Genomic DNA, 288,358 nt, shown 5'->3' with positions numbered 1-288,358 from the left:
TTTATTATCCATTTTATTTATTTATTTATTTTTTTAACATTTATTTATTTTTGAGACAGAGAGAGACAGAGCATGAACGGGGGAGGGCCAGAGAGAGAGGGAGACACAGAATCTGAAACAGGCTCCAGGCTCCGAGCTGTCAGCACAGAGCCCGATGCGGGGCTCGAACTCACGGACCGCGAGATCATGACCTGAGCCGAAGTCGGACGCTCAACCGACTGAGCCACCCAGGCGCCCCTATCCATTTTATTTCAGTTTAGCAATGCGTTCATTGAATTCCTTGGTCCTTTCCTGACTTCTCTTAGATGTGGGTCTGGGATTATACATTCCTCCTCCTTACCCTTTCTTTATCTTGGCATTTCTCAGACTACCATTTCCTAGCTGTGTATCTGGGAAAGACACTGCAATCTGTATAGCTTCATCAGTAGAATGAGGACAGTGATACCATTTATCCCATAGAGTTGTTTTGAGGATTAAATGAGTTAATATATGTAAAAATTGTAGGGGGTTGCTTGTTATAGAGTGATATATAAATATTAACTATACGAAAAAAGTATTTAAAACTTAAAAAATAACATATGCATATGTATACTATATATACTAATACATACATACATACATGTGTGTGTGTGTGTGTGTGTGTGTGTGTGTGTGTGTATCTCTTACTTAGCCCCCTCCCTTGAATATGCTATTTTCTCCCCCATTCTTTTTCCTCTTTGCATGTTAGTTTGGGAAGTTTCTCCTAACATATCTTCACGCTTACTGATTCTTTTCTTAGGCATATATAGTTTACAGGTAAGCCCATGAAAGGCATTTTCATTTTAATTGCAGTATTTTCAATTTCCAGCATTTCCTTTTGATTCTTGTTTTAGAATTTACATCTTTCTACTTACATTACCCATCTGGTCTTGCATGTTGTCTACTTTTTCCATGAAATGAAAGCCTTTGACATATTAATTATAGTTATCTTAAATTCCCTCCCTGTCTGATAACTCCCCAATTTTTGTCCTATTGGAGTCTGGATCTGATGCTTCCTTTGTTTCTTCAAACTGTTTTTATTTGCCTTTTAGCATATTTTGCATTTTTTTTTTTTTTTTTTTTTTACTAAAAGTGGGACATGATTTATCAAACAATAGAAACTGAGGTAAACAGTTCTGTAATGTGAGCTTTTATGTTAATCTAGCCAGGAGTTGGGCTGTTTAATTTAGGTGTCTGAGACTTCAGATCACTCTGGTGTCCTGGGTTTTTATTTCTCCTGTTGTCTTTGGGCTTCTCTAATAACTCCTCTTTAAAAGGAGGTGATAATCTTGCTGCTATTTTTAAAAAAAGTTTTTTAATGTTTATTTTTATTTTTGAGAGAGAGAGAGAGTGCAAGGAGGGGAGGAGAAGAGAGAGAGGGAGACACAGAATCTGAAGCAGGTTCCAAGCTCTGAGCTGTCAGCACGGAGCCTGATGTGGGGCTCAAACCCATGATCTATGAGATCATGACCTGAGCTGAAGTCGGACGCTCAACCGACTGACTGAGCCACCCGGGCGCCCCTCTCTTGCTGCTATTTTAGCCATAATCCATTGTTATCACACTGGAGCCCCATTGATGGGGTGTAAAATATGGAGAAGGGGGAAGTATTCTGGTTTTTACTCTTGTGATTTAATCTTAGTCTTTCAGTGGGCCTGTCTTCCTGTGACCTTGGAGAAGATTTTCTTGGCCTCTCCCTCTACCTGAGTGGAGTCTGTATGTGAGTAATTGCATTTCCCTCAGGTGGGATAAGGCTCTGGTAATAGTCTTTTCCCCTGCATAGTAGGTCTTTGTTATGGAGAATGCTGTGGGGCTATTTCAAATATGGGGTTACTTACCCCCTCCCCCTGTCAGAAACACAGGGAATTTTCCTTGTCTCTTCACTCTGAGACCCTGGTGGGATTCTTGGATATAATGCCCGTGAAAATGTGGGGGCCCTATAAGACTGTGGCCCCCAGGAGTTCCTCCTTCTCACACTAGCTTCTCACTCTCAGCCTCTAATAATTTGGCAAATTTACCACTACAGGCGTTTCTTACAGTGTATGGCTCCCATAGATTTCTGTGATGATGCTGTGTATCCTCTTGTCTCCAGATTTCAGGGTGGCAATTTGCCCTGTTGACCTCCGTTCTCTGAGGGGTCCATTGATTTTCAGTTCGTTAACTTTTTTTCTAATTGTAAGGACAGGGGTGACAATTTCCTAGATCTTCATGTGTCAGACCTGGAAAAATGAGCATGCCATGTCAGCAGAGCTTTGAAGACTCCCTCCCTCCCCTTGACCTCAGTTTTGTGTTTCAGTGGTGCACGATCCCTCTTTCACGGTAATGTCATTGTCAGTTCGACACAGGTTTGCTTGTGCTTTTTCACAGTAAATGTTGACTGAATGTCTACTGCATGTCAGACACTGTGCTAGGTTATGGAGGCAGTGTGGACAAACAGGTGAGATCATCTATTTTTCTCTGTGGCCAGAATTAATTCCTACATAGTTCTGTTCTTACTGGCTACTTTGGGTTAAGATCATGCCACACCGTCTCTTGTGTCTACCATCTATCACTTGTGCCTAGCACAAGTGGCTCAATTCAAAACCTACATTCTCCAAAGAGACATAACTTTTCTGTTTATAGTGGCCTATTCCTCCATTGATTCATACCGATTTTGGTTTATTTACACCATGTCAGTGAAGGTAGGAAAGAGGGATGTCTGTTGAGGGCTTAATAATATAAAACTTTGTATTGTATTGGGAGTTGCCTTTTTAAAATATTATTATATTTTAGTTTTCACATATAATTTTTAAACAATTAGGATGCAAGAACCTGGTTGTCTTATTCTTACTCACGTATCATTTGAGATCTTTCATTAGCGGGGAGGAGACAGTGGGGTGCCACTGAAGAATTCAGTCACATCCATTACTACAATCTGTAAAGACCAAAGACAAGAGCAGAGACTTGGTCTAGTAGGTTCTATACTGCATGCTGATGGCCATAAAATGGGTATGGTCAATTTCTCAGGCACACTTGATTTCTCCACAAGCATGAGCCTTTCATTTTTCTTTGAGAGCATGTTCCTTATCAGAGATTGAGATCCATACTTATTAAATCTTGTCATACACTTCCCAGTCCCTCGCCATATATAATAAGCACTTGATGGTGAAGCTATCAGATGATATCCGAAAGTGTGGATTGTGTTACAATCAATCATTTCATTTGTGAGACAATTTATGCATCTGCACCAAACAACTCTTTCTTGTTAAAAATAACTGCATGTTTCACAGGCATTTCTATAAATACATCCGATTTTATAATGCTTCTTGTAAATAACCAATGTGGTTTCTGCACTATCGACCATGGAGACACATATGTGTCCTGTACCATTGGCTTGGATTTGCCAAGAAATGTTCTTGATGAATGTGTGGAATGCCCTTTTTCCAGAGTCAAACATCTGGTTTTGGCACCCGTTTTTAGGCCAGCCTCATGCTCAGCACAAAAATGGAATGTACTGGATTTGCTTGGGTAGAAGCTGCTCACGCAATCCATATTTCCGAATGCCAAGGCCATCACAAAACTCATTTAAGTTGATTTTAGGTGGGACCTAGAATGAAGAACAGTACTTCTTGCTTGCCCTAGGGGTTTGCTAGCTAGTGCTACTATTCCCTGGTCATTGTATGACAAGTTTCTGTGTTACAAGGGAAGACCTAATTTACCAGCCGTATCAAATAGGGGCTCACCAGCAATTTCCATATCAACAATCAGGAGAACACCTGCAGCTTTTTAAAAATTGCAGCAGCAGTAAAGTTTTTATTATTAACCTGTGTTCAGATATGAAAATGGAAAGGGTAACAATTTGGGGGTTAGGCTTAACTGTACTATATAATAGACAACTGTTCAGTTAAATCGTAACATTATAAACCCTTTGGCTTATTCGGTATTGTAGTGCTGAACTGTGATTCTCTGGAGGAGACGCCAATGTTTCTTAAAGCTCCTCTCATATCCATTAGTGTCACCTTCTCTTTTTTTCAACAAATATTTATCGAGAACTATGCGTCAGTCACTATGGTAAATGCTCAGGGTAGAGCCATGAACAGAATAAAGCCCTACAAAAATCCAGCAGGAGCAGGGAGAGACAATAAAAAATAAATGAACAGACAAATACGTCCTAAATAAGTAATGTGAAATGAGATAGAGTGAGAGGGCAGTGACAGATGGAGTGACATCTGAGCACACACCTGAATCAAGTGAGGGATGAGCCGGTTGTGTAAATGATCTGGGAGATGTGTCGTCTGGTTGGAGAAAGGGAGGGAGAGAGGAGCAAATGCTTTGAGGCAGAAGCTTGTCCAGCCTGGTTCGGCCAGAACAGCCCTGTAACGCCAGAGCAGTGTGGCCGCAGCATGGTGAGCACGGGCAAAGGTGGCTGTAAGTGAGACAGCAGTGGGGAGATCCTTGTAGATCAAAGTAAGGACTTGGATGATTCCTAAGTGTGATGGGAAGATACAGGGGGCCACATCCCTAGAGCCCAGCACGGCCTAGAAGCATCAGCCTCATGGTAAATATTTGTTGAATGATAATAATCAGAAAAAGATGAAAATTCAATTACATATTATATTCAATTTAGCAATCAATAAAGACTTTAGAAGGACCAAGTGAATAGGATTGTAATATCGCATCTTTGCCCTATATCCTCTGCATCCATTTTTGAATATGTTTTTGGTCTTGCCCTACGTCCAGTAATTTTCACTGGCTGGATAGTCACATTAGATTCTTTCATCATCTACACTGTGGAACAAGATTTCATCTGCATCGCTCTGGCCGACTTGCTACGGAAGGCCCTGGACTGTGTTTCCATGTGTGCCTTGACGCTGGCTTGTTGTTCAAGCTCATTATTCCTTGTCATTCTCTAAGATGCAGCAGGAGCTCTCTGGAGTCAAAGAGGGAGCAAGCTGTCTGGTTTCCCCTTGCCCAGACCAGAGCGTTTGCTGGTTTCATTCATGTGATAAACATTGTTTTTCAAGTTTTAGTTCCATTCTGGGTCTCTAACACAGAGGAGAGCAGGCAGCCAAAATATATTCTGACCTTCCTACCCAACCTGGAGGGAAAAACATCGGCTTAGAGTTTAGGCGGACATAGGCTGTAATTCTGAATCTTGGCTCTAGTGTGTGGGGAGGCAGGAAGTGCGCGGCTCTGTGGCTACATACTGACTGCTACTTACTACTTCTGTGATTTGGGGAAACGTGCTTGCGCTTTCTGTGCTTCAGCTTCCCCACTGGCAAAACACGGAAGATAAAAGCATTATCTTTTTAAGAGATTTTTTTAATGTTTATTTATTTTTGAGAGAGAGACAGAGACAGAGTGTGAGTGGGGGAGGGGCAGAGAGAGAGAGAGAGAGAGAGAGAGAGAGAAGAGAGAAAGAGAGAGAGAGAGAGAGAAACTGAAGCAGGCTCCAGGCTCTGAGCTGTCAGCACAGACCCTGACATGGGGCTCGAACTCATGTACTGCGAGATCATAGCCTGAGCCAAAATTGGTCGCTTAACCAGCTGAGCCACCCAGGAGCCCCAAAAGCATTTTCTTTTTAAATTAAAAAAAAATGTTTATTTACTTTTGAGAGAGAGAAAGACACCGAGAGATAGAGAGAGAGAGAGAGACAGAGAGAGACAGAGAGCGAGTGGGGGAGGGGCAGAGAGAGAGGGAGACACAGAATGCGAAGCAGGCTCCAGACTCTGAGCTGTCAGCACAGAGTCTGACAGGGGACTTGAACCCACCAACCGTGAGATCATGACCTGAGCCGAAATCAGATGCTTAATCAACTGAGCCACCCAGGTGCCTCCAAAGCATTTTCTTTATAGAGTCGATGTAACGATTAATGCTGTATACATAAAATGCCTATAGTAAGCACAAAATAATTACTAGTTATTACTGTAATTCACTGTGTGCCTATAGAAATTGCTTAATGTCTGTGGCCCTCATCTGAAAATTAGTGATTATTGATACCTGCCTTACAATATTAATAAGAGAAACGAATGAAATAAGGTACATAAACCACCTAGCATAGTACCTGACACATAATGGTAATAGTAATACTGAAATTGTTATTGTTTGATGTGATTTTTAAGAGACTGATATTCAGGACAAGGTTCTTGTGGCTCCTTCATATACAACAGTAAAGCCTTTCTGATTTCTGATTCATGCTTTTTTTTTAAAAATTTAAAAAAAAATTTTTTTTTTTAACGTTTTATTTATTTTTGAGACAGAGAGAGACAGAGCATGAATGGGGGAGGGGCAGAGAGAGAGGGAGACACAGAATCGGAAGCAGGCTCCAGGCTCTGAGCCGTCAGCCCAGAGCCCGACGCGGGGCTCGAACTCACGGACCGCGAGATCGTGACCTGAGCTGAAGTCGGACGCTTAACCGACTGAGCCACCCAGGCGCCCCTTAAAAATTTTTTTTAATGTTTATTTATTTTTGGGACAGAGAGAGACAGAGCATGAACGAGGGAGGGTCAGAGAGAGGGAGACACAGAATCTGAAACAGGCTCCAGGCTCTGAGCTGTCAGCACAGAGCCCAATGCGGGGCTCGAACTCACGGACCGTGAGATCATGACCTGAGGTGAAGTCGGCCGCTCAACCGACTGAGCCACCCAGGCGCCCCCTGATTCATGCTTTTGAATATGATTAAATACTAAATTCTGCAACCCACACCAGAGTCAATTGTCCCCCTTCAATAACATATTGAAATGGCGGACCCCAATAGCTAAAAATGTTTGTTTGCAATTTAAAGATATCTGATTCAATAAATAAGGACAAAAGGTGTTACCTCCCAGAGTTGGTCATCCATAGGGATGGTGAGGGTCAGCATTATTGGATTCTCCAGCTCAAGGAAGTTGTCAGGGATGCAGGGTCCTTCTACCCCTCATTTGGGTATTTGCTAGATTTGCCCTCAGATCGGCTATCCCATGGTTGGAAGAGATGACATGGTGCTGTACTGTCCAGAGGCAAAAAGGGAGCTAGGAATACATCTCAGAAGTCTCCACAGACTTCCGTTTGTGAAAGCTTCCAGCTTCATTAGCTGGAGCTGGGTTATATGACCTCTTATAAACTCAACACCAGCAAGAAGAAAGGTCTCATCTTGACTAAACTATACCAACCAGGATTTACCTCTGGAGTTGGGATAGGGTCATTTTTCACTGAGTCCTAGAGGGAGGTGGTAGACCCGAGAACAAAATCAGGGCTCTTCCCTCAAGGAAGAAAGGAGACTAGGATGCAGGGTTAACATAGTCGTCTGCTATAAATAACCAACAAACCTTGCAAAACTACTTGTACTGTTCTCTAAAATGAATTCATGATAAGATCCTCTATTTTTATGAGTTTGAAACACTGCTGGACTGCTTGGACAGTAGCTCTACTCCTGTTTCTCACCCCATACTATTACACAAGAGATAGTTTCAAAGCCTTGAATGGTTTCAAAGCCTTGAAAATTTTCAAAGCAACCTTGTCTTATTACATACCCAAAGACAACCAGAAGTTGCAGAGAATCTCCCATGAACATTGCAGGAGTTCAGGATCAGAGACTTTCTTACTGTCAGTTGAGTTGGATTTTGCCCCCAAACCAAGTTTCTACATTCTAGGATGCCAGTGGAATGTGTGATGGCCAATGTGGAAGGGAGAATTTGTTCACAAGCCTGTCCTTTTTGCATTTGTAGTAATATTGTTAGTACTTGAAGAGGACAGGAAAATGTTAGCTTTGCTCCTTGTCTATTGAATACAGCTTGCCATAAACTCATTTTATTTTCCTCATAGCTGTATTGGATTTTCATCCCTGTGCCTCAAATACATGTCTGGTAGGACTTGCTGGAGAGGATTTGATATCAACATGATTCACTTTCTAAACAAGTAGTTGAATGTAAGGAGCAATGAAAAAAGTTAAAAAACTAAATAGCAGGGAATTCTCTTTTGCTGAGTATGAGTTGTACTATCGGCACTGATCATGCACTGGTTACAAGAACATATTTATCAAGGAAGTGAGAGGGAAAAAGAGCCAAGCAAGCAAGAGAGAACACCTCTAGTTGAAATTTACATTATAGAATCTTTTGCAAAAGTTGTTAAGTGGGTTTTAATACTCAAATAGAGGTTATTAACACCTAATACTTCCCTCCATGGACTTAGGTTCTGTAAATGGAGAAACTCATTTTTTGTTATCTAATATAGTATTTCTTATGCTATCAACATTTTAGTGTCTTTAAATATCCATTATTCATTAACAGATGCAATTATCCTTTCTCCATTATCCCTCTCAACCTTTCTACAGTATGTGATTTACTCATTTTCCTTCTTGAACTTTTCTCCCCTCCTTGGGATCTGTACTAAGTATCTCCAAACTAAAAAATGTCAATTTTGCATTCTAAATGGAGTGATGGAACGAGTGGCCATTGAAAGTCAGTAGAGGGGCAGAAATAATGGGTAATTTCTGATTTACATATGTGCATAAGTAATGTGAGTCTACCATTATTGTGTCCATGGTCCTAAGAGACAGACTGTCTTAACTCAGAGACCTAGGCAGCCAAACTGGAGTTTATTGGGCTCCATTCAGAGAGAAACAACTAGAATAATGATGGACCAAGCCACCAGGGTGAAGACAGGAAGGATGAAGAAAGTAGATGAACCAGAGGAATTAGAAGGTAATTGGTACAGTAGAGAACTCTCCCCATGCAACACAAATCACAATTAGAAAAATAGATGGGAGAACTATGGTCATAGTCCAGTTGTCAAAAATAATTACTTTTAAGAGCCAAAGCCAGTCTGGTGTTTGGGAGGCAGAAATTATTTCATCATAGTCCAAGAGTGTTCTTTGTCTTTACAAAACTGCCAGGAAAGTTCTGAAGGAAATTCCTGTGCTTGGGAAGCATAAATGGTAGAGGGAACCAGGCACAGTGTTTGTGCCACATGGCTCATGTGATACTGGCCTCTCTTACTTTACTCTTACTACCTTTCTTGAGGATTATTCTTTTTCTATCCCCTGATTTGTCTCATCTTCCCTCTTTTATGATGTAATAGCCGGTTTTCCACTGTCTTCTGTCTTCGGTAATTTCATTCACTTTTCTGATTTCAAATCTATATGTCTGGTCCCAACCACACCCCTGAGCTCCAGTTCCACGTTATAAAACCACTAGTCAAATATCTTCACCGAGCTGTACCTAGATGTCACCAATATCTCATGGTGAACTCTCCTATTTTGTCAAAGCCAAACTTTCTGATTCCGTGTTGTTGTTGTTGTCGGTATCGTCTTCTTGGTCACTATATCTTGAAACCTCACTAGTCTTGGAATATACCTTTAACCTTACTCTTCATGCAAGATTCTGCTGAATCCTAGACATTCTAACTTGTATACCTCTCTCCTAACCATTTCCTCCTCCATTCCTAAAGCCATTACCTTTGTTCAGACCCTTATTTCTCACATAGTCTATCATTCCAGCTTCTAACTGCTTTCCTTTCTGCTTGGTCCTATATAGCACTGTCATATTAAATTTCCTAAAGTATATTTGTGATCCTTTCCATTACTACTCAGAAATCTTCACTGTTTGTAACTACTGTCAATATTCTAGTCCAGGCCATCATCAGTTCCTCACCTAGATTACTGCCATAGACTTTTTATAGATTATTTATCATCTCCAGTTACTCAGACTCTGGTCAAGTTGGTAACCTGTGACCAGAGTGATTGTTTCTAGAATCAAATGTGAACTCATTATTCACTGCTTATGGTTCTCTATTTCCTTAACATAGTTTTAAAAGCCTTTCAAGATTTAGCCCCTATTTTTATCTCTGATCTCACCTCTTGCTATCGGTTGCCAACCCCTCCACTCCTCCAACCCTCTTAGGTTACAGAACAAAGAAGTAACTAATAGCAGATGTTTCCTCTTATCAGACAGGGCAGCTCATGTGGGTAGGCACCAGTTTACTCTTTAGCCATTGGCTTGAAGCCACTGTGTAAACAAAGCCTAATGCTTTGTTTCCATGATGCCAGAAACCATGTTGGTTGAAAATGAAAAATTCAGTCAATCATCTGGAGGTATCCCAAATATCCAGATGTTTGGCATCATGTAGACAAAAGAGCCAGATGATTTGAAAAGAAATTTTCACTTTTCCAGTTAGAATATATTTTGGTCTCTAGTAGTTATCTAAGGGGAAAACATGCCCAAGTGGCTTTCTTGAGAAAATGGGTTCCAGGTGGAACTCAAAACACCAGAGGCTAAGGAGGAGTGAGGACTGGGTTATTGCACTTGTAAGACTCTAAGAACAATAAAATCATCTGAATTGTTATAAATTGTTGTTAACAGTAATCTGCCTTGTTATTGGTTGATGCTCCCAGCTTTAACTCTGGTGATGGCTTCCATATCAAGAGCGTCCACGGATACCCTGGCATGCATTAGGCACGAGTCCGCACATACTGCTCTAAAATGACCTGAGTGTCTTTTGTGTACAAATGAATTTAGTTACCCGTAAGGATTAGCATTACATTAAGGGTTAATGTGGATGAAGTGAACATTTCTGGATCTGTCCCTCTTAGGCAAGACAACCTGAAGAGTTGAAGGTAGACTGATTCAATGGCAAAATTCATGATACTGGTTTTGAGTCACCTGAAGAGGAAAAATAAACAATGATTTAGTTTACCTATCAAATTAATAGAAAAGCAGGAAGATGTGCTTCAACTACCCTGAGTGCTGTAGGGAAGAGGCTTAAGAATTGTAGCAAGACCATTTATCTAGCACAAGAAATACCAAGAAGTTAAATGTGAACAACCCCAAGGCAAACCAATGAAAACAGTTAGGAATATGTGTCTGAATCTATTAAAAATGAAGTGTATTTAACATTTAAGTGTTCAGTCTATCACTGAAGCCTTTCCACACACTAAAGATATTTGTTAATGATTTAATATTATCTAGGCAAGTATGCACTGTTAAGAGAGTTCATTGTAACCATTTGTGGCTTGGAGAACCCTAGGTTAAAAAATGGCTACTGTCTTCGCTCCCTGCTCTCCAGGCAAAGTGTGTGCGATTCCTCAATGTTTAACTATGAAAAAGTTTCCATTGAAAAATTTATTACCAGTGGGTCGAAGTTCATGGAGAGAATATTTTCATCAAGCAGCAGATTGGTGAGAAAATGTTTGAGGAAGGAGACTGATGAACCACAGAATGTAAAATATCAGCAAACAAACAGAGGAACCTATATTATGGCTGGGCAGCAATGATAACAGCAACAACAGTGACAAAAACTTATTGCAAAGTGGAATCTAAGCAGAAAAGTGGCAACTCATTACATTTTTTTCCTACTGTATAAATGCTTTATCCTGTTAGGTTGTGTAGGAAGTCACATCATTGTGTTTAAATGAATGTAATGTTTATTTCCATCACAGTAAAATTAGTTGAGTGAAGATATCTTAAAAAATTTTTTTTAAATGTTTATTTATTTTTGAGAGAGAGAGAGAGAGAGACAGACAGACAGACAGACAGAGTGAGAGTGGGAGAGGGGCAGAGAGAGAGGGAGACAGAATCTGAAGCCGACTCCAGGCTCTGAGCTGTCAGCACAGAACCTGATGCGGGGCTTGAACTCATGAGCCACAAGATCATGACCTGAGCCGAAGTTGGATGCTTAACCGACTGAGCCACCCAGGCACCCCAAGCAAAAAGATCTTATGTGTTCCTTGTATTAATTGCATTTGCAGTAAATGCAGAAAAAGTAGGCTTGTTTTTTAGTCATAGATATTTTGGCATTTGCCTGGCTAGTAACAGGGCCTGAATCAAAGGACCTTCTAATGCTCCTTCATCCCTGCAATGCCTGATTATGGTAGAGAACAGGCAGGTCTGTTGGATCTATGTATAGGAAAGAGTTAGGCCTCATGGAAACAGAACCCTTGTTTTTTAAATCATGACAGCCCTAGGTCTTGAAGAATTTTATAAATTTTAAGAAACAGTATGTGGCTCTGCTTCTATGAGACAGATGAGGGTATTTTTATTATTTTAGGGGGAAGGCAAAAGTTGATGGCTTCCTGTGGGTATAAGTTATCCTTGGGAATCAGGATGTAACTCAGAGCCCCATTAACTTCCATAGATATATATATCCTGTCCACTCATGCACATGCATAGGAGTAATTAAAGTTTTGAGTGGAAAACTCTTTACCACATGGGATGCAAATATGTTGAGACCAACTATATGGAATACACACTCCCAACATTTGGTTGTGATTAGCCCCAACTAGTATACAATAAAAATATATTCAAACGAACTAGGGCGCGTGCTGAGCAGAAGTCTGATAGTTCTTTAAAGTTCTGTTCTATTATTAAATTTCTTCTGCTTTCATATTAAACTTCAATTAAATAGTCTCATTGGTTCATTGGAGTAGGTTTCCATTCAAAATCAACATTTGTCAACAGATGCATTTATAAACAGCTGTGGTTTTCTTTGGGTATATCCAGTGTCATTATCCAGACCATCTGGCCATTCTCCTGATGGTGTTTCTTATTTGAGCTTTCTCTCTGACATAATAATGTCTTAGCTTTAATCTGCTTGATTTATTTAGAGAGAACTTTTCCTTCTCTCACACCTCAAATGGAACAACAACAAAAAAGTAAACTGACAAATTAAAAAGATTACAGGAGGTGAATAGACCTTTTTAAAGGTCTCTGCATGGCCTAGTTCTTCTTTTCTTCTCTTTTTGCTATAAAGCAGCCTGATTAGAGAGAAAGGTCAATTTAAAAACAGCAATGCTACATTAATATTTTTAAAAGAAATTGTTTGCAAATATAAATATATTCTGAGATTTATTTGCTTGATTTATTTTTTCTTTAATTTTAGAAACTTTGGCACTTCTCGAATGATTAAGAAACAACAGCTTTATTTTTTCCAGGGCTTATCAGGCTAGCCTTTGCTTTTCTTTCCTCCCTTTCTCCCTTCCTTTTTCCTTCCTTCTTCCTTCCTTCCTCCCATCCTTCCTCCCTCTCTTCCTCCCTCCCTCCCTCCCTCCTTCCTTCCTTCCTTCCTTCCTTCCTTCCTTCCTTCCCTCCTTCTTCCTCCTTCCCTTCCTCTTCCTCCTCCTCAACCATCACCACCTCACCTTCTCCTCCTCCTCCTCCCCCCTCCCACTCCTCCAATTGTTAAATTTAAGTACAATTAAAATACAATGTTACATTAGTTTCAGGTGTACAAAGCAGTGATTGGACAAGTTTATATATTATGGTATGCTCACCACAAATGTAGGTGCCATCTGTCAACATACAAAACTATTACCATATCATTGACTATTATGCTGTGTCTTTTATTCTTATGACTTATTCATTCCATTACTGGAAGCCTGTATCTCCCTCTCCCCTTCACCCGTTTTGCCCATTCCCCCACCCGCTTCCACTCCAGCAACCATCAGTTTGCTCTCTGTATTTATAGGTCTGATTCGGCATTTTGTTTTCCTTACCAACATGTTTCGTCAGACTTGTATAATGATGGAAAAAAGGAGGATAAATGTGTTTGCTTTAAAAGCTCCATCAATGAACAAACAACATAGAAACCTAAAAGTATGTACTTTTTTCTTATTAAAATATAAAAAGTGAAATTTTAAAATATAGGAAGGTATAAGGAAGAGGTATTTTACATTAATGTGAGCCAAATATATAACAAGCATATTTGTAGCCAATGAAAAATGTAGAAAAATTGTAACTCATATCCTTAGTAATTCTCTTATTATGAATATATGTTATCAAATTTTGATATTAAGGTCATATATAGGGTTTTAAGCAAACCTTAGTAATTCTCTTATTATGAATATGTTATCAAATTTTGATATTAAGGTCATATATAGAGTTTTAAGCAAAGTTATATTGGAAAACAAAATGTTGAATAGGAAATAAAAGCTTGTTATTTCCAAGATGAGGACTGTGTCTATCAATGACCTAGGAAACACAGCAAAATGGCTTAACTATTGTAGAAAAAATGCAAATGAGAACATTTACCATCCGTAATGTCAGTGAAAAGGGTTTTTGAATTAGAAAAAAATGGCAAAAGTTTATTTAAAAGGATAAGTTATTTTAAAAATTGATGATATGGAAGAGATAGAGAAAACAACATGTTTAATGATAAACAGCATATCATTGTGTTTATGATATATACATTCAAATAACCAAATGCTTTTTTGTTACTCCTAGATTAGTTAAATATATGTATTCTTAAATTACTTGTTAAGTAAATATTTTAGGAGGCAAAGATAATGTCATAAGAAATAAATATGGGAGTGTTGAACTTACTGGTATCTCTTTCAGAGCTACCGTAATTTAAATGCTGGAAAATTTGTGCACTTTCTTGTGAATGATATGTTGTATAAGACTTATGACAATCACCAATGGCTGCTAAAATCACAAAAGAGAGACAACCAGACATTATGTATGTCATAATGGAGCACAACACCACCTGTGAAGTAGTAGAAGAAAATCACACCTGACACTGATTAAACCACTCCAGGTACTTAACATTTTATAGGATACATAGAGGAAAGAGACACATGTAAAATGACACCCATGAGGATGCAATCAGCAAAGCCTAGATAATGGGAAACCATAGGGCAAAATACACTCTTCAACAAAAAGCTGAAAGGAAAAAAAAATAGAGATTGAAGGAGTTTCTGTAGATTAAAAGTAATTTAGGAAATATCTCAATAAATTGTGATGTATGGGCCATATTTGGATTTAGAAACCAAAAAGAAACTAATAAAATGATAAAGTAATATGGGTATATGAGACTGTTAGGGACTTTTAATTTTATTAAATGCAATAATGGCATTGTGATTATATTTTTTAAAAAGAGTCCATATCTTTTAGAGATGTGTACTGAACTATTTAGAGATAAAATAATACGGTGTCCAGAATATTCTTGAAAATATTTTGAGGTGGGGGCTAAGTGAGTGGGGAAGAGATAAAACAAGATTGGTCAGAAGCTGATTATTGTTAAAGGTAGAAAATGGGTTCAGTATATACGATTCTCTCTGCTTTTACCTATGGAAGACATTCTTCTTCATAATAAAATACTGAATACAAAAGAACAGCTTGTCATTTAAGTGAAATACTGTTACATGCTTTTCCAAAGAGTATTAATTTAAAAATGTTATATTATTATCCAAAGAATATTACGCTGTAATTTTAAACACCTTATAGAGACAGAATTTTCTCCTTTCCTTAGAAAATCAGTGCATGGCTTGCTGGAATCTAACTACTTTGAAATAATGACAAATTCTAAAAATGTAAAAAATGGATTTGTTTTGTTGTTATTGATGGAAAAGAATCAAGAGAAAGTTAACAAAAGATAAAAGTGATATGGATCCAGTGGTAATTTAATTATCTTCTATTCAGAAAATAGATGTTAAATGGGAGAAAAACTTTTCACACACTAGGGATATAACTCCATATATCACAGAATTATTCTCTTCAGGTAAGGCTTTGTCTTGATACAAAAAGAAGTCATGAACTAAAGAAATGACCTGCAATCTTTTCATGCCACCAGAATGTTTCCATCTAGACTGTGATATTATGATTTATAATAAATATATATGTGGTCTTGCCCCCATTTCTGTCATAGGAGCTCCAAAAACCCTTGACATTTCCTAAGTGAAGAGAGAAATCGGGGTGTCTTTGATATGTTAATAAGGTAACTTTTGGGAAGCACCTCAGGATGGGGGCTTCTTGACAGGAGAAACAACCAAATGATTATTAGACTTGGAACTTTCAGTCCCACCCCAGCCTCCCTCAGGGGAAGGGAGGGAGGCTGGAGGTTGAGTTCAGTCACCAAAGGCAGGTGATTGAATCAGGCATACCTATGTAATGATGCCTCCAACAAAACCTAAAAGGACGAGATTCAGAGAGCTGCTGGGTTGGTGAACCTGTAGAGATTTGGGACGAGTTTGGACCTGGAAAGGACATGGAAGTTCCTCACCCTTTTCCCATACCTTGCCCTATGCGTCTCTTTCATCTCCTGAGTCACAGCCTTTTATAATCAACCAGTAATCTGAGTTCTGTAAGCCCCTCTAGCAAATTTAGTAAGCCCAAAGAGGAACCTCTGACCTCGAGTCAGTCAGTCGGAAGCACAAGTAAGAACGTGAGCTTGCAATTGGCATTTGAAGTGGAGAGCAGTCTCATGGGACTGTCTCTAGGCAGATGGTATCAGAATTGAATTGAATAGTAGGACACCCAGCTGGCATTGGAGAATTTCTGGGTGGTATGGGAAACTTCTCCCCTCCTTGGAGGTGGCGTCCAAATCATTACCCCTTAAAATCTTTTCTAACTCCTCTTCCATTCTATTCCATGGCACCACAATTCTCTCAGTACCTCAGCCTTGAAAGGGTGCTGTAATTTTGGATCCTTTCTTTCCTTCCATTGCAATCCGGTAATAAGTCCTGATGAATCAGTCTTGTGTGTCAGTGCATCACTTCTTGCCCTCTCCCAACCTTACTTTCCAAACCTCACCCAAGTCCTGCTTTAATAGCTAAATCTTCACACTGTTGACAGCACAGTCTTCCTAAAATGCTAATTTTAACACATCGTCCTATACTCCAGAACCTCCAACGGTCTGCTATTGTTTGAGGCCAAGTTTTATTTTTTTGTCTGGCCGTCCATATTCTCCTAAATTTGTGCCCAAATAATCCATAGATATTGCTGCTTTCACCCTACAGTGAAGTTTTGCTCTGCACTCCAGGTCTACTGTTCTGCCATCTTCACTCTGTTCTTGAAGTCTGTCTTATATAATCACTTGTCTTCTAACTGTTGGCTTTGGCCACTAGGCAGCACTGCCAAGGGATTTATGGGTTAAATAAAACCTTAGGAAGTTTAAAAGAAATTTGCCTTTAAGATAAAGTGGAAAAGGGGCACTGGGGTGGCTTAGTCAGTTAAGTGTCCAACTTTGGTTCAGGTCATGATCTCACGGTTTGTGAGTTCGAGCCCTGCGTCGGGCTCTGTGCTGACAGCTCAGAGCCTAGAACGTGCTTCAGATTCTGTGTCTCCCTCTCTCTCTGCCCCTCCCCTGCCTGCACTCTGTCTCTCTCTCAAAAATAAGTAAAAACATTTTAAAAAAAGATAGAGTGGACACAATTCCTAGCCAGAATCTCAGTAAATTATATTGAGTCTCAGAGTCAAAAAGGAGCATAAATTAGTGTACCCCAACCCCTTTCCAAAGCCCAAGTGTTCTTTAGAAGAATCTCTAGCTTATGTTTTTTGTTTTGCAAAAAGTTCTTTCCAGCCTTTAGCAGCTTTCACTTTTAGAAAATTCTTTCTTCTATCAAACTTTCTATCTCCTCAGAGTTACATCCATTGATTCTGGTTTACGGCTCTGGACCTTTAAAGATAAAAACCGAATCTCCTTCCTTATGATAGCATTTCAAATATTTTATGATAGTATTACTCTGTCTACTCTTTCCTAAGCTGGAAATTTCCAATGTGAAAAACTGTGTCTGAAAGAACATGTTTTTAAGACCCACAGACACTACTGATTAAGTCTTCTGTTGCTCACTACTGATGAGAACTCTTTTGACAGGTGCCTGTGCTACTGTTAGATGCCTACCTCTTCTGTTATGTGTGAACTCCTTAGAATCATCAGCTCTGTCATATACATCCTTTGTATATGCAAAGAATTGCAGTGCCATTCTCTAGTAATTAGGATGGTTATTTATTTATTTATTTATTTATTTATTTATTTATTTATTTATTATTTTTACAGAGAGAGAGTGTGTGCAAGCAGGGGAGAGGGGCAGAGAGAGAGAGAGAGACAGAATCTCAAGCAGGCTCCACGCTCAGCATGGAGCCCAATGTGGGGCTCGATCCCATGACCCTGGGATCACGACATGACCAGAAATCAAGAGTTGGAGGCTCAACTGACTGAGTCACCCAGATGTCCTTTATTTTTAAACAAATAAACATGTTAATGAGTTCCTAAGGGCAGAGCCCTTATGATGAGATTAGTCCCCTTATAAGAAGGACACCAGAGAACTTGCTCTCTCTCTCTCCCCAGGATGTGAGGACTCAGCAAGAAGGTGGCTTCTACAAGCCAGGAAGAGCACTCTCACTAGAAATCAACTATGCTGGCACCTTGACCTTGGGCTTCTAGGTTAGAACTGTGAGGAAATAAATTTGTGTTGTTTAAGCCACCAAAAGTCTGTATTTTTTTATGGCAGCCTGAGATGACCAAGAAAGATACAAAGTTGTTTTAAGTGACGTTTTTCAGTGACTTAAACCATTTGTACTAATAAGACTCTGAGGATTTTTCTGCAAACAAAACAGACTCAGTTTGACTTTTTAAAGATTAATTGTCCTGGAACTTTGGACATTATGAAGTCATAACCTGATTGTCAGGTTTTATTGTATATCATTGCAGATATAGCCTGTAAGAACATAACAAGGTGACTCTAAATGACTCTTGATGCCCTGTACAAACTCATGAGCAGAGAGAAATAGTGGAAAAACACACATTCCTTCTCCTTTACTCCGTAAGAAAATCATTGACATTCAGAGCAGTGCTCGGAATCATAACTAATTAACTTGGACACGCCATTCTTGGAGTATATAATTTGAAATGCCACATATGTTCCCCTGAACTATGGCTGTATCTTAATAGGACATGATAGGAAGCTAAGTTGTGTAAAAGATTCTGAGGGCTTAGTAGGATACTGATTGGCAGAGAACCAAACAAAGCCATCCCCCGAGTCCATCAGATGTTCAGATTTCCAGTAAAGGTCCCACAAACAACTAACTCAAGTGCATTGACAGTCAATTGCCAAAACAACAGCTTCTCTGTTTTCCAAAGCAGTACTGTGTACACTCTATAAACAAACTGTCAAAGACTTTGTACATCTGGATGACACAGTTGCAAAGTTAATTTTTGCCAGAGAAAACTACACCCCTGGTTTTAATTTGGGTGGAATTTTGATCAGAGAAAGAATCCTATTGTGGGCATTTCTAATGTTTCTATGGAGATGTGCAACAATACCGTGAGCTGCCAAGCATAGACGATTTTGATAGATTAAAATGAACAATTCGAGTGAAGTCTAGGAGAGTGTGAAGGCTTTATCTCATGGGATGTTTAGCTCTGTGGACCAGCAGCTTGGGACATTTCCCACCACATCATAGGTGTGGGATTTCAAGATTCATGTTATAGAAATAACTGTCTTCTTGTTATGTGTCTTCCTAAAATTTAGGTAGTTAGTACCAGGTGGATGGATGCTTGAATCCATGAAAACCACGGAGCAGTTTCTCTTGCCTTATGGGACCATGCTGTTTCTCACTCTTTGAAAAGAGCAACCACCATTACTTACCACAGTAGTTAAGGGCCTCTAGCACCTTCACTTAGGGTATTTATGAGCATTAAACCTGTCTACTTAATCCTTCTCTTATTTCTGGTATTATTGAGGTCCAGTTAAACCCAATGTCTCCAGGTGGTGATATCAGAGAACCAAACATCTCTTCCCATCCTAGTCCCTTTTTAAGAGAAAAATACACATATTCTAATGACAGGACTCCTTGGAGAATATTTGTAAGTGTGGAGAAAGAAGACATAGCTTTCATGATGTTGCGTAAGTGAACCCGTACAAAAGTCAGATTCTTTCTGTCATGCTCTTAATCTTTCCTACTTTTCCCCTGAGTAGCCTATGAGCAACTGCATAATACAGCTGCCTTCTGTTTTGTTGTTACAATGGGCCCTTGACAATTTCCATCTGCAGTTAGGACCACCTCTGAAGCCTGTTCAGTTCAGACTACCACCGGAGGAAGAGTGTGAGGAGCCTTCGACACTCAAGTGTCAGAGGTCATCGTGAACACCTATCTTAGCAGCTTTCTTCACTCTTCTGGCAGCGGTGGCCTTGCACTTACATGTGAATAGGCTGAAATGTTTTTATAACTTGGGGTCAAGATGTTGGCTTTTTAAATTTGAGTCAAGCCAATATAGGAAATTCAAAGTTCTAAATAGATGGATTTAAGAAACCATTCATTTTTACAAGAGTTGAAAATTTGGCCAGAGAATTATCACAATTGCCACAAGTAATGAGAGATCCCAGCATTAAATGTACTGATACATAGAACTGGTTCAATAACATTTTACCTGCAACTGTAGGGGAACACAAAAATCACCGCTTATGTCAATATTTCATAGTCTTCAAGTGTATTCATATTATCCTAATAACAATTTTACTTCAACACTATAATAACAACGAACACCATAGGACGAAAATGGTGCCAAATTTGTAGTTATAGACTCTGAAAGAAGTTAAATGACTAGTATGAGCTCTCACTGCTTGGGAATTAAAATTCAAACTCAGATTTCAGTTTCAAGACCCATGTTCCTTCTTCTATACAGTGTCTACTTCTGGACCTTGGCACCTAATGAAAACATTCAGATGGGTTAACACATGGTATCCATTGCTATCTAAAGATTAAGGATCAGGAATCCTAAGTATTAAGGATTATGAATATTAACTCATAATCAGTAATGACACATTATTATTAATGACACATGAATATTAACACACGATCAATAGTGGCACATCTATGACACACATAGTTTTTCAATGTCATCATAACTGTTTTTTGACTTCTGGGTGTCTTAACTCTACTGTAAGCAGCAGGCCGGGCTCCATCCCATTGGGAATATGGACGCCTCTAGATTTTACAGAGTCAGAAGGCAAAATCTGGTGTTAAACTCATATCAACCTGTGACTCTTTTCTAATCACTGGGTTTCCGAATAAGCTACAGTCCTAAACTCATGTTCTGAATCTCTTTGCTCTTGCCCCAGTTTCTGCTCTACTTCAGGGTCAGGCACTTTTAGTTCCTTCTGTTTGTGGGACTTTTCTTGTCCTGATAGGCCCCGTGTCTTAAAGCCGCACTCATCACCCATGTCCAGGCACTTCTGGTCTTGAGGCAAGACTTCCTTGATGCCTATGTTAGTCTGCCTGCTGGGATCAGGAGGGCTGGCTTGGTGGAGATCTCATGGACTTTGGAGTTTGATCATGATGGGTTTGAATCACTTTATACTTTTAACCATTAGTTTTAATCACTACAACTCCATAAGGTATGTATTCAATTCCCATTTTATAAATTATAAAACCAAGGCAGGTCACTTCACCTCAGTCTCATAGTTTATAAAATATGACTATTACTGTTAATACTTAACCCCTTTAATGTTGACCAGAGATTGAACTTCCCTCCATCATTGCTTTTCAGGGTTGGTGGATTCTCTACAGATTCTGAAGAATGTGTCAAGACTCCAGGCCCCTTTCTTCACAGTCAGCTCTATGTTAGGACAATCTTGGCTTCCAAATATCCCACAGAGAAATACAAAGTGACAGGGCAAAGTACATATAGCAGTTTAGGTGAGCACTTTCTTGGCCTAAGGCTAACACAGTAAGCACATGTTATATGCTGTGAAATCTAAAACAATTATCTACCATAGTTCAAATTTCCATATTTTATTGTTCCTCTTTGCACCTTCTACAGTCACAGTTTTGCTTTACCTTACCTTTTTTTCCTTCATCGTACTTCTCAGTCATTGCTTCCTGATATTATGGTGTAGACCTATTTGTTTATTGTCAGGCTACCCCCTCATGAACAAAGGCTTCCCCTCACGAAGCAGGTTACCTCCTTTTCCTTGGCACATAGATGAGTGCTTGGCACACAATAGTCCCTCAATAATATTTGTTAATAAAGAAGGAAGGAAGGAAAGAAAGAAGAAGCATGCTTGGGGTAAGGTTAGAAAGATAAGAATTCAAACAATTTTAATTTAATGTTCTTGATCTTGATGTATTGCCTCTTTTTAGTCGTATATAATTGATTCATGGAATAAAAAATAAGTCTGAACATTTATTGCTGTTAAGGCAGTGACTTAAAGAAAAGACTTGAAGAAGGCTCTCAGTATTTGTTATTGAATTCTATAAACCCAAAAAATACTTCTAATTTAGACAAATTACAGTGAACACTTAAGATAAGAGGTCTTGGGAAGAGAGAAGGACCAGGCTGGATCACACATTTCTTGTTCTGACCCACTATAAATTAATACATTGCAAACAATTCAGAGGACATCCTTATGCAACTCTGAGGGTATTTCAAGGAACCTTCCCATCTGGAATCTGTGCTGATTCTTTTCATATTGTGTTTCCCTAAGGATGACTCACAGGAAATTGAGGTTTTGGAAATATGTTGTGTTGTGTTTTTTTAATGGCATTTCTCTACCTTTGTTGCAGACATTTTAAAGATAAGTGATTTTGAGGTTGTGCTTTTCCCCATTAAGTTGAAAGTAAGACACTCACTTTTTGGATTATTTTCTACAGTCTCTAATCCTAATAATATTTATGCTTATGTCATGATAATGATGGTGATGATGGTCCTGTTGACTGTGGTACAAACATTCCAGTAAATGAGGTTATAAAGAGGGTGGAAAAAAACCCTGGATAATGGATAAAATTGCAGTAAAAAAACAGTTGTTGGATAACCATTTTGTGTATTGAGCTATGCTACATTTTGTGAGGGGCATGAAGACATTTGCCAGCCCCCTGGCCTCAAAGAGTACATAGTCTAGTTGGAAGAGTCAGAGGTAGACCAGATGTCTCCAGCAGGGTTTGGGGTGGGGGTGAGGTGGAGTTGTAGGTGTGAAACAGACACAAAGTACAGTGTTCACACATCTCCTGGGAAATGATTAATTCTGACTGGAGGATCCTGAGTGCCTTATGGAAAGATGGTATTTGAAACTGGTCTTGAAAGACTGCATAGACTTTCTTTAAAAACACTGTGAAGAGTAAAGAAGAAATTTGTAAAGGTGGAGATGTGGGGGGGGGGGTGGTGTCAGGTGCAGCCATCCCAGGGATCTTTTCTTTCTTTTCTCTATCTCACTGCATTTCTCTCCCTCTGTTCCTTCTCTTCCTTTTGAAAAGAGCGACCACTATTATGAAAGTTCCTTCCTTCCTTCCTTCCTTCCTTCCTTCCTTCCTTCCTTCCTACACCTTGCATACTACTAAAAGTGTAATGGGCCAGATTTGAAATTCACAAATCTCTTCCTAGTACCTAGGGCAATGCCTGATGAATATAATTCTCAATAAATGTTACTGAAAAAAATGGGTATATTGTGTACAAATGGGGGCTCAGATAGGTGAACAATTCTCATTTGCAGATGAAGGAAAAACTTTTGTGCTGTATCACCTCACAGAAGTCAATTAAAAAAATTATGAGTATCTACATTAGTCACCCATTGTGTAACTGCAAGAGAGATACAAGAGTGAAGGAAAATTCACAGAGTAAGGTTTTCTGACTGTCTTTCCTAATAGACTCTGAGAAGTCTAGAACAGGAGCCATATCTTTATCATTCAGTAGGCATTTTATTTAGTACCTATGGTGTGTCAACTGCTGTGTTAAGTACTGTGGTAGAAAAATGAAAGACGGTTCTTGCCAATGCTGTGCTTGTAAATGATGGAGAAGAAAGGTAGATAATATAATTGTATGCTGCTGCTGATTATTAGAGAATATCTGCTGTCAGACACTCTACTAGGCAGTACAAATACATTATTTCTTTGGTATTATCCCTATTTTAGAGATGAGGATTCAAAGCATAGATAGACTAAGCAACTTGCCCAAGCCCACATAGCTGTATTGAGTGGTAGAGTTGAGATTAAAACTTCCAGACTCCAAAACTCGTACTCTTAGGTGTTCATTATATAACTTTAATAGTTGCGAATAGTCACTTCCTGTGTTGAGTCTTAACGGATTAGGAATTTATAAGGAAGAGAAGGAATAGAGAGGGCATTTGAGGCAACAGAGCAAGAGGTTCATTAAGACTAGCTGTATTGAGACACAGGGATTGAAGATGTGGTTAGTGAAATAGAAATGCACTTACAAGAAGCACTGCATACTTAGGCTGCAGTAGTGAGCCATCCTGGCTGACCATTAGAATCAACTGGGAAGTGTTCGAAAAATATAAAAGACGGGACACCTGTCCAGACTAGTTCAAATGAAGTCTCTCATGGTAGGGGTCGGGCATCTGTTGTTGTTGTTGTTGTTGTTGTTGTTAAATCACTGTGGTGATTCTAGCACAGTGCTGGGAGCAAACCACTGGGCTGAAGTGATAGGAAGCACCGAGGGAGTTTAAGCAGGGCCTAGAGGATTAGAGGATTAGAGGCCTAGAGTAGAGGCAGGAAAATCAGGTAGAAGAGGGCTAATGAGTAATGGTGAAGGCCTAAATAAAATTAAGGGCAAAATGGAAGGAAGTGAGGAAAGATATGTGAGAGGTGATCAGGGAGCAAGTAGAATATGCTGCTTTTGGTATCCACCTGGGGGATTGGTTAAGAGTGGGGAGCGACTCTTCAATATCTACCTTGGGTGACTTTGTGAAAGTTAATGCCACTTATTGAAAGGGCAGGTTTGGGGGAAAGATGATGCGGCCCAAAGCTTGCGAATGAGACTGAGATGGAACAGTTAGAGAAGTTGTAGAAAAGCCAGGGGAAGAAGAGCAAGTCGCCGGGAGTGCCAAATGTCCCTGGAATAAGGAACAACATGATTTTATGGAATTCGTTGAAAACAGAATGTGAGATGGATCTAGGTTTTTCTCCTTTTGCCTACCTTCTAAACAGATTCCTGCCTTGGATTTAGAAAGCGAATGGGGATAAGAGCAGAGCTAGAAGAAGCCTCTCTGCCCGTTAGAAGTCACTGTCCTTGGCTCCCCACGCCTCCCTCTGTACTCTTGCTTTGTGATTCAGGGTTGCCAGTTGCTCCCTATGAGGCTCTACCAATAGGGGGCGCTAGAGGGAGCCAGCAAGGCTGCCGGAGGAGCAAGCAGCACTCTCTTTACTGTATTCTTCCCCAGGGCAGTAACTGTGAATGTCACTTCAGAATTGTTGCCTCACTCTGCGGGAACAGGGTCTTCGTTTCCCATAGCAGCAGCTGAAACCAGTTTGTCTTTTCCCTACACTTGCAGAACCAGCTTCCTCATGGCTCCCAGAGACGCCAGCAAGAACCGCCTGGTGTCCTCCCTCCAGAGACCTGGGTCCCAAGCCCACAGGGCCCTTTCTCTGAGCTTAGATACGCCAGCACTAACTGAGCAGGATCTCTTCCTCAAATGTCTGCGTCTCAGCTCCACAGAGCCCATATCTAAGTTCTATTTTAATAATTCTAACCTCTTCCCCTTTGTTACCTCAACCCTAGGGGCGGTAGTTATCTTCTGCAATTGATATCTTTGATACATTTCAGGTTCTTTTGTTAGGCTTTCCGTTATGCATTTAAGAGCCTTATAACTAGTTAACAGTTTTTTGTATTAAATTTTCATGGTTCAAATAGGTACTATTGTGTCTGTCTCCTGAATGAATGCTTACTGACAGAGAAATTGGTACCAGGGGTCATTTTGGGAAACAGATCCTCAAAATTATTTGGGGATTAGTTTAGTCATGTTCTTGAGCTTAAATGCATTATTGATCTCCGTTCCAACAGGAATTGGGATTCTAAAACCCATGGCATGTAACCTCATTACAACCAATCAAGTTACTGCCAGTGATTGATTTTGATGAAGTATTTACTGAAGTGAGTGCCTTGGGGACTCAAGTGGCTACCGCATTTGACAATTGCAAGAATAAAGATGCCTATGAAGACTGTGGTATGGCATGGATTTTCATAAGTGTACTGGAGTGCTTACAAAACAGAAGTGATGAGCAAGTCTGTATAATTTTCGTTCAAGTCATGGTCAGAGAACCACAAAGCTTCTATGGTAACCTTCAATGAGTCTTTTTTTTTTTTTTTTTTTGTAGCCACAGGACCAGTATTTCAAAAAAATAAACTCAGAATATTAAGCATGCAGAATTACAGTATGTGTTGAATCCACAGCCTCACCAAGTCTCTCACAAGAAAGTTGGGGCCTTGATTAGGAAAAGAGTAAGGACTCCAACTTGATATGGACACATCAAGTTGCAATCCGGTGAAACTAAGAATCTCAGATCCAAGTCACTCTGAGCTTCCCTTGTCAGTAGAAGCTGATTGCCTCTGTGTGTCTCAAAGACAAGCCTTCCCTTGTTTGAAAACCTTGCGAACATTCACTAGGGGCTGTTGCCTTCAAGTGGAGCTCGTTTTTACTCAAGATTACCGCCCGCCATTTCTTGTTGCCACTAGACTTTGCCAGTAGAGGGCGCCAGAGGTAGATTATATGATCGGATAAAGAAGTGGGAGAGACTTGGTCTTTCCTGTTTTCCCTGTGGGCTGACGGCTTGTCATCCCTGTGAGAGTCACCCCAGCAAGATTGCATCCCAGAGTGGGAGCTCCTTCCCAGAGCAGTAGCTGACCTCAGTTTGCCGTTTTTTTCAAAACTGCAGAATGGGGTTAATTGATCATACTTTCCCTCAGAAACCCCAGCACCTCCTTCTTAGAGGCTTAGGGTTTCAGCTACACAGGCTCCTTCTTTAAGTCTCTAAATTGTAATAATCCCACCATCATCCCTTTTCTGTGTCAGTGCTGGGAGTAGTAGTGACTTCTTGTGGTTGCTGTCTCTATCGTATTGTAAAACTCTCTTTTTACCTTTTCATGTTCTTAGTTATCAACTTTATTCTTAGTTAAAAATTTATGTTATATTCTCTTTGTTCTTGTTTTTCTGTCTTGACTGGACCTCTACTAATATAAAACCCTAGGAAGTCTACATTGAATTTTATTAGGAAGGGCAAGGAACTATTGAAAGGGAAAGAAAGAAAAATAATAATATGAGAAGCAGAGAAAGGGAAAGAACCGTATTGGGAGAAATTGGGAGAATTGGAAAAGAGAAAGAATTGAGGGAGGGGGTGGGGTGAATGTCCTACTGTGAAAAAAGGTGTTTGAGGAAGAAGGTGGATGTATATCTTTGCTGCATGGTGTGACACAAAATCCCTCCCTTTGTCTGTTCACACAAGGCTGCAGTCAAGGTTTAAACTGGTTTAAAATTTATTTTGGATGTTTAGATACGTACTTCTGAATACAACAGTTGGCTGAGACTGAACACAGGTAACACAATTTTATAATGAATGGTTACATTTGGAGCTGCCGTGTGGCTGTTGGACCCCAAGTGTAGACTCTAGAGCATCCCAGACACAATAATGATCCCAGAACTGAGCCAAGAGGGAACTTTCACTTTCACTGTTACTCTTTGGCTCCTGGACTTGGTGGTGCAAGGGAATAAGAATTGACTCAACATGAAAGGGGATGGTCCCCTGAATGCTAGTGGCACATTGCAAAGGCTGAATAATTGCAAGTCAGGGGTTCCATGACCCGGTAATGGTGAACAGAGAATTCAACTTGTCTAGTGTGCGTTCAGTAAATTAAGCATATCTTGAAAGTCTTATGTAAATCTTCTGATTAGTTTTTCACCCAGGTTTCACAGATTTACCAGTTTCTTGAGAAATTAATCCTCTCTAGAGGGGAAGAAAAGATTTGTGGCAAACATGTTGCAATTAGGTGCTGTCAAGATTTTTCCCTGTTCTGCCACCTGAAAACAGATCTCCTTGATCTGTACAGGTAGCCTACACCTGTACAGCCTGGAACGTGCTATGGATCAAACTTTGCATTCACTGGTAGAGGAGGCTTGTTAGTAAAATCTGACAAATGTGGGAGAAATACAATACAAGATGTAAATAAAAGATCAACAAGTTACAATGGTCATAACACGAGGTTAGAAAAATACCAGAGCTTGAGTAGAGTGTTTTGGTGTCCAGCATTTGGAATTATTTGTGTCTTCAAAGCCATAAAAAATCTCTATTTCAGTGGTGGCTGGCCTGACCATCTTTGAAAGAGCCTATGACTGACTGGAGAGTCCATAATTACAAGTCAAATAAGACAGAAATGGTCTACAAGTTTCTTTTTTTGCTGGCATAAAGGAATTTGGGAGAGAGATCTGTAACAGGAAGCTGGTTACTGCGGCTAGCAATGTGTAACATGCCACATCTATACCCGGCAAGATGAGAGATATTCTCATTGGAGGCACCGACAGAATTGCCATGGAATGAAGGAGGAGTATTTCTCCAGTGAAAGTTGGGATGCTGACATTGGAGAAAGGGTGGAAAATGTTCAGGACAGAGAAAAGTAATGGGTAGCTACTGCAAAATGGCATTAAAATAATTATGGAAGGCTCCCTGTCGTCTTGCAGCTGACTTTTTCACACAGGCAACAAAGATAAGTCTTATAAGGTTCATAAACTTTTTAAATTTATTTATTAATTATATTAAAGAAGGGTAATTTCCAGAATATTTCTTAATTCAGCTAGTACTATTTATTAAGAAAATACACTTATTGGGGGCGCCTGGGCGGCTCGGTCGGTTAAGCATCTGACTTCGGCTCGGGTCATGGCCTCTCGATTTGTGAGTTCGAGCCCCTTGTCAGGCTCTGTGTTGACAGCTCGGAGCCTGGAGCCTGCTTTGGATTCTGTGCCTCCTTCTCTTCTCTGCCCCTCCCCTGCTTATACTCTATCTCTTTCTCTCTCTCAAAAATAAATAAACATTAAAAAAAATTAAAAAAAAAGAAAATACACTCGTTGTACTGTATTCTCAGTTGTTCTGACATTTTCTGAATAAATAGTATATTCCTGAAGTAACTTTAGATGAAACAGAATCTAGCCTATAGTTAACTGTAAATAATTATTTAGAGTTTCAAGTGTTACCCCTGGAATAAACTAGAAGGAATATAATTATTAGGATTTTATTTATACTTTGAATTAAAGTAATACTCTCAATGCAATCCCTATCAAAATACCAACAGCATTTTTCACAGAAAAAGAACAGATAATACTAAAATTTGTATGAGACCACAAAAGAACCCAAGTAGCCCAAGCAATCTTGAGAAAGAAGAATAAAGCTGGAGATATCAGTTTCAGGGTTCAAGATATGCTACAAAGCTGTAGTAATCAAAACAGTATGTCACTGGCACAAAAACAGAAACATAGATCAATGGAGCAGAATGGAGAGATCAGAAATAAACCCACGCTATATGGCAAGTCGATGACAGAGGAGGCACAAATACACAATGGAAGAAAAGAGAGCTTCTTCAATAAGTGGTGCTGGGAAAACTGGACAACTACATGCAAAATAACGAAACGAGACTAGTTTCTTACACCATGCACAAAAGTAAACTCAAAACGGATCAAAGATCTAAATGTGAGACCTGAAACCATAAAAATCCTAGAAGCGAGTACAGGCAGTAATTTCTTCGAAATTGGCCATAATGACATCTTTCTAGGTATGTCTCCTAAGGCAAGGGAAACAAAAGCAAAAGTGACCTATTGAGACTATATCAAAATGAAAAGCTTTTGCACAACAAAGGAAACCATCAACTAAACAAGGCAGCCTACTGAATGAGAGAAGACACTTGCAAATGATATATCCAATATGGGGTTAATATCCAAAATAATATAAAGAACTTCCACAGCTTCAACATCAAAAAGCCCAAACAATCCAATTTAAAGATGGACAGCGGACCTAAATAGACATATTTCCAAAGAAGACATACTGATTGCCAACAGACACATGAAAACATGGTTAGTGTCACTCATCATCAGGGAAATGCAAATCAAAACCACAATAAGATTATCTCCTCACACTTGTCTGAATGGCTAAAATAAAAAAGACAAGACATAGTAAACATTGGCGAGGATGTGGAGTAAAAGGAACCCTCACGCACTGTTGGCAGGAATGTAAACTGGTACAGCCACTGTGGAACACAGTATGGAGTTTCTTCAAAAAATTAAAAACAAAAATACCATATGAGTCAATAATTCCACTACTGAGTATTTACCCAAAGAAAATGCAAACACTAATTCGGAAAGATATACGCACTCCTATGTTTATTGCAGGGTTATTTACAATAGCCAAGATATGGAAGCAGCCTAAGTATCCATTGATAGACAAATTGATGAGGAAGATTGTGTGTGTGTGCACGTGTGTGTGTGTGTGTGTGTGTGTGTGTGCGTGTGTATGAATATTATACAGCCATAAAAAAGGATGAAACCTTGCCATTTCAGACAATGTGGGTGGACCCAGAGGTTATTATGCTAAGTGAAATAAGTCAGACAAAGACAGATATTATATGATTTCACTCATGTGGAATCTAAAAGACAAATAAATGAACAAAAAGCAGAATCAGACCTATAAATACAGAGAAAACTATGATTGTTGCCAGAGAGGAGGGGGCTTGGGGGATAGGGTAAAATGGATGAAGGGGAGTGGGAGATACAGGCTTCCAGTTATGGAATGAGTAAGTCATGGGAATAAAGGGCACGGTCTAGGGAATATAGTCAATGGTATTGTAATAGCATTGTATGGTGACAAGTGGTAGCTATGCTTGTGGTGAGCACAGCATAATGTGTACAGAAGTTGAATCACTATATCATACACCTGAAACTAACGTAGCGATGTATGTCAACTGTACTAAAATTAAAAAAAAATAAGTAGGAAAAAGTACTATTTAAGAAAATTTACACGGCGGGGTGCCTGGGTGGGCCAGTCAAGCATCTGACTCTTGATTTCGGCTTGGGTCATGATCTCACGATTTGTGAGTTCAAGCTCCATGTCAGGCTATGTGCTGACAGTGCAGAGCTTGTTTGGAATTCTGTCTTTCCCTGTCTCTCTTCCCCTCTCCTGATCATGCTCACTCCATCTCTCAAAAAAAATAAAAAAATAAAAGATAAAAAAATTCACACGCCTCCGGACCTTACAAGAAAAACTCCTAAACAGAGTTGTTCAAAATCCCTTAAAACCAAGCGATTTCTGTGATGAGGCACTCCAACCAGATTGCATGACACCTAGCAAGGCAGAAAATACCCGGTAGCTAGTGCAAATCCTTAAGGATCTGGACACCTTTGGAAAGAGTAAATGTGAAACAAATTAGAGAGGAAACCAAGGGGACAGTAGCTCACTCACTTTCCAAACCTCAAGCTAAACATAATTTGGAAAAGAGAGTTTGTCTGGAAATCTGGGCTGTGAACATGCTAACCAAAGCCTGCTGAAAAATGCTGAAAATGAGTGGTTATTTATAAATACAGTAAACTGACAGAAGGATGCAATGTTAATATCAGAGTTTAATAGTTCACTTTTGAGTCTCTTTTGAGTGTAACTTGGAATCATCTTAGATTAAGTTACAATCATACATTCAAACAGTTGATGCATATATAATCAATTTACTATCTCTTTGAAGTGATATATTATGAAAACAACGGCCAAAATAACACTGAATTTCTTACATTGTCTACTGAGCCGAAACTTGGGTCTGCACACCATGAGGAGATCCTCTTCTGGTTCCTCAGAAACTACTTCTCTATGAAGGGTTTCCAGGATGATTGCCATTTATTCTTCATTCTGCTCTCTAATAAAGAGTTCGCAGTATATTCTTTCTGAACTGAAAGGCTTACGTGTAATGTGCCGAAACAATGATGAGAACTGGAACTCCTGTCTTCTGCATGCATTCCTGTATCCCAAACACACTGCCTATAAATTTTCTTAAAACTAGCACTGCCCTGCCGCCAACAGTGGTCACTAAGTACATTTGCAGAGAACAAAATGATGGTGACCTCCCATTATCCTCATAGAAGTTGACATACGTTCCCGCAAGGAATCCCATGCAGTTGCCAATCCCCAGCAACGCCAGCACGGAGCACTTGGGAGTGTCTCCAGCTCTGTCTCCCGAAGAGTCCTCACTTAGGTTGGTTCACGGAATGTGCTCCGCCTCTGGGTTAGTCAGAGTGTTTGGTTATGCAGAAATAGACTGGCTCCAGGGTGATCAGAAGGGTGGGTTTGAAGTCACACATATCAGTGTAATAGGAGAAACTGAGGACTACTTATGGCGGGATCAATTACAGAAAACTGGAAATCTTGGCATCTTCACAGAACCCAGGAAGGACCAGGGTTAAAAAACCCATCTCAATGAATGCTTCCTCTTCCAACTCTTCTTCCAGATCATAATACTTAAAAAGTCTAAATTTTAGATAAATCTATAAAATATATATACACAATGAGCACTAAAAACTGAGAAATGCAGTTCTTATTAGCCTAGAGTAGTTAGTTTGTATAAAGTTTATTCTTATCTCATCCCATGCTGGAACTCTGTATTTTGTTTGGAAAGCAGGCAGTAGGGAAAGGAACACACATTTTATAGTTCCAGGACCCTTGGGATAGAATGTCAGTTTTGTCACTTATTATGTGTATTTTCTTAACTAAATTATTTGGTATAACTAAGAGACAGTTTCCTTACAAGTGAAAAGGAGAATAATAAAATCCACTTTCTTGGATTCTTGGGATGATTAATGCCAATATTTATAAAGCCCCTGATGATTTTTTTAAGACTTCATTTTTAAGTAATCTCTACACCCAGCATGAGGCTTGCTCACAGCCCTGACATCAAGAGTCCACCAACTGAGCCAGCCGGGCATCCCCACTGAGGACGTCTTATACATAATAAGGGCCCAGTGAAACTTACTGCCTTTCTCTGGGTACAACAGGAAACAAACATAGCCCAGTGCCCCTAGGCAGCTGATTTACAAAGTTTCACAACTGGTCACAGGGATAAGATTTTACATGTCTGCAATTTAGTGTGAAAACTCTTTTTGTGTGAATTTGAGTCTTGGTTATAATCTTTTTTTTTTTTTAATTTATTTATTTTGAGAGAGAGAGAGAGAACATGAGCAGAGGAGGACCAGAGAGAGAGAGAATCCCAAGCAGGCTCCACGCTGTCTGCATGGAGCCCAACGTGGAGCTCAAACTCATGAACCATGAGATTGTGAGCTGAGCCGAAATCAAGAGTCAGACCCTTAACCGACTGAGCTGCCCGGGTGCCCTTATAATCTTATTTTTTAATTTTATGTATATTTTACTGTGAGCTTTCTCAATATTTTCGGAATGTAACTTAAATTTGAAATATAAGACACAAAGAAAATGGCAAAATACATTTTCTACAAAGTTGTGAACCCACCTCAGTATGATTGCGGACACTGGGCTCTGCTGAAAGTGCAAGGTTTCAAAATTTAAGCAACTTTCACATAATAATTGCTGTAAGTAAAGCAAACACCTCGCTGTAGAGATTAAATAACATGAAGCTGTACTATGTATACTGTGGAAAAAAATTACATTTTAATAATAAGAGTTAACTAGCCATTGCATCTTCATTCAGTAGTTGCTAAAATCTCTCCTCTGTTTTGTTCCTGCTCGTATTTATGCTCTGACAGCCAGTTGATTACTTGGGTCTGGGAGGGGCAGTAGCCTTTCTTGACTCTAAATTTTCAGTCTGCTTCTGAGATGTTGCATTTTGAATTGCCTTGGAGACAGATAAATAACTACTGTATGGGAAATTAGAGGAACAAATATTCCACTCGGCAGCGTGCCAACATGCTTTCTAAGATCTTCTGTCAGAGAGTGACAACTAAGACGTCCCAAACACGTTTACAGTCTCCACTGAACGAAATGCCACTTAAAATAAAACAAATGTCATGACACATTTTGTCCCAGATATTAATGACCAGAGTGGCCTCGATTTTTCTCTCAAAGCCTTGTATAGAAAGATCTTGCTGGCCTAACATGAGGTTGAAAATGAAAATAATTGAGTTCTTCTCTTTTGACTCTCATTCCTTCCCTGCTGCTGTTCATCTCTGGATGGCTGAATTGGGCTGCCCTTGGTCCTTTTACATTTCCATTGCTACTTCTTGTCAGGATAGATAGATTTTAATGACTCCGGAGTTTACAAAAGAAGGCACAGCAGTATCAGAATTGTTTTCTTACAGGGATTATTCAGATGCAGCCCTGTATTTTCAAGATAAGAAAAGTGAGGTTCATCTGGCTTGTCCTCACACAGCAGGATTAGGGCTAGATCCCAGTCTAGAACACCATTTCCATTCCACCACGAATAATTCTTAAATTCAATCTAAGTGCCCGTGTTTTGATGCCAATATTCAGTGGAAAAATGTTCAGCCAAGATTATCATTAGACAGATTTCCTAGATTAAAGAAATAGTAATTTCCCAAAGGGCACCTAATTTAATGCAATTTCATGAACACGTGTAAAGACCAGTATTTCAGTCCTAACATATATATCCTGATTCAGGAAATGATTACCTTGATTACCTTTACACTAGATCCATGTAACAGATTATCTTTAGCCAATTAAAAGATCTGGGGGTTGGTTTATTGTGTGCAAAGAGCCCAAACATGGTATCACTTCCACTCTGTGTCCTGAAATTGTGATGATGTGCTATTACATTTGAATCCCTCAAGCGGTCAAAATACTTTCTAGGTAAGAAGTCTTTTCCATCCCTTTGGTGTTCAGAAATAACTTATCAATTAAGAGCTGAGTAAGGTGTTAGCTTGCTGAGCCACTTAAGAACATGCCTTTATTTGCATGAAGTAAAGAGTTTGGGTCTCACTGTAGCAAAGAAAAAACTGCTTATAATTTAGATGTTACTTCAGTAGCCTTTTAATTTGAGGAAAGAGCTCAGTCATATTTTTTCAGGAATTCAAGGATCTACCTATTCTGGCCTCTAATATATTTGGAGTCTAGAAGACAATTCTGTCTCTTCCCCATGGACCATTGCCAGAGTGTTCTATTGGGGGAGGTTGGGTTGAAGATGGCAGTGAATTTGTAGGAGGGGGGAGATCACACTTAGCTGCTCCCCAAACACACATCCTACACCTACTACTATGTATGGCTGCTCTGATAGCACCCATACTGATGAAAGGTGATGAGACAGATGGGAAAAAAGGAAAGGATGGTCTTCTAGTTAAAGGCTGAGGTTGAAAATTGGGCTCCTTCTTGACCTAGGGCAGGATGAAGGAAGTGGCAGTCAAGCTTCACTATGGTCTGTATTGAGTGGTCCTTGTATGTCTAGAAGAGCTATTCCTCCAACATCAATGTCTACAGTCGGCTAAAAGAATAGGAATCCTGGCTTAGGAAGGAGCTGATATTTCCCCATGGATGGTTCTCCTAAGACATTTTTGTAGAAAAAGAATTGCTGGCACCCACTGAGACTGTAACTTACTATGGGAGCCCTGTGACTCTAGGCAGTAGGACTTTCTGGGAGTCAGCTTAGCATAGTGGGGAAAATATCTGCTGTGGGATTTGATGGATTAACTTTGGTATGTGGTTCTCCTAGTGCATTTGGGGCCTTAAAGAGTCATTACTATCATAATAGGACCCATTAGAATTATCAGAACATAATCCTGGGTGAGGAGGGACAAGACTCCTGAGATACTCAGGCTATGGCTTACCAAGGAACCTGAGCTGTGGAATCTGATGTTCGTTTGTGAGCTGGACTGTTTGAGAAGATAATCAACCCAACAGACATTTGAGGACAACCTGCCTTAGTGCAGACCCCTTCCAAAGCCTCTCAAGTATAACAAAAATTAGAAACTTGTGTCACAACCTTCCCCTCCACATCATTTTTAGAGTTTGCTAGATCAGCTTCTCCCTTCCTCTACTTCCCTCACCTGCCTGCCTCACTTTCCACTCACCCTGCCCCAAATACCCTCCATATTAAAAAAGCTTAAGCCATTGTGCATTATAAAGTAAAACAAAAACAAAATACCTGTCTTCAGAGAACTATGATTCAACACCCTAAGAAAAATTATATAAGAGTTCCCAAGTAGAGAAAAATACGTTCTCTGTGAGAAGATTAGCAAATTTTCCTATCTCAGGCCATCGCAGGACATATCAAAATGTCATCAGTAGAGCAATATTGTCTAAGGTCTTTTTTCTTTCATCTTTGTACACCTCAGATATAAACATCTCTTCCCAGTGATCAATGGCTGACACATAGAAACCCCAATCAATCTTGACTCTGTTCTTTAGACAAGGTTTGAAGGGCATGAGTAAGTATACTCAGCTCCTAAGGGGATTCCAGAGAAGACTGATAAGGCACATCTCATTTCACTTTAAGATGGAGTCACTAATAACATTTAGTGATTGTGTTTGTTTTTAGCTTGCCAACTTCTCAGTTCAACAGCCTCAGATCAGCCTTAGGTTTCTCCCTAAAATTTCAGAAAGCTTTAGAACTCTAGAACTCAATGAGCAAAGGTGAGTGTTGTTCCAGTTAATCAGATGTGCTGTTAGAGATTTACCTCTAACTCTTATCTCAACATTTATTAGAGAGTGTGACCTAGGCCAGACTTTTATAGTTGCTCTAATGTCATTTATTAAATGTAATCACATAATTGCAGTATGCTGTACATCCCTAATGAACATACAGATTTTGAAAAGGAGAAGAGTTAAAGCACTGAGAAGCTCTGAGAGGTTAAATGAGTTCAGGGCAAAGACAAAAACCAATACAATTTAAAAATGTGTTTTAGCTTCTGAATAAGGCCCCTGGCCATTTTATTATGACACTCTAGGAGGAAACAAATATTGAAGTCTGGGTTAGCCCAAAGCAAAATCCAAAAGGGACTAAGGAACCCTCAACATTCTCCTTCCATGATCAAATCATCTCCCTTGTTGTTTTCCTCCATAAGACAAGATTCCTGCTGCCCTAGGGCCATCCCCCAGTGTGGTCTCCCACCTTGGCCAGCCCCCATTCTCAGGACCTGAATTACTTTCCAGGCTTTGACAGAATTTCCACCGGCTCTCCCTTTCCCTGGGGATCTTACTGGACTCTTTAATGAACTTAAAAAAAAATTTTTTTTTAATGTTTATTTTTGAGAGAGAGAGAGACACACAGAGTATGAGTGGGGGAGGGGCAGAGAGAGAGAGGGAGACACAGAGTCTGAAGTAGGCTTCAGACTCTGAGCTGTCAGCACAGAGCCCGACATGGGGCTCAAACCCATGAATTGAACCACGAGATCATGACCTGAGCCAAAGTTGGATGCTTAAACTACTGAGCCACCCCAGCACCCCATGGACTGTTGAATGAACTTTTAAAATGTCAGTGGGTTACTATATACATTTCTTTCTGCTCCATCCAAAAATTTTTACGAAGTGTGTAATTTTTCTTATGTATGTATATATATAAATGTATATATCTATATGTATATTAGAAGTACAATATATGTTCTTACATGGCTTGTTTTTTCACATATGCTCATTACTATAATCTCTGGGTATATGAAATATGATTGCTAAATAATGATTTTTTATATGTGACATTAGAGTCTATACACTTCTATGCATTTCCTCTATATTGGCAATGTTTTAACATTTAATATAATGTTCACATCATATTGGACTGACGTTTTCTGCTCTAATCTCTTGAGAAGTCACTGTGTTTCTAGTTTTTTGAAAATAGAAATGTAGCAAAGATGCAATTTTAAGCCTCACCTGAAATTTAGATAGATCTAGGTAGACAGATCTAGTCCAGGATGGGGGCCTAGAAGGAAGGGTCAGTATGATAATTTTAGCAGAGCAATAGAATGTCAGGATCCAAAAGGAATATTGCTTTTCAGATCAGCATGGTGGCTGCTACTCACAATCCATACACAGACCAACCATGGATTCATTTCTATGTGTAGGAAGCAAAGGGCTTGTAAGTAAAACCTAACATCTAACATCATTTTTTTTAAAAATTCAATTTCTCAGTTATCGAGATCATGAAGCAAAATTGCTTTGGATATATTCCTTTTTGCCACCAGTAACGTCACGGCTTAAGCAATGGAAGAATCACAGATATGGCAGATGGAGTATTTCATAAGAGCAGTAGTGGTAACACCAAAGAGAGAGACGCTCCCTGGTGAGAAGCGCAAAACAAGAGTGATGCCCACTGGGAGACTGGCTTGTGGGTGCATGGAGAGACCTCTGGGATTCCTGGAAAGACCTGGGGAAAGAGCATTTGTCAGAAGGTAAGAAAAAGATGCCCCAAGAATTTTAAGTTCTTAATAATGATTTGACGCCAGTAGTTCCTGTGATCTAATGATGATGGGGGGATCTGGTTACATAACCAGTACTTCTAAAACATCTTTGTATTTACCTCCTCGCACCTGAGTGGCTCAATGAGTTGAACATCCAACTTTGGATCAGGTCATGATCTCACGGTTCATGAGTTCAAGCCTTGTGTTGGGCTTTCTGCTATCAGTACAGAGCTTGCTTCAGATCCTCTTCCTCTCTCTCTGCCCCTTCCCCACTGGTTCTCTCTCTCTCTCTCTCTCAAAAATAAGTAAATAAATAAACTTAAAAACTTATTTCCTTGGGGGATGTCCACTCTCACCACTGTTATTCAACATAGTATTGGAAGTCTTAGCCTCTGCAATCAGACAACACAAAGGAATAAAAGGCATCCAAATCTGCCAGGAGGAGGTCAAACTTTCACTCTTCACAGATGACATGATACTCTATATGGAAAACCTAAAAGATTTACCAAAAAACTGCTAGAACTGATTCATGAATTCAGCAAAGTTGCAGGATATAAAATCAATGCACAGAAATCAGTTGTATTCCTATACACCAACAATGAAGCGACAGAAAGAAATCAAGGAATCGATCCCATTTACAGTTGAACCAAAACCCACAAAATACCTAGGAATAAATCTAACCAAAGAGGTGGAAAATCTATACGCTGAAAACTATAGAAAGCTTATCAAAGAAATTGAAGAAGACACAAAGAAATGGAAAAAGATTCCATGCTCCTGGATAGGAAGAACAAATACTGTTAAAATGTCATACTACCCAAAGCAATCTGAATATTCAATGCGATCCATATCAAAGTAACACTAGCATTCTTCACAGAGCTAGAACAAATAATTCTAAAATTTGTATGGAACCAGAAAAGACCCCGAATAGCCAAAGCAATCTTGAAAAAGAAAACCAAAGCAGGAGGCATCACAATCCCAGACTTCAAGCTATACTACAAAGCTGTAATCATCAAGACAGTATGGTACTGGCACAAGAACAGACAGATCAATGGAATAGCATAGAGAACCCAGAAATGGACCCACAAATGTATGGGCAACTAATCTTTGACAAAGCAGGAAAGAATATCCAACGGATTCAAGATAGTCTCTTTAGCAAGTCGTGCTGGGAAAACTGGACAGCAACATGCAGAAGAATGAGCCTGGACAACTTTCTTACACCATACACAAAAATAAACTCAAAGTGGATGAAAGGCTTCAATGTAAGACAGGAAGCCATCAAAATCCTCGAGGAGAAAGCAGACAAAAACCTCTTTGATCTTGCCTGCAGCAATTTCTTACTCAACACATCTCTGGAGGCAAGGGAAACAAAAGCAAGAATGAACTACTGGGACCTCATCAAAATAAAAACTTTCTGCACAGTGAAGGAAACAATCAGCAAGACTAAAAGGCAACTGATGGAATGGGAGAAGATATTTGCAAGTGACACACCAGATAAAGGGTTAGTATCCAAAATCTACAAAGAACTTATCAAACTCAGCACCCAAAAAACAAATAATCCAGTGAAGAAATGGGCAAAAGACATGAACAGACACTTCTCCAAAGAAGACATCCATATGGCCAACTGACACATGAAAAAATGCTCCACATCACTCATCATCAGGGAAATACAAATCAAAACCACAATGAGATACCAGCTTACACCTGTCAGAATGGCTAATATTAACAACTCAGGCAACAACAGATGTTGGCAAGGATGTGGAGAAAGAGGATCTCTTTTGCATTGTTGGTGGGAATGCAAGCTGGTGCAGCCACTCTGGAAAACAGTATGGAGGTTCCTCAAAAAACTAAAAATAGAACTACCCTACGACCCAGCAATTGCACTACTAGGCATTTATCCAAGGGATACAGGTGTGCTGTTTCGAAGGGACACATGCACCCCCATGTTTATAGCAGTACTATCGACAATAGCCAAAGTATGGAAAGAGCCCAAATGTCCATCGATGGATGAATGGATAAAGAAAATATGGTATATATATACAATGGAGTATTACTCGGCAACCAAAAAGAATGAAATCTTGCCATTTGCAACTACGTGGATGGAACTGGAAGGTATTATGCTAAGTGGTTAGTCAGAGAAAGACAAAAATCATATGACTTCACTCATATGAGGACTTTAAGAGACAAAACAGATGAACATAAGGGAAGGGAAACAAAAATAACATAAAAACAGGGAGGGGGATAAAACATAAGAGACTCATAAAAATGGAGAACAAACTGAGGGTTGCTGGAGGGGTTGTGGGAGGGTAGATGGGCTGAATGGGTAAGGGGCATTAAGGAATCTACTGAAATCATTGCTTCACTATATGCTAACTAATTTGGATGTAAATTTTAAAAAATAAAAAATAAAGTTAAAAAAAACCTTATTTCTTTGGGATAATATCCCAGAAGTTAGAAGAATTTAAAAACACTGGGGTAATATTTATGTTTCTTTTGAAAATATATTCTATTTCTAATTGGGTTTCAAGAGACAGTTCCTTTAGGTCTGAGACCAGTGGGAAGTATATTTGGAGGCAAATGAGACTCCTGAAACCACTAATATTCCAGGCTGTATCAGTCTTCATATTCTGCATTCTCAGAGGGCTGGCACTAATTAAAGTCTCCTCTATTAATTTTAATTGATGAAAGAAAGAAATATGGCTTCTGAATAGATGTAATTGGATATGCTGTGGTTACCAACTTTTTTGAGATGATTACATCTAATCTAATTTCAGAGTCAGACATATATATAGATTTGTTTAAAAGGTAAAGGATGATTCCTGGGTATATTTCATTTATGGTCAGCAACAGTGCCAGGGCTGTTCCAGAATCTTCCCTGCCTCTGGGTCAGTCCTGTCATGTTCAGTTTTTTTCTTATCTAATAATCCAGTCCCTTGGGGTCTGAATGCTAAACAATTCTTTTTTGCAACTGGGGAACAAGACTGAGTAGAATATGCTTGCCTACTGAAATGGTTCTTGGTAGCAGAAGCAAACCTAAAAAAGAGTCACACAGAGATTTTCACCCAGATGTCCTTTAAAAAGTAAGAACAAGATAAAAAGTAGTGAAAAGATGCATATTTTCTTTTATACTTAATATTCTTTAAAAATAGGACATTTTTGCTTTTATTTCTACAGTGAGGTGCAGGTATGATTTCCTGCCTTTGCTACAGTGATTGTTTCACTGGAAGTGTAGTTACTATTCCATGAAAATTTGTAAGTAGGATGAAAGTCACTTGTGAAGAGCCAGTGTAACATATACTTCTAATAATGAGTTTTCCGGGGCACCTGGGTGGCTCAGTCGGTTAAGCGGCCGACTTCGGCTCAGGTCACGATCTCGCGGTCCGTGAGTTCGAGCCCCGTGTTGGGCTCTGTGCTGACAGCTCAGAGCCTGGAGCCTGTTTCAGATTCTGTGTCTCCCTCTCTCTGACCCTCCTCTGTTCATGCTCTGTCTCTCCCTGTCTCAAAAATAAATAAAACGTTAAAAAAAATAATAATGAGTTTTCCTTTTCTTTTTCGAGATGTACATTTTTAAAGAATGCAGAATGGGTTATGTATGATCTGTCCCTAAATTACTTCATTAGCTCACATCATCAAAAAGCTTAAACTTCTCTTGGAAACCCAAAATGATTTTCTTAAATATGCAGTCAAGTTCGGTTGGTTTAATTGACAGTATCAGTGTCTAACAGGTCTGTGCATAAATGTACCTTTGACTTCTGTCTGGAAGGTTCCTATACTTATAAATTCTCAATGGCTGTCCAAGGGAATGCTCCCAGAGGCCATAATCATCCATTACTTTATCCTTCCTGCAGTTGTTACCATTTTATATTGAAGTTAGGGAAATCCTTTTGTCTAGAATAAAAGTGCCTCCAACCACAACAGACTGTACATAGAATCTACGTGTTATGTGAGCAATGAGTGGCATTTTCTTTGTGTAACTTTTTTCAGGAATATTAGTTAACTGACTTACCTCTAAAAATGTGAAAGATATATTTGCAAACTTAGAAGAGAAGAAAACAGGGACACCTGGGTGGCTCAGTCAGTTAAGCTTCTGACTCTTGGTTTCGGCTCAGGTCATGATCTCATGATTTCATGGGTTCGAGCCCCACACTGGTCTCAGTGCTGACAGGGCAGAGCCTGCTTGGGATTCTCTGTCTCCCTCTCTCTCTGCCCCTCCCCCACTTGCACCATGTCTGTCTGTGTCTCAAAGATAAATAAACTTAAAAGAAGAAACCAAAGATGAGCTTTGTGGAATTACACATTTATATACACATAATCTATGTGTAATTTTTTCCTTGTCCTCATTTCCTTGAGTGAAAACCAAGAGTGTAACCCAGTATTTCCCTAATTATCTTCCATTCTTCAGGATTATTAGCCATAGTAATAAGTATTACGGTAAGAGAAACTAATGTGGTTAAAAAAAAGAAAATGATGGGTTAAACCATATGTGGTGGCTCAAAGTACAGTATGTCCACACATTGTTTGATGCTCACTTCAAAGTGCTGAGCCTAGTTCCCCTCCCTTTGTTAGCTTGGCTTAGTGATTCACGTCCAGCAAATAGAATAAAAGCGAAGTGACTGTGTGTGACTTCACAAGATAGATTATCAGAAGCACTGTGGCTTCCTGCTTGCTTTCTCTTTCTCGGATCACTCATTCTGCGGGAAGCCAGCTGCCATGTCATGGGGACATTCAGAAGTGCTGTGAAGAGATGTATGTGGTAAGAAACCGAGGCCTCCTGCCAGCAGCCATTTGAGTGAGCCGTCTTTGAGATTCATCTCCTTGCCCCAGTCAAGCCTGCATATGATTGCAGCTCTAGCCAACAGCTTGACTATAGCCTCATGAAAGACCCTGAGCCAGACCACCCAGCTAATCATTCCCAGATTCCTGATCTTTAGAAACTCTGCGAGATAACAAATGTCTGTTTTAAGTTGCCAAATTTGGGCGTGATTGATTAATGGAGACTCTTCTTTTTTACGTTTATTTAGTTATTTTGAGTGTGTGCGAATGCAAGAGGGTGCATGCACACGCAGATGCCTGCATGGAGGAGGGGCAGAGACAGAGGGGGAGCGAGAGAATCCTAAGCGGGCTTTGTGCTGTCAGTGCAGAGCCTGTTGTGGGTCTTGATCTTATGAACCATGAGATCATGACCTGAGCTGAAATCAACAGTCAGACGCTTAACCAACGAAGCCACCCAGGTGCCCCTAATGAATACAGGTTCTTTACTGTAAGACTTCTGAAAGCTTTTAGCTTGGTGGTGTTAGTTGTGGACCTTCAAATTTTTCCACCACCGAACATTCTTTTGTCCCAAAGAAAACTAATGGATAGTGCTTAACTAAATATTTTTGAGAAAGGCTGACATAGAGCTTTGATTCTTCACAGCCACATTAACAAGAGATCAGATCCACCTAGTTGAGTTACAATTTCAGAGCAATCAATTTAAAGAAATTTGAAAAAGCCCTGATACACTTGGTTAAGTAGGGTGCAGAAGTCAAAATCATCCCGTCTTTGAACTGTGGTGCATTTCCTACAGTGTGCAGATGGCATTGCTATACTTACGTGGCAGAAAATGATCAAGTTCTGATTAAGTATTTTTCTGCTGAGAGCCATTGCCAAAATAATTCGTGAAAATTGGAATACCTCATTGTAATGTTGGTCATGTTCCATGGCTGATTGCGAGAAATTATCAAATTGCAAATGTTAAGCCTTTAAAATTCAGCCTTGCCATGAGGACAGCATTCACAAATTAATAGGAAATGTATTTTTTAATTCCTACCCTGAGACACCAAGAGTGCTGTTTTGCTGAGGGAGATTTCTACTTGGATTCAGATGAGACTAGACCTTTCCAAAGTAGAATATACCATTGCAGCAGGCTTCCTCAGAGAACACACGGGGAAAAGAGGATTTACGTGACTCTCGGGGTAAAAGAGAAAGTCTTATTCCTAGGCCACTAGCTTCCAAAATGTGGACCTAACTAATGCAGGCTTGCGGCAAGCATAGCAGACGGAACTGCTTACTATCAGACCTTGGTTAAAATGGCTGCCCATAGATGAACAATGTAAGAATATTAGACCACAATGTCAAAAAAGACTTTAATTCCACTTAATCTAAACCTAATCATGAAAAGTCTCTGTTTAGCACTGAATCCTGCAGGTCAAGTTAACTCAGGAGAAATTTTCAGGCAATTTAGGTGTTCTAATTCATTGGTTTCATTCCGTTGGTTTGAACAAAATTTCCACTGGTACCAAATCTCTAACAGCATTCCATAGTTTGTGAGAATTTCTCAACTTCCTATATTTCGTCAGGTGTTTGTATGTGATTTCCCTTTGGTTGACATTACTTAACTCCTTACTACATCAAATACAATGGTTTGGCTCAGTGGTTTTCAACTAGGGGCAGTTGATCTTGAGGGGACCTATGACACCCTCCGGAGACATTTTTAGTACTCACAGTTTAGGGGATACTGCTGGCTTCTTGTGGGTAGAGGTTACTACGGCTGTCAAACATCCCACAATGTACAGAGCTCAGCCCACAGCAAAGAATCATCCAGTCCAAAATATCAATAGAACAAAGGTCAAGAAACTGATCTACTTGGAAGCCATGTTGTTAAATTTTCCCAAGTTGTGTGTTGTATTTTGTTGTTAACCATTCTTCCTTAATCACAGTTAATGTGTGTTTGAACTTCTATAATTTAGCTATTTTGTGACTGGTTTACCCAGCATGTTTCACTTTGTAACGTTGAAGCCAAGGAAAAAATCTTTAGATTTCTCTAGCCTTTGCCACGACGATATCATTTCAATGCATTCAGTATTTTTGTGTCTTATGTTGCCATTTCAAATCTTACCCTTTTCAGAATTATACCTGAAAAAAAAAATGTCCCAAATGGAATGCAGAATAGTGATCAAACGTGAGGGTGGAACTGTCTCTAGGGAAAAGTTTGTTTTTTAAACTTTTTTTTTTTTTAACATTTATCCATTTTTGATAGAGACAGAGCAAAAGTCGGGGAGGGTCAGAGAGAGAGGGAGACCCAGAATCCGAAGCAGGCTCCAGGCGCCAGGCTCTGAGCTGTCAGCACAGACCCCGATGTGGGGCTTGAACCTACAAACCACGAGATCATGACCCGAGCCGAAGTCAGATGCTCAACCGACTGAGCCACGCAGGTGCCCCGGTTTTTAATTATAAACAATAAGGAAGGTTCTATAAATTCCCAAATGAATTGTGAATAGACTCATTTCTTGTTCTTAACCAATCTCAACAGAGGACCATCTCATGGCCAACCTCCTTGTGAGCCATGTCAAACTTGGCTGACCTCCACGTTCACCAAAAAATTTCATACCTATCACTTGCATATTCAATCTATAAAGTTTACCGATCCAAACTCAATTTACAATACACATGCCAGGAATTCAGTCAACTATCAGAGAATGACGCCTCAAAATTTCTGCTCTCCAATTCTTATTGAAAACTGTGTTCATATAAATGAAAATTTGAGAAACTGTTTCTACCTAGTGTTCTATATTTGTTTCTCAAAATGTAAATCTTGACAAACTGGCAGATGGGGTATGCATGAAAGTGCAGTTTTCTGGGCTTTACTCTATACCCACTTTAAAAGCTTTTTCAGTGATAGGACTCAGAAATTTTCCTTTTAAAATCCAATTTTCTGGTTATTCTTAGAGACACTGAAGTTTGTAAAATATTGCTGCTATGGGAATTTAAAACATTACCAAGGCACATACCCAAAAGATGTGCACTTGAATCATATTATTTTGACCGTGCAGAAGAAATGCTTTCACTAAACTAAAATTGATGCCATTGTCTTATATCTAGAACTAACATAAAGAACAATCATGGAATCCACGATAACATTTTTGTAGGGATATTGTGTTCTGTTTCTCCTACATCTCTCTCTGTTACTTATATGAAGCCCCATGTAAAACTTTTATTTTTAGAACTCAGTCCTAGAATGGCTTTGTGTTCATGAGACACGGATATACTGTCTCATCATAGACAATGAGAATCAAATTACTAATAAGTGTTTTACTTTTCACTTTGGCCGCTTAGACACTGGGAGCTGTATTAAGTGGCTAGGAGTCATCACCTCTGTATTGAAATGTCTGTGTTTTATTTCTCTTTACCCTGGACTTGACTTTCTATTCCAGTAGGTAACTTCTAAAGTTGTCTTCAAAATGGAGTCTGAGATAGGGATTCAGATGCGTGTGATATTTGGGGGTGCATGCTCAGGAGAAAGGGAGTGAGGGAAGTAGGAGAGGGAGGGGAAGGTGATAAGCAAGAATGTGGTCTCAGCTGGAGACTAGCCTCAACTTGGTCCCACAGAGAGCTCTGGTTTCAGCACAGACTTAGTACTACCTTAAGGAAGTATATCTGCCTTTTGTTATCCTCATGTCAATTATTGGCTGTGCCTCGCCCACAGTATGGTGCTGGGGCTGGGTAACCTCCCAGTGGTGGCTTCTGATCTGCAGAAGGTTGCTCTCCAGAAAAGGGGGCAGCTGTGAATGGGTAGGATCTAACACTGAGCACATCAGGACATGGGACCAGCAGCCCAGCAAACTGGGGATCTAGCTCCAGCACCAACATTGGCCACCAAAGTTGTCATGTCCATTTTCATGTGTATTTTTCTACTTTAATGCATGAGTTAGTTTTATTTTTTATATTTTTATTATTTTTTAATTTTTTATTTATTATTTGTTATTATTTATTATTTATTTAGTATTTATTATTATATATTTATTATTTATTATTATTTTATTCTTATTTTATTATTTATTTTTATTTTTATTTTTTTAATTTTTTAATTATTTTTATTTTTTTATTTTTCCTTTTCAAGAAAAGAGGATATCCTAGGAACATGTTAAGATTAGCAGAACCAAATGAAGTCATGTAAGCATGGCAAAATGAAGGACAAACATACATATATAAACATTTATATATATATATATATATATATATATATATAAACGTTTTTACCAGCAAAACATTTATATATATATAAACATTTTTATACATTATATATATATATATATATATATATAAATGTTTTGCTGGTAAAAACTGTTTACTATAAAGAAAATGTAGACTTTGATTAATGTTTAGGTTGAAAATGCTATAAGACCTTTTTATTTAATTCACATGAGAGGGTTTTCTGACTTACAATGAAATACTTGAAATGAAATACAATGAAATACAACTGACATATATCATTCAAAACCGGATTGACATTTAGAAGGGGCCTTTTACTTAACAATATGGACTATGGTGACTTCAGCTTCTCACCGTTAACGTGAAATGCTTCTAACATCAGTGATTCCCACATTCATTTCTCTAGCTGGGATGCCTGACCTGAGAGCATTTGAGTATTCTAACTGCCCAGTGAGGGTTTTCACTTTGGTTGACCCTGCAGTCACTTTAAATTCAAAGTATCAGTCTCCCCTTTGAATCTTCTCCCGCTTTCCCCTAGCCCCATGTTCCTAATCCTAGATAAAAATGGTGGATGCACTGGTGTCTCCCAGTGCACCTCATATGGTTTAGACCCGAATCCCTTCCTCAGGGACTGCTGCAGATTCCTCTGACTTCCTCCCAGCTCTTTCTGCTTAGCATCTACCCCATACCATTGCCAGAGCGATCATTCTGAAAGTGCAGATTGATTCATATCACTCCCCATTTTAATGTTTGAAATGTCTTTTCCAGTGTAAAATCCAAAGTTCTCAGACAGGCATCATATTTCCTTCGGTGGAGTCTGGCTCCAGACTAAAATCCTAGTGTGATCTTTCAGGCTCAGCCACGGGCACTTAGATTCAAGGCTTCGCCTGGCGGGCATCATGGGGGAAGCCATTCTTCCCACAGCCAGCCCACTGGGATTTTCCAGAGGGAGTAGCAGTCAAGGACTCAGATACAGGGACCTCCTTACTGGGGCCTCAGCTGAGGCACTTTTTTCCACCCTGACTCAGTAACTTCCCACTGTTAGCCCTTCCCCCTTCCCTTGTGCCTTAACCTTCCAAGTCAATAAAAAGGCAAGAATCTTTCATTCAGGGCTCCTCAGCACTGAGAAGATTCTGTGTATCTGTGCTGCATGTCAGTCTCTTACCCATGGGACTGCTATCTCCCAGAGAGCAGACATTTATTTGTCTTGGTATTTCCAGTAATTGGTGTAATAAAGGCTCTTGAAACATGTTGACCTGGTAAGCCATGAGCAGGGTAATATTTTGTTTGTACATACAACATAATCATTGAAAAGAGTCATACACTTGGCCAGTCTACTTGGCTATATCTAGACCGGCAATCTTAAGTTTCCTCAATGCATATGTAAACTCTGAATTTTTGCGCCTAAGAAACAAGAGGAGTTAATTAGATGTATTGACAGTATCTTGATACTTTAGCTTTTCAACTCTGAAACACATGGGCAATGATAAGATTTGAATCTGGACCAGACATTGCCACTGATGCTCATTTAAAATTTTTTAATAAAAATAAATAAACATACAGTCTAATGTCAATAATATTTAAAATATTTTAGATAAAGTAGACAGTATAATAAAAATCATGTACATACTACTCCCTATTAATTGTATAGTATATAAAAAGAAATACCATCTGCAAAATCCAGGCATGCACTACATGAACACCAATGTTTATCCTGTGAGTTAATTTCAAAATTATACCATGTAAGTGACTAATATTCTCTATTGGATACAGTTCAAAATGTGCCCAATAATGGATTTCTTCCCAGACCGATTATAAATTTAAGCATGAAAAAGCTGAATTTCATTTGGCAAGGAGAAAGAAATGTGTATTTAGTTTTCTACTAATAAGAGGCATCCATTTACTAGTATTAGCAAACATATTTTTATGATTAATTTCTAAACAAATTTTCAAGATTAAATTATAATTGAAAAATTTCAGTGGTATCTATTGTAAGCCAAATTTGGGGAATGGAAATAACGAAACCTTTGCTTACAAGGAGTAAACGTATGACCAACTGAAAAGTCTCTCTGGTTGAACAATTGGCTTGGATCTTTTTCTACACAATGAGTCAGCTTGTAAGTTAATAGGAGAAGTAACTTGCTATCTGTATCCCATTTATTACTAACCCAGTAGAAGAGAACAAATATCTGTGGATCTTGAAAACCTGGGATACTTACACACAAGTATACCTCAGACTGTTAGAACAATTAAACCTCTGTTTTATATTATTTGTTCACCATATATTTTTGGAAACCTGCTATATGTACTTGGCTAGGATCTGGAAATAAAAGTAATAATTTTAGTAAGCTAAAACAAATGAGTTCTAGTGGGGGATACAGATAATCAAATAAGAATAGTGATGAATATCTAATCATAAGTTGAGGGAAAGGAATAAGATTTATATATAGTATATTGTAAAGGTACCTGTATTGGTGTCAGGGAAGGCTTATCAAAGGAAGTGATACTGGGTTCTGAAGGATGAGTAAAAGTTTGTTGGGTGAAAAAGGTTGAGGTGTAAAAGGAGAGCAACCATTCCAAGCAAGGGGACAGCATCAGCATAATGTAAAAGAAATCCAGCGGGGCTGGGATACAGAAGCTTAGGGAGTGATACAAGATGAATCTGAAGATGATGGCATAAAGCAGACCAGAAGGCCTTGGGCCATGTGAAGGATTCTGGTCTTCTATAAAATTGAAAGACAGTGGACTTAAATTGGAGAGTAGCGCACTTAAATTGAAATTTGCACTCCACCATCAATGACAGGAGCAGAGAATGATGCAAAAGCAGTTAGTACAAGGGGAGATCTATGGTGGTAACTTGGATAAACATAGTGGCTGTGTACAAATTCAAGACATTTTCAGGATGCAAGACAGTAGGGCTTTGGTGAAAGGTGGTTATGGAGTTGAGGGGGAGAAGACATCAAGGAGAATGCCCAACCAAATGGATGGCAGTGCCATTTGTTGAAATAGGTGACACCAAGAGGGTCAGGTCTGGGGAACAATTAGGAGAGTCTTGGATGTGTTGAAATGCCTTTGAGAAGTAGAGATCTCCAATGGAAATTGGATACATGGGTGTTGGGGTCAGAGACAAATCCAAGTCTGAGTTCAAAAGAGAAAGAATAAAGACAAGGCAGTGAGAAATACTTTGGACAGGAATGACAGATGAAAAGAAAAAAATAGTTGTATATTGAGACAAGCATAACACGGTGAAAATATTTTCTAATGCTAATACTAGGAAAATAACAAATGGTTTCATGAATATTAAAAATAGTAACAGCTAGGGTTTAGTGAACAAATAGTGTTGAGTCAAATAAAAGAGCAGAGCCGAAACTCCTGGTCCTTGGAACTAATCCCTGCCTTATGGGAAGCCGTAGTTGAGATCTGGGTGGGGAAGGGTCAAGTGTGAAACAAAAGCTGGATAAACCTGGAGTGCCTGGGTGGCTTGGTAGGTTAAGCATCCAAATTCAGCTCAGGTTATGATCTTGCAGTTCATGAGTTCGAGCCCCGTGTCGGGCTCTGTGCTGACCTCTCAGAGCCTGGAGCCTGCTTCAGATTCTGTGTCTCCCGCTCTCTCTGCCCCTTCCCGTGCTCTGTCTCTGTCTCTCAAGAATAAATAAAAATGTGAAAAAAAAAATAGCTGGATAAACCTTTATGGTAGGGTGGGAGGAAGGAAGGAAGCACGTGGGGCTTATGAAAATTTCCCCTTAAAACCACAATGAAAACCACCTATTAAAAGTAACCAGGTTCCCTCTTGGAACTGACACAAGAGTATGTGCAAGGCCAGTACGTTTCACTATGAAAGTTTTACACATTTAAGTAAACTCATGCTGGAGCAAAATCATATATTAATTTTAATGAAATTATGAGTATTCAAATAGAGACATCTTTTACTTTATACAAACGCAAATTTGTACTCACATTTTAATAAAGAATGCAAACCACAAATAAGTTATTTTACTTAGAACAGCAAAAATTTTTTTAAAAAAAAAAGAAAACAAAAATAGAAGTTGATCTAGGTGTCCAGTTCCTAGGCGTAAATAGCTATATCAAATCTTTAGAATGGCTAAATTTGTTTGTTTGTTTTGGTATTCCATCTGAAATTTCACTTAGTCTGCTTGAACGTCTAGCCTTAAGAATCAAAGAATTCTACACATTTTTTACACAAAGGAGGGATTTAGTCTTCTTGTGTATCACATGCTCCTTAGAATTTGAGAAAGAAAGAAAGCCCTACAAACACACTGCTCCCACCTTTTTGATGGCTAAGACACAAATTATTCAGTTCCCTCCTGGCTTTAGAAGTTTCACTATTTCCTGTATTACAAGAGTGAAGTGTTATTGAAAAAAGGGTGTGTGACATAGATTTGTATGAGAAATTGAAAGAACTCCAAAATAATCACTTTTACATTTAATAGCTATAAGGTAGAGGATTCTTGTCTAGAATCCATGTCTAAGATTTCATATCAAAGAGTTCCTGATCCTTGCTGATTCTAGTACTTAATTTTTTCCTCCGATATTCTTCAGGGCAAAACTCACTCAAACTGGTCTATTGGAAAAAAAAAAATTCACTAGAAGATTCTAGACTATGTTAAAACCTTTATCAATGTTCTTTCCACAGTAAACAAAGTAATTTTAAATTTACAAATTAAGTAAACAAAGCTTGAGGAAATAAAATTGATAAAATACACACTTTTTCTTAGATTTTCCCCAATTTTGAGGATAATCTTGGGAACGAGTTTTAAGCTATTTACTGAGCATCAAGGTGCATGGGGATGAATAAATAATATATTTATGTAAGACACTGATAAGGTATGTTCAAATATTTGGGGCATGAGGTTTAGAAATTTAGTTGGCAACTGCTTTCTTTAGGCTTCAACACTGCCAGGATTTTTTATTGTTTTGTTTTGTTTTGTTTTGTTTTTTCCTTAGAAAAAAATATTCAGGTGCCTGTTTCTGGCATTCAGATTAACTCAGTGTCAAGACAGGGTCTAACAGTGATAAAATAAGCTATTGATATGTCATGATTTAACAGAAACAATCTTGAATTTATATGCAATTTAAAATACCCTATTTCAAAAGTGCAATTTCAGGATGTTTACTTTCGATTAACAGTCACCAAGAAGAACATTCTGTATTTGCCAAGGGTAGTAATACTGCATCAGAAATATTTCTTGAATATTATGAATGAAGGAGCCACAGAAAACTCAGCATGAAAAGTGACGTCCTGGAGTTCTACTCAGCTAGGATCCCTTCTGCATTCTCAGCAGCAAGCAGGACACTCAGAAAATGCTGACTTTAATTACAAACTTTATTTGTCAATACAATTCACAGTTTATACATGGTGCATTCCACCATATGAACTTTCAGAACAGTTATTGAGGAGATGAGTGTAGCTTTCTTTCTAAAAGAGCCTGACTGTCTAAAATTTTGGTTAGAATTTTTTAAGTTTATAAAAGTACCTTCAACAAGTTTACATAATATTTACATGTCTAGCTTAAATTTAAATTTTGGAAAATAAGCATCTATTTAGATGTTTTTTTTTTAAAGATCCTGTTTATTTTTTAAGACCCTAATCTGAATGCTACTTATTCAGATATTTCCACCACTGTCACTCCCCAGAATAAAAGAAATGTTTTGTAATTGTATTTGGGGAAATCATCTTTCTGCATTTTAAAAATTATATATACAATGTACAGCAGATCTAAGTATGAAAATAAACGAGAGTAGCAATCTACTAGGTGCCTGTAATGAGTTTTTTCTGAATCTTGGAAACATCCAAAGAGTTACAGGATATAAAATTCAACTAAAAAGGGTTATCAGCATTTTCTATCTAAAAAAAAAAAAAAGCTCCCAAGATTTAAATTGTGCTATAACAGCTTTTCTCTAATGTCAAAGATGAATTATGCCTGCAATCTGCATTTTTTTCCATGTGCAATATATCACAGTGATCCCAGTTTCCACTTCTCTCAAACTCAGTCGCAGCTCCAGAGGGACACCCACACAAGGCTAGGCTGTGCCCAACTCCAGCTACAGCGTCACCTCCCCTGTCTGGCGAAAGTCACCCAGGGAAAGAAAATCGTGTAAGCCTTCCACGTCAAAAAGCAAATAGGTGCTGGCAGTATAATGTTTATTAGCAAATGCCTCGTAACACATTATCGTGCTATCTTCTTTCACACCAATTGTCTTAAATCACCTCCAATACTATCCATGTCTGACAGCTTTCTCCTATCAGATCATATATATATATTTTTTTTCTTCCACCTTTAAAAAATGTAGTTATTAAATGATAAATTCCAAATACTGCCAGGAAAAAAGGGACTGTTTTGGAGCCGCCAATTTTACCGGCCTGGAAATAATTACACTGTGTGTATGTACCACTGGTACCTGAGTCAAATAAATACTCAGAGGGACCATCTGTGCACCTCATTTCTTTGCAGTGCCTTTAACGCTAGAATTTCTGAGTGTTGCTTCAATGTCCATCTAATGTGGCATCTATTCCTTCTTCGGGCATCATCACTTCATTTTAGACACTGTTTCCAGCAAGGTATGGTATTCAAACGGGAGTTGTGGGATAAAGGGCTGCAGAGGTGAGCCTAGGGGTAGGGTGGGGAAGGAGAAACCATACATTAGCTAGAGGGGTTCTGTTTCTTCGTAAGATAAGGCACTGACAGAAAATTTCTTAGGTAAAAGGCTGCATAAGAATCTCTTGCCATTTACAAAAAGAAATGTTGTCATCCATAAATGGTCCATATCTAGGCTCAGTTAGGTAGACCCTGAAAAGTTAAGGACTGATCCCTCAAAGCTACATTATTACCAGAAACAATTATAATTCATTCTGAGGCCTTATGGCACATTAGGAAAAGAGGGAGGAAAACAGTCTGGGCACAGAAAGGCATCAGACATTGCTTGTTTTATTCCACTTGTCTAAGAACGTGGACCGTTCAACAAGCGTCATCAAAAAGATAGTGCTGGCTCAGGATTCCAAATTCTCTTGATGGTTGATGACCATGATGGGTGTTATCTATTTTGTTTCCCCCTTTGGAGCTCATGCACAATTTAAAAAATGCTACCAGCAACAGTCATTAAAGAGCATACAGAAGTCCTCACCTATGGCTACGCCTAAGGCTCTTCAAAGAGAGGGCTATTTAATGTTCTCGATCACCGCAATCTCCTCGCCTGCACAGTGGGGCGTCAATCCGTTCAAATAGATACTCTCAGTTTTCAGTAAGGGAGGCAGGACGTCCCTCTCGCTGGCCAGGTGATTCACGGACAGGGTCCTCCTGCACGGGGTCAGCTCTTGGTTGTGGTTCCCGGCGAGTTCCGCCGACAGCTTCCGCTTAATGGAGGTGGCGCGCTGGAACTTGTCGTAGATCTCCACGCTCAGGCGCCTCCTGGTCTCCTTGAACTCGGCGGTGACGTTTGCCGTCCACTCAGCGGCGTGGGCTCGGAACTCTCCCACCTGGAGCACGCACGCGGAGAAAACACAGAGAGACACCAACACGACAGTCAGCATTTTGTGTGCCTTCTCTCTCGAGCGTTTTATTGTGTTTTAAAAAGGAGATCGGAGCCTTTCGAAATACCGGAGGTCTGAGGATTGGTGTAATTACGCACGCGGTGCAGCGTGAGGCTCCTTTTGACATAGATACGGCCCTACAAATTAATCCGTGAACTTAAACCCTCCAAACCGAATTGTATTAGAGGTGCTAGATGTGCCTCTGTCACTGAAGCTTCTGCAGCTGTAAAAAGGCAGTCTCTAACTTTTTGAGACGCTGTGGGTTATTTTTTCATCTGTAATTTCCAGAAGTATTTGAACGTAGAAAAGGCATTCAGACACCGGTAGGAGCAGCAAGACCGAGTAAAAGCCCAGAATGTGAACCCCGGTGACCTGGTTGGTGCCGGCAGCGATGCTGTGTTTGCTCGGGATGCAAACACAGGTTTGAGAGGGCGGAAGTGGTGTGTGCAAGAACTTTGTGTCCAACCCCACACTGGCGTCATCTGGGAATTCTCTGTTTACTAAATGAGCAGTAAAATATTTTGTTTCTGCTTTCAGGGAAAGCAAAGGAAGGAGAGCCGGCAGGCCCACTTTGAGGCCCATTTGGAGACTAAGTCCAAGGCCTAGTTTCTGAATGAACGTTTGCGGAATTGGGGAAGTTACTCAACCCATCCCAGCCACCGCTTACTCGGGGGTAGGACAGGCATCTTCAGGGCACAACCGTCTTCTCTGTATACTGACTGTACTTCCTCCCCCATTCTGATTGTCATTAATGTTTTTACAGAAATGGTCTTACATGAAACACATTGTTTTGCAAATGGCTTTTTTCCCCCACTTAACCAATTTTAGTCATTTGGTCCTAATAGTATCCATTAGTGCTGCCTCACAGTTTGTATCAGCTGATAAAAACAGAGGGGGAGGGGGATGACCACCTCCAGGTCCTGTTCTGTCGCTCACATTCTGTGTGTCCACAGGCAAGCGATTTTTACCTTTTTTGAACTTTAGGTTCCTTATCTATAAAATAAGGGTAATAATGGTTTCATAGGAGAGAGAAGTGATGTGCGTGTGTCTCCTTAAAATATAAAGCACTACAAAATTACTAACTATGGCAGTGAGGCTGGTGATGATATGGCTTGCCAGGGGTACTTTGAGAGCTTAAAGCAGAATACCAGAAACAGACTAAGTGATGCAGAATTGAAAAAATGGGACATTTCTCCCTGGAATGTAATTCACAGTTTCTAAGCATCTGGTGGAGACGTGGTCTGAGGTCTCTTGGGAGGTCTCCCCAGAAATGCAACGGATTACCTAACCCTGGGTTACGTGGAACTTTAAGCCATGAGGCGCTTTGGACATGTTGAAGACATATGTAAACGATACTGCTGAACCGTCGTCCTGGTCAGATGCACTGGGTGATGTATTTCATTAGTCAAAGGAAGGCTAAGGCAAGAGAGTGATTATGTTTATGTTCTGCTCATTTTTACAACTGGGATGATATTTTAAAAACTAATGGTGAATTCAGTATAGAACTCAATAAACATTTACTCATAATAAAAAGGACTGTCCCTATTAACGCGGGTCTATGTCATGGGATTGTGTAAAATTCTGTATATATGTATAGTGCCTACTATGTGCTGGATGGTGCTCTTTCAAAAGTGTTAACTTACTTAATCACCTTGAGGATGGTTCTTTCCCCCATTTGACAGAAGAAACTGAGGCTAGAGAGGTTAAAACACTTAAGACACACAGTAAATATGTGCTGAAGCCAGAATTCAAACTTGGAGGCCTAGCTCCACCATATTATTCTGCCTTGCCAGTAAAATATATATATTTTTTAATTTTTGTAATGTTTATTTATTTTTGAGAGACAGAGTGTGAGTGGGGGAGGGGCAGAGAGAGAAGGAGACACAGAATCCGAAGCAGGCTCCAGGCTCTGAGCTGTCAGCACAGAGCCCGAGGCGGGGCTTGAACTCCTGAACTACTAGATCGTGACCTGAGCTGAAGTTGGACACTTAACTGACTGAGCCACCCAGGTGCCCTGCCAGTAAAATCTTATTAATTCTAAGGACTAAACGTCTTTTGGAGGAGCATAAGGCAAATTCACATCGTATGGAAATCTATTCCATTGGCAGTTTATATATTAGGGTGAGGATAGTCTGTCACGGTTTCCTAAAGATACTGGGAGAATAAAAGTTTTTCCAGTTCCCGCTCTAGGGCTACTTATGTAAACCAACAGTGGTATCTGTTTCCTCTCTACTGTGCCCTGATTTTTCTATTATTCTTCACGATACTGGACTTGAGGAATGTAGCCACTCAAACTCAAAACTTGAAAGTAAGGAGGAAGAAAAAGAGAAAAATAAAAGAGAGTCCCTCAAAAACCAAACCAAGGTCATCAAAATAATTAGTTATTCCTGTTTCTTAAAAAAATATCCTGAACTTACAGAATTGTCTATAGCAATATAGTCATTATTGATCAAATAACAGTATCCTATAGTCCCGTTTCTGTTAATAAGGATGAAACTGTATATTGAAACTCTAAAGGTGCTCTTTTGTTTCCAAAGAAATTAGAATGTCACATTTATATAAGTAAAATTTTTCTTGATTGAAATGTTAATGCTTGTGGTGTTCTGGAGAATTACAATGAATCCTTATGCACTAAAACATTTTTTGTCTCATTGGATTTTTATAAAAATCTTTCAATCACTTAATCAAATAGGATCTCATCTGCCTAAAACTAAGCAGTCTACACTACTTAGTAACGAAGCAGAGGACCCAAAACGAGCAAAAATAGCTCCTAAAGGATCACAGTGAATGTTCCTGCAGCTTAGGCACTTGACTCAGAGAAGAGGTCTCCCCCCAGATTCCATGTGTCCCGGATTTGTACACGGGATTTGTACACGGGAATGGCAGACCAGTCATGTTTTGGAAACCAAGCTCCAATAAGAAGAGTGTGCCTCCTGGTTGACTCTGATGGGATAATCCTGTTCCTTTCAGGAGAAAGATACAGCCAGGTCTATTCATAGTAAACATTCAAAGTATGTGTCCTCAAACTTTTTAGACTTTGTAGAGTCTCCTCACCATTCTAAGAATGGTTCTCAAAGTGAAGAACATCATTTAAATAAAATCCCCTTTAAATCTAAGTAAAAATCAAAATTCACCATTTTGTGTGACAATACCTGACTAGGCTATCCCAGAGCCTGGCTGCAACATCATTATGTATATAACATTTAAGGTTAAAGAAGGGTTAGTGCTTTTATTTTAGAAGAATCACCAATATCTTTGTCTGCCACTATGAACACTTGCTAAGCATCTAATAGCTTTTCAGGGTAGCAAAATCTCATGATTACAGAGGTCCAGTATTTGCCTCTTCAGTAGTGGTTCCAAGCCCTAGAATCTTCAGGTTCTCTAAAGTATCTGAAATAATACCAAGGAGGCCCTTGATATGGTAGCAACATAATTTAAAACCAAGCACTTGCCATATTTCAACTTCTTTCAGGGCAATTTACCTAAATCACATAAGATTGACAGGATGGCCTAAGAAAGATGAAAGTTCACTACTTTAGAAACTTGCAATTTATGAAGTTCTCAGGAAGCTCATTTGTAATCATAAGGAGTATTTATCACTCCATTGACTCTAAATCAACCAACGACATGGCAGATTCTTTGAGGGTAAAGATCACTGGCCAATTTCTTACCAAGCTCACCCTTTCTTCCCCCTTCACATTGCAGCTTCTGGGGCAATGCTTCGAATAGAGTAATTTAAAGTTTAGTTTTCTCAATCTAGATGGTAAGCTTAATGACAGAAACTATGCATCCTATTTATTTCTTCTTCTCATAAAAGTGCCCAACATGGTAATTTGAACAAACTAGACTCCTGGATGCTTTCTGACCGACTAGTGAGAAATCTGTGGCTGCTGACTGACACAGCCCTCTTCCTGAATACAGACACTCTCAGGGACTCGCCTATGAAGCTGCTATTTGCATAAGTTCTAGATCAGTGTGTGTTGGTACAGCCTGAAGAGAAAGCAATTTATAAATCAATTTTACTAATCACTAAAATGTTCATATCCTTTGATGAAAGTCAATTCATAGAAATTTATCCTGGACAAGAATTTTTGCCAAAGGGAAAAAATACGTATGGAGATATTCTCTGAACTATACTTTGAATTGCACAATAATATTGAGATTAGTAAAGGTCATTTAAGAAGCCAGTGTTCATGAGAAGTCCTCAGCTTGAGAAACTATTTTCTCTTATTATCTTGTGTTGAGTAAAGTGATGAAGAAAGTAAAATTATGTCTCTATTTTGATTACAACTATGTAGAATAATGAATGTATATAGGCAAGGGTAGTAGAAACAACAGTATGTAAAAATGGCAACTGTAGATTTCAACAGTCCCATATTGAATGCTTATTATGAAACAGATCCTGGGCTTACTGCTGACTTTCTTGAGTTGCAGAAATTTTTGAGTAGTTTTTTTTTTTCCTTTTAAATCTCCCCTTACTGATGTTATAGTGCTACCTGTGTAGATTCAGTGTCTAGCATACCCAGCCCTGAAAAAAGCTTGTGAGGGCAGAGTTCTCTATGGAATGCTTTTTATTTGCTCAACACATGTACCAGAATTGGATTGCAGTTGCCACTGGGAGTTTTTCTCAGCCAGACATCAAAGAAAAAAATATACCTTGCAGGAATCTTTAAAGTTACAAAGAAAAAAATGCCTGAGAATCAGTAAGATGTAAAGGCAGCCTCCAGAAGGGGAGAAAATATTTGCCAATCCTATTATCTGATAAGAGGTTGATATCCAAACTATATAAAGAACTCCTACAACTCAATAGCAAAAAAACAAGCAATCTGATGAAAATAATAGGCAGGGGATCTGAATAGACATTTTTCCAAAGAAGATACACAGAGCCCCAGCACGTACATGAGGTGTTCAACATCACCCATCATCAGGGAAATGCAATTCAAAACCACCGTGAGATATCTGCTCACACCTGTTAGAACAGCGAGTATAAAAAAGATAAGAAGTAACAAGCTTTGGCCAGGATGTGGAGAAAAGGCAACCCTTGTGCACTGTTGGTGGGACTGCAAATTGCTGCAGCCACTCTGAAAAATAGCATGTGGGTTCCTCAAAAAATTAAAAATAGAACTAGCATATGATACAGCAATTCCACTTCTCAGCATTTATCCAAAGAAAACGAAACCACTTGCTCAAAAAGATATACGCACCCTCATGTTCACTGCAGTATTATTTGCAAGAGCCAAGACATGGAAACAACCTAAGTGTCCATCGATGGATGAATGGATAAAGAAACTGTGGTGTATATATAAATATATTCAGTCATAAAAAATGAGATCTTGCCATTTGCAACAGCATAGATGGAACTTGAAGGCATTATGCTAAGTGAAATAAGTCAGAGGAAGACAAATATCATATAATCATATGATCTCATTCACATGTGGAATCTTACACACACACACACACACACACACACACACACACACCAAGCTCACAGATAACAGAAGAGACTGGTGGTTGCCATAGGCAGGAATAGCAGGGTGGGCAAAATGGGTGCAAGGAGTTAAAATGTACAAACTTCCAGTTATAAATAAGTCATGGGGATATAATGTACAGCATGGCAACTATAATTAATAACACCATACTGCATATTTGAAAGTTGCTAAGAGAGTAGATCTTAAGAATTCTCACCAATAAGATTAAAAAATTCTGTAACTATGTATGGTGATGGACTGGTGGTGATCATTTTGCAATATATACAAATACTGAATCGTTATTTAGTATACATGAAAGTAATGTCATGTTGTATGTCAATTATACCTCAAATAAAGAAATTAAAAAATAAAATATTCTTAAAAAGACGGAGAATGTTTGAATCACTACTTCTGAATCTTTACCTTGTTTACTAAAGTATAATCCATTACACTTTACATCTAGGTGTGATGACTTTCATATTTATTAGTGATTTCACTTCTGAAAGTTTCCTTGTCTCTACCCCAGGTCAGTCTTCACCAGAATAGTCTTTCCTGGTAACAGAAAGTGTAATGACCTAAAGAGAATGGTCAGTGTTCTAAGTTTGAAAATTTTTTTTTTTTTAATTTCAGGTCTTTTAAATGTTTGGTCTTTATCAACTGCATTTCTAAGGTTATTTTCCTTCAAGCAACTCTGCAAAATACAAGCTACATGTTTTTTTTTATTTTATTTTTTTTTATTTTTCCAAGAGAGTAAAGCTGATTCGCGAGGACCAGTAATGCCTCATACTTTCTTTTCCCTTCTGCTCTGTGTCTGAGCCATGCTTCTGTGACAGGAAGACACAATCCTAGCCTGACTTTTGATAAGAGAATAGATTTCAGGGTGCAGGTGTCCTCTCAACAAGGCAAAAGTCACTGTCTCTTCATCGGCTGGGGTTCCCTGAAAAATTGCTGTTGAATATTAACTAATATGCAAGGGGTTCTACAATTTTATTTTTTAAAAATGTTTATTTATTTTGAGAAGGGGGGAGGGGCAGAGAGAGGAAGAGAGAGAAACCCATGCAGGCTCTGTGCTGTCAGCACAGGGGGCTCTATAATTTTAAACCATGTTGTTCATGAGTCCTGTGTTGTTGTTTTTTTTTTTAAAAAATTCAACAATCACCATGGGGTTAAATCTTATTTCATTTTAATCTGCTGCTTAATTTATCAAATGAACTTGTGAAATCCCTCCAATTTAGAATGGTTAGAATAATTCTAACCTGAATTATTTATTTACCTTAACTCTCTATTTCACTTTGACCGAACGAGTCTTTAGCCCTTCCATACATTTCCATTAAGCTGGAAAACCTAGCGTTCTCTGCTTTAGCTTTTCACCTAGAATCATAACTATCCTACTTTCCCACCGACCCATTAGCTTTGAAATTCTACAGCATTCTTTATAGAGTTTTTGGTTTTCAGATCATTAATAGTAATAAAAAGTTGCTCAGGTTCTAAATTGTCCATTTCCAAAGATTGAATATCTCAGCGACATTTTTTCCCCAATTACTTGCAGGCAGCTGCTCTAGAGTGGAGATCTGTGGTACAATTTGGAAAGTCGGCAACAGTGGCTCCACTAGTCCTCTGTGTTAAGGTAGCAATTCTAATTTCCTTTCCTTCACATCGCTTTCCACCAGTCATTTCCCTCAAATGACTCCCTTCCATTCTCAGTGCATGAACAAGGCCAATTTTTGCAGTTCTACAATCTTTGCTAGTCAGTTTCTCCCTACAGACCTTACCCTACCTTATCTCTATTTTCTATTCTAATTGGTTTTTTCTTTCCATGTGTGCTCAATTAACTATGAATAATAATCACTCATTATAGGTAAGCCAGTCCCTTTTGTAGAGTCATAACTAGATGAGGAATTTCTTTTTTTTTTTTTTTTTTTTTTTAATGTTTATTTATTTTTGAGACAGAGAGAGAGCATGAACAGGGGAGGGGCAGAGAGAGAGGGAGACACAGAATCTGAAGCAGGCTCCAGGCTCCGAGCTGTCAGCACAGAGCCCGACGCGGGGCTCGAACTCACGGACTGTGAGATCATGACCTGAGCCGAAGTCAGACGCTCAACCGACTGAGCCACCCAGGCGCCCCTAGATGAGGAATTTCTATCTGAAACTCTGTAAGGTTTTTGTAAGTTTTTTTTCCAATTAACAAAAGCCAACTCAACTACTGGATAATACTTGGAAGAACTTCAACTTTTCTTAAAAAAAAACATTTTTTAGGGGCGCCTGGGTGGCTCCGTCAGTGAAGCGTCCCAGTCTTGGTTTCAGCTCAGGCCATGATCTCATAGTTTGTAAGACTGAGTCTCATATCAGGCTCTGAAGGTGCGGAGGCTGCTTGGGATTTTCTCTTTCTCCCTGTGTCTCTGTCCCTCCTGCTCTCACACTCTCTCAAAATAAACTAAAAACCCCCAACATTTTTTAATGTGCAGATCTAACCATTGATTTTTTAAAAGTTTTTGCTTAAGTTTCAGTTAATCCACATAGAGTGTAGTGTTCGTTTAGGTGTACAATATAGTGATTCTACACCTCCAAACAACACCCAGTGCTCATCACAAGTGCCCTCCTTCATCCCCATCACCTATTTCACACACCCCCCCCCCCTCCGGGAACCATCAGTTTGTTCTCTATAGTTAAGTCTGTTTCCTGGTTTGTCTCTCCCTGTCTCTTTTCTTTTTCCCTTGTTCATTGGTTTTGTTCCTTAAATTCCACATGAGTGAAATCATATGGTATTTCTCTTTCTCTGACTGACTTATTTCACTTAGCGTAATACTCTCGCTCCATCACGTTGTTGCAAGTGGCAAGATTTCATTCTTTTTAATGGCTAATATTCAGTTGTACTGCTTTGACATGGTAGGGTAACATGGCCAGGGACCTTTCTCCCTGAAGGATGGCTTCCAAAGAATCTAAAGCCAAGTTGAGCATTTAGGATTTAATGGCCATTTTGTCGTCTTCACCAGGAATAAGACTAAAGAGGTTTTTCTTGTCTTTCTCCAATGCATTTTCCTGCTCTTTGACAGTGGGATGTTAATTTCTTTTTCTCAGTGTTCAAACAATATATCTTAAAGACATGAGGAAAATTAAAAACTAAAAGCAAGTAGCTGAGTTGAAAACTTTCTTCTGGTTAAATTTGTGAAAAAAATTTAAAGACTACTTTGCATTCCAATTTCAGAGGTTGCCTAGCCTGTAATTCTTGACAATTATTATTAATTCATTTTCTGGAGTATTGACATTTCATCGTATTGTTGAACTGCACTGTTAAAAAGACCAAAGTAGTCTCTTTACCAACCAGGGTAAAACAAACAAACACAACTGAAAGGATTACTAAGTGTCACGTTATCTTCACGGAATGGCACATGATGTTTTTCTCTGGTTTTCAGTAAAGTATATGTAATATTCATAATGCCTCTTTAATATAAACTGCTTTTTTTAGTTAGCAATTTCACCAGTTCTTTTTTTTTAAAAAATTTAATGTTTATTTTTGAGAGAGAGAGAAAGGGAGAGAGAGAGAAAGAATGAGTGGCAGAAGGGCAGAGAGAGAGAGGGAGACACAGAATCCGAGGCAGGCTCCAGGCTCTGAGCTGTCAGCACAGAGCCCGACGCGGGGCTTGAACCCACGAACCGTGAGATCATGACCTGAGCCTAAGTTGGATGCTTAACCGACTGAGCCACCCAGGTGCCCTTCTCCAATTCTTAATACCACACAGATTAACATAATTGTGTAAGGATTAAGTACAATAGTTTTAATAAAACAATGTCAAGAAAAATAATAACACTAATATTAATATTATGATTTTAAATATCTTTCTTATAAAATATTTGCAAGTATTAAATATAATGTTAACTGTTTTAATAAGGTGGGGCTGCAAAATCTACAAAGTCACTTGTAGACTAGACTCAACTTCTTAATTGTTGTGACATACTGGCAGTGTATCACTGAATATTCTTAAAATTCTCCCCTCTTGTCTGGTACTGGAGTTAACTTTTTTTTTTTAAGTTTATTTATTTTTGGAGAGTCAGAACGCGAGGGGGTGAGGAGCAGAGAGAGAGAGGGAAGATCTCAAGCAGGCTCCATGCCAGCCATCAGCGCAGAGCCCATGCGGGGCTCAAACTTTTGAAACTGTGAGATCATGACCTGAGTGGAAATCAAGAGTGAGGCTTAACAAACTGAGCCACCCATGAGCCCCTGCTACTGTAGTTACTTTAACAGTCTGTATTATGGAGCTCATCCAACCTACAGAACGTTTTATTATACTGTAAAGATAGGGATATTAACGTTTATTTATTTTTGAGACAGAGACAGAGCATGAATGGGGGAGGGTCAGAGAGAGAGAGGGAGACACAGAATCTGAAACAGGCTCCAGGCTCTGAGCGGTCAGCACAGAGCCCGACGCGGGGCTCGAACTCACGGACCGCGAGATCGTGACCTGAGCCGAAGTCGGCTGCTTAACCGACTGAGCCACCCAGGTGCCCCAAGATATGGATATTAAAATTCATGAAACAATATAAAATAATTTATGTACTTTTTTCCAAAATATCACATACGACTCAATTAGCTAGATATTTGTCTGTCACTACAATGTAGAAACTCTGTGATAGGGTGGGGGTGATGGTGGGGAATCCTGTATTTGTTGTTTTCTTAAAGGTATCTCGCTGTGTGAAAAATAACCAGTCAAAAGTGAAAACTGAATGAAAGGGTGATGAAACTTTATAAGCATTCACCACAAAATCAACTCATTACATACTTAATAAAATAAAAGCATTGACTGAGGTTTTCAAAACTCTTTCAAGAAACCTGGATTTGAGAGTAGCTTCCTTATAACAAAAGGGCATTTTATGTTCATATAGAAATACAAGACCTGTCCACTAAAAAAATGCTTTTGCTTCCTTTCATCTTTTGTTTTCCTGATTATTATTTTTAAAAAATTTAATGTTTATTTATCTTTGAGAGAGAGACAGAGAGAGTGGGAGAGGGGCAGAGAGAGAAGACACAGAATCCAATACAGGCTCCAGGCTCTGAGCTGTCAGCATGGGGCTTGAACTCCCAAACCACGAGATCATGACCTGAGCCAAGGTCAGACGCTTAACCCACTGAGCCACCCTGGTGGCTTCCCTTCTTAAGCAGCTCAGCCCTACAGGAATTAGGGGAAGCAGACTAGGGAGTCGGCAGGGTGGTGGCGTTGGGGAAGGGAGCCACAGCGCCTGAGTAGCATGTCAGAGTTAGATCGGCATGAAGGGAGCACCTGCACAAGGGTGGCAGCCAGATATGGGGTGTCAGAGCCAAAGAGGGATGGAGGGCACAACCCACACAAGGGAGGCCCAGAACATAGTGCTGGAGACCAAGCAGGGTGGGGAGGGCACTCCTGAAGGGTTGGGGGTGGGACAGCAGACAGAATAATGAAGAGGTGAGGATTTCACTGTAGAGAAAGGAATTACAAATATAACAAAGCAGAAAATTAGAACGACCTCTTATGTCAGATTGGAACTGGGGGTGTCATTTTTTTCTGCAATTATTTTTAATTTAGGTATAACTGACATATGGTTATATTAATTTCGGGTGTACAATGTAATGATTCGATATTTGTATATATTGCAAAATGATCACCATAGTCCAATTAACATCCTCATGGTTTTCAAGATGCACAGATAGATATAGAATAGATAGAGGGGCACCTTGGTGGCTCAGTCAGTTAAGCGTCCGACTTCGGCTCAGGTCACGATCTCACAGTTTGTGAGTTCAAGCCTCGCATCAGGCTCTGTGCTGACAGCTTGGAGACTGGAGCCTGCTTCAGATTCTGTGTCTCCCTCTCTCTCTGCCCCTCCCCCACTCATGCTCTGTCTCTGTCTCTCTCTCAAAAATAAACATTAAAAAATTAAAAAAAGCTAAAATATGTGTATGCATGAATATATAATGTCTTCTTTAGCTCTGTCTATTCAGAGTGCCTGGAAACAGTAACAACGCCATTAAAAGCATCCAAATCTCTATTTCTAAATGTCATTACCCACTAAAAGAAACCATGGTTCCTTGGAGAAATGAATGATTCTGAGGCCATGGCAGAGAAATTTTTTTTTTTTTATTTAAAAAAATTTTTTTTTTTTTAACGTTTATTTATTTTTGAGACAGAGAGAGACAGAGCATGAACAGGGGAGGGGCAGAGAGAGGGAGACACAGAATCTGAAACAGGCTCCAGGCTCTGAGCTGTCAGCACAGAGCCTGACACGGGGCTCGAACTCACGGACCGCGAGATCATGACTTGGGCCGAAGTCGGCCGCTTTAACCGACTGAGCCACCCAGGCGCCCCCATGGCAGAGAAATTTTAAGCTGACTCTAGGACGTATTATTGTGCCAGAAAGTAAAGAATTACTCAAAGGATAACGGGGATTCACCCAAAGACACAGAAGACAGCTTGCAGGGGCTACTGCTGGCCAAGTCTGGGACTACTTGGGGGTCAAAATCCATGATGTTTGTAACAGGTGATAGCTCATGGATTACAGCAGCTTCACATTAAACACATAGAAACATAGATACATACATAAAGAAGAGTTTGAGGATGAAAGGGACAACCATAAAATCTCAAAGTACTTCCCCATATGTATTAATTACACAGGGAAAGGAATAAATTATATAGTGGAGAAGCATGGCAGACACTGCTTTCTGTGATCTCGGTTAACGTCCGAAAAACGGGACGATCAAAATTGTGTGGAGTGAGGGTGGAGTGAGAAGAGCTTGTTCATGTGCGATTTAGATTTATACTGGGTATCAATTACTGTGATATTTATATTTCACTGGTGTACTTTAAAAAATATATCATAGTTGTAGTTGAAAGTCAGTGTTTAAGTTCACTGACAATTATATCCTTTAAAATTATTCAACGCAAAATGAAGAATTTTAGATTTTAATGTAAAAATATGCACGGACAGACCTCACTTTTCAAAATCCTCTCAGGGAGTTCACACACACAAAGTGTGAGGACTACTGCTCTGAACCAATGCTTTGCAACCATGGTGTTGGCCAGCAATGGGCAAAGGTTTTCTCCTCCCACCCACACCCTTCTCCTCCTCCAAAGACACAAGTTGTGGCTCACTTATTTATTCTCCACATCACCTTTCCCTATTCCTCTATCCCAGAGTTTTATGAAAAGAATGTAAATATTTTGGTACTTTTAACATGATTGATTTAGGACGTGTTACCCAACCATGAGCTTCGGGGACTGCATGGAACTCTTGCAACTATACATACACTATGAGGATTTGTGCATTAAAAAAAACACAAGTTTATATTTGAGAGAGAGAGCACAAGCAGGGGAGAGGCAGAGAGAGAAACACACACAGAACCTGAAGCAGGCTCCAGGCTCTGAGCTGTCAGCACAGAGCCTGACACGGGGCTCGAACTCACAAACTGAGAGACTATGACCTAAGCCCAAGTTGGACGCTTAACCAACTGAGTAACCCAGGCACCTCGATTTATGCATTTTTTACTGGGGAAGGGAATCAGAGCTCTTTGCAAACTCTCAAAGAGTATGTGACCCAGAAAAGGTTATGAACCCCTGCTATTTGAAGCAAATTCAACATTGATGTTTATAAAAGTGGAAGAACACTCCTATGTTTCGTAGGTTTCATTTTGTGTACTGTTTTATCTCAACTGCTTAGCCCAGTATAGGCACATTGTAGACACTTAATAAATCTTTGTCAAATAAATATCGCAGGAGCCAAAGGAATTTAGGGATGTCACAAGGAGGTTGGCAGATAACAGAGAAAAGGATGGTGAAGAGTATTATGGGAGAATGCCGTAAATTTCAAACATGGAGCGTCATGATGCAAAGGCCCATTGGACTGTGTTGGGAGAAAAGCTACTGCCCTCATAGTGCTTACTGGGTGAGAGAGACAATAATTTCACAAATAAATACATAATTACAAATCACTATCAAGTGCAGTTAGGCCAAAGTAAGGAATATGATGAAAGCATATAAGGAGAAGGAATAATTAGACTGGATGGGTTGAATGGATGTCTAGAGAGATACGATATTTGATCTGAAATCAGAATGATCCCTGTAGTTAGCAAGGTGATGAGTGTGGAGAAGAGCGGTCAATGCCAGGGCAGAGCATGTGGGAAGGGAAGGGAGTGGAAGGGAAGGGAAGAAAGGGGCACATGTGGAAAAGAGGACACGTGTGAAAAAGAGCTTGGTGCAGTCAGAGAACTGAAAGAAGGCCCATGTGGCTCAATTCTAACAAATCTACAAGATGAGGCTTTGAGAGGTGGGCGGGGCCCAAATTATGCATGATGACAGAAGTCATGTTAATTCAAAGATGTTGAACTTATTCTCAGAGCAAAGCGGGACAATCGAAGAATTTGAAGCAGAGAATAACAATGTCAAGTTTGGGTTTTGGTTTCTATGTATACACCACATGTGTTGACAAAAAAGTCCTGGGAACGCAGACAAAATAAGATTTTGACTTTTATTTATTTTTCTTAGGCTGCTACTAATATTTAATATTTTGAATGCCACAAGTGCTCTCTCTTGGTCCCTGTGGGCCATGGAGGAATGATGAGGAAAGAGCAGGATTTCGATGATGGGCAGGTTGGCAGGGGCCCCCTCACTTCATTGTTGTCAGTGTATTCTGGTGTATTGGAATTTACAGGCTATGGGCTATCGGCAATGGGGTTATAAAATCAAAATCTTTACATTGTAGGATTTCTGTAATGCTAAGTAATAAGATGGGATGTAGCCATGAAAATCTTAGGCACTAACACACTGTTACCTCGCGGCATAACACTTAAAGATCACTTATGCATTTTTTTCTTAAAGTTTGATGAGCCACTCTGCGATGACAAATGTTTTCTGTAGTGAACTTAACTTTTTGTTAGTGAACTTTTTGTCAGTGAACTTAACTATATGGTAGTTAGTTTGAAACAAAAAACTCATCTACTCTGACCCTTTAGGGGATACTAGGATATATATAAAATATAAAAAAATATAAATTAAAAAAATTTTTTTTAAATGTTTATCCATCTTTGAGAGTGAGAGAGACAGAGAATGAGTGGGGGAGGGACAGAGAGAGAGAGAGAGGGAGGGAGACGCTGAATTCAAAGCAGACTCCAGGCTCTGAGCTGTCAGCACAGAGCCCAACGTGGGGCTCTAACTCACGAACTGTGAGATGGTGGCCTGAGACGAAGTCAGATGCTCAACCGACCGAGCCACCCAGGTGCCCTAAAAATATAAAAAAAATTTTTAAATGTGTACAATGGAAGAAGAATTTTTTTTTAGTAGGTGTTTGGAAATGTTATTGTTATATGTGTCCCCCCAAATAGGGTGCTAATTGTCACATGTCTTAAAATTCTAGTAAGCTTGGAAGAAGGGTTTTTCAAACTGTTGAAGTCTCCCAAAGGGTTTCAGCGGATATTCAACACAGACTGACCTTAAAAATAACCATTTGACATCAGTACCGATGGCCATTTCCTAGCTCAAGAAAGCCATTTGCACAGTTTGTGAAATGATACTGAAAAATGAGTCTAGTGTTCCACAGGCAAAATAAAAAATGTACTTCTTTCATTTAGATCTATGTGAATTACCTTTTTCAGGCATGACCACCATTAAATCAAGAATCAAAATAAACTGCACTATGCAGTAGAATTAGGAATTACCCTGATGTGGAGTGTTAAATCCAGATCTGAGAAAGCATGGGAACATACAAATCGTACTGTTCTCATTATTAATAATTTTGAGTGAAAGCAAAAAGGTTTTTGTGTTATCAGTAAACACAATGAAAATATCTTAAGGTGACTTCCTTTTCATCTTCTAACATTCCTACCTTTGCATGTGTTTTATGTTTTAATTAAAAAATTTTTTTAATTTATTCATTTGTTTTGAGAGAGAGAGAGAGAGCTGGGAGGGACAGAGAGAGAGAGAGAGAGAGAGAGAGGGAGAGAGAGAATCCCAAGCAGGTTCTGTACTGTTAGCACAGAGCCTGACATGGGGCCTGAACTCACGAATCTACGAGATCATGACCCGAGCTGAAATCAAGAGTTGGATGCTTAACTGACTGAGCCACCCAGGCGCCCCAACATTTCTACCTTTGCATGTGTTTTAAATATATGTGTAATATATTGGTACAGGAACACAGGAGTACACATATGTAACTTATAAGTAAATGTGCACATGCTCAATGTCTTTTGCAAATAATGACTCACGGTAAACCTTTTGGAGACCACTGGAGAAAGGAAATGTATCACTGGGAGATGGAGAGGGAAGCCAGACACCTAGGTAGGGTGCTGCAGTTGAGGGGCATCAGGCAGGCTAATATGGTGGCTTTGGAGCTAGAGAGACAGCAGAGAAAAGCACTGATGTGTTTTGATGATACTATCCCTAGAACTTGTGATGTATGAACCGCGGGGGTGAGGAGGAATAAAGTATCCAGGGGGATGAAACAGACTTTGGCATGAGCAAAAGAACAGGTTTTAAGTGAGATTTACGGAGAACTGAAACATGAGAGAAGAAGGATATTTGGGGGAAGGGCATATCACAATCCCACGTGGGTCATGTGGAATTTGAGATGGTAAGTACGTAGTGAATGATAAAGTATCCCTTGGGCTGCAGCTCTTTCCACCATACTGGGGGGATTCCAGTCTGCATGTGAATGACTCACTGAGCACAACAGTCTCACTAAACTCTGCCTCTACTATTCCCAGATCTATAACCTTTGCTGTAGGTCAGCGCCCATTCAAATATCCCTATCCTGGACCTAACCTTTGCCCCAACTCCAATCTCTCTTGCTCTTTACTCTCTGACCACCATTATTCTAAACTGTGATTCCTCTTTTTCCTGTTGTAGCTATTCCCCATCAAGCATCACTTCTATCCTCTCCCAGCACCTCAAAATCCCCTCAACACTATTCGTTACATACTTTGATAGCCATGCATTCTACCGTGGCTACTGTTTTTAATCTATCACGTTTCCTATTAGACGGTGGTCACTGAAGCCTGAGACTGTGACTAACTGTCATCTTTCTCTCTCCAGACCCGATCTGTACCAGAAACATAGGGGCCTCCCCACAGAGCTTTAAAACACTAAACTGTGCAGAGAATATTAACTACTTTTTCTTTAAGCTGTTTAACCTAAATCTATCAAACTATGTAAATCACACATATCAATGCCCAAAACTCGGGGTCAGTTGGTAAACTAAAGGTGATTGTTTTAAAATGTAAAGCTATTAAATTAATTTCAAAGTCATGAAATGTAACAATATTGGCAATTTTATTCTAAGCAGTGCCAGATAGGTATTTTTTTCCTTCGGTGGTCAAAGGAAAAAGTTACTTACGCTTCTGGGGCCAAACCAGTCTCTGATCAGGCACATTAGGGGAATCACTGTCAGTGCCAGTTACTGCTTTGCTGCTGGAGACTGGTACAGCATGAAAAAGATGACGAAAAGTTGAGTAATAAAGAAATGAGAAGAGAACAAGTCTTCATTTTGTTGTTCTTTTTTGGTGTTATTTTCAGAGGTTAATGCATTTATCTCTGAGTGTCTTCTCTATCAGTTTTAAAACATCTTCCTCATATTTAAACAATGCAAAATGGAACGTGAGAGAAAAAGTGTAGTATGGTCTAAGCAGAACCAAGATAGTTATGTTTCTAACTTCTTTTTCAAAAGGGAAATTTCTCTCATAGAGTAAACTCTCCTACGTACAGTTGCATGGGTGTGGACGGTGGACATTTATGGACGTCTTCAGAAATAACTGATGCTCCATGTACAGATGTTCACGTCGACACATCAGACAAAAGGCAGAGGTAGCAACAGAAATATAAAACTCAAAGATATTCTCCAAAAATGGCTTCAGATAAGGGAAAGAGTAATTTACACATTTGTGTATTATGTAATACACACTGTGAATTTACACATTTATTTCCAGACTTTGCGGTTTGCCTTTTACTCTTCACTGTTCTAACTCCTTGAAATGATACCGATTAAGGACACTAAATTTTTAGAAGGAAAAACCCAATCGATATCATTAGCGCAGAAGCAGCTTTGTTTGAAAACAGGTTACTGCCAGAGATTCTTAGTCTATATTCTGTAATTAGTCTATAATCCAAACTCTGATCTTAGTCTATACACTTCAGATGCAGCCAGTGTGATCTGAGATGTGTTGTCAGTGTTAAACACAGAACCAGATACTGAAATTTTATCACAAAAAATGTAAAATATCTCATTCAGAAGTTTTACATTATTCCACATTCACATATCAAAGTGATACCAGTTTGAATACATTGGGTCAAATAAAATATACTACAAAAAATAATTTCGGGGAGCCTAGGTGGCTCAGTCGCTTAGACGTCTGACTTGGTTTCAGCTCAGGTCATGATCTCATGATGCTTGAGTTTGAGCCTCACATCTGTCAGCGCAGAGCCTGCTTGGGATTCTCCCTCTCCCTCTCTCTCTACCTCTCCCCTGTGCTCTCTCTCAAAATAAATAAACATGAAAAAAAATTAAGAAAAAAATTTCATCTTAAAAAATTTTTTTTTAGGGGCGCCTGGGTGGCGCAGTCGGTTAAGCGTCCGACTTCAGCCAGGTCACGATCTCGCGGTCTGTGAGTTCAAGCCCCGCGTCAGGCTCTGGGCTGATGGCTCGGAGCCTGGAGCCTGTTTCCGATTCTGTGTCTCCCTCTCTCTGCCCCTCCCCCGTTCATGCTCTGTCTCTCTCTGTCCCAAAAATAAATAAAAAACGTTGAAAAAAAAAATTAAAAAAAAAAAATTTTTTTTTAGTGAGCTTGTTAGAAAATTTCAAGTTACATATGTGGCTTGCATTTGTGCTTTGCACACATTTCTATCGTATAGTCTGGTCCATAGAATTTCCTTTCATTGCCATCTTTAAACTGGATTACAAAGAATCATGCTTTTATTCTTTTTTAAAAAATTTTAGACACCGAGAGAGAGAGAGAGAAAGAGAGAGCGCGCATGAGTCGGGAGGGGGCAGAGGGCGAAAGATAGAATCTCAAGCAGTCTCGATGCTCACCTCGGAGCCTGGCATATGGGGCTCGATCCCACAACCCGGGGATCCTGACCTGAGTCAAAATCAAGAGTCAGACGCTCAACTGACTGAGCCACCAGATGCCCCAAGAATCATGCTTTTATTCTTAAATGAATGTGTAAAACAAACATTTAGGATAAAAAAATAAAGGTGGTCATGTAGTTTTGGAAAACTGTGCAAAACTAGAATTCTTCCTTCATTCTCTAACAAGTAAAGGAGGAGAGAGGGTCTAATAATGCAGCGTTCTCTGCACACGAAGCAAGTGTTCACAGCTGCCTTTCCCAAACCCGATCTAGCATTGCCAAATCAGCTCTACAGAAATGTGTTTGCTGTGCAGGACATGCTGTCTTAAAAGTATGACACTGTGTTTCAGTTAATGTGGCCAAACTGTAAAGCTGTTACTTAAGAAACAGGAGGAAAAATGGGGCGCCTGGGTGGCTCAGTTGGTTGAGCGTCCAACTTCGGCTCAGATCATGATCTCGCAGCTCATGAGTTCGAGCTCCGCGTCAGGCTCTGTGCTGACGGTTCAGAGCCTGGAGCCTGCTTTGGATTCTGTGTCTCCCTCTCTCTCTGCCCTCCCTGACTCACTCTCTCTCTCTTGCTCTCTGTCTCAAAAATAAACATTAAAAAAATTTAAAAAACATATACAAAAAAGAAGCAGGAGGAAAAGACAGAAAATAAAAGGAGTGATGGAAATATTGTGACAGGCACAGCTCGTCTCTCACCCCAGAAGGTGCAGGGGCTTACCCGGAGTACTGTGCATACAGATCAGTAGTGCTGCACACTTGTCTCCCTGGGTGTACCCACTGATGGCTTATGGATTTAGAATTTAGGGAAAAACAACACCACTGAACGCAAGAATAAAACATAGGAAGGATCCAGTGTGAAAGGAAAGTCACAAAGCTGTCATTTAATATCCCTTAAATGAACGTTCTAAAGAGTCTGTGGTCACCAGCATGATTGCTGGTGGCAGTCGGGGCCTTCCAAAGCGTCTACTCAGACTCCACAAAAAGTTAAGGAACTCTACCAAGAACCTGTTCTTTTCCACTGCTAATCTTGGGCAGGCTGACTTTCATCTACAACGTTTAGGATATCACCTTATGCTTTAGAGAACACGATTTGACCCACTGTATCCATTTAATAGAGAGTTGTGTTATAATGTGTCTCTCTTATACCTTGGTCTGGTTATTTTATGAAGCCTGTATTACATCAAGCACTAAAAAGGCAAGGAATATTCAAGAAGGTGAGAAAAGGAAGGGGAAAAGCAATGACAAACCCAAATGCCTCTCCAGGCACCTTGCCAGCATTAGAGTTGATATTGACTAAGGAAACCTTGCTTCATTCCCACTCACATTAAATACTCAGGGAAGGTAGGGGTGGTTGGAGGGGTGGAGAGGTGGGGGTGGAGGGGGAGGTGGGGTTGGTGGTGGTGGAACTTTTTGCCTGGGTCTGATTTTAATGTCTTGCGGGATCATAACAAAGCTGTTGAAGGTTTAAACTACTCCCAAGTCCCCCTCTCACTAGCTTCTTTATCTTCCTTTCCTTCAGATGTAAAGTTGGTTGCCTGTGCATTTTAAATAATGGAGGATGGGAACTTCCAGGAAAAGAGAAGAGGGAAGTAACCAATTCATTTTCCTTTAGTTTAAAAAAATCTCTTCGGGGCGTCTGGGTGGCTCAGTCGGTGGGCGACCGACTTCAGCTCAGGTCGTGATCTCGCGATTTGTGGGTTCGAGCCCCACGTTGGGCTCTATGCTGACAGCTCAGAGCCTGGAGCCTGCTTCAGATTCTGTGTCTCCCTCTCCTCCTTGTGCTCTGTCTCTCTCTCTCAAATAAATAAACATCTTAAAATTAAAAAAAAATCTCTTCAAATTGTCATATTGTCCACCAGGGGACAAGCCATACATATGGCTGCGTTGTGAGACAAAATGCCCACTACTTGAGAGCTTGAGTAAATGCAAGAATATCATGCCACCCATGGATGTCAAAAGTGGGCAAATGCGAAGTATCTGTAAGAGTAAGCAGGGTCAAAGAAGTGATGACATAGACATACACACCTAAGGTTGTTTCTGGCTCAGTTGGCAGTGAAATTAAGACTCATGCAAAGACCCACAAATCAACAACAGGAGAAATAGGTCAAACACAGAATATTCGTCAATATTAAATTCCAGAACTTTGACATTTCCCCAGAAGTTTTGAAACACTTTTGAGTCATGTGCTTTCAACTTACAGAGCCTACACTTTGGTTCATAAGAAGCAAGGATTTATTTGGCAAGCTAGGGGTTCCAGAGGCCGCTTCAAATTTATATTTCTACACTTCCTCTATTTTAAGGAGGTATTTCATAAGATGCAGCTTTGCCATGTGACTATTGAATAATAACCATCATTTATAATAATTCTGTAGCTTCCAACATTTGTAAAATTGGAGGGACTATTTTTAAGATGGAATCTGCCTATTTATATAAGAATCCTCTACCTTGCCCCTTTTCATTGAGCCTCCTACAAAAAACCCGTTAATGATGGCATCACTCGCGCTGCAACGAAAAGACTGCACGAAGCACATGAGCTTCCCAGTGGTCAAATGCAGGATAACACAACCTTTTCTATCTTGGATATAAAAGTGCGTAAAGCATTTTTGAAGCCAGCATCCATCTCGTCACTTCAGAAGAAAGAATGACCTCTAGAGGTCATATCACTCCAGGCATGGCTGCATTGGCCAAGGAACAAGGCAGAATGAACTAGCTTATAAGTAGTTAATTAGCACTACCATTAACATATAGTCACCAAATGCACCTGACGAAATCTCTAACATAAAGAATACACTTTTTGGTTCCAAGTCTCTTGGGAAGGACCTCCGGGGGACCAGGCATAGTGACACCAGAACACCTGTGAGCATGACCTCCTGGGCCTCCAATTGATGGCATCCATCTTCTCAGAAGACCCCTGCCCCAAGTTTTGCCCTTAAAAATCCTCACATGCAAGCCATCAGGGAGTTTAGGACTTTTGAGCATTAGCTCCCTGTCTCCTGGGTTGTGCGACACCAATGAAAAGTTTATCTTTCTTCACTGCAAACGCTCGGTGCCAGTCTTTATGGCGTGCTGCACATTAGGTGGACAAACTTATTTAGTCTGGTTAGACTTTCGTATTTAGATAGGCTTTAAACTACATGACACCGTGGGGCGCCTGGGGGGCTCAGTTGGTTAAGCATCCGACTTCGGCTCAGGTCATGATCTCGTGGTTCATGAGTTCGAGCCCTGCAGTCAGGCTCTGTGCTGACAACTCAGAGGCTGGAGCCTGCTTCGGATTCTGTGTCTCCCTCTCTCTCTCTGCTCCTCCCCCACTCACACTCTGTCTCTCTCTCTCAATAAATAAACATTAAAAAAAGTTTTTTTTTTTTTAAAAGCTATATGTCATCTCAAAGCCAGGAATACTTTTCCTCCAGTCAAGCAGGCATTTCCAAATGTTTCTCTCTCAAATTATAAAAACTATAAATATTTTATTTTCCATGTAGTCATTCATGAGGCACAAATATAAAATATATAATTTAGCATGTCAGTGCCAGAAATGGTATCAGGGTTCTGAGGATCTTTTAGTGTGCAATTTTTTTTCTTTTTTTCTTCCTTTCTACTTTTTTAAAAGTAGGATCCATGCCCAGCATGGAGCCCATTGTGGGGTTTGAACTCATGACTCTGAGATCAAGACCTGATCTGAGATGAAGAGTTGGATGCTTGACTGACTGAGCTACCCAGGCGCCCCCTAGTGTGTAAAATTATTGAGGGGAGAGGAAGTGGTACTACTTCTTTCCCCAAGCTGCTCGCTCATCCAGAATTCCCAAGCAGATGAAATAGAATCTCAGACACACCATTTCCAATCAAGAATATTCCTGTTAGTTCCAATGTGAGAAGAAAACCTGTGCTATTTGAAATTAACAACTATTTTGAAGCCAGGATTTTCAGAAGTTTTCTAATTAAAAAAAAAAACAGACAGTAGATTATTTCGCATGATGCATTAGAGGTAACTATATTTTCCACTTGGAGATCTTGGAAAACACAGAGATTCGTCTTTTAGAACTCCATATTAAATTACTTTCATGTTAAGAAAACAATTTCTCTAAGTACCCTCTTCACTTTATCCAGTACTCTTATTATGTGTATTGTCCTCTAGGTCCGTTGGGCACAAATCCCCTTTCCTGCCTGCATTTTTCTTCACTTATGCATGTATTTCACTTTTCAAATAAAATAAATGACCTTCAAATCGGCAAGTTTGCAATTTTACATGGCATAGAAAAGATAAAAATATTCAAGTCTTCTGGAAAAATTCCTGGTGCTTAAAATAAAATCAACTGCCTGTAAGCAATATTTCATATGGGGTGGGGATGGGAGTGGAAGGTACTCTTTAAGAGAGCAGCAGAAAATAATAAGGATCAATTATTTTCGAATAAAACAAAACAGGGGCACCTGGGTGGCTCAGCTGGTTAAGCGGCCAACTCTTGGTTTTGGCTCAGGTCACGATCTCACGGTTTTGTGAGTGAGAGCCCTGCATCAGGCTCTGCGCTCGCAACGTGGCACCTGCTTGGGATTCTCTCTCCCCCTCTCTCTGTGCCTTCCCCGCTCATGCTGTCTCTGTCTCTCTCAAATAAACAAACTTAAAACAACATTAAAAAAATAAAACAAAACAAACAACCATAAAGGTATTAAAATTGCCAAGAAGCTTCCTGTCATAAAACCATCACATCAGGAATAAAAATGAAATTTTCCTGACATTTGTTGGCAGAGACTAACTTTTGAACTAGCTTCTAGCTTGATAGTATCAAACTTCATACTGCATCTTACAGTAATTGTTCAAGTTTTTTTTTACTGAAATATGAATAGTTTTAGCCCATTGAAACTTCTAAGTAGCTTATATGTCAAGCTATTTAATTATGAAATTAACCACCCCTTAAGTATTAATTATATCTTATTTGTATCTACAAGCAATGATAAAATGAACAAGAACCACCAAAGTAAGAATACCTTGGTTCTACCGAAAATTTAAGAAATGAACTAAATTAAAATATGATTTGACAGAGTGAAATAACTGAGGAAGTACAAGATATGCTCATGCTGAAAGTAAGCATGAAAAAGAAACTCGAGTTATTTTAGATTTCTCCATATTTTTCTGGATTTTGAATTCTACCCCTTCCTCTAGAATCTGAACCCTTGATTTATCTCTATAATTTTCATTCATTGAACTCAGCAAGCATTTATTGAGTGTCTACTATATGCCAAGGACTGTTTTACCTGATTCTGATGAAGTAAAGTAACACAAGTTCCTTCTCTTAAGAACAAAACCTTCTAGGATAAGAATCAGGAAATAAACAATGAAATCTAATAAATGAGTACATCACATAGAATGCTAGATGTTGGTAATTATAATGAAAAAATAGAGTGGGGTAAGGAGAATCAAGAGTGCTAGGGGTAGAGGAATTTCAGCTTTCACTAGGATGGTCAAGGCATAGGCCTCCTTGACAAAATGGTATGTGATAAAAAAATGAATGTTCTCTCCCAAACACAGATTACTGCAGTAGCACTTTTGATGTCTAAAAGCAGAAAGACTACTAAAGCCAAAGATTAAAAAAAGTCATTGAACAAATTCTTAGTTAAATTAAACTATCAAGCATTCCTGTAATACTGTTTTCTCTTTAATACGTGATAGTACAGGAAAGATGCTGAATGGAGGGGTAGTATTGCAGGGGAGTGTTTTAAAGAAGTAAAAAGTTATTAACATTTGCAATTTTGATTTTTTATTTTATTTAAATTTATTTATTTATTTTGAGAGTGGGGGTGAGGGGTAGAGAGAGAAGGAGAGTCAGAATCCCAAGCAGGCTCTGTGCTGTCAGTGTAGAGGCCAACGGGGGGATAGATCCCACAAATCGTGAGATCATGATCTGAGCCGGCATTAAGAGTCAGACGCTTAACCAGTTGAGCCACCTGGGTGCCCCAGGTTAGGTTATTTTAATAAGGAAGATTTTTCTCCCCTAAAGTTGTTTTAGGAATGGAAAATTGTTTTCATGATTAAGCCCTGAAGTTGTTTTCTTTTTTTTAAAGACTTGAAAATATTAGTAAGTGAGCCTGATAATTCTGGAAAAAAGTGAAGAGTGTTCCTGATGAAGGGATTGGTAAGGTGCAAAGACTTTTATTTGTATATGGCATCAGACAGCATAAAAATACCCTCACTAAAATAAATACCGTAGCTTCTCACAAATAGGCACCAAGAAACTGAAGGGACCACTGACACATTACAAGCCTTGGCATTTGTGACAAATTCCATGAAGAATATCACCATATTTATATACATAGCTTTTAGTTTTGAAAATAAATTCCTTTGTATAAGATTTTCCTCAAAAGATAACTAAATGCTTATTGGCATAAGAAATTATGAAACCAGTAAAACCAGAGCAGTTATGAATAACTATGTGTAGCAGGAATAAACAGCTACAAGATGTAAGAAGCTTTTGTTTCCTCCCTCCTTTCTTTCTTTCTTTCTTTCTTCTTTCTTTCTTTCTTTTGATGAAAACACAGACATTTCAGGGATCATAAGCAGCCTGATATTCTGGAGCTGGAATTTACCCTTGCAGTTGGATCCACCACATTATGAAAGTAACTACTTTGGTGAGCATGTTTGTTTGGGTGTTTTGTTTGTTTTATCACAGACACATGTAATCAAATACCTATCCCCAGTTCTTAGAACAACCTCACCTGAAGAAGCAATCCAAATGGAGTTTCTTTCTTTCTTTCTTTTTCTTTCTTTCTTTCTTTCTTTCTGGGGAGGGGGGAGGGGCTCGAGCACAAGTCGGGGAGGAGGAAAGTGAGAGGGAGAGAATGAATCTTAAACAGGCTCCATGTCCAGTGACAAGCCTGACCTCACAACCATGAGATCGTGACCTGAGCCAAAATGAGGAGTCAGATGCTGACCTGACTGAGCCACCCAGGCGCCCCAAATGGAGATGCTTTGGACCAATCCAATGTCATGTTGAATAATTTAAATGGATATCTCCTCTTGGAGCAAGGCATATTTGCATATATTGTGCATTTTTATATATTGAATATATTATATTACTATCATATCAATTGGTTTTGTGCTTGTTTGGTTCCTGCACTCAGGAGAGGGAATATCCAACAGAATAAACTCATCTAGAGTGATAAGCAGACCACTACAATATGCCACGAAGCCAGAGGTTGAGGAGTGAAATGGCCGAGGTGGGACATTTGAAGATGACGACCAGTGGTCTCTAGGAGCAATATGCTTTGATTACCTAGCACCGAGTTTTCCGCTTCTGGTCTATAATTCCCTTAGGCGATCTCCAAACCTCCCGCAAAGTTATAGATTTTCTCAGCCTCATATTAGCTGTATTAAGAGGAATAAAGTGAGGATCTATATCCATGATTGGAGTGAAGTGGCCTCAGAGAGAGCTTCAGCAGTTATGACGTGGCCAGGTGAGAAAAGAAAAGGGAAACCCAGAACTATAGGCTAGAGTGACAATTGACAAGTGTAACAAGGGTAGACGTGTAGAACATTCAAGTATAACCAATGGGTCTTCTTCAAGTTGAGATAATCAGTCTACAGTTTGTGTATAATCCAATGGATTTTTGAAAGGTTTAGCCAAGTACTGAATAAAGATATGTCCAGCCAAGTATGATTTTGCTAAGAGTGTAGGTCACAAGCCAATGTATAGCTTATAATATGAAAACTATAATATTTGTAGAGATTGCTTTGTAACGTTTATTTATTTTTGAGAGAGAGACAGAGCATGAGTGGGACAGGGGCAGGGAGAGAGAGGGAGACACAGAACTGGAAGCAGGCTCCAGGCTCTGAGCTTTCAGCACAGAGCCCAATGTGGGGCTTGAGCTCACGAGCGGCAAGATCATGACCTGAGCCGAAGTCAGGTGCTTAAGTGACTGAGCCACCCAGGTACACCAAGAGATTGCTTTGTAAATACGGGTCTTTAGAACATTAGGCTGAACCATATGGAACTGTGATTCTTAAGTTCAAAAGTAATTGAATGTCAACAATTTTATACAGTTCAACCTAATAAATTTCAAAAATAATGTAAGGATATTTGCTCTTTTATATCTGTGATCACTTTGGTGTTAGGCATTGGTTTTATGAAACTCAACATCAGTTTCATAAAAAAGATTCTTTCTTCTGGGAAGTTTACGTATAGAATAGATTCAATATTATTGGACCTGATCTTGAATGAATATATAATCCTGAATGAAAGCAGTGACTGCTTTTTTACAGAAATAGGAGTATCTGGTCTCCATCAATTTGAAGTCCATCTAAAGTTTCCTTAAAGAGTAGGTTGCTTCAACTCTTACCTTGATGCTTCTGTTTTAATAAAACTATTAGTGAATCTTAAATAGTACAAAAACAGGTAACATAATATCTTAAATATTATCAATTCAGAGAATATATGTAAGCCCATCAGAGATTTGGAAGCTAATATAAAATTCCCCAAATATGTGCATGGGACATAAAATTTTAATCCCCTCAATTACTATTATTATTATTCTCACTCTTCCCTTGAATGAGAGCAATGTTTATGATTTTACCAGATTAGTCAAAATAGAGGAGGTTATAATCTCTAACAAACAATCCCTTAAATTTAGCAGCCTAAAGCAACCAAATTTAATCTCTCACTCACGCTAATCACTCACAACATGTCAGCAGCGGGCTCTGTTCACTGTGGTTACTCAGGGACCCAGGCTGACACCTGCACCATGATCTCCTATAGTCATTGTGCCAGAGGCAAGTAAGCTTTTGAAGGGCTCACGGGTGCAATGAAATCTTCCTGTTCTGCTCATATCAGTTCTTTAAAAAATTTTTTTTAATGTTTATTCTTTTTTTTTTTGAGAGACAGAGAACAAGCGAGCGGGGGAGGTACACACACACACACACACACACACACACACCATGATTAATTGGAAGCCATTCTTTTGGTTCCTATCAAGTTTAGGCAGGAAGAACTAAATTCCTTTTCTACAATGAGGGTGTCATCCACTGAATGCGAAACAAATCACCATACTTTGTTGCAAAAGATGATCAAATAATCCCTGATTAAACTTCAAAGTGGGCCCCCTACTCAGCTCCAACCAACTACAAACAAATATTCTTTTAGGAAGAGCCATCTATGAAAAGGAACTAAAAACAAATTTATTTTGTTGATCCATCTTTGAAAACACACTTACTTGTGTTCTTAGCAAACACAAGTTTGATGTTTTGCAGGATTTGATTGATTTTAGCTCTGAATACAGGCAAGCACAATGCTTTGGTTTGATGAAGAAAGTCCAAAAAAAATTTTGAAAGCAAAGTTCATGGTGACCACTTTTCCTAACACAAATTCTCAGAACAGGTGGCAGAATCAAAACAGTCAAAAGAGACAGATAACATTATATCCTGATGCATTAAATCCCCATAATATGCTCTCTAGCTAAAGAAAATAAAATTACCTATAAAGTGCTTTGAGGCAAAAACTATTAACTTAAGTTATTTTCCTATTATGTACAAATGAATAGAAAAAATTACTCTGAATTTCCATTACTGGGTGACATTCTGTGAAATACCTGAAGCAAAAAGAAGTTGCAATTTATAAATAGTAAAGGTTCAATCTAAAGGAGGAAAAAAAAAGAAAGGAATATTCCTGCATGTTTTTTTTTAAGTAACAATTGAACTACTCTTTCTCCGTTTAATAAAAGGAAGACTACAAATGGATTCTTCCTCAGACCACACGTCAGAACACCAGAAAATCTACAGCTTTAATTCAAGAAAAGAATTAAGATAATAGTAATGTGGGTAGATTTAAGGAACACTTAGTGCAGAACCTAGTTTTCAAGTCTGGAGAACACCCAACATACTTGAAATTCTTGCACCTACTTTTTCCTAGACTTTTCAAATGGACTCAGGGTTTGTGTTTAAATTCTAGCAATATGTATACCCATAATGGTTTCTTGTTTACCTCTTCTTTTATGTTTACTTTTTATTTCAACCAGATGAGAGACACTTAGACATATAAGCACTCACAGCATTTTAGAATAATACATAATGATATATATTAAAAAAAAAATTTTTTTTTTTAATGTTTATTTATTTTTGAGACAGAGAGAGACAGAGCATGAACGGGGGAGGGGCAGAGAGAGAGGAAGACACAGAATCAGAAGCAGGCTCCAGGCTCTGAGCCATCAGCCCAGAGCCCGACGCGGGGCTCGAACTCACGGACCGCGAGATCATGACCTGAGCTGAAGTCAGATGCCCAACCGACTGAGCCACCCAGGCGCCCCTATAATGATATATATTGAACTGATGGTTAGTATTGATAGTATTAGAACTTTATACAATTATTTGATTTGTGAAAATAATTTGATGCTAATTTCTTCACAAACCCATGAGGAAAAGAACAAGGATCTAGTAAGCATCTAGTAATGCTTAATCTAGTAAGCATTTAGCCACACCCCCCACTCTACCCACTGAGTCTTTATAAAGCAGCCTCACAAAGGAGGTTAAATCTTACTTTATAAGAAAACGGAGACTCAGAGAGCTTAGGTATTTTGGTGGGGTTTGCAAAGCTAGCAAATAGGTAAGATATATTAAATCTCTTCTAAGGGCTTCAGAGCCCATGCATTTTTCAGAAATCATACAAATCATTTCCATTCATTTAAAAAAATGTTAAAACTTTAGTTAAAACTTTAGTTTTCAAGAGATCACTGACCTGACCCATAACACAACCAGTGACCAAACTAAATTCACAAAGCCCTTCTCTGTAGATACACAGTAGAAGATGGGTCAGATTTGGGTACTTATTTGTAATGTGTTGATATCACCTACATATCACATGAGAAGAAGAGAAAAAGAACGATAACGGTAACACACAACTAACTTTTTTTGGCCCTCGGGAGGCAGCGAGGCAGAAAGGTTGGGCCACGGAGTTACACCATCTGGGTTGATTACTTATTCTACCACTGACTACTTTATAACCTTAAGCAAGTAATCTTACCGCCTGTGCTTCAGTTTCCTTCATAGTAATTATTAGACAGCTGAGCACTTTGCATCATTATCTCATTTAATATTGAAAAAGGAAATAAAGTATATTGTAGAAGAAAAGTATTTCCATTTTTACTACTCTCAAATCTTATTTTGTTTTCAGCATATGATTTGACTGGTAAGGACTTCCTAAATTTGTACCCACTAAGGTTCATGGTATGCAGTATAATCCTGAGATGATACAGAGACATAACTTGGGGTCTTGGTTCTACAGAAATGGCTGTCCATAAAATTCATTTAGAAATTAGAGATGTACTGGTATACAAAAGTTACTGTTACCTCAAAACATAATTTAAGTTTTACATTGTTATTTGTTCTTTTATTTATTTTTATTCTACTTTCCAAATTCCTATTTACTAAGTAGGTAGCTGGACCTGGAATGAGAAGGACCCGTCTCCTTAGCACAACCAGGCAGAGTTCACCACGTGACCTCAAAGTCTGATTGTTCTTTTTTTTTTTTTATTTTTTTTAACGTTTATTTACTTTTGAGACAGAGAGAGACAGAGCATGAACGGGGGAGGGGCAGAGAGAGAGGGAGACACAGAGTCGGAAGCAGGCTCCAAGCTCTGAGCCATCAGCCCAGAGCCCGACGCGGGGCTCGAACTCACAGACCGCGAGATCGTGACCTGAGCTGAAGTCGGACGCTTAACTGACTGAGCCACCCAGGCGCCCCAAAGTCTGATTGTTCTGAGCTCTTCCCCATAGTACAGTGAGCGGCGCCTCCCTCCCCATGGGATAGAAAAGTAGGGCCCTTATATCTGCCTTATTTTATTTTATTTTATTTTATTTTATTTTATTTACTTTTTTATTTTAGAGAGAGAGAGAGCACAAGCAGGTGAGATGGGCATAGGGAAGGAGGGAAGGGGGGAGAGAGAGAGATGAGTGAGGGAGAATATTAAGCAGACTCCACCATCAGCATGGAGCCTGACGTGGGACTTGATCCCACAACCTGGGATCAAGAGTTGGATGTTCAACTGACTGAGCCACCCAGGTGCCCCATCTGCGTATCTTAAATAACACTTTGTGGTACTGCCTGCCTCTGTTTTATTTTATTCTTCTCCTTTAACCAAAGTTATATGCATTGAAATCTAAACCTGCGATGCCTATGATTACTGTATATTGTATCCATAGTCCAGCTTCATTTATGATTATTTTAGTATCTCAACAGAGAACAAATAAAATAGAATAAAAATAGACCAGAAAAAATGCCCCTCTCCCCAATGTTGGAAATCAAAGCAACAACTACAAAGTCTGATATGTTGTGTGAAGGTTAAAGAAAGGAAGGTTGGAAAGGTGGGATGGGGAAGAGAAAGGAAAAAAAAGTAAAGGCAGACTCTTTTAGAAACTAATCAGAGACTAAGTACCTTCTTAGTCAAAACTCCTTTCTCCACCTCTAGAACAAAAGTAAAAGCAAAATTATAAATATCAACTAGGAAATACACCACCTATGGAATCTTCCCAATAAGGATACCAGCCTCAAACTAACACCGATGAAGAATTACTCCCAGAACCTAATGCAGCACACATCATATAGTACTTAGTAAGTCTTTCTTATTTTATCTTGTTTTTACATAGGTTTCATGCCCAGCACAGAGCCTTGAGATCATGAATGCTTTAGGAATGAATGCTTTAGGAATGAATCAGATGTTAAATAATCTCCTAACTGGTCTCCACGCCTCCAGTATCTTCACTGTCACAGCTCACCTCCCACCCCATCACGGTCCATACTTACCACATGTGCATGCCCAGCAGTACCCTAGATCAGGGCTGCTAACACTGCTCAACCCAGGTAGCAGTGGAGACACACAATCTTCTTTTATTTGTGCTCCGAGGACTCCTATCTCCATAAGAAAACACTGAATGTGGCTCTTGGGAATTGTGCTTGATGTGCCCAAAGATCTATCTTAGAGTATGCCCAGTGCATGGCACCATTCCAAGACAATATTTACATTTTTTTTCTTTACAGGAGTGGTGCCCCTGGAGCACAACCTCATAGGGAATTCTAGTTACTTTACTTACCTATTTTATGTTATTGCATTAGGCTTTCCTTAGATTCCTTTTCTTCCCCCATTGTCTGTAGCCAATCTTATCCATCACTTCAATTATCCTCTCTTCAAAACCTCAACTCTTTTGTCCTTCCAACAGATCCTATCGTGAATCAATGTATTTGACTATATTATTTGCTAAACAGTCCTTTACAGTGTCTGTATTCCACCCCCCTCCCCCACCTTAAATCAAGGTATCACTCCAGGTTCCATTTTTAGCTCTCTTGTTGGCTTACTTTACAAATCTCTATTAGGTGAATTTATCCTACTCCCAACTTACATTGTCATTTATGTAGTGATGACCCCCCAAACTATCTCTCCAGCTTCCATCCTTCTACCACTGTTCACACTTGAATTAGCCACCTGACATCCAACACATCCTTCAAAGACAGCGTGTCCAAATCATCTTCATTCTGCCTCCAGAATGTCTCCTTTTCCTGTGTTCCATAATTCCATCGGAAGCCAGAAACATGTCATCCTCTTTTTCTCTTTACTGCCCAAAGCTAATGGGTTACCACATTCTATTCCTTCTATCCCCCAAATAGTTTTGAAGCCCATGCTTTCATCCCCATCCTGCTGGCACTGTAGAGTCTTCATTCTACAGAACCTGGATTCTCGCAATCAATCATTGTTACTGAATGATTGTCTGCATCCAGCTTCATTTCTGATCCATCTTCCTCACTGTTGACAAGATCATTCATTCCACGTACTTAAAATCCTCCAGTGGCTCTCCAAGGTTTTCAGAATAAAGCCTAACCTATTTCAAATGGCATATAAAGCCTTTCGTATTCAAAGCACTTCTCCCAAACAAAATAATAAGAAAGTGGTCGGCTGCTACTCTTCCAGGACTCAGGCCACAAATACTCTTTAATTGCTCATCCAGGACAAGAAATCCTGCTGCCGAGTCCCAGCTGTTTCACAGAAGGGAGGCATCGCCATCCCGAGTGAGATTAGGGCAAGACCAAATGCTGCCACAAGCTAGGCACAAGAAGAAAACCATCTTCCTCCATATTCTCAGGTCCCTGGGGCAAAAGAAGTTCCGGGCACAGCCTTTAAAGGCTTCTGGAACTACAGTTCCCCACCAAAGGCAGTTTTCTTACAATGATGTAAGGCCAACCTACTAAGGTGAGCGTCCCCATTTGCATGAACACCTCCAGAGAGTCAACAACAGGATATTGGTCAGGGCACCTGGGTGGCTCAGTCGGTTAAGTGACTGTTGGTTTCGACTCAGGTCATGATCTCACAGTTTTATGGCTTCGAGCCCTGCATAGGGCTCCGCGCTGACAGTGCGGAGCCTGCTGGGGATTCTGTGCCTCCCTTTCTCTCTGTCCCTCCCACACTCTCTCTCTCAAAATAAATTAAAAAAAAAACCCACATGATATTGGTAAAGAAGTGACGCTCGGCTGTCCACTCACTGTAGCCAGCTGTGGTGCCACATGGTCTGACAACACTGGCGTTCTGTGGTGGGGGCTGTGGTGGCGTTCATCTCACCTATGGACAGGAACACTCCAGATACGGGAATATATACATCAATACAAGAACTCTACAGAAATCACAGGAGTGTCAAACTCAAGGAAGGTGAACAGTAGCAAACTATGTATAATAAGGATGTGCTATTCTGTGCTTGCTTAAAATTTCCCTTGTGACTTTTGTTGTCACATCTTACTTTTATTACACCTGTCTCAGATAGCGGTATTACTGTATTATCCAGAATACCTAAATAATCTTTATTTTCTAAGTGGAAACATCATTTCTTTAGAAGGGGGTACACAGCTTCACAGGAAAAGATCATTGGTCATACCAATTCTTAGCGTTGAACATATGCCTACTCTCCATTAAACTTTTAAAGATAATGAAACAAGTAAACACTTTTGTAGAGGTCATTATTATTATCCTTGAGGAATGCACATCAACTGTAATTATATATGACATTTTGAAATAATGCAGTGTTGCCTCAACTAATTTCTTCTGCAAATATTTCAGGTGGATCAGCTATACTAACATATTTCATTTCAGCATTTTCATCAAAACCCGTTTTTTCTAATTCCTGACCATAATATTTTCATTAAAATTAGTCATCATTGGAAACAATATGCTTTAGCATTAAAAAAAAAACCATAAATAAGGCCACATACGAGTAGAGGTCTATAATTATACTCAACTGATACTCATGGTATGGTTTAAGAATACAAAAAACAGTGGTGTCTGGGTGGATCAGCTGGTTGAGCATCCGACTCCTGGTTTTGGTTCAGGTCATGATCTCATAGTTTGTGAGTTCGAGCCCTGCATTGGGCTCTGTGCTGACAGTGTGGAGCCTGCTTGAGATTCTGTCTCCCTCTCTCTCTGCCTCTCCCCTGCTCTCTCTCTGTCTCTCAAAAATAAACATTAAAAAAGTTTTTTTAAAAGAATACAGAAAACAAAAACAAAACAAAACAAAAAATAATATGTAATGGAGACATTGGTAGGCAAAATATTTTCATTCAGGGAAAGAATGTTTTTAATATTATCACTTGGAAATTTAATACTATGTATTATTTTGTATATTCTATATTAGTTAACATTTTTTAATAGGGAAAATTTCAAGTTATCAAAAATAAAGATTTGCATTTTTATTCATCAAAACTGAAAGCCAGACATAACCTTGTTGCTTCTAGGAATGTAGGAAGTTTGTAGAAGTTACAGCATCTGGAATGGTTTAGGTACAGAAGGTAAGGAATCCAGAGTGAACAGTCACCCAGCACACACGTTTCATCTATGTTAAGATGACTAGATTGTATTTAGTTGTGTTTTATTCCATTATGCCGTCTAGTGAGTTATTTCAAAACTAAAATGATCTAATAATCCTTCTTCCATTGCTGTAGAAATGTTTGTAGTATTTTCGTTTATAAAAACTTTGGCTCTGATAATCTGTAGGTAAATTATAAATCATCTGTCCCATTCCCCTGTTGAATTTGTAACCCAATTTTGTCATTTCTCTACATTGCATTTAATTTATTTTTTTCTTTTCTTTCTTTCTTTTTTTTTCTAGAGCAATTTATTTTATTTTTTTTTCAATATGTGAAGTTTATTGTCAAATTGGTTTCCATACAACACCCAGTGCTCATCCCAAAAGGTGCCCTCCTCAATACCCATCAACCACCCTCCCCTCCCTCCCACCCTCTACATTGCATTTTAAATAAATTAGAAAACACACATCTGCTCAAACCGATGGCTCCATTTTAATTGGCGCCACTGTCCAGAGCAGCTGTGGCTGCAGCTCCAGGAGGGTTCAAGTTAACTTTCGCTCATGGCCTTGACTCACATGAGCTTTCTGCAGATGCAGTCACCGGAAACCACAAGTTACTCAAAAGGTTAAGTGAAAGCTAAGAGACTTGTGGTAAGAAAAAAGCAATGTTTACTATGTTTCAGTGTTTAATAGCACGAAAACACGGTGACGCATCTCATACTTCTGTTTGAGAATCACGAAGATCACTCATAAGAAGGCACATGAACTTGTTTTTCACGTTACACAAGCCAGTTCATGTAGAAATTCAAATTTATTTCAAAAGATGGTGTGATGGCCCAAACTGTGTCTTCTAAAGACATGTTGAAGCCCTAACTCTCCATGTGACTGTATTTGGAGATGCGGCCTTTAAGGAGGTCATTGAGGTTAAATGAGGTCGTAAGTGTGCATCGCTGATTTGATAGGACATATGTCCTTACAAAGAAGAGGAAAAGCCACCAGAGCTTTCTCTCCATGCACGTGCACAGAGAAAAGGCCATGTAAAGACACAGGGAGAAGGCAGCATCTGTAGGCTGAAGAGAGAGTTCTGACCACAAACCAAGCCTGCTGGCACGTTGACTATGAACTTCCAGCCTCCAGGACCGTGAGAAAATAAATGTCTGTTGTTTCAGCCCCTCATCATTCATTTGTGTGATGGCAGGACTCCTGCAGATCGTTATCTCATTACTCTGGAAAAGGATATTCATGCTTTGTACCAGCTAGTCCTATCACACAAAGCCCTGGTTTTTAATAATACAGGTTTTAAACTCTGATCAAATAGTCTATGCTATAAAATAAAAATAAAATTTCCCTCTGTTCTATATGCGCCTTAGTGGCTTTTACACTTTTTGACTGTGATCCATAATAATCTTAGTATGTGTATATGCATGTGTGTATATAATATATAGTGTTTTTATAATATGTGTGTATGTGTCTTTCACAAAACGTCTCCTATCTGAAGAAGATATGTTCAGTTCAATTCTATTTTATTTACAAAATAAATGTTTGTCAGAATCAGACCAACACATACAAAGAAAAAAACCTGGTGGTTGCCAGAGGGAAGGGGGGTGGGTGGGATGGGCAAAATGGGTGAAGGCGACTGGGAGGTACAGGCTTCCAGTTGTGGAATGAGTAAGTCATGGGGATGGAAAGTACCACACGGGGAACATAGTCAGTGATCTCGTAACAGCGTTGTATGGTGGCAGACGGTAGCTATGCTTGTGTAGAGATGTTGAATCTCTACGTTGTACACCTGAAACGAACACAACATTGTGTGCCAACTATACGCAAATTTTAAAAATTAATTAATTAAAAAATAAATACTTGTGTGTGTTTTAAAAATCCATTTAAAATCTTGTTTATGGCTAGAGGTTTGAGAAATTTTCTTTTTAGCTATGTTATCCAAAACATTTCTTAGCTTCAATTTCCTTTTTTCCTGTAGCATCTCAAGATCCTTAAAAGTACACCAAAGTTAAAACAATTACAATATTCTCTCCCTCACGTTCTTTCTCTCTCTGTCTTGTGCGCGTGCGTGCGCACACACACACACACACACACACACACACAGTCTAAGATGGAGGTGAATCAATTGGGGTCCTGTTCTAATGATTTCACATGATTTAAATCAGAATGTCAAGCAAATTATCTTCATGATTTGTTTATAATAAAATATTTGGTTTTATGGTGCAGCTAAGATATAAATTAATGCATACAGACTATGTGAGTTTTTAATTGAGAAATATGGTACCCATGAAGGGAGTGCTGAATCACTTACAGTCTTTCTAATTACTATAGACACCTAGGGTACTGGTAACAAATTATATGACTTGATGAGTTTCAAGAAAGTATTTGTAGAGAGAAATGAATATTATCATTTCCTAGCATAGTCTATTTCTCTTGGGTTTATGTTTAAAGAATCACCTTTGCTGTATTAAAGATTTTGACACCAGGTGTCTCCTAGCATATGAACACCAGATAATGAAATGGAGGGGTAATTAAAGGAAGATAATGGATATAATAACTGAAGGTTTTACAGATTTGTTTTTCTCAAAAAAGTGGTAGAGTTGGCTAAAATCTACAAACTAAAAACACAGAAATCATAATAAAACACTACTGTGTCCCTCAAACTGATAATACTCCTGGGTCTATAAACATGAAATCAAAATGTAATTTCCAAAGTATAAAATTTCAAGATCAAGATTTAAACTTTAAACTTTCCAAAATTTCATGAGTCAAGATTCTAATGTTCATTTCTGTATGTATAGTTGTACAAAATAGGTAAAAGGGTATCTTTTGAACACCTGAAATCTGTACGCAAGGAAACTGGCCTTAAGGCATACAGCTTTGGGTACATATGTGTGCATACATGTGTGCATTTGCAGACATTTATAGCAACATAAGAAAGGAGGAAAAATTTAATATAGTTAAAAAATTCAATATTACATGACACATTCACTTTTTCATGCTATTGACATCTTGGCATAAACATTTTCTTGTTAAAAAATGTTTAAATGTTTATTTTACTTTTGAGAGAGAGACAGAGTGTGAATAGGGGAGGGGCAGAGAGAGAGAGAGAGAGAGAGGGAGACAGAGAATCAAAGCAGGATCCAGGCTCTGAGCTGTCAGCACAGAGCCTGATGTGGGGCTCAAACCCACGAACTGCGAGATCATGACCTGAGCCGAAGTCTCAGATGCTTAACCAACTGAGCCATCCAGGCGCCCCTTGACATAAACATTTTCTATTGTATTTCTCTTTATGGAATAACATTTACTTTGTGACCTTAAGAAAAAAAAGAAATAAAACAAAAGAAAAAGGAAAAAAAATGGTGAAGAAAATATTTTAAATTACATCTTTTTTTCATTATAAATTAGCCTCAGCACCTTGATAGCATCTAGTACACAGAGGTGTTAAGCAAATATTTGTTAACTGAATTATACTTTAACATACAGCAAATATACACCAAACATAAATGTTAAACATTTTAAGTAACATTTATTGTAAACAATTATGTCAAACATAATTGTAACATTATTGTAAACAATAAATGTCAAAAAAGATGAAAATAATTTGTACTGAATTAGCTAAATAGGAGTGTTTTTGCACACTTCTTAATTCTTACCTCTTCCTTTGTCTTTTTTGATATCACTCGGAGCCAGTCCCCAATCATGCTCAGGACAGCAGCAAAGTAAGCGAGCCCTACAAGGATCCAAAACCACACGACAGGCTTGTAGAAGTCTAGATATTCGATATCCGATCCACCTGGGTGAGAAAAATAAAGCAGGACAAAATAACTTTGTATTCATGAAGGTAATTAATATGGATATTTGCTAAAAGTACCAACTGAATTTTGGCTTGCAAAACAGAAATCTTGTCAATTGATCCATGCTACTGTCTTCATATGGAATTCTTTCCTCTCCTTTTCTATTTTTCAAGAATGAGTCACAAGTTTTGTTTTTTTTTTAAGTTTTTATTTTAATTCCAGTAAGTTAACATCCAGCATCCAGTGTTATATTTCAGTCACTACGTTCTTCTTAATGAGACTGTTCATTACATCTCTAGGTCATAGTGATTTTTCTTTGTTCTAGATTTCTTTTTTTGTTTAGCTAGTCTAGGGGTTCATTATTCCATGTGTACTGGTTTCTCTTTCCACATCTACTGAACATGTAGAAGACAGAAATGACACCTTTTGGGGTATGCATTTGCCTTAGCGTATTTACATTACTGCCAATCAATACATGGTTACCAATCAATACAAAGTCAACCTGGTCAGAAAGTGGCTCTTATTCTAAAATCACCAATACAATGGATTGATAACAAATGCCTGAGACAATGCCTCAGTGGGTCTATATGGAACACATAGTAATTTGTAGATGATATTGCCGTTCGTTATTTTCTGACTTTTTAGAGGAATTCCCATGCAGGTCACAAATTTAAATCCTTAGCTGTCAAGACAAAATTAGCAAAGGACCTCTTCTGCTTTACTCTAATCTTTGTTGCTTCTCCATCTGTTTGGTACAAAAGCTGCACCTATGAGAATCTGAATACATTTCAACACATCCCTACCTCAGCACATATTAATGGGGCACTTATTAATTCCCCAACACTGAAAACAGTTACTTCTCTTCACAAGAGAGAAGAACAGGTCTCTCTCTGCAGAAATTCATAATTTACTCTGAGAAAGCCTCACATAGACAATTTCCCATAATGGGGTAGATCAAGGGATAGCAAATAAGAATAAAAAAGTGTTGTGAGAGGACATGGAAGAAATGATTTTTACTTCTGGAAGGGGAAAGGCAAGAAGAGAAAAGGGGGTCTTCAGTAATGAAGATCAAAACAGAGAAAAGTTCAGTGTATAAGTACACGGCATATTCAAAGGACTTTTAGTAGCTAACTCTCCATATGGATGGGGGCCGGGGAGTAGATGGGTAGAAGAGAGGAATGTAGAAAAAGCGAATTGTGTCAGATTGCAAAAACTTGTTCCTAACACGATGGGGTGGAGGTAAAGTTTACAGGTGATAAGTCTTATATTCATGTTTGACCCTATGCTCAGAAAGAACCAGCAGCAGAGAAGGCAGGTTCACAAGGAAAGTCTCATGAAAAACTTTTGTTCTGAACTACCCAAGAGGTTATTGTGCTTGACTTAGGGCTGGAATGGAAAGAAAGGGTATTAGAGGCAGCATCATCAAGGAAGGGCTCTAGGATGACCAGAGCTCCTCTTTTGGGAGATGATGACAGTAACTGAACGGGAAACACAGGGGAAGGAATAGTGACTAAAAAAAAAAAAAAGTAATTCAAATTGGTACATGATAGGTTTGAAGTGCTTGCGGTACCAACAGGTGAAGGATGGATCCTTACATAGAGATCTAACGTTCAACAGGGCAGAGCAAGAGATCAGGATTGTGGTATCAACAGCACGGAGATTAGACGCTTAGAGGGGTCACAGATGTACTCCATTCACAAAGGTTCAATCCGTCCATTCGGAAGAACAGCTGATAAATAGCAAGTATGCATGAAAGTCAAATACAAAGTTGAAAATAAGCATTACTACATATATATTAGACTATGAGTTGCCCACAATGACATTGTCAAATATCAAAGGGTCAGAGTAAAAAGAACATTTTTCTCTTGGGCAAGTAACAGACACAAGTTCAGCTTTCTTTGGGGACAAAGAGTAATCTGAAAAGCACAGTTTCCAAAGTAAATAATATCACCTTCAAAATATGGTAAAAATTTTATCTTGTGTAAAATTTTCAAAAATACCATTTCTGGGAAGGATTGTGGAGGCCAAATGCATCTCATGATGGTTAAGAGTTGGCCCACGGGGAATGCAGTTCTACAAATTCACAGAAGTGACTTAAGAAGTTGTGTGTGGAAACTTGTTATACGATAGGCTCTCTAGCGAATTCCATTTTTCAAATGTTTCCATTTCAAAGAAACCAAAATGACATTTTTTTCCGAGTACTTTCTCTTTCAAAACCAGAAAGTCTTCATCCAAATAGCTGTGACTCACTTAACACATAAGTTCACCAAGATGTTGATTTTAAAAGTTAGTTCATACTCAAGATGACTTTTTATAAGTCTTCTTTCTTATAAACAGGATGTCACAGTTTGAAAAGAGTAAATTAGCTTAATCACTGAAAGGTCTATATTTGGGTAAAATGTTCATCCCACAAGTTTTGGTGGATTCTAAGCCTGGGGGTGGGGGTGGGGAATGCTTCCCATTCTCAACTGCTGCTCTTAGGAATGAAATACCGGCAGGCAAATGATCTAAGGAAAAATGATGTATACAGGAGTGTTGTCAAACAACTCATAAGTCCTCTCTAAGATTTATGAATTAATTTCCACACTACCCCATCCGCTTGATCCAAGAATCCAGATTAAAATATCAGTAATGTCAAGATAACTTGCTTAAAAGGGGCTGTTGGTCTTATTTTTAAATTAGGAAACATCAACAAAAAAATTTTTTTTTTGGCTGTTGGAAGCATTAATTTTAGTCTAGCTACATTCAGGAAACCTGTACGTGGGTCTTTTGCTTATTCAGAACCTCGGGTAATGTCTCTGTCCTGGATTTGCTGCCTGTGCCCCCCACCCCCATCTCTACTCTGCCACCCTTATCATTTTTTCCCCTCTTTCCACAGACTCCTGAGCTGCAGCCTGCAGTCTGCTACAACCCGCCCTCCCCTCCTGGGTTCCTCACCCACTTGGCAGGAACAGTCACCTCACTGCTGTTTTCTTTGTTGCCACTGAAAATACGTGCACAAGTCCTTTCCATTTTCAGACCTTCCTGGCTAATCATTATAGGAGAATAGACAGATGGTAATAAAAATAAGTAAAGAGGGGTGGAGGTACAAAGGTTTCAAGAATCTTATGAACTATTCCAAGTAGTTAAAATAAGTCTCTTCCTGACTCCCATGGGCGCCATTTTTCTCTGGCTTTCTCCTTAGTGCTTAAGTAAGGAGATCAGCCAAAATCTATCTAGCAGATTAAACTACTAAAAATATAGGTCAGGAAAACTTTATTATTATTATTATTGTTATTTATGGCATTATTGCTAGGAACCCATTTTAGCAATAGTGAATTTGCTTGGAACAATCTCTCCATCCCGCATTAAAAAAAAGCCATCTCCTACCTGGCCCCAAAGAATTACTGGTTAGGGGGCAGAACAGCCCATGAGGCTATAGCAGGCACATACAGGTTTTTTGTTTTTTTTCTAAATAAAGGCCCTGGTAGTTCTATACAGCCAAGTCTATGCTCATTTCAGCTGATTTCCAAAATATTCACAATCTGATTGAGAGAAGACTGAAAAGTAAGACTTCCTGATTGCCCATCTAAATGAAATCATTCCATCCTAACGCCCTGGGTGGGGGGCAGGTATTGAGGGAGTTGTGTTCGCATTCCTCATGTGTCCATTGATTTAGGACAGGGCTTTAGTAAGACCATTCGCCATAGATTTAAGCCACATCTCCAGCTGCCCCTATCAGTAATTAAGCTAATAATTCAATTGCCATTTCATAGTCTGTTCAGAACTCAGGAGTAAAAGCCGGTTTTTGTACTGGCTCCTAGAAATCCCAACAGTAAGTGTCCCACTTACAATAGAGAAGTTGTAGTCTTAGCAGGTAAAATCACATGTGTCAGGGCACACAGGAAAGGAGGTAGGAGAGCTAGAATTCAACACCAGGGCTTCCTCGCTCCAAAAGACAGGCTTTTTCCCACTCACCAGGTTGTGTATGTCACCTATGGTCTCAGCTCCGGTCCTTGCTATCATTTATCCACCAGCCTTTTGTGTCCAAACTGCATGGTGGAGACTTAGCTAGGGCTAGAGACACTAAGTCAAACAAGGTATGCCTCTTCCCAGCCTTCCCCTCAATGGTCTTACCTAGAAAAATCAGGGGTCTGAAGATAAGCACGATTTTTTCAGAAGCCTCCTTACCATGCTTCTGTCCTCATTCCAACAGTTTCTAGTAATTGGCCCTATTGTGCTCTAAAGAACTTGAGTATGCGATGCCCTCTCTGAGATACTTATATTTGATTTTCTTTCTCTGAGATGCTCCTGAATCACAGAATATTTATAAAGAAGAAAGCAGAAGGAGGAGGATGGAGAGGAAGAGGAGAAGGAAGAGGAGGAGGAGAATCCTGGATTTAAAGAATCATCTAGCCATTCTGAACTAAAGTCATCAACTCCATGCCCCCCTCCTCTGGTTTAAAATTATATTTGTATTACAGAATATAGATATGGACATAGAACCTTGTTCTAAAGAAAATGGGCATCATTTCTTTACCTGGTCTTTAAGCATTTTAGTTTAGATATGAAATATTGATTTTAATTTTTGTTCGTTTAGCTTTACTTTTATTAATAAAACTAGCCTGCCTTAATATAAAAGGGGGAATTTATTTTCTGCTTTAGTATATACATTTTTTATAGTAAAGCAATTTAACTGAATGAAGACTCTCCTTAGGGTTTTAAGAACTAAGAGGCTCTTTCAATAACGTTGCAAACTCTGCTTTCTTTTTTTACAAATGGAAGTATGACTTCAGTACTAAACCACAGCTCACCTACTAAGCCGAACTTCTCATATGCTATTAAGTCAGAAAAACAAAAGGCAAAACAAGTTAACTAAGTCTCTCTAACATTTGAACCTATATTTTGGGATTTGCCATGTCAGCATTCAAGATGTTGTCCATTTCCTACTAGGTACTTGATCTAAAATTAGGAAAATAGCCATGAGAAGAGCAGTAGTTTTATGATCAGAAAGAAAGATCAATACACTGGCATTCACTCTTCCTTCACATGGACGGAAACCTAGAGTATGTAAGACGTACAAAATTGTTACTCCTGGAAGCTACCTTTAAGTCTCATGATAGAGCAATCTGGAGCCTTTTTCATTATATTTAGTACAATTTACTGCCTATCTCACTAAGCCACAACTATCAATCACTGAATATTTTCCTTCTCATTTTTATCCTGCACACGTTTCCACCATGTTTCTATATAGATCCATTCTGGATCTGAAAAGTTAAATAACTTATTGGTTTGTCCCCAGGTCCTAGGACTTCTGGCCCATTTGAGTCAAATCCTATTTAATTCATCATGCAGACAACCATCCATTCTCTTGTGAGTTCTCAGAGAGTTACTGGCTGAATCTGGGGGTGAGCAGACTCTTTGCAGTATTTTCCTATATTATGAAACAGAATGACTACCAGGAAGACAAGAAAGTTCCCTATTTAATTTTTGCCCCCAATTTTCAAACATTCTGTCCCAAAGGAAAAGGAATTAGAACAATTATTATCACTATCACAATATAAACACAGGGTCTAATACCCGGTATGTGCTCACTAAACACGAATAAATAAATGAATGATGAATATAATACATCTCCCCTAGCAGTCACATACACCCTCCCTTTCTGATAAAAGTGATTTTTCTGAGACATTGTTGTGGTGGGAGTGGTGACTGTTATTCATTCAGTAGACTTCATTCCTCATCAGCTACTTTCCTTCTTACCCACTGAAGTCCTGGAAAATTTTTACTGTTATTGATCAGTTCAACAGCTGGCCACTGACATAGTTGCAAAACATTAGGCAACATCAGGACTGTTCTCTAAAGGGTCTCTGTTAGCACTGTTTTGAACCAAAAAACCTGCTATGATTTCTCAACAGAGATTTGTATGTTCTCATGATAAATTGCCTTTCCATTCAGCAAGCTCTGAGCACTCCACCAAATGACTCATGTTTTCAGTTATAAGGGAAATCAATAGTTTGGTTACGAAAAACTTCATTTCTGATAATGACTTTGAAAACATAATTCCAAGAAAGCTTAATTCTTTTTTTTTTAAGTTTATTTATTTATTTTGAGAGACAGCAAGAGAGCATATGGGAGGGGCAGAGAAAGAGGGAGAGATATTCCCAAGCGGGCTCCATGATGTCAGCAGGGAGGCTGACACAGGGCCAGAACCTATGAACCGGGAGAGCATAACCTGAACTGAAATCAAGAGTCAGACGCTTAACCGACTGAGCCACCCATGTGCCCCAAGAAAACTTAATTCTTAAGACGAGATATGCAAATATGTTCTTTCTAAGAAAAAAAAAATGAAGACAAATGATTATACAACTGGGAAAATTTATAAAAATTTAGTAAAGGTAAAAGTATCAGAAGAATTTTACCTTGGAAAGTCCGAAATTATATATATATGTTTTTTAATTTTTTTTTTGATGTTTATTTACTTTTGAGACAGAGAGAGACACAGCATGAATGGGGGAGGGGCAGAGAGAGGAGACACAGAATCGGAAGCAGGCTCCAGAGACTGACGCGGGGCTCGAACTCACGGACCGCGAGATCGTGACCTGAGCTGAAGTCGGACGCTTAACGGACTGAGCCACCCAGGCGCCCCTGAAATTATATTTTAGAGGAGCATATCGTCACTAAGCCTAAAGCCTGATTAACTCAGTAAGCTTTGTTGAGGAGGAGGCCCTTCCTCTGCCCTATGGTCCTTCTAGCTCGACTTAGAATCAAACTGACATGAGACAGATTGAACAGGGGAAATTTAATAGGTGTATGGGCAGGGAATCCACATAGACGTGAAATTTCAAAGACAGTGAAGCAACATGAAGATTATATGACCTAAGAAGAGGGGTAGGGGTCTAAGGACACAAAGGGGAGGAAGACCATTACCAGGAAGATGAGAAGAGATGTTTGGAAAAACAAAGGTTGTCCTATTATGCAGGTAAGTTTCTTAGGTAAAGGGGAGTCTTTGTTAATAGCTCTCTTCCTGGGACAGACTCTCTTTTCCAATATATTTAGGCAGTTGAGGGGGAGGCAGAGAGCTTTTCCTGCATCGGTGGGTTTTGGTTACTTTTAACTCAAAATAATCTTTATGGCATAGTGGCCCATCTTGGGAGAACCAGTCCTTAGCCCCTACACTTTCAATAGCCACCTGTGAGATATGGAAAATTTCATTATTCAACTAAAGATTGATCCAAATTCCAAGGAGACATATCTGGATGGCTAAATTAATTTATGCTCTGATGGAAAATGTGTTTTCCTAAGATCAGCCATGAGGATTTCTTAGAACATCTATATTTTTGGCTAAAATTTTTATTTTTTATTAGAAGAGCAGGTAATGTGAGGACACTGATTTGTGAAACTGTAATTTTTCATCTGGCTTTCACTCATTCGAATTATATCTTATGAACAAACCTAGTTTGTGAAAAAGGGTGTGTTTTGAGAACTTCTTCAGGCAGCTTCTAAACAAGATGTGGAAATGTGCTTCTTGACTTGCTTGACCCACTCTTACCCTAATAGTATATATAAACGAGATAGTAGCTTTGGATAAGAATTTTATTTTGGGTGGTGGGGGGGAGAATTTTAAATTGTGTCTAATTTGGTAATTATATGACTTCTCTTCAAATTTGAAGAAGCACCATTTTTAAAAAAAAATCATAGACCTGAAAGACCAGTCACAGAGGCAAGCCTGAATGAATAGATTTCAGTCTGTCACACATTTCCAGGTAATTAATATTACTGCTTAGTTTTGTTTTATTTTATTTTTTAGGGAGAGAGAGCATGCAAGTTGGGGAAAGGGGCACAGGGAGAGAGAGAGAACCTTAAGCAGCCTCCAAGCTCAGCACAGAGCCTGACACAGGGCTTGATCCCATGACCCTGGGATTATGACCTGAGCTGGAATCGAGAATCAGATGCTCAACAGACTGAGCCACCCAGGTGCCCCTACTGCTTAGGTTTTAGTGAAGGGATGATTTAGGTCTCAGTCTACAAGGTAAGCATGATTTAACAACTTGTCACCCCAGACTTTTCATCAAATGGAAAATAAGATGGCAAAAGTTAAGAAACAGAATGCAGGAAATTAACAGTAAATTCTCAAACATAATTTTTGCCATTAATTTTAACTTACCTCTATAATTTGATTATAAATTATAGGCACTGCTAAAACAACACTTTGCTAAATAACTGACATTGTTTCTTCTTGCCTTTTAGGAAGGGTTAGTCTGGAAGCACTGGTCTTAGTAATGGGGGTCTGTTTATTCATGTGTCAAATAAGTGTGGGAGTGACCCTGTGGCCTCGTGGGTCCATTTTAGTTCTAGAACACTGAAAGCTAGTGAAAGAACAAAAAAGGCCATCAGGAGGGAGCACACACCAGTTACTAAGGTAACCAGCCAGCCACTAAAACACCTCCCTTGCATAAATACAAATATAAAATTAAAATTTTCCAGGTCTTGGGGCGCCTGGGTAGCTCAGTCGGTTAAGCGTCTGACTTTGGCTCAGGTCATGATCTCACGGTTTGTGGGTTCGGGTCTTGCGTGGGGCTCTATGCTGACAGTTCAGAGCCTGGAGCCTGCTTGAGATACTGTGTCTGCCTTAGTCTCTGCCCCTCCCCTGCTCACACTCTGTCTCTCTGTGTCTCTCAAAAATGAATAAACATTAATTTTTTTTTTTAATTTTCCAGGTCTCTTCTTGCAGAAAAATTACTAAATGCTGAATTTCTCTGTTCAGTCACATACACAATGAGACCTAAACACTGTGTTGATTTGTCTTTACCAGTGATCTGTAAATACTTTTGATTCTATATCCCCGACAGTGGAAAGGTTTTGCACATGCAAATTTAAATGCATGTTTATTTATGAATTAGAAATCTATTATGTTCTTACAAATTACATCATGGACACTACGACATATAACAAGTAAAAAGTAAGGAATGAGGCTTACAAATACATCAAAACAGGAGTTGTTCTGTCTGCTTCCCATGGCAGAAATTACACCTGGCATGGACTTTCTTGCTCATACCCTGGAGATGAGCACTGTGCTCCAGAGTTCTGGCTCAGAACATCACATCTTTACTTGTTGCTCTCAAGATGCTTCTAATATTTACACCAAGATTACAACTTGTATCCTAAACAATTTATATATTGCTCTCCAAAATTTCTTATTTTCCTTTAATAATATCAGTTTGAAGAGTATGTTCTTTAATTGGTCTTCAAAGGGGTTCAACACAAGAACATGATTAAACCTTAATCCTATTCCGAGCAGGGTTTGCAGGTTTGAGAAGGGCATCAGATGGGGAGTGTGCATTGCAGGAGGTATATCCTTGCGTTCTTTTGAGATTTATAGTCCAATAGAAAGATGAGGAGGTTTAAGTTGGAGCAGTGCCTCCTACTTTTCCTTGGCAAAAACACCAACTTTAAGCGAGATTACTATCTGTAGTGACATCTCACTTCAAAAGGGAAGGTTCTAGAAAGTAAGCAACCGATACTTCCCGGAAGGGGTACTTGACTTTGCTCAATAGCTAACTTTTACTCCACAGCCACAAGGTACCCAGAAGCAAAACCTATTTGTGTGTACTCTATTGAATTAAGTGAGGCAATTCTTTTCCCAGACCTTTAAAAAAAGAACTCGAGGTTTTTGTTTTTCCAAAGAATCTTGCAAAGAGTACACATTTCCTACCCAGCCTTGGCCACATCTGCCTCATGTACACACTCCTTCCAAAACCACTCCCTGGGCACAAGGACCTGGCATGTGAAGACTCTTCTCTAATTTATCTTTCTCAGCATTTGTCACTTGAATCCCATCAAATTCCTTTGCTAATTATTAGCAAGGCATATTTCTAGTGCGTTTTTATTATTTCCTCTGCAGAAATAAAATTACAGTAATGGATTTAGAAAGGGGTGCAATATGATAAAATCTTAGTAATAACGGGTGTTTATTAGATTCCACTTATGGCACACAGATATCATTTTATTACCATGCTCCCCTACAGTGTTGTGCCGTAACTCTGAATTTAGGGTCCCCACTCCTACACGTAAGATGTTCTCAGTGAACTGCTCTTCTAGCCAGTTTCCAAGTGTTGATCTCTTAAGGTTAGTATAAAAAAAAAGGTGGTTTTCTTTTTTCATCTTCTACAAAACCATAAAGTAAAAATATTTGTTCTTTTTTCTAAGCCATTTTACACTGTGGTCACAAATACAACATTATTTTAGGATTCTACCCACTTTTTAAAATGTATTTATAATCTTTGTTTTGTTTTGTTTTTTAACCAGACCAGGCCACATACTGGACTGGTAGTCAGTCAATTTCTTAAAGTAATATGTGCAGTGTATTAGATTATCGAAATGTTAGGGGTAGAACTTAAATGTTCTTACCACCCGCCCCCTCCGAAAGATAAACAGGTGAGAAGATGCATGTGTTAATGTGTTAATTAACTAGATGAACTAGATGCTTTTATAATATGTACATATATCAAATCACCACGGTGTATACTTATTAACATCTTACAATTTTATTTTCAATTCTATCTCAATAAAGCGGAAAAAGAAACAAAATATTGCCTTACCATACAAAATTAAAAACTAAAATTAAAATAACACATGCAATGCAAAGCTTGCATTAGACTCCTCACTAATACCTGTATATGCTACAGCTGTTATAAGACTTGATATTCATTAAGTGGCACAAGAGACCGGGGGTTAACATACCACAAGTCTAAATCTTGTTATCTTCTCACTGTGTCTTCCTTTCTCCTACATTAATGCACTTTCTATTTCTGCTTAAGCCAATCATACACCTTCCATGAGAGGTTAGAAAAATGGGTGCTTTAGAACAGAAGCGTGTCTTCTCCTAAGGAGCTAAAATGTCTGCGATTACTGTGTCGACAGTTTGCTAATTAGAAAACTAAAGGATCTCCAGCAGAGTGATGCACCCTCCCCTTTTTGGGGCCTCCATCCAGTACAGAGATATGTGCACAGTATTTCTGACCAAAAGCAAAGCTTCCTTCAGGAAAACATCCCCACCTTCAAGGATCTATGTTCCCTAGAAAGGGGGGCTTTGCCAGGCTCAACTATAATTAACAAATCAATAGAAACAGATGAACCATCAGGCTTCTCTGAGATATTAGAGAACTGTGCAAAACAGTTTTTCTCTGAAAACACGTAAGAAGTTTGGGATGAGAAAGAACAGTAAACAGCCAGAAAGCATAAAACTCTCTTAAAATGAAATTAGGCTGGTGAGTTTATTCTGGGAAGTTGAAGAGCACATTCCTACTATAGTGTTTAGCATGATTTTCTAATACTTCAAATTGGATTTTCTAAAAAAAAAAGGTTTAGATTTTCAAGAGCTAGTCAAAATGGTCCATGATAGAACATCACCATGGTTACTCTTACCATCATTACTATAATTTATTGAAAACTGGAGTTAGAATAATAATGACAACTGGATAATATAAATGGTAAAGAAAGAATTAAAATGATAGGAAGTGAAGACCTAAGAGATAAAACAATAAAGCAAACTGCAATTGTAATAACATGTACAAAAGGAAATATCAAAAAACACAAAACAAAAAAATGTGGCCACTTTGGTTAAGGTGAAAAATACTTCCCTGAGAACTGGAAATTAAAGGAGTTAAATATCTTAGAGAAAAGAAGGTTTGAAAATAGCTTAGAATATCTTCTAAAGTTTGCAGGTGTTTTTAAAACTAAGTCAGGAAAAGGCTTAAGTAAAAAGAGCAAAGAGAAGTTAAACTCGAATTCATGAAACACTAAATAAAAACAAAAAAAAACAAACAAAAAAAAAATTAAGGGGCAGATTGTCTGGTTTCTGAAACTAAGGTGGGAATATAAGATTCTGAACAAACAGCAACATATATTTCTTTCCTAGAATGAAATCTAAATGTTCAACTGCACCTTTCTGCTTACCTCCACTGTCACAGAAGAATGACTTATCTTTTGTCTCTGTCACTGTTATGGATTAAATGGTCTTTCAAAATGGTATGTGAGTCCCCAGGACCTTGGAACATGGCCTTATAGGAAAAATAAGGTCCTTGAAGATGTAATTAGTTAATCTGAATGCATACTGGAGTAGAGTGGGCTTTCCATCCAGTATGACCAGTGTCCATATAAGAAGAGGGACACAGCTACAGGGACACAGAGAGAACAAATGCCATGTGACGTCATAAGCAGGGATAATAATGGGGCAGGACAGGCAGAAACTGATTGCCTCCTCCAGAAGCTGAAAGAAACAAGGAGGAAGGAAGGCCACCTAGAGCCTCAAGAGGGATCGTGCCCCTACTGTCACCCTGATTTTGAACTTCAGTGAGGCAATGAATTTCTTTTGGTCAAAGCCACCCAGTTTGGGGAATTTTGTTTATTAAGGCAGGCCTGGGAAATTAAGACAGACACACTGTGTTGTGCTATGAACCCAAGCAAAAAGTCTAAAGGACACGGGTTAGACGAGTACTGTTGGTGCCAGGAAAAACTTACCTGCTACGTAGTCGCCAAATCCAATGGTTGTTAGAGTGATGACCACAAAATAAATGGCGTCCAGGGCAGTCCAGCCTTCTATGTGCTTGAATATGATCGCAGGCAGAGCAACAAAGAGTACACAGCCGAACAGTATAAATATGATGGTTGAGATGATGCGAATCTTGGTCTGACTAACATTCCACTTCTATGGGTGAGAGTGAAGACAGCGAGAAAGAGACACTGATGGAGATTTATTGATTATTGGTGCACCTGCAAAGCTAACCTAACACACAGCTATCAACAAATTAGCAAGTAAGGATGTTATTTTTTTCCCTTTCATGATTAATTTTCAATTGTCTTATAAAAATTGGAGAGAACACACCTAACTCAAAGCAATCAATGCTCATGACGATGCCACTTTACCCTTACATAGATTTACAACAGGTAAAATACTTTCAAAATAAATTACATTTGCTCTGTGAATACAATTTGAGATTTACATCATTCCTTGTTTATGTGAACTACTTTTGAAATATTTCTATCCTATAGGCATCCTGCTGATAGTGAGCCAAGCATAATCTGGAAATACAGCAAAATAGAGAAAAGTGAACTGTTAACTAAATATTGACTATTGATGGGATGCTTGGGTGGCTCAGTTGGTTAAACGTCCGACTTTGGCTCAGGTCATGATCTTGCTGTTTGTGAGTTCGAGCCCCACGTCAAGCTCTGTGTTGACATCTCAGAACCTGGCATGTGCTTTGGATACTGTCTCTCTCTCTCTGCCCCGCCCCTGCTTGCCCTTTGTCTCTGTCTCTTTCTCTCTCTCTCTCTCAGGAATAAATAAACATTAAAAAATTAAATATTGACTACTGATAATTGATAAAAATTATTAATTTTATGAAAAATTTCCCTGTATGTTTTCCTATCATTATTCAATTGAGTCAGCTGAAGTGCTCACAGACTTAATGGCCACAGTTGATTTCCCTGTGAACCAGATGAATTATCTCTCTCTTCTATGGCTTTAAATTGTACAACGGAATAAATCAAACATGACATGGAGGCAAGGATAAATCTTCAATACCCCTTCACGACAGCTGTCTTCAGAGTACCCATATTTTTTCACCTTCTTCTCTTATCAGGAATCTCCTCAGTATAACATATTTGTATATATGTTTGTACATACAACAATTTATCTCCGGATCTTCATTTGAGGCTAAATATCTCTAACTGGATCTTTCCTATCTGCTATTAAAATTATAGGTCGCATCCCCACCATATAAAAACCACTAAGTTTTAAAACTCGACAAATTTCTAGAGATAACGATCTAGGAAACCAATTAGAATGGAAAGCGAAAAAAAAAGTTTCTCTAGTCCACCATCCTTATCACATAAGTGAAATTTAGACGAATTTGTGTTTGTAAAGTTCTCACAACAGTGGTTAGTACTAAGTGTGGAATCATGACCACTGTCATGTATTCACTACCAGGTGTTTTATGTGTTTTATGCCCCCATGTAGATGCATGAAAAACGTTGCCTGGCATCCAGTAGGCAACCCAAAATTCGTTGAATAAAATAAAACAAACGAATACACGAACAGACAGCAGTATCAGAACTATAAATACAGAGAACAAACTGATGGTTGCCAGAGGGGAGGGGAAAGGGAGAACTGGGCAAAATGGGTGAAGGGGAGACAGAGATACGGGCTTCCAGTTATGGAATGAATAAGTCAAGGGAATGAAAGGCACGACGTAAGAAAACCAGTGATATTGTAATAGCAGTGTAATGGGACAGATGGTTGCTATACCCAATTATGGCAAAGACAGCATAATGTTTAAACCTGTCAGATCACTAAGTCATACACTTGAAACGAATGCAATATTGTATGTCAACTCTGCTCAAATTAAAAAAAAAAAATTAAGAAAAAAATTTGTTGAATGAATGAACAATTCAGCATTACCAAGTTGACGGCACTAATCTTCCCTCTCGATTAATGTAAGTACAAGATACTTTAAATATCAATATAAGAGAAGTATAATACCCCAAACAGGATGACACTCATATTTTGGAATCACCATACTACTCCATTCTAACTGTAAAAATACCTGAGGGTGAAGTGTGAACTTGAATATAAAATATAACTAATGCTGAAAACTGGAATATATATGGAAAAACCAATATTCAGTAGCCTTATTTCATCAACATAATTAAATGTAAAATGCTTTGTTGAAATGTTTGTGAAAAGATGAAACGCTATTGAATAATAAGTAAAATGCATTTGTAATAGTGGTGATGGTAACAACATATCATTTATAATCCCACCCTCTCATGCAACCATTTTCTTGGTAATTTCCTTCAAGAATAGAAGCTTGTAATCATGGTGGTCTTATTACTATCTTTCATTTATAATTCTAATAAAAGCATTTTCATTTTACTTATTTTTTCTATTGAGTATAATATAGTGATGAACATCTTCGAGTGTATTATTTGTGGTTCTACTGAATTACACCCCTTAGGTAAGTTTCTATCAGTGACATCACTGAATTAAGTTACAGGATCGCCTTTATCGGGTTTGCTAAATATGATGTCCTTCACAAAAGGGCTATATAAGTTTAGAATGCCACCAGCAACAAAAAAAGATATCAAAGCAAATTTATTTTATTTTTTTTATTTTTTTTTTTATTTTTAAAAATTTTTTAATATATGAAATTTACTGTCAAATTGGTTTCCATACAACACCCAGTGTATCAAAGCAAATTTAAATGAGAAAATACCATCAGGTATTTACTAGCTACATGAAGCTTTTATTTTTATCTCTAATTCTCAGAGTGATGTCTCCATCACCAGTACCTATTCACATCATAGAAATGAAAAAGGGAGGTTTCAGGGTAAAATAGCTAACTTAAGAGAATATGGCAAGACTGGGTGCCTGGGTGGCTCAGTCGGTTAAGCTGCCGACTTCGGCCCAGGTCATGATCTTGCAGTTCATGGGTTTGAGCCGTGTGTTGGGCTCTGTGCTGATAGTTCAGAGCCTGGAGCCTGCTTCAGATTCTATGTTTCCTTCTCTCTCTGCCCGCCCCTCTCTCTCTCTCAAAAATAAACATTCAAATGTGTTTTTAAAAAGAGAGAATACAGCAAGACATCTGGAATTTGAACCTAGGGCTGTCAAATTTCTACTTTATTTCTACGTATTTTTGGGTCTTTCTCATGCATTAGTTTACTCATTCAAATTAAATATAAAAATAACTATGCAGTGAGTTACATGCATAAAAGGTTATGGAAAACCCAATAACTTGAATGTCTAACTGTACCTGAGGTGATAGAAAAGTTTAATTTTAAAAAATTCAACAACATATGTAGTTAAAAGTCTATTATACTTACAATAAATGTATCTTCCACTTTTGCAATTCCTTTTCCGAATATGGTCCCTAGTTGATCTCCAACTCCAGCCAACAAAAAACCAAAGAGGGGAATTCCCAGTAAGGCATAAATGATACAGAATATTTTCCCCCCTTCTGTGCGCGGTGAGATATTTCCAAATCCTAAATACAAAAAAAAAAAAATTGATTATAAACGAGTAATAGTTTAAAACATATGACCTTGTTAAAAAGAAACAAGAAAACTGAACCAGGACTTTGGGTCTCTCCATTTTGACCTCAAACTTTCTGGTTGGATTCTTCTTTCCAGCCTAGCACTTGCCACAGGCAGGAGACTGTAACTGCCCCCTCAAGCGATAAAGTCTTAACTGAGCCAGGAAGACCCTGCCTGTAATTGACCGCAAGACAATGATCCATTTAACCTTCACTGCCTACCTGGGCCTGCCCACCCACGTTTGCCCCACATTGTAAGTAAACCTGCAAGTATTTTTGGCCTATGGAGGCAGTCTTTGAGATGCTAGTCCTCTGTCTTCCCAGCGTTGGCCTGTCTGAAATAAATTTCTTTCTTGCTTCACTGCCACTCATTTCTCTGCCTTTGGATTTTGTCAGCAGAGAGTGCCCGGACATGGTCTGTTTGGGAACCCCAGAGCCAGGTGCTCTTGATCCCGGCACCCCAGCTATAAAACCAGGGGCCCAGGGGCTCCCGGGGTGGCTCTGTCAGTTAAGCATCTGACTCTTGGTTTCAGCTCAGGTCATGATCTGGTGGTTTTGTGAGTTCGAGCCTCATGTCGGCTTCACGCTGATGGCACAGAGCCTGCTTGGGATTCTCTGTCTTCTCTCTCTCTCTGTTCTTCCCCCACTCACACTGCCTAAGTCTTCAAAACAAATAAAAATAAACTTAAAAAAAATTACAACAACAACAACAAACCATGGGCCCAAAATGGCACCACTTAGACCGAATCCCCAAACTGGGGCTTCATAGCTAATCTACTTGCAGTTTCAACTTTACCCAGAAATGTAGCCTTAGTCCTAACCTTAACCAGTAGGTCAGGAATTTTCCTATCAGAGCCAAAGTGTGGCAGACCACGCCGGCCCTCTCCATCACACCCTCATCTTCTGCCCACCTCTAAAGGAAGATGAGGTGATCCACATAATAAGATTTCCTGCTCTTCCCTCTCAGGGAAAGCTATCTTGCCCGGAGAATCCTTTCCTTTTACCAGTAACTTTATCATCCCATACTTACTCTCTAAAAGTGTTGGATGTTGTACAACTCCTCCGAGCTCCCCTCTGCTAGCTAGATGGGATGCTGCCCAATTCATGAATCATTTAATAAAGCCAATTCAAATGTACTCAGTGAAATTTGTTTTTTAACAACCTCAAGGGTAATTCAGAAACTCCCCAATATTAAAAGATATTAATCATAGATTTCAACTAGTTAAGAATCTTTTAAAAATATATTTTAATATAAAATATTTTAATAAGCAAACATTTCAATAATCCACAAAGTAGAGCTAATGTTCCAGTTAAACTAGATGCTGAAAACTGAAGGGGGTAACACATGCAATAACGCCAATATTTTCATTAAATGTATTTCTGTCTCTCTATACTGATAATACTATTAACTATAGAGCTTTCATGGTCATTTATTGGAAGAGTGTCCTGCCTTAATTTAAGAGAATTCAAATATGCTAAAATTACTTAAAGATGAAAGCTAAATAGCAACTTTTGAAATCCTGTTTTCATTCAAACACCTACCAAAAAATAACCAACAACCTTAAAATTGTTAACTTTTAAAAAATCTTTATTTATTTTTGAGAGAGAGACAGCATGTGAGCAGGGGAAGAGCAGAGAGAGAGGGAGACACAGAATCTGAAGCAGGCTCCAGGCTCTGAGCTGTCAGCAGAGAGCCCGACGTGGGGCTCGAACTCACGAACTGTGGGATCATGACCTGAGCTGAAATAGGACACTCAGCCGACTGAGCCACCCAGGTGCCCCGAAATTGTTAACTTTTTTTTAATGTTCCAAGGATTTCAAAGGTGTAGCAGAGCAAATTTTGCCACCCTAAGATGTCTCTTTGGCATACCGATTATTATTTTTTAAGCTTATTTATTTATTTTGAGAGAGACAGAAAGCAAGAGGGGGAGAGGTGGGGGGGGGGGGTGGGGGTGGGGAACGAATGATCTGAAACCGGTTCTGTGCTGACAGCAGGGGCTCAAACTCAGGAACTTCGAGATCATGACCTGGCCAAAGTCAGATGCTTAACCAACTGAGCCACCCAGGCACCCCGGCATACTGATTATTTTAAGCTAGTTATTTTTAAGAAGGTGTGGACACATAAGGAACTTAGCAAACCAACTAGAAGTTACCTTTTTGTAAGAGATATTTAAAGGAATAAGGGAAATATCCATTTGTAAGCATGTCTCCCTCAGTAGCAGAGAGAAGGGAATGATTAAATCTCTAGAAAACTTCATCTGTAGAGAATGCATGGACTGAAATCTGCATAACAACCTTACTCTTTTTCGAAGTGCTTTCCCTGGTAACCTTTCAAATGGAAAAGTTGCAGTCACAGCTTTATTCTGGAGGAAGACTGGAGTCAGCTACTGTACAAGTTAAGATTAGTGGTTCCACAGAACTTTGATTAATTTATAGGCTGCCGCCCCTGGGCTCACTTCTGCTTCTAATTTTGGAGTCTTTATGAAGTTCCCTTAGAAAACTTTCTCTTTAGAATCCTAGATTTTGCTCGTATCTGGAATGTGGGCTCCTTAATTCGAATTTCATTGTCACCTGAATCTATATGCTACACATCATTCTCAAATCCATTCCTGTTGTGGTTCCTTCGACATCTCCCCTGCCTTCCACACACTATGGACTTTCCCCCCATAATTTTCATATGTTTTTTGTCATGTCAATGCAACTTTTTGGTGAGATGGAGGTGAGGTACATGCATATTTATATCAAGCAGCTTGTAAGGTGAATTCGTATTTGTGTCAGATGGAATTAGCTATTTAGATTTATCAATATCTTTTAAGATGTTAAATACTGGTCATCTAGTAAAAAGTCCACAGATTTATAGTAAGATATGCAAACATCAGGGCTTTTTTTTTTTAATGTTTATTTATTTTTGAGAGAGAGAGACAGAGACAGAGTGTGAACAGGGGAGGGGCAGGGAGGGAGGGAGACACAGAATCCGAAGCAGGCTCCAGGCTCCGAGCTGTCAGCACAGAGCCCGACGTGGGGCTCGAACTCAGGAACGGCGAGATCATGACTTGAGCCGAAGTTGGAGGCTTAACTGACTGAGCTACCCAGGCGCCTCCAAACATCAGGGCTCTTAAAAGTCTAAAAAGTCTAAAATTAACTGATTGAAAGAAATACAAGGATAAAAACTCTGTGTTTCCAATATATTATAGCCATTCCTGGATTCCTGACTCAAGAAATATGTGGCCTTTGGTAAATTATTTCCTCATTTGATAAATGGTATATTGCTATTATTATTTATTTCATAGAGTTAGGTATCACATGAAAGGTGCTCAGGAAATTTTATTATATTCTCCATATATGTTAGGTGCTATAACAATAATTATTGTAATTACTATTAATCATACTATTGGTTGAAGATTAGCAGATCAATGTATTTAGCACATTTAGTCAGTAGGCAAACTATTTAACAGCATATTTATATGTGCTAAGCACTCTTACAACCAATTAAACGTATTAATTGACTTAATTTTCACAATAACCATTGTGAGGTGGGTACTAATACTCTCCATTTTTCAAATGAGGAAATAGAAGGACAGAGAGGTTAAATCATTTTCCCAAGGATAGACACAGCTAGTAAAAGTGGGAGAGCTGGGATTCAAACCCAGGTATTTTAGGCCCAGTGTCTGGGACCTAATCACACACATAACATTCCTATACTCCCAGAAAGAACCAATCACCAAATGAAGTACAAAATCGAAGGATCTTAGTAACATTAGCAATTAAGACAGCTAAGAATATAATAAATAACATTTAAGTATCTGATGGAGAAAATTACCAAAAAAAGCTGCAAAAGAAACCTGAAGAAATGAAGAAAGATATAGGTGTTAATTTTTACCAAATTTATGTTAAATACAATGCAATTGTAATAGATATTTTGCAAGGGTTTTCAGTAAAATTTTATGAACTTTTATAAAAATCATGTAAGAAAGCAAAGGACCAATAATTGCTAAGAAAATTTTGGGGGGAAAAATGAGGTGGGCAGATTTGTCCTACATGATGACCTACTTTAGCTAAAAACAGTATGATTAAGACAATGTGGTATTGAACAGGGAAAGACAGACCAATCAGGACACAATAGAGAGCTCAGAAACAGACCCAAACATATCTGGAAGCAGGGGTACCTGCCCAAAGGGGAGAGAAGATCAAGGAAACAATGAATGTTAATGAGTGGGGGTGGGGAGAGGGGGCTACCCAGTGAGACTGGAAAGGATGATTAAAAGCCTTCAAATTCCTGTATTATTTTATCTAAAAAGAGTAACAACAAATACAGCATAAAGCAGTGTTAAGATGTGATGAAAGAGAACGATAGATGGTTATGTGCAATATTATTCTTTGTAGACATTTCTACTACTTGAAATATTGCACAACAGTAAAAAAAAGTTTGGAAAGCCTCGGTAAGTACATGACATTTATAGATCAAAAGGCACTGGACAATATTCTCTACCATTTCTTGTAGTTCTCTGAATGCTAGAAATAGAAAATTATTGTCTTATCATGATCTATCTCAAAACATTTACTATCACACTTCATACTAAAGCACAAAAGGAATTGCCTTCGAATTGGAGGGAAAAAGGACATCCACTTTGCAACTACTGTATAGTATTATTCTGAAAGCTCTAGCACATGTAGTGGCAGTGAACATGTAAAAGAAATATTTATTATGAAGAGAAACATATTAGTTGCAGGTAGAATTAAATATCTAGCAAATACAGGGGAATACTGGAAGTTGTTGTACAGAGAGAAGCTCAGCAAAAGTGCTGAAGGCATGATATATATGAAGAAACCAACGGCATTGTAATATTTCAGCACTACCTTAAATGTGCTAAATTAAATGGAAAAATGCCTTATTTATAAGATTAAGGGAAATGTGAAATACCTGTAAGTTACCTTATCAAGACATATACAAGACCTTTAGGGAACAGCTTGAGCTACTGTAGAATGGGATGGGTCAAAACAGAAAAGAACACATGTGCACATATGATTTTCTTTAAAATATTACAGGTAGGTTGGAAATTGAGTGATTATTTAATTAAAATGTTTCAGTATATTGATTACTATTCTGGAAGGGAAAAAAATATCTTGCCCTATGTGAAAAGAAGTACCACATAGATGAAAGACCCAAGTAAGTTCATCGAACTTCCTCTGATTATGTTTCTTCTTTTGTCTCAAATGTACACCCTCCACGCACCCACTCTTCATCTGACTCACCCTTAAATATCCATCATTACTTAGGTTAGATATTAATTTCTCCAAGATGCTCTCCTTGAGCCTTGCTACGCACCCCCAAGACTGGGTTTGACCCCCATCCTGCATACACATTTCCCTATCTTAAGACTTATCTCTCTAGACTGTAACCATCAGCTCTGTAATCAGAAGTTGTGGAAGGCCAGGCACCATGTCTTAGTCACCACTACAGCCCTAGTGCATTTCCACTGGATGTCTAAATAACTTAATGCTTCCCCAAGCTCCTTTCTTGCTGCCTCCCCTTTATTGTAGCCCCTCTGCATTCTCTTCTGGCAGTTCCTCACGCTAAGTGCTAAGATTTTCAAGAGTACCTGATAAAGTTTCAGAGCTTGCATCTAAAATGTTCTCAAACAGCTCTTTGGTTGTGGATCTCACCAAAACGCTGGGGTTATGAAAAGGTGGTACATGGGGGCGCTTGGGTGGTTCAGTCGGCTAAGCGTCCGACTTTGGTTCAGGTCATGATCTCACGGTTCATGAGTTCGAGCCCCACGTCAGGCTCTGTGCTGACAGCTCGGAGCCTGGAGCCTGCTTCGGATTCTGTGTCTCCCTCTCCCTCTGCCTCACTTCTGCTTGTGCTCTGTCTCTCTGTGTCTCTCAAAAATGAATAAATGTTAAAAACAAAACAAAACAAAACAAAAAAAAAAAGAAAAGGTGCTACATGAAGATATCCCTCTATCGTCTCTCTTTATCCCTTAAAATCTCTTCTGCTCATAGGTTGCATCCACAGTTCTTATTTATTGCTTGACTTCTGGATAGTACTTTTCCCTTAAAAATGACCAGACTAGCAAGTTTCATCCCCCTCCCTACAGTAGTTCAGGGTTTTGTTCTTAGTGGTGACCAGCAGATAACTACACTGGCATCTTACTTTGTCTTGCCACTCTCTTTTAGTGACCTTTATCTTTAATACCTCATGGATTGTCTTATAAAGGTTTTTCTCACGGAGTAATTTTCACAGAAGTGTGTGCCTTGTCCAGCCCCCACTCTCCCACATCAAGTGTGCTGAGGAGACCCCTGAACTCTGTCATCTAGATGACAGCCTGACCAGACACTTAAGCCTCAGCACCACCATCTTGTTGGCGGTAAAGCAATCATCACACAGCAGCCAGAGTTCTCAAATCTCCCTCATGCCCAGACCCCGAAGCCACGTGGCTTTGTAAGCAATGAGGCCGATCCCTTCTGCATGACCACCCTTTGATTTCCTTCCCTGCTTCTTACCTGTTCCACCACCACTACCCCACGGCATCAAAACAGGCCAAATATGGTCTTTTCTCACACAAATCCATCTCATAATAGTTCATTCTCCCCAGAGCACAGCAGCTTTAAGTCCTGATACTCCTACTAAACACTTAGGTATTCCAAGGTCTTTAGGTACACATCACCTGTCCCTTGTTCCCAATATTCATTGTTATACAATTGTTGTACCTTCCGGTAACACTAGAGTCATAACTACTTGCTGAAAAACACCGAGCTGGACTTTTCTGATTCTTTATGTGTTTTATGTTGTTTGTTCTGAAGCTGGCACAAATCTGGCCCCTCAGTTATCGTGTTGAGATCCTGTCTGTCCATTCTGTCCCCCCTTCCAACACCCAGCCATTCCTTACCCTTTCAACCAGGTACCATCTTGCCTTCTCTCAACAAACACAGTACTTTCTGCTGCTTTTGGAGAAATTATACATTACTCTAACATGAGTTCTTGCCATTTAATCATATGCTTTTACCTTTCTTTTTGATGATAAACTTCAAGGGACTGTGTTTTAAGAATTTTTCTTCCTTTTCCATGTCTTGTTTAGTGCTTCGCTCATAACAGATGCGGAAGAAAATTGGTTGAATTGAAAATAATTATCTATGGGCTTTTGTTAATACCCCATATTTTAGTTAAATAGACTTACCAGATTAAATAGTTCTACAGTACTATTTTTTTTTTTTTTTTACTGCTTTTAATTTTATTCAGGACTGACAAGGAAAAGAGAAGTTTTTGATCTGCGCAAATTATATTTTAAAAATCACCTCTAAAAATAACAATCAAAATATTATTTTAACACAAAACAATTTAAATTATTTTAGCTGCAGAAAAACATTAATACTGTAAGGCATAAGAGAAATATGTTAGAAGTGGGTGAGAAAAAGAACAATATAAATTCAGGGTATGCTCACTTAGCAACCTAAAAAAAAGAGCAAGCCTTTCAGAAATCAATGTGAAATGATAATCACATCTGGTCCTTTTAAAGCTATGCTATATAGCAAAGAACCTAACCAAACACTAAAGAAAACAATATGGTTCCAGAAAAATATGATCTTAATCAAAAGACAATTAAATAGTGTCTTGAAAAGACGTATTCATTTCAGAACTTTTGCAAAGTTGTACATTGTTCTTCCAGATCGCTGGTTTTAAACCACATCAGAATCACATATGAAACTTAGGGAAAAAAATCCACCCCAGAACAACTAAATTATTGTCTTCCACAGGGAGGGGAGGGGAATGTGCGCATGTATTTTTAAATATCTACAGAAGTGATTCTAATTTATACCCCTGTGACAGGGGCAGGGTTTATGGGTCTAAAGCTATGCAGTGTGGGGGAAGGGGGCTTTTAGGAAAGAGAATACAAACTTAGGGACTAAACCCAACCAAGTGGGGGGTCCTGAAGCTGAACTCTCATTAGCCTGAAGGTAAATCTGCCTCTGTTCCTTTATATTTAGGATGACCTTGATTAGAGCACCTCTTCTAGACTGGCTGTGGTATTACTATATTACTATGTTTTTATTGCCAAAAATAAAAAAAATAATAAAATAATCTTCATTGCCAATAATAAAACTAATGGCCAACACTGTTATTTAAAAAATTTTTTTTTACCGTTTATTTTTGAGAGAGAGAGCGACAGAGTGTGAGCAGGGGAGGGGCAGAGAGAGAGGGAGACACAGGATTCGAAGCAGGCCCCAGGCTCTGAGCTGTCAGCACAGAGCCTGACGTGGGGCTCAAACTCACCAACTGCGAGATCACGACCTGAGCCGAAGTCAGACACTTAACCAACTGAGCCACCCAGGTGCCCCAGCCAACACTGTTATCTACTGAACATCACTCTCTCACTATGTGCCAGATATACTGATAATCCCTTCCTATGGATACTTAATTAAACATTCACAACCCTATGAGATTAAGCACAACTAATTATCCCTACTCTCTGAATGTGGAAACTGAGGTTTATTGAGGGAAAATAATGTGTTCAAGGTTAAACAGCTAACTGCTAAGGCTGAGATTTAAACTATTAACTCAATTGCTTAGAGCTAACTAACTGGGATCCAGACGATGGATACTATTTTTCAAACTTAGAATTCTTCTCAGTTACACACCACTGAGTATGGATCCAAACCTGGACATGCCATTCTGCTAATACTTGCTGTTTTACCTAGTTGGACTGGAAAAGAATAGATAGGTGCATCAAAACAAATGTGTCAATTAAAGTCACTCAATCAAAGGGCTGTTTTGACATTTTGTTTTAACTTCAACCTCATCACACTTCCTCTTGGCCCAGAAGCCATGTGCCTGCAGTTCAAACAGTATTTCACAAGATGGCTCCCTTGCTATCTTCAGTTGCAACTTACATAATAAAATCCTGCAACACTGTTGTAAAGTTGCAAATCTATAGGAAGTTATACATTTCTTTTTCTCAATTTTTATTTAATATTCATTTTTTGATATTTATTTATTTTGAGTGAGAGAGAGAGTGTGCATGAGCAGAAGAGAGGCAGAGAGTGAGGGAGAGAGAGAATCCCAAGTAGGCTCTGTGCTGTCAGTAAAGAGCCCCATGGGGGACTCAGTCCTACGAACCATGAGATCATGACCTGAACCGATAGCAAGAGTCGGACACTTAACCAACTGAGCCACCCAGGTGCTCCAAAATTTCTCTCTCTTTTTTTTTTAAGTTATTCATCTCTTTTGAGAAGTGGGGAGGGAGGAGCAGAGATAGAGGTAGAGAGAGGCAGAGGCTCAAACCCTCAGATCATGACCTAAGCCAAAAGCAAGGGTTGGACGCTTAACTGTCTGAGCCACCCAGGCACCCCCCAACTTATATATTTCTTCAGCTGGTGTTTGAACATATTTAAAATCATGACTGTCTGATTAAATTGCTACCAAGCATTTCTTGCTAACAAGATTCTTTTACATAACCTACACAGAAAGCTAAAAGTTGAGAGGAAATTTCCTTTGCAAAATAATTTTGCCAAGAAATGATAATAATCTACCTGCACATCATTTCCTAACCTCCCCAGGTTTTTCTTTAGTAATTGGAAGTTCTTCCTATCCCCCTTTTCACCCATGCAAAGATGTGCTTGGTGAGACGCAGGAGGATGGAGAGAGCGATGATGCGAGGGGAGAAGAACAAGCACATTTAGTTATAGAGGTCTGTCCACCATTCCCTGGTGAGAACAACTCAAAGTGAGGACAACCCAGGAGAAGGGAAGCGGTTCATCTCAAAGTTCTTCTCAGTCCCCACATGCCTCTCACAGAGAGAGCATCAAACCATCTTAGATTTGAGTCTGAGTGTTTTTATTTATTTATTTATTATTTATTTATTTATTTATTTTAATGTTTATTCATTTTTGAGAGACAGAGACAGAGACAGAGTGCCAGTGGGGGAGGGGAAAGAGAGAGGGAGACACAGAATCCGAAGCAGGCTCCAGGCTCTGAGCTGTCGGCACAGAGCGCGATGTGGGGCTCGAACCCACGAACCGCGAGCTCATGACCTGAACCGAAGTCAGACGCTTAACCGACTGAGCCGCCCAGTCGTCCTGAGTCTGAGTGCTTTTAAAGATGTGCATTTTTGATAAAACATGACCGCTAAATGCGGGCCAACTATCTGTTCAAAGTGTGATGAAGTATTTCTATAAATGGCTGCAAATTCTTGTGCTATTTAACTGCCTGTTACCTGATTCTCCCCTTTTCCCAAGAAAGGAGAAAAGTGACCCAACAGCATTAAAAAAAAAAATGAGGAACTACTTCTTAGCAAAAAATATGAATGACAAGCTGTCCCACATTTTGAGAGAGATTATAAGCCAGGAGTCTGAACTTCTATGATAACACATTTCCTGGCAATCATACTTTAAAGGTATTGTTAAAAGAATTTTCCTATAGGAACTTCAGTATAATTTGATGTCATATTACTGACCCTACTTGGCATCAATAAATAAAAACTGTACTATTTACCGGCAAAGATTCTCTCATTGATCAAAGTTTGTTCAGGCTCTTCTGGGATCTCTGTTTTGACTAAACCTTGGGCTCCTTGTATCCTTCCATGTAAAGTCCAGTTCTAGCAGGAATCCTCCTAAGTCAGTATAGACAGAATTCCCCATCCTAAATATCTGATCACCCTCTGTATCTGATCGAGTTCCTTATTCGCCACCACTGCCAAGGTGATATCTGATCACCCGATAGGCCTTCAACAAGAATCCTGAAAGTTGTTTTGGCCCAAATCCTCCTTTACCTTAATGTTTCGTCTCAGTAATTTTCTATCCATTGACACCCCTCTCTTCTCCATGGCTGTAAACTCCTGCTTTGCCTTGCTGTATTCAGAGTTGAATCCAATCTCTCTCCCCTACCACAAAAGTCCACTCTAGTGGTTATACCTATCACAATAGTCCTAAAGAAAACTTGCCTCACCTTCTTTTACAAGTGTCATTAAATAATTTTTTAACACTATAAGTGGTAAAATGATACAACGATATAATTCATCTATCATCAAAAGGCCCTAAAAGTAATACAATAGACATTAAATTAAAATTAAAATTAAATTAATTTTTTTTGCATTTTAGGAAGTTAGACTTTGTAAGCGTTAATGATCTGAATTGCCAAAACAGCTATGCTATCTTTGGTTTGCCATCATTTTCCTCTAATAAGTCAAACACACTCACTCAAATTTATTTCCAAGTATACGGAGGTCAGTATAGCACAGTGGTTAAGACTGTAGGCTCTAGAGCCCAATTATCTGGGTTTGAATGCTAGCTTTTCCACTGTATCACTGAGAAAGTTACTAAAAAATTACTAAAATGCCTCAGCTTCCCCATTTATAAAACAGTAATGAATATTATGTGACATAATACACATAAAGGTCTTAGTATGGTGATTGACCCATGGTGGTGAGTAGTCCCAATGAATATTAGCCAGCTAAAATCACTCTCCTGGCCATAAAAAGTCACTTTCATGGCTCAGGTACTGCTGAGTGTCAGCTATTGATAAAAATAATGGTGGCAATGATGGTGATGTTGATGACAATTTTACTTTTTCACTCGAAACGTGTTTAAATTTAGAAGGAGTTGAGCCAACATGTTCTTTTCATGTTCCTCACTTTGCAGATTATGTGGGAGCAAAAACAGTGACTTGCACTGATAAAGTAATCCATGAAACGAAGTGCTCTAAGTTACCGCAGTTCACCATTCACTATCACAGCCAAGCAGGCACTGGCAGCGATCAGAATGTTTCACCCTTCATTAGCAAGTGGTAAAACGATAATAACTGTACCACAGCGTAGGCTGCTGTTCTGGTGGGACTACTTTGACTTCTCTCATAGGACTGGTAGACAGTATCTTGTCTGAGATGGTCTATTATTTGTCTAAATTCACAATATAAGGTGCCATGAATTGAGGGGGAAAGGCATCAGAATTTTTTTCTTAATGTTTATTTTTTGAGACAGAGAGACAGAACGCGAGTGGAGGAGGGGCAGAGAGAGAGGGGAATACAGAATCGGGAAGCAGGCTCCAGGCTCTGAGCTGTCAGCACAGAGCCCTGTGCGGGGCCCGAACCCACGAACTGTGAGATCATGACCTGAACTGAAGTCGGACACTTAACTAACTGAGCCACCCAGGTGCCCCAAGGCAACAGAAATCTTAAAAATTTTTAAAGTTTATTTATTCTGAGTGGGGGGGGGGGGGAGGGACAGACAGAAAGGAGAGGGAGAATCCCAAGCAGTCTCCACGCTCTCATCGCAGAGCTCAACGACTCATGAACCGTGAGATCATGACCTGAGCCTAAATCAAGACTCAGGCACTTAACCAACTGAACCACCCAGGCATCTCAGGCATCTGAATTTTTTTCAAGCAAAACTGGAAAATGTAAAAGTTGAAATGACCAGTCGAATTCTAATGGCATCATTACAAAAATACAAAAAACCGAGGCCAAGGAAATTCAAGTACTGGGGGGTTATTAGGTAGCACAGGTTGGAGACATAAAATGCAAAGTTTTCAAGTGTTGAGTGTGTGTATTTATTATAACTTCACTTGAAATTAGGGTGTAAGGAACTCTGCTTGCTTTGGCTATGACCTTGGGGCAGTGATGCAAAACTCATCAACCACTGCCTACATCACACAGAAGACAGAATGTGGAAGCCAACCTACCTGAAAGATGCATAATTATCCAGATACTGACCCTGAGTGATGACAGCTGAAGGTGGGTCATTTAGATGAAAGAACACATCACCGAAGTCATTAAGGGGCATTGATTAAAGTCACTCTAAATTCAACAGCCAGTGGCATCTTTAAGATCCATCTCTGCTATGAGATTAGATTCCTGTGCATTCTTTGATTCTGACAAATGAAATTTTCCTCAAACTAATTTATTTGTGCATCTTATTTTTTTAAAGATACACTGCAAAGAGAACCAAGGATGTACATTTACATATTTGAAAACTATCTTCTCAACATCAAAACACTACGGCCATTTAGCTAAATATCATACAAGGTTTTCTCACACATGGTAAGGATAGATATACTTCACTTAGCTCAATATTTATAAAGTAAAAAGAGGGTTGGAGGGCACATCAGAGTCCAGTACTTTTTAGGCCGATTTTCTGCAAACTACTTGTAAATTTTCCAAAGGTAACAATGGCATAGCCCCTTCATCTAGAAAGGTGGAGTCTAGAACTAAGCCCTCAACCATTAGGAGGTTCACTCGAAATTTATGGTGAAACATATATACTCTACTTTTTTTCAACATCTGATGCAATATAGGTCAGAGGTTACAAGTGCCAACACTGTAGCCAGGCTTTGTGGCTTTAAAACCTCACTAATGCCACGTACTCACCGCATGATTTAGGCATGTTATTTAATCTTTCAATGCCTTGCTTTGCCAATCCAAAACTGGGTATCTTTTTTTCAGTTGATTCCCAAAGTAACTTTCTGGAAAAGGTGTTTTAAAACTTATTTATACCAAGGCTCAGAAATGTTAAGTGAAACACATAGAGGCTAATCAAAAGTGGCACAGCCAGTGTTTTCACAGAGATCTGTCCGACCTCAAAGTCCTGCCTTACTATGGAAATGAGCTGCCTGCCCTTGGGTACAACCCACCACCCCCTGCCCCACCACAGACACACACACACACACACACACACACACACACAAATAGATCCACCTATCTGTTTTATATCTGTTTAAAATTCATAAGTTTATTTTAAGGAAAAGATTCCAGAGGGTGGGAGAGGTGATGTGTGGAGGGGATGTGATACCCACTGTTCCACAACATGCAGCATCCTAACGTCTTAATTTCTTGCACACTCTCTTTGGACCTTGAAGTGAAGCATGAGCACAAAAAAAGAGAGATAATTAGGAGAAGTCTTGATTTTGCCCTAAACGTCAACTCTTAATACATTTTTCCCCTTTCTGTAATCTTTTCACAGCTGTGAGGACTACCCGAGGTTAAGTCCTTTTTAGTCTGAATTCAGTCTGGTAGAAAGCCTAACCCTGGAAGGCAATAAGACTGTCTCAAAGACAGCTCAGAACAATAGCTAGAAAAATTCTATATCCTTGTTTCTGCAGCAATTCAGAGTGTATAGATGGAGAATATGGGAGGATATTCCACTCAGGAGAGGGAAGTGAACTGAAATGCAGCTATACTTATGTTAGCCTGCTACAAAGCCTGCCCACGTTGAATTAAGGAGAAAGAACTTTTAGGCCCCATCTCCACTATATGTCCACAGGTTAGAAACACAGATCCAAAGTGAAAGCAAGTAATATAGAAAACTAGAAGAGAAATATCATCTTTAGACTCCTTTAAAATTATACCTCCTACTCCTGGTCTATTTTTTTCCCCACCGCTATATAATTAACATGTAACATGCTGTATAATTTAGTTCCGTGTTAAATCTCTCTCTAGCTTTTTGTCTGTTTGTCTGATGTATTCCAAACATCTAGATACTACTTAATAGCTGCTCAATAAATATTTGCCAAGCGAATGAATGAATGAACGAATAGGAAGAGTGCATTTCTGAAAATGGTGCAGAACCCAGAATATGTTTGGAAACCGCAATAGGAGATGATAAATCATTAGATTATAAATCTGGAGCCTAAAGCCGACAAAAAAAATGAGTTTACTGGCATCTAAAGACAAAATTAAGTAAAGAAAAAGAGATGGGGGAGGATAATATAATATTGAAAGGAAACTGTGCAATTGCAAACTTAAAGTCTGTATTTAAGACAATTAAGGAGAATTGAAATAGTAGGAATTCTAACCATTGCTTAAGCTTACAGAATACAAACGAATTTCCAGATTTACAGAAAAAATAAAGGTAGAAAGAATTTTAAAAGGCACATAGTAGAGAGAGAACATTGAGAACAAAGAACAGAACAGCACAAAAAATTGTCAGTGTCCGTGATGGTGGAAAAACATAATCATTAGAATAGAATAATCAAAAATAAAATTAAACAAAGGTTAAAAAACCCAACAAAATAAATGAATCCAGTGCAAGATTAAAAGAAAATCTTTAATTCAAAACAGAGGCACTTATGGAAAATAGGTTACCAATAAAGGAAAGAATATCAGGCCAGTATCAAACTTCTGTCTAACAGCAAATGTCAAAAGACAATACAGAAAAATCTTCAGGGTTGTGATGAGGAAAAGTTGTGATTCCAGAATCTGACAAAATGATCTTTCATGCAAGAAAGCCATTTGCAAACATGCAAATATTTATTCCACTCCTGTAGCTTCACTGAAAGAATTGTCTCTCTGAGGATTTATATAAGCTAATAATTGTGAGATAAACCCTCCTAATGACAAGGTATTTAAATGATATGCTGAATTCTTTCTCTCACAGTTTAAGTGACACGTGTTGGATCTCATGCTGGATTATACAATAATTAGATTGACTGGATCACGTTGCCTGGAGAAAGTATACAAAATTGTTCTTTCCACTTTACAAAGGTAAAGCACCACAGCATAACAAGTAGCCATTCCAAATGACAAGTAGATTAAGGAAGGACTTTCTGTATCTTTGAGGTTCATAGTAAAAGATCTGAGGGGCACCCAGGTGGATCAGTCAGTTAAGCATCTGACTCTTGGTTTCAGCTCAGCTCATGATCTCACGGTTTCGTGAGTTTGAGCCCTGTGTCAGGCTCTGTGCTGACACCGCAGAGCCTGCTTGGGATTCTCTCTCTCCCTCTCTCTCTCTCTGCCTCTCCCCCACTCTCACTGTGTGTCTCTCTCAAAATAAAAAATAAACTCAAAAAATTTTAAAAAAGATCTGAGCCACTGTTTTTAGTTTATTTATTTATTTATTTAAAATATGAAATTTATTGTCAAATTGGTTTCCATACAACACCCAATGCTCATCCCAACAGGTGCCCTCCTCAATACCCATCACCCACTCCCTATTAGTTTTTAATTTGCAAGACTAATAACCTATCTAATGACAGACATACCAACCAGCTTAAATTTATAATATCCATAAGGATCATGTTAAATATTTCCAAAAATCAATGATTAGGTACGATATCAACTTTTGTCAACTACATCAAGTAAGCACACACTGCAACACGACTATAAAAAGCATAATCGTATCTAGTTACTTTCCTTTTTTATACATTTGTGCATTTTTCTTTTAATCATATACTACTATATATGAGAAAAGACCAATCTATATATGCAATTTGATAGATAAAATAGTCACGATCATGGTTTTTTAAAAATCAAGCATAGCAAAAAGACTATTAAAAAATAGTACTGGATAAAGGAAACGTGAAATCTTATACATACATATCTATATATACACACACAAAGATAGATACAGATATATTATCTACATAGCCATATACACATACAGATATGTTACAGAACACTTAAGTATCCAGTATTGCACTGTTCCTCATGACAAAAACCTAATGACCATTAAAGGGGACAGAGATATGACATATCATTTAAATGGAATAATATGCAGCTGCTAAAACAATAAAGCAAATCTTCAGGACGTGATGAGAAAAAATTTGCAGGACATATTACACAGAAATAGCAAAGCAGAGAGTGGCTTTCACTTACATAATAAAGGACCATGTATATATTAATCACACACACACACACACACACACACACACACACACACACACACACATTTACATGTACGCCCAAATGATGTCTAGAATAATAACGAGAAATGGTAACAGTGGTGGCCTCTGTGTAGATGATGGGGGGAGGGGGCTCAGATGCAGGCAGAAGACTTCGCTGTCACTCATAGTTTTTACACTGCTTGTTTCTCACTTGTTTACTCATGTACCTGTACTCCTGATTTAAATTTTTAAGGAAAGGTATACAGCATTTGACTTTAAGAGAGCATACCATGAACTATTTTCATGCCCAATGTTGCCACATAAAAGAGTATTATTTCTTCTCTGTATTGACATAAGCAAAACACCTGTCTTGAGTTACCTTGATTTATATCTTTCTAAGATTTATATATTTTTATCTATGAGTTTTGAATGGCACTTAGCACGGTACGCCTTCAGACTTTCAGCAAACATTTATAAAAGTCAACCAGGAAACACTGCAGAAAGACAAAGAGTTTGTGAAACATAATGTATAATCAGGCCTATGCTATTTTTTCTTTTGATTATTATCCATAGTAAGAGTATCTTTATTATAACAACCTCCTTTCTATTATCATAAATGTACCATTTCCACCCCCTAAAATATCCCCCAAAGAATATATTGACTCCTGTTCCTGGCAGGAAATTTTTTTCCCCCAAGTCTGAATTTTTGAAAGGCTGAAAGTCATGGATTGGGATTGGTCGTTCTCTACTTTTCTAAAATACAGCATTTTTCATCGTGGTTACAGAAAACAACTCAGAATACACAGGAGTTTGGAGAACTGAAAATATCTAACACTATAATATCACTCAGAGCTCAGCAATAGAATACGATTTTCTTATTTTAAGAACTGTAGTTTCACATGGTTTCCTTCTGAGCACTATCCTTAGTTCTCCAAGCGATCATTTAGTGTGCTAGCATCTACATGAGCATATTTTTGCTATGTTTCTAAAATGGATTTTTACCCATATAAATTTGAAGTACCACAAAATTTCTGAAGTACCACAAAAATTATATTTTACATCAGTCTGGAAAAAAAAGTAGAAATTATCTAAGCCAATGGCTTTAAACCCTTTCTAGGAGTATGAATACCTTTGAGGACCTGATATACACTGTGGACGCCCTCTCCAGAAAACACGAAGCTTATCCATATGCCTTCTAGAAGTTCACGAGGCTTATTTCAACCTTCATTAGACAATGAGGGGAAAAACCAGTATATTCTTGAAAAATGATCAATATTTTGTACATGGTAGTTAAACATTGTTAAATATACTATCCTGTGAGTTTTCATAAAATCCTATGAGATAGCAAGCATATTTATTATTATTCACCTATTAGGAAGCCATTTGAATATTCACATGTGAGGAAACTCAGAAAATGATGTGGTCAAAATCACACAATGAATAAATATTAGAATCAAATCTCAAACCTAGAGCTTCTATTTATGAACTCTGTCCTTTTTCCTTGCCTTACACTCTTTCCTTTAGTCCAAGGTTGGCAAACTTTTTCTGTAAAGGGCCAGATAGTAAATACTTTCAGCTTTGCGGGCCATATGGTCTCTGTTCTAGTACAAAGCAGCCAAAGATAATACTAAAATAAATGGGTGTGGTTGTACTCTAATAACTACATAGCAGGCGGCAGGCTGGATTTTGCCCACGGGCCACAGTTTGCTGACCCCTGCATTATTTTGCCTCTACACCAAAAATAACTCAATCTTTTAATTTATTTTCCTGGATTTAATGTTTTTATCATCATGATTCTGACTTTGTTAAACGATCATTACTAAAATACATGCTAATGGAATCCCTAAATAACATCACCAATAACAGCAGAATTTCTGCCTAAAAGCTAAAATTAGAGTTTTACATATTAATTTTTATGTTCATTTTGAGATCGTTTCATGGATGAAACCACCATGTGGGGACGTCGTTTGCGAACACAGTCTCTAATAATTCAACAGGAGCCAATATTACATATGAAAAATAAAAATTCCATTGCAGTGCTGGCATTAAGGGAGACATAGTTTGGAAAAGCAAAATGTAAAATATACTTTCTGTCAACGTTTAGTTTGTTGGAATATCAAGTAACCTTTAAGAAGGGGTATTCAGTGAGTGTATTTGTTTATAGCATTTATTAAGACTATCACCAAATATCTGGGTTCTTCTGAGCACAGGGTAGGATTGCATTTCCCCACTTACGGTCTTGAAGTTGGTTTGGCCCCCATGTCATGTGAGTGAAGACAGTGTGTGCACTTACTGAAGCTCCATGAGCCAGTGTGCAGGTTCCCATGCACAGTTTCCCATGCTCTGGTCCCTATGCCAAAGTGACCAGGAAAGGCCACGGAAAGAGGGACGAGTGTCACCCGAAGTCTCTGAGCTAGAACAGTGGGCAGGGCCCTACTGTTAATCCACACTGAAGATACAGTGTGAATAAAAAATAAACTTTTATTTTGTAAATCCACCAAGATGTGGGGATTGTTTGTTACAGGAAATAACTTAGCATATCCTAACTAATATAAAGGCATACATTTTAAAAAATCATATAGCAAACAGATTCACACAAATATTAATCTTTATTATACTCAGCTAATAGTAATACCTCAAGGTTACATTATATACTATTTCAGTGATCACACTGTGGATTATCTATAGGTCACTTAAATAACCAATCAGCTCATTTCATTAAACCAAAATACACGTTAACTACATGAAGAAACTAGTCAAATCTGGCACTTAGTATTGTGATAATAACTGGTTTGAGCAAACCCTAATAAATTACATGAAGGCAAACACGATATGCATTATAAGAGTGAAAATGGGTGCATTCAAGGTGTAAGAAAAATGTATTTCTTTCTATGTTGACATTAGTAATATAAATAAATGTGCAAAAAATAATATTGGCTTATTTTAATAATAAGGTAATAAAAATTACTCTAATAAAATCAGCTTACTCTAATGTACTGTCATTCAGGATGTAAACTATTTTCACGTACATAATCTTATTTAACCTTCACAATAGCTCTGCGAGAAATACTAGCCCCACTGACAAACAAGAATATTAAGGATAATACAATAGCGACTAGATCGACAATACAACCCTAGCTAGTGGCACGAAAACCTGGACTTAGACTTTCTGCAGTGAAATCTGATGTCCCTTCTATTGGATCATTCCTTTAAAAAAGAGGGAGAAATATGTTCATCCTAAACTATACTATGTGAGTAAAACTAACGGAAGTGTCTACATAAGTATGCCCAGCACATTATTTAGCTGTAATACAATGTATATTAGGAAATCATGCCCAGATCTATTATTTTTTTTAACTTAAAACACAGCTTCCATTATCTACAAATGCCACTGAAATTACCTATGAAAACGCACATTCTTTGAACCAGCAATTTGGGCAGCTTATGACTTTCATACCCCTCCTTTCCTTTTTTTCTTCTCTTGCCGCTTGCCCTTGGAAATTTTACGCCTTGATAGCATAGGGGGGAGCCTAAGCGCATTAAGGGAGAGGTGAAATACATCAACGAAATTTGCCCATGTATTTGTTGCTTTTGTTTTGATAATAAAATTGAAAGTGGAAGAGTCTGAAGATTTGTAATTAATCTTTCAATTCTTCCTATTATCAGTGACTTTCAATTGTTCCTATTATCAGTGTTTCCCCCCACCCCCAATGGGATGTCAGAACCAAGAGTTGGCTGCGTGAAATTCCAATTTCCAGTTAGAATTAGTCACATGTACATTGTACTTCATATCCACCCAAACCACCATACTTGCACACGAACCTCATTTGGCACAGGTACGTCTTTTGTAAACATCACGCTACATTTACAGCACCGCTTAAATAACAATGCCAATTTTCCAAGAGTAAGTTTGCACAAGTCTAAAGAATTTCACACACACGCAAAGGATTGGGAAGCAAACAAATATGTAGCATAATTACTAGCTGAAAGGAGACAGGTCCAGACAAAAGTTATTATCAAATGAATTATTGGAGGCAGCTACAAAAAGTATTTTTTTTTTGATAATCATCTCTCCTAGTTTTAATCCCATTCAGAGCAGCGCTTGGATATTTGGTGGTCAGTCAGATGCTCTACAAAATCGATAACCCGTGGTAAACCATGCTCCATGTCAGTGGTTGAGAAGGGGGAGAAGGCAAGAAAAAAGTGGATTCTGTATCTCTTACGGGGCATGAACTTTGTGACAATTGCTTGCTTCCAATTTTGGAGGAATTTCTTGATCACAACATTTGACAGTGATAGCTTTCCAGAAGATTAAAAATAGGTTATTGCAAACTTTTCAAAAGCATGCAGAAACATATAAAAGCGTATTTTTTTCAGAGTACAAGCAGTTCCTGATGTGAACATACCCAACAAATGAACGACCACTATGCTATTATCATAGCCAGCCCTCCTCTTTCTGGGACCTTCAGTTTCTGTTAAACCTGTACTGTCTTGCTGTGTGTTTTCCTACTACCAAAACCAAACAAAAATGCTGCCTCACTCCCGGGAAGATTATATTCCTCATGTTCCTCAACCTCCTTCCAATCAGCACGGGATTCTAAGAACTAAGGGTTCTGAATTGAACTTCTTTGTGACTGATGTAACAAATCTATGCCCTGAGAAAAGATGACTAATCTATTTCATTGTTTCTTTGGAGTTTACAATATATTTATGCAATAATTCTGCTTTATTGCTTATCAAATGTGATTTTGCACTCTGCAAACTTAACTACCATTCAGAAGATATCTTCTCTGAGAAATGCATGTTAACTTGGAAAAGAAATAAACCTATGTGAAGATTTTGAGTGACAGGAACATATGTTAATATCCTGAGATAGGCTCTATTTTCATTAATTTAAGTGGACGGGAGGAGAAACAGAATCAAAGATCCAAAACAATCTCTTAATTTCAACGTCTGTGTTTCAGCTGCACAAGGCCAGAATTACTTATTTTGGAAAAAATACTCATCCACTTTAACAAACTGGCATAAAGAAAAATGCGATGAGATTGTAGGGTCAGAACTAGAAGTCACCTTGCAAGATTGCCTTTTAAGCTGCCTAAAAACATTTAATTTTCCTTTAAAATGGGTTTCCGAAAACCAATCTGCAATGCTCTGAGGACAGCCGAGAGACTAGTGAAATGCCACAGAATAATGAGTGTACTACATTAATAAGATAACACTCAACACCCAAAGCTTACAACAACATCATCCTCTGGGAGAATGCTCTCTGTCAAATTCTACACCACCGTTTCAAGTCTATTCATTTCCCAGTTCGGATTGCGGCTTCATGAAATCGCCAAACTGAACAGAAAATAGTCGGACAATTTTCCCCTCACTCTTTCAGTTGTAGTTTTCTACCATATCTGACAGAAACGGTGGACTCCCTGCTAAAGACATGCATAAGGCCTCCCAGTTTACAATATAGCCTCTGTCTTTCCCAAACTGACGTTTCTTTGATTTGGAACCGCTGGTTAAAGTGATTCTAAACCTTTAGTTTTTTTTTTTCCGTTTTTTTTTTGTTTTTTTTTTTTGGTTATTTGTTGTTGCTCTTTTTCTAATCAATTAGGCATTATGTTAAACAGGCGAAATAAGGGTTCACAGTAAATGTGTGACCATCGTCATAACAGCTTCACCAACTGAATCTAGGTAAAAGCGAACTGAAGGCGGTGGGCTGGTTCAAAATACAGGAAAAATAAACATAGAAGCTGCATAACTGATTTCAATCTCTACACTGAAGTGGTAGAAAACAAGAGTCCTTTGTAAATAGGAGAACTGCCACTCCAAGGAAATGTGTTCCATAAGCCTCAACATGATGCTTGCAGGATCTTACAGTTGCTAGAGTCCACAGTGGTGCCCTTGTTATTTGCATTCTGACGCTCAGAGATCGTGACTGAGCGATAAGCTTGGGCAAATCCTGACCCTGGCATTCCAATTTACTTTCCGCTGGGGAAAATCTCATTACATTTGAATGCCTTCAGGTAATAAAATCATCTGACATCTTATTCTAATCTTTAAACCGAACTCAAAGTATTATCCATTGCATCATTTTTGCCAACATCGTAAGTGATCGTAAGTGATTTCTTATTAGCTTTCAAATAACTTGGAAGAGAAAACACGAGTAGTCCCCCTTTGGCTCTGTTCTTAGGGATAAGTGTGTTTCCATCAGCGAACTTTCTCTCTTTTTTTTTAATCACATATCTGTCGAGGTGGCGGCGAGGAGGGCAAAAAGCGGACAGATACACAATTTACCCTCTTCGCCGCCACCTCCTCGGTTCAAGGCGACATCTTCGTTCACAGGGACTGATGCGACAACCTTCTCTCTGGTCTTCTTGCTTCTCCTCGCGCTCTCCGAATGGCAGCTGAGTCACATCATCCCTCTCATGTGCTTAAATCTTTCAGCGGCTCTTCCCACCGGATTCAGAATGTTGCCATGACTTCCTGAGTCCCAGACGCCCTGGCTCCTCTTAATCTCGCTAACCTTGCTTCTTCCTCCACGTCCTGCCACGGGGACTCATCCGTATCCCTTGAACATGCCCACGTCTGTCCCCCTCAGGCTCTCTGCCATTGCCGGCCCTCTCCCTGAACGCATCTTGGCCCTCTTCCCTACCTAGCTGCCGTCTTCTCATGCTTTGAGGTCACCTGCTCAGAGAGATCTTAAATCAGCCTCCTTCGGAACACCTCCCTCCACGTGCTCCCCCCTCTATCTACTATCACCACACAGGAACTTCTTGGGTGGCATTTATTGTCATCAGTAATGGTCTTGTTGTTTTTTTTTTTTAATGTCCTGATTGATCATTCGTCTCTTCAGCCCTAATGAGAGCTCCGGGAACAAATCTACCACCTTGCGTTCCTAGTCTGTCTGAATCAAAGAACAAACAAGCAAAAGTTGAGGGAAGGGTGACTAAAGTGAAGCTTCCGAATAGAACACAATGTATGAATCTTGGCCATTGAAAAAAATTCTTTTCACGGGCTAGACTAGCCCTGTCTAGGAGTTGCAAGCCTGCTGCTTAAATATTCATTTCAATACTCAACTTCTGTTAGTCACCAAGGCCTGTTGAATCCTGCAGCTAATTACTTCAACATTTTGTCTTCCTCTCTTCTTGCAACATCAACTCCAACCATCTCAGTGAACCCTCCCATCCTTCTGTGGGTCACTGAGACGGTCTCCTAATTGCTCTCTCAACTGTCAGTCTCCACGCATCCTCTTCTTGACAGATGCACCTTCTAAAGTCACTTGCAACCTGTCACTTCATTCTCCAAAACAACTACAACCACAAAAAACCCAAAACCAACGGATGTTCTGTCTTATTGTAGTAGGTCCCAAATTCTCAAAACTCAAATTATATTCAGCTGAATTCTTGCCATCTGAACCAGCCAATAATATTAACCACTACTCCTTTAAACAATTCCTCTACTCTACACAAATTCTTACTTTTCTATCCGCAAAATAAACCAAGCTCATACCTCTTTGTATTCTTGCTCAGTCGCAGACCTGGGAGGCTATTTCCCCCTCCATCGACCTCAACCAAAACATTTTCTTCAAAGCATAGTTCAAATCCAACTTCTCTAATTAAGCCTTCCGTCCCAGCTCCAGCCCACATGTACTTTCCTTTTGCTCAATCTTACTCCATTGTTTAAGCCACTGTTGCATATAACATTTGCTTATACAAGACTCATTTCTGTTATTCTTCAGCTATTTCATAAGTGTACATTCTATCTCCCCAGTTGGATTGCAAGCAGGGACTGTATCTTTTATGTCCTGGCAGTGGCAGAAATAGCCCTGATTCAACAGGAGCTACTTACATTGACTTGCTGATTTACATGGTTCTGAGGATAAATCCCTTCAAGTGCAAACAACAATTCTAGACAACTTGCAATTCCCGAGTAGAACATACTGTTCCCTAGCCCTAATCTCTCCCACACAGACTCCCAGTGCCGATGATGTTCCCCTTCCACCTTCACTCACCTGGAAAACTCCTAATTCTCTTTCCAGTCTCCACTAAGATAACATTTACTAAGAAAAGACAAGTATCCCTTGTCCCTTCCTTATCCATCTACCTATCCCAGTATCTCTGTAACATGTAGCTCCTAGATGTTCCCATTAAATACTCTTAACCCATAGCATGTGACACACTAGATTATAAATGACTGTTTGTCCACTGGCCTTCCTGACTGGTCTGTGTGCAACTTAGGCTCAACCGATTTATCTTTTATCTTTATAGCAGCAGAATGATGGTGCTGTATTATTTGTTGAATAAATAAATGAACAAACTAACAAAAAAGTTGGTCATAAAATCTGCTAAAAGAGCTAAGAATGAGGGCGCCTCATTGGCTCAGTGGGTTAAGCATACGACTCTTGATCAGCATACGACTCATGACTCAGGTCATGATCTCAACGGTTCACGGGTTTGAGCACAACGTCGGGCTCTGCGCTGATAGTGCAGAGCCTGCTTGGGATTCTTTCTCTCCCTCTCTCTCTGCCCTTCCCCCCCTCAAAATAAATAAATATTTTTTTAAAGAGCTATTAAGAATGTGGCATAATAGGTCAATTTAGCATTATGTAATTTACAGCAAACCACAGTTCAGACCATTTAGAATGCCTACTTGTTACTAAATTCCAAAAATAATTGTTAAGCACCCCCTATGGATCAAGCATTGGGGATGCACAAAAGATGCAAACACAGAAAAATCCCTAACCTCACGGAACTAGTTGCATCTTACTAAGTGAGGTGGGGAGGAATATGGTGTTTGCTCTGCATTGTAAAGCACACAAATGCTCTCAGTAGAAGGTTTCTTTCTGCAAGGATGCTGACACTGAGATCATGCCAGCTTGGACCAAAATGGCGGCAGTCTGAATGGTGAGTAGCAGTTTAACTGTGGATGTGCTCTGAGGTAAGAGCCAACAGAACTGACTGATGACTGGAAGTGAGGTTTGAGAACAGCGAAGAATGGACTGGAGCCTGTGCAACTGTGGAATGGAATTTGTGCAGGGTTTGGAAGCATATGACTTTGGAGAGTATGTAGATATATGAAGAGAAACTGTGAAATTAGGCCTTAAGTTTTAATAATCTGTTTTGTATCATTAAACTTCCCTTGGGCATATTTCCAATGATAATAACAGTCCCTTTGGCTTCTTAGGCAAATTGATAACACCAAATAGACGCATCTTGGACAACTGTAGCTAACACAGCTCCGTCAAGCACTGCCTGTTCCAGGCACCGTGTAAAAGCCCCTGTAATTTATTCTACAAAACTGTCTCAAATTCTTTTTTTAAATAACTAATGCAATGCAGCCAGTGCTAGAGGTTACAATGTCTGTGATTGTTAAAAACCACTTCAAAGCTCACATAATTATTGTCATTACAAAGATTAATAATTATACTTTGAATTTTATTGGATGATGACTTAAGTGTCAAAAGGACACGCATAAAGAAGCCAAAATTTTTATCCTGCCCTAGATCATAATCTGTTCTAAGGTCATAGGAGATGACCTTGACCTAGGAGTAAAAGACCATGGAGGAAGTGTGGGTGACCTAGAATGACTTAATCCACCTAAGACTAAAGCCTGAGATAGAACAGTAGAGAATGTGGGCTGTTGTCAGGTAGCTACCTAAACAACCTAAATAATCAGCTACTGTGCTTAATGGCTATAATTTGGGGTAAGGCTGGTAATAATGGTTTATTTTTTCATGTGTTGAAGTATATGTCTGCAAAACTTACTGAATTTGGGATTCAAGATATGAGACTGTTTACAAACATAGGATGCAACAGTAAGTCAGCATAATGACTAAGTCTCTTGCAGAATAATTTAGTGGTGGTCATGAAGAGTTATAACTTGGACTTTTGAGTTTTCATTGGGCAGAAACAAACCACTCTCACTGAGTCTGTGACGTTTCTTTTCTCTTCTAGACTCTAAGTAGTTTACACAATAAACAGTTATTTCCATAGTAGAAATGGCCAAGATGTCTAAGCTCTGAGGTTAACCTGTCATTATGGTTAGAAATCCAGGTTGCCATTCTTCCAGATTTTCACAGCCACACCACTTTTGACCTAGCTGCTGGAAACAGAAAAGTAAATATAGTTCCTTGACCTCTCAACAAAGGCAAAAATCAACACGCTCAGGTATTTATTTCACTGGCAAGTGATCCAGCACAAAGAGTCATTATGGTGGATTTGGATAATGACAAGACTCTACAAATTTTTTTTTCCAAAGGAAGATTTTAAGCAAGAGTTCATCCATACGTTGTCTCTGTCCTCTTATTTAGGACTCTGATATAAAGTACTGATTTGAAAATCTTATCCACTTCATAATTTATCAATGGCATCACATAATAACATGAAAACTTTTAGAATCGTAATTCACACCCCAAAATCAGACATCAGGCCCATGAGAGGAAATCTCATCACAAGCATATGTCGAAGGGAAGAATTCTTCCACTTAAAATTCCTTCATAACTGGGATGAGTCATTTCCTTCCCTATCTTGAAAATTATGTTTTAAACCCACCTCCTTCCATGTAACAAGACAGCTGTAACCCTTCCTAATCCCCACGGCATGGCAAGCATGGATTGCTCTATGGGGTCTGTATTTATAGCCTCTGGATATTTCTTGGGCACTGAATGACTAACTACCAGAAGAAAAGTCCTCTATATACACCCTCTCTGCTTCCTAGAAAGTGCTGAGTGTATGCACAGTCAAGCCCAAAAAGAGACCCTGTTCCACTATGAGGTCCTTTTTAGATTTTTATAACAAACAACATGAGTAGAAGGCAAACAGCGAGGGTTTAGACTTTAATTCTTTTTGTAATCTTCATATTTCGGTGTTGGTTTTTTTACACATGTGCACTACTGCAAACACAATATATTTTTAAAAATCCCTGAAGCAATCATGACAGGCAAGCATATAAGAACAGGGATAATCTGTTGAACTATAGAGTTAAAATTTACAAATTGGTAAAGGTCATATCAGATAAGAACTTCATGAAAAGAATGTCAAAACGGTACTCAAACGTTTTCTTTCTACACTAAAGAATCAAAGAGGCAGGAAAATTTAAAACCACTTGTCCCCCCCCCCCCCCAAAATCATCATTTCAAGCCATTTCCTGACATCCCTATCCATTAGTCAAATGACTCAAGTACACTGCTTTTGGGGTTCATATGCACTTTAAACATAAATTAGTATTCTGGTACAATAACGAATTCATTTCCACCATCCCTTTGTTCAAACCTTTCAACGTTCTTTTCAAAATCCATTTACGAAAGTCTAGTTTTCTACATGCTATAGACCAAATTGACCCGCCATAAAAGAAAAATTCAAACATGAAGTTTAGCTCACAAGCTGTACCAAGATTAGAAAACAAGATAAGTTGTCTCCTACCTATAGTTGTTATAACAGTGCCAGCAAAGAAGAAGGAACTTCCCAAATCCCAGTGACTGATTTGATTGGAGGTGTTTCCTAAAGGTATAATCCCTGCATTTATTGCTGCCACTATTTGCTGCAAGTTTAAAAAGAAATTTATCAGTACACACAAATCACACGGAGGCATCAAACAGCACATATTTCACCCTAGTTGACGAATTAGACAAAGAATCCATTTTAAGGCTTGTTTTTTCATTTGGAGTGTACAATACAGATTAAGGCTTTCTACTAAAGAATTTAATAAGTTACATGATAAGAAAATTGTATCTGATATCAAGTGAATGGATGTGTATGGAGCATATCATACTGCACCAATATGCATTTGTATCTCTTCTGTTAGCATATTGAGTGACTTATTTGAATCAACTACTATTTTTTTAGGAAGCAACACAGAGCAAAAATATTGCACACTTACAATTTAAATAATATATAAAAGCTTCATCAAAAAGCAGGTTATTTCCAAAGTGCTAATCATTTTGAATGTTTCAGCCAAGCCTGGTTTGTGTATAGCTGTAGAGTGTATATAACAATAAGATGCTTTTTTAAAAAGGCAATAGCAATTCACTATCAAACTTAAGTTACTCCATGTATATCTAGATTCTTAGAATCTCTGCAGATTCTTTATAAATTCGATTACAATCTCATAGCATCACCAAAATATCACCAAAAGCCCCTAGGTGACAATCAACAATATTCATATAGGGACACTAGGATCTGGACACTGCCTTGAGTGGTAAGGAGAGACAGACAGAAAGATGACATTATAATCTCCTAAATCATCAGATGTTGAGCAGAGGATAGGGATATCCAGAAGAACAAAACACAGAAGAGAACATGTTAGGAGAAAATTGTGTAGTAAAAGAGAGACATACGGATCGTAGGAAAAGGAGTTTTCTGCGTATAGTTTTAGAGATCTTTATCATTTAATTTCCAGATTTTAAAATTGGAAGGAGCTTCATTTGATAGACAAGGAAATTAAATACTGAGAGAGGTAAAGTGATTTGTTTAAGCTCAGTCTATTGGCAAGTGGACAAAAACTGCACTGTGAAAATGGAGGGCACTACCCCAGAAAGTTACCGTCAGATGGAAAAGAGCATGTAATCCAGAGCTGAAAATGCAATATAAAATTACATTTGTCTGATTTGTTTTACCTTATAAACTAAAACTTTAGTAGTTCTGTGTAAAGTTAATTAAATGGCCATGCTCTCTTAAAATTTTAAACAATATAGGGGCGCCTGGGTGGCTCAGTCAGTTAAGTGTCCGACTTCGGCTCAGGTCATGATCTCATGGTTTGTGGGTTCAAGCCCCGCGTCGGGCTCTGTGCTGACAGCTCAGCGCCTGGAGCCTGCTTCGGATTCTGTGTGTCCCTCTCCCTCTGCCTCTTCCCTATTTGCTCTCTCTCTCTCAAAAATAAGTAAACATTAAAAAAATTTAAAAAAAAATTTTAACAATATATATTTATTATAAAAAATTTAGGAAAATACAGAAAGGCATAACAAGAATAATAAAACTTATCCACAATTCCAGACTCCAGAGATAAACACTGTTAATGTATTAAAGTATCTATTCCTGGTGTTTTGCTATACTTTTTACATGGTTGGATTTATGAAATATATGAAACATATACTCTATTTTTACTTAATATTTTTCTATATGTAGTTTTTCTTTGTCATTACCGTATTTACTTAATCACTGCCAGATATGTAGGCATATAAGCTGTTCTAAAATTTCTTATTATGAAAAGTGCTGCTCTGAACATATTTATGTATAAATATATTTTTTTCATTTCTGAATACTTCATTGGGACAGATTGCTAGAAATAAGTTTGCCACATTAAAAACTATGAGTATTTGGGGGCACCTGGGTGGCTCAATTAATTGGTTAAGCATCTGACTCTTGATTTCTGCTCAGGTCATGATCTCACAGTTTGTGAGATGGAGCCCTGCTTCCCGCTCTGTGCTGACACTTCAGAGCCTCCTTGGGACTCTCTCTCTCTCTCTCTCTGGCCCTCCCTGGCTCACACGCATGCACGTGCTGTCTCTCTCTCTCTCTCTCTCTCTCTCTCTCTCTCTCTCTCAAAATAAATAAATAAACATTAAAAAAAGATTATGAATATTTTAACGTTCTTGATATATAGTAGCAAGCAGCTGTCCAGGAAGGTTGTTATAATTTACAACTGCACTCCCAACAATTTACAAGTGCTTAGCAATGCTATTACCTCTAATATTAATATTTTATCCTTAGTGAATTGATAAGAATTGTTTACATCTATATATCCTTTATCGTGTGTAAAGGTAAATAACAATGCCTCCTTTATTATCCATCAAATGTACACAAATATAGATAAATGCACATATATGCACACAGCACACAATGAAGCAAATTTTGAACATATTTCCACTGTTTGGATATATATGAAATCTATAAATTAATTAAGGAAACTGAACATTAATGCATAGAGAAACTTCCTATCACAGAACATGGTATGAATCTCCAGTGACTGAGTCCCCTTTAATTTCCTGAAATAAAGTACTTATATATGCTTCACATAGGTCTGTAAGGTTATTCTTAAGTATTTTATGTTTTTCCATTTTAAATTATAACTAGTCATAGCTGCTGAATACACAAATATATATTGCCTATTCTCTGCACTAGTAATTCTCATTTTTTTTCCTCAAAACCACTTTATAGTCTCAAAAGTTATTGAAGGCATCAAGGAGGTTTGTATATATGAGTTATAACTTTTGATATTTACTATATTTATTGGAATTTCTAATTTTCAAAACGTTTTTGATTAATTCATGTAAAAATAAAATAAGGCCATTATACATTAACATAAGTAACCTACGTTTATGAAGATTATTATGTTTTCCAAAACAACAAAAATAGTGAGAAGTGAGGCACTGTTTTGTAACTTATAAATCTCTTTTTTTTTCAATATATGAAGTTTATTGTCAAATTGGTTTCCATACAACACCCAGTGCTCATCGCAAAAGGTGCCCTCCTCAATACCCATCACCCACCTTCCCCTCCCTCCCACCCCCCATCAACCCTCAGTTTGCTCTCAGTTTTTAACAGTCTCTTATGCTTTGGCTCTCTTCCACTCTAACCTCTTTTTTTTTTCCTTCCCCTCCCCCATGGGTTTCTGTTAAGTTTCTCAGGATCCACATAAGAGTGAAACCATATGGTATCTGTCTTTCTCTGTATGGCTTATTTCACTTAGCATCACACTCTCCAGTTCCACCCATGTTGCTACAAAGGGCCATATTTCATTCTTTCTCATTGCCACATAGTACTCCATTGTGTATATAAACCACAATTTTTTTATCCATTCATCAGTTGATGGACATTTAGGCTCTTTCCATAATTTGGCTATTGTTGAGAGTGCTGCTATAATTATAAATCTCTTAAATATCCTGCTTGATAGAAAACATTTAGATTCTAATATATGCTTCTGTGTTCAACCTACTGGAGAGCACATCACATAGCCTCTGGAAAAACTCCACTGTAAACTCATGAGGCAATGAGAGCAGAAAAGGCAAAAACATCTCAGTATTTTCAAAAACATAGCTTTGACCACATCAAACCTCTGAAAGGGTCTTGGGACCACATCTTGAGAATCTGCTATATACTGAACTCGTATTTTTCTTTTGTTTTCTGATTTTGTTTTCTACCTGGAGAACCAAAGTAAGCAAGCATATAGCTTACAAATAATGGCATTTTATCTCTGCGTCTTCCAAAAGTTATGTTTTATTACCTTTCATCTCTTATTACATTGGCCAGCATCTCCGGAGCAATGTTAAATAAAAATAATTGAGAGCACATTTGTTTGTTTTTTGTCACATAAAAAGTGGTTTTAGTGTTTTATCATTAAATATATTTACTATTGGCAAGGAAATGGTATTTAATTAAATAATTACAAGAGCAGGCAAATAAAAGGGACACATAAACAGAACTTAAAAGCCTAAAAATGTCTTTGGAAATATTTTAAGATAGCAATAAACATACAAGGGATGTACACACAAACATTATAAGCACAGGCACAATAATCTCTAGCTTTGCAACTCCCAGGAAAACTAATGCTTCCAGTAAAAAAAAAAACAAGGAAAAGGAGGTTGGGATTTAGATAGATTATAACTGCATCCAAAGTATAGTTTTATATTTTAGAGACATTTCGTTAACACATTCATTTATTCAAAAATATTTACCAACTGTTTATGATGCTAGGTAATGGGGAAACAACAGAGAAGTAAAAAAAAATAAGGGTGATCAATTTATAAGTGAAAAAAGATAAAACACGTCTTTAGACTCCACCCTATTAAATAACATTATTTGATTACTAGATGCAAGCTAATTTTGCCAACAATTGACTTAAAACAGCCTACGTGGTCAGCCATTATTTTAGCCCATTCTTTTGCTTCTCAATGATGAGGTGCAACATTACCCAGACTCTGGGATAACATCCACAAGTTATTTAAATGCAAAGGAAGCAAATGTAGACTCAGAAACAGTAATGCTTGGCAATGTGTGGGTTGTAGATAGTTATCACAGAGCTTGAGATGGAACTGGTGACATGTCAGATCACTATGAGAATGAGTGTACCATGAGGTTCCTAAATTGGAATATTCTTACGATTTTATTTTATGTTTTTGTACAAGGTCTCTTGGTCAACAGCTACAAGAAACTGCATGCCCTTTGACAAGTGTACTGATATAGATCTAAGAGTCTCTGCAATTTCATCAATTCAGGCCATCAAAGCATTTAACAAATGCCTTCGTTAAAACTGTTTGTGCATGTGCCATATAATGTGACTAAAGTAACAATCATGTCATCAATAATAACTTTTGTGGACAATCGAGTCATGTTGATAAGTTACGAATAAATTGAATTGTTTAGATTAGAATAAAGGACATTTTGGTCCTATAAATTTCATCCTAACATATTATTACTTGAAGTCTTGATTAAGGAAGGGTTTCCAAACTTAAAATATACAATTAGAAACAGTATAAGACAATCTTGTTTGGATTCACATTTCATTTTTGCTCTTCAGTATATAGACAATCATAGAATGTGCGTTAAGAAAAAGAAGCTGAATACATGGTTCTACTCAAGAATATAAATTGTAACTTCAGAAACAGAGCTCTAAGAGCTTTATACTCACTGAGCTGATAAAGGTAATTACTCATAACAGTTATGATGAAAAATCCGAGTTCCATGACAGCGATGTCTTTAGAACAGAAATTCACAGAGTTCTACTGTGATTTTGTGCCTACTTGAATTGTAAGACGTTGATATCTCAATGTCATTTGGAGTTCTGGAACCATATTCAGCTTTGACACCAAACATTGATAGGACACACTTATTTGTAATTGTATGAGACTAACCTCGGAACGCAAGGCAATCATTGACTATCATGAAAATGTTCCCGTGAGGCCAATACCTAGGAACAACTTTTTCATGTGGTAAAAGGTACCTGACTAGCTATTTTGTCATTGAAGGAAATTATGTTGAAAATTAAGTAACCCTTCGTACCCATCAGTAAGTAACCCATCAGTACACCTGATGAATGTACTGTTTTCAGAGTGGGTTATATCATAGATCTTAAAACACAGGTCACACTGGAGGCTCTGATTTCGCTTTTTCCCCCTTTACTCAGATGCTCAGATGTTCATGCTCATCTAAACAATACAGAATGTTCTGAAGGAATGCCTTCTCCAAATTCCTCCTCTGTTAATATCGTAATCATGACTTCATTAAAATACATTTTCATACCTCTAATCCTAAAAGTAAAGTCACATTAAAGTTTTAAATGATGTAAAAATTCTAAACTGCGGGTATCAACTATTAGCTCCCAACCGGGTTATACCAATGATGTCTGTATCATTGACATATCATTGACGTGGCTCAATGATAACTTCTTTTGGCTGGGTATTTAAGATGGACTTCATGTTTTTCTCATATGGAAAAGAACACTATTTCCAATCATTGACATCAGGGGCCAAATCCAGTTATACTTACACTGGCATCTGTATTATTAAACAGTTCCTTAACGAGAAACATAAGTATTATCTTGCCAGATTTCCGTAAGGAATAATTACATATCTTTTTGTGCCACTATTTGCTCGTGGAGGAGCAAGTTTTATCCCGAGAGGGGCCTAGCCTTGAGGAAAAGAATTAAATCACACATTCACAACACCTCATCCGAACACTTCAAGTATGCAAGCAAGATTATTTTGAAAGACTTGAAGAGTCCATAATGAGAAAAGCGAAATAATAATTGATGCTCTCATTGCCAAAGAACTTTGTGAGAAGACATAGCAGTAGGTATCATTACTATGTATTGTTATACCACAAAAATAATCATCATCCATCAATTATACACTGTGACGTATGAGTACCGTTGCCAAAAGCTACAGGATCATTGTTGATCCCATTCTTAATCTTCTGGGTATATGTCAACACCATGATCACCTAATGTCAGATGATGTGAACTGCTTTCAAGGGTCCTGCTGATAAATCCAGAGACTATCTCAAGATGGCCTTTACTCTTACAGGCGCATAATTCACATACGTCACTGTGGAGCCTAGGCAACCCTGACTGGTATATTTAAATCAATGCAAAGTCACATTTGTTTGTGTATTTCCTAATAGTTTTTGTTTTGTTTTGTTTTTACAGTTTATACATTTAGAGAGAGACAGAGAGACACAGAGAAAGACAGACAGAGAGAGAGAGAGAGGGGGAGAGAATGAGCTGGGGAGGGGCAGAAAGAGAGGGGGACAGAATATCCAAAGTGAGCTGTGTGCTGACAGCAGCGAGCCTGATGCAGGGCCTGACCTCACGAACCGTAGGATCATGACGTGAGCTGAAGTCGGATGCTTAAAGAACTGAGCCACCCAGGAGCCCCTAAGAGTTCTTTTAAACTTGATTGGCCATATCTATCTGAAATGTTCTTTACAGATATAATTTGCACAAGAAGCCTCTCCTCTGATGTCAGTGACATGTGGTAGTCTTTAATCACTGGGACTGCTTCTTGGACATATCAGATTAGGTTCAACTGAAAGGGAGCATCATAGATCTTTACTGTAAACTTACATACAGAGGAATCCCATGCTACGTCCTTTGTATTACTGGGAAAAATGCCCAGAAACTATGGGCAGAAAATGCTTCTTCACTTTTTTGTCCTTTCATGGTATTCTGGAAGCTAAAGTAATGACACTGGCTTCCTCGCATGAGATAATATTTCTGTCAGAGTACCACTTGGGACCATTGACAGTCCAGTGAGGGAGGAAACAACTTCTTGAAAACCACACTGTATTACCATATTGATCCACAAGACTATCCTAGTCCAGCGGCAGCTCTCAGCTAATGACAGTACTAGGTTGAACCATATAAAATTGCCAATAGCTAAGCCCTTCTGGGTCTATAAGATGGTAATTTCATATTAGCATACAAGAGAATAGCATGTAATAATATGCTAACTTTCATTTCGGTGGGATATTTATTACTGCAGCATTAAAGCTAATTCCCATAAGCAGAAACTGTGAATATCAAATCAATCTATTACGTTCTTGCTTATAGTTCTATGTGAAGAATATATACATCTTAGATTGATTAAAACCCTGTATGGCTGAGAATACTGTTTTGAGAAAACATGGGCCAACTGATGAATTCTTATTGGGGATTCCAGTTGTGTCCAACTTTTGCATATATCTGAAAAGGCAGGAGTTTTATCTAATAGTTAAGATGTTTATATTTTGTAAAAGGACATTTATATATTCATCATTTGCTATCAAATATTGCATATAGTATACATTCTAGCCTCCAATTTGATAAAGGAACTTGAGACACATTACATGAAATTTAGTTTTTCAGAAATTCTAGTTATGCAGAGATAAAGCTTTTGTTTTAGCTAGGAAAAGTAGAGGAATCTACATAAATCCCTGAAAGAATGAGAAATTCCAAAATTACATTCCACAGTTAAATAAACTGTTATATGCAAGTATTGACAAAGGTTAGATTTTTAAACTAGCATCGATAATCTTTTTCCTTTGAGAAAATATATTACTGATTTCTGTGGAGAAAGAAAATGGAGTAGTACATTTGCATATTTTATACAGAACACAGGTGATTAAACCATTCTAAATTTAGAGTCTGGTAAAGAAGCAAGTTTTCAAGGTTTCTCCAGTGTATATCTTTTAAGTAAGAAAGGTAATGCTATGATGTTTTTAATCTACTGTTCTTGCTGGATACAATTTGAATCAGAATACATTTCATGTTTTTTTTTTTAAAGGCTTTAAAAATCTTTGAACGTATTTCCATGTAATCCATTACCTATGTTTAATTGCACATTAATTAGAAAAAAATTTTTTAATTATTTTTTTTAATTTTAGGGTGAGAGAGAGAGAGCATGAGTCAGGGGGAGGGGCAGAAGGAAAGCGAGAGAATCTTAATCAGGTTCCACGCTCAGTGTGGAGCAACCTGGACCCTGGAGTCATGACCTGAGCCAAAATCCAGAGTCAGACACTCACCTGACTGAGCCACGCAGGCATCCCCAATTAGACACTCCTTATAAAGAAGCATCCTTTTTTTAAAAAAACAAAAAACTTAATTCTTTCTTTTTTTTTTTTTTTTTAAAGTAAGCTCTACATTAAATGTGGGGCTTGAACTCACAACCCTGAGATCAAGAGTTGTGCACTCTACCAACTGAACCAGCCAGGTGCCCCCCAAAACTTAATTCCTATAACCTAAAAAAGGATAGTATTTCCTAAGGGAAGCAGTTTCCGCATAGTAGATGTTAGAAAGCACCTCTAAAAATAAACATCTTGCTTACCTTCCCATCTCTTTCCTTCTATTTACAGATTATACCATCGCACGTCAAAGCTATTTTTATACAGACTAATGAAATGTACAGCTTTTTTCTTGCTCTTTTTAAAGTGTAAATTTATTTCCTATTAGCAGAAACAAAAACTTAAAATCCAGAGTAGGAAAGAACAGGGAGTGAGAGATGGATGTCATCAACAGAGCCCAAAGCAAGAGGCATACTTCTTGGTATAAGAGCTGCCTTCCTTGGTTATATCCACTTTGGAATACAATTTTAATGGTAAAATTAATGTACAAATGACTGGATTTTGGAAAAATAAGAATAAAAAAATCACTCACAGTCCCTAAAATCATTTTTGAACATACATATATATTCAACTTTTGGTTTTGTTAACAATTATCCATTAAATGTGCTTTCAACTATATTCATATCACATAAGATTTCGTAAGGCATTTTGAAGCCATTAATACCTTATTTCATAGTCATCAATACCTCACTGAGTAGCTACATGTAAAATAGTTCACATAACCAACCTTCTACTAATGAATACATTTGGATGACTGTATCCAAGTTCGAATGACCATTGGCAAAGTTGTTATAGAGATGATTTATACATCAGACAAGGACGGAACATGAAACACTACAATTCTGTTATTCTCAAGGACGGAACATGAAACACTACAATTCTGTTATTCTTGGAGTCCTGCATGAAATCACACTGTGGTATAGAAAGGATAAAATGTGGTCAAGACCCTGAGTTCTTGCAACTCTGGAGAGCCAGAAAAATACATGTGAAGCAAGCATACTAAAATATGCATTCCCACAGCTGTGCATGCTTCCATATTTTCCTGGATTCCATATTATTTCTAGGGCATATTAATATTCTACCAGAATATTAATCTCTGTCTATCTTTCTGGCCCCTTCCACCTCATCTCAGCATAAGTACAGGCAGTAGAAAAGAGATTAATAAAAGAATAGGACAATATGGAGAAAGAAGGAGGTAGAACAAGAAGTCAGGAAGAAACAAAAGAGCAAGTGGGGGGCAGGGGGCGGGGGGAGATAAAAGATAACAAAGAAGAGACAGTTCTAGGAGAATAAGACAGGAACTTAATTCAAGTCATAGTCACTCTGTCTAGGAAGTTCTTTTAAAGGAGGTTGCCCTTAAAATAGGATGCAAGTAGGCAGAAAACTGAGATCAAGAAGACACAGTATCTAAGACAATATTTTTATACCATTTTGCCTGGGGCATGCCACACTAACCATCATTTATTCATGCGCTGTTTTAAAGGCCGGAAGTTCGAAACTGATGAGAAAAAGAAATGGCCCAAAATGACACAAAGCGAATTTTACTCTGTCAATTACGTGGATCCATAGAATTCCCAAATTTAGAGATTCTGATGGCTTTTTCAGTAAAACACCACTGATCTCTAATTCAGTTGGTTTTCCAGCACACTTAAGCCCATATTTCCATAACAGATACAAATTTAAACAAAAAAGTACTTTAACCTATATAAAAGTCATCACAGAGGAAATGGGGAAATTATTCGAGTCTCCACAGAAAAGCAACCCTTTTCTTTATTATAGGTTTTTAAAACAAATGATTTTTTTTTCTTGCCTTTTCTGAATTTGTAACTAAAAGATCATAGCAAGGACGGAAAATCTCAGGTTCTGAAAATGCACACGCACAGCCAACAAAGTGACCAACTAAGGAAATTTGTGTTTGAATAAATCAAACTTCCCATTACCAAAATCAGTCATCAGTAAGGGCAAAATATCACATTACTAGAATATTTCAATAATATTCGGATCGGCAGTTCCTCTGTTTCAGCCCCTCCCCATTAAATTTAATGTATTTCTTACTTCAACTGAGCTGACTCACTGCCATTAGTAAGTCTAAAAGAAATTACTATGCCTTCAGGTTCCAGGGAAAATTTCTTAATACACTGCAGGTTAGTTTACTAATGACTCGTTAACGTTACACAGAGAAAAGGAAGTCTGGCAAAACTGCTTAATATGTTTATATTTCTTGGCTCAATGTCACAAAATCAAGACAGCAAAAATAGTATATGAATAACTTCCCAAAACGTAGTGATTCATACCCATCCTGTCTGAGCTTCTTAGCTTTCCTCCAAGTTTTCCTCGTATTTCTCAATTACACACCCATACACTCACCAGTCGTAGCAAATACTGAATTGGTTGAAATCCATTTTCTTGAGAAACAGAACCTGATAGAATGTCTTATATTTTTCTAAGCCGACTGGAATGATAGAGCTACCCTTTGACACCTGTCCAGTAGTTATTGCACAAAAATGTAATTAAACCCTTCCCTCGGGCACCTCTCAGACTGATTTAAGAGTGTCACACACCACAATGCTCAGCACTGAAAACGAGCCTGGCATCTTTCCTCATGTTTTCTACATTAGTCATTCACATATGCGGTATTGTTCATCTTCATTCACACAAGGATACCAATCCCAAGAGCAATTTGGAGCACGGCAACCTTTGAAAGGGAAGATGCTTCAAAATCCACATGATAAGCATGACAGTGGAGGGTCTTCCTTCCTCAAAGATGCCATTGCTAGGGCAGTCTTTAGTCGGGGGTGGGGTCTAGTGCCTGGAGGCATATCAGGTTGGCCCAACATGCTTAGCGATCGTCACTTTTCCTGCCCCCAGACTCCTTCCAACCAAGCATGTGTTTATGTTGGTGGAACAAGTATGATAGGTTTAAACTGGGCAGGGAGAGACAGAGAGAGAGAGAGAGAGAGAGGGAGAGAAAAGTACATAACATGCAGTCACTGGCAGGTCCAGAGTGCTGGCATCAGGAGATGACTGAATACACCTAAGTGTCACTCAATTTTCATTTTTAATCACCTGCTGTATCTGCTGTGCATCTACTGGGTGTTCTCTAGATAGCTTTGTCTCCTTAAGGAACTATTTGGACTCAGCAGTGCAAGACTGATGTACTTCACCATCTCATAAAATTAACACTGTGACCATTACCAATATATATATATCACTTAACAGGAATCATATATACATATATACACATATACATACATATATACATACGTATGTGCATATACACACATATGTATATACATGTATATATGTATTATGTATGTGTGTGTATGTATGTGTATATATATATATATATATATAAAATTTACCTTCCACCGAAGCTGAAGCATAGAGAGACTAAACACATCACTAGTTCAAAGTAAGTAAAAATGATAATTAACCTAGAAAACCAGCCTCTCATCTTGGTGATACAGTTTAGCTGTACTGTGGCTTTGGTCAACTAGCTTTGGACATAGTTATCATTTATAGTATTGTTTTTATGTGAAATCACATGGGAAGTCCCAAGCAATAAATACATTCATAAATAAATTTTTAAAGAGAATCCAATCGTCAGTTTGAAGTTGGGTGAGCATTTTGTTTATTTTATCCCTTTGTGTCTAATGTATCCCAAACGGTCCTTAGGCCTTATCCTAAATGTTTACGTCACACACAGCTTCTGTGTCTAGTGTAATGCCAACTGCTCAAGAATTATTTGTGGTATATTTTGTGCTTACTGATTCCTAAGTACGCAGTGGTTACAATTGTGAACCGATGGGATACAACAACACGTCACAGTGAAGAGAGTAAGTTAACACTTGAGACAGCTAATCGCTCCGACCCGGCAGCACGTCTTCACTTGGCCCACAGAACGCCACCCTCTCTAGCTTTCTCAGACTCCCTGAAGGATGTCTCATTCCCTTCACCTTTGAGCCTCTGGTTCTGTTCTCCACCCATCTAACACTCCTAGGTGATTTCATTTAAACTCAAGGCTCTCGATATCATCAATATGCTGACACCTCCCAAATGTGTTGTTCATTCTGGACTGCTTCCCTACCTGGGTGTCTAAAAGGCAATTAAATTTTATATTTAAAAAATAATAATAAATAAATAAACATTAAAAAAATAAAAAGAATAAAACAACAACAACAACAACAAAGGCAATTCAAACCGACCATATGCCGGAATGAATTCCCAACCTCCTCCCTGAAACCCGCTCCACCTGAGTTTTCCTTGGGTCATTAATTGGCAGCTTTAGTTTTCCAGTTCTTAGAGCCCAAAACCTATATTTGGAAGGCACCATCCTTGACTTCTTTCCCTCGCACCTCACATCAAATTCCATGCCTCACATCAAATTCCATGAGCTTTAACTTCAAAATATCCTATTTAATCCCATCTCATCACATCCACTGCTTCTACTTCTGTCCTCATATAAGGCCACCACCACCTCCCTCCGGGTTCCAGCTTTGTCCACTTACATCTGTTCCTCCCAGGGTAACCACGGCAATGCCTTTAAGTCATAAGTCAGATCATGTACTTGCCCTTCTCTCTACCTGGAATAACTTCCCTCAGTATCCACAAGTCTATTCACAGTCGACTATTTATTGTTTTTCAGGTTGTGCTAAAATACATGAATTCCTTCATTTGCCAACTTAATTGGCCCAGACAGCAATTCTGTAGCATGTAGCCTCTATTACTTTTTGAAAACACTCAGAATTGCTTGAAATTACCTTATATGCTTATTAGTTTACTTATTTTTTGTTTCCATAATTGTAAGAAACTTACTTGAGTTGCTCTTGGCTTTAAAACCCATAACCTCAAGAGAGGAGAGATGATATCAGCAAAATGGTGAAAGAGGAAGCCCCCAGATCCACCTCCTCCAACAGAGATATTGGGTCAACAGTGCACAGACCAATTCCCTTAATGAGAAATCCAGAAATCAGTTAAGAGGCTCCTGAACTCCAAATGAGCACAAAACCAGTCACATCAAAGATGGGAGGAAAATTCACTCCCCCTAGTTTAGCATGGTGCAACTGTGAGAAAACTCCTAGCCCCCAGCTTCTCCCTGAGTAGGCAAAGAGTTGGATTAAGGGGTTCTGGACTAAGGGGTACTGCTCAAGGGATTGGTTTTTGCCTTGCTATGTCAGAGTACTGATGAAGCCTGGCACCCTCTAGATGCCTAGGGGACAATGACAACACTATGAGCTAGGTGGCTTGCTTCTGCTCCAGAGGACCTACAGTCTAGCAGACATGGGCCAGTAGAGCTTGGCAACCTCTCCCTTAGGGAAAAAGGGAAAAGTGGAGCATGTGTCCAACACTCTGGCTTTTGAAGGGGCTACACAAAGGATTGGTTTATGTCTTGCCCAACTCAGAGCACTGGCTGACGGGATACAGTCTACTCTAAAAACTGCAAGACCACTGAGAATAACAAAACCCTGGGAGGCTTGCAATAGCTCAAGAAAAATTGCAGTACTTCAGACAGACACCAGAGGTAGCAAGAGATTACAAGCTCCTGAAAAAAAAGAAACTGGCAAATCCATGTAACTGGGAATTTACATGCACAAGTTCAGAGAAACACATCCACAGAAAAGACATGAGAGGCCTATAGAATCTCAAGGGAGAAAGCTTCTCCCTGTACATAGTCAGATTGTAAAGACTGAGAGAGGTGGCTGTTTTACCAAATGTGTAGATCACAACACAAAATTACAAGGCATATGAAGAAATAGGAAAGCACGATTCAAAGGAACAAAATAGATGTCCAGAAATGAACACCGAAGAAACAAAGGTATATGAATTACCTCAAAGAATTCAAAAGAACCGTCATAAAGATGTTCAGTGGGTTCAGAAAGCAATGCATGAAAAAATGGGAATATCAACAAAGAGATGGAAAATATAAAAGAAAACTAAACAGAAATTTAGGAGCTGGAGAACACAATAACCCAACTGTAAAATCTCTTAGAGGAATTTAACAGCAGACCTGATTGAGCAGAAGAATCAGAGAACTCCAAGGCAAGACATTTGAAATTATCCAGCCAAAGGAACAAAAAGAAAGACAATGAAAAAGAGAGAAGAAAGTTTAAGGGATTTATGGTCTACCATCAAGCTGACTCAAAGTCATACACCCAAAGTTCCAGAAGTAGAAGAGAAAAAGAGGAAAGGAGCTTTTCTGAAGATATAATGGCTGAAAACTTCCTAAATCTGTGGAAGAAAATGAACATCCAGGTTCAAGAAGACCGAAAGACTCCAAATAGAATGAATTATAAAAGTCCACACCAAGGCACATACAATCAAATTGTTAAAAGTCAAAAACAAAGAGACAATTTTGAAAGCAGCAAAACAAAAGTAACTCATTGCATGCAAGGGTGCCCCTGTAAGACTATAAGCATATTTCTCAGCAGAAAACCTGTAGGGCAGAAAAGAATGGGATGATAGGTTCAAAGAAAGAAAAAACTGCCACCCAGGTTTACTATACCTGGTAAAACTGTCCTTCAAAAATGAAACATAAATGTTTTCCTGGATAAACAAAAGCTAATGGAGCTCATGACTCCTCAACCTGCCTTATAAGAAATGCTAAAAGGCATCCTTCAAGTTGAAGTAAAAGGCTGTTAAAGTGCAACAATAAAGTACATGAAAGTATGAACGTAACTGGTAAAGATAAATAGGTAGACAAATATAGAGTACCGTTGAACTGTAATGGTGATGCATAACAGTTTCAATTGTGATATAGAAGTTAAAACATGAGTATACAAAATAACTGTAACTACAAAAATATGTTCATGGATACAAAATTAAAAGTCTTATTTGTGACCTCAATAACACAAACTTTGGTGGGGGGAAAAAAAGAAGAGTTTGGTATGCAATTGTAGTTAAGTTGTTATCAGCTTAAAATAGAGTGTTGTAACAACAACATGTTTTATATAAACACAATGGAAACCGCAAAGATAATACCTACAGAAAATTTTCAAAAGAAAAGGATAAAGAAGTTAAAAAAAATCATTACACAAAAAGCATCAAAAACAAAGAAGATAGCAAGAGAGGAAAAGAGTGATAAAAAAGCTGTAAGACCAACAGGATACAATTAACAAAATATTAATAGTAAGTTCTTTCCTATTGGTAATTATCTTAAATGTAGATGGGTTCAAAGATATAGTCAAAAGAGACACCGTGGCTGAATGGATTTTAAAAAAGATTCAACAATATGCTGTCTATAAGAAACTACTTTAGGTTTAAGGTGATATACAGACTGAAAATGAAAAAGTAGAAAAAGATTTTCCATTCAAATGGTAGCATGTATGGCCATACTTATATAAAACAATATAAACTTTAAGTCAAAAACTGTCACAAACAACAAAGAAGGTATTATATAATGATCAAAGGGCCAATTCCCTAGTAAGATGTAACAATATAAATATATATGCACCCAACATCAGAGTGCTCAAATATATCAAGCGACCACTGACAGAACTGAAAGAATAAATAGACATACAGAGACAATAGACAATAAATAGACAATAACGAGAGATATCAATGCCCCATTTTCAATAATGGATTGAATATCCAGACCAAAGATCAATAATGAAACAGAAGACATGAACAACATTATAAACCAAATGGGCCGAACAGACATATACAGAACCTACCAGTCAACAAAAAATACACACACACAAAAAATAATAATACATGTTTTTCTTAAGTACACACAGAATCTTTTCCAGAACAGATTACGTTAGGTTCAAAAAAAGTCTTAACAAATTCAAGAAGACCAAAATCATACCAAGTATCTTTTCTGACCAAAATGGAATGAAACTAGAAATCATTCAGAGGGAAAACTGGATAATTTACAATTATGTGGAACTTAAACAACACACTCCTGGATAACCAATGGGTTGAAGAAGAATCAAAAGGGAAATTAGAAAATGTCCTGAGACAAATGGAATGAAAACAGAGCATAATAAGACATATGAGTTGCAGCAAAAGTAGTACTAGGAGGGAAGTCTATAAGCAGTAAACACCATCATTAAAAAAGAAAGATCTCAAATATTAAGAACCTAACCATACACCTCAAAGAACCAGAAAAAGAACAAACTAAACTAAAAATTAGCAGAAAGGAGGAAATTGTAATAAAGATTACAGCAGAAATAAGTGAAATAGAGAATGAAAAACCATAGCAAAAATAAGAGGGTTTTTTTTAAGATAAAAGAAATTGACAAATCTTGCTAGACTAAGAAAAACACAAGGAATCTCAAATTAAATAAAATCAGAAATAAAAGAGTGGACATCACAACCAATGCCACAGAAATATAAAGGATTATAAGAAACTACCATGAAAAATTATACCCAACTAATTGGATAACTTAGAAGAAATAGATAAATTCCTAGAAACAGACAATCTGCCAATACTAAATTATGAAAAAACAAAATATATACATACCTAAACTAGTAAGTAGATTGAATCAGTAATCAAAACCTCCCAACAAAGAAAAGGTCAGGGCCAGAGGATTCACTGATGAATTCTACTAAACATTTAAAGAATTAACACCAATCCTTCTCGGACTCTTTCAGAAAACTGAAAAGGAGGGAACATTTCCAAACTCATTTTACAGAAGCAGCATTACTCTGATACCAAAGCCAGACAAAGACACTATAAGAAGAAACTATAGTCCAATATCTCTGATGAATGTAGATGCAAACATCTTTGACAAAACACTAGCAAATTGAATTCAACAGCACATTAAAAGGATCATACACCATGACCAAGTGGGATTTATTGCTGAGATGCAAAGACGTTTCAATACGTGAAATTTAATCAATATGATACACTGCATTAACAGAACAAAGGATAAAAATCACGATTGTCTCAAGAGAAAGAGAAAAAACATTTGACAAAAGCCAACAACCTCTATGATAAAAATTCTCAGCAAACTAGAAATAGAAGAACATTAGCTCAACAAAGTAAAGGCCATATATGAAAGTCCACTCCTAACATCATCCCCAATAATGAAAAACTGAAAGTTTTTCTTCTAAGATCAGGAACAAGGCAAAAAAAAACCTCACTCTGACTACTTCTATTCAACAAAGTACTAGAAGTCCTCATGAGAGCAATACAACAAGAAAAAGAAATACAAGGCATTCAAATTGGAAAGGAAGAAGTCAAAGTATTTCTGTTCAAATTCCATGATCTTACATGTAAAAAAACCCAAAAGATTCCACAAAAAAACTGCTAGTACTAGGAAATGAATTCAACAAAGCTACAGAATACAAAATCAACATAAGAATCACTGTGTTTCTATACTAACAGTGAACAATCCAAAAGGAGATTAAGGAAACTTTCCCATTTACAATAGCATCAAAGAGAATAAAATACTTAGGAATACATTTAACAAGGCAGTGAATGCTTTGTATAATAAAAACGATTACATTTGCTTGAAGAAATTAAAGAAGACAAATTAGTGGAAAGATATCCTATGTTCATGGATTAGAAGACTTAATATTGTTAAAATGCCCATAATACCCCCAAATATCTACATAGTCAATGCAATCCCCATTAAAATCTAAATAGCATTTTTTTTTTTGCAGGAAAAAAAAAAATCCTAAAATTCATATGGAACTACAAAGGACTCCACATAACCCAAACAATCTTGAAAAAGAACAAAGCTGGAGGCCTCACACTTCCTGATTTCAAAACATATCACAAAGCTACACTAATCAAAACAGTTTGAAACTGGCAAAACAAGTATAGACCAATGTTACAGAACAGAGGCCAGAAATAAACCCATGGTCAAATGAGCTTCAACAAGAGTGTCAGGACTATAAATGGGGAAAGGACAGTCTCTTTGGCAAACAGTGTTGGGAAAACTGAGCATCCACATAGAAGATAATAAAATTGGACCTTTATCTTACATCATACATGAAAATCAACTCAAAATGGATTAAGGACTTAAGTGTAAGATCTGAAACTATAAAACTACTGGAAGAAAATATAGTAGAAAAGCTTCATACCACTGGTCTTGGCAATGATTTCTGGGAAATGTTGCTAAAACCACAGGCAACACAGGCACCTGGATGGCTCAGGCGGTTGAGCATCCTACTTTGGCTCAGGTCATGATTTTGTGGTTCATGAGTTCGAGCCCCACGTTGGGCTCTGTGCTCACAGCTCAGAGCCTGGAGCCTACTTCGGATTCTGCGTCTCCCTCTCCCTCTGCCCCACACCTGCTTGTGTTCTGTCTCTTTCTGTCTCTCAAAAATGAATAAACATTAAAAAAATAAAAAAAAACCCACAAGCAACAAAGAAAAAATAGACAAGTGGCACTTCATCAAATTAAAAAGCTTCTGCATAGCAAAGGAAATAATCCATGGAGTGAAAAGTCAACTGCTGAATGGGAGAAAATATCTGCAAACCATATGTTGGGAAAAGGCCAATATCCAAAATATATAAGGAATTCCTACAACTCAATAGCAAAAAAACCCCAAATAACCTGATTAAAAAGAAATGAGCAAAGGACTTGATTAGACATTTATCTGAAGATGATATAAAAATGTCCAACAGGTATATGAAAATTGCTCAACATCACTAATAGTCAGGCAAATGCAAATAAAAACTACAATATCACCTCACATCTCATAAGGTGGCCACAATAAAAACAAACAAAAAAACCCCCAAACAAACAAACAGACACCCAGAACTTAAGTGTCAGCAATGACTGGGAGGAATTGAAACACTTGGGCACTATTGGTAGGAATCTAAAATGAGCAGCTGCTATAGAAAATAGCAAGGATGTTCCTCAGAAATTAAAAATAGAACTAGCTTCTGGTCCAACCATCCCACTTCCAAATATCTATCCAAAATCACGGAAAACAGAACCTCAAAGAAATATTTGCAATACCATGTTCATTACAGAATCATTCACAATAGTTAAGACGTAAAAAGAAGCGAAATGTCCATCAGTGGACCAATGGGTAAAGAAAATGTGGAATATACAGACAATGGAATATTATTCAGTCTTAAAAAAAGAAGGAAATCCTGTTACATGCTATAACTTGGATGAAGCTTTGAGGACATCATGCTACATGAGATAAACCAGTCACAACAGGACAAAGACTTAATGATTCCACTCACATGAGTTATCTAAAGTAGTCAAATTCATAGAAGCAGATAGGAGAATGGTACTTTCCAGGGGTGGGAGGCGGCAGGATGGGGAAATGTGGATTGCTGTCCAACGTGTGTAGAGTTTCAGTTAAGGAAGATGAAAAAGTTTCAGAAATATGCTGTACAGCATTGTGCTTATAGTTAACAATATTTCATTGTACACTTAAACATTTGTTAGCAAGGTAGATCTCATGTGTTATTTACCACAATTAAAGAATAAAATAAAAGATAAAGTCCTTGACATAGGAGAATAGTTTTAAAAGACTGGTACACCCATAAGATAGCATTGCTACAAAGTCTTTCAAAAAGATTCCATAAATCTATAGTTAAACAGAGAGCTATATATTTATAACAGATTGCAAAGTAAGACATTAAGGATATAAGATACATATCATAAAATACAATTTTGAGAGGGAAAGAACCCATAGTCTAGCACAGTGCCAGCTACACAATAGTAAGATTTCAATCAATATTCACTTAATGGGTGGAATTCATGGAAGTTTCATTCATTTATCAGACAAAGTTTAAAAAGCAAAATTCTGAGTTGTCTGGTTTCTTTTTCCTAATGCATTTTGGTTTATCACCCTTTAGCTGAAAAGCTTAATCCTTTTTTAAAAAATCCAGTTATAACTTCATCTGGCAACTTTGGTGGCAAGAAACTTCATAAGGACACTACTCACTTTCATTTTCTTTGAGATTCAGGATTTCCCCCAATCCTAAAACTCTGAGATTTTTCACTCATTCATTCAGCATAAAGAGGCAGCATAAGCAATGGAAGCAGGAAAACTGAGATGATAAATACGGAATAATGAGTCACATCTCTGTGGGGACACAGCCTGTATGCAGGCTGCGGCTCTGGAGGGCAAAGAAGAAAACATCTTGATTACTTACTTCAAAATAAAAAATGTTAGAATAGCAGCTCTCATCTTAGAAACATGCTGATATTTACAAGAGCAAGAAAGAAAAAGGAAAAAAGAGACATTGGTGGAAAGGAAAAGTGGTGAACTAGAAGTCATGGACTAGAAGTGACGGGTTTTTTTCTGTCACTAACTAGTGGTACTCTCTTAGGAAAATAGTTGAATCGTTTATTTTCTTAGTTCTAAAGTGACAGGGTTTGACTAGGTAATATGTACTTGTAGATTTCACGTTCTAAATTCAATGAATTTCTTCCTTAAAATGTTACTTGCAAATAATTCAAAGTATATTATGATAAAATTTTGCTGGCACTTTCTATAGACACTCGTTATAACCTCTCAGATGCAGTTACCAGTATTGCTTTTTCTTTGCATTTTCTTTTAGACTCGAAGACACCCAGGCTAGTTTGGTTTAAAAAAAATTTTTTTTAACGTTTATTCATTTTTGAGAGACAGAGAGAGACAGAACAGGAGCAGGGGAGGGGCAGAGAGAGACACAGAATCCGAAGCAGGCTCCAGGCTCTGAGCTGTCAGCACAGAGCCTGACACGGGGCTCGAACCCACAAACTGTGAGATCATGGTCTCAGCCAAAGTCGGATGTTCAACTGACTGAACCATCTAAGTGCCCCCTAGTTTGGTTTATACGTGAGATTAACTTTTTTTTTTTCTTTCTTTGCCCTCAAGAAGAAAGGAGTCTCATTTAGGTCCCTAACAAGAAGGCTACTTGAAGCAATTTAATCCTGCATCAGGAAAGCATCAGAGGGAATAAAACACAAATGCAAACACACAAACATAAACACAAGCTCTCTGTGGATCAAGAAATAATAAGGTTGTAAGGAGCTGAGTAATGGAAAATAAAGCAGAAGCTCCTGTCCTATCAAAAAATACTTTTTGAATAACAGCATAGTACAGCATCCAAGAAAAATATGCCTCAAGAATGATATTGTTATTATAAAATAAGATTATTGACAATTTTAATTAAGCCAAAGTATTTAAAACTAGCCTCATGAAATAGATTTTCAGGCCAGCTCAAGTCAAGAGCCAAATGTCATCATCTGATAAAACATCTTCCAGAAATAAAAAACATTGTGAAGCTTTGGAACTTGTTAACCAGATTTTAAAAAGAAGAAGAAAATCTATATTTATTAAGGACAAAGTTATTATCCAATCATTTACATTAGCATATTAGCTGCAACATGTCCAGATATATCAGTAGGGCTGTGGAAGGGTTTAAATAGAAAATAATTTTAAAAAGATAGTAAAATAAACAACAATCTTTTATCCTAAAAGTAGAATTTATTTTAAGAAAATTAAAATAAAATAAAGTAAATAAAATAAAATAAAATAAATCATCTAGCAATTATCTCTGCTCGTTAAAATTATCTCCTTCTTAGACACACTGAATTGAATATGTGGTATCAGCTTCAGAACCCTCAACCAGCCACCTCCCCTCTCTCTTTATCTTCTCCAGAAGTACACACATTACCTGGATCACCACCCTTGAGCAACTCTTCCTGAAAGGCGAGAAGAGAGGACAGTCTTCTGGCCCAAACCCTGTCTGTCCCCTCTCAGCCTCCGTCTTTAAAATTCTTTCCAAAATGAACTTTCATTAAAATTTCTCCAACCAATCTTTCTGTTTTTATTTGATTTCTTCCCCCTACCAGGTCACCAGAGTATTCACCTAGGATCATTATGACATACTCTGTTTCCTTCTAAAATTTTCCATTTGTTGATCTCCCACTGCCCGTAAAACCAAGACCACTTATCAAGGCCTACAAGGTGTTGGCCTGCTTCCCTCACAACACGAATGATGGCCCAACCCCACTGGTGTTTGCCCGGGCCCCAGAACACACCAAGAATGCTCTCGCCTTTGCACTTGCTGCCTTCTCTTCCTGAAACGCTTCCCTGCCCCCCAAGATCTTCACAGGACTGATCCTCTCTCATTCAGGTTTCATCGTGAATGTCACCCGTCCAAGAGAAAGCGTGTCTGAACACAGCTCTTGTAGAGGAGCACGGCCCCCATCATTCTGTGGCATTAAGCCATTGTTCAGTCTTCAGGACATCTGTATTTTCTGAAATTATCTTGTTGAGGTGTTTCTTTGTTCACTAGCACAGCAGCTCCAAGAAAGCAGGACTCTTGTCAGTCCACACAATCATAATCCGTGTGGATTATGCCCCCTGCTTAGAACAACGCCTTTCAAAACTTATTACATGTTTAACGAATAAATGAATGAATGCATTTTAATTACGTCTTCCTTTAGAGGAACAGACTTTCCCACCAACTGTCTTACCTCCGGTCTCTATAAACACTAATATGCTATCTGAACATGGTACATGAATACAGAAATATTTCTGAATGAGGATTCAGAAAAAGAACTCAGGATGTTCAGTGTGTGGCCAAATGTCCAAAAAAAAAAAAAAAAAAATCAGATTCAGAAAACTATGTTGCCAATCAATTTTTTTTATCTTGTATGAATGATAAGCTATTTTGACCACGATTAAATGGAACTTTGTCTTACAAAATTTTATTTTGTGACAGCTGGGAATAATCACCTCCACTTCTGTCTTGCATTCAATGAGCGGTGCATGGACCAGGACAAATGGAAAACAGCAGCAGCCTACCTCACTGTCTGAGAAGCAAGAGTAAATCAAATGTGCTGAGAAACCATTACCAACCGCTAGTGCAACAGGAATGTTGGAACCCACCCAGTAGTATTTCAATTCTCTTATGGACTGTTACGCAATTAACACTGTGAATTTTATTTTACCTAAAAGAAGCATGACCGCCAAGGCACGCTTTAAAGTCAAGACTAAAAACATTTCTGCCACATTCACTAGCTTTGCTGAAGAAACACCGAGGTCCCGATCATCTGAGGTGTTGCTGTCTGAAAATACGCTGTCCATTAAAGATCACAGTTTGTAAGCATTTCCATGGCCATTTTAAGGAAACTAAGACCTTCCCTGTATTCCCCATGAAAAATAAAATATAAGAACTCTAAATGCGTGTAATAACTCTGCTTCTCCATCCTATTCCACGTAGGTTTGCCCTGCTTGGAAAGCTGTTAGTGAATCCTGACCGCACTGTTATCCTGTTGGGAACACACACAGCACCACAGATCCACAGTATGGTGACTCTTGGGTTAACACAGAGTCTCCCCAAGAACTCCCCTTCCAATCTAGAGGAGACGAGGCATATCTCTGCTCTTGGGGTTGACATCAAAATTTCTAAATGGACACAAACCAGCGCCTCTTCCTCCATAAATTTCAGAATCCACTTCCCTGGTACCATTAGCATCACCCAGATGTTGAAAGCACATCACATGCAAGGAGAGACGAGTTCCTTCCATTGTATTTGTCACTTGGATCAAATGTTCCCTAACCGACCTGTAGAGGACCCGGATAACAGTGACAGGAAAGGGGACTTTTTCATTTGCCCAAAAGGAACACCACCTGTTTTAGCAATTCTGAGTTTCTGGTGAATCCCTGTATTCCTCTAAGTGAGTTTTAGCAAAGTAAAAACAGAAGCACAACTGCAGAAAAGGAACTTTACAAGAGTCAAGAAACTATGCTGGGATCCTAAAAATAGAAAATTGAAGGATTAGAGGCTCTTTTCCCTGAAATGTGCATCAATGTGAGCCATGTGATCGTCTGATGGTGCCTATTGACATTCTTCTCCTTTTCCACAGTCCTGACATTCATTGCTTTATTTCTCAAAGCTGCCTTTACTGCTTCATCACCAGAGAACACATTATACTTCACAAGCATCTGGGAAATTTTGATTCCTTAGATACCCCTCCAAGGAATACATACTTTTTAACTTACCAGTCTGCCAATATTGGCATTTTCACTCAACGTTATTATAGACTGAGGACACACTAATTAGAGCTCTCCTACATACATATAACAAGAAATTCTAAATAAACTGGAGTTTTCTGAGAAAAATGAAAAGCAAAATGAGTGAAAGCAGTAAAGGATACTTCTGAACATATACGCAAGATAACTAATCATAGGGGGGAAATATAGCCATTCTACATAGAGAAAGTACATTTCACCAAACAGCTATTGTCAGGGGGTACATAAGAATATAAGAAAAATCAGTTCACAAAATGTAAGTAGTCCTAAAAAGATTATTTACTAAAGACTTATCGAAATCAACCCTTATAAAAATGTTTCGTTACAGATCTTTAAAAAAGGTTTTAACAGTTTTTAAAAATGTAGATACAATAAATACATATTTGAAGGGATAAATGTAAATCTATGTATCTGTTATGTGATGTTTTAATTTAACACTAAAAAGGAAACTATCAAAGTATAGGAATACCACCGTGATCTTGAAGACTGTGAAGTGTTCAATGTTCAATTAAATTTTTAAAACCTCACAAGCCTGGGTAAAAAAAGGCATACAAATGAGGCTTGAGATTCATTCAACCTTGTTAAGTGAAAACTAATGGATTTGGGAGAAAATAAACCAGGCTCCCCTTTTCAAACAGTGTTTTCAATAACCTAGAAGAAGCCTCCAGAGTCACTGGGATTCTTTGCCTGAGGACATCATTCAACAATGCCAACAGAGAAAAAACTAGAAAAGTAACAGAGAGGTAATAGAAATAAAACAGGGGGGAAGAAAAGGAAAAAGAGAGAAAACAGGGGCACCTGGGTGGCTCAGTCAGTTAAGCGTTCGACCTTAGCTCAAGTCCTGATCTCACGGTTTGTGAGTTCGAGCCCCGCGTCGGGCTCTGTGCTGACAGCTCAGAGCCTGGAGCCTGCTTGGGATTCTCTCTCTCCCCCTCTCTCTGCCCTTCTGCTGCTCACGCTCTCTCTCTCTCTCTCTCTCAAAAATAAATAAACATTAAAAAAAAAAAAAAAGAATGAATTAAAGCAGAGACCACTCTTACGCTAAAGTATGACTCATCCTCTTTGGAACATTGCCCACAGCTCAAATCGACACTTATCAAAGTCTGAACTGAGCAGAAAGCAGTTAAAAAAAAAAAAAAAAAAAGATAAGTAAAATAATCAAGGGGCCACTCTAAGTGTTAAGGAAGAGATTACAAAACAAAACTATTTGAAAGGCAGAGACCTAAGACACACATCATCACAGATTTTCAAAGCAGGGGAGCTGCCTGAGAACGAATTCTAAATGTGGTAAGGGATAAAAATGAGAAAGATAATGTCGCTATCTTTAGAAGGGAACCACATGACTTAGTCCACAAAGTTCATCAGGCAAATAAATGGCCTAAAACTTGATAAAGGATGTAATGTTATGAAAGATCACGTGAAAAGTAAAACTTTATTGAGTAGAATGCAAGACACATATCAAGAGAAGGTACACGCTGAAACGCAATGAAATTCAAACAGTGTAGATAATTAAGTTTCTGAATATGAGATCCATGCCAGCTTCTTCCTAACGTCATGACGCCTGAGCGTCATCCCTTTTAAAAGCCATCCCTTTTAAAGCTGGTTTTGTGGAAGGAACCATGGCACTCTTTGCCAACATCCATCGGTAGCACAGTTAAGAGTAGAGATAGTGAGCTAGTTGAACTACTGTTTACTGTTCTTGATCCAGCTGGGATATTCAAATATTCATAAAAATGAAAAGCAGAGAAACAGCTGAAAGAGATAAAAAAAAAATATATCACCTCATTCTCCTACTGATAAGGATATTACCTAAGCTATGTGGGGATTTAAACGATATCTAAAGCCAAGACGTGAAATATTCCCGAAGCATCCCCTACACAAGGGTGCGCAAAAAATGGAGCCGGTAAAATGGCCTGCGTACCCGATCCCATGCATGTGAAATTCTGTGTGGAAATACGTGTGGGTCTTGGCCACCTCTCGGTGGAGGAATTTTAGATGTTTACTTTTTCCTTTGCACCTTCTTGTATTACCTGCATTTTGTATGAGACACGATTGTTACTTTGTGAATGTCAGAGAGCATGAACCTATGGGCAGGAAGGGGCGGCAAACAGGAGTTTGTTCACTGACAGTAGTACATGGGCGAGTCCTAGGGAAACTGGAAATTGACAAAGTCTTCTTTAAGACCTCTGTATCTCCCTTGATGCATCATTCCCTCTTGTAATTCTCAAGACTGCATTCCTGAGTAATCTTCTCCACCAAAGCCTAGTCGTTTAAGTGCCTCCTGGATAGTCTGCTAAAATAATCCAAACTACAACATTATGACATATACAAGAAGTTGACACATTAGACTATCTGCAGTGCTTTTTCCAGAGATTAATCCAGAGAACAAGAAGGGTAAAGGCACTGATAAGAAAGCCCTTTTAGGAGCTTTCTGGACAAGTTATTGTGTCCATAAATAAAATGATAAAAGGTGACTGTTTGCTTTCCAAAACTGAAGCCCAATATTTAACAAGCTGGATGCTTATACAAACTGGAATGACAACCACCAAACTATCATGTATAGAATCATGTAGCATCACTCACTACCATATCCAGTCAGCTCTAAACTCTGCTTTTAATATGCCAAACCATCCCATTTGCCTTTAAGAAAGTCATAACCTCCAACACAGACTTCCCCATTTAAACACCTTCAAAACCTCCCATGCTGAGAGACATCCTTCTTCTTTTTCTTAAAGTTTATAGTTTATTTATTCATTTTGAGAGAGAGAGAGAGAGAGAGAGAGAGAGAGAGAGAGAACAAGTGGGGGAGAGGCAGAGAGAGCCAGAGAATCCCAAGCAAACTCTGCACGGTCAGATGCAGGACTCAAACTCGTGAACTATGAGATCATGATCTGAGCTGAAGTTGGATGCTTACCCAAGTGAGCCACCCAGGTGCCTCTGAGAGATTTCTTAAATGTTTTCTTTAAAGGATTCCCTAAAGACAAGGAAAAATAAAACCCTAAGGGGTTTGGGGGCACAGGGTGACACAGTTTCCTCAAATGAGAGCTGTGTTCCTGAAATGTTAGGTTGTGAATCAATAATGGACCTGAATTTTGGATTTTATTCCTTAGAGGCCTCTACCTGTTGAAGTGCTCCTAGGGTCATACCAGGATCTCTGCTTGGCTCAAACTGTACTCATTCCCCAGGTGATTTCATCCAATGGCTTGATTTGAAAAGCCTTCTGTAAAATGATGACTTCCGAATATGAACCTTCAGCCTGACCCCTCCCCTGAACTCCAAACCCACATTTCCAGCATCATTTTTCCTACACATCCCATTTCCCACTCAGCATCCACTCTTGGATCTCCTCAGAGGCATCTCAAATTTAACATGGCTGTGCTGGCCTGGAATCTGCCTAAGCTGTTTTGCTGAAGTACCTGCACAGAACTGTCCCCAGCGTGTGAGACATGCTGACCAAGAGTGTTGCTTTCCAACTGTGGCTTGAGTAGCTTCTGGGGGTTAGGACCAGCTTGTCGGCATTATTTGTTGGTAATGGCGTGATGGATGATTTGCACCTTGGTGAGCCTCTTGAAAAGTTCTGCCACTGAGGCTGGCTACCCAGCAAGAAAACACCTTTGTGAACAGCAGGGATATGATCAGCCAAGACCTGGTTCCAAGGTATTCCATGCACATACTGGTGGCTCTTGACCGAAGTATGTCCTGGCCTGGCAGAGGGAGGCCTTGGCTGTGATACAACCTTTGCCTACGGTGTCCATCCTTGCTGTTGTTACATTTCATCACTTTCCTGCCTTGGAGATCTAGAAGTCCTATTATTTGGGTCCTGAGAATCTTTTCAATAACCCAACCCTGTCTAACTGACACGGTCAGTGCAATGTCCAACCCTAAACGCCTGACATCATCCCCTAACCAGCTCCTCCTGCACTTTTTCTCACGTCTGCAAATTGGGAACTGTATTCTTTTAGATCCGTAGGACAAAACTTTTGGTGTTTTCTTTGACTCCTCACCCTTGCACTGTAAGTCTTCTCCATTGGTAAAATCCATCGGCTCTCTTCAAGTGTCTCCAGGATCTGACCATATCTCATGGCCCCCTGCTACCACGTTGGTTCAATTCAAGCTCCCCCCTCATCTATCACAAGGGTTATTACAACAGCCACATAACAGTTCCTTCTGTTTCTGTCCACGGCCTCCAGCAATCTCTTCTCAACTCAGCAGGCAGAGTGATCCTGGGGAAACAAGCCAGAGCAGGACACTCATGTGCGCCAAAAAGCCAACTCCATATTATAACTTACAAGGCCCTACAGGGCTTGGCCCTCGCTACCTGTCTGATGTCATCTCCTACCACTCCCTCCTAGCATCCTTGCTGTTCCTGTACCTGCCAGGGACACTCTTGCATCAGGGAGGGCATCTCTACTGCTGATCCCTCTGCCAGAGTGTGGTTCCCCAAACCTGGCTGGTTCCCTCACTCCCTCTACTTAAAAGTCACCATATTAGTGAAGCTTCCCCAGTGACCTTATGTAAAATTAATCACCAATAACACCCAACGTTTCCTAACCTTTTTTGCTGCTTTATTTTTTCTCCTGAGACTTAACACTATCTAACACATCCTCTTCCCTCAGCAGAATGTAACCTCACCAAGGCCAAGAGCTTTCATCTGTCTTACTCTCCACTGTACTTCTGTACCCAGGACAACACACATAGCAGGAATGCAATGAAGTGGTCTTGAATGAATGATTATATAATTGATATAAAACAACGTTTTTGGTTTTGTTTTTAAACTTCACTGGCATTCTAGGAACATAACCAAGTGTCTCAATGGCACATCCACCCCAGGTGGTGAACAGGCTCAGGCTGAAGTCCACCCCCCTGGTACGGTACAGTAGGCCCTGTTGTACCTTGTTAGACTTGCTGAAGCCCCTGCCCCTCAATCTAGATCATTCAGTTACTGGAGCAAATCATGCCCCTTCTGCCTAGAACATTTGCTGATCCCCTTGTCTTCCCCTAGAATCCTCTGATTCCGCACTTAACATCCAGTTTCCCTTCTACCTCTTCTCTGTGTCTTCCCGACTCTAAGTGGTTAATTTCTTCCTCAGTTGTCTAGCTCCAAACTCTAAGCACTTCTACTGTAGCTGTGTTTATAGCGGTCTCCTCCACTTGTCTTTGGAGGGAGCGCCTTACGAGAAACTCTGTTTTTTTCCATCATTTTACTTGCCCCATACCTCGCACGAAGGTCAACACATGCTCAAAAAATGCTGCTGAATGATAGGAGTAAAAACCAAACTGAGAAGAAAGGAATAGTGCAAAGAGAATATAATCCCCTCAGCAGGAGGGCTTCAAGAGATGTAGGCCTGAGGCTGCCATATGACCTCATGCAAATGCATCAGTTTCTTCACCCCAAAATAGGCAGAATACCCTCCCTCCCTACCTTGCAGCGGCTGTGTGGCTCACGTGAGAAAATAAAAGTCAAATCTCCCATGAAGTATTTTTATTATCAGTGTAGAGATCAGAGATTTACCCTGTCTTTTTAATCCCAGAATTGATTCAGCAAACACGTAAATAACTAGGTTGAGGCCAAAGTGTATCTACCGTAACCATGCCTCTACTGGTTTGCCACATTCAAGCAGGAGAAAACCAGGAAGTGCTCTCCAAAAAGAATATTAAAATCTGGGTTATATATGCTCCATTTTTATATGGAGAGAGAGATAGGTTATATAATATACATCGCTAGGTACGGAGAACTGTAATTCCATATCCGTTACACTCTGATACATAGAATGACAGGAAGCTTTACAGCAAACTTAACGTTTGTTAATTTTTTTAGAGGTAGTAAATACAGGACCTTAGAGCGTAAGCTCTGGAGTCTGTCCACTTAGGTTTAAATAACAGTGCACTCCACTACTTTGTACTCTTGGAAAATTAAGCTCCCTCTGCCTCAATGTGCACCTAAGTTAAATACAGATAATAAGTCACTTAGCTCATATGGCTGTTGAAGAGTTAAATGAGACAATACACAGAAAAGGTTAGCACAGTGCCTGGCACACAGTCAGTGCTCATTAAATGTTGGTTATCGTTAATGGTATTCGTGGCTTTTAAAACTTCAGAGTGTTTGCAGGTGTTTTTCTGTACTGACACTAATTTAAATGTAACGGATGTTGCAAATCAAAGTGGTCAAAGCACTTCAGCCCAGCAACAATGCCTTTGTCTTGATATCTCTGCCCCCTCTTCAATCTTGCCTTGGCGGGCTGATGTCAAGATGGCACTCAGAGGGGATGCACATGCTGGGACTAGGTAGCAGAAGAAGCAGGTGCTCTCGTGAGCCTTAATTCTCCGTTTTCTTTCCCTTCCCTCCCCTAACCCACCCTCTGACAAGCACAGCCTGGTATGAAGTTACCATAGCCCAGGCAGAGGTGTAATTAATAATCTGGGGCCTGGGGCCAAATTAGTTTAACTGTACCTGACATTGGCCTTACAGTCTGACTACCCATGTCCTCCTCCTTCCTCACTCTTTTCATAAAAGAAATCCAGAATTCCTTCTCTACTAATATGAGGACTGAACTTCTAACTTCTCCAGTTGATCCCCCTCTCAGCACTGAAAAACGCCAAACCCCGAAAGAGCAGAGACTCCTGGGAATAACAGCAGATCAAGATTCCGAGGACCTGAACACTCATCCTAATAATGGTGTCTGGAGTAAGTCACTGGGACTGCTGTGTGTTAGCTTCCTTGCCCTTCATGCTGTGACAGCACTGTCTAACATACCTACTCGTGAGGTTTTAAGGGATCATTAAATGGGAAAATAGATGTGGGAAGGACCCATGGACACTTACGAGGATCGTATGAATGAGATGTAATTCTAATATAAGATTACTGGTGGGGCACCTGGGTGGCTCAATGGGTTAAGCATCCGACTTCGGCTCAGGTCACGATCTTGCAATCTGTGAGTTCGAGGCCCACGTTGGGTTCTGTGCTGACAGCTCAGAGCCTTGAACCTGCTTTGAATTCTGTCTCCCTCTCTCTCTCTGCCTCTCCCCGGCTCTTGCTCTGTCTCTCTCTCTTAAAAATAAACATTAAAAATTAAAAAAAAAAAAAGATCACTGGCTTATTTGCCTTTCTCCCTATTTAAACACCGATCTCAATCTCTGAAACCATGCCATTATAAACATCTCTTTTATCAGAAGAAACTTTATTCAAAGAGAATAAAATAATCTATTACATCTATGGGGTTATAAAGATGCGTGATATGGCAATAAACAACAGGCAACTTCTGAATAAGCATAAAATACTTGAGATTTTTAAGAGGCAAAAATTCTCATCAGCCGTGAATATTAATAAAGCTAAAATAGATTCCTGTGTGGGGCGGAAAGAAAAAGATTAGGTCATTGTTGAGCTCTGTCTGTATCCCTTCCAAAAACAATATAGCAAAAATGACCAGTCTCTACCTCCAGATTGTCCCCACCTGCCAAGCCCTTCAAGTTATTCTCACAGGTATGAATAGATCTAGGTAATATTGAACAGTAGGACCAATTTCAAATCCATACAGGGTTTCCTTCAGCATTGTCCTGAAATTCCAGGCATTTCTTTTCCCAGCTCAAGACCAATCACGCCACTTCAGATGATAAGAACGCAACTATCTGAATCAGACACTTCAACCCCATAAAGGGACAGTGGGGGAGGGGAGGGGTGGGGCAGCGAAACTAAGAACAGCAAAGAAACCTAACGCTTTGCGATATCCTGAATGCTGCACAGGGATTATCTCTTCACTGTTCACAGCAACCCTGTTTGATAGATAGACTTCCCTCATTCCAGATGGATCATTTTAGGCTTAGAGAGGAAAATTACTTGTTCAGGATGACACCTCTAGAAAAGTGCTCAATTGGGGTTTAAAACACATCCTATCTGATCCCAACATTTAGGCTTTTACCCCATGCTACTTCCAAGATAATTTAGAGCTCTTCTTTTAAAATCCTAGGGAAATGGGAATTCTTTTTTTTTTTTTTAATGTTTATTTCCTTTTGAGAGAGAGATGGAGAGAGAGAGGAAGTGGGGGAGGGTCAGAGAGAGAGGGAGACACAGAATACAAAGCAGGCTCCAGGCTCTGAGCTGTCAGCACAGAGCCCAATGCAGGGCTTGAACCCATAAGCTGTAAGATCATGACCTAAGGCAAAGTTGGAGGCTTAACTAACTGAGCCACCCAGGGCCCCATCTTTAAGATTATCTGAGTACCTTTTAGAATTCTGTGGCACAAAGACAGAGTGAAGAGAAAGTGATCTCATGTAGGAACAGGTAATGGGGTAGCTGGGACAGTGCTATTAGTTGGCAGGTCCATTGTCAATACTGAAAATATTGCCATCATCTAAAAACAGTACTGGATTCAGTATGCAAGTGTCTGAAGAGCCTTTCCAAAGTGTAAATCAAATAGGTGAGACGCAAAGTGTCTGAATACAGTAGGAGCTAAAGAAGAGTTAGAGGACAGTACCTTTGATAGCTTTCAATGAGACTTGAATAGGAACTTGTATGTGCTTTCTACAAACAGACAGGGGCATGAAGGGCAGAGGTAGCATTTGGGGATCTATGGCAAAAGGGAAGTAAGAGCGAAAAGGCCTTCGAATAGGAAACTGGATTAAAACCAGTAAGAATTTCTTCCTTCAATCTACAATTCCAACTCATTCAAATGATGTAAAACCAAATATAAGATGAGGAAAAACATGATTCAGATCATTTCGAGTCCAATTTGACTTACACCAGTTAAGCAAAGTAGGTTCTATAAGAAAATGAGTATCTGTACATTTAAAATGTTTGCAACAACCAGTCAGATCTCTCCTTGAAAGAACAGTCTGGGGCTCTCTTCCTTCCCGATTCTTGGTTTGACCAATGAATTGTTTTACAATCTACAACAGAAGGAATCTACGACAAAAATACAGCCATTTCCAAGGAGCCTAACTGAAACTTTTAAATCATTCTGCGATTAACTTTTAAAACAAAATATTTTTCCATAAAGATACTGTCCCGCCATTATAGAGCACGCGTAAATTATTTTTTAAGATGCAAAAACTCCGTTTTTCTGTGTAATAGTAAATTGCTTTCAGCTGGGGTTTAGAGAGGCAAGGATCAATCATTTCTCTCTGGGCACCTGAAAAGGCAGTTATCAGAGTGATACTTTGGCTGGGTTAAAGAGGTGAGCTACAATCTGTTACCCACGAGGGACACCCGTCTCAAGAAGGTCATGCCACAAGCTCATCGTTTGTATCTTATGACGGCCCGGGGCGTGATTAAAGCACTTTTCTGCCTTGGGTTTTCCACTCCTTTGCCACAGCGATGTTTGTCAGTCGGCAATGATAATCTAACCACGAGGGCCCTGGCCAAGGCAGCCCCACGTCCCCCGGGTGTCCACTGGCAGTTCTGACAGGGCAAAGGAAGAGAAATCAGGGAGACAGTGGGAGAGAAGGAGCAGCAGAAGATAAGAAGGAACAGGAGGGAGCAATTAAGGCGAAGCAGAAGAAGACAGAGAAGAAGTAAGACAAGAGGGAAGACGTGCAGAAAGGGGACGGCTAAGCCAGAAGGAAGTCAATGCCGAAGCGAAAGTGGAACAGGGCCCCCACGGGTGCGCCACTGTGCTACCGGTAGCCTCCTCTTACTGCTACATTTTTCCCCGGAGAGGAAGCAGGGTAACAACTCCTCTGTGCCGTTATTACCTGGATGAGTTCGTCCAGCTCGGTCGAATTGACACAGGAGTGCTGGGAAATGAATGTCTGCTTCTGGATCACAATGGTGGTCCTCTGTGAAATCTCATGAGGCTGCTCCAATGCTTTGAACACGGTGGCTCCGATGATCAGATAGAGGACAACCACCAGGAAAATCGTGGAGACCGTCTTCCATTTCATAACATTAATGGTCGTGTCACTCTCCACCCGGGAAGCAAGCACTGTGGGTTTCGTGGAAAACGAGAGCCTCGGTTTGGAGTTCTGAGCGGCAGATTTAGGGTCCAGCAAGTCAGGTGCCGCCACTGACAACAACAGAGAGTGAAGGTTAGGTTGGAGAAGGGTACGGGGGTAATGGCTGGGCTTCTTTAGGGGATGAGCAAAGGCGGACTCAGCTCCGCTGCTCTCCTGGTGGAAGCTCTGGAACCAACCTGAGTGTTCCTACTGGATTGCTCTGGGACCGTACATAAAGGTTCAAGGACAAGGGGCGGGGTCTCAGCTCTCTGCTGCTATTGGGGTTCCAGAGCCAAGGAAGGAAACAGGAGGTGGACCAAGAAACTTACAAAAAAAAAAAAAAAAAAAAAAAGGTAAGATGCCTGAGCTCTTCCTCATGAACTTTTAAATTTACATCTATTCACCGTTGCTAGTCAGCAAAGACTGAACTCCTAAGAGTTGGTGGTACTAAACGATCTCATGAATGCTCATCAAGAAGGTTCACGGACTATTTCTGTTCTCAAGAACTTAACCCTCTGTACCACAAGCAGTTGACATCAAGAACATTCTTTGTTTTTATTTAGAAATTCGTTGTAATAAAGGGATTGTATTATAAGTGAATTTGTGATCCAAACATTGTTGCTCAAAGTAAAACATTAGTCATTTTCTGGTAAAACATGATGGGAAGCAAACCACTCAATTGCCCAATCATTTCTTTGTTGCCTACCCTCTAAAGTGATTCATGATTAAACATTCTCTACATCTTACTTTTCAATCTCTGGCATCTTGCAAAAAAACAGAGTATTGCTACCTCTCTGGCACCATCCTAGGTGCTGCTAAGACATGAGAAGTTGCTTCCATGTCAACAGTGAACGTTATCCAGAACAAAGAATTTAAAACCTTATCTTACACCTTAGACCCTCCGTACAAAGCGAATTGCCCCATTAGCGTGGATTTATGTGTTCTCTTACAAATTCCCATATACTCTGAGGTGACTCTAAATCCATTTATGATTTATCTCAGCTGCTCAAAAATATCATTAATGGATTTCTTCTTAGAAAATACAAAGATACTAGATTTTCACTTGCTAAGGAGGGAATAAGCTATCTACTACAGAATGTTTGATTGGAAAGGCAACATTGAACCAAAAGAGTTAATAGAATAGCCAAAAAACAAAACAAAACAAAACAAAACAAACCACCAAAACAAAAACCCAAGAAGAAAAACCAGGGGGGCCTGAAAAAAAAAAAAAAAACAAACACCGACTCAAGCAGAACGATCAATTTCAGAGTCCACAATTGTTATAGATAGAAGTAAAATTGCTCTGGTGTCTATAATAAAAGCCTAATCAGAAAGAACACTTTCAGGTAAGTATATGAGACATCACTGCAGAACTGAACCCAGAGACCCTCACAGGAACCAGAAATTACTTGAGAACGAGAAGAGAATGGAAAGTGTCCGTTTTCACAGGGCTGGGGTCCCTGCCCTCTTGACCACCACTGGTGGTGGGACTACCTGTTTGAGTTCCTAAATCTGCGACTGCCCGTGACAAAGAAGCTTTGCAAACAAAGCTATTTAAGACACTAGCCCTAAGCAGTGTTGCACAGTGATGGCAGATAAGAGAGGGCGCCTCAAACCAGCAAATCAAACCCCTGAACGACTCTGACTTCGAAGAGATGAAATCAGAGCTCTGACAGAGTAGCTGCACCCATGGCTCCAAGTGGAGATTCCACATATACACGGCTCATTTCGGCAACTTCCTATGGTTCAACCTGCTGTATACAGGTATGAACACATCTCCCTCCTGATGCGGTCCCCTGCTCAGAATAAGGCCACAAACTAGTAGACACCTTTAACAGAGTTAAATGTAACATTCAACACCTTTATAGTTAGAAAGGCAACTTCACTCAAAATTAGCACTATGTGTTCAATGTTCTAATCAAAAATAACTTTTTTTTAATAGACATGCTGGTAACAGCTGATATCACTGTCACCTGCCGACTAGCTACCCGGTTCCACCTCCAAGCTACTTAATGTGTCTTGAGTGAAAAATAAAGGTCGTAATCTAAAATTAAGCCATCTTTGGAATAAAAATAACAGAAATCCACATTATCTCTCTGAAGAAAGCTTTCCAAGCCTTTCCTCTCCAATTCTCTGTGCTCTTATATTTCCGGTTTTTCACACCAAAGGTTTTGGGTCAGCAGAACTGGAGAACACGGAGACTTTACCTTGAGGCCCCCAAATCCCAATCCCAAATCCCAACACCACACTAAAACATCATAATTATATGCTTTTGGGGGAAAGAAACAGATATGTTTTTAGAAGACTGTGTGTGTGCATTAAGCTAATACATTTCCTGCTGAAGTTTAATTCTTTGAAGCTATTGCCTTATTTTTTTAATTAGCAGAAATATATATAAATGCACATTTGGCAGACGGAATGGACAGCAATTGGTGAAATACCAAAATAAAAAACAACAGCCTTTCCTCCCCAGCTAACATGGGCAAGGAACCTCTGTGTTTGCATCTCCACGCCGTCTGATGTATGATCGGGCAGGGGTGCTCCTTAGAACAAGGAATCAAAGAGTCGTCCCTTCACACACTGTCATCACCATCGCTACCTCCCTCCTCTGCCACTAGCACATCACAGTCTCCTCTTAATCCCGGTCTCCCATCCTCACACGGGTATGCCTTCTACGCGCCGGGCCCGCGGCTGACGACTCAATAGCAAGAGAAATGAGCTTTTTTTTCAGCACCACCGCCTGTCCCACCTCGCAAGGGGCAACAAGTGTGACCGGGGTCACCATGCGTCCTGCCGGTCGGCTGGTCCCAAGGGCTGACCCTCCTCCTCCTTCGGAAACTCCCTTAAGGTGTCCCAAACCCATAGCCTAGGCAGATAGATGCCAAAGCCCCAGGCACCAGCGGGAGAGGGGGTGGGGGAGAGGCAGCCAGCGGAGGAGCCGGGGATCGATCTGCCTCCAAGCCGAGATTACGACCCAACACCTTGGACGGGAAACGAAGGTGGAGAACGTCCGCTTGCTGCCAGCGGGGCATTTGCAGCCCTCCCACCAGTCCCGGCTGGGGAGGGAAAGCGCGGGGCGGGGAGTGGTGGGGGTGGTGGTGGTGGGGTTACCCGGGGGTCTCACCTCCTGCTCTATAGCCGGGTCTCTCCCGCGAGGCGCTGGGAAGCATGAGGCATGCAGCATTCAAAATGTTTTTTGAAAAAGACGGACTTGAAGCTTTTACAAACACGCCATTGTACTCACTTCTTATTCAGAGTCGGGCTGCGCGCTCCGAGCTGCACGGGCAGGCATTTTCCCCGGCTTTGTTTTACAAGGTGGGGAGAGCGGGGCTGGACGCGGGAGGGGGTGGGGGGGAGCGTGAGAAGAAACGAAATCGCGGGAAGGAGGGGACACCGGCGGGCTGGGCAGAGGGCGAGGCCGAGGCCAAGTTGGGCGCGGGCGCCGCCGCCCCCGCACGCGCCTGCGGCCGGGCCCGGGTCACCCGGAGAGCGCGGGCGACCCGGGTCCCGCGCCGGCCGGCAGCCGCCGCCGCCGCCGCCGCGCGCTCCGCCCGGGCTTCCGCGCTGGCCGGTCCCCGGCGAGGCGCGGCGCGGGGGCGGTCGGAGCAGCCCGTGCGGCCGTGCGCCCCGGCGTCTTTGTGCGCGAGCCTCGCTCTGCCCCTCTTCGCATGTCTTTGTGTGTCTCCCCCGGCAAAGCCCTCGGGCCCCGGGGGGCGGGGGGTGTGGCACGGGCTCGGCGCGCCGGGCGCCCTCCCGCCCGCGGCTCGGCCGCCCTCCGCCGCTCTCCCTTCCAGGCTCGCGGCTCTCGTCCCTCGCCCGCTCCTTGGAACTCCCTCCCCCTCGCCTCCTCCCCGCTCCCCCCCATCTCCCCCGCCTGGGCTCGCCTCTCCGCACCCCCTCCTAGCCCAACCCTCGCCGCCGTCGCCCCTGCCTCCTCGCCTGGGGCAGTGCCCTGGGGCTCGGCTCACCTGCTGCCTCTTCTCGCAGCCCCTTCCACTATACTGCCCCCTCCCCACATCCCCATTCTCACTCTCCATCTTCTTCCAGAGGGGGGTGAGGGGCGTGGGATTGAGCTCTGGGGCGCGGGTCCCAGGACCCCTGCACGTGGACATCCTCCGCTCCCCTTGCTCACCGCCCCCCCAGGGTTGTGCAGAGAAGTGCCCCCATTGGCGCCCTGAGACCCCTGGAGTGGGGTCGGTAATGGGCTGCTGGCTCCTTTCAGCCTACGCCTGGGGAAGTGTTGTCGAGTCACCAGCAACCCCCACCCCACCTCCATGGGGGCAGGACCTGGGCGGCGAGCTCTGATCAACAGAAGGTTCCAAACCAGAAAGGATGGGGAACGCACCGGGAGCTAGGGTGAAGAAGACACCTAGGGATGCAGAGGGAATGGAAGAAAAATCGGTAGGCTCTCAGGGCAAGACCCCTTTGCTGGGGAGAGAGGTTGCAGACGTTCTCGGTAGAGCGCGGAGAGGGAGACCCGGGACATCAGTGTGAACCCCCGCGCTCCCTGACACCTCGGCATCTAGATCCCAGCCTGGTGGGTACCAGACCCCGCCCAGACTCCTAGACTGCTGCGCGGGGGCGGCTGAACGCCTGGCTGCAGGGGTGAGGGAACCGAACCCGCAGAGGAGGGGGAGAAAGCGCGCGGAGTACAGGCTGCAGCTGAAATTGGCTAGTCCCCCCACCACACTCGTGATGTAGCAGAACTTCAGTCCGAGTGTAAACTCTTCCTTCTTACTTTGCGGGAATCCCCCGCTGACCCCCCATCCCCTCCACCGCTGTGTGTGAGAGTTTATCTTCCAGAAGGGCTGCCTGGCCACAGTGGACCATTTCACCAGCTGCAGGGAGTATTTCCTAGTGAAAGCTGTATACGTGAGAAACTAGTCAAAGCTACAGACCTAAGGAGGTCAGGCAGAGCAGAAACACTCCTGATGGTAAAATGAACGTTGTAAATCTTTTGCAAACCCGTGGCCATCAATGCTTAAAAATGCCAGGTTATTCTTTAAATTCCAGAATAGATTCAGCACCTCGTTCTCCTGTTAAAGATGTCTTCCTTATTAGGAATTCCTTCCTGCTGGAACTGAAACATGTTTTTCTCGACTTCTGCTCTCAATGTAATCGGATGTCCTTTCTGAAATGTGAATCTGATCCTCTCACTTAAAACCTTTTCAAACTCTCTAGGTTACATATAATTTGCTTCCTGATCTGGCTTCTCTTTTTCATTCCAGACCTTTCTGAGTACAGTCATCTTCCTTCACGTGTCTTCCCCCAGCCCTCTCCCCAACTTTATAGGACTAAGACATTGTATTAGTAGGGTTCTCCAGAGAAACAGAACCAATAGGGCGTGAGGGTGTGTGTGTAAAAGATTTATTGTAAGGAACTGGCTCACACCATCATGGGGGTGTGAAATCCCCAGGGCAGTTCTGGCAGGCTGGAAACTCAGGCACTAGTGGATGCTCCAGTCTTGAATTTCTTCTTTTCTGGGAAACCTCAGTTTTTGCTCCTAAGACCTTCAGCTGATCGTATGAGGCCTACCCCACATCATCAAGGGTAATCTTTCCTAAAAGTTAACCGATTGTGGAGTGCAACATCTACAAAATACCTTCACAGCAACACCTAGATTAAGTGTTTGACCAAATAACTGGCTGCTGTTGCCTAGCCAAGTGGACACGTAAAACACATCTTGAGACATTATCCTTCCCATCTCCCAGTTCTCTGGAAGTGTCTCCTGAATCCTAGCTACTCAGGTGTCTCACTCTTTGCTTCCCATGCAACTTGGGCTTCTATGTTTGTACTTGTCACATTGTGTTGTGCTACTTCAGACTATACTAGAAGCTCAGTGAGGGCATTAACTGTATCTCTCTGTCCCCCGTAGTAGCCACGATAACCAGTGACTGGTGCTAAACAGGTGTTTGATGAACATCTGAATGAAAGTGTGACTGTGGGACGTCATTCTCCTCAGGCATTTGGAGCCAGGGTGGCCAACACAGATAGGACATGAGATGAATTCACCTCCAGAATCCTTTCTGCCCTATTCCAGGCTTTTTGTTCTCCAGATTACGTGATCCCAAACACTTTGACGCTTGCTTGTTTGTTTAAATTTTCCCCTTTTGCTTAACAACTTGGGGATTCCTTTTTGTTCCATCTGGGTCTTTTGCCAATTTAACCATCCCTTGTCAGGCACCCGTCCTCGGTCAAACTGACTAATGCTCACACAGTGGGAGATTAACTCAGAGTTTACATACTCCTGCATGGTGAGCCTCTTTCCAGGATGCACTGAATGGAGGACTCACCCCCAATCCCAAATACTGAATTGTCCTTTCCTCTCCTTTTCTCTATCGGTGCATCTGTAGCAGTTGCCTTCCATTACCCCCTCACATTATTCTCTCATTAGGCACATATATATGGGGGGGGGCACAAATTTACTTTACAGATACGTTAAAATAAGACCAAAAGAAAAAACCCCAAACTAACATTAGCAGAAATCACTGCAAGAAGCCAGCCTCAGCCTCACAAATAACCAGTCTCCACACTGACTTGAGCTCTGCTTTCCACTTCAGCCCCTCACGGCCCCCTCAGCCAAATACTCCTACCGCTTGAAGAACCTTCTTGTGCCAAACACACACTCACTGTGTTTGAAGTGAGGGGAAAAAAAGGAAGAAGAGTAGTTTGTATCATCGAAGCTGGAGAAACAGGGAAACGGGGTGGCTTATCCTAATTTTAGGCCTGCATTTCTTACTCTACATACAAATCCCATCAAAAGTGTGATAGGCTAGGTGGACTTCATTTCCTTCATGCGGCAGGACTATACAACACCCCTTAATTTTACTTCAGTGGACAGGAAAACCTGAAATATGTAATGGAAAGGTTGAGCTCCCCGAAATTCTACACTCCCTTCATTGTGGTGCTTTCAGAACTGTTGTTCTGCTCCAGCTAACAGTGTGAAATCTACAGGATTTCACTTTTATGTCTATTTTGCTTTTTGACCTTGGCCTACTCATGGTCACACACACACACACACACACACACACACACACACACACGGCATACCACTGTCTCTCCCATAATTCCAAACAGACCTGTAATTTTGGAGTCTAAGTGACCTCTGTGGGCATCCTAACTCTTCCATTTGCGAATCATGTGAGTTTGAGAGAGTCCCCTGATCCCTCTGAACATCAGTTCCCTCATCTATGAAAGAGAGACAATACACCGAACTCACAATGGATTGCTGTAAGAATTAAAGTGAGACCACATACAGCGCTTTATCATTGTAAGTTCTCAGAAGAACTTTAGGCTCTCCTGTGTGCTTGACCTAACCCTATGAACCAAGGGGTTCCTGGCCAAGCCAGACCACCAGCAAATTTCAACTCTATCGTAACTCTTGCCATTTATTGAATCCTCTGGATAACCTCACTGCGTACGTTTGAGATGAGAAAGAATAAATCCTATCCATCAGATATTGACTGAATGCCTACCGGGTGCCAAACAGGAGCTCTGTGGATATAGCAAGGTTGCTGCCTTCTGTGAGCTTCCGGTCTAGAGAGGGCAGGTGTTAAACAAACATAAAGTTAAAGTTCTGGTCAATGCAATAAACAGAAGGTAGAGGGAACAATGAGAGCGTCTGAGGTTGGAGGATCAGGGAAGGCCTGTCTAAAGAAGTGACATTACAGTTGGGGCCTGAAGGTGGGGGAGGGGGGAGAGCAGGGGGAGAGAGGGAGAGGCAAAATGTAAGGGAAGAACTGCCTCAGAAGAAGGAGGAACGTGTAGAAAAACTATGGAAAGGCAGAAGCGTGGCAATTAGAATTGGGGGAGCTCAAAGAGAGAGGATTGGTGGTAGACAGTGAGTAAGCTGGAGAGGCAGGCAGAGACCAGGCCACATGGCACTTGGATTTTAATTAACAGGACTTTGACAAATTTTCAGCAGAGCACTAACCTCATCAAATGGCATTAAAAAAAAAATCACTGTGGTTGCTACATGGAGAACAGACAGAAGGCGAACAAAAATGTAAGCAGGTAGGCAGCAAATTTAGATGTTATTGCTTTAGCCCAGGTGAGAGATTCATGGGGTAGGAGGGAGGGGAGGAGATGAGACGTGGCAGTAGATCAGGAGGGTTCTGGGATCCACTGGAGAGGGGAGCAGATGGTGAGGAAGAAGGTGGACATTTCCCAAGAGGTTGTAGTTCACTACAAACTCGGAGGAGACAACTGTATAGGCCGTACTTCAGCGAAAGGCCCGCCTGATGTGGTCCCTCCGAGGGCACTTACCTCCCCTTCTCACAGCTGCTGTGTTTCCTGTGGGACTCGTCCTGATTGTGGGCACAGTGTGTGTCCAATATAGTCATGATTCCTCCACCTCTTAACTGACTCAGGCATGGGCCTGTGACCCACTCAGCCAACGAGACTTTTGCCATGGTTTCTGAGAGAAGAGACTCTCGCGCTCTATGGCTGATCTTGAACCCAAAACCTTGGAGGTTATTATTCCAATAAGAGAGGAGAAGGCACCAGGGAATGGAGCCAACACAGAGCAAACAAAACCAAGATGACCAGGAGCAGGTGACAACATTTGGTGGATCCTCTATACCAAACCGCACCATAAGCCACACACATTTTCTTTTTATATAAGCCAGTTTGGGTTGAGATTTCTGACACTAAAAATCGAGAGTCTGAATTGAAACACTGCAATGCAAGGAACTGGAGAAAGTGAGAAATAATTAGCCTATATGGAAGTCTCTAAGTTGACTCTCAATGATTCCTGCCACCTGCTCTTCATGCCCTGTGTTTCACCTTCCCCTTGACTGTGGGCTGCTAACGAATAGAATAGAGTACAAGGGATGGGATGTTCCTTTAAAGATTAGGTTATGCAAAGACCATGCGCTCTCTCTTACTCTCTCTTGGGATCTCTCTCTCCGGTGGAAGCCAGCTGCCATGTGATAAGCCAGTCCCAAGGAGAGACCCTTGTGAGCCTGGAAGTGGAACTCCTGAGGTCTTCCAACTGCCATGTACGGGGAGCTCGAAAGCAGAAGTTTCCCCAGTCAAGCCATGAGATGACTATAGTCCTAGACAGCACCTGAGTACCGCCTCTCGACAGACCCTGAGCCTGAACCACTCAAGAAAGTTCCTCTGAGATTCTTGAGCCCCTAAAGCTGTGAGAACGTGAATGTTCCTTGTTTTCAGCGGCGAAGTTTCGGGGTCACTTCCTATGCAGCAACAGATAATAATCCAACTTCTAAGAGTGAAATCCCAACTAAGCTTATAAAGTGTCAGTCAGGCCTGAAATATGCAAATTACTTTAAGAAGGCAATTCCTCCAAGGCAAAAGCACATTCATCTGAAGTATTCATAACCCTAAAATTAGAATATGTTAATTAGAAGGAAAGTTGGACGTCATCGAAAGGATAGCAAAAGATTGTCTAGAGCAGTGGGTCTCAAACCTGAGCCTCCATCAGAATGTCTCAGAGCGCTTATCAGACACAGATATTGCGAATATCAAGTTGCCACGTGATGCCGAAGCTGCTACTCCATGAAGCACACTTTGAGAGTCCTGGATGAAAAGCAAGATTGGGTTCACTCTGCTCTGATAGCTCCCAGTCACAGAGGCCGTTTCTGCAGTGGTAAGAAATTGGGCTAGAGACAAGCCATGGTTTGGCTGACAAATCATGGCAGGCACACATCACCGTTCAGTTTCATTCTCAAAGGGGTGCGGTTCAAACGTTCTTTCCACGTGCAGTACCTCCTACACGTTTGGTGCCATTTGTGGTACAAGAAATGTACTTGTTCACTCATTCAATTGTTCATTTATTTATTTAGTACCATCTGTGTAACAGGAAGGCATTTTTCTAGCATTCGGGGATATAGAGTAGCGAAGAAGATGCACCAAATCTTTGTAATCGTGGAGCTAAAATAAGGAAAGAATGACACCAGTAAAACTGTGTCCATGTCTATTCAGCAAAACATCACTGAGTTGCTGAGAGGGTTTCAGATTAAAGTGCTTCCCTCTGAAAAGTGAAACGAAAAATATCGCTTTTCCCTAAAAGTTGGCAAAATTCATCAAAATCAGGACACTCGCTTGGTGAAAAGTCACTCTCAAATATGTAACACTCAGCAATATTTTTAATGGATTTGTATATGTGCTTACTTTAAAATAAATACATGTGCACAAACATATGGAGAAAGGTAAGATTTTCTCATGCAAACAAGAGTCTCTTTTATAATGGCAATTCTTAGTTCCATATGATTTCTTTTTAGTTTTGAAAATTCATGTGAGTTGAGACACTCATCTTTTGTATATAAACGTGGATCCTTTAATCATGTAGCCACCAGCATTAATTATTAAAAATAAGCTAATATCTACATATAATTTTGCTCAACTAGGAATAAGGTACTGAATAAAGGCATTGTGAAGCAAAGAAATCCTTGTAAAATGGTCCTCTGTTACAATAGAATATATTCAGTTTACAAAGAGGAAATTCTGCTCCAGATTTCTTTCCCCTTCCAAAACCGAGTATCATAAACTATCAGTAGGAAATGAACATTTAGCTGGTATGTATCTAGATTTTAGCACTCTTCACCTCTGGCATCACAGGTAAATCTTCCACCAACAATGAATTCATTAGGTAAGTTTTTTAAGTCTGCCAATATTGGGCAAAGTAATTACATCAAATGTGATGCTTTTTATTAAAATCAGCCATAAATACAGAGAGAACTAGAGCATTTTCAATTTTTCTTGATGGCTTTCATTACCTAATGAATTTTCAGCACATCCAGTACTTTATTTAAAACTTCTATTTGTTGTGAATATTTGCCAGTCCAGCATTTTGCCTTCGCCTGAGACCACAAATTCTGACAGCAATGAAGAACAAATCAATTTTTTTGTGTGTGAAGAACAAATCAATTCGATCTCTCTTCTAAAATGAAGTCAAAGACATAAAGGTAATAAAAAAAGCAAATAGAGAATGTGAGTAATTGGAATCTCCTAAAGGTACTTTTTAATGTGTTCAATGACCAAAGATCTTAATTTCACCATATGCAGATTTCAAGAATCTAGCTTTCCTTTATACCTTTCTGTGTCTGTGATTAAATGAGCACATACAAGGCTTGCTCATGGCCATCTACCAAGTTAATGGCAGAATTGTATCACCCAGGGTGTGTTTACTGTATAAGAAAGCTATAAAACAAACTAGAATGTGGCTTTTGGTAGAATTGAAAAAAATTGTTAAGGTGTTTGTGTTGATCTCTCCAAATTCCACAAACAGATTAAGGCAGGCTTGCCACACCACCAGTCCCTGGGACCTTTCACTAATGGCCTCATCTCCACATATGTGACCCATTCTCTGCACACTGCAGCCAGATAGATCCTTTAAAAATAAAATCTGCTTAAGTTGAAGCCCTGATGAAAAGCATACACTAGCTTCCCATTGCTTTCAGGACAGAGACTAAAATGTGAAGGGCATCTCCGGGTCCTCAACACCTGTGCCCCTGTGCCCTGTCAATAACAACGGTAACAAGAACAACAGGAATCATAACAATAGGTAACATCTATCAAGGCACACGCACCAGCCATTCTTTTAAAACCCTTTCATCTATTATCTCATTTAATCCTCATAATAACATAATAACATAATAGGTAACTACTATTATTACCTTCAGAGAAACTAAAATAACTTCCCCAAAATAACATAGCCAGTAAGCCAATGCCCATTTCTATATAGGGCCCACCACCAGACACGCAATTTCCTCTCTGTGGGTCAGCCACCAAGCAGATTTCCAGTTTCTGGACTATTCCACCCTCCTCCTTTCCTTTAAGACTTCACGCACATCAGATCTTGCAGCCTAGACTGTGCTCACTCTAGTAAATAACTCACTACTAGAAAATAACTTCCACTTGTCCTTCAGACCTCAGCTAAAACACGCCTTCCTCAGAAAAGGCCTCATAAGCTCCCAACAAGATCAGTCCACCCCCACATGTACACTCTCATCATTTTCCTGGTCACGACTGTTATGAAGCTACTCGTTTAAGTCATTATTTAGTAACTGCCTATATTATTGTCCTAGGGTTGCCATAGCTACGTACCAAAAACTTGGGTGGCTAAAAACATCAGAAATCTTGGTCACAGCTCAGAGGCTGGAAGTCAGAAATCAAGGTGTCAGCAGGCCATGTTCTCTCTGACAGCTTGAGGGGAGCATCCTTCCTTGCTGCTTCTAGCTTCTGGAATTTGCTAACAATCCTTGGTGTTGCTTGGCATATATATATATATATATATATATATATATATATATATATTCACTACTCCAGTCTTCTGGGCATCTTCTTGTGTGTCCTCACATTGCCTTCCCTCTGTATCTATCTCTGTGTCCCAGTTTCCCCCTTCTTAAAGGACACCTGTCATTGGATTAGGGCCCACCCTACTGACCTCATTTTAACTTGATTACCTCTTAAAAGACCCTATTTCCCAATAAATCACACTCTGAGGGACGGGGGTTAGGAGTTTAATATGTGTTTTTGGGAGAATACAATTCAACCCATAACATCGCCTGTAAGACCAAAACAAGTTCCAAGAGGGAAAGTACCTTGTCATCTTGTTCCTCAGCACAATATCTCACACATAGTAGGCACAAAAATCAACATTTATTAAATGAATGAAAGCTCATTTTAAGAGGTATTATTGAGAGAATTTTGCAATTAATCAGGGCTCAGAATCTCAATGCCTACAACACCAGGCAGTAAATATACATACCAACTGGGTCCAATGAAATGGAGGAGAGACTCTAGTTGGCTCTAGTTGATTACTGCCATGAAAGAACATGGATCCAGTCTATTAGGTGTTCTAATTTTTCAAGAAAAGTCAGATATCTGCATTGTTTTAGAAGACATCTTTCAATTTCAAAATGGAGGCAACTAGATCAATTTTCAAAATCAACAGTGTGAAATTAACAATAAAACATGTCTGTAGGCTGCACACGGTCCTTAGGCCCTCTGATTTAGCCTCTGGGTTAAGGTAGCATCAGATGCCCTGGGAAGTCACATCTATAATAAAATGCGATGATTTTATTTTCCAGGCTACAGTAAGTGTTGAAACATCTTATTTCAATTGCAGTCATACAAGGCTGGCAGGGTGAGGCAAGTGTGGAACTCCCCCTGGGCACAAACTTTAAAGGAGTGTCAAAAAACAACAATCAAGATAAATACTATTTTAATACATTTTTAAAAATAATAATATAAAAAATCCATGATGATCAAACTTTCACAATTTTAAATAAGGACCAGATCCAACCCCACATTTGAATCAGTTGGTGTCACTCCTCTTACCCTATTCCTAGCCTCACTGCCCTCTTTCACCAGTACCTTCCCTGCTAGATCACATATGGGAACTCTCTTCTATTGCATAATTTCCCCTTTCCTGGAGCTCCAAGTACTGGGCTATGCTATAGACAAAGCCACCTCTCATGCACCCCAAATTCTGTGCCCCAACATGCAGTGCACTGCTAAGCTGATGAAGTAACTTATGCTTCCTGTGGGTTTTCCAGTTCATCTTCCTCCTTTGAAAGAGTGAATCTTGAGTGCTGTCATTTCTTCTCTAAGACAGTGCTACCTGCTTCTGATGGAATTGGCTTAATTATACTTTTCTCCCAGGCTTCAGCTTAATGCCTGCTTCCTTCTGTTGTGCTGCTAGATGCTTCAGATGGGGATCTGGCTCTAGCCCTGCAACAGGAAGAGTTGCTGGGGCCCAGAAGATGCAGGTTAGTCCCCATAGAATGTTCTTAGGTTGGCCCAGCTTTCAGCTTGGAAATCACATCTGAAGTGCTTGAAGGCTAGATATTACAGACAGCACTTTTGACCTTCCCAAAGCAGCCACTCAAAATACAGACCTTATCTATCTTCACCACAAACCCTTCCATGACATAATTAATGTCCATGATTAGGTAATAAGTGAGGGCGAATGTTAATTCAGGGTTGTCACAATCTCTACAAGCTTCTCTCAGACCTGAGAGTCACAAGACATGTCAGCATCCCACTAGGACTACAACACAGCCAGTTATGTAAATATATTTGTGACCTGCCAAAGCAGCCATTCAAAACATTTGGAACCATCATAGAAACTTCCACACCTCACAATCCCTGTAACTATACTTTGAATGAGAACAAGATATAATGAGGAAAGTTAAGCTTGGCCCCAAGTTCCTCTGAAATCTCTGCTTCTTCAGACATTAGAAGATAAAAAATGTAATCAGGTAATTAATTTAATTTGAACAGGACAGTTGCCTGATCCTATATCTGACTATTCTCTGCAGAGAAATCTCTCCCTGTTGTTTACCTGTGATAAATTTGATCACAATTACCCATGTGTCCTGATATACACTTACAGAAAATTTTACACTTGTGTGTTTGTCTTTATGTCTGGCTTCCCCTAATTGACTAAAAGCCCTCTGAGGGCAGGCATCTTACCTGAATTCTTTTTGATATATTAGTGGGCAGATTTTTGTTGAATTGTGTGACCAGAAGACCACCCCTATCCCAACACACACAAAATCCCCAGGTTTTACGACCTTCAAACAAGGATTTCATGGTAACTGTGACATTTATGATCAAAAAGCATTTAATTCACATCAAGGTATCTTAGGTACATTGAAAGCCACTATATTTCTCCCATGTCTTTCATTATCTCCTGTAATTCTATTATGGCACAGATTCATATGCAAGTCAGCATAGCCCAGTGGCCAAGATTAACAGCTGCCTAGATTCAAGTTCAGGCCCAGCCATGTATGAGCTGTGCCTTGTTTTGTTTTTGTTTTTTTGTTTGTTTTTTGTTTTATCTGTGAAATGGGGATGAAAAGACATCAACTTCTTCTTTCTAATGAGATCTTGATGAGCTAATCCTTGAAATGTGTTCAGAACAGTGCCTGGAATATAGTAAGAACTCAATAAACATTAGTCACTATTAATACTGTTGCTTCCACTGATGGCACTGAACCATGGAGAGAGTAAAGAATATGGACTTGAAATAAGAAGTGAAACAAAGGAAGAGGTCAATTATTTTCTGGGGCTCAGCCCAGCAAACACCTGGAGGCTGGCTTTAAAATTTTTTTAACGTTTATTTATTATTGGGGGGGGGGAGGGGCAGAGAGAGAGGGAGACACAGAATCTGAAGCAGGCTCCAGGCTCTGAGCTGTCAGCACAGAGCCTGAGATGCCGAGCTCGAACTCACAAACTGTGAGATCATGACCTGAGCCAAAGTCAGATGTTTCACTGACTCAGCCACCCAGGCACCTCTGGAGGCTAGCTTTTAGGAACCAAATGGGCAAGTGGGATTCAGGAAGGAATCAGGTAATCCAGGCTGCAAAAGACAGAGTCAGATTCTAGCCCTTCTGTTCTAGAAAGAAAAGAACACTGCAACTCAGGTAGCTCCTTCCTGGGGCAGGGAGCTTTTCCCATCTACCTGATAGGAGTGAAGCCCTTACTAGGATGCAGAGAACAAAGGACAGGGAAGTGGCATCCAGTTAGAGAGAAAGGGAGACTTTAGGTGGGTTCAAGAGGCTACTCTGGGAGCCCAGAAACAGATCTAAAGGTCTATTGTCACCATTATAGATATAGTGGTGCCACTTTCTTTACCATGCACATACCCAGATCTCCCTTTGGCCCTGGTCCCAACATTTTGGACTCTTGCTATCTGAAACTGTCCCTTTAATCGTGCTGACTACTTTGTATCTCCTTAGCAACCATGATTACTTTAAACTCTTCTGGGTTTGCCTGACTTTTTTCCCCTTTCATTATTATCAATGTTGTTTTCTGGACACAGATAAAACTCTTCTTTTCCACAAACAGGTTTTTGGTTAAAGTAAAACTTTTATATCCCCAAGCTGTTGGTTGCTAAGGGGACCAGTGTATGCAAATAACCTATAAGCACAACAAGGGCCCCAGGAAGAAGTTTGCTATTTGGCCTAAAGGTGTAATGTGTGTTTACTTCTACTGTGACTCAGATATTGTACCTGTTCCCCCTTTGCTCATTTACTAGGGATTTCTCTTACTCCTCTCACGTTATGCTAGCATCTTAACATACACACACACACATAATAATGTGTCACATGATGCTCAGTTTAATTAAAACCAAGATGTTGAATATTTACTGTTCTAGTTTTAAACTATTGTCGATAAAAATCTATTGGCCATCAAGTCCAGCTGTGAACAGAATAAAGTGTCTTTTTTTTTCATTTTCATATCCACTCCAACAGTGGAATGCTAAGTTTTGTGGTAGTTTTTCTTTGGAAGAAAGTTGGGTGGAAAAAAACTTTAGTGTTTTCCATTAATATTTTCTCAAGAAGGGGAGCCAGTGTTGCGTTGTTCAGATTCCAAAATGCCTTGCCAACCTTCTTGGTAATTAACTGTAGTGTGTCCTTTGCCTAACGTGATGGATGCCATTTGCACCATTTTTATATGGGGCATTATGTTCTTCACATACTATATCTGCATATTTGGGGGCAGCGTAGATTTTAAAACCCCGGGCGTCTTCCCTGCTGCCCTCAGCCCTGAACTCTGACTTGGGGGTTAAGTCCCCTCCTTACTGTAATTCTATAACATATAATTTGTGTTCAGTAAAAATCAAACCAATGTTATTGTTTATAAAGGACTGTACTAAAAGTCCAGAGACTGGGTGATAAAAATATGAAAACTGGAAAGCCCTCTTTGTGAAGACTTGATTATCTAGCTGGGAAGACAACATTTCCCCAAAGAAATAGAAACAATGAATTATAAAGGCACACTTGGAAGGGACCATCTGTTAGGTATACAATAAGTATCTATTTAAATAAATTATAATGGGATATTGGCCAGTCATATTTTGAGGACTTCTTTTTGAGGACTTCTTTGTTAGCAATTTGTTTAAACTATTAAATGTGAAAGTAAGTTATTTTTTAATTCAATTCATGATGACTTTTTGTTGTGAATCAGGTCTAGATCTCCTCAACATTTTCCAGTGAAGTCATCACAGAGTTGATCCTTCTACTAGAAACCATTATACATAACATGATTGTGATCAGCACATTTGATTGTATTTGTACATCTCTCTTCCCCTCTTGGCGTTGTGTCCCTTACGGTAGGGACCATGTCACCCTCATGATTGTGTCCCTAATGCCTACTACATAGTAAATTCTAACAAAAGCTTGTTGAAATGAACTCAAGTATGTCAGCAACCTCAGAGACTTTTTTTATATATATTTTATAAATTTTTAATTGTTAAATACTCCAAAAGAACAGAAAATAGCATAAGCCTGGATTTTATTTGTTTGTTTGTTTGTTTATTTTTAAGTAGGCTTCATGCCCAGCATGGGGCCCGATGAGGGGCCCAAACTCACAACCCTGAGATCAAGACCTGGGCTGAGATCGAGTATCAGATGTTGAACCAATGGAGTCACCCAGGTGCCCCAACATAAACCTGAATTTTAAAAGTACTAACATTTTACCATATTTGCTTCAGATATATATTTTTTTCCTTTTTTGAGGAAAAACAGATTACAACAAGAGCCCCAGCTGACCCCAGACCACCCTGTTCCTCTCTTCTTTTTCCCTCCCCCCAGATTGCCACTCTTCTGGAGTTGGTGTTCATTTATCCTTCTTGTGACTGTAAGTATCTTTCCCATGTATGTATGCAGCCATAAAATATAAAGTATTTTAAATTTTTTTAAACATTTATTTATTTTTGAGACAGAGAGAGACAGAGCATGAACGGGGGAGGGGCAGAGAGAGAGGGAGACACAGAACCGGAAGCAGGCTTCAGGCTCTGAGCCGTCAACCCAGAGCCCAACGCGGGGCTCAAACTCACAGACCGCGAGATCGAGACCTGAGCTGAAGTCAGACGCCCAACTGACTGAGCCACCCAGGCGCCCCTAAAGTATTTTAAATTTTACACAGTGGTATCTTATTATATGAATGCTTTTCAACTGCCTTTTTTTTCCCTCACTCAGAATTTATGTTATCAAGATTAATCCATGTTGAGATATACAGGTTTTTGTTTTAGAATGATCCATTTTCCCTGATCAAATTTAGAGTAAAAACCTCTATCATTTAAAATCTAATACTTGGCCTTAACTTATGGAATAATGAGGGGCGCCTGGGTGGCTCAGTCGGTTGAGCGTCCGACTTCGGCTCAGGTCATGATCTCATGGTCTGTGAGTTCCAGCCCCGCGTCGGGCTCTGTGCCAACAGCTCAGAGCCTGGAGCCTGTTTTGGATTCTGTGTCTTCCTCTGTCTTTGACCCTCCCCCGTTCATGCTCTGTCTCTCTCTGTCTCAAAATAAATAAATAAATAAATGTTAAAAAAATTAAAAAAAAAACAACATGAAATAATGAAAGAAGGTCCTGTAGACATCAGACAAAGAGAAAGGGGCAAAGAGGCTCTTCCATGCCTTTCTACCCTGTCTGACTACCTTGGCCAGCCCTCTCTACTGACTACTATACCAAAGCAAAAACTCCTGAGTTAAGAGCTTAACTTAGAGTTAAAATATCCACATCAGAAACAGTTCAGCAGTCACCAAATCCACACTCCGTTTAGAGCACTGGCTGAACAGTGCTCTGAAATTCTGAAATTTCAGAAGAGACATCTTTCTTTCCCTTCCTCCCAATTTTTCTTCCAAAGACATGTGACTTGTTAACAGCTAGACCCCCTTAGTACATGGGTAGCTAAAGCAAGTTATCCAAATTTTCCCATCAAATACGAATGTATATAGTATTTGTGAAAACAAAGCAGTTGCTTAGAAAAAGAGGCTTGCTTGCAAGTTAATTACATGCACAATTTCCTAACAGCATTTGCCTAGACAAAGTCCCTTTTATCACTTGGCTCCTGGGTAACTAATTCTCATTTAATGTGACACTGAAAGATTAAGAAGTCATAATTTACTTCTAGTCAGTAGCCATATGACCGCTGCTAAGGAAAGACTGTTTCTGAGGTCTGAAATGTTCTAATACACGGATTTTATGTATCTCAATTCATGCCTTTGATGCTAAAGTCCATTTCTTGCCTTTTATTCTTTTTTCTTCCCTGAAAATCTGGCTAAAACTAAGTATCAATGAGAAGTCTTTTGAAAAAATTTAAAGAGCATGTAAGTTTCTTTGCAACTTCTGGCTCAAAGTTTTGTTTGCATCATGTTTTATAAACATCTGCTTAAAGTATTTAGGTGCATCTCTATGTGTAAGAAAGCAGATCTTTGATAATATAATGTCTAATTCCTCCAATTAAAACTACTTTAAATAAGCGACATGTTGCAATTCCTGCACATTTGCAATCTCTTATCACTTTTCATTTCCAGAGTTTCCCCAAATCAAATAATGACTTAATCTGATAAAACACAACTGAAATGGAAACACTGCTTCACACTCCTGTACAACCCACAAACACAAGAACTAATGAAGGCATATGGGGGGGGGGGGTGGGAAGCCTTAGCAGGGAGAGGAAGTCAGACCTTTTCTATTTGAAACTGCGTAGGAATTTAAGTAGAAGTATAAAACAATTACCAGAGAAAGACTTCAGCTTGAACACTTGAATATTAAACAACTCAGCCCTTAATGAAGCTTGGCCTTGATGTTTAAGAAAGACAAAGAGTAGCCTCTGTTGCCTGTCTCCTGGAAAACCAGACTCAGCTGTAGTTTCATCCTCTTCTTCCCTGACCCAGGTTCCAGCTGTACCTATGACACGCCGTTGCTTTTCCAGTTACCTGCATCCCTTTATGGAGAAGCTCAGTGTCAGAGCGGTGAGCTCGCGAGAAAATACTGAGCAAGTCCAAGCCTGCTGGAATCACCCAGGGAAACAAACACTGTTCTAGACATTGGATTCTGCAGCTCATCATCACCAAGGCAATGTAGCCAAATGTCCTATGTCTAGCATTGGGGCAGTTTCTAAATTTTCTAGACTCTATGCCATCCAGTTATTTATTTTATTTGGATCCCTATTACACACACACACACACACACACACACACAACTGAGCCAATTATCCATGGCATGAAAGCTTTTAAAAAGGCAAAACTGACACAGTTTTGTCTCAATTATCAGGATATTTAAGATATTTCAGGTAAAGGTGGTATTTTAGTTTGAATGATTCATGTGGAATCTCAGTTCTCTAATTCTCTTCACGTGAGCACATATAAACTTACCTAGCTTACTTAGATTACAACAAAAATGCTAATAATCAGATAGATAACAATCTATTTTTTCTCTGTCCTCCCCTACATCATGTTCCTTTTTGTACTTTAGAGCTCTACTCAAGTGGATTCATCCATAAGACCTTCTTAGATACATTCTGTGAGCTACTTGCCACTCTGTTCACCTTTAAGCTCTCACCTTCTCAGATCTAACCAGCTGTTAATTTTGTTTCCCTTTGAAAATATTGTGGAGGGAGGATTTTTCTAGTGGCTCTGTTTCTTTGTGTTCTTTCTGGATTTCCATTTGGCATCCTATCCCCCAGTTCCTAATGCATCCCAGGACCCTCTGTTATGGTACTCCATTAGGGGAATGAAGTTTAGTCTATCGTGCATTATGTGTTTCCTTCATTCTTCTCCCAATCAGAAGTAACCTGTTCTGCATGCCATTTCTTCAGAGGATCCTGAATAAGGCTGACTAGCTAATATGGTATAATGATTGACGCTGGATACTTCTTTTAGGTAGCATGGATGTATATAGAGGAAGCTTTCCTCAATAATGGCAAAAGTTTCAGCCATCATAACAACTTAATAAAATAGTTTAATTATCTTCAAAGATGATTTTTGGGGTCTTAGAAGTCTGAAAATATATGGCAACAATCATAGTCCAAATACCTAGTAACTGTTCATGAAGAAAAGTATCACTAATTTCAACAAATTGGGGAAAAATACAGATCAAATTAAAGAAAAGTCCATCTTATTTTTAAGGTAGTTTAAAGAAATACTCCATTCCCTTTCTTGGCTTCCATAATGCTGACAGCAGGCTTAAATTACCTCTTTACGCCAAATATTAGGTAATTTAGGGAGAAGCTGACAGGCCAAGAAGAAAGGTTTTTTTGCTCACTGTCTGCCTGAATCCTACAGTGAGTCTGTCACTCAGAAACCTACCACTCCACAAAATCTCTCCACCATACTGCACATTACTATTAGTTCTCATAAATATAAATGGACCGCCAGGGATCATCAAATACAAGAGGAAATTCTTTAACACACAAAAAAAGATCAAAACAATAGAAAAACAAAAATCTCAGAGAAAAAGACAATCCAGAAACCAAAAGAAAGAAAATTTCAGAGAAACCATAACTATTACTCTGAGAGCTAAGAGAAGTAACTAGATGAGATGATGGACATACCAATTAGCTTGATTGTGGTAATCATTTCACAATGTATACATTTACAAAATCATCACATTACATACCTCAAATACACACAATTTTTGTCAATTATATTTCAATAAAGCCAGAATAAAGAAGTAAATCTTTTAAGTGAAAATTTGATAAAATTAATTAATAACAAAAAAGAGAAGATATTGCTTGCATCCACAAAATAAAAACAGGAAGGCATAAAAAATAAAAATTCAGAGAACAAAAAAGATATTCTTGGAAATAAAAATTTTGGTAACAGAACTTTAAAAACTGCAAAAAAGTTTAAGCAGGTACCGTTAAGGATATTGCCCCCAAAATATAACAGAAAACACGAAGAATAGAAAATAGGAAAGAAAATATAAGATAGAGGATTAGTTCAAGAACTATCATGTTAAAATTATAGTAGTTCCACAAAAAGGAAAATAGATAAAATTTTACCAGAGAAAATTATGAAATATATGATACAAGAAAAATTTCCAGAACCGAAGACCAACGGTCACCAAACTGAAACAGCTCGCAATAAATGAAAAGGCTAGAACCTGCCAGGGCATTGGAGGTAAAAATAAAACCTCAAGAGAGAAAAAATAAATCACACACAACAAATCATGATTCAGAGTGATATTGGTCTTTTTTGAACTTATGAATATTGATACCAGAATTTAAAGACACTTTAGCAATAACTTCAAATTTCTGAGTGAAAAATTTCGAAATGAAAATTCTATACCTAGCCAAACTAATCATATGCCAGTATAATATACAATTATTTTCAGTCATGAAAATTCTCAAAATTTTTACTTCCTAGGCTGAGATGACATTCAAAACGTAAAAATCAGTGTGGCATGACACTTCCACTTAGGTCAGAAGCCCTACATCAGAATGCATGTCCATCATTAACACGTGGAGCATAATGTAGACTCTGCCCAGTTTCCATGAACTCTTCCTTAGCAGCTATGGGATGATATGCTCCAACAAAGCTAAGAAATAGTTTAAGAGGGGTGCCTGAGTGGCTCAGTTGGTTAAGTGTCCGACTTCGGCTCAAGTCACCATCTCACGGTTTGTGGGTTTCTGCCCCAAGTCAGACTCTGTGCTGACAGCTCAGAGCCTGGAGCCTGTTTGAAATTCTGTGTCTCCCTCTCTCTCTGCCCCTCCCCTGCTCTCACTCTGTGTTTTTTTTTTTCTCTCTCTCTCAAAAAGAAGTAAACATTAACAATTCTGAAAAAATAAGAAATAGATTAAGAAATTGGAAGACATGGAGCACAGGGTATAGAAGTGAGGCAAAAGCAATTCGAGGAAACATGGTAAAGGGAAGCCCCAGGGCTTCAGACATTAGATAGGCTTACAGAGCAAATAATCTGAGCTGGAGCCAAACAAGTAAAAAAATGAACTTGACTGATGTCCTCGTGGATGGTGCACTGAGAAAAGGTTTATACTTCTGTCAGAGACTTGAACAATACAGTGATAGGTACATGGGGAGATAAGTAAATAAAAACTAAAACTAAGAATTACTAATTCTGGAGAAAAGACGAGTAGCACTAGAAAAGAAATACACTCATATATTTCTATATGGGTCACTGTGAGTAACACTTTTTAATCATAATGAGGTAAGCACTGAATATTGACTTAGCCAATAATTGTGGTATAACATCTTTGTAGCTTGTACCTCTCCCTAAGCCAGTATATGCACTTAGTCAACAAATCCCACAAACTCTAAGTCATAAACAGTTTTAAAAGTCACTCATTCTTGTCTATCCCACTACCGAGGCTGTCCCGTCTTGACTGGAGACAGGTAACTCCAACTGGGGGATTTGCCCAGGGTCCTGATAGGGTCGAGTCCAGGGGCAGAAACTAGAGCACTAAAAGCTCATTAAACTAAAATGAAATCAAAATAAAGCTGGGGAGAGTAATTAGGGTAGAGGAGAGAAATTACCCAAAGAATTATGTTATTGAAGACAGTAATGACAGCAAACAGACATATGGCAAATTGGTCAAAAACAGACTCCCAATTGAGTTTCTGTCACTTATTTGCTTTGACTGCTTTGTTCCTTTCTCTTCTTGAAAATGGAGATAATAATAGTACTTTCCTCACAGGGCTGTATGTAGGAATTATATAATTTGTGACATGTAAAGGCTTAGATTTGTGCCTGGCATATGGTAAGAGCTCAATAGATATCAGTTATTATTGTTGGCACCATTAGTGTCCAAAGAGGCAGGAAAAATAGCTTTCAAGTGCTCATGAAATGTTGAATAGAAAATCCAAAATGCAAACACGCATGGAGATGTGGATGGAAACTGGTTAAGCAAGATGGACGTGTTACCTCAGCATTTTTACCCGGATTACTGCAGTAGCCTCTGAGTTGGTGTCCTTGCATTGGCCTTGTTTCTAATCTTTTCTCCTTATTGTGGTCAGAGTACAATTCTGCTGAAAGCTTTCCAGCAGCTTCCCACGGCCCTCAGGGTAAAATCCAAGCTACTGGCAAGAAACAGAAGGCTCTTCAGTTGCATATTTCTTCAGTTTCATGTTCTACCTTGCTGCCATGTGTTGTCACCCTAGTTTCCAGCCGACTGCTATGCTCCCCCAAAGAAGCCAAGCTCTCCAATGCTTGGACCCATTTGCATAAAATCTCACTCCTTGATCCAAATCCATCTGGCTAACTTCCACTCATCTTTCAGGACTCCTTCTAAGATTTAGCATGACTTTCTCTTTTCTTCTCTCACAGAACCTTGCTGGACTGCTCCTTCTAGCACCGAGTTCAACTTTTTGTTTTGTTTTTTTGTGTGTGTGGGTTTTTTTTTTTTTTTTTGGAGGCTTTTGATTACTAATTCAGTCTCTTTACTAGTACCCAGTCTGTTCAGATTCTCTATTTCTTCATGATTCAGTCTTGTTAGGTTGTATGTTTCTGGGAATTTATCCATTTCTTCCAGGTTGTCCAATTTGTTGGCATACCTTTCATAGTTCTTAATCTCACTGTGTTGTATTCATTGGTTTTTTGATGTGTTCATCCTTCTTTTAAATCAGGGCCTAAATCTTTTCCTTCCTGTATCCCCAAATTTTTGACCAATGCCCAGCTCATAGTAAATGCTGTAATAAGTATTTGAAGACCAAATGAAAAGTTTGGGATTAGTAAAACTTGCTTTAAACATACCAAAAGATTTTAAAAGCAGGGCTTTGGTTAAAACGAGCCTTCTGTGGTCTTATTTGTACAATTGTCTAATCAATTATTACCTGATAGTGCTGAATTAAACTTCAGCCCATCCCATGTCCAATTTTGAATACTAGCTTAAAGATTTTATTGTGTATTTCCAGCTTAGGGTTGTTGCAGATTCTGTGTTTGTCCTACCTTCTTCCTTAGAATTGCCCTTTTTGAAGCTTGACGCCATTTTCATTTTCCCTCTGTGTTCCACCTACACGTCAATATCCAATGTTGTAGAATGGCTAAGGTATTAGCCACACGATTCAACAAACTTGGCTCGTGAGGTGATCACGTGTTTTATTTATATCTCGAGAGGTTTAAAATAATTTGAAGTGGAACTTAAAAAGAAAAAAAAAAAAAGATGGTAGCTATTCAAACCAATACTGACTGCCTTTGTTTATTGCCCGGGACACACCTCTTCTCTTTAATTTAAAGTCCACACTCTTATCTGTTTCTTTGGTTTCCAGCATAATGTTTTGATTCCATGAGAGTAATTTCTGGCCTTTTGAACAGGCTTACACAATTAACTCCATCAGACAGCTGTGTAGTATTTAATGAAAGCCATGCATTGGCCAGAGTGCATGGTAAGAAAGGGAGAATGTTACAATGAAAATTATAATATTGTGTTGAAGATTGTTAGCATCTATTATTACACTGTAAAATTACTTCAAAGTGTCTTGTAATTTATCAATAAATTTTAGAGCTGAAAGTCCATGTTTAATGAAGTCTTCTAAAACTTCAAGGTTATTTTTTTTTGAAAATAAAGCAAATACAAATACTCCCTTCTTTATCCATCCTACCTCTCAGCTATTTCCTAAATAATCTGTTCCCAAGGAAATAGCCTGAGCCCCAGTGTCTCAGGTTTAACCTCAGTAGGTAAAACTAATTATAAGGACAACCACTTTTTTTTGTTAGAGAAAAATATTACTTCTGGAACATTTTTAAAGAAATTCACTTCCCTTTAAGTCCATTCAGTTATCCAAACTAACTCCTAAAATAGTTTTAGAGAAGGCCCCAAGAGTTAGTGCTAGTGAATTGATTAACTTTTAATCCACAAGACTACTTGCATATCTGACAGACTATCACAAGTTTTTTTTTTAAAGCTGTGTGAATAATTTTTGAATCACAAAAATCCCATACCAACAAAACAGTGAAAAAACTCATTCTTTGGAGTCTCAACTTTTGAGCATAGAAGCATGTGATGTCTTATTCTTGAAAAAAAAATTTTTGTTAACAAGGACATTGAAGCTTAATTTGAAATATCAACTGTATAAAGTATGGAAACACATTTATAATCAATTTTGAAATTTAAAGTATGTTAAATCTCATTCCTTTTACATGGAAGCTTAAAGCAGATGCTTCACAATATTTTGGGAATAAGCAAAGACCATATTGTTTGGAGGTGACAATAGGTGATAACAGATGAATCCATTAGCCCTAAACTTTTGAGTCTCATATAAGCCAGCTAACATGTTACCATGTTTGAACTGGGTAATACACACAAAATTTTATGTATAAACAGAAGATTTCCAAGAGAAAAAAATGTTCTAAGTTAATTGTCCATCATTAGAACTATGGTTAAATAAATCGTAATACATATGAGTTGTTGAATATTACATCTACCTTAAAAATTATTTTTAAAGGTGTTTCAGTGGCATGGGAAAATGTTCTCAATATGATTAAATGAATATTTAAAGTGCTTGGAAATTGAGCATAGTACATAGCAGGATATACAAATTACCTACCATAATGCCAAATTTTACAAAGAGGTAAAAAGCAATCAGAATATGCAGCGTGCTAGAAAATTTTGTACTAGATGTATTTGTATTAATATGACTGTGGGATCCAAATTTTTCTAATATTCATTTGGAAATTAATATAGATACATATATATAGTCTTCTAGCTGTGTAATCATATATTCTTCAACTGAATAGTTAGCTTAAATAGCTAAATCTCTTCCTAAATTTATTCTTTTATACTTTTTTATCCACACGAATGGTGATAAATTACAAAAATCAGATTTTGTGCTAATATCATTGGTCATATTTTCTAGCGAAGGTAATTGTGTTCCCTGAAGACCCAAAGCATTAGGAGGAGGAAGGAAGCAGCTTCAGTTGAACATTGTAGAAGGGGTTACGAAAGTAATTCACACTATACTCTGGTGTGTAGAGAAAATGTAGATTCATAATTTCATCTAAAACTACTCTGATTTTCCTCAAATCTACCCCCTACCACATGGCAAGGGAAAAAGAAAAAGAGAGAGAGAAGGAAGGAAAAGAAAAGAATGGAAAGCAAAGGGAAAGAGATGTCGAGAGAAAGAAAGAAGGAGGGAAGGAGGGAGTTAGAAATTGAATCTAAGTCAGTTTAAAAGTCCACCTGAGCCATTAATTTATACCAGGCATCTAGGTGTTACCCGGTCTTTTGAGAATATCTGCTCTTTCCTTCAGATTCTTCTCTTCTGTTTTCTCCTTTTTAAAAAAATGTTTTATTTATTTTTGAAAGACCGCAAGTGGGGGAGGGGCAGAGAGAGGGGGACAGAGGATCTGAAGTGAGCTCTGTACTGACAGCAGAGAGCCCGATGTGGGGTTCGAACTCAGGAACGCGCGAGATCATGACCTGAGCCAAAGTTGGATGTTCAACCGACTGAGCCACCCAAGTGCCCCTGTTTGCTCCTTTTAGTGTCGGTGCCTAGGGCACAGGAAAATGTTCACATCATCTCTTGGCATTGGAAGAAAGGAGGCCACCAAGGTCACGCTACTCCTTTATTGTAGGTTAGCTGGTTCTCCTGAAGTATCACCGGGCTGGTCTTTCCCAGAGTGTTCTCCTCGTATCAACTCTTTCAACCTCTCTGGTCAATACACCTAGGGTATTTTTTCCTCTGTTCCACTGGGGCTCGGGCTCCACCTGTCACTCCACCTTGCTGCCTAGCACCGCAGACCCTCTGAAACTTAGCCAAGTCTAGGGACCTCCGGGTAGGCCTGCCTGCTCTCCTGGAAGGCAGGCCTTCTCTGCATGCCACAGGGACGCGGAAACCAGGCTGCATAGAGCAATCTAGGCACCCTGTATGTGTCTAGACCGCAGTGTCCCAGGGCATGCTGACCAGACTTGTCAATCGTGCTCGAGGCCCCAAGCCCACCTTTCTGTTGCCTCATCACCCCCCTGTGTGATGATCTCACTACAAAAGGGGAGTAAAACCAGAGAATGTCTGCCATGTGTGTTCCCTAGGCTTCTGTAGCATACACTTCCGTAGCCCTGGGATTTAGACCAGAGGGAGAGAAACGGATGCATGTCTGACGTTCTACCCCCCACATCTTTCTCTCTCTCTTTCTCTTCTCTAGGGCTAGATTGGATGGACTTTTCTTTTACTTCCCCTTTTGTCTAGCACAGATTGCCCATACCCAAAATTCTGTGATCTAGTTTGGCCAGGCCTGGCCTTTTGAACAGTTACATGAGAGCTACAGATATTTAGAAAATCCTTTTTCTTTCAACAGTGTCTGTCTTTTAAAGCCACTGGCACACTGTGAGATTTTGTTTTAAAATCATAACAGAAGTGGTATTTTTTTTCTTTAATGTAACATCCTTATCCCCACTTCAGCACAAGGCAGGTAGATGCTCTCAGCTGTTTGTATATCGAAAAATGTTTAAAAATAAAATCATATTTTTTTTTTTTCAAATAGGCTTTCATGTCATTTTTATCACTGCTGCCTTAGCAAAGTTTCCTCATTACCAAACTAGGAGAGGGGTGGGAAAGCCTTCTGAATTAATGGCTAGAATGGAATGCTGATTACCTACAAAGAATTTTAAATACTGGAAAAGGTATTTGTATTCATAGGTTGAATCATTAATTTAACAGATCATTTATTGAATTCCTATTATAAACTGGGCACAACTCTTGGGACTGGGGAAAGATTTGTGAACAAGACAGGTAAGGCTTCTGCTCTCTTACACATGAAATTCCAGGGACGCAGAGACGTACAAATGTACATACATACATACACCCACAGCCACACGCCAGAAAGAAGTGAAAACGTACCTGTGTGAAGAAATAAAATAAGGTAATGTGATCCAGGAGATTGAGAAACTTTTACATAGAGTGGCAATCTGGAGCTGCTTGGAGACTGAGTTTTGAGCTAAAATCAGAATGACATGAAGGAGTCTGGCATATGAAGATAAGAAAGAAAAGAAATAACCATTCGAAAGGCCCTAGAGGGGAACAAACAAAACTTGGCAAGCTCAAGAATCAGAGAGGAAAACATCTTCAGTGTGGCTTGAGGGTAAATGGCAAGGAGAAAAGTAGAATGAAATTGGGAAGATCGGTAAGGGCGATTATGTAGGGCTTTGTAAACAAGGAGAAAGGGTTTGGATTTTATACATAGTGCAAGGGGAAGCCTTTGGGTAGTTTTAATGGGGAGAATGATTTTATCTTAGGAGAAACACTGAAGGAGGCAAAAGCAGAAGCAAAGGTTATTACAGAAATCTTGGTGATTGCCAACGGTGGCTTGAGCTAATGAGGTAGTATTATAAAGAAAGTAGATTTTAATGCATGTTTTGGGGGGTAAAATTAACAGGGCTTATGGATGAGTGAAAGAAAGAGGAATCAAAAATGATTCCTTTGCTTTTTCTTTTCAGGTACATTGAGTCAGCGTGAGCGTATATCCATTCCCAATCATACACAACCAGTGGTCCTGGATTCTGTCTTCAATTAAGTTTCAGGCTTGGCACTGAAAGGCACAGTATCAGGTACAATTCTGTCCCTCCTAAAAGGGAAAAAAGGGGGCAGATACCACAACTGTGAGTAAGTACCTCTGCCGGCCAGTGGATGAGTAAGTACATGAGAAGTATTTATCTGGTGGAGGCTCACGATTGTGGGTAAGAGGCAGAGATTGTATTCCTTGCAAAGGGTCGGGGACAAAGCTTCGGTTAGGCGCTTCTGGCATTTGAACACATCAATTTCTTTCATGTTCATTTCTTCCCTTTTTACTTCTCGTATTCTACTTTTCCATTCCCTAGGCTTCTTCTCCATCTCTTTGTTTTTCTTCTTAAACTTTGTTAATTTCACCCATCATCATCACCATCATCATCACCGTGATGGCCACCATTATTTATTATTAGATAAATAAATGTACACATTTATGGTCTGAATTAATTCTTGCAACCTCCCTGGGGGGAGATATGATTAGGCCCCTTGAAAGGTGCCCTTGGGCTTGGTGAGATGAAGCAGCTTGTCCATGGTTACCAGGCCAGGAAGTAGCAGTGCCAACTGTGAAAACAGGTTTGTCTGACTTTGGAACTTAGCCTGTGCTGTGTTCTATGACTTCTCTCTCCTTCCTTCAGCTCACTGTCCTTTCTCTCTCTTCCTCCCTCTCTCCCCTTCCTTTTGTCATTCCCTGGCCTGTTTCCCTTTCTTCCTTCTCTCCTTTTTCCTTCCTCTGCTTCAGTCCAATTGCCCTGCTCCTTTGCTGCTATTATAAATCTGAAATTTGGTATTTTTACAAATAGAAAATACAAGTCCTAGACTATCAGAGCTGAAAGAACTTCAGTGGCAGAGCTAAGACTTCTCAAGCAGGTGCTGGAGCTTCTACTCCACAAAGTCATTGCTTCTTATGTATAAATACTGGCTGAGGCAAGGGCCATCTGTTTTCATTGTCACCTGTGTGGCTCCACCTTCGGCTCTCCCACCTAGAGCCATTCGTGGAGACCACTCTCTGTCCCGGTCTCCCCTCTAGTCCCTCTGCACTGTGGGACCTTTGTCACATGCCCAACTAGGATTATAAGCACTTAAAAGATTATTTTTCTTCTCCCCATATCACCCACCATGTATAATTCGAAATTAAAATAACACTGAGTCAAAAAGTAGGAAACAAAACATTAAAAAAAAATCACGACTATTCTGTAATATTTCTATGCTTAACTATGCAAAGTTCAACTTCATTCCAAAGAAATATTTGTATCTCTGGTTTGTTCTTGCCCCGAGAAGTCTTCATCTGACTATTGGGTAATCCAACTACATAATGCAGGTAGCTGGAGAATGGCTGAAGGCAGGTTAGAAATGAGCAGCAGAACATAAATCTAAAAAGGGGTGATACAGTCCTTGCTTCGGTAGCACATATACTAAAAAGGGGTGATATAAATAATAAATTTATGTATCATTCGCTCTAAGCTAGGCACGTGAGAAAACATTTCCAATTTGTTCTTACAACAAACATTGTTGATAATTGCTAATATTATTCCTATTCTACTGATGAGTCTCCAGGGTAGTTAAAGACATTTCCAGGAGTTTGATCCCGTTCTGTTGTCTCTGCACCCTGACTGAGCTTTTAAGGCACATGATGTCTTACAAACATAGTGTGGATACTGCCTTTTAAAATAAATGTTCTGTACTTTAAGACATTTAGGTAATTACAGTATTCTTGTCTTAACCTGTTTCTCTTTCTCTAAACAAACCTTCAGAGAGTCATTGTGTCAGACCTTCATCTTTAGTTAGCACTTTTGATAAATACTAGCAATAGATATCGTTGCCATGAAATAAGCTATACTAGATGTCCTTACGTTCCTAGCTGTCCATGTTTTTTAGTATTTTTATAAGCCATTCCTTCCAATAAGTGACACATTTTAATAAATTAAACATGGTGTCCTTTATCTTTGAGGATCTTAGGCTTTAATGTGGGCTTTGGGATTTGCAACTTATTGTATAGCTTTGCAACTATGGCATAGAAAAGAGAAATTGCCACCAGACGGGAATCCTTCAAGGACAGTGCATCATATGATCATTGAATGTAGATTTCCATGTGAATTGGTTGTAGCCATTTCTCAGGTATATCAGATCAATGGCAGGTGACAAGGGTTCTTACTATAGGCCCAATGAACATTCCTTCAAGATACAGAAATTCAATCAGAAGGTAAAGGGCTTAAACTGCAATGAATGGAGGAAGGGAAGGAAGTTTGGAAGGAAGTAAGACTAGAAAGATTGTCTGTCTTTATTCAAGTGGGGAAAAGTGAAGCCCCAAAGAAGACAGGAAACAACAAAGGACATTCTGGGAGCCTATTTTACTCCCTCATAATACAAAGTTCTTCAAATGGTGACTGGAGGAGAATGTCCCTTTCCTCTGCCAAACTCCCCAAACTCCTGAGAATATACCTGTAACTATAAAGGCACCTGCTCGGGCATGCCTTATGGGGTCTTGTTGAAAACCAATAAACAGTGCAAAATTCATTTGTTAGCCTTTGTTAATAGCTTGAGGAACTGATCGGTGTCTTATACTCTCTGAAATGGAAAGGCGTTCTGAGCATGTAGCAAGGATTTCTAATCGCAGACAGTGACTGGGAAATATAAAACACTTGTCTGAAAGTGGTATAAAAACACCCAGACACTGATAAATCTCAAGTGTTGCTCAGCTGTTTGCTTGGGAAAAATGGTCATATACTTTAAGAGACTAAGTGCCATTGACATTTCTTAATGTAATATCGACTAATTATTCAAGGTCAAACTTTCAGAGTTCTGTTGTATTTTAGATTTAATGATATATTATGATAGTCATGGAATATGACTATCCAGTGCAATAGTCATGGAATTTTAATTATATGTTCATTTTTCAAATCATAGGCATGCCTCATTTTATTGTCCTTTGCTTTATTGTGCTTCCCAGATCTTGTGTTGTTTTACAAATTGAAGGTCTGTGAGAATGTTGCATTGAGCGAGTCTTCAGAACCATTTTTCCAATAGCATTTGCTCACTTCATGTCTCTGTGTCACATCCTGGTAATTCTTGTAATACTTCAAGCTTTTAATTATTATTATTTTGTTACGGTGATCTGTGATTAGTGATCTTTGATGTTACTATTGTGATTGTTTTGGAGATGCCAATAAAGATTGTGTGTGTCCTAACTATTCTACCAACTGGCTGTTCGTCTGTCTCTCTCCCTCTCCTCAGATCTCCCTTTTTCCCGAGACACAGAAATATTGAAATTAGACCTGTTACTAATGGTACAATGGCCTCTCCATGTTCAAGTGAGAGGAAGAGTCACACGTCTCTCACTTTAAACGCTGAAGATGATTAAACTCAGTGAGGAAGGCACATCAAACACCCAGAGAGGCTGAAAGCAAGGCCTCTTGCACCAAACAGTCCAATTGTGAATGCAAAGGAGAAGTTCTTGAAGGAAATCGAAAGCGTTACTCCGGTGAACACGCAAATGACAAGAAAGTGAACCAGCCCTATTGCTGATATGGGCAAAGGTTGAATGCTCTGGATAAAAGATCAAACCAGCCACAATATCCCCTTAAGCCAAAACCCAATCCAGAGCAAGGCCCTAACTCTTCAATTCTATGAAGGCTGAGCGGTGAGGAAGCTGTAGGAGAAAAGTTTGAAGTTTGCAGAAATTGGTTCATGAGGTTTAAGGAAAGAAGCTATCTCGTAACATCAAAGTGAAAGGTGAAGCGGCAGGTGTTGACAGAGAAGATGTAGCAAGTGATCCAGAACATCTAGCTGGAAGGTAATTCATGAGGTAGGTACATTAAGTAACAGAGTTTCAATGTAGACCAAACAACTGCCCTTTCCCCATTGTATGTTCTTGGCTCCTCTGTAGCAAATTAATGGACCATAGTAGGTGGGTTTATTTCTGGGCTTTCTATCTGTTCCATTGATCTATGTGTCTGTGTTTATGCCAACAGCAAACAATTTTGGTTATTCGACTTTTATAATGTAGATTGAAATCAGGGAGCATGGTGCCTTCAACTTTGTTCTTCTTTCTCAAGTTTGCTTGGCTGTTTGGGGCCTGTTGTGGTTCCATACAAATTTTAGGATTGTTCTAGTTCTGTGAAAAATGCCCTTGGAATTTTGATAGGGATTGCATTGAATCTGTAGATTGCTTTGGGTAGTATGGACATTTTAGCAATAGTACTTCTCCCAGTCTATGAGCACAGAGTATCTTTTCATTTATTTGTGTCTTCTCCAACTTCTTTTGTCAATGTCTTATAGTTTTTAATGTACAGGTCTTCCACTTGATTAAGTTTATTCCTAGGTATTTTATTCTTTCTGATATAATTGTAAATGGGACTGTTTTCATAAATTCTCCTTACACTAGTTTGTTATTAGTATACAGAAGTGTAAGAGATTTCTATATACTGATTCTGAAACCTGCAACTTTACTGAATTCATTCATTAGTTTTAACAGTTTTTTGGTGGTCTTTAGAGTTTCCTATACATTACATGTCATTAGCAAATTGCGACAACTTTACTTCTTCCTTTCTGATTTGGATGCCTTTTATTTCTTTTTCTTGCCTCTTTGTTCTGCTAGGACTTCCAATATTATGTTGGATAATACTGGCAACAGTGAGAATCCTTTTCTTGTTTCTCATCTACAGGAAAAGCTTTTTGGCTTCTCACCATTGATTATGATATTAGCTGTGGGTTTGCCTTATATGACTTCTATTATGTTGAAGTATGTTCCTTCTATACCCACTTTGTTGAGAGTTTTATCATAAATGAATGTGGAATTTTGTCAAATGTTTTTTCTGCATCTATTGAGATGATCATATGATTTTTATCCTTCATTTTTTTTAATGTGGTGCGTCATGTTGATTGATTTGTGGATGTTGAACCTTTCTTGCATCAGTAGAGTAAATCCCACTTGATCATGGTGTATTGTTCTTTTAAAAAAAATTAACTTATTTTTTAAATTTACATCCAAGTTAGTTAGCATAACTCTGTGCAACAATGATTTCAGGAGTAGATTCCTTAATGCCCCTTACCTATTTAGCCCATCCCCCCTCCCACAATCCCTCCAGCAACCCTCTGTTCTCCATATTTAAGAGTCTTTTATGTTTTTGTCCCCCTCCCTGTTTTTATATTATTTTTGCTTCCCTTCCCTTGTGTTCATCTGTTTTGTCTCTCAAAGTCCTCTATGAGTGAAGTCATATGATATTTGTCTTTCTCTGACTGACTAATTTCACTTAGCATCATACCCTCTGGTTCCATCCAGGTAGTTGCAAATGGCAAGATTTCATTCTCTTTGGTTGCCAAGTAATATTCTGTTGTATATATATACACCACAACTTCTTTATCCATTCACCCATTGATGGACATTTGGGCTTTTTCCATACTTTGGTTTTTGTTGATAGTGCTGCTATAAATATGGGGGTGCATGTTTCCTTTCGAAACAGCACACCTGTATCCCTTGGATAAATACCTAGTAGTGCAATTGCTGAGTCGTAGGGTATTTCTATTTTCAATTTTTTGAGGAACCTCCATACTGTTTTCCAGAGTGGCTGCACCAGTTTGCATTCCCACCAGCAGTGCAAAAGAGATCCTTTCTCCGCATCCTCACCAACATCTGTTGTTTTCTGAGTTGTTAATGTTAGCCATCCTGACAGGTGTGAGGTGGTATCTCATTGTGGTTTTGATTTGTATTTCCTGGATGATGAGTGATGTTGAGCATTTTTTCATGTGTCAGTTGGCCATCTGGATGTCTTCTTTGGAGAAGTGTCTATTCATGTCTTTTGCCCATTTCTTCACTGGATTATTTGTTTTTGGGTGTTGAATTTGATAAGTTCTTTATAAGTTTTGCATACTAACCCTTTATCTGATACATCATTTGCAAATATCTTCTCCCATTCTGTCAGTTGCCTTTTAGTTTTGCTGATTGTTTCCTTCGCTGTGCAGAAGCTTTTCATTTTGATGAGGTCCCAATAGTTCATTTTTGCTTTTGTTTCCCTCGCATCTGGAGACTTGTTGAGTAAAAAGTTGCCACAGCCAAGGTCAAAGAGGTTTTTGCCTGTTTTCTCCTTGAGGATTTTGATGGCTTCCTGTCTTATATTGAGGTCTTTCATCCATTTTGAGTTTCTTTTCATGTGTGGTGTAAGAAAGTGGTCCAGGTTCATTCTTCATGTCACTGTCCAGTTTTCCCAGCACCATTTGCTGAAAAGACTGTCTTTATTCCATTGGATATTCTTTCCTGCTCTGTCAAAGATTAGTTGGCCATACGTTTGTGGGTCCATTTTTGGGTTCTCTATTCTGTTCCATTGATCTGAGGGTCTGTTCTTGTGCCAGTACCATATTGTCATGATGATTACAGCTTTGTGATACAGCTCGAAGTCCATGGTGTATCATCCTTTTAATGTAATGTTGATAATATTTTGTTGAGGATTTTTGCATCTATGTTCATCACAGATATTGGCTTATAATTTTCTTTTCTTGTGGTATCCTTTTCTGGTTTTGGTATCAGGGTAATTTTGGCCTTATGAAATGAGTTTTAAAGAGTTTTCTCCTCTTCTATTTTTTAGAAGATTTTCATAAGGATTGGTATTAACTTTCCTTTGAATGTTTGGTCAAATTAGTGATTCAAAAATATGGTTTCATAAACATGCATAGTATTTGGTAAAGACAAGTAAAAACAAACCTAGTGGAAAGAATATTCTAGACATATTGATAAATGGGTTAAAGTACAAATTCACTAGGGCACCTGAGTGCCTCAGTCAGTTAAGCATCTGATTTTTGATTTCAGATTGGGTCATGATCCTGGGGTCCTGGGATCAAGCCCCACGTCCAGCTCTGTACTGACAGTGTGGAGCCTGCTTGGAATTCTCTCTATAAATAAATAAATAAATAAATAAATAAATAAATAAACCGTTAAAAAAAAGTACACACGCATTGAGAATAGTCTTTCTAAACAAGCCTTGATTCATTTGCATGGATAAGGCCAAAAGCCCTCTTTCATAAGTCAAAAAATATCCCCAGTCTGGTAATGGTTTTCTTGTCTCCACAGATTTCTTGTGGTTTGCTTTATCACTTGCTATTTATAGAAAGACACACCAGTGACCTCGACACAGACTTGCTGACTTTCCCTCGTGCACACTGACTCATAGTTCCTTCCTGTTCTCAGCAAATCTCAACACTGGAGGGTGAGCAATGCAACCTATAGGAGAATCAACCACTTCAAACATGCATTTGATAGATGTCTAGGAAGCTAAGTTACACTGAACAGAATACAGTACCATTTATACTCATGTGATGAATTGTGTGTCTGGATTACATGGTGGAGGGATGGTGCTGAAAATAAAGTATCTTTTCAACCTCATAAAAGTTTTTCAAACCGGCCTGGGGGCTTCGGTGGTCACAGCTAATGTTTAAAAGGAACCTTTCTGATTTGGAGGAGAAAGACTCAGAACTCCTTTTCAGTCTCTTATTATCCAATTCCTTTCCACCAAGGAATTGACAACTCCGAATAAAGGGAAATCTCAACAACCATAGATTTCTTTAATCATGGAATTAATAATAACAGAAATAGCAAAGCTCAAAAAATATAGCTGCAGCTCAAAGATTAGAGTTACGTTTTTGTGGTGCTTATGCTATCATTTATTTAAGATGGGGGGCCATTTTGGTTTACTAAGACAGCTTTGAAAAGTTTTGATTAAAAAAAAAAGTCACAATACATGAAAGAAAAACACAATAGCCAGGGCTGTACTTGGTTCACAAATATCCATCTAAGTCTTTCTTTCTACCTTTTTAAGCTAGAAACACAGTGCAGAAAAGAGAAAGTATTCATTTATTTTTCCATTTTCCATTTCCTAGAATTTCCTGGTTAAAATTGTGATTTGAGTTCAAGCCTGGAAACATAACTTTTTTAGGTGAATTTCCTGTTAAAAAGAAAAACAGCCACATACATTTAACATCTTCCACAAGCTGTTATAATTTGCCTTGTCCATTTTATCTCTCCCCACCTACTTGTTTGTTTATCTATGCATTCAATGCTCATGCAACATATTTTCCAATGTCTAACCTCATGTCCTCATACATACCAGGACTTCAAACATTTGTCAGTCAATCAATTGATTTCTGATGCCTCCCTATCCGTCACGCAAAATATTTAGGAAAGATACCAGTCGCTACTATCCCAGGAGAATTTCCAGGAGCTAGGTAGCATCCTCCCACCTGAGAGGAATTTAGTTTTCCACGTCTCTCCATTGATTTGTTCATCTTACTTCCGTTTTAGAGATGAAAGCTTCAAGCTCATCATTAAATGACTGAACCCAGACATACAAACACCAAAAAATCTTGCAAGTGAAGACATGGGAAGCTTGTGTCCCTCTGGGTTTTGGGGCAGCAAGTAACCTATTACTTGTCTCCTGCATCTAGGCAGCTGACTTTAACATAACTACCATTTACAGAAAAGAAATAGAAATCTAGCACCATGGCAAAAACTTAGAGAACCACCTATAATTATCCTCATCTATAGTATGCTACTTAATCTTATGTGATAGTCATGATGGAAAATTGTTCTTCCCTCCTTCCTTCTCATCACAAAATGAACACTATTCATTGCTGATGCCCAAAATCTAGGGCACTACCCATTATCATGGATTCCTCTCCTACAACATCGAATCCAGGGAATCTCAGCCTTGACACCATTGACATTTTGGGCTGGACAGTTTTTATTGTGGGGGACTGCCCTGTTCGCTGAAGGATGATTAGCAGTATTGCTGGCCTCTGTATACTAATAACAATTCCCAGTCATGGCAACCAAAACTGTCCCCAGACTTGGGGCACCTTGGGTGGCTCAGTCAGTTAAGCTTCTGACTCTTGATCTCAGCTCAGGTCTTGATTTCAGGGTCATGAATTCAATGCTGGGCATGGAGCCCACTTAAAAAAAAAAAAAAGAAGTTTCCAGACATTTTCAAATATCCCCTTGAAGGATGAAAAACATTCCCAATTAAAAACCACTAAATCTAATAGTAAGCTGTGAAAGCTGAAATTCCAAAATTTATCCTGAATCTAAATGTCTCCCACAAAATCCATATCTGGCCCAGGTCCCAACTCTTAGCACTCACTTGGGCCACTGCAATGACTATTCAGTGCATCCCCTTCAGTCCATTTTCTGCTCTACAGTCAGTGTGATCTTTGTAAAACCTCAGTTGGATTGTGTCATTTCTCTTTTTAAAACCTTCCAATGGCTTCTCATTATACTGGGAACTCTTCTCCGTATCATCTCCTAACACTCTCCTCTCATTCACGGTTCTCTGGTTTCACTGGCTTTATATCATTTTTCGAACGTTGCCAGGTTTCCTCACATCAGGACATTTACACATACTCTCCTTGGAATGTTGATTCTTTGGTCATATTTAAGGGTTTGTTCCAATATCATTTTTTAGCGAGTTCTTCTCAGACCATCTTAGGAAGATAATCCTGCTCTTCCCCAAATACTGTATGCCATTACCTTGAATTAATCTCCATTGTAGTTACCTCTGTCATTGCTATTTGAAATTATACCACTGTTCATTTTTTGCTTGTCTTAGCTACCATAATGTAGGCTCCATCACTAAAGCCTATCCATCTTATGTATGGTTATGTCACCCATGGCCTAGAACAGTCACCTGGAATGGAATTGGCACTTAATAAATATTTATTGAATGAATACATAACTGAATGCCATAAATAATAATAAATGTTTTCTGTCTGAAGGAGAACATACTCTTTATTTTAAAATAATGTGTGATATTTACATTATTAAATTTATTCAAAGCAACCCAAAGGTTTCCTATCTCACCCAGAGTGAAAGCAAAAGCCCTTCTAATTACCTATAGGACACCCACATGATCTGGACCCGCTACTGTCCTCCCCACATGATGTCCTAACACTTGCATCTTGACACTTGAGCCACACGCTGACCTTCCTCCTGTTCTCAAACAGGCCAAGTATGTGCCATTTTAGAATGTCTGCACCCACTGCTTCCCCAGCCTGAATGCTGTGGCCAGATGTCCCTGGACTCACTATCTCACCTCCTTCCGGTTTTTGGTCATGTGTTCTCTTGTTAGAATGGCTGGATCTGACTACTGTATGTAAAATAGTAAGAAAGAAAGCCATCTTGCTTACCCTCAGCCTGGAGCTGTCCTAACTCTAGCAAAAGCATTTTCTTTTGAATATGAACAATTTTATAGAACACCAACATTAGACAAGGCTACTCTGTGATGTCATAGATCAAGATATAAACAAGACTACTCAGTAATTATGTGTGAGCAGAAAAAGAGAGAGAGAGAGACAGAGAGAGAATAAATGCTGTCAAACACCCCCCTTATTCCTGTTAATTATGAACGCTGTTCTACATTTGTTCAGCCTTAGCCCACTTTGTTCCCTCTATCTTACATATGAAATTAAGATTATTAAGGCAGTCATAGAATTGCTTTGACTTTCTGACAGTATTCATTCAAAAGCAAAATCACATTTCCTTGAAACTTCTCTGAAATCACCTAACATGCTCAAATACAGTAAGAAGCCCCTCTTGATTAGCAACCTTTTATTGAGACATTCCACAGTCCTCCATGGTGTGGTCTTCCTCATTGCCAAGAGTTAATAAACCCAACTTTGTTCAACTACAGGTGTGTTTGTGGTGGATTTTGCCTGGAGGGCATCAACAATAGTAACCCCCGACCTCAAAGAGCACTCTGTAAGACTTTAAGTAAAATGACCATATTTTGCTAGGAGAATCCAAGTTTATAAAGCCTTCTGTTTAATGTGTGCCCTTAGGTCACTACCCTCTTTTATTCTCAAAACTGTTCCAATTTAAGGTAAATTACGTAGTCACCAGACCTTTAATCTGCAATTTTTCAAATAGCATTTATCATCATCTGGAACATTATATTATTTTCCATGTCCTTTCTCTCTTCCTATCCCCCGATTAAAATGTAAATGCCATAGTGCAAGAACTTAACCTTTTTTTTTTTTTTTTTTATTATCCTATCCCCATCACCTAGAACAGCTCTTGGCACACTGAAGCTCCCGGTTCATACCTGTTGAATGAATTAACTAATGAAAAGTTATAATACTACAAGAGATCTTTGAACTATGAACAACTTTTTTTTTTAATTTTTTTAATGTTTATTTATTTTTGAGACAGAGAGAGACAGAGCATGAACGAGGGAGGGTCAGAGAGAGAGGGAGACACAGAATCTGAAGCAGGCTCCAGGCTCTGAGCTATCAGCACAGAGCCCGACACGGGGCTTGAACTCATGGACTGTGAGATCATGACCTGAGCCGAAGTCGGTCACTCAACCGACTGAGCCACCCAGGCGCCCCTGAACAACTTTTAAAAAGTCATCCCAACACACAAAACTCAGCCACATTTCTAAATGCTCATATGTAGAAACTGAAATTAAAATGTCATACCATTTGTGTTTACTCCAAAGATAATGAAAGCTTAGATTTACACTTCACATACATGTACAGGGTCTGTATGTGGAAAATTACAAAATGCTGGTGAAAGGAATCAAAGAAAAGTCAACAGCTGGAAGTTGAAGACTTCGTGAATTGGAAAACTCAGTGCAGTAAAGCTGTCAATTCTCCCCAGATTGAGCTATAGGCTTAATTAAAATTTCTATCAAGAGCTCTGCTAGGGTTTTATAGACATAAACAAGGTTATTCTAAAATTTATGTGGAGAGGTACAGGCTTGGGTATAGCAAAAACAATCTTGACATATAGGAATAAAGTAGAAGGAATCACTTTGATCTTAAGTCCTACTGTGAAGTTGTAGTAACAAAAACAGAATAGATCCATTGAATAGAATAGAGAATCAAGAAATACACTCACATAAATATGCCCAGCTGATTTTGTACAAAGGTCTAAAAGCAATTTAATGGAAGAAATACAGTTTTTCCATCAAATGGCACTAGACCAATTGGACTTCCAAGGGGGGAAAAAAGAATTTAAATCCAAACCTCACACTTTATTAAAAAATTAACTCACAATTAAACATGGATTTTCATGTAAAATATAAAACTGTACAATTTTTAGAAAAAAAAAAGAAAATCTTGGGGCTTTTGGGTCATGCAAACAGTTCTTAGACTTGACATCACAAAGCACAGTCCCTAAATGGAAATATTAGTAACTCAGACTCCATAAAAATCGAAAATGTTTGTTCTGTTAAAAAGCCTATTTTTAAAAAAGAAATTAAGTTTATTTATTTATTTTTGAGAGAGAGAGAGAGAGAGAGAGAGAGAGAGAGAGAGACAGCATGAGTGGGGGAGGGGCACAGAGAGAGGAAGACAGATGATCCCTAGCAGGCTCTATGCCAGCACAGAGCCCAATGTGGGGCTTGATCTCATGAACAATGAGATCATGACCTGAGCTGAAATCAAGAGTCAGATGCTCAACCAACTGAACCACTCAACTGCCCCTGAAAGAACCTATTAAGGGATGAAAAGACAAGTTACACAATGGGAGAAAATATTTGTAAACCACATATCCAACAATGGACTGTTATCTAGCTATATAAAGTTTTCAAAATCACACTTAAGAAAATCCAATTTGAAAACGGTCAAAATACATGAAGAGACATTTCTCTGAAGAGGATGTACAGATGGCAAATAAGTACAAGAAAATATGATTAACCTTGTTACCCACTAGGAAAAGGCAAATTTAAAACATAGTAATACAATGAGATATCACTATATACCTATCAGAGGAGCTAAAATAAAACTTAGTAACAACATCAAATGCTGGCAAGAGAGCAGAGAAACTGGATCATTCATATACTGCTGATGGGAGCGTAAAATGTTACACTTGCTTTGGAAAACAGTTTGGCAGTTTCTTATGAAATCAAACACGATTATCACATGACTCAGCAATTATGCTCTTCAGCAGCAGAGAAATAGTAACTATGTGCACGCAAAAATCTATACATAACGTTCATAGCAATCCTACCCATAATAGCCAATCAGGGAAACCACCCAGTTGCTTTCAATGGGTGCGTGGTTAAGTAAACTGTGACACCTCATGTATGAGAATACTACCCAGCAATGAAAGGTATTGATACACACAAAACTCGGATGCATCTCCGGGCTTAGAGGAATTCTTCCGGGCTGACACAGCTTGACCAAGGCATGGGGTTTCATGGACCGGCATGGTGGATTTCAGTCTCCCCTAACCCCTTGGTTGAGTACTCGGTGGCAAGTCACAATCCTAGCAAAGAAGGGAATACAATTTACTCCAGGTAATCTGTCTAAACAACTAGTGGCCCCTTTGGGTGAATAAAATTTGAATCCAAACTCATGCAAGCCTTTTTAAAAACGAAGAAGAGGGACTTTTTGTTCAATGTGTTGTTACTGGTTTGTGTTACTGCAAAGCATGATTCTCTGCAGCACCTAAGATCAGTGTTAGGAATCTATTCAGGAGATCACAAAGGCTATAGAAATTTCATGCGAAACTTCCCTTTGAATCACTAAGCGTGTCAAACAATAACAAAACCTCTTATTCCTGGAGATTCTCATGAAGGCTGTAGTGTGAATGCTACCCACACTTTACTTGGAAAGGAGACACAAGAGACTTTTCAGAATAGTCCTCCTTCAATTCTAGGTTAAGTGCTAACCCGATGACATAGAGTCGATACCAAATTCACGATTTACAAAAAAAAAAAAATCCCAATCACCCCTTTTTGTTACTAGTAGTGGTGTGTCTGTTGAAGGATAATTGTGCTCAGCTATGTGTTCATTCTTGGTATGGATGAGTAAGTAGTATTTTCTTTTTATTTATCTATTTTTTTAATTCAACTTAGTTAAAGTACAGGTTTCAGGAGTAGAATGACAGCATCATGACAGGAGCATTTTAGGAGTAGTTAAAATAAATGGTTTCAGGAGTAGAATTTAGTGATTCATCACTTACATATGATACCCAGTGCTCATCCCAGCAAGTGCTCTCCTTAATGCCCATCCCCCATTTAGCCCATCCCCCCACCCACCTCCCCTCCAGCAACCCTCAGTTTGTTCTCTGTATTTAAGAGTCTCTTGTGGTGACTCAGTTGGTGTGGCTCAGTTGGTTAATCATCTGACTCTTGGTTTTGACTCAGGTCACGATCTCATGACCTGTGAGTTTGAGCCCTGTGTCGGGCTCCACAGTAACAACTCGAAGCCTGCTTGGGATTCTCTCTTTCCCTCTCTCTCTCTCTGCCCCTCCTCTGCTCATTGTGCGTGCTCACTCTCTCTCAAAAATAAATAAATAAAAATGAAAAAGGGGCACCTAGGTGGCTCAGTCAGTGAAGCATCCAACTTTGGCTCAGGTCATGCTCTCATGGTTGGTGGGTTCAAGCCCTGTGTTGGGCTCTGTGTTGATAGCTCAGAGCCTGGAGTTTGCTTTGGATTCTGTGTGTGTGTCTCTCTCTCTGCCCCTCCCCTGTTTGATCTCTCTCTCTCTCTCTCAAAAAATAAACATTAAACAAATTTTTTTAAGTGAAAAAAATTTTAAGTCTCTTATGGCTTGCCTCCCTCTGTTTTTATCTTATTTTTCCTTCCCTTTCCCTATGTTCATCTGTTTTGTTTCTTCAGTTCCACATATGATTGAAATCATATAATATTTGTCTTTCTCTGACTTATTTCACTTAGCATAACATGCTATACTTCCATCCATGTTATTGCAAATGGCAAGATTTCATTCTTTAATGCTCCATTGTATATATACATACATATATACAATGTATGTATATATGTATGTATATATGTATATGTATGTATGTATATATGTGTATATATATATATGTATGTATATATACAACATCTTCTTTATCCATTTATCAGTCGATGGACACTCAGGCTCTTCCTATAATTTGGTTATTGTAGATAGTGCTGCTATAAACATTGGGGGTGAAGAGTAAGTAATACTGTCACAACCTGGGGAGGTAACTATAAAAGCATAGCAGTATATTTGAAGGTTTGTCAAAAATTTTTCAAATGAATAAGTTGAGTTGGAAAATATATCACTGGAATGTTCACTGACATCACGCCAAAAATTCTAGGTTTGTGATCAATATTCTTGGTAAAATTGAATGAAGAAAACTTCATATTGTGGAGAATCCTCTGCATTTTCATTTCCAAACACTGGCCTCTAAACCAGTGTCTGAAACATCCACTTATTTGCCTTCCTTGATACAGATATGACCACTGTTCACAAAATTCTTGTCAATAGAGATAAAAAATATATCTGTATTGAGATATTTAACTCTGTAGAGAGATTGTTAAAGGCTTGATCAGATCTGTGACACAAAAGCTGTAGTTTCTGCACTGTTGAAGCAAGGAAGAAAGTTTTAAGTAAGCCAAACTGTAAAAAAATAATTTTTGAAAGAGCTTGGCAAATTTTCTAGATATATTTGAAACTTTTAATGCATAAATAGAGAGCGCAGACACCATATCATTGCTTAATAGAATTGATTGTGTCTATTGTGAAGTTATGATTGAGATCAAGGACTCAGGAATCAAAGAGCCCTAGGTTGAAATCGGGGTTTTGTCATTTGCTAGATGTGTGAGTTTGGGCAAGTTACTTTATCTCTCAAATTCTTGGTTCCTATACTTTGCTAAACCTCATTTCTAAAATAAAGATATTCACCCTAACTACTTCATTCAGTTGTTTTGAGAATGAAGTCAGAAAATCCAAAGAAGCCAATGTTCTCTGTCTTTCAAACTTAATCCAAAATGCTTAGCATAATGGCCCCATGAAGTGTTCAATAAAGTATTATTTTTATTACCATAGTGCAAACCCACGATTACTATAGGAATTGGTATTAATATATCTTCCCATATTCTGTGAAAAAAAAAACTTTTCAAGGAAAACATTAAATTATATTTAATTTGCTGTGAATCAAACCCAGGCAATATTTTCCTGTCATGATGCTGAAATTTCTTAGTTCAAATTTTATACGGAGCCATATTCTTAATAATTTCCAATCTTTTCTAGGCTCTATCTAAAAAATTTTGAAATCAAGTTTGACTTGATCATCTTAGACAATTGCTAGAAAAACCACTATAAAGATAGATATCAGTTTCTCTTTTGCCACAAAACACTGAAATTGACCTATGCCCTGCTCAAATTTCATACTTCCTTGTATAGAAAAGCTTGTGATGAGGAAGTAAGGTCAAAGCTCTAATTTATATCACATAGGAAGGTCAAAAAATATATATATTTTTGATATAAAATTTATTTTACCATTACCTTAATTTTTAAGACATGTTATTTATATAATCTTAAATTTCATATAATAGAAAAGGAGATAAAATTTTGTTTATGTAATTGAGTATAGGTTTTAAAAACCTGAGAAAACTGACCTGAGCCTATGAAAATGGTAATAATTCAACAAAACCTATATCTGTTTATTCGAAGGTCAGCTTTCTTCTAACTATGCTCTATATTGCCTATGATCTTTCAAAGTTGGAAATTAGTATTCTGTATCAGAAAATACAGTCTCCCAAAATTCCATCTTCTTGTATAAGAAGATAAAATTTGACCTTATTCAGATATAGTTCACCTGTAAACTATTAAATTGATAGAGCATTGGAAATTAAAATGCATGAATATGTATATATTTAATCCCTTAAAGATTTTTCTTAGATACATATACATACATACATACATACATACATACATACATACATACATGTAAAATTGTGTGTATACGTGTGTATGTGTGTAAGTAGATGTGTGTGTGTGTGTGTGTGTGTGTGTGTGTGTGTATAATGCCAAGGGACATCTCTATAAAATGTATAGCTGTTGTATTTCTCAAACAATATTTTCCAAATCAAAACCATTTGTTAGCAGAGATTTCTATTCACCCCAGGGGACAATTCCATTAGGCTCTTTTTCCTGGCTATGACCTAGAATTTACAGTCTGAGTATAGCTTAAGATCTAACTCTTTGTGAATCACTCCTGTATTGTAACTAATTCTTGCTATACTAGATTTTCCATGATTATTTGAACTATTAGTATGTGTAATCAATCACACAGAAAGCTGTAGAATTCCACTTGTTCCATTCTGGCTGTTTTTACAACATAATGGATGTGTGTGTTTTGCCAATAGTGAGTCCCTCAACAGGGCAATTACTACAAATTGACTGTACCAATATTAACAACAAGGGACATATTCATAGAACACACATCAACACTCTTACAGAAGTCATACATTTGTTAGCATGGCAAAGTGAGGAAAAACTGAATGGACAATTTTATATTTATTTGTAAGTGAGTGCCCAGGAAAATCTATTGGGAACGCATGGACCACCTTGGATAACTACTCAAGGGCATTTTTTATTTTAAAAAATTATTCAAGGCCAAGCTATACATAGATGGAAGAATAGGACTTTCAGATAATAATTCAAGGACAGATTTTCAGATGCTATCTATCAAATTAAGCCAAGGTTATATGCATATTTTGAGTTATTTCATATGCGATTTAGGAAAAAAAACCAAGATGTGCATAATCCTTAAACATTTTTATCTCAAGTATTACTCACAAGGTCATCCTTTGATGAACAGCAACAAGCAAGATTACAGTTCTCTTTGAATTTTAGTTGGCAAAGGAAAATTGTCACATTCAGAAAAGAGATTATATCCCTCCAGCAGCTTATACAGGGACATAATTAATGGTACAAAGTCATAGACAAATTACTCTACCCAGCCAGTACTGGGTTTCATATGAGGCCACTGAGGTTTATTTTGTTGGTAGGAGTAGTTACTACCTCATAGTTTAGCTAATATCAAATTTATCTTTAATGCTTCATCTTTTAAGAAGTTCTTGCTAATTCACTAACAAAACACACACACACACACACACACACACACACACACACACTAACTCCCAGGTATCTGTTTATAGGACACCACTGTGGCCAATCAGGATCCCCATTTATGGCCCAAGTGTATCTCCCAATCAAAATTGATCCTTTTGTCATCCTTTTTCAGGATGCTACTGTATGGGTATGATGGTGGTAAATGATTATCAATTAAGTAAGTTGACCAGTAGGTTACTTTGCCAAGCAAACCATAACTTTTAGTATTCAACCTAATGAAATAGATATTATTACGCTCACTTTTTTTTTAAGTTTATTTATTTATTTTGAGAGTGACAGAGACAGCACAAGTGGGGGAAAGGCAGAAAGAGAGGGAGAGAGAGAGAGAGAGAGAGAGAGAGAGAGAGAATCCCAAGTGGGTTCTGCACTGCCAGCACAGAGCCCGACATGGGGCTCGAACCCATGAACCATGAGTTCATGATCTGAGCCGAAACCAAGAGTTGGTCACTTAACTGACTGAGCCACCCAGGCGTCCCTTATTATGCTCACTTTAAAACTGAGAAAATTGAGAATCAGGAAACTGGCATTCAATCCAGTTCTCCCAGGTACAAAATCCCATCCACTTTCAATTATACCATCCTTTCTAAAGTGTGTTTTAGGATATTAACAGGTGTTTTGTTCAAATCTGAGAAATGCTGGGTTTTATAAAAATCGACAGTTTCTTCACTATAGGAATTCCCAGAGCTCATGAGGTTTACAAATCACTAAGAGAAGGATAATGTTTATGCTAATTCCAAACCTTATTAATATGTAGTCAACCTTTCTCCCACTCAGACTATATTTTCCTAAATGCATTTTGGGGAAAACAGTACTGAAACTGTATTTTTCTGTATTTATTGATTTATTGTTATCAAAGAGCCTGCACAATTTGCAAACATATGTTCTTCAACTCAACAAAAATTTTTATTCCTTATTTATTATCTTTGTCTTATCCTCCTATTCTCTACATATTTTGGGAATCCTGTACGTCTAACTTTTCTTTATCTTTATTGTCATGTTGATATTTTTTTTGACATCACCTATAGGTTTCTTGAATTTGTCATCTACCTTGTTAACTCCACTTTGGGGGACTAGCTAACTTGCTGTTTACTACCCAATTATTTATTGTATTTTATTTTTTATTGCGGTAAAATATATATATAACCTAACATTTGCCATTTTAACCATTTTTAAGCACGCAGTTCTGTGGCATTAAGTATATACACATTGTTATACAACTAAACCGCCATCCATCTCCAGAACCTTTTCATCTCCCCAAAATGAAAGTCTGTACCCATTAAACACTCACTCTCCATTCTCTTCCCCTCCTCTGGAAACCACACTTCCACCTTATGTCTCTGTGAATTTGACTACTTTTGGTACCTCATATTACTAGAATCAGAGTGCTTGCCCCTTTGTGGCTGGTTATTTCACTTAGTGTAATGCTTTCAGGGTTCATCCATGTTGTAGCACGTGTCAACATTTTCTTTCCTTTTCAAGGTTCCATTGTATGTACATGCCCCATTTTGTTTACTATGCATTCGTTAATGCAAATTCGTGTTGCCCTCCATTTGGCTGGATATCCGCTGGATATCCAATGCGGATAATGCCATTATGAATGTGGGTGTACAAGTTCGAGTCCCTGCTTTCAATTCTTTGGGGTACATACCCAGAAGTGGAATTGCTGACTCATGTGGTAATTCTATGCGCAACTTTTTTCAGGAACTGACATGCTATTTTTCATAGCAGCTGCAACGTTTACATTCCTACCAATAGCACACAAGGATACCAATTTTTCCACATCTTCCCGGACCCTTGTTATATTCTTTTTGCTTATTTGTTTCTTTATAATAGTCACCTTAGTGGGTGTGAAGTGACATGTGTTTTTAGGATACATTCAAGTACTGATTGTGTTAGCCCCCTGAAGGCATGCACTCATTTACCTAAGATCATGGGTACCTAGCAGAGTATGAAATACATACTGGATGCTTAGTAAACATTTATTGTATAGTTAGAGATAAGATTAGATTCAGGGAGAAAGCCTAGAATGGAAAGATAAGTTTGGATTTTGTCCGATGGTTAAGTGGGAGCCACTGTGAATTTAGGAAAAGTAAATGAGGTGAAAAAGGGCAGTTGTTTTGGGGGAAATTTTCTGGAGGTGAGTTCATAGACTTTCGAAATGGCAAGACCATTCATGAATTCATGACAGAATAAAGTCAACCCAAGAGGGTTTGTAAAATAAGAGCCAGAATCTGACAAAAGAGAAGGAGAAATAAAAGATGACTCCAAGTTTAGCATCTTGGGTCACTGTTGAGCAACAGGGCCACTGACAAAAAAGTTTCAACGGAATGTAAAGACAATGCGTTTATACTTTCTAACGTTCTGCTATTATTCTTGGGCAAATCAGCTCAGGACTCTCTTGGTCCATCCATTCTAGTTCTGCTGATGCCATTTCTCAAGGTTATACAATAAAACATGGATTGTGAGTAACTCATTCCATGAGTGTTCTGCAAGATGAGCAAACATTTCCAATAAATTTTGACTTGATAAACGAACAATGTCTTGCAATACAAGTAGGACATGACACCAAATGTCACATGATCACAATCCAGCCAATGGTTCTTGAAATTCACTTTGATGGACAAGTGCTTTGGATTACAAGCTTGTTTGCAGAACGAATGATGCTCACAAACCGAGGTTTTACTGTATTTTGAACAAGAATGTGCTCTTCTTCACGTCCACAGACCATCAGCCCTTTTGTCTCCATCACTGACCCATCTTACAAAAGAAACCTCTAGCTTTTCTAGGAGCTTTCCCAAGCTTCTTTTCTTGTCCTTTGTTCCCTAAACCAGCACCTGCAATAAAACATGCCCACAAATGCAATGAAATGATTTCTTCAGTCATTGTTCCTTCCCTTGTCCTTATGTCCTCTCTATGACTTTATTCATAAATACTGTTTGGGAAACTGTGAAATCCTATGGGGAAAAAAGACCACTTTATCAGTATGCTTCTGAAAAGTCCCAAACCTGATACTCCAGACAAAACTACGTTTAACAGGCTGTGCCCCTTCCTGATTAAATTACGTATCTCAGAATAGAGTTGTAAACTCCTTGATTCATCTGAAAATCAGCAGTGGCGGGAATGATGTTTTAATTCTCTGCCTCTCCCCAGGCATATCTAAACTAATCAGCACACAGTTTTGAAAACAAATAACTGAGTTTAAAACCCAACGTTTCAGCAAAGTAATAATATTAAAGTTTGACTATATATGATTTTCTCGAGTGTCTATATTAATGGTGGAGGTACCACAGAAAACTCCCAAATTCCATTTTAGGGGGAAAAAAAAAAGTTGTCCTTCCCCATCACTTTGGAATCAGAGTTGCTCGCAAGAAATAAAATTTATATCTGAGTTTCACCTCATTTTGTATTCTCTGTGTTCTTCTCACCAGCCAACTCCCAGTTAGCACATAATAGAATCCAGTAAGCACTTTATATGGACTATCATATTCAAGTCTACTATCATATTTAACTTTTGGAAGTGGCTTTTATTAGTGGCTTTTATCCTCAGTTTGCAGATAAGAAAAATGAGGTTTCATGAGAAAAATTACTCAATCAAAGTAAATCCCTAGGAAGTGGCTGAGCTACTTACTTAAGCTCCCCAAATACAACAAAACAGAAAAATGGAGTGAAGCATAATCTTCTCACCGAGCGTTTGGTTCCTGAAACATTGACCACTGATGCTGAACTTCTAATGGTTTTTCTTAGTCCAGCTAGAAATAAGATGGTAGATGAGGAGGGGGGAGTGAAACATACAATATAAACATTCAAAAGGAAGGCAAGCCCTAGGTCAAAGCTCCCAGCCTTGCACAGGCCTGTTTTGCTTGGCTGGCTCTGAGTCAGGGAGGGATTTCTGAGCGGTCCACGCGGAGCACAGTCCCTTCTTGTCTGCAGAGACAGATGCTGTGCAATCAGCAGTTTCGTGTCAAATATTTTATTTGATCCTTCAACAGCCGTTAGAGGCTGACGTGTCTGGTGGATATTATTCTCACCTGGTGTAGTGCCGGCAGGCACTGAAAACCGATAGCTGGCTGAATCCCAATTAAACGTGAACAAACTGGTTTGCCTAAGACCTCACGGCTAGCAGGTAGCCACACTGTATCTAAACTCCCAAACAGCCTCCTGCTACATCATTCCACTTCACGCCAGGTGACAGTGACTTCCTCGCTTCGTAAGCAGAGACTTCCGCTAAGTGCGTCAGTCTTTCTATTTATGTTAAGTCCTGGGATCCCCATTAGTCATGAAGCTGTGGAAATAGAGACTCTGAAGGGTTAACCACCTTTCCCAATATCACATAGTCACATATCACATCTCGTATAATCGTAAAGAATGATGTCTTTAAAGCGAAACAGGTCTAGGCTCAGATTCTGATCTTGTTCTTGAACTAGGATTGGGCAAGCTATGTAACCTCTCTAACCATCTGCTTTGTCAAATGTAAAATGGAAGTAATAATCGTACTTTCTGTATAGGTTTGTTTATTTATTTATTTGTTTTTATTTATTTATTTTGAGAGAGAGAGAGAGAGAGAGAGAGCAGGGGAAAGGCAAAGAGAGAGGGAGAGAGAATTCCAAGCACGCTCCACACCATCAGCATACAGCCTGATGCGGGGCTTGAACTCACGAACTGGGAGATCATGGCCTGAGCTGAAATCAAGAGTCAGACGCTTAACTGACTGAGCCACCCTGGCACCCCTGGATAGGTTTATTTTTAAGAATTAAAAGTAATTGCAGATATTATGTAGCACTGGTTACTGGCCGTGAACAGGGTTTAAGGTGGATAAAGTACTATTTTCTTAATAGAGAAGAGCAAAAGACAGAGACAAGCTAAGTAACTTGCCCAACATCCCATGACAGTAAGTGGGGAGTTCAGATTCAACCCCAGACTATCTGGTTCAAAAGCCTGTGGTCCCTGCATTGCTGTGATATATTGTAAAGTATACAGCACAGGAGCTAGAACAGATTAAACACTCAACTCGGAGCTCCTTCTGCTACATATTGCTTATCCTTCCCCATTTCTAAAAATGCCCGAAGAATGATATTCCATAATGTTCTGCAAAGTGGCACAGTCAGGTTGCTTAGTTCCTAGTTTCTATTACAATGCATTGCAGAAAATCATAGGAGGCTCAGAGTAGGTGAGTTCACCAGAGGATAAATAAAAAATTATTAGAAAGCAAATTATATGTGACGGCAATAATCCAAGTACTGAACTATCCATAGTGCCTAAAAGGAGAAAAATACATATAGAAAGAGAAGTTGTAGAGAAAAATTCCAAAATACTCCATTAAATAAAATTGTGTTTGGTTTCTGACAATCATTTAAAAAAATATCTTGAAGTTGTAAGTTTTCCCTACTCTTCTCAACTCCAGGTTAAATTTTATGATTTTCCTTTCCATTAAATTGAGTCCCTCTATCACATTACAAAATAACTTACCTTAAAGTCACTTCTCTTCAATATCCAATACATTATCTGACAATTTTTTTATTTCTGGTTTAGAAGGTGATAGAATAAACAGTCATGGGTGGTTTTATTGGAAAACTGGAGGGAAAAAAATCTCCCAAATGGAGACTTCAAGGAAAATACTATATAACTCAGTGGCTTCTGTGGCAAATGGCTGATTGAACTACCCTTTATCTTTCAAGATTAATTTTGGTTTTTTTTAAGTGAGAAGTTTTATAAACAGGGAAAAGAACTGTCCCTGCCTTGCTGGGGACAGTAAGTTATGAGTTAGCTTGTTAAAGCAGGAGTATATTCAGGTGACAGTAATTTTTGTGCGTGACTCAATGCCATTGAAAATGATTGAAGACCAATCAAGGCACAGAATGATATTCTCTTTAGCTTTGTTGTATGGGCCCAAGTACTGAACTATCCATAGTGCCTAAAAGGAGAAAAATACGTATAGAAAGAGAAGTTGTAGAGAAAAATTCCAAATCACGCAAATGGCTCCAAATTTGATTTACATGTCTTAAAACAAAATGACCAATTCCTATCTAATTTATATCTTGTTTTTCTTCAGGTACAAACAGCAGGCACCTTTTCATTTCTTTAACGTTATCTGTCCAACCTCATTTCCACCCTAAATGAAATCTTAATTCTCTTCTTTTGATAGCATAATTGTTTCCATGGCAACAACAAAAGACATGAGAGTATTCTCAGCTGCAGGTGAAAATAATCATAACATATTGATAAACCATCTTAAGATACCATTTTCATGTAAATGACCTCATAACAGGAGAGAGGGAAGAGAAATAAAGGCAAACAAAGCGGCATCCAGAAAGCAGACGTGCTTGGAATAAAATATTTTTTGGTGGCTTCAGTGATGTTAAAGAAGGGTCATATTGAGAAAGAACGTCAGATAACCATACCTCTTGATTAGATATTGTAAATAAATAATATTGCTTTAAAATTTACTGAGAAACAAAGAGAGCTCTGGATTCCGGGATTACCATCGATTGTTTCACTGTCTCTGCCATTTGCACATTCACTGGGGACTAAATGAGATATATGAAGATAAAAATAAGAAGGGACTCTGGAGCTTGTCAACAGTACTAGAAACGCTAAGTGAATCTTTAGATAGACCTTTCTAGACAATGCTCACAAACTTAAATTTAAAGTATAAAGTTTGGGCTCTGAGATGGAAGGGGTTTTTGCCTCGACCCTGCCATCACTTTCCACTTTGAAGCAATCATTCATCTCTAGACATAAAAACAACTGTTGGTACCAGAAAGCAATATGTGCCTGGTGGGCAAGAATTAATGGGTTGTGAATCTGCTCCCCCGGGGCCTGATTTAAGCTCAGAGGACAACATTGCCTTAGGGCAAGGAGTTGAATGAGGTAGATCCTGAAGAAGGTTTGCCTTTAAGAGGTTCTTGGAACTCTGAAAGGAGAGGGTGGATCTGTGATGTCCCTCGTGAGATGCAAGTTTCTCTAATCTCTAAGATTTGAAGAAGAGATAAACAGGTGGATTACATTTTTTCTATCCCCATGTTGATAACACGTGGAGACTGGGCAGCTAAGACTGTCTTGGGCCGCTTCTCATGTTTTAGAAGAGGATTAACAATCTACCTATTGCCACATCACTGAACACACACAGCTACCCTCTACCACCTTGGGTAGAAAAAGACAGAAAATACAGATGACTAATATTTGAAATGAAAGCAATCATTATAGATTCTACAAACTTTAAAAAAAACTCTAAGGGCATCTTTTAAAAAAAAATCAGAATGCCAATAAACTTAACAACGTAGATGAAATGGACAAATACTATGAATGACACGAATTATCAAACCTGACTTAGGAGAAAAAAATAGTAACGTCTAGATATTAAATACTAACTGTTGAATAATTGAACTAGCAATTTAAAACCTTCCCAGAAAGAAAACTCTAGGCTTGGGTAACTTCCCTGGTGAATTCTATCAAACATTTAAAGAAGAAATAATATAATATCACACAATTCTTTGAAAAAGTGATGGAGAGGGGAATACTTATTTACAAAGTCACTATAACTCATATCAAAACCTGACAATGACATTACAGGGGTGCTTGGGTGGTGCAGTCGGTAAAGCATCCAAATTTTGATCTCAGCTCAGGTCATGATCTCACGGTTTGTGAGTTCGAGTCCCACGTAGGGCTCTGCACTAATGGTGTGGGGACTGCTTGGGATTCTGTCTCCCTTTCTTTCTGCCCCTCCCCTGCTTGTGTGCACTCTCTCTCTCTCTCAAAAATAAATTAATTAATTAATTAAAAAAAAAAGTCCTGGCAATGACATTACAGGAAAGGAAACCTACAAACCAATATCCCTCATGAACTTAGACTGGAAATCCCTAACAAAATTAGTGAACTAAACCCAGCAATACGTAAATAGTCAATCTGTCACAAGCAATTGGAGTTCACTTTAGGAACATGATATTGGCTTAACATTTGAAAATTAATCAGCAGAATTCACCACATCAAAATAATAACAGATAAAATAAAAGTCATGTGATCATCCCAGTAGAAATAGGAAAATCAGATAACAAAATTCTATAGCCATTTTCATAATAAAAAGAAAAAGCTCTTGGCAACTTGGGAGTAAAAGCTACCTTTCTCAAAAAAAAAAAAAAAAAAAAAGTACCTTTCTCAACCCGATAAAAACTGGTTATGAAACAAACAAACAGCCTACAGCTTATAGCATATTTAATGACGAAGCAGCAGCAAATGCTCTGACCTCTGGAGTCTATCAAGGCAATGAGGCAAAAAGAAGAATAAAAGGAGTAAGGAATTGAAGGAAGGAGTGAGACATCCTCTATTCACAGATGACATCATTACCAGCTTAGTAAATCTTAAGGCAACTACAAAGCAAATATTAGAACAAATAAGTGAATTAACAAGGTTACAGAATATAAGGTCAAGACACAAAAACAGTTGTACTCTTACATATTAGCAACAAATAATTAGAAAAATGAAATTAAGGAAACAACACCATATATCATAACATCCCCAAATCCCTGGCATACTAAAGGATAAATTTAATGAAAGATTTGCAAGTTCTGTGCACTAAATACTCCTAAATATTGTTGACAGAAATTAAAGACAAGCAAATTGAGATTTATAGCATATTCAAGGATCAGAAGATTTAATTTTGCTGACATGCAAATTCTCCCCCAAATGATGTATAGATTCAGGATGAACCAATTCAGAATCTAAGCAGGCATTTTGAAGCAACTGGCAAGCTGAAGCTAAAAATTTGAAAATACAGAACAGTTAAAAAATGTTGGAAAAGAATCAAGTTGGAGGACTTAAATGTTTCAAGACTTTTTAAAAAAGCTATTGTTATTAAGATAGTGTGATATTGATGTAGATACAGCAAAATAGATCAATGGAACAGAGTAAAAGTCCAGATACAGATCCATACATATGTAGAGAACTGGTTTTCAACAAAGGTATCAAAGCATTTCAATGGGGGATAGGAATGTCTTTTCAACAAATATTGTTGAAACAACTGGATATCCATATGGAAAATAAATGAACCCCGAGGCTCATCTCACCATGCAAAAAAATTAATTTAAGGTGGATCACAGACCTAAAAGTACAAGCTAAAATTATAAAACTTCTGGAAAAAAATCACAGGAGAGTCTCCACAAACTTGAAGTAGGCAAAGATTCCCACACAGTTCGCAGAAAGCACTGCCCATAAAATATTAATACATTGGAATTCATGAAAATTAAAATTTGGTTATCAAAAGATACTGTTTAGAAAATGAAGAGACAAGCAGAGGAGCAGGAAAAAAATATATTTGTTTTTGTGTGCATCTGAGAAGGACTAACGTCCAGACTATATAAAGAGCTTCTATAAATCAAAAAGCCAACAATCGCAAATGTTAAGGATGTAGGAGCTCTCCTTCACTGCTTCTGAGAATGTAAAATGTACAGCCATTTTAAAAAGTAGTTTGACATTTTCTTGTAAAGTGAAACATACACTTACCCCAGAAGCCAGCAATTTTACTCGTAAGTATTTCTCCAAATGAATTGAAAACACATTCCTACAAAAACCTATACACCGATGTTTATAGCGGCTTCATCCATTATCATAAGAAACTGGAAATCACCAAGATGTCATTTAACAGGTGAATGAATAAACAAACTATGGCACATCTCTATAATGGATGCCTCCTTGGGTGATTCATACAATGACATGAATGAGTCTTAAATGCATTTTGCGAGGTAAAAGAAGCCAGATGAAAAGTCTAAATATATAAGATTTCAATCACATGACGTTAAGAAAAAGGGAAGACTATAGGAATGGAAGATGGATAGTGGTTTCTAGGAGCTGAGAAATTGAGAAAAAATTGACAACAAAGGAGTTACATAAAGGAATTGTAGGGTGATCAAGTTTTCTGTATGGTACAGGAGTAATTCTTGACTCTATGCATCTACGCATCACCCCACTGAACTATACAACACAGAAAGTTGCCTTATTATATGCAATTTTATTTTTATTTTGGGGAGAAGAGAGAGAGAGAGGGAGAAAGAGAACAAGTGGGGGAGGGGCAGAGGGAGATAGAATTCTAAGCAGGTTCCGTACCCCTTGCAAAGCCTGACTCAGGGGTTCGAATTCAGGGTTGTGAGATTATGACCTTAGCCTAAATCAAGAGTTGGGCTCTTGACCTACTGAGCCACCCAGGTGCCCCCAGTATGTGAAGTTTTAAAAACTCAACCACATGTTGAAAGAAGACAGGATGGAATGTAGACTATGACAAAGGAGTTTAACTATATTAAAAACGTATGACATAACATCACTAAAGGGGGTATAGAAAAAAGTTGTTGACCTAAGTAACTTTGGCAAACAGTTGCTTTTACCAGACACTTTAGGTACAAAGACAAAATGATTTGTCTGAAAATATTAACTCAAGTTGGTAAATTTGTTTCTCATAAGGGTACAGGTCAACAGTTATGAAACGAAATGTATACTAGAAGTTGGACAAATAAGTAAAAAAATTGTAATCACAGGAATCAGGTTTCTAACTGTTAGAGAAAGGAGTTACAGATAAGCAGGGGATTGGGGCCAACTAGAATGAGCTCCGTGATGCTGGATTATAATTATTAATATCAGTATGAGTTCATATCTATTTTAAACTATATATATGTATATAAAGCATATTTTATATAAAATATATAATATATATACACATATACATGTAAAATATTATCTCATGTCATATCCAAAAGGTAGATCAAAGTGTTAAATATAACAATAATTTTAATATTTTATTAGGACTTCTGGAGAATACTTAGAAGCTAATAAAAAAGTATTGTGCGGCAGAAGATACAATAAATGCAGTAAACAAATTTAGAAAGTAGGTTTGCAATGCAGATGACAGATAAGGGTTTAAAAGCTATGATTATATGAAGAGAGTTTTAAAAATTGACAATAAACGGGCAACAGTGTAAGAAAAATGAGCAACAGATATAAATAGGCAATTCACAGATGAGCAAATCTAAATGGCCAGAAGATATATGTAATGAAAAAAATTTCACTAATAAGGAAATAGAAAGTGAGCTAACAAGACAACGTCACTTTAAACTTATCAGACTGACAAAAAATTCAAGCAGCGGTAACATCGTCAGTGGGGTTATGTGGAAAAAGTATTTCCTACGTTGCTAGTGGAAATGTAAATGGGTACAGCTCCATTAGAAAGCAACCTGGGAACATTTGTTAAAATTAAAGATGCATAAACCTTTTGACCCTGCAATCTCTCTCCTGGATATATATCCCATGGAAATATAAACACCAAAAATTAAAGATACGTGAGCCCAGATGTTTATTACAGCACTCTTTGGAGTAGCAAAAACGTGTACACGAAGAGATAGATTATGGTAACCGATAGAACATAATATTATTGTTCATATCTGCTAACCGAGAGGGATTTCTGAAACTTACTATGTGAGAAAAGATGCCAAAAAAACCCTTGTATGTAATATGATTTCACTTTTGTAGAGTAAACAATAACAAAAGCATGCACACATGTGTATATGTATATACATGTGTATATTAGAGGTATACATATATACATTTGAGATCAGATTTGACAATCGCTAGGAGCTTTACAGAAGACTGCGTATAAGACTACACTAGTTAAGGGTCGGTTTACACTTGCTAATGTTTATACTAATTCAAGTGTTTGGAGTAGGAGAGGCAAATATGGAAGGAAGGAGAGAGTAGGGACCAAAAGAAGAACCAAAAGAGCAAATATTATACTGAAATGAAAGCCTTATGATAACCTGATTTACATAAAATTATGTTTGTGTGTATATGCATATTTTCTGATCTATGTAGGCAGTGTATTGCGTGTGCTTGTACAAGTACTTTATATGTACTAATTTAACCTTCATAGCAACCCCATGAGGTTCAAATTCTTATTATCCTCATTTAACAAAGGAGGAAACTAAGAGGTTAGAAAACGTTCCCAAAGTTATAGGAATATGTAGCTCCTGGCTTGGACTTAAAACCAGGCACTGTGACCCTGAAGCCTTGGCTCTTGACCGCTAGATGTTTTGGCTTGAGTGTCCAGGACGTATCACTAAGCTAAACACACAATTGCAATGTAATGTGTATAATATGATTTGATTTGGGGAAAACAATAAACTCCTATAGATACCTGGTTGTTTGAGCAAGAAGAAAGTTGTAGGTCTAATCTGTACGCTGTTTATTAGCTCTGGTAGGTAGGGATGGATAAAAAGACAATGGAGGGACAATTAACTTTGTTTTTATATTATCACTGAAACATACGACAAGCAGTCAGATAGTCTCCTAGTGAAAAAAAAAATAAAGAATAGCTGGGGTATTTTCTTTTTCTCATTTAGGGCTCTTCGATTTTTAAGTAACATTTATTTGTTCAGTGGGAGTTTTCAGACAGGAAAAGCTTTAATGAAGGAGGAGGTATTTAGCACACAGGTAAGATTTTGAGAGGTCAGAGGAATATTACGGAAAAAGCTTAGGGCAGAAAAACCACAAGTCATCTTCAAAACAGATTGCTTAGGAACCTCAGCTAGCACAAGCATTTTTGTATGAAGGCAGTGTTAATAAACCTGGAAGACTGCATACGTTTATATAGCCTTGAATGCCAGGATCAGGAACAAATTATTCTCTGTGCCCGTGGACTGGGCATCTGCAACCATGGACCTCTTAACGTTATGAACAGACGCTGTGAGAAGCTGACGCGGATGCTGTGTGGACACCAGATACAGCCCCAACCTTGGCTCCAGCCAGGGAGTCCTCTACCAAATACTGGCCCCATCGGGGATCGTTTTAGTCCTTGCGACTTGTCACCTCTGATCCACAGAGCGCACAGGGTGTCCAGACCGGGCTGTGCCTGGAGGAAGCACCTGCCCCATCATGTCCCTACACCTTCCTCGGGTACCTCACGTCACTGCTACTTTGCCAGAAAGAAGATAAATGTCTCCATCCACAAAGGAGCCACAGTTGCCTTTCTCCTGCTCGCTTCTTGGCAACAACTTTACTTCGCCCCCAGGTGGATTTTCCTGGCACTGGCTAGGGAAATTCCTGGAGCTGGGTATGCAGACTTGATGCTTCTCTTCTGTGTCTTACTGACAAGAACTCAAGGGCTGTAGTGTGTAGAGGGTGGGTGACAGCACAACAGGACATAGTGTAAAATTTAAGGGGACCTCTCTGGGTTCCGGCGTAACTGCTACAGTGACCAACTGTGGTGGCTTCGAGCAACTTCTCTCATCTACGTTTTATCAACAGAAAAAGTGTCTTGCAGACGAAAAATTGTTTTTAGAGATTTGAAATTGTTTTGTGCCACTCTAGAGGTCAATACAAATCTAGGATTTGGGTGTTTACTAAGGGACATTTGCTGATTGCTGGACTTTAGCTGTAATATATATACTTAGATGCCCCATCTGTTTATGACATGCCCAGGCTCACTAACTAGGGCACTCAACTATTGTCCACAATTGCTGTGGAGTCATTTAAAGTAAAATACTGTCGTGTCTTTCCACTCTCAAAATGCTTCAGTGTAACTCAGTTCAAACTATAAAATAATATTGAAGTGACATTCTTACGGCCAGGGGGCAGATATTAAAAGGTGATTCATTAAAGGGTCACTGAACTGACACGTTCAGTTATGCACAACTGGGTAATATCGCAGGAATTCTCTTTGTCAAATAAGGGTGCCCAGAAAGATGTCTTTGTAATACAGGGCTGGCTGGAGCCCAAAGAGTCCATGTATTTCTAAGAGTAAATTTCTTTCCTAATTTAACTGAACAGGAAAAAAAAAAATGCAACAACAAAAAACAAACTAAGCCTTGGAGAAAGCTCCTGAAATGCAAGATTGGTAACGTGAAAGGGATTTACACAGCTGTGTCACAGTCACGAGAGCTCCATTAAAACGGACTGCTCACATTTTAGGGTCACTTCCTTCAGTTTAAAAATCTGTAGGTTGTGGAAAGCCATGTGTAAACAACCATACTGTTCATACTTGGATATTATATAACTGAGCTCTTTTCCTTCATTCTTAGTAATTCTTTTATACTCATGTGACTTTACCCCATTGATAAAGCCATTTCTAGACTTACAGCCTCTGGGAAGGAAAGAAGAACAAAGAAGTCAATCACTGACTTCTGGGTGGCAAAAGCCAAAGTCCTTATATAAACATAAAGTTGGAAAACTCGTGACGTATGAAATGCAAGGTTTGTTCTGTTTTGTTTTGTTTTTCTGTTTCAGAGAACAGAAAGATTATTGGGGCTGGAACAAGAGAAAAAATCAAAGAGAGGACGAGAGATTAAATAGTCCTAAGTCCTTGGGAAGGGCCTGGCACATCCCCTTGATCTTACTTCCGCCAAGTCAGGCCGTGGGGGATGCACATCCGCAGACAGGTTTGGGGACACAAGAAGAGCCTGTGACCTGAAACCTGCTCTGGCAGACCTCAGTCAGGTTGTAGGTGTTTTTAAAGTGCACTACACCCTACTCACCATGGTAGCATTTGAGTGGCAATGGCCGCAAAAGGCGTCAGCCTGAAAGGGACTGAGACAACATCTGATTCCCTGCCGCCCCAGAGTGGTGCAAGGGAGCAGACACATTTTTCACGTCTCCTAAGAGGGGTTCAAAAATCGCCAAACACACTTGGCAAGGCCTGATGTTTAGGACAAGGAAGACACAGCCTGTGAGGACCCAGTAACCACTTGTGGCACAGCAAATGCTACCAACGCAGATGTCAAAATATCCATGTCAAGTACTTGGATCTCTGAAAGCACCCGAGCCTAGAAGCAAACCTGGGATTGGGAAAGATCCTGAGTGGACGGAAGAGGCTCTGAGGAAGAAGCCCCAAGTTCACCCAGGATGAAATTTCTACCAAGTAAAATGGAGAACTTGAAACAAAAGTGAAATTCCCTTTGTAGGAAAATTAAATGATATTTCTTAAACATTCAGGTTGAGAATAGGCTGAGAATCATACTTCGTATAACTCTCTGGAGCATAAGTGTTTCACTGTCCAAACACAGATGGCAGTTACTGCAAAGTTACAAAATATGTTCTTGATAGCCAATATCTAGCTATCATCTACCAATGAAAATATACATTCTGTGATTTTAAAAATAAATTTGGGTCACTTAAAACTAACAAAATGATTCAGGCTCGTCATCACTATTGAAGTGTGTTTGTTTATACTAGAAAGTTAGAGTTAGGCGGGCCAGAAGAATTCTAAAAGGAAATTAAAAGGTATACTCTATGAATGACAGTTTAATTGGAGATTCTTTTTTTTTTTTTTTCTAAGTAAGCCCTATGCCCAATGTGGGTCTCGAACAATCTCAAGATCACACTCTACCAACTGAGCTAGCCAGGCACCTATAATTGGAGATTCATTAATTCCAATAGTTTGTTTGAGTGTATGTAGTGGGATCAAACAATAAAGCATAAAGCACTTTTTTTTTTTTTTTTAGAATTCACACATCCAGATGAGTTCCAGCCTGAAATAATCACATTGGAAAATCATTGCGATCTAAAGGTATTAATGCTGAAAATAGTTTTGGAATCCCTCTTTTGAAGTTGGCTTCTGAGATGATATATGAGCCCCCACAAGAAAATAAGTGTTGTCACTAGGTTTTCACCAATTTACAAGCCACCTAAGAAAAGCAGCCTGAGAATCCTTGTAAGTCACACTTTATCTCTGATTATTAATAATTTTTCTAAGTTTGATACACTTATTCAATAAATCGGGTCTCAAGCGTTATTAACATTTCTTAGCAGAAAACCGTCCTTAGAGAATGCCCCCACTGAACATATCCCAAACATCACACTTCCAAAGGGCATCTAATAAAGTACCAATGATGGAAATGGTAGAAAATGATAGAAAATGCACACTCATTCAACAAGGGAGAAAAAGACAGTTAATACCATGAAATTTAACCAATAGATCTACGATAACTCATGTTGAATAAAATTCTCCTGGATTTTTTTCTTAATAAAGTATGGTAAGAAATTGTGGTCTCTTTTTTAAAACAAAGCAATAATGTCGTATCAAAGAAGAAAAGCATAAAAGAGGCAAACCAGCTGCTGTGTTCTCCATGCAGAATATTCAAGCGTACTGAGAAACAGAGACTACAAGAGACGACCTGCAACGTCTCTAAGAGAAATTTCTTTGACAATCTTCCCTCCCTGTTCCTCAAAAGGACGGTAGGACTGTATGCAGCATGTCTAAATGCTGCCTATTGTCAACTTCTAATCCCAACCATATAGGCAAATTGAAGTGTTCCAAAAGACAATTGGAAATATAATTTTATGACCCGAGCAGAGTGAGTTTTTAGTATTTGACAAATATGAATTCATCAGCACCGACCAATCAGGACAGATGCACCAACATATGAGCACTAGCCATTAACAACTGGGCATCTCAACTCAGTATCAGCCCTGCACGTGGGTGTTTCTCAAGGGGAGAAATAGCTCCTTTTTTACATAGAAATGGGGCTTTTTTTTTTTTTTTTTTTTGGTTTCTATAAGAGCACAGTAAGAAACACAGTCTTGCAACCCATCTTTTGGACTTTGTTTAAAAAAAAAAGTAAAAACAAACTGAAAGTAAGCAATTTTAATGTTTATTTATTTTTGAGACAGATAGCATGAGCAGGAGAGCAGGGGCCCCTAACTCTCCCTCTCTCTCTGATTTTGTTCTGACCTCCTCCAATTCACGGGCCCTGTAGCAGTCAAAGTGATCTTTTAAAACTGCAACTGAGCTGACAGCACAGATCCTGGAGCCTGCTTTGGATTCTCTCTCTCTCTCTCTCTCTCTCTCTCTCTCTGTCCCTTCCCGGCTCACACTCTGTCTCTACCTCAAAAATAAATAAACATTTAAAAAATTAAAAAAGAAAAGCTGCAACTTTGATCATGTCCCTCCCCTGCATAAAACTTTTCAAGAACTTTCTACCTCGTTTCTAATGCAAGATCAAGCCCTCAGCATGACTATATGTTCCTGAGTGATCGGCCCTGAATATTTTTCCAACCTCATTTTGAACCTCTCTCCCTTTCACTCATGGGCTTCCAGCCACACAGGACTGAGTTCTTCTCATCCTCTGGCTGGGTGCATACATGTTTCTACCTTCACCAGTTATTTCCTACTTAGCCCTCAATTTCAGCTTACCTGCCACTTTTAAATAGGCCTTCCCTGAATCTCCAGTTAATTGTTTCTTCCCATTATGATCTCCTGGATTTAAACATTTGATGGATTTCAGTTCATTGCAATTAGTATCCTGCTCAAATCATCCCATTTTTTTTAGCTAATAGTAGCCTTTTAAGATTGGTTCTATATCATGAACCAAAGACATAGCCCTATTAGTCCTGAGAGCTTCTTCACTGTATAAAATGTTTCACGTTTATCTTTTACATTTCTTTTTTTTTTTAATTTTTATTTAAAAAAATAAAGAGAGAGAGACAGAGTGTGAGTGGAGGCAGGAGCAGACAGAGAGAGGAAGACACAGAATCCAAAGCAGGCTCCAGACTCTGAGCTGTCAGCACAGAGCCCGACGCGGGGCTCAAACTCACAGACCGTGTGATCATGACCTGAGCTGAAGTCAGATGCTTAACCTACTGAGCCACCCAGGCACCCCTTGTTTTTATTTTTAAAGGTATAAACGCATTGACTGTTCTCTTAAAAGTCCTTCTTTTGGCTCCAAATACCATTTTCCCCTAGATCACCACCTATGGTGTGGCTCATTCTCACCTTCCTTTTTGTCTCTTCTTTCTCCATCTACCCCTTACAAATTGATCCTGCCAGTAATAAATGCTCAGCCCCTTCTCAACACATTACCTTACCACAACTTTCTCAGCTTTATCTATGGATTTAGCTAACAATTCTGAATTTTTATCTTCAACTCAAGAGTCGTATGTCCAGGGGCGCCTGGGTGGCGCAGTCGGTTAAGCGTCCGACTTCAGCCAGGTCACGATCTCGCGGTCCGTGAGTTCGAGCCCCGCGTCAGGCTCTGGGCTGATGGCTCGGAGCCTGGAGCCTGTTTCTGATTCTGTGTCTCCCTCTCTCTCTGCCCCTGCCCCGTTCATGCTCTGTCTCTCTCTGTCCCAAAAAATAAATAAAAAACGTTGAAAAAAAATTAAAAAAAAAAAAAAAAGAGTCGTATGTCCAATGACCTAATAGACATCTTTCACCTCCTTTGTTGAGTTCTACTATGTACAGTATTGTTCTAGGTACAGCAGTGAGTTAATGGGGAAAAAATTCTGCACCCAGGGAGCATTCAGGTTAGTTATGAAGGTTATATTCTAATGAGAAGTTTACATTATGATATTATTGAGACACTCTACATGAGTGTGTATTACATTGTTTTATTATTTTCCCCACAACTATACAACAATGTGTGCACACAATAATTTCTTTCACCACATCCGTGATAATGGACATTTACATTACCATGTTTTGCTATAAAGAAACATTGCAGTAAATACCCTTAGACATATGACATTATCCATCTACCCATGTGTAGAATGAACTAGGAGCAGAATTGCTAGGTCTGGGATTATGTACATCAGTAATATTCATAAACATTAAAAAGTGTTTTCCATAAAGGTTATATCAATTTTGACAGTCACCAGTAATTTATAAAAGCATCTGTTTTCTTACACCTTTGATAACATACATATCAAAATATTTCCCATATGATTTCCCAAATGTTTTCCCTTTCTCTTTGTGCATGTGAAATTGAGCTTCATTTTATATTTAATAGTGGTTTGTGTTGGGGCACATGGGTGGCTCAGTTGGTTAAGTGTCCGAACTTTGGTTTCGGCTCAGGTCACGATCTCACAAGTTTGTGAGTTCAAGCCCCACATCGGGCTCTGTTCGGACAACCCAGAGCGTGGAGCCTGCTTCTTTTTTTAAAGAAAAAAATTTTTTTTAATGTTTATTTATTTTTGAGACAGAGAGAGACAGAGCATGAACAGGGGAGGGGCAGAGAAAGAGGGAGACACAGAATCCGAAACAGGCTCCAGGCTCTGAGCAGTCAGCACAGAGCCCGACGCGGGGCTTGAACTCACGGACTGCGAGATCATGACCTGAGCTGAAGTCAGACACTTAACCGACTGAGCCACCCAGGCGCCCCGGAGCCTGCTTCTTAATCTGTGTCTCTCTGTCTCTTTGCACCAATTGTGCTCTGTCTCTCTTTCTCTATCACTCACAAAAATAAACATTAAAAAAAAAAAGAGTCACTTGTATTTACTTTATACTTTCTTTCCTGTGTGTGTGTTAGGCTTTTCTCTACTTGGTTGTTAGGCATATTCATGTTGGTTTGTAGGCCTTCTCTACAAATATCTTCATACACATATACAATCTCTTTGTCCATGATATAACATATATCTATATACTAGCAATGAAAATTAGAAACAAATTTTTTGAAGTATCATTTACAATAGCTCCAAAAAACGAAATGCCCAAGTATGAATCTAACAAAATTGTGCACAGTCTATATGACACAAACTATAATACGGAGGATAGAAACGAAGCCAAGCTAAATAGATTATATGGCTCAAATAGTAGGAAGATACCAACTTTACCCAAATTTATCTGTAGGTTTAACACTTAGCCCAATTGAAATCCCAGCAGGGTTTTTGTAGATATTGCCAAGCTGATTATTTATTTATTCGTTTGTTTGTTTACTTATTTACTTATGATTTTATTTTATTCTTGAGTGACAGATCATATGTGGACAGGGGAGGGTCAAAGGGAGAGGGAGAGAATCTTAAGCAGGCTCCACACCCAGCTCAGGGCCCAACATGGAGCCCAACGCCAGGTTTGATCCCACAACTGTGAGATCGTGACCTGAGCCGAAATCAAGAGTTGGATGCTTAACTCTGATGCTTAACACCTGGGCGCTCCAAGCTGATTTTAAGTTGTATATTGAAAAGCAAAGTCTGTAGAAAAACGCTGAGAAAGGACAGATTTAGAGGAACTCACACATGATTTCGTAATGTACTGTGAAGTATGGTATTAGTGAAAGTATGCATACATAAACTAATGGGACAAAATAGAGAGTCCAGAAATAAGCTTACAAAAATATAGTGTACTGACTTTAAAAAAAAAAAAATGTTGGGGCGCCTGGGTGGCTCAGTCGGTTAAGCGGCCGACTTCGGCTCAGGTCAAGATCTCGTGGTCCGTGAGTTCGAGCCCCGCATCGGGCTCTGTGCTGACAGCTCAGAGCCTGGAGCCTGTTTCAGATTCTGTGTCTCCCTCTCTCTGACCCTCCCCCGTTCATGCCCTGTCTCTCCCTGTCTCAAAAATAAATAAAACGTTAAAAAAAATTTTTTTTAAATAAAAAAAATGTTTATTTACTTTTGAGAGAAAGGGGGGGGGGGGCTTGAGCGGGGGAGGGGCACAGAGAGGGAGACCCAGAATTTGAAGCAGCCTCCAGGCTCTGAGCTGTCAGCACAGAGCCTGACAAGGGGCTCGAACTCAAACTCACAGACTGCAAGATAATGACCTAAGCCTAAGTCAGATGCTTAACCGACTGAACCACCCAGGCGCCCCTGAGCAGTTTTTAAAATCTACTTTATTATTATTATTTTTTTTTAAGTTTATTTCTTTATTTTGAGAGAGAGAGAGAGAGAGAGTGAGCGCACATGAGTGGAGGACGGGCAGAAAGAGAGGGAGAGAGAGAATCCCAAGCAGTTTTCCTGCTGTCAGCACAGAGCCTGACGCAGGGCTCAACCTCACAAACCAAGAGATCATGACCTGAGCTGAAATCAAGAGTCAGACGCATGGCCACTGAGCCAACCAGGTGCTCCTACTGAACTGACTTTTAACACACAAGTACAAATACAATTCTATGAATAAAAGATAGTCTTTTCCATGAATAGCACTGAAACAATTAGACATTTGCGTGCAAAATACACATACATGCCTCCATCCATACCCCTTACTTTATAAAAAATATTAACTGAAAGTGGACCCAGGGCCTAAATGTAAAACATAAAATTACCATCTTATGAAAAAAGAAAACACAAGAGAAAATATTCATGAATTACTTTAGAAAAAGAATCATTAGATACAACACTAAGGACTTGACCCATAAGAGAAAAAAAAATGAATCTGTTGACCTTGTCATAACTAAAACCTTTTTCTCTATAAGAAATTGTTAAGAAAATGAAAGGCAGAGTGTGGAAAATATCTTCAAATCATAAATCGAACAAAGAATTTATACCCATATATTAAAAAGAAGTCTCAAACCCCAAAATAAGAAAACAAATGTCCAGTAAAAAATGGACAAAAGATTTGAATGCTTGTCACCAAGCAGGACATTCAGATCACAAGCATATGAAAAGATGCTCAATGTCCTAAAACACAAGGAGATGCCATTACACATTTATTAGAATGGCTAACAAATGAACACAAACAAACAAGCTGACAATACCAAGTGCTGACAAGGAGGCAGAGTAACTACGAATCTCATGTGTTGCTAGAAGGAATGCAAAATGGTAAAGTCACTCTGGAAAACAGTTTAGGAGTTTCTTCTAGTTAAATGTACATTTACCATATGCTCTGCAACCCCACACCTATTCATTTACCCTAGAGAAATGGAAACTTACATGCACACAAAACCTGTGTTTCAAACATATTACATGTAGAGCAACATTGCTCATAATCACCCAAAACTGGAAACCGCCTGAGTGTTCTTCATGGTTGAATAAATCAACAAACTGCTACAATAAAATAATGCTCAGCAATAAAGAGAAAAAAAAATATTGCTAAACACTACAACACAGATGCATCACAAATGTATTCTGCTAAGTGAAAGACACCAGACTCAAAAGGTTGCAAGCTATATGATTTCACTTATATCACATTCTGGAAAAGGCAAAACTATAGAGACAACAAATAAGTGGTCCCAGGACCTAGACGTGGAGAGAGCCAAAGCATAAGAGACTGTTAAAAACTGAGAACAAACTGAGGGTTGATGGGGGGTGGGAGGGAGGGGAGGGTGGGGGATGGGTATTGAGGAGGGCACCTTTTGGGATGAGCACTGGGTGTTGTATGGAAACCAATTTGACAATAAACTTCATATATTAAAAAAAATAATAAATAAATAAATAAATAAATAAATAAATAAATAAAAAAGAATATTTTGGGGGTGAAAGAGCTGTTCTTTATCTTGATTCTGGTGGTGGTTACATGACTATACATTTGTCAAAACTCACAGAACTACACACACAAAAATTAGTGAATTTTACTTTACATGGATTTTTAAATAATTTCAAAAATATATACAACCCACAAATCTGTGTTCAGAGAGCAGGCTGCCTCATCCTGAAGGAGTGAGAATCCTTTCTCAAAAATAAAACAAATCTTAAAAACAGGAAGGGAAAGAAGCAAGAACTTTTTCAGGACTACACTACTCAGAACTCGAAATTGTCAAGGTGTGAAAAGAAACTGGTGGCTTTTGCACACGACCGTCTGTTTGATTCATCTTGACCTCTCACCTCAGGTTTCAGGGAGGAGAGACGCAATAAAAAAACTTCCATGCTGTTCTGCCATCTTGGCCCCTCCTCACCTTGGGTTTCCAAAGGAGGAAAACAGCACGACGGAAACAAAAACCTTTGGCATCATACCATGTAATGACCCGTAATCACACCTCTATTAGGTCGGCTGCACTTCATCTAACTTAGAGGACGTCTCTCTCACAGGAGGAAGGAATAATCAGGATAATAGTGTCTGAGCAACGCTCACCCAGAACAAGGGCTTCTCTAAGCTCCGTTCTATTCAGTTCAAATGCGTCAAAGCTCTCTACTCTACAATTTCTTCTTTAAGCCTACATTTTCATGAAATAGCACCAACCAGAAGTACTGTGCAGAACTTGTGGCAATGTTAACCTTTTAAGTGAAAAGAAATTAGGAACCAGGCTGGAAGAGTATTGCAACAGATGAAGCTACGAATGTGAAAAAAAACCCAACACGTTGCATTTCAGAAACACTTAGTGGTTAACTTGTGTGAGATAGTCGGACCCCGCTGCTATATAGTTTTCTGTTTTCCTCTTGTACCTATAAATGGTGGTTCCTGTTGGCTAAAGTCTTCAGTTATACCCGGGAAGACATCTGCTTACTAGGCTCAAATCAACAGATATAACTATGCCCAGAGTTTTGAAATCTATACCTATAAGATGTAGTTTACCAGCCTTTGAGGAACCATGGAGCAGAGTTTTACCTGACGTCACTTCGTTAATTGGTTTTACCAATTATAATGGTATATAATGATATATACCAATATCTTTAAATAATCAAATGTCTTAGGACTTCCCTAATGTTGCATCAATTCTTGATTGAGGCCTCAGAATTCTACATAATAAATCCAGACGATTCTACCCTGAAAAAGCGTTCATGCACATGACATCAAAAAACCCTCTAATTCTTAAGAGAATTTCCAATAATATATACAATACAATTGTCCGGATCCATATCATTTCAGCCAAGGAAGGTTGCCAAGAGCTCAGCTGTGGCCTTGACTCCTTTGTAAAATAGAAAGTTTAAATGGGTAAATATAAATATCTTCACTCTCTTGAAATACCTAATGTATATTAGTAGCGGGCAAGACAGAGAAATCTAGACATTCAGGCTTTTCTGCACACCTGACTGAGGTTGAACCTAGTTGCACTGTATCTGTTTTGTGTGTGTTCCTGGTTGGTTGGTGACTGCGGAAGGCACAATACAAGGTAAGTGTTAATTATTGCTCAAGTTTAAGGCTCCTATTACAGCATGAAAGAAGCAGGTGAGTCACATATTTCTGGATAAAAATCAGATTGTCATAAAACCATTAGACAAATTATGCTAGACTCAGAGTCTCATTTCTGCATCTTCAACATTCTCCATAGACTATTTTGCTTAATTCTGCTTTTTATTCATATTATACAGCAGATGAAGTAAATGTAGCATCCCTTTCTATTTCAAGGGTGAGAACAAATAAAATAATATATGTGGAAATGTCTTGAAAGGACAATGACACTATATAGATACAAGATAATATTTTCCTTGATAGCCACTGCTGATACTCTCCCAGATACATAGTAAGTTTCCATATAGTAAATCTGACAGCTAGATTGTTATTTCATATCTGTGATGTGTAAAACATTGCTTAAGCCAGTTTAAGCAGTAGTATAAGAATGATGGTCCTGGGAAGTGCTGTGCGCATGTAACAAATGAACACAATAAATTAAATTATCAAAATACACCGTCCACATAAAAATTTGGCTTTTGCAGGAACTATAGAAATGTGATAGAAAATATCTTGAAGATGAAAAAATTTTCAGTCCTTAAACTCTCAGAAAACCATTTCTGCTGAGAATGATTTTGCTGATTATAGTGGGTTTCCTAAGATGATTAGACACAGATGGAAGAGGAAATGAATAGTGATAGCCAATCCAGTGTTTCCACTGTATTAATCACTGAGACAGTAGAATGGTCAAGTTGATTTTTACCACCTCATACATCTAAAACATCTAAAAAAAATTAATAATTTTCAATTCATAGATTCTGATTGCCTTACTCATTCTTTCACCACACTAGTAGTAGCTCTGTTTAATAATTTTTCTTGGGGCACCTGGGTGGCTCAGTCGGTTGAGCGTCCGACTTCAGCTCAGGTCACGATCTCACGGTCCGTGAGTTCGAGCCCGGCGTCGGGCTCTGGGCTGATGGCTCAGAGCCTGGAGCCTGCTTCCCATTCTGTGTCTCCCTCTCTCTCTGCCCCTCCCCCGTTCATGCTCTGTCTCTCTCTGTCTCAAAAATAAATAAACGTTAAAAAAAATAATTTTTCTTATATTAGGACCCCATGAAGTGAAGAACAGATATTTCTATTGAGTCACATCTTTGGGTAGCATTTAGCACAACTGAGGAATTCAGATTATTTTCAACAGCTAGAATTACTAGAACTACATAGTCAGAAAGGTCCCCAAAGTTCATACAGCTTAGCCATTTTTTTGTACGCTTGCTATAGGCCAAGCCATGAGCACAGATTATCTCATTTAATCTTTATAGTAGTAATTCTAAGAGGGAAGAATTAACTCCATATTATATATAAGGAATCAGAAACTTAGAGTTTAAGTAAATTTCTCAAGGTCACACAGTTTATAAGTAGTGGATCTGGAACTCTAATAAACATTTGTCTGACTCAAAATACTTGCATCCCCCCTCCATTTTGAATCTCCTTGTCTATATCATATCACCAGTAACAGGGAGGTCATTTCTCTTGATACAGCAAATCTTGAACAGTTCTGGCTGTAAATCTTTCTGATGTCAAATAACTAACTAGAAAAAAATTAATGTGCCATAAAAATTCAAGTTATCATTTGTCATCCGTAACTGTATTCTGAGCTTGCTGGAGGGTGGAGGGGCTCTAAACCTACATTTTCCTTTTGAAGGTAATCCTCAAAATCTTAATCATTCTACCATACATTATGGACTTGGCTTTCGTTAAATAACCAGACCCCTTAGGACTTCTCTAATGTTGCATCATTTCTTGATTGAGGTCCCAGAATTCTACTTGATCAATCCAGATGATTTTACCCTGAAAAAAGTGTAAGAGAACTTCCAAATGATTCCTGTAGGATATCTTATTCTAATTAGAATTATATTCTGATAGATCTGCATGTACAAATTACATGTAAGATACACCTTTAAGTAGGAGACAGAACTGAACTGTTAATGGGATAATTTAAGCTTATCCAAATGTTACATATGATTATCCCAAGAATTTACCTTGATGATAATTCTTGCTAAGTTACAGTTCCTGTCAGTTCCTACCCAAATGATCCCACCACCACTTCTAATAAGATGTGGTAAAATCACCCGTACAGCATTCCTGTTACATGTACTAGCAGAAGGACATGTGTTCAGTTTCACAAGTATCTATGGCAGGTGACCTAGAACAGAATTTGAGTACCAGAACAGCGTTTTCTGGCCTCACAGGAGATAGAGATAGCACCTCTAATAAATCTGCCTTACCTCTCCGGCTCTCTCCCACTCAGTGCCTTTCTCTGTATTTTTGCTTCTCTCCTGTCACTCTAGGAACACTCGGTTTGACTCCAAGAGTCTCTTCATCCACTTGCTTCTCAGTTTATTTTCATGATCCTTACACCTAAAAAAACGATCTCCCCCATTTGGGGGCTTGGCCAGTGGTTTAGCTTACCCACCAATCTTCAGCAGAGGGGGCTCCAAAATAGCTAATTACAAGTTCCCATGCTACAAAGTAACACCTGGAAATTACGTACTGATTGGAAATTAGCTGATATTTTGTATAGTGAGTTGCTCCAAAAACTTTCTATGTCTTCAAATAAACAATGAGTTGAACAAACTCATTGTATTCAAAAGAGAAACAACCAAGAATAGCAATCAATTAGAAATTTGATTTTTAAAGAAATTCCTTAGTGAAAATGGTAATGCAATGTAACCTCATTATTATGCAGTTCCTTGTTAAACAGAATTCAATCATATTCGTGGATAAGTTAATAAATTGGAATCCTGATATGAAATGATTACTATACAATCAAGACATTTGTCCTATTACCCAACACCAGCATATATTGCACATTCAAAAACTGTTAAGTATGTGCTCTGCCGGGCACTGAAGAACGACTTAGCTGTATTTATGTTTACACAGGGTTAGGGTGTCGATGAACTTGATTCACATTTCCAAGACCACAACACTGCTCCCATGGAGTGAGAAATCTTATATAGAGACATCTAAACGATATTCACACAAAACTTCGAACTGAATAAATATGGAAATGTAAGAAGAAAAAAGTGTCTTAGTTCCCAAGTTTGAGTGTAAACTATCATAGTTTTTCTTCCCCATTTCCCTAGTAAACCTCTTCCCTAGTAAACAAATAAGATTCACTGAGAAAATAACTAATATTCCAAGTAAATTGTATATAACATGGGTCAATCTATATCTGGAAATATTGATTACAGGATTAGCCATAACATGAAACCTAAGCAAAGACAGTTTAAATGACCAGAGTCCAAACGTAATGGAATGTGTAGGTACTTATGTTCATCAACTTTGCATTGCCAGAGTTAATACATCACACAATAAAAGCCTGATATAACATGCCTATTATGTAAAACATGTCCACATGAGCATGCAGTTTATTTCAGTGTTGCAAGGTCATGGAAAAAATTCCAGTAACTAACCCTCTGTTGGAACCACCCAATGAGTTTAATTATAGACTTGTCTATGAAGACTCCCTACATCAAACACTTGCTTGGAAATCTACTCCACATACTCTAGAAAATTTAAAAACAAACGAGATACTTGATTATTGCTGAGATACTCACAGTAGAAGTTCCTTTTTGCTTGCGGGTTCATCATTTGGGGATGTTCTCATCAGGAGTCATCATGCTTTTGATCTTTAATGCCGTTCTTCCACCAAGGTTTCTCATCCGTAATTTCCAAAACAGAGTCACTTGTACTAACAAGCCATCGTCCCATACTGTTTCCTTTCTTGTGTGAATGTTACCCTGTAGATCAATTTCCTGTCCAAAAACACTCCAAAATGAACAAACGCTGCAAGTGAAACGTGCTACTCAAATACTCTGTTTTCGCAGTTTGGTTCAGGAAGAAACTCCCTGATTGAAATGAGGAACTATATCCCAGTTGTTCCAGGGAGCTTAGAAGACAGACGTTTCTGCCCTATGAAGGAGCATATTAAAATTGCCAGCGTCGTGTATTCTCACTAGTCTGTGGCTTGAGGACTATTGCACACGAAGCATCCATGTACTATGTGCAGCCTACAGACCCTCCCAATTGCCACGGTAACAATATCCCAACTATATTTTAAAATCAGGCTTAGTATGCTTTGAAGTACATAATGTTTTCCATTCCTGAAAGGACAAAGAGATCTACATTGTCAAAGTTTATTTTTAAGCTCATGTGCTTGCTAAGTGCAGTGGCAAACAGGCTTTCCGTGCCTGTGGTACCATTGCTGGAACTTATTAATGCAAACAGATGAATCGTTGGCTTGCTTCCACGTAGGCTTTTCTTTCTTCCTTTCTTTTTAACCTTATCTAAATTGCATTGATTATAATTTTTTAAAATTGAGAATGCTATCAGTTTTCTGAGCTTGCTGGCTTTAATTTTATCAGTTACAGAAGCAATGTGAGAAAGGCAATTAAGAGGAAGTTTTCAAATAGCTTTTGCTGAGATAAGAAAGTTAGTAATTGGAGGTAGATTCTGCTTCTGGAAGAAGTTTGAGGGACATTTGGAGACAGCAAAAATGACAAGAGCTTTTTTTTTTTTTAAAATAAAGGAGCCAAAGATAAATAATGAAAGGGTAAGAGAGAGAAGAGGGGAGGTAAGGAGAGGGAGAGAGAGAGAGAGAGAGAGAGAGAGAGAGAGATGCCTTAACTATAAGCAACAATTCTTCATGTATTTTCTTATTGTTGGGAAAGCAAATTGCTCTGGTTTGTATAACCCCCTACCAGTCTGCTCAACCCACCAAAATTAGCCCACATGTCATCTAATACCAGACTAAGACTTGTGGAAACACATTATTGCTCTATTAAAGCCATAACAAAATACAGCTGAGCAGTGAACATTAGGTGGTAGGGTGACCCTGAGGTAATGCAATCCGTATCATGGAATTTCTAGCCCAAATTTTCAACATCTGGTTTTGATATGATAACAAATGTGATAATGTACATTAAATACCAGTATTCGAGTAACATAATCCTTGCATCTAAAACAATGAATGATTTTCAAATCGTTTGAGAGAGAGATATTAGATAGGCAGACACTTAGATTTGTGCATAGCCCCCAGATGCCCCTCCTGGGCACAAACACACACACACATGCATGAATAGCATGTACACTTTCAGTTGACTTTCCAGAAATAAAAGTGGGTTTCTGCCCCTCCTGGCCGCTCTTTTCCGGAACCCCATTGCACAGTTGCTTTAATTTGCTGGAGACTTGGCTGAGAATGGAAGGGAAATGTGAAAAATAACAACGCTAACTGAACCAGGCAGAGATATGAACTCTGACCTTTGCTTCATTAGTGCCGTCTCATGCTATAATCTGATGAAGTACCCAGCCACTGGCAACTTGAAAAATAAACGAAATCAGATTATCCTTATCCTGTTTTAACTTCACAGGAAAGACTTCCTATGCTTCAAATCCAAATATTACCCTGTTATTAGATGTCCAATAATTCAGTGCCCTAAATGTTGCCAGAGTCCAGAAGTTAAGATCCCCTTAAATCAGCACCTTAGAATTAGACCCATTGGTGGAAAAGTACTAATGCATGAGCACCTGCCGATCTTTTACGTTTGCATGTGAGAAGGTTGACACAGTGACCTGGAGGTCAGAGAAGGTGTGTGGAAGCCGCAGTGATCAAAGTGAAGTTGGGAATGATGAATGGTTGATGAGCATGGGGTTAGGAGATAAGGACGAGGCCAATGTTGATTGAGGCTTTTGTATTTTGGAAAAGAAAGCTTGTATAGTGGCGTATTGTGCAACCCATTTCCGTTTATCAAACACCTACTCTGCCCCCAGGCACCGTGCTAAGAGCACAAGTTTGTATGTTAAATGCATTAATAGAAATTTGTACAGAGAGGTAGCAAAGATGAGGGAGTTGTTAATTATGTTTGGCAAGATAAAGGTTGATGTCTGAGCTGCGTTTGGGAGATGATTGGAATTTGCTAAGCAGACAACAGGTGGTAGGACGTTCCAGACAGTGGAATCAGCATGTGCAATAGTAAAATAGCAAAATTATTGTCAAAAACACAAATGATGTGCATTACCAGATTTTAACATTCCAGTGAAATCTCAGAATGGACAAGATGATTTTGGTCCAGGTTTGTCCCCCCTTACGTGAGCACGTGAGCTATCTCAAGGGAGAAGCTACGTCTTGTGCACTGTGGTATCACCTACATTCCTGTCACATAATGAACTGACTGATGAACAAATTGCTTTACCACTCCACGCCAGCAAAGACTTTATGGTACGAGTACATCTTGCCCCACTGGTATTCTGTACTCTGTCTCTTCTCCCAGTAAGAAGTCTCATTCAAAGTATGTTTGAACACGAGGAACATTGAGAATTTATTCAGTCCCTTGTTTCTTCCTGATGTTCAAAGCTTCATGAGTCAGGTGAATGGTATTTGAAGGAGTTGGCAGAAAATAAAAACCCCAAGTGCTCTTTCTTGGTTCGAGCCAAACCCAAACCTTTTCAAAGGCGTGAAAACATGCAGCCACATTGGTTTGGTTTTCCTTTCCTGGGCCGTTCTTCTTCCTGGTGCTGGCCAGCACCACACAGAAGTCTTGCGACATGAGCCATTTCCACGGAATTTAAAATTCTGCCAAAAACAAGAGGGATTGGAAATTTCGTGAGAATGGTTATTCTTAGGAGATTTCCATCCCAGATTCCTAACTTGTGTGGCTCAGATAAGCATCTAAAATACACTGCCAAACCTTCTGCGGTCCCCAATGCACTTATTTCTACTCACATTTCTGCATAGAGACCTCAAAGTTACAGTGACTGCAATGGTTTGTTGGGAAATTTCTTCTGTATGTCAGCCCAAGGTCCCCTACCTATGTAGAAATGGGTTTGGAATGCCATTTACAACACAAACATTGGGTTTGAATGTCTCCAGAACGTGTTCAATTTTTAGATGAGACATGTTTACATTTTCCCGAATCAAAACAGCCGATCCCAAAACAACCCTTCAACTATTTTCTATTTTTTTTTTTTTGTTTCTGAGCAACTTCAAAATATAGTAAGAATATTTTTTTCTTAGCATATTATTAAGTGTGTAACTACTCAAGCTCTTCCCATAGGCTCATTTTTAAAAACATTTTATTTATTTTTGAGAGAGAAAGCATGAGCAGGGGAGGGGCAGGGGTCCAGAGGATCTGAAGTGGACTCCATGCTGTTGGACACTCAAACTGAACCACCCAGGCACCTCATAGGCTCATTCTTCACGAGAAGACTACATCGTAAATTCAGCACAAATCTCACCGACTGGGACACTGTATCACAGCCATTGCTGTGTACCACACCTACTCCAAAACTCGGTGGCTTAAAACACTAGGCATTTATTAGTAACTATTGTATAGTTGAGCATGACAGTGTTGGTCTCATCTGGGCTCATTGGTGCATCAGCTGCAAGTCAAGTCAGGCAAGTGGCTCTGTGATCTTGGCTGGGTTCTTTAATGTATTTTAGGGCCAGTTGACTGCAGGCTGATATGGAATAGCTTCAGCTTCAGCTGGGACAAGTGAGATCTCCTCATGTCCTCACTTGTACATATATTTTGTGTCCCCCTATGAGGCTAGCCTAGGTATGTTCTCAGGCCAACTTAAGTATGTTTTCAAGGCAATCGGAGGCAAGAAAGGAAGTGGAAATGTACAAGTGCATTTTTAAAGGCTCTGTTTAGGTCACCTTGTTAAGGTCACATTGGCCAAAGCAAGATACAAGGCAAGCCTGGACTTGGTGTTGGGGGACATCCACTGCCAAAGGATGTGGGTACAGGGACGCATTGAAAATTGGGGCCATCTGTGCAATCCATCTATCACAGGCACACTGAAAGTAACAAGTCAGTCATACTTAGTCACTTGGATGGATATCAGGGTGCCTCAACCTGTAGGAGTTGTAGTAGAGTTCACTTTCAGTACCAAGGAAGAGGAAGGAAACCAAACCAATTAGAGTAGGTGTAAAGTGTCCCAAGAAAGAAAAGGCAACACATCAAAATGGCACCTGTGTCAGAGGAAGAGTTGGAGGTACGGCCAGAGACAGCAATGAGGAGCACGGAAAAGCCAAATAAAACCACCGAGCATGGTGAAACCAAAGTCAGCAAACACTAATAACAAGTTAAAAGCTGAACACTTGGGTGACATCTCTCTGGAGTAATTTTCTTGAAGACAGCTATTTGAGTAGGAGAGGAGTTACAAATGCAGTTGCCTACAGAAGACAAGAATGATTAGCATGGACGTAGTGGGAGTGAGGAAATGGGAGAGTACCCAGCATCGAGGGTACACTTACATCAAGGTGAGGACCCTTCCAGCCAGTAGACACTTTTCGGCCAACACTTTTAGCCTTGCAACACTGAACACCTAGTTTGGCCATATATTAAAATGTTATGCAAATGTCCTGATTTTTAAAACCTTTTGAAAAATATCTTCAGGCATGATTTACCCCCACAGGCCACTAGTTTGCAATTCTAGATGTAGAGGTTTTATTTCCATGGGGCAATCTTTATCTATCTTAAAGAGCCTCTCCAAATTCATGTATTCAGGGCCTACATTAACAAATTAGAACAAAAGACTTGCAATTAGAGTATAAATAACTAACACATAAATGACTGAATCATTCTAGAGTACCAAACACACAGTTAAAGGGCTCCCAAAGATATTTTTATCTCCTGAAAGCTTGTGTTTCAAGAGTTTGTATTCATCCATATTCTGTATGGAAGTCTAATGGGTACTTCCAGAATCTCACTCCAAAGTTAATTGCCCCTTATTTTTATCTTTATTTATTAAAAAAAATTTTTTTAAGGTTTATTTATTTTTGAGAGAGAGCGAGAGAGAACGAGAGGCAGAGGGGCAGAGAGAGAAGGAGACACAAAATCTGAAGCAGGCTCCAGGCTCTGAGCTGTCAGCACAGAGCCCGACCCGGGGCTCGAACTCACAGAGTGCAAGATCATGACCTGAGCTGAAGTCAGAGGCTTAACTGACTGGGCCACCCAGGTGCCCCATTTGCCCCTTATTTTTAAAATCAACTTATCCAGGGGCACCTGGGTGGCTCAGTCAGTTAAGCCTCTGACTTCAGCTCAGGTCATGATTTCGCACCTCATGAGTTTAAGCCCCGGGTCGGGCTCTGTGCTGACGGCTCGGAGCCTGGAGCCTGCTTCTGCTTCTGTGTCTCCCTCTCTCTCTGCCCCTAATGCACTTTCATTCTGTCTCTGTCTCTCTCAAAAATAAATAAACATTAAAAAAAATTTTAAATCAACTTATCCATGACACTTCCTTACATAATAACTTTCTGTTATAAGTATATTGGTCTAATAATTTTATTTTGATCCCCCACATTGTTGATTTCTGGAATGCACTTTTTCATATACAGATCTCTTTCTGTGGCATCTAGAAAATAGATTTACAATTGAGCACTTACAATACTCAGTTTTATTTACTTGGAAGATGATTATCCACACTGCAGTTTTCTGGAATTCAAGTTTATTGATTCAGCTTCTCCACTTGCATTGTTGGCTTCTTACCTCTTTTTGTTTACTTCTATAGTCAGCCTGGAGTGAAGATACTTGAAATCCAAAGACCTAACTATTTCTTTTGCTTGGGAAGACATCTCTTCCTAGGCATCTGATTCTTGGACACTTCTGGAGGACTATCTTGTCTATTTCCAGATAAACATGATTTGACTGCAAGTGGAACACAATTTGACGGCAAGATTTGCCAAGGGCAGAAGAGGGGAGTAGAGATAAAAGTGGTTTTCTTTAGCTTCCTGAGCCAAGTCTCCTAAATACATCTTCATTACTCTCTTTTCAGACTTACCTGGATTTTAGCAAATACAAACACCCATTCCAAAGCTCACCATATTTCTAAATTCTATTCCATTTAAGCTTATATATATCTTTTTTCCCCTCCTTCAATGCAGAAATCTGAGAATGCATTATACTGTATATTATGTTGATACTATTACTGTGTCTGGATACAAAATTTGTGTTGCATTATATACATCTTATGCTCCTATCTATATTCTCTTGGCCCTACCTGTTTCCCAGACCCTCAGCAACTTCCTCCATCTCAGCTGCTGATGAATCTAGGAGTCTGAAGCATGATTTCATATCTGAGGCCAAACAAGCAACACGTCCGGAGTCCCTGGTTCCTCCCACTATTTCCAGGCTGAGAATCCAGAAGTACGTATCTCGTGGAGAGGGATCTGGCTTCCCCAAAGCTGCCAAAGGGACCAGGCGATAGAACTTCTTAAGTATTGATGAGTCAACTCCCATGAAACAAACTGTGACCAATTAGAAGCAGAAGATGAAAGAGAGCTGGCAGATAAATGTCATCGCACTTCTTCCCCCGGATGGGCTTTTAGATGCGGGATTTTGCCATGCTGTCTTTCCAAACAATGCCACACGTGGTCAAGCAGGTGCACAGCTGATGGGATGGCTGTCTCTTTGTGGCTCTTTGTGAAGCAGTGGTCAGCATGCTAACCATCTTCTTGCATTTGCTTCCCACTATTCTCTGCCATACTTCTTTTTTCTCACTCTGGTTACCCTGGGACTCTCTTCCCAATGAAGTATTAGCCTGTAAAGCTTGTGTCAAGCTTAATTTTCAAGGGAACCCAGGGTGAGACATCTGCGTATGTGTATGTGTGTATAATTATATATATTAATACAAATGCAGTTCATATATAGTTATACGTAATTATATACAGCTATATATGATTTATCCTATGTATAATCATTTATTTACCTTTACTACTCCATAGAAAACGCCATACCACATAAACTCCTTAAGAACTATATGATGACATTATGACACGAGGTATTAATATAAAGAATTTACAAATCCCAGAGGTTTCTTTATGGTTTTGTTCTGTTTGTTTTTAATTTTTAAAAAAATTTTTATTTTTTTTTTTTTGCTAGTGGAAAAAAGCTTTACACAAAGTAATATACATGAACTTTGTAAGGTGTCAGCCATAAACTTTGGGAAATGATCAGTAACAACACTGAACCTTCAGGAAAGTAGGGTTTGAGACTCTGGAAATCATATGTAAATGAGATAAGCACCTTGAAGACTTTAGGCTTCAAATATTTTTTCTCTTAAATGTTGTGAGGCCTGAAACCGAAGCTCTGCTTTAGTCCCTCAGCTAATAGCGGAAACATATTTTAAAATAAATGTCCACACAGTGGTTCCTTACATGTGTGCTAGTTTATGTCGTCTTGGGTGGATGAAAAGGTTAACTTGTAATGCCATTTGTAGTAGGTTTTCACAACATAATGAAACAATACAGACTTTTTAAATGATTTTGCTTTCATCCTTCTGATCGCTCAATTCTAAACAAAGGCATGCATATTCTAAATAAAGACAATGTCCCCAGAGGCATCAACCCCCTCACTTCGAGGTATAAAGTTAATATAAAGTATAAAGTTGGATGAGAGCAGGCTTCCACCACTGGCTGCAGAAAAAGAAGATGCTGTTGTCATGAGATTACCTGAAACCCACATGGACGGGAGGCTAAAAAAGGACATGAATACAGGCATCAGAGATGCCATTTTAGTTGTTAAAAAGCAGGGCCAGTTTTCAGCATTCTTCTATTTAATATAGTATATAATTTAAATTTTAGTATAGCTCCAATGTTTGCTGGACCCACTTTCCTAACAAATCTTATTGAAGTTAACCTTAAATCCAATGCCTTACCTTTGCAAGAGCCCAAAGACCATCTGGCCTAGCCTTCTGCAGATTCCTGACAGTTGACATCCTTAAGTATCTCTGTTTCTTGGCCGACTGCCTAGAATTCCAAAGACCAACCTCTACACCAGTTTCCACTGAAGCACTATGTGAGTTGAGTAGATTTAAGCCTTCAAGGATCAGGAGAGAGGCATAGGTCACATTGCCCCACAGACTGCCATCTTACCCACTAGTCTCCACACGTTCCCTCTCATTCCATGCCTTGAAGCCAGCTCACAAATGCATCTCGTTTTCTCTCTCACACAGAAGAGGTCCATCCGTACTTAGTTCTTAGAAGCTTCGCTTTTCCTAAAAAAATTGATCCTGTACCTGTAGAGTTTTCATATAAGCTACTAATTTTTTCCTTCATATCATTAAATAAGAATATAAATTTTTTTGAACTATGTGAACTCAATAAAACTATGAAAAAAAATGTGGTCATAAATATTTTATTTTTCCTGACCTATCCCTTGCACAAAATGTAGTATCCATGGTGGACTAGCTCGATTCCCCCTTTTAATTTTTTTTTTTTTAACATTTATTTATTTTTGAGACAGAGAGAGACAGAGCATGAATGGGAGAGGGTCAGAGAGAGGGAGACACAGAATCTGAAACAGGCTCCAGGCTCTGAGCTGTCAGCACAGAGCCCGACGCGGGGCTTGAACTCACGGACCGCGAGATCATGACCTGAGCTGAAGTCGGCGGCTTAACCGACTGAGCCACCCAGGCGCCCCTGATTCCCCCTTTTAAATGCTTACATAACTCAAAGTAATTTTTTCCCCTTTAAAGTTGTTATATTTATATTTTCCCCTTTATTTTTATGATATTTGATTAGTGTGTGGCTCTTCCCTCTAGGATGTAAACTCCAAGAGCATAGCAACCAAGTCTAGTCTTGCGTGGTACTGAATCATCAGTACCTGGTACTTCACCTGGCACAAAAGTAGATGATCAGCTCATTTGTTCAATGAGTGAATGAATGAAATTATATCTGCAGACTTACTACTTTCATCTTGCATATGTGGAAGAGAGATTACAGAGAAAAACAAAAACCAAAGGTCCAGAAGTGCAATGTCTTGCCCGAGTTCACCCAACTAATTGATAGCAGTGTTTTAACAAGTTTGTCATTCCTGTCCCTCAGCCTCCTTGCAATTTTAGACTGTAAATTCATTGTCATGTTGCCTAATGGAAGCACTATTATAAATCTAGTGTTTTCTCTCAGACTTATGTGTTTGAAGAAATATCAAAGAAATCTTGTCTCAGGATTCCCTGATTTTTTTTTTTTGGTAGTTTTATGGTTTTATGAACACAAATATGACGTGCACATAAGCTGTCTATTCATTTTCTTTGCTGTGTGGCCGGGGATTGCTGACTCTGAGGGCCCGCGGGGCTGCTCTTTCCACAGCGGCCTTGCGGTTCTTGGAGGAGACGCTGTGAGCAATCTGCACAGTAAGGTTTATTGCACATCAGCAGCTCTTCAAGCGCCTTGACGTTGAGGGCTAGGAAGTTCCGGAAGCCACCGGGCAGCTGTGCTTTGTTTCTCTGTTGCTCCTGTAACCAGTGCTGGGCATCAAGATCTGGCCCTTGAATCTTCCGGACACTCTGAATAGTCACTGCTTCTGGGTTTCTGCCAGTTTACTTAATTTTGACATATCGATCGGACTGGTGCGGCATGAACTTCTTGGTCCTCTTTTTAGTGACCTTGGGCTTCACCGGAGGTCTGGGGGTGGCCACGATGCCGAGTAGGGGAGGCTGCCACATGCACAGACAGCTCAGAGGAAGGAGGATTCCCTGACTCTTATTTTCCTGTTGGGAGGCAACCAATGAGTTTATGTCTTATGCTGAAAAATGGTATTTGGGGCCTATCCCTCCCACCCCTGCCTTTAGAACTCGATACTTTAAAAAGCCTCTGTTATTTCCACTGGAGCTTTTAGTGATTGAGAGTCACTCTTCAGATACACCAACACCCACCAATAGCTGAGTTTCCACTTCTCAAGAATGAAAGGGCGGGCCTACGCAGGCCGACTGCATCTTGTTCTGTGTCCTTCACCTTGACCACACCTCCTGCCCTTGAGTAACCCCCCCCCCTCACCTGCCTAACAGGACTCGGACCCTTCCCCAGCCAATCGGCTGAGGCCATAGCCATTACCTCACCAACTGCCCCTAGGCCCCAATAAAACCTTTGTCCTTTTGAAACTCCCCCAATCTCCCCGGTATCTCACCGCTGCATCGTCGGTGCAGGTAGGGGATTGAGCTCGAGCTAGCTCGAATAAAGGCTCTTTTGCTTTTACATCGGACTCGGCTCCCTGGCGGTATTTGGGGATCACAAATTCTGGGCATAACAAAGAACACATGGAACAAACTGGTGCAGGTGGACAAGCACTCTTCAGGTCTGGTAAAAACAACTCCTTAGGGCTGTCAGCCCCCTCTGGGACTTCAAAGAGCCCCAGAAATTCATGTAAAAGCAAAAGGAGAGCAAAAAACATCTTACCTTATTTCAACACATCTTAAAAGAAGTTGGATTGAAATATAAATTTCTCCTTGGAGCCTGGGGACAGACACATTTATTTTTGTATTGTTTTCTAGTCTAAATATATAGGTGGAGTTGCCAGGGTGGGTAGCTTAGGAGCTCAAAGAGGGAAAGCCTGCAGCTCCAGGGCCCATGTGGAGTCTGCTTCTGCAGGCAAGGTTTGAGAAGAGGAGAGGGAAGTCAGAAGTTGTCAGCCGAGAGGCTGTAAGTCAAATCTATGTCATTATCCAAGTATTACACAATTTATTTTAAGATAGAGACTGCAAATACGAAAGCCCTCTCACATTTTTTTGCCCTTGATGTATTTCCCAAAGACTTTTATATGTATTATTGCCAACATTCACGATGTGCAATAAAACTTCACTATCTCACACAAAGTAAGGGAAGATCACGCTCCTATAAAGGGTATAGAGATTATATTTGATTAAATGTGTTAGTTATTCTCTGAAAACTTGCTTACACATTTTAAATGGCAAATCTTCTTCTTGAGGACAAACCTCAACAGAGCCCTTGCACCATAAATTCCAAGTTAATGTGGTTAACGTCAATGGCATTTGCTTTGAATAGACATGCAAATAGTCTGGAGCAAGTGATCCCCACCTGTGATCCTACCCTTTATATACAAAACCATTTAGAATTTACTAGATTGCTTGCCTTCCCATGACAATACCACAAGTTATTTCTCATAGGAAAAGGTCATGTTTTAAAGTTTGGTAATGATGAGAAATCTATCAGAGCAGAGCAACGTGCGTCTGCTACTGTAGAGGATGGGGTAATTTCTCTCCTTCTCTCATTCTCTTTTCTATACTACACTCTGGTTTCCAAACCCAACGGTACTTTAAAAACAAAGACTATAAGGGCCTTGCTTTGTAACTTGTTCCATATGTTTGACATGCTTCATAAAATAATTCCACATTAGTTTCCCTAGCCTAGTGTTTGGATCGTGACATCTGTTTTTTCCTATGTTTTCATGATTTATTTTGGTGTCCATGTGAACTTGCTCTATAACAGCAAAAGGAATTTGCTTAGATGCCCTTTTCCTAGAATGTCTCCTGGTGCCTTGCAGACCCATCAGACTTCCTATCCAAGGAGATAGTGACACAGCCACTATCAAGCTAACTCTGCCACTATGAACTCACAGAAATCATTTCATTTCTCTGGACCTCAGTTTCCACATCTGTAAAATGGGGATGATAATAATAATAACTATTTATAGGGTTTGGGGGAAGCTTAACTAAATTTCTGTATTTATATTTATAAAGCCCTTTGGTCAATCCTTGACGTGTAGTAAGTGTTGGTCTCTTTAGTTATTAAAGTCAAGGCACAAAGAAAGGTCTCCAAGAGATAGATTCCTCTTCATATAGAACCTCTTGCTGGCCTTCATTTATTCATTCATTCAGCAAAAGGTTATCAGCTACCAAAAGATGAAATCAGCACCAAAGTGGAGTCATATTGGTAACTGGGGCTAAAGGAAGTCAGTAATACTAATCCTATCTTTATGTAAAACGTTGATATGTTGTTCATCACAGATTTTTACATTAATTTTGACGTTTAAAAACTATTGCATTAAAATATTATCTTGATCACTGGTAAAATCTTATTTATCTTGATTACTTGAGTTACCCTTCCCCAGTTCAATTTTATGCTCAAAGCACATGCCTCACTTACCTCACCTCGTCCTGGTCCTGGACGATTGTGAGCAAAACACTCAGTTCCAGTCCTTATGGGGCTAACAATTAAGTGGGAGGAGGGATAGATCTTAACAAAGTTATCACAAAAGTATGTAAATTCTTTCCATTAAAAATGCAAGAGTTTTATATTATCCCTTAGGCCTGTGGCTGAATGTCAATACATTTTTGAAATGAAGAACTCAAATTTTCAGTCATTCATTTTTCAACAGATGGGTATGAACTGCCTACCATGTGCCAGGCACGGCTCAGGGATCTAGGACAGAGCAAAAGAGACACAAATTTCTACCTCATGGAGTTTATATCAGAGTGTGGAAGAGAGACAATGAACAACACAGATAAGTAAAATAGACTATATGGTATATAGTGCTGAGAGTTATAAAGAGAGAGAAAAATGAAAGGAAGAAAGAAAATGGAAAGATGATTTAATGTTAGATAAGAATCACCAGAATTGTGACCTTTGAGTAATGGGGGTGCAGGGGGGGTGGAGGAGGCAGTGAGAGAGAGAGGGAGTGAGGCAGATACCTGGAGGAAAACAGTCCGGACAAAGAGAGTGGCTAGTGCAGGGCAGAGACCCTGAAACGTGCCTGAAGAAAATAGTAAAGAGGATGGCGTTGGAAGGAGAGACTGAGCAGGAATTTAGATCAAGAAGGTAATGGAGGACTGATTATGGAGGACCTTTTACATCATCGCAAGCACTTTCTTTTGCACTCTGACCTAGAGGGGAAATCACCGAAGGCATTTGAGTAAAGGAGTGGTGAGGTCTGACTCAGGTTTGGCAGGATCAGTCCAGGGCTGTGCTGAGGATGGACTCGCAGAGAACCAGAGAGGACATGGAACCAGTTGGGAGCCTACTACACAATCCAGGTGACACATGATGGCAGCTTGAAGCAGGATGGCAGCAGTGGAGAGGACGTTAGGCAGTCGAATTCTGGATGTATTTTGGAAGTAGACCCAACAGGTTTTGCTGTTGTTGATTTGGATGTGGCACAAGGGAGAAGGAGGAGCCAAGGATCACTTGAGATTTTTGGCCTAAGCAACTGGAAGAATGGGGTTACCATCAGCTGAAAAAGTAAAGACTGTAAAGAAGTAGGTCTGGGAGGGTGTATGTAGGAGCTCAGTTTTGGACATGTTAGCTTTAAGATGCCAGTAATCAACAAAATGGGTATGGTGAGTAGACATTGGCATATGGGTTTGAACTCCATTGATCTAGTACTCAGGTATAGGAGAAGGTACTAGCAAAGGAGACAGAGCTGGAGGCAATCAAGAGAGTGTGGTGGCTTGACGTCAAGGGAAGAGAGTAGTCTGAGGAAGCAGGTGTGACAGACCATTGGAAACTGCTGACAGGTCAATAAAATGAGGATTAAACACTGCTCCCTGGAGTTAGTTAGCAAAGCAAAGTGACCTTGATAGGAGCACTTTTAGTTGAGCAGTGTCAGTAAAAGCCTGACTCAGTGAGTTTGAAAGAAAAACAAAGGACACTTTTTAGAGAATTATTTTGAGTTCTGCTGTAAAAGGAAGGTGAGACGTGGCGCAATGACTAGAAGGGAGAGGAGGTTCAAGAGTGGGTTTTTTTGGTTTCATTTTGTGTTTTAAAATATGATCTTAGGGGAGCCTGGGTGGCTCAGTCGGTTGAGCGTCTGACTTCGGCTCAGGTCATGGTCTCACAGCTCGTGAGAATCTGAGCCCCACGTCGGGCTCTGTGCTGACAGCTCAGAGCCTGGAGCCTGTTTCGGATTCTGTGTCTCCCCCTCTCTCTGCCCCTCCCCCACTCATGTTCTGTCTTTCTCTGTCTCAAAAATAAATAAAAACATTAAAAATAAAATAAAATAAAATAAAATAAAATAAAATAAAATAAAATAAAATATGATCTTGTTTGTACATGAGGCAGAAGACAAAGGTTAATGGCAAATAAGAAAGTGTAATGGTAGTAAGTCTGGTCTGATGAGCTGTGCATGTGCGTGTGTGTGTGCACGCACGCGCGTGTACCCGTTTGTTGTGAGAGGAGGGAGAAAAAGTGGCCTATGGGAGGCAAAGAGGAATAAGGAAGAAAACAGTCCATGGTTACTCCAAGCCAGCCGTCCAAGGAATGCAACTGGAGAACAGCTTCCACTTGGGAGGGGTACAAAGGAGCATCTCCCTCTGGGGAGCCAGATTAGGTCAGAGCCAGCCTTCTCAAACCTTAGCACACATCCAAATCATCTGGAAGACTTGTTAAAGCACAAATTTCAGAACCCTACCCAAAGAGTTTCTGATTTGGCAGATGGGGGAGGGGGGTGGTGTCTGAGAATTGGCATTTTTAACAGGTTCCAGGTGATGCTGAGTCTGCTCTTCCTGGGAGACCCAGTCCACTGACTTAGCCCAGGAAAGTGAAAGTAATGTTGACAGAAGAGGCTCTTTAACTCAGTGGCTTTTAAAATTTAAAAGCAGCTACAGCTTGGTCCATGTGAAATTAACTCCAATTTCCCCTGATTTTTAAAACAATTTTTACAAATTCATTACTAAACACAATTCTATTTTCCATGTTCCTTTCTTTTATTTATTAGAATGTCCATTTCAAATAGTATAGATGTAATTACATTATTGCAGGTTGAGAAATATAATCTTAATTATATTTCTAGCATTTTTTAAGCCCCCTTTCATCTCTTCCTTTGAATCTATTCCATCCATCTTGAAAACATTTTACTTGGAGCCTACTTATTATTAATTCATTCATGTATTCAACAGATACTTACTGAGCATGTACTATCAGGCATCCCTCTAACACTTGGACTGCAGCAATGAACAGAACACCCTGGTCTTTGGAAAGCTACATTCCAGTTCAAAGAGAAAGAGACATGGCACAAAAACAGACACTCAGATCAATGGAACAGAATAGAGAACCCAGAAATGGCCCCACAAACGTATGGCCAACTAATCTTTGACAAAGCAGGAAAGAATATCCAATGGAATAAAGACAGTCCTTGCAGCAAATGGTGCTGGGAAAACTGGACAGTGACATGCAGAAGAATGAACCTGGACCACTTTCTTACACCACACACAAACATGAACTCAAAATGGATGAAAGACCTAAATGTAAAACAGGAAGCCATCAAAATCCTCGAGGAGAAAGCAGGCAAAAGCCTCTTTGATCTTGGCCACAGCAACTTCTTACTCAACACATCTCCAGAGGCAAGGGAAACTAAAGCAAAAATGAACTATTGGGACCCCATCAAAATAAAAAGCTTCTGCACAGTGAAGGAAACAATCAGTGAAACTAAAAGGCAACTGACAGAACAGGAGAAGATATTTGCAAATGACATATAGATAAAGGGTTAGTATCCAAAATCTATAAAGAACTTATCAAATTCAACACCCAAAATCAAATAATCCAGTGAAGAAATGGGCAAAAGACATGAATAGACACTTCTCCAAAGAAGACATCCATATGGCCAACTGACATGTGAAAAAATGCTCCACATCACTCATCATCAGGGAAATACAAATCAAAACCACAATGAGATACCACCTTACACCTGTCAGAATGGCTAAATTAACAACTCAGGCAACAACAGATGTTGGTGAGGATGTGGAGAAAGAGGATTTCTTTTGCACTGCTGGTGAGAATGCAAGCTGGTGCAACCACGCTGGAAAACAGTATGGAGGTTCCTCAAAAAGCTAAAAATAGAACTACCCTACAACCCAGCAATTGCGCTACTAGGCATTTATCCAAGGGATACAGATGTGCTATTTTGAAGGGACATATGTATCCCCATGTTTATAGCAGCACTGTCAACAGTAGCCACAATATGGAAAGAGCCCAAATGTCCATCGATGGATGAATGGCTAAAGAAGATATGGTATATATATATATATACAATGGAGTATTACTCGGCAATCAGAAAGTATGAAATCTTGCCATTAGCAAGTACGTGGGTGGAACTCAAGGGTATTATGCTAAGCGAAATTAGTCAGAGAAAGACAAATATCATATGACTTCGCTTATATGAGGACTTTAAGACAGAACAGATAAACATAAGGGAAAGGAAACAAAAATAATATAAAAACGGAGGGGGACAAAACATAAGAGACTCTTAGATACGGAGAACAAACAGAGGGTTACTGCAGAGGTTGTGGGAGGGGGGGATGGGCTAAATGGGTAAGGGGTGCTAAGGCTTCTACTCCTGAAATCATTGTTGCACTATATGCTAACTAATTTGGATGTAAATTAAAAAAATCAGAAAAAGAAAAGAAAGAAAACAAAGGGAAAGAGACAATGAATACATAAATGCATACAAGAATTCAGGCAATGATAATTTTTTTTACAAATGTCAAAAATAGAGCAGGAACGGGGGATTGGGTTGCAATGAAAGATAAGGTAGGTAGTCAGGGAAATTCTCACCAATGTGGTGACATTTTGGCAAGAACATGAAGGAAGTAGGGACGTGGGATACCAGGGGAGGTGTAGTCCAGGGGACTAGGGGAGGAGTAGCCCAGACAGGAAATGAAAAGATTCCAAGACAGGAGCTTAGTTATCAAGTTTAAAGAAACGCAAAGACCTGCAGTCCACGCCTGAGAGGCATGGACAGGTGAGAGGGTGAGGGGCAGTGGAGCCCAGAGAGACAATGTAGAAGGCTGGGACAAGGGCTCGCAGAAAGGCTTGTGGGCCCGTGAGATAGCTTTGGCTTTTTTCTGTGTGAGGTGGAAGCCAGGGGAGGGTTTAAAGCAGTGACAAGGCATGACGTGGCTTGCATTTTAAAGGGATCCCTCTGGCATTTGTCTTCTGACCAGTGTACAGGGAGCAGGGTGATCCTGAGGAGGAGACCATCGTGATAAGTCAGGCAGGGGATAACGGGTGCTTGGGGGGTGACAGCAGTGTGGGTGTTAAGAAACACTGGGAACCTGGAGATTTTTGAAGGCAGGGCCAACAAGATTTGCTGAGGGATCTGATGTGAGGTAGAAAGAAAAGTCAAGGATGACTGTACATCTTATTTTATTCTTTAAGTGTTTATTTATTATTTATTTTGAGAGAGAGAGAGAGTGAGCAGGGGAGGGGCAGAGAGAGAGAGAGAGAGAGAGAGAGAAACCCAAGCAGGCTCCAGGCTGTCAGTGCAGAGCCTCATGTGTGGCTCGATCTCACAAACAGTGAGATCATGACCTGAGCCAAAATCAGGAGCTGGACGCTCAACCGACAGCCACCCAGGTGCCCCAAGGATGACTGTATGTTTTAAACCCTTGGTGACTGGAGTTGCCATTTACTGAAAAGTAGAGTATTGTGGAATAAATACATGAATCTTGAATTCATCTCTATTGAGATGGTATTAAAAGCCATGGGATTAGATGAAATCACCTGGGTAGGTGATGAGTGTGGATAGAGAAAGGAAGTGATCTGACAATGGAGCCCTGGGTGCTGCAGCATTTTAGAGGATGGAGTGAGAAGGAGGAACCATCAAAGATAACCAAGGAGTAGCCATGAGGTAGGAGAATTAAGGGAGCGTAGTGCTTTTGAAGCAAAGTCAAAACTCTGTAAGAAGAAGGTAATATGCATTTGTACTAACTTGGACTTTTTGCTTTCTAGGCACATTGTGTACATGTTTTTTTCTGGGATGCACAGGAAAATACACCACATCTCAATAACAAAAGTGGAAAAAAATGCGATCACACGCAACATGTTATTGCATGATAAATGAAAAACAATCAGTTAGTATATACTTTCACGAAATGAACAAGAGTTGAGTAGTGCAATATCTAGGCACAAAACTGACTAACGGAACTGAGCAAATCCTGAAAAATTAAGAGTCTCTCACTTCCTCTTGCTTCCCCTTCTCCACAACAAAGAAACACAACCTGCCTGAATTTGAGTGGAGGTCCTCAAGCCAGTCTCCAATCTCATTGTCATGGGATTATACTTTATTTTCATTGGATCCTTGGGTTAGTTCCACTAATTCATGATCTTACTTAAAAAAAAATTTTTTTTTTAGTTAATTTTATTGATTTTTCTGGAGAACTTTCTAGGGGGTAAACTTTCTGAGTACTTAACATGTTTGAAAAGAACACCTGATCATTAATTTCACATACCAGATTTATCATTTTTTATCGGTAATCAGGTGCTAAAGTTCAAATCATCCTTCAGAACCCAGAGGCCTGTTGTCACTGGTGAGAAGGATGGCATGCTTTTCATTTTGTTTTGCTTTCATTCATGTTGGCTTTTACACTCTGAAAGATTTTTGTCACTTATTTTATTGTTGTTGATGTGTCTGGGTGTGTCTGTCCATTCGACACAGCTTCAGTGGTCCCCTTTCAATGTACATGTAATTCTTTTTTTATTATTGAAGTATCATTGATAAACAATCTTATATTAGTTTCAGGTGTACAACATATTAAAAACTGATTCTTGAGTCCTGACAAAATTCTCTTATTTCTTTGATAATTTTGTCCCTTTACTTTTCTCTGTTCCATTTTTCTGGAATTTCTATGGATTGGATATTGAAGCTCAATACTGATCTCTATAACTCATATTTCTTTTTATAATATATATTTTCTATATTTCTATACTTTTTACTTTCTGGGTGACCTTTGAGAGATCTATCTACCAACACTGATTTTAAATTTCATATAAGTCACATGCTTAATTTTTAAGTGGTCTTTCTTGTTTTTGGACTTTCCCTTATTAATAGAATTCTGTTGTTATTTTGTGGATGCATTAACCTTGGATCTCTTTTGTGATACAAAGTATTTTTTTAACTTAATTTAATTTTTTACTTTATCTCTTGTGTATGAATTATCTATTTACTCCCAGACTAGGTTCCATACATATTTATTTTGGTGTCTCTTTTTCATTTTGCAATGTTTTCAAAAGTGAGTGGTAATCTTTGGCTGTTGATTGACATTTAAGAATGGGAAAACAAAGTAGCTGACTTGAAGTTCAATGACTGTGGGCAGGAGAAAGGCAGAGCTGGTTCTTAGGCTGGGCATTCTGGCTCCTTATGCCAAAATGAGGAAAGCTTTGCTGAAGCTGCTCCAATTCTCCCTAAAATAGTTTTACTTCTTTTCTAAGGGGGAAAAAAAAGATCTGAAACCATAAAACTCCTGGAAGACAGCATAGAAGCTCCTTGACATCAGTCTCCGCAATGATTTTTTGGATTTGACACTAAAAGGCAACAAAAACAAAAATGAACAATTGGGACTACACTAAATTAAAAAGCTTCTGCACAGCAAAGGAAACCATCAACAAAATGAAAAGGCAACGTCCTGGATGGAAGAAAATATTTGCATATCATATTTCTGATAAGGTGTTAATATGCAAAATATGTCAAGAACTCATACAACTCAACAGCAGAAACCCCAAACAATCCAATTAAAAAATGGGCAGAAGAACTGAATATACACTTTTCTAAAGAAAACACACAGATGACCAACAGGTACATGGAAAGGTGCTTAACAAAGGCAAATCGAAACCTCAATGAGATATCCCCTCCCACCCATTAGAACGGCTATCATCAAAAAGACAAGAGATAATGGGTGTTGATGGGGATGTGAAGAGAAGGGAAAACTTGTGCACCGTGGGTGGGAATGTAAATTGGTACAGCCACCATGGAAAACAGTATGAAGTTTTCTAAAAAAATTAACACTAGAACTACCATATAATCTATATAATCTGGGTATATACTCAAAGAAAATGAAAACAGGATATCAAGATATCTGCACTCTCATGTTCCCTGCAGCATTTATTCACAATAGCCAAATAGGAAAACAACATAAATGTCTACCAGTGGATGAATGTATAGAGAACATGTTTATATGTGTGTGTGCATATATATATATGTGTGTTTGTGTGTGTATATGTGTATATACGTATATATGCATATATATGTGTACACATATATGTATACACATATACATGTATATATACAATATATGTATATATGTGTGTATATACATGTGTATATATGTATACATTATATGTGTGTATATGCATATATACACACACAATGGAATATTATTCAACCATGAGAAAGAAGGAAATCCTGCCATCTGTGATTACATGGATGGACCTGGATGGCATGACGCTAAGTGAAATAAGCCAGACAAAGAAAAATAAATACTACACAATATCACTTATATGTGGAATCTAAAAGCAAAGTCAAATTCATAGAAACAGTAGTAAAGTGTTTGCTGGAGCCTGGAGAGAGGCACAGGGAGTAGGGAGAGGTTGGTAGAAAGGTACCAAGTTTCAGCTGTAAGATGAAGAAAGTCTGAAGTTTGCTAAGACAGTAGAAGTTATATGTTCTTACCAAACAGCAAGGACAAAGGTACAAATGTGAGGTGATGGATGTGTTAATTAGTTAGATGTCAGGAATCTCTTCACAATGTGTATATACACATATACAGTCTCCCCCTGCTCTCTGAAAATTTGCTTTACAGCACTTTGCTTTTCTAAAAGACCTAAGTTAGTACCTGTTTTTGCTCACCAAAAGAGTATTTTCACTTGCACAAAACAGTAATTGCTTCTTTACTTTATGCCATTTGGGCCTGTGAAAGTTTTCATGGGAATGCTCTACTTTTGGATAGCGGGGGAAATCTGTGCCCAAGTCTTTTCACTATGTATATGTATACAGATCCCCATGATGTACCCTTTAAATATCTTATGGTTTTATTTGTCAATGATACCTCAATAAAAACAATGAGAGAGACACACAGAGAGAGAATAAACCAAGAAAAGAAAGAAAAGAAGAGGAAAGGAAAGGAAAGGAAAGGAAAGGAAAGGAAAGGAAAGGAAAGGAAAGGAAAGGAAAGGAAAGCCAAGTTTCTGACCTGAGTGAAGATATCTACATGTTGGAATGGCACAGGGGGAGAGACTGGGAGTCCCACACATATCATCAGATACATCCTTCATTTTCTGCCCTCTGTCTCCTTCCACCCTCCGCTTACCTACTAACCCAGACTGTGCAGCCTCACCAGAGTTCTGCTAGTTCAGTCTGTGAGTATTTTAAGCTGTGACTTCCAAATCAAAACCTCCTATTCATTTTCAATCTTCTAGAACTATGTTGAAATTTCACATTCATTGATGCCCTCCCCTGCTCCCTTTGCTGTCATGGAATTTTTTAAATAAGGAATTATCAAATCAAATGATAGCCAGGGCCAGGGGGAGAAAACAAGTCTGGGCAGCACCACGTCATTCATTTGAAATGGCGGCCGTTATCTATCCCTCAGCCTACGGTTGACCTGTGAGAAGAAAATACAAGTGTTGTCAAATCTTTGAGTTTTCAGATTTGACAGAGACATTAACTTTTATGAGAAATAGTTTTTAAATGTCAGAAAATGATATTTTTCTAAACATTCTAGAGGCCAGCCAAAATATGTCCCCTGGCAAGACCCAGCCCATGGTTTGCCAGTTTTCAATCTCTGATTTATACCTTTTTTTGAAAAAAAAAATTACTTCTCTGCTCCCATTATAGTGAGCTCACAGAAAACAAGGAAAATAAGTACAGGTGTTCAGTCTGCCTCCACATTGGAGGAGTTAAATCCTACACTGCCTATGGAATCTTAGAACAACGTCCAGTGCAAAGGAGACAGTAAATGTTAACTCTTGTATTATCATTGTGAGCTATTTGGGACGTTAGTTATATCACCATGCTGCAAAAGGCAATAATAATAACTTATGCATTCAGAACCAAAAACAACAGGGCCAGGTGGCGGTTTTCAGAGGCCAGAGCAAGACTCTGCCAGCACGCTAAGGGATGGCAGACAATTGACTCTCACCTTGAAAGAAAGGGGGGGGAAAAGACATAAAATACCTATTAAGTAGGAGGTTGCCAAGAATACACTTTAACAAATTCTAATTATACCCTAAATCTTGGCACTCATTTCTCCTTAAGAGAACCTAGGAAAATTCCATCTCAATTTCCATGGCTCCCAGAAATTTATGTTTCCTCAGAGACAACCTAACATGCTTACACATCATTCAAAGTTCTTTCCCTTAAACATTTGTGGGGATTGTAAAGGACACACAAACATATATTAAGCACACACGTACACACACACACACACACTCAGACACGCACATGCACTTGCACACACACATAAACACACACGTGCACAGGCACGTTGTCATTCTGCTGCTCCACCAAGGATTAAGCAGAATATTCTAGTTTCCTGCAGAGTCTCTTACATGAATTATCTGGATGCTTTCCTGGTAATTATGTGTCAATTATCTGTAGCATCACCCAGAGCTTCTGCGTCAAATATAGAAATAGCTGTCCAGCTTGTGGACAGCGCCTGCCTTTCCCTGATAGTCCTCAGGATCCTTTGTGCAGGCGTCGGAGATCACGAGAAGAGTCACCTTGATTTCCAGGGCATCCTGCAGCTGAGTATCACCAAAGGTGTCCCACTGCTGACGGTTCTGTGCCACTGATGGTTTGCTTTTGTCACAATGCATTTTTAAAAATCATCTTTAGCCCTAATTAGCCAGAGTGAGAATTCTGTCTTCTCTCCTCTGTAAGTTTACAGAATAGAATTGAAAGTAGGGCCCCCTGGGCTTTGTACGTTTTAGTTATTTATAGTGAGGCCAAGGATCCACAATCAGAAGAGGAAAGAAGCATCATTTTTTTTCCCAAGCATATAGCAACAAGAGCCCTGGATGCCTGGTCCATTCCTGCTCAGTACTGAAAAGTATACTGTGGGAACAGATGGGGTTTTTCTTAGTTTTCAATGATGGTATCAGTTAGAGAGAACCAGGCCCATGCTATCTCTTTGAAGGACTGACCTCTTGTGCCTGATTTCCCCATCTGGGAAGTGGGAAACCAAGCTCATGGGCTTGTTTCAAAAGACCGATTAGCTAAGTATAAGTATCCCTACTCTACAGGTGAGGAAACTAATGTCTCAGGATATAAAAAGAGTTTCTACATTGAAAAGTGCTTTACAAACTTAAGTTACTAGCATTACTATTTATCTAAAAGCACTAAGAAGATCCCCTCCCCTCCTCCTTTCCTCTTCAACTACATAAATTTGGAACTTATAGCCTAGTGATATCACAAAAGAACACTTAACGCTGCAGTTCTAACCCTGGTCTGGGAAAAGTAACTTTCAGGGGAAGAAATATCGAGTGCTCTCATTTTAATGGAAGGATGATTAGAGGACCAAACATTGCACCATTGAACCTGTGAACTCGCTGTTGATTTCCCCATAGTAAAGCAGTTGAAGGGTGTTTCAATGAAAGGATAGTATGTCACTCTAGGGAGGGATTCGGCTACCAGAGAGTCCTTGCAGGCAGAGGTAACTGTGCCGATAACAAAAAAGAGAATTCTCAGGGAACTGAAAACACTGGCCAGAGATTCAAAGTTGAGTGAGCCTCAGAACCCCTCATGGGACTTGATAAAAACACCAATTGCTGGGTGGGTCTCACCCCTAGAGTTTCTGATTCAGCAAGTCTAGGATGGGGCCAAAAATGTGCATTTCTAACAAGTTCCCAGGAGATCCTAATGCCGCTGGTCTTCCCTCTGTACTTGTCTATGTCCTAATCCCCTCTTATAAGGACACTGGTCGTAGTGGACTAGGGCTCACTCAAATGGCCTCTTGTTAACTAAATCACCTCTTTCAATGCCCATCTCCAGATACAGTCATGTTCTGAGGTCTTAGGGCTTAGGACCTCACTGTATGAATCTAGCGGTTGGAGAGGGACATCATTCAGAGGTGAGGAGCCTACTCTGCCAACGTAGTGACTTGGAAATCGCAGCAAGTCAGGAGCCAGAAAGCACATCCAACAAGCAGACACCTTACATGTCACTACATGGAGTGTGTCCGAGGATGAGAGGTTGCACCGGGAAATATTCTGGAAGACGTTGTGAGACTGGGGGAGGGTGGCACAGCCTTCGGACCTGAAGAATACCGTGGTTCTTCAAGTCTCTAAAATATATTTGCTGCAGAACATATTTGTTTAACCTACTTTTAATAGAGTTAAGGCCAAATGCTTTTCAAATGGGAGCAAGTGTCAGCTGGTGGGTTTCTGAGTGGGAGTTTGTTTAAGTAGAATGAGGCAGTGATCCTTCTAGAAATTAAACCCATAAGCTTCTGCACAAAGCTAGAGCATTCATGCTCCCCAGCAGAGTATCTCGGCCTTCGCACGGCTGATATTTTGAGCTGAACAATTCCCGGTGTGGTGGGGGACTGTCCTACGCATTGTAGGATGTTGAACAGCACCCCTGGCCTTTTCCATTAGATGCCGGTAGCACCTGCCCCCAGTCGTGACAACCGAAAATGTTTCTAGACGTTGCCAAATGCCCCCCGAGGTAGGGGAAGACAAAATTGTTCCAGGTAAGAACCACTACTCCACAGGTTCTTTAGAACCAGGTTCTAAATACCATAGATTGGGTGGGTTAAACAATAAACATGTATTCCTCACCATTTTAGAGACGGTGAAGTCCAAGATTAAGGCACCAATAGACTGTGTGTCTGGTGGGGGCCTCCTTCCTGGTGGACTGACTTTTTTTGCCATGTCCTTACTTGGTGGAGGGGGAAAGAGAGAGATCCTGGGTGTCTTTTATAAGGGCACAAATCCTGCCCCTGGGACCTTCACCCTCATGACCTAATTACCTCCCAAAGCCCCCACCTCTTAATTCCGTGCCCCTGGAAATTCGGTTTCAACACATGAATTTGGGGAGACACAAGCATTCAGTCTCCAGCAGGTTCCATTTCAAAAACTCCAAGCACATTCTCTGCCTCCTCACAGCAATTCTATGAAACTAGTAGACACACTTCTCATTGATCAGGAAAACAGACTCATTGATTTTTGCTGACTTTCACCTACCTCGGAAGGTCTCTGACTCTCAAGTCTGTATCTTTTACTAGGCTGTCCCCATACTCAAAGAATCAGGACAGTCAAGTTCCTGTAACTCAACGCGACTCTAATTTCCAGAGTTAGGGTAATGAAAATATCTCCAGTTCCAGGCCCAGGGAAGAGATCACCTAGCAGTGAAAGTGAGCCCCATTTCCACAGCCAGCCGTGCATGCAAGCAGCATCACTGGGCTTCCCTGAGGCTCATTCTTCTTGCGCAGCCTGACAGACATCTGTCAGGTAGAAGCTTAAAACTGGCAGTGTATGAAAAACACACCCAGTCCTCTGAGATTTATCAGGCAAAGCACAGCTTGTCGGCCTGTTAGTTACTGTCACGATGGTGCCAGACTGATTTTAGTTCTTTCATCAGACACATGAAATACTTTGTGTTAGCAGGGAAACCCTTTTGGGAATCAAAGACCTGTGGCTTTGTGGTCCCCCCCCCCGTTTTTTTTTTTTTAAACATTTCTTGGATGTCAGAGGTAATGCATTGCTTTAGAGGAAGTGAAGGGGTAAGCAATCCATCTAAAGAATACTCAAAACATGGGCTGAAAGCTGGCTCGGCCAAGCAAAAGGGGCACTTGTTCCTTCCTGTCACAGCATTCACGGAACACCTGATGTGTGCCCAGTCTTGGGCCTGGCACAGGAAACCCAGTGGCAGACACAACAGGCTGCATGCCCTCATGGTTCTCACTGGCATGCTCCGTTGAGATACTTAATCAGTTCACTATAACACAAGGGTGTTCAGGTGTTCAACACCAGAAGAAAGGCCAAGAAGCTCTATTAGGAACAAAAGAGCAAGGAATACACATTTAGGGATGCCATGGTTAATTGAATCACGATAGGAGATATTCTATCTGCTGTGAATTCAAAATAAAGGAAACACAGTGGAATGGGATTTTAATCCTATTTGATTCATCTTTCTATAATCAACCCCTTGAGTTCCATTGTTTTGCTCTCATTCAATGAAGACAACTGTTTGGATCCCCACCCAATATGCACGTCCCATTCTTTCAACAATTCTTCATGGTTTGCCTCATTTGCAAACTGTTAACCTATCCTGAAAAATTATTTTTTTATATAAAGATTTAATTTTTAAGTAATCTCTACATCCAACGTGGAGCTCAAATTTATAGTACTGTGATCATGAGTTGTAAGCTCTACTGACTGAGCCAGCTAGGTGCCCTTGTCCTGAATAATTCTTTTTCCTACTTGTTTTTTCTTCTTTTGTGTTATCCAAATGTTCTCAATTTCTTCCTGTTTTAGTTGTTTTTACTGCAACTTTAAAAAAATTTTTTTAACGTTTATTCATTTTTGAGAGAGAGACAGAGCATGAGCGGGGGATGGGCAGAGAAAGAGAGAGAGAGAGAGGAGATACAGAATCCAAAGCAGGCTCCAGGCTCTGAGCTGTCAGCACAGAACCCAATGCGGGGCTCGAACCCACAAACCATGAGATCATGACCTGAGCGGAAGGCAGACACTGAACCAACTGAGCCACCCAGGCGCCCCTGGTTGTTTTTATTGCAACTATTAAGTGTCCCACTCCCACTGGTAATTCTCTGCTTTTCTCCCAGATTTTCAAGGATGAGTTTGCATTCTTTTAGCAAAGAGACATTGAGAACCAAGCAGAGCCAGACATATTATTTCTGATGCCGCTAAGTTTACCTTACTGTGGCTGCAGCAGCAACTCTGGTGATTTCAACAAGGACTTGTGTATGCAGACTCTAAATTAAAGAAGCTGATCTATTTTGTCCTTTCGGGGTAAAATGGCATCTTCACTTTGAAGCCCCTGTTTATACAGCCCTCAGCTGATTTTGAGTTTCAATTGACTGTAAAGGAGACAGATTAGAAGCCAACAGTGGGACTGAGCCAGTGGAATCAGTCAGTGAAGTATATTTTGCTACAAAGGACAAGACAAAATTGGAGCACATAAAGCTGGTGTTTTATGAGAGGAAGGAGAAACACTTGAACCCCGTTTATTAATAACTTTTTAAATTAAAATAACTCAACTTGATCTGATGACATAACAGTGATGTGGTCAGGTCGTCTTGTACACAAGTCTTCCCCTGCTTTGCACAGCAAGGAAAGGAAAATGGCAGTAAAGGAGTGTCCTTCCCCAGTCCCCAGTTGGTACATGCGTGTCCTGTGCACAGACAGAATCATGCTGGGTCATTGAGATGCTCCATACATCATAGAAGAGGTTGGAAGAAGTATAGGAAACCAGTCTATTTCTCCAATTTATTTTTCCATCTGATTTTTTTTCCTTCCCTTGTGGGTAACCAAGCAGAGAATGTTCCTCAGGCATTTTTCTCCCACTCAACAGCAATGGGTAAACTCTGAAGTGAAATATCAAAATGAGTACTGCCTTTACCCTACACACATCATCTGCTCCAACCAAACTGGCAAGACCTATAAGTTATTGAGCACACACTCTTTGCCAGACACGATTCTTAGTGCTTTATCTACATTTATATACTTTGAGCTCTTATAATCCATAGGATAACCTATGAAGTAGATCTTGATATCCTCATTTTACAGATCAGGAAACTGAGGCTCAGAGAATTTAATTAACTAACCGAAGGTCACACACATGCATACTAAGTGATCAATCTGTGATTTGAATCAAGGTCCATGTGACTCCATACTGTCCTGAGTGTTCCTCCTGGCATGCATCTGTACAAATCTGTGCTGCCTATCTCTTCTTGGACACGCCGTATGCATTCCTTGTGGAATGTCATTCCTTTGCATTTCCATTCATCATGTCACTCTAATCTTTCAAGTCCCAACTAATTTCCCATTTCTTCCACAGACCTTAGTCCAGCCTTTCCAAGAATCAATTGCTCCTCTGAAATCCTATGGTGCTTCTTTCCTTGGCATTTCACAAATGCAACCTACTGTTGTTTATCGGTTGGGCAGCAAGGGTTAGAGGCCAATATAAACTGTTTTATCCACTGAATATTCAGATGGTTTGTGGCTGTAATTTTTCCTGCTAAGAAGCTCAATGACAGAAACTGGGCCTGGTTCATCACACACCCTAAGACATAGCAGAGTAACTGACACCTAGTGAGTACTCAATGTATTTTTATCAAATGAATACATATGTAAAGGGATGTTGAGGTTGAGAAAGATAAGATCTACATGTCTAAAAACCAAAGAAGCATCTTGTGAAAGTAATTTGTTGTCAACAAAGATTAATCCCAGCCCCGTAGGTCAGGGTAGGAGAGGTGGGGTGGTTTTAAGTGCCATCTGATATATGCTGCTCCCATTGTTCCCCTGCCCATCAGTCACCATGCTACCCAATAACCCTAGCAGAACTCAGCTAAAATACTTGAGACTTAGAGTTTATAAAGTAAGTAAATAAAAATGCTACCTTATGAAGATCTCTATAAGGCCCCGGGACACACAATGTGCTGCTTCTCTTTAGCCCAGGCAATAGACCATAGCAACAAGTGGGCACAGAAAGCGTTCTCCTCTCTTGAACAGGGCGGTCACCCTGGAGGCAGAGATCCACGAGATGTGAGAAGGAAGAAGACCACAGAAGCCTGGTTAGGAAGCTAAACAGACCTACACATGGAAAGTAGTTGAGAAGGCACCATTACAGATCACTAGATTTATCCCTGAAGAGAGATCCCTGAAGAGCCAAAAGCAGGAGAGAGAACATGGTAGTCTCCCCAGGTGGCCAACAGAACAGCCCCAGCACTGCGTGATGAAGAACTCCCAGACTCTACCTAGGTAAGAAATCTATGTTGGTGAGCACAAGTGAGACACTCCCTCAGAGCTTCCTGAACCAATGGAGAGAAATTCGGAATGGTAGGCCAGACTGCCTAGAAGATGAGTCTGAGATGTATTGCTGGGTTTGGTGTTTGTTTTTCACTAATTTTTTTTCTGTGTGGCCCGGACACACTCTGGTTATACCAATGTGTGCCATGACCTCTATGCAAGATTGAAATTCTGTAGATGTCAGAAAACATATTCATTTTGGTGTCTCCAAATCTTGGCAAGATGTTCTCCATTAGATCCTGCTAAATAAACATCCAATGCAAAGATGGTGATGGTGATATGAATCTTAAAGAGATCAGAAGACACCTCCCTTAGTTTTCTTACATGCAGTTATTATTGCTGAATTTTTTTTAGCATTTTACTTCTGCTTCAAAATGTTCTAGTAATACTGTATTCATTCTGACAAATAATTATACCTTAACCAATCAGGGACACCACCACTGCCCCCCCCCCCCAGAAAAAAAAAGCCTTTTGTATTTTTAAAAGAGCCTTTAATGCACATTCTATTGTCTCAGAGAACTTTGAGGAATCCAGGGTCAAGCTAACTTGCCAAAAACCACATAAACACAGTACCCCTAGACATCACAAAACAAAGTAGAGAGCGCAACCTTTTTCAAAAGAAAACAGATAAAACATGAAAACAATCTGGCCACTGCAGGGGCCCATTTGTGTCCAGTAGAATGTCAGATGCACCTAAAGCAACAAGAGCCTATTGGACTCTGTGTTGCCAGGAAACAGATTCTTTTTTCTGTGCTCTAATGCCTTTTTACCACACTGAGAAAACTGGCATCATGATATTCAGACCCAGATGGGAGAAGATGATGCTTAATGACCCTCCTCTTCTAGAAGTTGAGATAGTGATGTTCTCATCTAGACTATCCTAAAAATAATCGGGCTTCTTTTGAATCAGAGTATTGATTATAGTAGAACATGAAAATTGGTTTGCTCTCGAGCTTCTCCTCACAATAACATAACATTCCTTTTATGATTCTGTAGATCTTAAGTCACTAAACTCACTAGATAAGCTTTGGCTGCAAATGCTAGAAACATAACTTAAATTTGCATGACAAAAGGGGGGATTTTTTTTTTTTTTTTTGGCCAGGGAGTCAGCTGCAAATAGCTCCAGGCTGCAGTTGGCCTTAGAGAAAATTGGGGTGGGGCCTAGAATAACCAGGAAGTTCTCCAATCTGTCAAGTTAGTTTCTCTCTTGAGTTGCAACTTCCTTCCTTCAGACCGGCTTTCGTTAGAGAGTCAGAGCATAACCATTTACTGCTCCTCACTTCATATCTCTCAGCTTCCCTCATCACAAAAGGGAGATCCTGGAATGGACTGGCTCAGCTTGAGTCCCATGCCTACCCCCTACGCCCAGCAGGTGGGTTACTCTGATGTAAAACTTCCACCAGGAAGTTTCCAAAAGGAAAGGAAATATAATTCCAGAAGTAGGGAAGGCAATTGAGTGGGTATAAACAATGGTGCTCTGGGGGCGCCTGGGTGGCTCAGTCAGTTAAATGTCTGCCTTCAGCTTCAGGTCATGATCTCACAGTTTGTGAATTTGAGCCATGCCTCAGGCTCTGTGCTAACAGCTTGGAGCCTGGAGCCTGCTTCAGATTCTGTGTCTCTCCCTCTTTCTCTCTGTCCCTCCCCAGCTTGCTCTCTGCCTCTCTCTCAAAAAATAAATAAAAACAAAATTTTAAAAATGAAAAAAATAAATAATGGTGCTCTGTACCACTGTATTCTGAAACTTTAATTAAAAAAAGGAATATTATGAATTTAAAATTAATGTAATGCACTTTCTAGGAGATTTTACCTGGATTTCAATTTTCTTGCTTTTTTTAAGCCCTTTCCTATCAATGCAGGCAATCAATAAATTGCTAAGTGCCTTATAAGTACAAAATAGAATCTTTAAAAAAATAAATAGGGGCGTCTGGGTGGCTCAGTCTGTTAACCATCCGACTTCAGCTCAGGTCATGATCTCGCGGTATGTGAGTTCAAGCCCCGTGTCGGAATCTGTGCTGACAGCTCAGAGCCTGAAGCCTGCTTCAGATTCTCTGTCTCTGTCTGCCCCTTCCCCCCTCATGCTCTGTCTCACTCTCAAATATAAATAAAACATTAAAAAAAATTTTAAATGAATAAACAAGCACACCACACACTTTATTGTAATGCTAAATGTTCTCCTCACTATATATACTCCAACCAATCCGCATCTCGTGCCCTGTACACATTACTCATCTTTACACAAAGTTTGATTTCTCTGGAATGTTCTTTCTCCTTGCTGCTACCCATCTTCACCAGTCCCTTCTTTCAAAATCAAGCTAGAAGTTCACCTTCTCCATGAAGCTTTCTATGGTCCGTCTGACTTCTTTCTCAGCTACTCAGTACTTTTGTCACAGCGTTTCCTCTATCATCTTTAGTTTGTTCTTTTAATCAGGAAGCTTCTCCTTCTAGGAGTATCAGAAACCCATCCCTTGAAAATGTTAAATCCAGAGTCTAGGTGTTGAAAGCGAATGAGTAAATTATCCATGACTTTCACCTACAGTTCAAAAAGAAAAGCGATGCTAAGGCAAAAATCTAAGGGTGTGCTAAGGAGAAATAATAAATACGCTGTTCTTCATAAATAACTGTCATTAAAATGAACATCATTCCATAGCAAATATAGTTCCAAACCTCAGCTTATTTCAGGTGAAATTCAGAACAATGTCTTAATTCAACCATGGGTTACTAGCTGCCACAGTGTGTCAAGTAACTGTGTTAGACAACTCAGGGAAGACAAAGAGAAGGAAGAATCTGCTTATCAGGAAATTCATAATCTAGCAGAGGTGAAAGATTATGCTGCTGGAACCACTGAATTGAAGATGTGTTGGAAAAGATATGTCAGTAGAGTGGAAGATGAGAACTTCCCCAATTTTCCTGGAGGGATTTGGCCAAGAAGTAAATCTTTTGCATATTCCCATGTAAGGATTTCTCTCCTTATGTTTCTCCTTTCTACCTACTCCTCATTCACACTCACACTCTTACCTGGACAGAAACTATGTCCATTTATATTTTTTTCCATAAAGCATTCAATAATAATCTATTGAATGGGTGAATGAACGAATGCATGCCTGCTGACATAGGTTGGATACAGGCAGTAAAGTCCCTTATACAACTTGCTCAGGGTTGGTATTTTATTCTATAAGCAGTAGATAGGCATCATAGTTTTCAAAGGAGAGAGTCAAGATAAGGTTTGTATTTCATAAAGAATATTTGTGTGCAAGTAGAGTATGCACGGTTGAAGCAGGAAGAATCTAGAGGCTGTTATAATATTTTTTTTTTGAGATAGAGAGAGCAGGGGAGGGGCAGAGAGAGAGGGAGAGAGAGGATCCCAAGCAGGGTCCATGCTGTCAGCACAGAGACCAATGCAGGGCTTGAATGGATGAGCTGTGAGATCATGACTTGAGCCAAAATCAAAAGTCAGACGCTTAACCGACTGAGCCACCCAGGCACCCCCCATAATATTCTGAACAAGAGGTGATAAGGGTCTGAACTGAGGCACTAATAATGGGGGTAAAGAATACAGGACAAATATTTGCAAGATAGAATTTGGTTTCTGCTTGGATATGGAGATGAAGGAAAAGTCCAGGATAAAACAATTTTGAGTGAATGAAAGAATTTACACCATCCCTTAAAGATGATTGTAACAGGGCTCTTTCTTGTGCACACAGGGGTGACTGATAGTGTTAAGTAGCACAAGCCCACATAATCGGGCATCCCTTGTCAATGCCACATTTTTCTCACCTTTGAAACAACACTAGCACTATGATAGACTTGGTTCAGGTATTTCATGAACTGCCACAGTACTTGTTAATTTTATAACTTACATAATTTTCCCTTTTATAAGTGCCTTAAATGTCAAGGTTCTTGAAGTAACAGCAGAGCAGCAAATTAAGTAACTTGTACTGAACTTATGAAGTCCTAACTATTTGGGCAAACTTTCAACATCAGCAAATTTACAAAATAATATTATGAATCCTTGGGATCTCCCCTAAAAAAGATTCCTCTTATAAGGTATAATTATTTCATCCAAGTTAGAAAATGATACGCAAGCATGAACTGGAGTGTTGTTCCGTCTCAGTCCCCTACAGAAGTGACCCACCCTGACAGCCTGGGAGCCCAGAGGATCTTTTGTTCTAAGGAAGAATTTCAAAAAGAAAAATTGAACAGGTAAACTCAAACATTTCAGATCTATGAATTAAGACCGAAGGATTAGGAAGTAGATGTTGTCAGCCTGATTCAATTCTCACCCCCACATCAGTCTAGATAGAGAATGCTGTAGGCTGGAGAGAAAAAGATAATAGAGACAGAATAGAGACAAGCCATGGGTGTTAACCATTAATGAGAGAGGTGGGGAGACTGTATCCTAACCCCTCCTTTCTTCTAGCTCAGCCTCCATGGGGAGCCAAAAATACTTTCAGCCCTCCATTTAAGTTGTTGGATTCAAAGTTAAGAGAACCTGGGTCTCACTTTTCAAGTGAAGTCCTTGGAAAGCAGCTGACTATGCCAGTGTGGTGTGGCATCACAGAGTATAAAGGGAGAGGGCTCGGGACAACCCAGGAAATTCCTTAGGCCCTGGAATCAGTGAAAGTGCATCCAAAGGCTGTTGTGGTCCTCCAGAATGGGTGCAACAGTTGGTCTAAAGACAGTGTTGATAAATTACAGAGGAATTACAGTGGCCTGTCCAGTATGGTTCAGCTGAGAATGCTGTTAAGATGCCTCTGTGGTGGAGATAAGCCAGAGAATCAAATGAATGCACAATGGCAGGCCACCAAGACAAACCCAAGTCATGAAACAAACCTGTCTCCTCCATTTGCGTGTCCTTCAAAGCATAGCATTAGCTCCAGGAACAAGAGGGGTTTAGTTGAATAATCTCAAACCTGAAATGATAGATAGGAACTTAACATAACTGAGTTTCCCTGGTAATGCCTATATTAAAATGTTTGCATCTGAAACAGTGGAAGCTTGAGCTAGAAATTAGGTTTTTACAGGCAAGTGAAGGAATTCGCACATTTGCTGACCTGAGCAAAAGTAACTATAAAATGTGTACACAAGTTTATAACATAGAGGTAAAGCACAAGAACTCTAGACCCAGATTTGAAGCCAGCTCTCCCAATTACCAGCTATGTGGCTGTGAGCATGTAACTACTGCTGATATCCTCATCTGACTCCGATTTCTGATGTTTATTCATTACCAAGTTTAATCCTTTGCACATGGATCTGAGTGGGCTCAGCAAAAAGATCCTATCTTGTGTTCCTGATCTCTTTTCCTGTTCTATATCTCTTCACCCAAGATCGTTGTTTTCCAGTTCTAGGCTCTAATTTCCAATCGTGCCTTTTCTAGGTCTTCCCAACCCAGAACCATGCCCTTCCAACGATGAACCCAGGCAAGACCATTCAGCCACACCCTGTACCTGAAAACCCAGTCTCTGACATCATTGTTGGGGTAGTCTTCCTAAAGGAGATGGTCTTTCAATTTAGTCTATTCTGCTGATTCTGTGTATAGAATCACAAACATTTTAAGAGAAGAGGATGAAGAAATTTAAGAAGTGACTGGATTAGACGATGCTTGTAAAGCATTTGGTGTTAAAAACTTTATATGTCAAAGCTGTTAATAGAACCCTTGTATGTACAACAAGTTCCCAGAAAAATCAAATAATAAGGACAGAAAATATTCATACCAGCAAGGAACATTAGCACTGTCAGAAGGTACAAGCTGAGGCACAGAGAACCAAGTCACGAGCAACACATGCAGAAGCCAACTGTGCCGTAGTGTTCTCATCACCTTTGGATTGATCTCATTCGTTTTAGTAGTCTGTCTTTATGCCAACTTTCGCAGGATCACTCAGAGTGAAAATTATTTCATCGTACGGAAGCCTGCACTCTACTTATCTTCCTGTGCCTGTTCCAAATGTTTCCAGGATAGCTACAGCCCTTTGGATTCTCTTTCCCAAGTTCCTCTTCCTTTCCCCCAGAGTGAATCAGAATCCTTAATTTGTTATTTTTCATTGACATGAATTTCTTTTATCCTTTACAACCATGAGCATGTATTCCTAAACTATATATATACAACTTGGTTTTATAAGTATCTCAACTATGTATATTTCATTTATTTATTTATAGCCTTACTTTCTATACAAAGGATTTGGGGTGGCTTGTATGTAATAAAACCAGGAACCGCTATATCAAAGGAAAATATAAATTCGAATTTAAAAAATTAGTAACAAAGAATGCCAATAAAACTAGCAAACTAAGACTTGGGAAAAAGAAGAGAAATAAGCAAAGTGATTTTATTCATAATGAAATACAATAAAACTGAATTCCTACCAGAATATTATAATTTTGACATGTCAGACTATTCAGACTTTAGTTTAAACCATGGAGGGTTTACCAGCATATATATTGATGTGAAGTACCTCCATGCTTTCTCATGGAATGAGAACACTACCTTCTGTCTCCCAGCTCCTCCTAGAATGGCCCACCACTGGCCTTCATCTTTGGAAGGAGAGGTGTAATCACGGACGGAAGATATAATCAAGGTGGAAAGCAGGGTTAATAACAACAAGAATAATTGGTAAGACTTACTGAACACTTACTAAGAATCTGGCACTACGATGAGCTCTATAAATATAATCATTGACATAATTCTCACAACAACTCTCGGAACTGCCATGCTTCACAGAAGAGGAAACTGAGTAAGAGTAGAAAGGTTAGGCATTTGCTCGAGATTAAAGATTAGTAAGTGCACTTCAAGACTTGTTGGGTTGATTGATACCCAGGTAGGTTGTTAAACAACTGCACCAGCTTTGCTGGAATCCCAGAATTCATTCCCCACCACCTCAGGTACATTTGTAGCTTATGTCTCAGAAATCAAACCCCCATCCATTAACCATGCTAACATATTTCATTAATAAATTTTAACTCCAGGTTTATCCAATTTCTGAATGGAACCAGATGCCTCTTAAGAGGTGACAATGTGCATTCAGACCATCATGCACCAATGGGTGCCAAAGCCTTGGCAATTCTCAGACTCCTGAGAGAAATTCCCCAGAGAAAAGCTAGAATCCCTTCTGAGGCTTCAGGACCAACTACATTAGATTTATGAGATGTTATCCTGAAGATCCTGGAATCGAACCACTATGCCACTGCGAACAAAATGTATCCTTTCAAACTCTTGGGAGATTTTGCTCCTTTTGTTTAAAAAAAAAAGGATGGAAAATATTAAGAACTTATCCATTTTACTAGAAAATATTTAACATTGAGAGTACCTCAAGAGGCACGTCTGAAAAATCCAGAAATAGATGTTTTATATTTTATATTCAGCCTATTTTCCTGTACTTAATTGATTCCATTATTCATGTTTTCCACACCCAGAAACTTACTGATTTTTTTCTTAGTGGTTATGCACTTCAAGAATGCATAGTTATTAATCAGAGGATCTCTTCTTCACTTAGCCAAGCTATCCATGTTAAATTCTTTTCATCTTCACCCATAAATCAGTTCTTCCAGCTCCTTCATTTTTATTACTCATGTCCAAGTTCTTTCCAATTTATTTGAGATGCTCAAAACTTCCCAGTGTTACATATCCCACAGAAAGGGATACTTTACTTACATAATCATGACATTATGATTATCTCATTACAGTTAAATTGACATGGACATTTTTTGCTTTCTATTGCTTAACTCAGATTTAATTTGCTACATTTCAAAATGGAAGCTTTTCAGATTTGGCTTCTTTATTAAGATCCCGTTTTTGGTTACTCATTGCTTGCCTTAATTTGGGATGAGACTGCAACAGAAATAAGACCCTAGTTGGGTGTTTAAGAGTCAAAAGGGGCTAGAAGTCTGAAACATTTGATTGAACTAATTCACTAGAGTTTATCGCAACACCAAGAGCAGTGAGTCTAGAACTTCCAGATCCCTGCTTTTATAGAAATGTATAGTAAACAAGTCACAGGATTGTTTTCAGGCAGCATTAATTCAGGCATCTACATCTAGTCTCTGTCACCAATAATTTCCAAGACACCCTAGGCCCAAATGGCTTTTATAGTATTTGAGGGTTAGCAGCGGAAATATCTTTCTGTGAAAGACTGATAGAATCTCCCTGGCAAGGTTTAGCGTGGGGAGCCAAACTGCATATCCTAGTTAATACTCCACCCTTTAATACTGATTGTTCAATATTAAACCCCTGGTCATTATTAAAGCCCTGGTCATTTCTTCTTCTTCTTCCTTGGCCTGATACATAGACATTCTTATCTCTACTAAGTGATGGAGATGAGACATGAAACATAGTAAAAGTACTCATCATTGATTTCTACTATGTTTCTGAGTCCTATGCCAACAGACTAGTATTCCTTATTACCAGTTCTTGTCTTCGCATATTCAAGTCTGTTTTCCCTGCACCAAGATCTAGCACAAGGTACTGTGAAAACACAAAGAAAACTCGGTAAGTTTTCAGCTAACCAAAATATGGTTTGATGTCACCTGTAGATTTTATTTACTAAAGCTAGTATAGTATAGTGTAGTATAGTGCTTGCCTATGGATAATCAAGAATGAGCTGTAAGTGAATCACCCTTATGAGGATAAACGTGGCAGGATAGAGAATTAAGTATCGTCTCCTAGAACCAGCCTAATAAGAGAATCACGGTGTATTAGGAATGGATGTTTTCTGCTGAGACTCCATATACCAGTCTAATTCCTACTAAATATGCTAAATCTTGAGCAGAGGTTTGGTTACTTATTAACGAATTTGCCAACCCATTGGAAAACACTGCAGACACACTGCAATGAAATCCTGCTATCTAAGAAAATATAAAACTTGTGATTATATCACTAACGTGGCTCTTCTGAATCAGAAATGAGAATGTACCCATGCATCAGTAATCGTGCAGGTAATTTTGTCTCGTCATCAATTACCTTTTTCTTCCCCACATTACCATAAATTATAAGCAAATCTTTACTATTCTTATTTTAAATCACAAAGATATATCATTTGATGTACAATGACGTTAAAATTTCTAATGGGATCTTGGGTGTAATTAGTACTTATTTTTCTGGCTAGGAGCTTCTGGATGTTTTCTATTGTAGTCTTAAACATAATTATCAGAGTCAGGATCCATCTCTGGCAACTGATCTCCATGTTCTAAATGAAGCAGTGGTTACTACTGACTGGATTTTTATTTAAGAAAACTTTGATTAATGGAACGTTCAAGAGTTGGAAATCCTTTGATCATCAGAATCTTCTAGGCCACTCAAACATGAGCGCTAATAATGAATGTAATATTTCTTTGGTAATTAAGGGTCTGGATGTGCTCAGAGTCAATATGCAAGACATTTCACTGGTGACCCCAGTACAATAATGTACATGTGCATGCTGTTAAATTCCCCTTTTATTTCAGCTGATATGACAATCATGTCCTAATTTCTGTCATTTATCTTGTCCTGCAAAAGCACAGGGTTGAAAAACCTCTAGTTAATTAACAGGTCTCATTAGCTTTTTCCTGGGCAGTACTCAGTGTCATTCTTCTATATAAAATTTAGCACCATTTTTTTGTGGCATGACCCACACAGAAAGCAGATGGAATTATCCCCAAGGATGACAAATTGTGGCAATCGTGATAAACATGAAGAGAAGGAAACTCCAGGCCTATGACATGTCAGGTGGTTTCCAACCGTTATTTCATTAATCCTCAAAACAATCTTGGCAACAGTAAAAATATTATTCCTAGGTTTTGAGATGGGAAAACGGAGGCTTAGCAAAATTAATCAAATACAAACTGTCCAGAAAAGACAGAGAACGTGGGTTTAATGGTACAGCCATAAAAAAAGGAGCGTCTTTCCTCCTTGAATGAGCTCTTCCAGTAGCTCTGTTGGCTATGACTGAACATCCGGGGAATTAGAAGTATCTGGACCAAGCCAGTAGAGGCCTGAAAACAGGAAGGTGACTGACATTGGTGAGGGACTCCCAGAGAAGCCATCTCTGTCATAAGCAAGACACAAGTTCGCCAAGCCGGGGCATAGTAAATGGCAAACACACTTTTGTAACGTTTCCACCCAAGGTGCTAAATACATACCTGAAGGTTGGCCTCAGATTCTATGGTTCGAGACCTCCCTTGATGTTCTTTAATAAATTTTGCTTTTCAGAATTCGAATTCTAAAGGAGCAGGAGATGAAGAACTTCATTCCCCAAGAGAATTTCTGACAAGAGGCTGTCAGGAGAGTTGAAACAGCTTGAGCAGAAGCATGGCAGGCAAAAGGAATGACTTCAGGGTGCACAGAGACACTGCTTTAACAAAGCTGTCTCAGAAGTCGGGAGACGGTGCTTAACAACCCCAGCAGTGTGGCAGGAGGAGCTGGGAAGGGGCCCTTGTCAAGCAAAGGCTTCAGGCCAACACCACGAGTGATAAGCTCTACAAAGGGCTCTGGCCACACATCAAAGCACAAACAAACCCCCCTCTCCAAGACATTCTGTGTAACACTCAGGTCTCTCAGCCCTTCAAACTCAAAGGAGGTGGGGTTTTCAAGAGGATCAGCTCTTTGATGCCTACATTCCACTTGGAAGGTCACTCCTTCTTTACGTGTATGCAGGTTTGGATTCTCAGTAATTGCAGGCTGTAGAAAGGTAGCAAATCATTCCCGTGCATGCGTGGGAGAGAGATAGAGAAGGCGTGCAGATACACACGGCATGTGTAGGAGCAGGAAACACAGATGGAATAAAGGATTGCCCCTCTTTCCTGGCTGCCCTGGGCTGCCCCACGTTTCCCTTGCCTTGTTCTCTCTGCCCCAAAGCAACAAACTTAGGTCTCTGTAGCCCCAATTTATCATAATCTGAATCTTCACTCCCTTTATCCTCATTCCTACCACTCCTGTTAAGAAAGAAAGAAAGGAAGAAAGAAAGAAAGAAAGAAAGAAAGAAAGAAAGAAAGAAAGAAAGAAAAGAAAAGAAAAGAAAAGAAAAGAAAAGAAAAGAAAAGAAAAGAAAAGAAAAGAAAAGAAAAAAGAAAAAAAGAAAAGATTCTTCTCCATAATAAGGATTTGGAATAATCGTTTTGGGCCTATTTTCTAAGATTATGAGAAAATAATTGGTAACAAAAAAAGCAATTTCCTGAAAAATCTATATTAATCGCAATATAGAAGGGGCACCTGGGTGGCTCAGTTGGTTGAGCGTGAGATTCTTGGTGTTGGCTCAGGTCATGATCTCACAGTTTGTGGGATTGAGCCCTATGTAGGCGTAGAGCCTGCTTGGGGTCCTTTCTCTCCCTCTCTCTCTGCCCCTCCCCTGCTCGTGCTCTGTCTCTCTCTCTCTTAAAATAAATCAATAAACTTAAAATTTTTTAAAAATTAATTGCAATGTAGAAGAACCTAGCATTTCTCCCCTTCACCATATAAAATCATCTTCAACCATGTCAGAATAATTTCAGAATTAAAATCGATTCACCTTCTTTGAGCACCTCCTGTGTCAGTCTCCAGGAAGGGGATTCAATGTATATGATCTCAAGTATTCTGTCCTCAAAACAGCCCTGCGAAGCAGTTCTTATGGCCCACTTTTACAAAGAGGGAAACTGAGGCAAGGATGGTATAAGCATCCAGCTATCCTATAGCTGGGGACTGAGCAAATTGGGGAGTAGAAATCAGACCCTCACGAATCTAAGCCCAGGGCCCATGATTATCCCTTGTTTTTCTCTAAGCCCAAGTTGTACAGGACTTTTTTCTTTATAGCTTATTATTCTTTATAACTTTAGGGAATTTAGAAAGTCATGAAAGCCAAATTAAACGCTAACTCTGCACAGAAAGTTTTAATACCTATGATCAGAGAACCTAGACACTTCCACCAAAAAAACAAATTATGATAAAATAACACCTTACTTTGGGGCAAACTTTTGTAAATGTGAGGACTTTTGTAAATGCCATTTCTTTACTTTGTATTTATTTTTATTTAAAAAAAAATTTTTTTAACGTTTATTTATTTTTGAGACAGAGAGAGACAGAGCATGAACGGGGGAGGGTCAGAGAGAGGGAGACACAGAATCTGAAACAGGCTCCAAGCTCTGAGCTGTCAGCACAGAGCCCGACGCGGGGCTCGAACTCATGAACTGTGAGATCATGACCTGAGCCGAAGTCGGACGCTCAACTGACTGAGCCACCCAGGCGCCCCTATTTTTAAATTTTTTTTAAAAAAAATATCTATTTATTCTTGAGAGAGAAAGGCACGCACGTAAGTGGGAGAGGGTCAGAAATAAAGATGGGGGTGGGGGTGGTGGAAGAAAGAGAGAATCCCGATTAGGCTCCACACTGCCAGCACAGAGCCAGATGCAGGGCTCAAACTCACAAACTGTGAGATCATGACCTGAGCCGAAATCAAGAGTCAGACACTCAACCAACTGAGCCACCCAGGCACCCCTAATGCTTTCATTTCGATTGAGTGGCTGGTGTGTCCCCCAAAATGGGGGTCCCTTGCTATTTATTTATGTATTTAATACCCCTGGCTTTTTAATTTTTTTTATTTTTTTTTTAATGTTTCTTTATCTTTGAGAAAGAGAGGGGACGGGGGAGGGAGGGGCAGAGAGTGAGGGAGACACAGAACCCAAAATAGGCTCCAGGCTGTGAGCTGTCAGCACAGAGCCCAATGCCAGGCTCGAGCTCACTAGCTGTGAGATCATAACCTGAGCCAAAGTTGGACACTTAACCAACTGAGGCACCCAGGTGCCCCCATACCCCTTGCTTTTTCAGATGAATAGCATTTCATGCTTACTGAACACCCTTGACTGTGCTGCCTTGGCAAGTGAACGAAACAGAATTTATTCAGAGCATGAAGTCAGACCAAATGCCCGAAGAAACAAAAGTCAAAGGAAAGAACCTATGTGTTTGCTTGAATCATCAGCGATTGCCTCATTTTCACCTTTCTGAACCCAAATAATTGTGTGCAATGCTCAGAGCATCAGGCGTGTAAGGCCCTAAACTCTGGGTTTGTTGGAAGCCTCTCAACCCAGCCTTGACCTGAGCTTATTAGCTCTGCTCTCACGTGCCAAACCCACTGGATCTACACGGGCTGAGGTCATCACGTCTGCTGAGCGCCGCATCCACTTGAGGTTTTTAGATTCAAGCAACAGAAGCTGACTCTGACTGAGTAGGCAGAAAATGAGATGAGGGCTATATCAGGTAGTTTCCAGAATCTCAGAGTGCTAGGGAAGCAGACTTGAGGCTGAGCCTCCAGGAACGATGCCCAAAGCTGTGCCGCAGAACTGATGTGATGGAGAAAAGGTTACTGCCACCATCGAGCACTAGGCACTGAGTTGTCATTCCTGTGCCAAGAACTAAGCCTCACGATCATGGTTACTGTGCGTGTTGACAGAAAGCGGGACAGAGGGTGAGTGCCTCTGTTATGTCACTGGCTACAGAGTCAAACACTGGAGCGGGGAGTCTGACTGGCAGGTGTCCTGCCCCGTGCCTGTGGAGAAGTACAGAGGTCATCTCCAGATTTATAAGGCCACCTGCCCAAACTCACAAGGGAAAGAGTTCCCGAATGTTAAAAGGGAGGATGCAGAGACGTGAGAAAAATATAATGTCAATTTCTTGGCACAAAAAAATAACAAGTTCTATTTTTGAATTGAGAAAACAAGAGAATGATAGTAACTTCCCTAAATTCGTAATAACTAAACCAGGATTGGGTCCCTGGTGTTTGTACTCAAAAGCCCATGCACTTTCAAGTAAGCTATGCTGTCACCTTGTTTTAGTAAAATAAGAATAGTTCAAATTCAATTTTATAAGCAGCACAGTGATCATTTTTAACTAAAAGATGTCAGACATAGAAGCAAAACATCTTAAGCTGGAGATTGTGTTCAGTTGAGTTTTGAGAATCCC

At 39.2% G+C, this 288,358-nt stretch overlaps 1 protein-coding gene across 3 annotated transcripts; it reads right to left on the bottom strand.

Annotated features, from left to right (window-relative positions):
* Window positions 1-52,095: 52,095 nt before the first annotated feature.
* Window positions 52,096-245,955, bottom strand: KCNK2 (potassium two pore domain channel subfamily K member 2). Of its 3 annotated transcripts, none has more exons than XM_019428271.2 (7): window positions 245,537-245,955; window positions 170,850-171,160; window positions 136,551-136,668; window positions 108,341-108,501; window positions 104,981-105,167; window positions 92,339-92,478; window positions 52,096-54,264 (listed from the first exon to the last, which is right to left on the bottom strand). In XM_019428271.2, exons 1-7 carry the CDS (start codon window positions 245,568-245,570, stop codon window positions 53,947-53,949), a joined length of 1,269 nt encoding a protein of 422 aa, XP_019283816.1. In that variant the 5' UTR covers window positions 245,571-245,955; the 3' UTR covers window positions 52,096-53,946. The 3 variants fall into 3 exon arrangements, with proteins under 3 accessions (XP_019283816.1, XP_019283825.1, XP_019283806.1); XM_019428280.2 differs by lacking the exon at window positions 245,537-245,955 and adding an exon at window positions 174,334-174,444; XM_019428261.2 differs by lacking the exon at window positions 245,537-245,955 and adding an exon at window positions 174,214-174,432.
* Between the last annotated feature and the right edge of the window lie 42,403 nt (window positions 245,956-288,358).

This window comes from Panthera pardus, unplaced genomic scaffold (genome assembly GCF_024362965.1).
Source record: "Panthera pardus isolate Hobbes unplaced genomic scaffold, ASM2436296v1 HiC_scaffold_21, whole genome shotgun sequence".
Classification (NCBI taxonomy): domain Eukaryota; kingdom Metazoa; phylum Chordata; class Mammalia; order Carnivora; family Felidae; genus Panthera; species Panthera pardus.
Note: the sequence above shows the minus strand (reverse complement) of the source record. Positions and strands in the feature narration are given on the sequence as shown.

Bases quoted from the DNA above. Each gene is read 5' to 3' on its own strand.
- KCNK2 (XM_019428261.2), bottom strand. From the start codon at position 174,259: ATGCTTCCCAGCGCCTCGCGGGAGAGACCCGGCTATAGAGCAGGAG. The intron at 171,161-174,213 runs GTGAGACCCCCG...TGTTGTTGTCAG, and splicing joins ACCCGGCTATAGAGCAGGAG to TGGCGGCACCTGACTTGCTG. The intron at 54,265-92,338 runs GTAAGAATTAAG...TGCGTGCTCCAG, and splicing joins CAAAAAAGACAAAGGAAGAG to GTGGGAGAGTTCCGAGCCCA.